This window comes from Cryptomeria japonica, chromosome 3, assembly GCF_030272615.1.
Source record: "Cryptomeria japonica chromosome 3, Sugi_1.0, whole genome shotgun sequence".
NCBI classification, from domain to species: domain Eukaryota; kingdom Viridiplantae; phylum Streptophyta; class Pinopsida; order Cupressales; family Cupressaceae; genus Cryptomeria; species Cryptomeria japonica.
The window spans coordinates 283,634,568-283,922,925 of record NC_081407.1 but is presented as its reverse complement, the minus strand read 5'-3'; the positions used below and the strand labels follow the sequence as shown (position 1 = coordinate 283,922,925).

At 37.9% G+C, this 288,358-nt stretch overlaps 1 protein-coding gene across 2 annotated transcripts; it reads left to right on the top strand.

The window, feature by feature from the left end:
- The first annotated feature begins 86,564 nt into the window (after positions 1-86,564).
- LOC131029612 (threonine--tRNA ligase, mitochondrial 1) lies at positions 86,565-260,658 on the top strand. Of its 2 annotated transcripts, XM_057960167.2 has the most exons (21): positions 86,565-87,002; positions 89,462-89,573; positions 114,344-114,469; positions 114,940-114,999; positions 128,533-128,622; positions 141,702-141,776; positions 142,037-142,165; positions 142,269-142,358; positions 142,486-142,574; positions 142,703-142,799; positions 142,882-142,968; positions 143,158-143,242; positions 176,783-176,877; positions 177,051-177,083; positions 181,004-181,090; positions 229,192-229,284; positions 231,417-231,509; positions 231,604-231,825; positions 242,860-242,931; positions 244,298-244,369; positions 260,209-260,658. In XM_057960167.2, exons 1-21 carry the CDS (start codon positions 86,842-86,844, stop codon positions 260,302-260,304), a joined length of 2,064 nt encoding a protein of 687 aa, XP_057816150.2. In that variant the 5' UTR covers positions 86,565-86,841; the 3' UTR covers positions 260,305-260,658. The 2 variants fall into 2 exon arrangements, with proteins under 2 accessions (XP_057816150.2, XP_057816151.2); XM_057960168.2 differs by lacking the exon at positions 128,533-128,622.
- The last annotated feature ends 27,700 nt before the right edge of the window (positions 260,659-288,358 follow it).

Genomic DNA, 288,358 nt, shown 5'->3' with positions numbered 1-288,358 from the left:
ATTCGCAAAATTCATCATCATTCCACCAATTTGGTTTGACCTTTGGTTCATATGGAGGAAAATCTGGGACTGTGATCACTTTGTTTGCTACAAGCTTTTTGAATACTGATTCAAGTGGTTCTCCCAATGGAGTGTACTTCCTTCGTGGTTTAGCAGCCGTTTGATTGTTCACTTGATTGTCGGTAGAACTTGATCCAGAAAAGATGAACTTTGGTCTTACTGTGTTGGCATCAACAACACCATCATTAACTGTGTTCTTGTTCTTGTTCCAAAATTTTGGTTTGTCCTTTCCTTTAAAGTCCTCTTTGTTTTCTTTGAATAGCTTGATAACTCCTTGTTCAATTAAGACCTTTTCTGTTGCTAGGCCCTTTTCAATGACATCCTTGAATGTGGACAAACAAGCTTTCCTGAGATCATAGCCAATAGCCTTGTTAACATTTTGTGTGAACATCTCCACCATTTGTTTTTGCGGAATTTCGCAAGAGCATCTGCTAGCTAAGTTTCTCCATCTCTGTAAAAATGTTGCGAAAGATTCTCCTTCCTTTTGTTTCGTATTGCACAAGGTAGTAACTGAGACATCTGTTTCAATGTTTTAAGAGAAATGCTGAATGAATGCTTCTGCCAAGTCGCCCCATGACTTAATACCGGGAGGTAATTGAGAAAACCATTCCATAGCTTGATCTCCTAAGCTCTGTGGGAATAACCTCATCAAGTATGTTTCTTCTGCCGCTACCTCAATGCAAGCTGTGAAGAATTGTCTTATGTGTGCCTTGGGGTCTCCTCTCCCTCTATATTTGTCGAATTTTGGTGTTACAAAGTGCGGAGGAAATGGAGGCATTGGAATGCTCTTATCAAATGGATAAGGGCATATATCTCTCATAGTATATGTGGGTTTTGATGTGCCCATGTCTTCCACTTTCTTTTGTAGATCTCTAATTTGTTGCTCCAAATTATTTTTGGGAGGAGATTGATTTCTTGTAGCATACCCCATGTTTGAAACACCCATTTGAGGAGGAGCTTGTTGCATGTATGGATGATACTGATCGTAAACATGTCCATATGGAGGTCTATATTGTTGCGACATGTATGGAGCACTTGGCATAACTTCTTGTTGAGGGACCCCATATCTGTTTTGTGTATATAAACCATATTCAATAAGCCTTTCATTTTCCATTGTGTTGCCCCCAATTTTGGCATGAGGTCTCCTTGTGTCAAAATTTTGAGGAAGTCCTTGAGTATCCATTTGTCTTGGTTGACCCATATCTTTAGCATGTGTTTGAGCATAAGGCCTCCATGATGGTCTTTAAGTGTAAGTATCATGCATTTGAGCTTGTGTATGTGGGATTGCTAGTTTCTGAAGCAAAACTGATGGTGACTCCGGCATCATATTATTTGGTCCTCCACTATTAGGTTGAGTTTGTTGTGAAGGTCTACTTTCCATAAGTTGAGATAAGTCAAAATCATGTGGTATTTTAGCTCCACTTTGTGCCATCATGTTTAGAAAGTATTGACGATCTCTCCTCATTATCTCTTCAACCAATCTATTGAATTGAGGATCCATTATAGATTCTTGTATGTCTGCTGATAGTATTGAAGAATTGTCAACATTGTCATTGTGTGTAGCATTGTTGTTTATAGTGTTCGCGCTTTCCACATTTGGATTGTTTCTATAAACATTCATGTCTGGTAATGTAGTGTGCTCAGGATTGTAGAAGACATCATTGTCATACTCATAAGAACTCATGTTTACGGATTCTTGAGCTTCTTTGACTATTCTCCTAGATTTTTGAAGACGGGTTTCAACCATGAACTAGGTGTTTGGCAATATGTGAGAGACTAGACGGAAAATGACAAGAGTATGGAAGACCAAGAGTTGTATGGAGTGTAAATGAATCTTGAGGTGTACTTGCAATGTCCAAAGTATAAGACCAAGTATGTAAGTAGTAGAGTAGGTGTGACTTCCAAAGAGAGGATAGTTTCTCTTGATGAGGTAAGCTGACCTTGACTCTAAGTAAGACCAAATGAGACCCAAAGGTAAGAAACCTCGATGAGGGACCACTTAGCAAAGTGTAGTTGTATGTAGTGTGTTGACAAAGTATGATGAGGACAAGCAAGTGACCTTTTGACTCAAGTTTAGACAAGTATGAATGTAAAATGAGATGTGAAGCAATGATGGACTATGTGAGACCCAAAGACAGGTTGAATGCTAGATGAAATCTGAAGAGACAACCTAGGAAGCTCAAGTATGCCGAAACTGATTTCTTTTGTTTGTTTGACTGTTAAAATTTTCAAATCCTGACACAGACGCCTCTGTATACTTCACAGACGCGGTTTTAAGACACAGACGCTACTCTGTTTAACGCAGACGTGATTCTGAGATTTTCCTGTTGATGTTTGTCGGGACTGTAACAGTTTTTTTTTGCAATTGTGGACACAGACGCGCCTGTATACTTCACAGACGCGATTCCCAGACACAGACGTGTCTCTGTTCGACACAGACGCAGATAAAAACACAGACGCTATTCTGTACTTCACAGACGCGTTTATCTGACACAGACGCGGTTTGAACAGACACAGACGCGTTTCTGTAACCTTCGTGCAATCTTTCCTATCTGTGAAGTTGTTTTGTTGTGACCAAATCTGATTGTTCGACTGTTTTTCGTGACAAGAGGACACAGTGCTGATGACTCAATGTTTGCTAGTGTTTAGACTCCAAAATGACTCCAAGAAAGTGTGTTGTTTGAGGTAAAAAGTTTTTGCATACACTTGAAGACACAAAAGACACAATGTTTTGTTGTTTTGTCTTTGAGTGTTTGAATGTTTATCATAAGTCAAGCACAATTCTTATGGCTGGCCAAGACAATAGTTGTTGATCCCACATGGGGTTTTACCCCCGAGGCTACGCTATTCAGAGCGGATACTTAGATGCTTGACCTCACTGGCTCCACCCTCGGCACTCACTTCTCGGGTCAGCCAAGCATCAGTCCCCATGAAAACTCCCCATGGCGAACTTTGTATCTCTACTAAGAACCGTATGTGTGTGGGCCGCTACCAGAGGTCCGACCTCCTGCCCCAACAACTAGAAGGATTTGGGCCTCTAAAACAAAATGGTGCTAGTAAGGGCATCCGCTCGTGTGGCCATACATGCGGCACTTTCAGCTCTGTAAATATAGAAGGCTCCCAGCCGGTAGGGGTTACGCCCTACAAATGATCAAATAAATTTGATCAAACAGGTTTATGGGGAGACATAGTGTCGGTATGAACTAATCAGCACACGTTATTCATAGTTTTCACCATGAATACATTTGATTATAGTGGTTTGGATGAGGTGGGTTTTCCTCGCTACTACTTGGGTCGTTCTCTTCTCACTAGTAGTCCTAATGACCACACGGGAAGACAGGCCCTCTAAAGAGTAAACAAAAAGAGCCTATTGCTCAAGACACAAAAGACAATGATTCAATTTTAGTGCACCAATTGAAGTGTTTGCTAAGCTATGAAACAAGGCACACAATAAAAATTACAAAACCCTAGCTAAGGCCCTGCAACAAAATTGTTAGTAGTTTGGGTTGTTTCAAATGATAACCCCTTCCTGCAAGCACACAAGTTAGGTAAATTATTAGAAAACCCAAAAAGACTTTGTGAAAAGGGGCCTTCAACAAAAACGTATTTGCCTCCAAAGCAAGCTGCACAAACCAGGTTAGCTAGATCTGCAAAGGTTAGCCAAAAATAAACCAGATCTGAAACCCTAAATACAAAATCCGAAAACCCGAATTGAAAAACTTGAAAAACAGAATGCACAGACGCTGTTATACCAGACACAAACGCGTCTGTCCGACACAGACGCGGTTCTGTAGTTCACAGACGCGGCCACAGAACACAGACGCTTCTTTCGGCTACAGACGTGATAAGATGATGCGCAGACGTGATTCGGAATCACAGACGTGATAAGATGATGCGCAGACGCGATTCGGAATCACAGATGCGTCTTTCGGAAACCTGCAAAAATAGAAAATGACAGAAACACAGACGCGATCCAAGATATCGCAGACGCCTCTAAAATACAAAAACGCGATCCGAACACTCGCAGACGCGGAAAAAACCTAAAATGTCGTCGAAATCGTCCAATCTGCAACTTCAAAAATGCAAAATCTGCAACAAAAATGTTAAATGCAAAGGGACAAGAGTCCCACCGGGCGTGCCAAAATGTTTATGGTGAAAATGGATAACAATGATAACAATAATATTGAAAGACTAAAATGGATTCAACCACTAAACCCTAGCCTAACAACAACAAAGATCCACCATAACATATGAAGATTACCTAAGACAATGCAAATAACTCAAAATCACAAAGATTATACCATCACATGTCCAATAGGGTTTTGATCTCCATTCTTCCTATCTCCATTGATCTTGCTTGATATACTTGCTCTCAGATTTTTGTATGCACAAGAGCTCAACAAAGAACGGAATGTGGTTGCAAGTGGAATTGTAGTGTAGTCAATTGATCAAGTAGTTAGGCATGTCTCATTAGGGATTAGGGTTTGACAATGAAGAAAGCATCTGCTTAAATAGAAGACACAATATGAAATGGAGGGTCAAGATTGAGAGGTGTAAAAAGAGAGGTCGGCTAGGATTAGAGGGTAGGTATAAGAAATACCAAAATAATGAAAGAGGTAGGTAGTGTAGGAAATAAGAGATGAATGACATGTGTCATGTGTAGAAAAAGATAATGAATTAATCAAATAAATAAAGATTTATTTAATTAATAGAAGAAGTAGGATAATTAAATAAATAAGATATTTATTTAATTTAGGAAAGGGATAATTTAAATAAATAAATGTATTTATTTAAATGAGAAATAAGGCTAGAAGAGGATAAATGAATTAATTAAATAAATAAAGATTTATTTAATTAATAGAAGAATTAGGCTTAGATAATTAAATAAATAAAATATTTATTTAATTAGACATGACAATTTTAGGTGTCTACAGAATCTATCAACCAGCTTCATCCAGAAATTCTCTGAAGGCTTCAAACATAGAGGGAGACCCAAATAGGTTGAAGGGAACTCAACAATTTGGCAACCAAGGATTCTTTCAATCCTTCTTTGTCTATCCTCGGGGGTATTGATAAAGAACAAAGAACTCTTATCCCAATTTATTTTTTGACCCGATGTAGTTTCATAGGAATCCATAACACTCTTCAAGTTTCTTGCTTCCCCAATGGTAGCTTCTCCCATTATGATCAAATTATCAACAAACTGTTCATGAGTACAGGTTATATTGGAAGATGAAGGTTTAAGGCCTTTGAGTTTACCTTCTTCCATATTTCACATAATAAATCTACCCAAACTTTCAGCTAAAATAGTAAACAAGATTGGAGAGATGGGGTCCCCCTGTCTTAGGCCTCTAGAAATTTTAAAGAAACTGGAAGGGGATCCATTAATAATAACTGCAGAGGTGGAAGTATCAGTCAACTAAGAACAAAGCTTAATCACCTTATCCCCAAACCCAAAAGCTTTCATAATTCTAAAAAGGAATTTCCAATTCACTCTATCATAAGCCTTAGACATATCCAGCTTAAGAAAAAAGCCATGTTTTTTAGTAGCAGTTAAAGAATGAATATTCTCATGAACAGAAATAATAGAATCTAGAATCTGTCTTCCAGGGACAAAACCATTCTGCTGAGCCGAAATAATGCGGGGAAGGATATCCAACATTCTAGAAGTAAGAACCTTAGATATAATCTTGTAAATAGAATTACAAACGCTGATAGGTCTAAACTTATTAAGAGAATCAGCTCCAAAAATCTTAGGAATAAGAACAATAAAGGTAGCATTGAGTTCTTTTAAAAGCCTCCTTGAATCAAAGAATTCTTTAACTTCATTACAAATATCAGTTTCCACAATATGCCAAAAGTTCTGGAAAAAAAAAAAGGAATCCATCTGGACCAGGTGACTTATCTCCATTAAAAGAAAACATTGCCTTTTTTATTTCCTGATTTGAAGGGATCCGAGATAGATTTTTGTTATCATCCTCCTTTAAAATAGGAGGGATAGCTTGAACAAGAAGGTCTTGATTACTGATATCCAGTGCGTCCACCCCTCCTAACAGATTGCTAAAAAAATCCATAGCTTTCTTTCTTATTTCATTTTCATCCAATAAAATCCGCCTATTGCAAGATAATCTGGAAATTCTATTAGCCTCCCTATGCTTAAGAGCAGTCAAGTGGAAAAACCTGGTGTTTTTGTCACCTTCCTTCAGATACAATGCTCTTGATCTTTGTCTCCAAAAGGTTTCTTCATTAGAGATAATTTCATGGTATTTAAACAACAACCCATTTTCAACATTTCTCAAATCCTCAGAAAGCCCTTCCTCTTGGATTTTCTCTTGAACATCTTTTAAATCAATCTTAATTTGATCTTTAGTTTTAAAGATATCTCCAAAAGTCTCTTTGTTCCATATCTTGACTTTAGCTTTTAAAATGTTAAGCTTTTTAGCAACTACGAATAAGGTCGTTCCCTCAATCTCTGAGTTCCACCATTCAACAACACAGACTTCCAATGTCAGGTGGCATAACCAAGCTTTTTCAAACCTAAAAGGAAAATTTCTCTTGGTAGACTTTGAGTTGGCAGTGAAAGAAATAGGGTAATGAGTAGATCCAATCTTAATGATTGACACCAAAGAACAATTATATTTAGATAGCCAATCAGGAGAAATAAGGGATCTATCAAGCCTTACTTGAATAAGATCAGATCTAGTTCTCCAATTGGTCCAGGTGTAATTAATACCTCGAAGATCCACATCCATCAAAGCTTGATCATTAATAAAATCCATAAGATCTTGTCTACCCTCCATTTTCAAAGGGAGGCCCCCCATCTTTTCATCCTCTTTTAAAGGAGTATTGAATTCTCCCGTGATCATCCAACTTTTGTTAGCAAAACTTAATCTGTCTTTAGCCAGACTCCTCAAGAACTTAGTTCTTCCAGCTTTAGAATTGGGAGCATAGACATTAGTGATAACCCAAACATAGTTATCCTTAATATGCTCAAGCAAGAATGAGGTCCTATTGATCTCTGAAGCAATTTCCTTACCTATAATAGTATTTTGGTTCGAAAAGATAGTTGTTCCACCTGAGGCAGCCTCAGAACTAGTTCCTATAACCCCATTAATTTTAAAAATTATAATTCTTTCCACTTTATCCTTGCACGTCTTAGTTTCCTGAATAAGAATTGCATCCGGCTTATGATCTCTAACAATATTATGCAGCACATCCTGCTTATGGGGGGCATTCAACCCTCTTATATTCCATGAGATTATCTTCATACTTTAACCGGGGATAAGGTTGACTCAATGGAGCTCTATGTTCCATCATCACGGTTCTTCCAACTTTCATGTTCCCTCTGATTCTTTAGGGAAGGTCTCCCCTACTTTTTGCTATGACTTCCAACATCTGCTCCTTTCTTATTCTTACTTCTAATCGAGATACCTACATTAGGTCCTCCATTATTTGACTTGCCTTCTTTAGTACCGAGAATCTTGAGATTTCCCTCAAGAACCGCCATTTCCAAACTTTTAGGAGGAGTCTTGCATTGAGAGTTTGGGATCATAATTCCATTCTGCTTCGGACTTCCATTTGTTAATAACAACAAAGGCTCAGTATTCAAAATATTACAGTCTTGCGCTTCATTAAAGTCTTCTTCATTTTTTTTTTATTAGATGAAACCGAAGCATCGTCATATGAACTCTCATCATCTTTACCCTGGATGATAGGTCCAACCTTCTGATCCACAAATTCAAATTTTTGGATCTTTTCTTCTTTCCCATACTCTTCCTCATTGTTACTTTCTTTATTCTTGGTAGAACATTCACAAACTAATTTTTCAATGTTACTATTCACACCCTTACTTTCCTTATTTTCCATCTCAGTAACTTCCTTCTCAGGGACAACCTCTAAAGGTATATCATCATTCTTCCCTTTTGTTTGCCATTTCTGCTTCATTTTACTATCATTTTTACTAATCTTACTCTTCTTAAGCAGGCAGGATTTCACCCAATGACCCAACTTTTTACAATGAAAACAAACAAACGGAAGAGATTCATATTCAATAACTTGGGTCCATTTCCCTAATTTAGAAAAGATCTTGATAGATTGAGGAATGTCTGTCATTTGATTAACATTCACATAAATACGAGCAAAAACCAACCTTGATTTAGCTGTTGTCATCGGATCGATTGAAAGAAGTTCACCAAATGATCCCGCGATCCCTTTAAAGACTTCCTCATTCCAAAATTCCAATGGAAGGCCAGGAAGACGCATCCACACAGGGGCCGATACAAAAAAGGATTCATCTAGTGGGAGGTTAGGAGCCCATTTCTGTAAAGCCAAGGTTGACTTGTCGAACATCCATGGGCCTTAACAAAGTGCTTTCTTCATATCTTCTTCATTATTAAAGGAAAAGGAAAAAAACCCTAAGGCAAAGCCGCCACATCCACTTGACCTTTAAGAACCCATTTCCTCCTTATGAAATTCCTTACAACATCAATGTTAGGTCTAAAACCAGCAAACCTTCCCACCAAGGTTATAGCTAAGCCAGACAAAGTGAAATCAACCAGCTTATCTGGAACAGAAATAACAAAAACCCCTGTCGTCGGATCAGATATATTTTTAACTTCCGGAAGACCAAATTTCACCGGAGGCTTGACTCCAAAAAGAGCAGACCATTTATTTTCTTTACCTCTATCATGTGGGTCCCCAGTTTTGGAATCTTTCTCTTCCACCGATTTGACTGTCGTCTTGTCCCCCTCAGTACTCTGAGAAGCCTAAGGACCAACACGATTACCAACTCCACCCGCAGGATGACCGCCATCCCCAAGATTTCCGCCATCCCCAGATTTGAAATTTGAACTTCCCGCTTGCCGCTCCATGATTTTTAACTCTTTACATTCAATTCTCAACTCTCAATTTTTTTTCTTTACATTCAATTCTCAATTCTCTAAAATTTCTATAATTTAATTACTTAAAATAAATTATGATTATAAACCAAATTAAACCTTAACCTAAACCAAATTGACCTCTATCCCTAACACTAAAATAAAGTAAACCTTAATCATAAAGTAAATTGAACTCTACAAATAAATTAAAAAAATAATTAATGAGAATAAAAATGTTTCTATACTTTCAATTCCATGATATTTCTAAAATTTATTTACTTCAATAAATTAAGATTGTGTCAAAAATATTTCTTCATATTTATAAATATCAATATAGTAACAAAAGTGTTATTTTTTCATATCTATCACTTTCCTTTGCAATCAATTCTCAATTCCATGATGTTTATATGATTTATTCAGTAAAAATAAATTAAGATTATATTAGAATTATTTTTTCATATATGTAAATATGAATATAGTAAGAAAATTATTATTATTATTATTTATAAAAGATTTCTTTCATTCCTATTATATATAATCTTTTATGAGTTATTTGAAAGTGAACCAATATGATTAGCAAGGAAAGTAGGCAAACATATATATATCTTTCCATGAACAATAAAAATAATTCAATACCAAGGCTTGACATGTAATGAAGGATCGTGAAATTTCTTCATGTTTGCAATATATAATATAGTCTACCATTAAAAAAATAGATCATGAAAATTCTAGAAATATTAATTCATAAACTATCATGTAATTATTATAAAATTATTTTAAATTTAAGTAGGTGATAACTTTTTGAATTAATGTTTCAAATCACACTATAATCTATAAAATAAAGAAAGAAAAAAAGACCAAGAGGTCCCTTGAAATATTACCCTATACCAAATTGAACCCAAATCCGAAACTAAATCGATACTTAATTCTAACATTAAACCAAGTTGAACCTCAATCCTAAAATAAATTTAATTGTAACCCTACCCTTAATCTCTAACCCTAATTATAAATAAATATTAAATATAATTAAACTTTAATGCTAACATGTATTCAAATCTACCATAAACCTAACACTAAACCAAATTGAACCATAACTATAAACCTAACTAAACAATAAATCAAATTTAACTCCAACCCTAACCCTAATCTTAATTAGATCAAAGTGAAACCTAACACGGCCACTTTGAATCTTAATCCTATACCAAATTGAACCCTAACACTAAACCAAATGGAACCTTAAGCCAAATTCTATTCAAAATCAAATTCAAACTTAACTTATACCAAATTGAGCTCAAAACCTAAATCAAATTAAACCCAAATCTTTAGGTCAACGAGATAGAAATAATCACCTTGAAAACCAAAGTAAACATTGAACTAAATTGAACCTTAACCTTAGCCCTAAACTAAACTACACATTAAACCAAATTGAACCCTAACTTTAACACTCGGTCAAATTGAACCTTAACCGTAAACCTTGAATTGAGCCTTATTAACCCTATTTTAATGATTTTTTAATTAAATGACAACCCTAATTAGTTTCTCATGAAGTGATCTCAAATCTAATTAATGTACTCATTTCATAATTTTAAACTAAAATATAATCTAATCCATTAAAAATCTGAAACCAAATTAAACCTTAACCCTAACACCAAACAAAATTGAACCCTGATACTAAACCAAATCGAATCCTAACTCTAAACCCAAACCTAGATTGCACTCTTACACTTAACCTTAACATAGATGAAACACTAACCTTAAACTAATTGAACATTAAATTGAACTATAATGCTAAATCTTAAAGCCATCATCATCAAGTTTATCTACTCTTAAGGTTTAGAGTATTTGACTTTCCAAAATCTACTAATGTGTTGGATAAATTTTTAGAGTCATTGTTAGATTAAATTAAGTAATATTAACTAAAAAATGCATTCATGTTATAGATGAAATGATAGAATAGTAATTTTGTATTTGATACAATTGAATCATAAATTAAGACTGATTAATCATCATAATCAAATATATAATACAATTAGAATAGTGATAAGGCAAGATCATAAAGCATAGCGATTCATGGATTAAGATTGATTAATTATTCATTTGAAAGCAATATTTTATTAGATTTTGGGTATGTGCACAAAGATGGTGGTCATAAAAGTGGACACCACCCCAAAAAAAAATGAAAAAACAAGCAGCGCGTAAGTGGTTATAAAATTTGAAATCACCCCGTACATGCTTAGTTTCGTTGTTCCTGAGCCTAAAAAAGGTAGCGCGTATGAGCTCATAAGCCCTAAAGAACCGCGTACGTAGTACCTATCAAAAAAACTTTTTAAAAAAAAACTGGGTCTTATTTTCCTGTGACCACCGCATTTTTTTCCCCATTTCCTCCACAAAACCGCGAACGGGGTACCTCATTTCTCCTCCAGATGCTATGGATCAAGGTTAGTTTTTCTTAATTTTTGTCTTTCTTTCCCTTTTATTCAATTTGTTTTACGTTTTGAATTTAATTTCATTAATTTTGATTACGTTTTTTTATTTTTTGTTTCAAAAACCAAATTCTGATAATCCACAACAAGAACAACAAAATGCACCTCCTGAAATCCCACAAGATACACCCCGAATTCCTCCTTTTGACCGCACACCTGAAACACAGGAGCAATTGATTAATCAATTAGGGAAAAACACGTCTAAAATAAATTGAGAACATCTGAACTTGAGCATCATAAATCCCTCACCACAAGCCTATAAACATTAGCTAGTGGTGCCATAACCATTTCCATACAAATTACAAAATGGGGAAACTTTAGGGATAGGTGTCGTCAATACTATGTTGATGGGTTATCATACGAGGGAGTGAAAAACAAAAATATTAGTAAACAACAAATATTTGCCCTTTTTGTTGATCCTAAAACTAGTGAGTCGTTACCTCTTAATGCAAAGAGGTTTCCCATATATTGGTATACCAATGTGCAAATGAAGAATCTTTTTTGGCAGAGGTGGTGGATGGTCTTTGATGATCCACCTTGTAATAATTATGAGGTACCATTGTATTTTTTGAGAAAAGTATATTGTGAGTTTGTCCTCAATGTGTGGCCAAACTATTTTGACATGAGAAAGTTCCATGGTAGAGGTGGCATCTCTACCCAAGATAGACCTGGAGCTCGTAGGCGAGTAGCCCCGGAGAGTCGTCGCCCCCTAGCACCCAAACCCAAGGTGCATTGGGTTGTCTCAGTAGAGCTAAAAGATTCAATGGAGCTACAGACTCTTCAAGCAGCCACAACATTAAGTGGTGCCAGCATCCAGCATGGGACGTCGTTAGCACACCCTATTATACTGGATGATGAGCCATTAGTTGCTCTAGGTGGCGATAGAGAGCCCATTCAACATATGTGTGTTAGTTGCTTGGGGATATGCTCAGGGACAAATGATGTGGCTGTTGCAGATGGATCCACATCTCATTTGTGCATGATTTGCGGGAGTAGATGTCAAGGCCACACGACTGAGGATTTAGCACTGACAGAGGAGTTGATGGACATGGTGTTTGCCCATCAGTGACAAACACAGGTGTGTTGATTTGAATTCATAGCATTTTATTTATCAGTCACTTTAATTTTTGAATTACATAAATGAATTTTCATTTATACGTCAATTTAAATTGAGACAAATAATATGCATTTCAGGATGTAGCAGCGGTATCCCATACTCTTCCCACAGTTACTACAGCTGCAACTTCGATGCCTGAGGTATAAATTTTGTAACATGTTAAAATAGAATAGCACACTTTGAATTCAAAAAAATTACAAGATATACTAACTATATTTAATGCTTGGTCCAATTTTTGGTTTGTAGGTGTTGATAGGGGACCAAATGTCCCAGATTGATGACATCACACTCCTACCGATCGATTTTGACCTACAAGGCTATACGGTATCATATTTTGTACAACCTTTTTTTATATTTTGTTTTGATGGAACAGGCAAGTCATTTCATTTTAGATTTTTTAAATTATGTTTAATATATTATCTATACTAAATCTCATGTTAATTTTATTTTTTTAGGGTACCCCCTCCGCATCTAGGCTTCGTCCTAAGAAAAAGAGTTCCTCAAAAACACCAAAACATGGGAAGAAGGTAATTGAACACATTTTTAGTTGTACAATTATTTGAAAGTGTTGGAATCAAGTCTTAGTTGGGGTTTGTAGATTGATTAGTGTTTTTTGTCTATTTTACATGTACAATGACCATTGAGCTATGTGGATTTGTTGAATGCACTAGATTTGTCTGTGGATCAAGAGAGGGCGAAGGTATGTATCTCTACTTTATTTTCTTGATTTCATGATTATATGCACGCGTACATGTGAACTTGTGATAAATTATAATCTTAGAATTTTTTCATACAGGAAATATCCATAGCTGCTTCATCAATGGCGAGCCCTCCTCCGTGCACTGGAGAAGCATCTCAGGATCCGATACACTTTTGTTTGATATATTGCATTAATTATTTTTAACCTACAATACTTATCATTATATTAATTGTATTTAATATTTGATCATTTTTTGTATAGGTAATAGCAACAATTTCTCCATCGATGGTGAGTCATCCTCAGTCTATTGCAGAAGCATCTCAGGCATCGGTACGTCATTGTTCTCTATATTATAGCTTTTAAGTGTTTTTGATGTATTTATGTTAGTACATTGTATTAATTGTACATTTAATCTACAATAGACCCCTTCACGGTTCGGCCATAATGTGGATCCTTTTAAGTTTGTCTTCAAGAAAACTCCTAAGAATAACAAGGAGATGAGAGCGAAGACATTAGCTCTAAGATCAACCGATGAGGTAATCTACATTTCACTTGCAAATGAATTATAGTTAAATTCATAGTTATGTTATTTATTGTGAACTATTTTCTACAAAAGAATTCTAACTTGGCTTTTGAATTGTGGTTTTGCAACCATCTACAAAGTCGTGTATTGCATCGATGAGGCTCGATTTTGATGATCCACCACAATTTTAGGATCATATGGTGTTAGTTGTGGTCATAGAATGACCAATACATGTAGATAGATTCTATATTTTTATTGTATATCGATTTGGACATGGCATATGCCACATTTTTGTAATACTTCTATTGACTTGGCAGACATGCTTTTATATATATATATATATATATATATATATATATATATATATATATATATATATATATGTTGATATTTGATCTAATAAATGTGTACTGAGTTCATTATTGTGTATTCGTTGTATTTAATGGCTATCCTTTTATAAATGTAATTGATTATTTGCCTATGTAATCAACAATATGAATATAACAACAAAAATCTATGATATAAAATATTGCAATCGTGGAATATGATTTGAGAAAACTTCTAAAATATCGAATTAACCCTATAAAACTCCTTGTATTCAATTCATTATTGTGTATTCGTTGTATTTGGTGGCTTCCCTTTTATGAATTTAAATGAATATTTGCCTATGTAATCAACAATATGTGTGTGGTGCGAGAGCACCCTCACACTCGCAATGGTCAAATTTTGGTTCTTGTGTGCACAAACTGACATCACGAGCACGTCTGGGTGGGCAGGTTTATGCTAGGCATGCTCCTCTCATGCATCTCAAAGCGTCGAAACGTTGAGTAATACCCTACCAATGCGATCTCTCAAGTGCCCCGAGTCCAAAAAATTATCAAACTTTGACAAACTATTTCTTCCAATCCAGGACACATATGATCGATCTGTTTGAACTTGTGGGGTCGAGTGAGGCTCCTCTACAATGGCCTATCTCTATTTTTGATGACTTGGAGCCATTTTCAATTGGTAGTATTTTTTTGCCTACTGCAAAAACCATCAGTTGGATGCAATGCAAAGTTGCAAGATAGGCTAGAATTGATTTGGTTCGTCATGTGCACAAACCGATGTCACGAGCATGTCTGGGTGGTAAATTTTATGCTAGGCATGCTCCTCTCATGCATCCCAAAGCACTGGAACGTTGAGAGTCATACCCTACCGACATAATCTCTTAAGTGCCCTAAGTCCAAAAAATTGTCAAACTTTGACAGATTGTTTCTTCCAATCCATGATACATATGATCGATCTGTTTGAACCTGTGGGGTTGTGTGAGGCTCCTCTACAATGTCCTATCTCAGTTTTTTATGACTTGGAGCCATTTTCAATTGGTAGCATTTTTTCACTTGCTGCAAAAAATCATCAGTTGCATGCAATGCAAAGTTGCAAGAGAGGCTAGAATTGATTCGGTTCATCATGTACACAAACCAACGTCATGAGTGTGTCTGAGTGGGAAGGTTTATGCTAGGCATGCTCTTCTCATGCATCCCAAAGCGTTGGAACATCGAGAGTCATACCCTACCAACGCGATTTCTCAAGTGCCCTGAGTCAAAAAAATTGTCAAACTTTGACAGATCATTTCTTCCAATTCAGGACACATATGATCAATTTGTTTGAACCTATGGGGTTGCGTGAGGCTCCTCTACAATGGCTTATCTCAGTTTATGACGACTCATAGCCATTTTCAATTGGTAGCATTTTGTCGTCTGCTGCAAAAACCATCAGTTGCATGCAATGCAAAGTTACAAGATAGGCTAGAATTGATTCGGTTCGTCGTGTGCACAAACCAATGTCATGAGTGCATCTAAGTGGAAAATTTTACACTAGGAATTCTCCTCTCATGCATCCCAAAGCATCAGAATATCGAGAGTCATACCCTGTCGGCGCGATCTCTCAAGTGCCTTGAGTCCAAAAAATTGTCAAACTTTGACGGACTATTTCTTCCAATCCAAAACACATATGATCACTCTGTTTGGACCTATGGGGTTGTGTGAGACTCCTCTACAATGGCCTATCTTAGTTTTTGACAATTGGGAGCCATTTTCAATTGGTAGCATTTTTTTGCCTACTGCAAAAATCGTAAGTTGGATGCAATGCAAAGTTGCAAGATAGGCTAAAATTGATTCAGTTCATCATGTGCACAAACCGACATCACGAGCACATCTAGGTGGGCAGTTTAACACTAGCCATTCTCCTCTCATGCATCCCAAAGCACCGGAATGTCGAGAGTCATACCCTACCAGCACGATCTCTCAAGTGCCCCGAGTCCAAAAAATTGTCAAACTTTGACGGACTATTTCTTCCAATCCAAGACACATGATTGATTTGTTTAAACCTATGGGATTTCTTAAGGCTCCTCTACAATTTCTTATCTCGGTTTTTGACAACTTGGAGCCATTTTCAGTTGGTAGCATTTTTTTGCTTGCTGCAAAAATCGTCAGTTGCATGCAATGCAAAGTTGCAAGATAGGCTAGAATTGATTCAGTTCGTTGTGCATAAACCTGCATCACAAGCGCATCTGGGTGGGGAGTTTTATGCTAGGCGTGCTCCTCTCATGCATCCCAAAGCGTTGAAACATCAAGAGTCATACTATACCGACGCGACCTCTTAAGTGCCCTAAGTCCAAAAAACTGTCAAACTTAGACAAATCGTTTCTTCCAATCTAGGATATATATGATTGATCTGTTTGAACCTGTGGGGTTGCATGAGGCTCCTTTATAATGGAATATCTCATTTTTTTATGACTCAGGGCCATTTTCAATTGGTAGCATTTTTTACATGTTGCAAAAACCATCAGTTGCATGCAATGCAAAGTTGTAAGATAGGCTAGAATTGATTTGGTTCATCATGTGCACAAACTGACTTCACGAACATGTGTGGGTGGGTAGGTTTATGCTAGGCATGCTCCTCTCATGCATCCCAAAGCATCGGAACATTGAGAGTCATACCCTACCGAAGCGATCTCTCAAGTGCCCTGAGTTCAAAAAATTGTCAAACTTTGACGGACTATTTCTTCTAATCCAGGACACATGATCGATTCGTTTGAACCTGTGGGGTCACGTGAGGCTCCTCTACAATGGCCTATCTCAATTTTTTAGGACTAAGAGCCATTTTCAATTGGTAGCATTTTTTCACCTGCTGCAAAAATTGTCAGTTGCATGCAATGGAAAGTTGCAAGATACACTAGAATTGATTTGGTTCATCATGTGCACAAACTGACATTACAAGCGCGTCCAGGTGGGTAGGTTTACGCTAGGCATTCTCCTCTCATGCATCCCAAAGCACCAGAACGTTGAGAGTCATACCCTACCATCGCGATCTCTCAAATGCCCTGAGTCCAAAAAAAAATGTCAAGCATTGACAGACTATTTCTTCCAATCCAGGACACATATGGTCGATTCATTTGAACCTATGGGGTCACGTGAGGCTTCTCTAAAATGGCCTATCTTGGTTTTTCATGACTCAAAGCCATTTTCAATTGGTAGCATTTTTTTACTTGCGGCAAAAACTATTAGTTGCAAGCAATGCAAAGTTGCAAGATAGGCTAGAATTGATTTGGTTCGTTGTATGCACAAACCAATGTCACAAGCACATCTGGGTGGGAAGGTTTACGCTAGGAATTTTCATCTTGTGCATCCCAAAGCACCAGAACATCGAGAGTCATACCCTACCAGTGCGATGTACAAGTTGCTTGACAATTTTTGCTCAAATTGTATCTAGACTCAATCTATGACTCCCATGACCCGATAATGACTCAAATAACTCTCCATGATTATACAAGAATCAAGAATGATCATGATTGACCTTATCACATCACATAAACTCAAAATATAGTCACAAAACATAGACACAAAAATAAGTCACAAAAAATTTCAAAAATTTGCCTCTAAATATGGTCAAATAAGCTCTTGGCTATTTGAATATACAAAAAAATGTCTTACAAATCATCTCATGAGCTTTTATACAAAATTTGGCATTACAATAAGTGCGATTCAGCTCATCGCCATTTTAATATACCAAATTTGGCATCTACATATGTACAAATTAGGTCATTGTCATTTAAATATACAAAATTATGCCCCTAAACATGTAAAAATCAGCTCATGGGCATTTATATATATTAAAAATGAATATAGAACAATTTGTTGATGATATATACAAAATTCTCAAAATCATTCTACTCTAAACCATAAAATAAATCAAGTGAGCCTTCAAGATCGACTCTAACCCATATTGTGTCAAGTATTGCCTTGTGGTCAGATTCATGAACTTTCCATAAAATCTTGTTATGAGGTCTACTAGGATACTTCATCAAATGAATATTTGAATTGCATACACATGACCTGCATTTTATAAAGTGCTAATTAATACCAAAAATAAAGTATGATGTATAACAAAATGAACCAAAAAGAATACTTGCAAAAAAATTAACTCAAAAAATCACCTAAATCCACTAGGTCGGATACATGGTCAAAATCCACTGATGTCTCCATATGTCTCAATTGTAGTGCTTTAGGAATTTGATATGTATCGATGGGAACCAATGGTCTACAAAACCATTTGTCAACCCATTCTTGTGATTCACATTCTTCCCATAAACAATACATGCATGAAGAGAAAAAACATACCATCTTTCTCGTATAAATTACTAGTGAACTTGCATTTGAACTCATAAATGAGTGCATGTCACTCGACCCTGCAATTGTACAAGAATCTAGATAGTTTTCAATGTTAGATTCAGTGATCAACCAAAAACATCTATGAACCATTAACGTACCTAGATTACCTAGACCCATCGTAGACTTACACCATCACACAATTGTTTCTGCATCTATCAACTCAGCACCACCTTCGTACTTCAATTCTTCTCTAGCTAAGGCTCTTTTTACACATGCTCCTACACCATCGTGCTCTCCCTTACCATGTCCAGCCTCAATGAAATTCCAAAAATGTTTTGCACCGCTTGTCATATGCATCCTTGTCAACCAATAAAACATCCTTGCATTCTTGAATTGTGTGGTGCAATTATCTGACCATATTAAGTGTCAGTTGTATTGTATGTTCCTTTCCCTTAAACTATTATAAAAAAATTTAAAGCATCCTTGTACAAACTCTGATGAATGAGTACGATCATCACTTATGTAGAAGTGATACTCTCTTACAACCTTTCTATCCTCCTCTGTGCTATCATCTGCATGCATGAATGCTATGTGTACAAAAATAGAAACTTGTGTAGAAGGATAATACATAGATTGCACTTCATTTAGAGGTTGTAGTGCATAATTTTCAGCAAAATCAACGATAGAGACAATGGTGCCTAGAGTAAATGTGTCCTTACATAACTTGAATTGCTCATCTAACCATTGAGCTCTATGTGTATGCATTGTGTACTCATAAACTAGTTTCTCTTGAAACATTTTCATAAATTCAACTACACATATATTATTTTTCACTAGCTCACATCTCTTCAAATCTTTTCCATCTTTAACTCCATATGTGATTGTCTTGTATTTTCCAAAATAAACTAGTTTCCTACCAATTTCATGTGTGCTCTCCAAATGTACACATCTTGGTAAATGTTGCAAACCACCACATATAGTGCAAAAACCTTCCAAACAAGGCATCTTATAATAAATGCAACCATCATGTCTATTACATAGCACACTTGAAATAAATTATCTTACCAACTTAGGAGGTGCTTGTATATTGCATTCCTGCAAAACATCGTTAGTGTGCAAAGTAGAACAAATATGATGAAAAATATCATAGTGCATGGAAAATTCAATATGCATCCTACAACAACACGTGGTGCGTACATGATTAATCTTAATATAAAAAGGTTTTGTCATTTCAAAAAATCTTTGAGAAATTCTTATTTGAGGAAACTTTTGAAGGAATATTTCATAAAAATTTGTTTGAGTCATATCCAAATAGTGTTTGGCATGTGGCTCACGATTTGTAGACCTGATTCGCCTTCTAACAACATCTCTTTGGTTGGGAAAAATTCTTGTGTTGTCATGCCAATTTTTTTCAATTATTGTTCTTAGTGCATCAACAACAACCTTGTCTTTGCGTGGTAGTCTATCCGAGAATGCCCAAAGAGAATTATTGTTAGGTTCCTCTATTTTTTCTCGCCTCTATAATGATTTAATTAATGTTGTTCTACTAATGTTTAATGACTTACTTGTTTTGCTTATCAAATGATCTTTTTTTATTTTCTTTCTGATTATGGTTGATGTAATGACACGTCGAGTAGCTTTAGAATCTTTAGTACATGATTTTGAACCAATAGCTTGATATGCATCAAATAGATTTCTCACAATAGTTCTTTCACTATTACTTTTAGATGATCTTAGGCCTAGAATTTTCATTCTCTCTCTAAAATTTAAATTTTTAATCATTTGAACAATTAATTGACATCTTGTGGTTTGATTTAAGTTTTCAAAATAGTGTTTCCATATTCTTTTAACCATTCTCCTACAAGTCCGTTCATTCATTTTATCGAGCATTGGCTTCAATATATTCTCATCAATGTCAATTAGATACTTTGGTTCCTACGAATGATTCTAGGAGGTGTTAGCATCGGTGCATTGTGTACATTCAATTCATCAAATATAGAAGGTGTATGTTCATCATTTAAGTGATTATTCAATGTGGTATCTTCTTCAATTGCATTAGGTTCATATGGTAAATCAAATATCTCTTCTTCAATTGCCATAGGTGCATTATGTTCATTTGGTAAATTGAATTGAGATGTTGAGGATGACATACCTTCTTCTCCCATTGTTCTTATGTCACGTAATTTCTTCATATGATGCCTTTGTCTTTCCTTTTCAGCCTATCATTATTCCATCATTCCTCGCTTGTTATTTCTCATGGTTGATATCGATTGTCCTAAATAGAATCATATTACATATATATGTAAACGAAAGTTCATAAACAAACAAATAACCGTAAATATGCATCGTATCATTATTTTTTAAATCAAAACTGTATGCAGGAAAAACAGGTTGATAGAACTTAAAATGTGAAAAATGAAGCCTAAGGAGCCTTGCTCACACACCCACAAGACTTCTTAGTTCAAGCTATGGAATCATGAAGTATGGCTCAACTTCCTAAGGTTGGTTCCATGGTTTTCTATCTCACGAGGTCCCTCAAACCAATGTCTTTGCTCTAAGATCACTGAGCAAAGTGGTTTAGGGATGACAAATGCAAGAACGAGGGATGCTTTGGTTGATTTTAAGATGAAATGCATCCTAAACTATGCATGATCCTATAAATGCAATAAACTAGATTATAAGATGACAAGATTAGTAGCAAGACTATCCTAGCATGATATATTGATCTATGATTAAGCTAAATGATAAAGAAAATACTCTAAACATGCATATTTAGATTAATTCCCATTGAAAAGAGAGGCTAAATGATGAGCACAAATGATATATTAAAGCTTGGATGGATTTTAGTATAAGTGATGCTAAAGACTTGGATGATTAAAATGGAAGATGGAGAGCTCTATTTATAGCGAAAATAGGGCAATGAATGGCTAGGATTGAAAGAGGTAATCAAGGGTTGAGTTTGAAAGTTGGGAATCCATGTTTGCAATTGGCACCAATGAAATGGTGACAAATGTCAACATAAGACTGGTTGAGAGAAGGGGTTGGAGACATTAAATGTCTGAGAAGACCTCATGGTTACCTTAGGAGGTAAGGGTTAAGGTTAGGTTAGGGTTATCCAATGGATAAAGGTTTTATCCAAAGGACAAACTCTTGTGCAAAGGATTAAGGATAACCATGGTCAAAGCAATAAATGCTTGATGAGACCCTTAGGTTACATGGAGGTTGAGTTTAGGGAAATTCTTTAATCATGCTAGAGGGTTGAGTTAACCATTAATGGTCTGGGAGACTTTCAAAGTTAAGTGGTTGAAGTCTTTAAGGGTTTTCAAAGACTTTGAGGGTTTGAGAAGTGACTTCCCCTTGCTTAGGGATGTGACAAAGTTTAGGAAATGGGTTAGGTTAATTTAGAAGTGATCAGAAGAGTCTAGAAGGGGTTAGGAATAGGGTTTAGGAAGTAAGTGGGAGATGTAGGATTTTGCAAGTGGGTGGAAGGATAATAGGATTTAATTGAATAAAATGAATTTAATTCAATTTGGTTGCAATTGGGGAAATTAAATAAATTAGATTTATTCAATTTAGGATAAACTATTTAATTAAATTTGAATTTAATTAAAAAGTGGATAGGGGATTTAATTGAATAAAATGATTTATCCTATTAAATGGTAAAAGAGGTCTAGTGAATTTAATTAAATAAATGGAGTAATTTACTTAATTGAATAGAGGAATGTAAGTAATTCAATTAAATTGGATTTAATTAAATAGAGAAATGAACATAAGATATTCGTTTAGGAATATGGTCATTTTTATACGTCTACATTTTGCCACTTTGAAGTGATGTGTGTGCACATGTTAATTCAAAAAAAAGATGTGTCGTCGTGATTTATGATCAAATAAAAAATTTATGTCGTTTTGATATATGCCATGCCCCAGTTTTGATATTTGATGTTGATAATGCCCCCTCAGGAGATGAATCAAAATTTTGGAAAATTTGATTTGATTTGATAAGTGTGTTTGCATTTGTAAAATGTTGGCTATGTGGAATGCTAATAATTGATTCATCTCCGGATATGAATGTGTACGAGGGTACAAGGAAGACCACGAGCGAATTACATGCTCAATCCCCTAACCCTAATTTTATTTCACCCTATAAAAGGGGAAAAGTGCATTGTTTTGTCTCATTTGTGCTTGTTGACTTTGGAGAGAAAGACTTTTGGAGAGAAGACAAAATGCCTATCCTGTATTCTACACATCGATTTGAGCGCATTCGGAGGTATCGGAGGCCTGTCGTGTATGGACCACTAGTGAGTCAACCTTTTTTACCCCTTTTTGACTTTTTTATTTTGTCATTTTTGGTCATGTTTTGAATTTTGGCACGCGATTTTTTCGGTTTAGCGCATAGGGGTAATTTCATAGCGCATAAGGGTTTCATTTTTGGGTAGCATCCGAAAACTTAGGGTAGCACATAAATTTGCTAGGTTAGCGCATAAATGCATATTAGCGCATTAGGGATACAAGGAGTCGCATGGGTAGGGATAAGTAGCGTGTCGGTTAGACCTAGCACATAGGGTTAGATAGGTAGCGCAAATGCGGGATAGGTTAGCGCATGGGATAGGTTTAGCGCTTAGGGTGGATTAGATAGTGCATTGGAAGAAATAGGTAGCACATAGAATCGATCTAGTGCATGGGTAGATAGGATAGCACGTAGAGAAAACAGGTTAGCACATGGAGTTAATCTAGCACGTAGCCAAATTTAGCTAGAGCATGCGGTCGGTTTTGTGAGAAAAGATGATTTGTGAGCGAGAAAAATTGATAAGATAAGGTCAGTTTTGCTGGGATAGGTGGAAATGTTTCATTTTTGTGTTTGTTGTCATGGTTTTGATAGTTTGTCCAATATAAGTGCCGATATAACTTGGTTTGTTTTGCGATTTTTTAAAGTTATTCATAGATATTGATGTGGATTTGATATAAACTTGATTTGATTTGCATTGTTTCAAGTTAATATATGTGGAACTTGATTTGTGTTACAAGTTGATATGATTGTGGAACTTGAGTTGTTTTACAAGCTGATATGGGTTGGAAACTTGAGTTGTGTTACAAGTTGATGTGATGTGGGGACTTGAGTTGTATTACAAATTTGATATGGTTTGTGAAAACTTGAGTTGTGTTACAAGTTGATATGGATAGATATGATGTGATTTTGATTTTGATATCTATGTTTTGATGAGGAAACTGATATTGGACTTGTTTTGTTGTTTGACATGAGTGATTGGGAGTGGTTCAATCATGCGAGTGGTTCTCGAGACCATGAGCATTGATACCATGGTTGGCACAGGCTGATCTAGACATTATTGAAAGATGTGGCCTGTCTTCCCTATTGGATATGCCTCGGTCTACTGTGAACCGGGGTTTACTTACAGCGCTTACAGAGAGATGGCACAGTGACACAAATACCTTTCACTTTGCCACAGGGGAGATGACAATGACCCCAAAGGATTGTTACCGGATCCTGTGCATACCTGTAGTAGGTGCACTACTACCTTATGGGCAGTCAGAGGAGGGTGGGACAGAGGCACTTCACCGGATATTTCATGATGATACAGTGTGCGGATATGAGATTCCATGGCAGGAGTTTCTGGATTTGGACTATGCGGCTCTTCCATCGGTACTGGCAGGTTTTGTAGGTGGTTTTCTATGTCCCGACCGCAGGTCGAAGAGACTGTCTGTGGGATGGGGACTGGTGCTGGAGGAGATGGTGACACAGGGTTGCAGGTTCGCATGGGAATCGGCTATGCTAGCCCATTTGTATAGGGACTTACATGAGGTAGTATACCTGGGTTATGGCAGTTTTTCAGCTGGCGTGACGCTTCTACAGGTATGGTGTTGGGAGCACTTTCTCACAGCTAGGCCATTGGTGGATAGAGATAGGCCTATTGGGTGTGCCTATGTGTATGGATACAGGGGTTTAGTTGTCTAGCAAAAGCTGGGCAAGCTAGAGCATTGGAAGAGGGTATTGGATGACATTGATACGGTCATATGGCGACTGTATACAGGTTGCGAGGTATGGGCTGAGGATGGGCTAGAGATGCCATATGTCTTCATGACCTAATTTTTGATAGGGAGGACCCCTTTTGTGATCGAGAGATTTTTGGTTATGAGAGTTTTGCGGCAGTATGGTCGGCAGTAGGGGATACCACAAGGGACCTATTTGTATGCATGTCGGAGGCAGGACATACCAGATTGGGGCCTGACTATTGATAGTGCGGTGGTCATAGAGGATTTTGTGCAGCTAGTGGGCCAGATATGGTACTATGCCCCTGAGATTTTGGATGTTGGGATGATGGATGAGTTTGTCCAATTGTTCGCAGCTCATGTCATGGCAAGGATATCGGATCCAGTGGAGATGCGGCCCGCTTTTGATGATGATGAGGATGAGGGAGGTGGAGATAGGGATGAGGGAGGTGATGGAGGAGGTGGAGGAGGGTGACGAGGGAGGAGAGGAGACAGAGGTAGAGATGGGGGTGATAGAGGGGTGGAGAGAGTAGTTCGACGAGCTGTGATGGATAGAGGTAGAGGAGGTTTGGCTATTGGAGCAGGGGGTGAGGGGAGAGTGACAGAGGTGATAGCAGCAGTGGGAGGGACTGATGAGGTGAGACGGCCAGCCCAGAGGAGGAATATTGATGTGCTACCTCCACCAGCACCGAGGATAGGTAGAGGGACAGGGGGTACCCCTTCACTAGTACCCCTACGGGTCCAGATTCTAACTCATGTGGAGGACGCCCAGATTAGGACCCTACAGGTGACAGTGCAGTAGCTGCAGGCATAGTTATTAGCGCATCAACGTCAGATTACACAGCTGACCACCGAGCGCGATACTGAGATAGAGCAGCGGGGTCGAGCAGAGGAGCTCGCAACAAGCGTGCAGAGAGCAGCAGCAGGTGGTCTGATGAGGGACACCTTGAGAGAGCTAGCTTTGAGAGCCGAGGAGGCGGAGTACTACCGTCAACATTATGAGGTTGTGGTGCCTAGGGAGCGCCGAGTGCAGAGTTTTACGTAGTCGAGATCAAGTCGATCTCAAGAGACTAGATCGCGGTCAGAGAGCAGAGGCGTGACAGGGCCATCTAGACATGATCCACCTGGAGATCCAAGGGCTAGGACTTCTACGGCGAGACCGTCTCCTTCAGGAGATAGTCATACTTGAGAGACGATGTCTCCATTTGTATTTTTTATCGTTGTTTTTGGTTGTACGGGGCACAGACATGATAGATATTGTACATTGATCATTTATATATATATATATATGACACCATTTTCTTTGATCATGTGATGTGTTATGGATGCATGCTTTCTATATGCTTGTGTTTATTTTATGACGATGCAATGCTTAGATAGATGATATGATGAAGTGAAATGCAATGATGTAAATGTATGATGTTCATGAGATGTATCTTAAAAATGAGATGTATGATTTGATATGTTGTGAGATGTATGATTTGATATGCAATTAATTGTAAAATGATATGCAACTAATTGTAAAATGATATGCAACTAATTGTTTAAAAGCATCCTTCATTCTGCATTTGTCATCCGATATAACCACATGTTATTTGCTTTCGATATATGTATCATCATTGAGCATGGATTGATCTTTGGATATGTTGAAAATTTATACAAGCATAATGATATGATTGAACCATGATAACCTGAGAAAAATTTACATGATGTTTGATTTTGCAAGATACCACAAGCGTCAAGGTATAATTGAACCATGATGACCAGAGTGCGGATTGCGTATAAACAGACAAGATTAAACCATTTGTATGCGTAAAATGGAATCATGTCTTCAGTGATATGCTGTGAATCACGTCTCGAGACAAATATCTACACAGTACAAATGATCGCCTCACAGACAGAAGACTAAGAAAATATTGGAGTTTCTCGATGTTCTCTAGCTTGGAAGCATTGTTGAGAAAATTTAGAGAATCCAATAATTCAAAAAATTTAAATGCAAAAATAGTCAAGACTTTATGCAAAATGCAACATTTGATACTTCAGAAAATCATCCATCGTATTTCTTTTGTGAATCTTTTATCAATCAATGTTTTGATTTGGGTTTATGTAAGTTTTTGTTTGTTGGACATGATGCTCTAAGTTTTGCAAATAGTCTTGACGGTTTGAACATGCTTGTAAGTTTTGATGTTTATTGTCCCTAGCTAAGTGTACCTCTTGATGCGGGTATGTACAGTGATTACCAAGCCATGGTAAAATGAGGTGAAAGGATGGATTGATAAATCAAGATAGTGATTATGCTAAGTATGTCCTGAATGGATATTTGCTAAGTGTCGGGCGATGGCCGATTGTGTTTTACTGCGGAGATAAGGATGTGGATATAGATAAAGGAGTTGTCCTTTCACAATAGCGTCTGTTACCAAGTTTTCACCAGTTGCTTTTATTGTACCTTTTTATTTGTTTTTCCTTTATTTTTTTTTATTTTTTGATTGTTTTTTACTTTTTTCGTGCATTAGACTACTGAAGTGTAGTATTTCTTCAAATGAATGTTGTTAGTTGGTTCATCGAGCACATCTCCTTCTGAAGTTGTTAGCTGATAAGCACCTGATCCATAGACTGATATGATGACATAGGGACCTAACCAGTTAGGTTCAAATTTCCCTTTCTTTTCTTGATCTTGCTGATTTCTTGGATTTTCCTTGAGGACTAGGTCACCAACTTTGAAATTTCAAGGAATGACCTTGTGATTGTAGCTTCTGCACATGCGTTGTTGATATGCTTTGAGATGAGTGTAAGCATGCTGACGTCTTTCATCTAATAGTTATAGTTCTTGTAGTCGGTTGACTCGACACTCTTCATCTGGGATTAAGCCTTTTAGAGAGACTCTGAGAGATGGAATTTATACCTCCAGGGGTAAAATAGCTTCTGATCCATAGACCAATGAGAAAGGTGTTGCTTCTGTAGGTGTGCGGATGCTAGTTCTGTATGCCCAAAGTGCTGGATTGAGTTGTATATGCCAATCTTTGCCTGCATCATTCACTGTTTTCTTTAGGATTTTCAATATTGTCTTGTTGGATGCTTCTGCTTGACCATTCCCCTGTGGGTAGTGTAAACGTATAAAAATGACCATATTCCTAAATGAATATTTTATGTTCATTTCTCTATTTGATTAAATCCAATTTAATTAAATTATCCACATTCCTCTATTTAATTAAATAAATTACTCAATTTATTTAAATAAATTCACTATACCATTTAATGAATAAATCATTTTATTCAATTAAATTCCCCCTATCCACTTTTAATTAAATTCAAAATTTAATTAAACAATACAAATCATATAAAATTAATTGGGAAAAAGCTCTGCTATCAGGCGAAAATGCGAATTAAACACACAGCGCATTTGTCAAGTTTTTCGGCGGGGGGGAGCAGACAGGTTTTCGCCTCTTGTCCGAAGAGCATCTCTGTCTTCAGTCCGCCAGGTAAGAAAATCCCTGCAAGAAACATAACGGTGTCAAATGCAAGGAGGGATTCGGTCTTCAAAGAGGGCGATTTTGGGATAAATAATGAAATTAGGGCAAAAAATGCCAAAACCCTGTCGCTTCCCTCCGACGGAAAATGGCAAGTGTATCGTTCGAAAAAAACCATGAAAAAGATGGGCAATAATAAAGATACAGCTTTAAATATTGATAAGCGCAAACACACAGCTTCAAAGCTATCTCCGGCAACAGGGGCTAATTTGGTGCCGCTCGGGAAAGTTAGAATTTTTGAGCCAAAACCTAATATTAGGCAGAGGCGTATATGCATGATCCCAGATTATCTGATGGAACCCCAATTCAATTTATATAGCAACTATGGGGTTTTTGTAAAATGGACTGGATTCGGTGATGATACAAAAAGGATTGTCAATTGGTGGCTGGCCCTATATCCGGGACAGGTAAGTATTACTATCCTGGAAAATAATTTTCTTGCAATTTTGTGTGATAATCAAAATACAAAGGATGACATTTTGTATGGTAAGGTTAAATTGTATAGAGGCTTTGGTTTTTTTCGATGTGAATGGATGCCGAATTTTGACCCACATTCACAGAATTTAAACAAATACCCAAGATGGATTAATCTGGGCTCTTTACCTATCGAATATTTGGATCTTAAAATTTTGGAATTCTTAGGGGAACAGTTCGGGTCCTTTTTGGGCTGCGAAGGGTTAGAAAGTATGGTTTTAAACAAGAACACCAAAATCTTAGTTGAATTTGACTGTAATTCCCTGGTCTTGGAACCCACCAAGCTAGTAACAAAAAGGGGGGAATGGAACATTCATCCCACCTTCTATGATGGGGTCATAAATGAATCTGATATATGGTTGAAATCAAGCCCGGTACTGGTTAAAAGTATCGATCAAATGGAAAACCCTCTTTCAGATCAGAATGACAAAATCACATTAAATTCGATCCATGAAAACGTTAACTGCCCTCTTGTGACTAATACAGATGAAAATATACACAATAATCTCAGTAATATTAATGACCTTGATAAGATAATAGATGAGGCAAATTCCATAAAAGAAGAAGCCTTAGTGGAGATGTCAAAAAGAATCTCCGATTCGGTGGATTCATTGAATCTCCTTCTGAAACAAAATCAGTCGTAAACTTGGGGCAAGAAAATGAGGCAGATCAAGAAGAAATGTCTTCTAGAATGGCTGCTGTTCTAGAGGTATTCAATAATAATGAAGTTGAAAATCTTTCCCCGGAAGAGGAAGATGAGAAGAGGTTTCTAATTTAGTAACTTCTGGCCTCTATGGATGTGGGAGAAAATAATGAGAATAGGGAAGGAGATATCACCCCGCTCCCTGTCAATGACTACACAGCAGCTCAGTCTCAGCTAGGAGAGGATGACGGAGAAGGAGTGATAATTCCCCAACTATCCTTAGGAATAACAAACATATATGACGGGAAAAACATCCCTGACTGCGCTAGAGAAGCTAAAAGTAGAGGCAGAAAATCTTTGAGCGAATTAAGGTTGCAGGATGGAAATGCAAAAGACCAAGGCAAATTAACTGCCTTCTTTGATGCTGGGAAGGGGAAGGGCCTTCCCACGGTCCAATGAAAATCTCTTCGTGGAATGTTAGGGGCATGAATGCCCCTAACAAACAGCGTCTAATTAGATGCAACATCATAAAATGGAAACATGACATCGTTCTCCTTCAAGAAACTAAATTAGCCCAGGTAGAAGCTGAGGCTTTTAAAAGGAAATTAGGTCTTCTAAGCTGGGAATTTGTGGAAGCCAGGGGTGCCTCTGGTGGATTAGGTATCATTTGGAATCCGTGTAGTATATTATTCTATCCAATAGCAGGAAACAGAAACTGGCTATTGGGAAAGGTTACAAGCAAACACAGCAAGCTCTCATTTACCCTTATAAACATCTATGGCCCGATTCCAGATACTGGGAAACACAAAGTTTGGTCGGAAATCTCGTTTATGATGGGGCTAGATCCCTCTTCCCCTGTTATTCTAGGAGGGGACTTCAATGCTATCCTAAATTTATCAGAGAAAAAGGGTGGTATTCGCAGGGAACCGCAATCTTTAAAAGACTTTAGAGAGTGGGTAGCTCTTAACAATCTGATTGATATAGAAACTAGTAATGGAATGTATACCTGGTACAATAGAAGATCAGGCTTTACTCAAATCATTGAGAGATTAGATAGATTCCTTTTTAGAGGGAATATGAGCGATCTAGTGATTAACCTCTCAGCTTCGTTACTCCCTTCTTCAGGATCTGATCACTATCCTGTCATCCTCAATATTGAGGGAGAGGCTACACCGAGGTGCTGCCCCTTTAAGTTTGAAAAAATGTGGATGCAAAATCCGGATTTCTATGATCTCGTAGCCAGGTGGCGGTCTGAGGTTAATTTTCAGGGTTCAAAAATGTTTTGCCTTGTAAATAAACTAAAACATCTTAAAAGCAAGTTACTGAAATGGAATAATGAAGTCTTCGGTAACATTTTTGAAACCAAAATTTCATTAGAAAAATAAATTGCAGACCTTAATGAAAAAGTGTTTAGACTAGGAATGGATCAGGAGAGCTTCCTCAAAGAAAAGGAGCTCCTCGGGAAATATGAGGATACGTTAACAAAAGAAGAATTTTTTTGGAAACAAAAATCTAGAGAGAATTGGCTTCAAAATGGGGATAGGAATACTAAGTTCTTCCACAACAGTACAAAAAATAGGAGGATCACCAATAGTATTCACAAGATCATGAGCATTAATGGCACCCTTCTAGAAGATCAAAAGGACATAGCTACAGAAGCGGTGAACCATTTCAAAACCTTATTCAGTTCAAAATCTTCTCCTAAAGACGCCAATGTAGCTTTGCTTAGGAATATTCCTAAGATCGTAACTGAAAACCAAAACAAAGCGCTTTGCAACAAACTTTCAGAATCAGAAGTAAAATTAGCATTGGGGCAACTTAACCCGGATAAAGCACCCGGCCCCGATGGTTTTCCAGCTTGCTTTTTCCAAAAATGCTGGCACATTATTGGTAAGGAGGTGGTGGATGCTTTGGAAGCTGTAAGAAACTCTGGAAGTATTTTAAGGGAGATCAACAATACTTTCATAACTTTGATTCCTAAGAAGGAGGAATCAAGAAACTTTGATGAATTCCGACCTATTTCCTTATGCAACACAATCTACAAGCTTTTTACAAAAATTTTAGCGAATAGAATGAAGGGCATTCTCCCTTGCATAATTTCAGAGGAACAGACAGGATTCGTTCCAGGCAGATCCATCTTTGATGGTATTATTGTGGCTCAAGAAGTCATGCACTCGTTACAACTAAATCGTTCAGTGGCTATGATGATCAAATTAGACATCAAAAAGGCATATGATAAAGTCGATTGGAGATTTTTGTGTAAAGGTTTAGAATCCTTTGGGTTTTCTAAACAATGGATCAATTTAATATTCGAATGCATCTCATCTCCCAGGGTATCATTACTTATTAATGGTTCCCCTGCAGGCTTCTTCCAGATATCTAGAGGGATTAGACAAGGGGATCCTTTATCCCCTTTCTTATTCATCATAATGGCAGAGGGCCTTGGGAGAATCATTTCATGTGCTCGCATGAATCAGATTATTAAAGGTATTAAAATCACTAATGGAATGGAGGCCATTACTCACCAGCAGTTTGCTGATGACACAATGCTGATGGGATGTGCGAATAGGTCGGAAGCCATGGCTTTCAAAAGGATTCTTGACATTTATGCTTTAGCCTCGGGTTAGGAAGTAAACAAGAATAAATCAGAAATCTTCTTCTTCAATACTTTGCAGAACTTAGAAACAGATATATGTAATATTTTTGGGTTTGATCGAGGGAAACTGCCTTGTAAATATTTAGGGATACCGATGGATAAGGGAAACAATTTAATTTCATTATGGAAAGGTATCCTTGACAAGATGGATCTCAGGTTGAATTCTTGGAAGAATAAATGCCTCTCTTCGGCTGGGAGGATTACTTTACTTAAAGTTGTTTTGGCGGCTATTCCGATATATCAAATGTCCTGCCAGCAACTACCTAAAGGAGCTCGGCTCGAAATGATAAAAAAGATGAGGAAGTTCTTTTGGAATATGGATTCTAACAAAAAGAAATTCGCATTAATTTCTTGGGACAAAATTAGCCAACCTATCAGTTTAGGGGGAGTTGGCATCAAAGATTTGGGGGTACAAAACATGGCTCTGGGGGCGAAATTAGTCTGGAAAATGTACTCGGATCCAAATCTTAAATGGGTAAGGATCCTCAAAGCTAAATATCTTACTAATTCCAACCCTGATAGCATTTTGAGGACGGAAATAGTACCCAAAGGATCCAAAGTTTGGAATTTTATGATGGAATGTAGAAAGGTGATCAGGGATTATCTCACTTGGGATATTGCGGAAGGTTCTGAGGCTCTGTTCTGGGAAGACTCTTGGGGGGGCTATCCAGCCTTAGACAAAATTGGTATAAGCCTAGAAGGTATAGAACATTGCAAATCTATCAGGGGTAGGTTTGTTAAGGATTATATCAAGCTTATCTCCAATGATCCCGCTTTGGGTTGGGAGTGGAAACCCCTTGATGAGATGAACTTGTCAAATTCTGACAAGGAGATCCTCTGGAATAATTTGAGGCATAGGCAATTATCATTACATACTGGGAAAGACAGGATAATATGGGCGGGTAGCTCTTCAGGCATTTACAAAGCCAAAGAAGGATACTCACTTTTAAAACTCAGTCGAGCTGCAACCTATCCTAATATACTGATTAGCCTTTGCTGGAATAACATTGGTCTTCCCAAAGCTGGTATCTTCTCATGGGCAGCTTTCCAAAAAAGAATTCTTACCTCAGACTGGTTCTCAAAATTAGGTTTCCTGGGTCCATCGAGATGTCCTCTTTGCAAATCTGAGGAAGAAAATGCGGATCACCTGCTTCTCAATTGCAGTTTCAGTCAGAGATGTTGGGATTGGCTTTGCTCAAGCCTTGGATGGCTGACGCCGAGACCTAGGGACATTTCAGAATGGCTGCTTAGCTGGCAACCTCCTCACACAAAGGATATATATCACTTAGTGTGGTTAATTTCCCCGGCAATCCTCATATGGGAAATATGGAAGGAGAGAAACAGGCGGATCTTCAAAGAATCAAAATTGAGGGTAGAATCCCTTCTAAATAAGATCGAAGCAACAATTGTGGAAAAAATTAATAATAAACTTAGACATACACAGGAAAAGTCTATTAACTTATCCAGATGGGATGAGGTTCTTCGATCTAAATGGTTGGGTTTGATAATTCCCCCGTTTATTGGGAAAGGTGGGAAACGGGCTGAGATGGATAGGAAGCTAACAAAATGGGCACCTCCCCGAAAGGGCTGGGCTAAGCTAAACTTTGATGGCGCGTCCCGTGGGAATCCTGGTGTAGCAGGTATTGGGTGTGCTATCCATCAAGACAACGGAGATCTAATAGCTAGCATAAATAAGCCCATAGGTGTGGCCTCAAATAACATGGCTGAGTTTTTAGCGTTGCGGGAGGGACTGATTATAGCTAAATCACTCAAGATTAAATATCTGGAAATTGAAGGTGATTCGTCATTAACTATAAATGCAGTCAAGACTAGGGAAGTGTCTAACTGGAGATTGAAAACGGAATTAAAAAGAATTCTGGATTTGATCAAATACTTTGAGGAAACTTTGGTTAATCATATCTATCGGGAAGGTAACTCTATAGCTGACAAGTTAGCAAATCTAGGGGCAGATGGTAATTCGTCTGTCTTTGGGAAGGATACTCCCTCGGATTAAAACTTTGGCGTTGGCCATGTCAACAACTCACTTCACTCCTCTCCAAGTCCTCTCCTTGGCCCTCTTGTATATATTCTAGGATATGCGGTCATGGTTTCCTTATTACAGCATTTTGGTAGTCTAAGTTTCAAATAAATATATATAGATATATATACAAATATATATATATATATATATATGCTCACATATATATATATATATGTATATATTTGTAGATTACCCCATATGGATATGTTATATGGTGTACTCATATAAATACAAATATATACATATATATATATTCATATATATAGATATATGTATATATATACAATCTTATAAATTGACATATATATATACTCATATATATATATATGTGTGTGTGTGTGTGTGTGTGTGTGTGTGTGTGTGTGTGTAAATAGATACTCATACACTTACACACACACATATATACATATATATAAATACAGATATTATATATATATGAGTTTGTGTATACATGTACAAAAACTAACTCATAGATATCCTTATTCAAACCTTCATATATGCTTGTATCATTCTCTCCTCACCTGGCCCTATTTGTGGGTAAAAGGGGTGTTTCGGGAGTGTTGCAAGGTGTTTGGTTGTTGTTGGATATCCATGTTCTGGCACATGCTGGTCTCCCCTCCAATGCATGTTATCTGAGTTTAGAATGCCCTGGGCAGCGTGGGTATAGTCTTCAATGGCAGATTTGATGTCTTCTTATGACAAATTAGAGTCTGCCATGCTATGAGTATTCAAGCTATGGTTTCTGGATTTTTGTTTTCTGATTCATTGCATCGATTGATATTAGCCCTGTGTTATATAGGGGATAGTTAGAACTGGTTTCTGTTGCATTTATAGTGGTAAAGCAGTGGTATTGGACTTTTCTTGGTTTTAGTTAGCAGTGGTGTTGCATATATATGAATATATATACAATCTTACAAATATACATATATATATATGTGTGTGTGTGTGTGTGTGTGTGTGTGTGTGTGTGTGTGTGTGTGTGTGTGTGTGTGTGTGTGTGTGTGTGTGTGTGTGTGTGGGTGTAAATAGATATTCATACAATTACACACACACATATATACATATATATAAATACAGATACTATATATATATGAGTATGTGTATATATGTTCAAAAATTAACTCATAGATATCCTTATTCAAACCTTCACATATGCTTGTATCATCCTCTCCTCACCTGACCCTGTTTGTGGGTAAAAGGGGTGTATCAGGAGTGTTGCAAGGAGTTTGGTTGATGCCGGTTATTCATGTTCTGGCACATGCAGGTCTCCACTCCAATGCATGTTATCTGTGTTTAGAATGCCCTGGGCAGCATGGGTATAGTCTTCAATATGGCAGATATGATGTCTTCTTATGACAATTAGTGTCTGCCAGGCTATGTGTATTCATGCTAAGGTTTCTGGCTTTGTTTTCTGATATTCTTGATTCAGTGCATCGGATGTGATTGATATTAGCCCTGTGTTATATAGGGGACAGAATGCACTGGTTTCTGTTGCAGTTATAGTGGTACAAGCAGTGGTATTGGACTTTTCTCTATCGGGTGGGGTTCATTCGGGTTATTACAATCTTCTGCGAATTAATGGAATGATTTTTTTAGTGGTTTTGTGGAGGGAAGTTGAGATCAACCCAGACTTAATCATTGTTTCAGATCTGTAGTAGGTCCTATTGAATTAGCCTCTATACAGGTCCTTTGCTCTTTTGTTGTTTTACTCCTATATCCAGACATATATTTTACTGTGGGCATTTGTTTATAATCATGATCTTGGCAGACTCTATGATAATCTCGCATATTGACATTTAAATGTGCATACATAGGCATATGAATTTATTTATGTTATGGAGTATCAGATGTCTGCTGTGTTAAAAGTAATTAAGGAACTGTTAGAAATTGATCCTTTCCATTAGTGTAGGCAGAATTGTAGCCTGGATAATCTCTTAAATTGAATCCTAAAAGGTTAAAATGGTTTCAAGCTAAGGGATATCCAGGCTACAATCCTCTTACATAAAATAGAAAAGATGTTATTATTCATTGAATGTTTTTTACAAATTATCATGTTTACTATGCTACTAACAGTTTGGCAAAGTAAGTTGCAATAAGGTTTTGCAGATGCGGGATACAGGTCATAAAGTTAAAGCTCGGAGTATTTGTGGAGTCTCCATTTTTGTGAAGATGGGTCCATCCAGAAATTGTTGCAAGATTTTATGTACAAAAAGAAACTAAAATGTCTTAATAAGACAGTCATCACCCTCAGTTGAGGAATTGTAAAAATTTTCAGTTGTTTTTGTTATCTGATCCCTTAAGGGATCTGGGCTAGACCGGAGGTTTTCTTATCTCCATTCTTTCCTACCGGTGCCCACACTGAATGGAGATGTAAAAAATTTATAAAAGAAATAAAATTTGGCTTCGGCCTTTTATTGATCAAAAAAAAAAATTCAAAATTTAATTAAATAGTTATCCTAAATTGAATAAATCTAATTTATTTAATTTCCCCAAGTGGCAACCAAATTGAATTAAATTATTTCAATTAAATCCTATTATCCCTCCATCCACTTGCAAAATCCCAAACCCCTTTCTAATCCCTTCTAGAATCTTCTAATCACTTTTAATTAACCTAACCCTCCTCTAAACTTTGTCACATCCCTGAGCAAAGGGAAGTCACTTCTCAAACCCTCAAAGTCTTTGATAATCATTAAAGGCTTTCAACCTTCAACCTTCAACCATTTAATCCCCAAAGTCTCCAATAACCATTAATGGTTAACTCAAACCCTCCCACATGGTTAAAACATTTGTTTTGACTCAACCTCTACCCAACCCAAAGGTCTCATCAGGCCATTAATGCTTTGACCATGATTATCTCTTAATCATTTGCACAAAGGTTTATCCTTGGATTAATTCTTAATCCAGTGGGTAATCTTAATTTAGACTTGACCCTTAGCCTTTAGATAACCATGAGGTCTTCTCAAGCCTTTAATGCCTCCAACCCCTTCTCTCAACCCAATCCTATATTGACACTTGTCACCATTTCATTGGTGTCAATTGTGCACATGGATCCCCAACTTTCAAACTCAACCCTTGATTAAACCATTCAATCTTGACCATCCATTGCCCTGTTTATGCTATAAATAGAGCTCTCATTCCTCCATTTTAAACAATCATCTTTCAAATTTGAAGCATTACACTTATGCTCAAATTCTTTCAAGCTTTCTCATTTCATATATGCTCCTCATTTAGCCTCTTTTAAATCGGGAATTAGACTAAATATGCATGTTTAGAATAATTTCTTTATCATTTTAGCTCAATCATAGATTAAATATAGTATGCTAGGATAGTATTCATACTAATCTTGTCATCTTATCATTTAGTTTATTGCATTTCTAAGATCATACATAGTTTAACACATCTCATCCTAAAAATCTATCAGAGCATCCCTCGTTCTTGCATTTGCCATCCCTAAACCATTTTGCTCAGTGATCTGAGAGCAAAAACATTGGTTTGAGGGACATTGAGAGATAGAGAACCATGGGACCCACCTTGGGAAGCTGAGTAATACGTTATTACTCCATAGCTTGCACCAAGAAGTCCTGTGTGTGTGTGTGGACAAGTCATTTAGTCATATTTTCACATATTGAATTCTAACAGCCCACTTTTCCCGCATACATTTCTGGCGCCCACCGTGGGGCCCGACCCCAAATAACAAATCGGTTTTTCAAATTAATGACTTTTGCAGGTCCGCGGGAAACAGGAATCGGCGCGTCAAAAACATTCCATAGCGCATCCGATTAACAGTCTAGCGCATCCCGCTTACTGTTTAGCGTGTGGGAGCCATACTTTAGCACGTAAAAATCTTTCTTTAGTGCATGACACCCTCTAAAATTTTCCTGTAGGTCTCAACGCGGGCAAAACATAGAATAGCGCATCAAGTTAACATATTAGCGCATCCAGTTCATAGTTCAGCACTTATAGTCCATCATTCAGCGCGTAAAACTCAAAAGCTAGCGCATCATATTTCAAATTTTCCTACAGGCCTGAGCGCGGGAGAAAGAAAAGGGACAGAACAGCGCTTCCAGCACACAGATTAGCGCATCCAAACAACAGTATAGCGCAGAGGAACATCATTTTAGCGCATCTAGTTTTTATTGTAGCGCGTGCAGTCCATTATGTAGCGCATTGCAGACAGAGGATTAAAATTTTATTGTAACCGAACTAAAATTTTAGACTTGTAAAAGTCCCCCAGATCATCTAACATTTTCTTTTTTTTCTTTTGCTTGCAGGATTCTAACGGTTTCTTGCAGGTAGAGTGGGGAATTTTATTTTAAAAACGATTTCTTTTGTTGACTGCAAAATCGAAAATTTGTTTTGTTGACCATTTCCTTTCCATAGATCAGAAAATCATTCTTTTAAGGTAAAATGAACACCATGTTTTTGTGGAGCAACATCTCCGCCTAGATTTTAACAAATCACTGATTTGAAAGGCTAAAACAAACCCAATTGATTGCTTTGTCTCGAAAGTGGAATGAATATGCTCTCCCCTTAACTGGGTGATCAAAAATCCAGACCACTCTTACAGCTTTCAGTAATTCAAGCATTAAAACCTTTAGCAGGTCTGCCTTCCCGAGGAGTTGCAATCAACTCTTAAAGCCATTTATGGTCGGTGTGAAGGGAACGACCTAAGTGGGGAACGAATTTGATGCCAAAAATTCCAACCCACTATAATCAAATGTGGAAAGTGACGAAAGTCCTTTTCAACGGTTGCACACAATGATTAGCCTTCCCCCAGTATCCTTGAGATACGCAAAGCCTTTGTTCTAAAAGTTAGGAAGCCTCCTGAGAGAGTTTATCACTGACGGCCGAATGGGAAGCCTGATTACGAACCATAGAATTAGAAGCTTTGAACTAAGTCAGTAACCAGACATTTATAACATCATAGTGCAAGGGTGGGGAAGAATCTGCCCCCAAGATTACTCACCATATATCCCCCAAGATAACTACTCAACTGTGAAGCAATTCACTTTGGGTTAATTTCTGGCAAAAGGCAAAAAAAGGGGTGCCCTCTAGGGGGTGACACGGTTGTTTGAGCTGACGGGGTATCGAGACTAGTGGGCTATGATGTTATTTATGACCCTTGACTAAAGAGTCTTTCTGAAATGTATTATTTGTATCCAAACCTATTAAAACATTGGGGATTTGAACACATCCTCGCAGAACATACACTTTTTGTTAGATTAGGCAAAATGGTTGTACTTTTTGTGTCATGCTTGCATTTATTACTTCAGAGAATCATCCATTGCACTTGAAAATTTCTCAATAAAATTCAAAATCCTCAAGAAATCAACCCAACGGAAAAATCAGGGCAGTCTAGCGCATAAGAGCAACATCTTAGCGCGTAGAAGACTTTTGCTAGCGCATCCAAACCTCAAATTAGCGCGTGAAATTAAAAAAGTAGTGTTTTTATCATAAGGCAAAATAGTATAAATTTCTTTAGCGCATCTGAAACACAGTCTAGCGCGTGGCAACAGCAGCCTAGCGCGTGGCAACAGCAGCCTAGCGCGTAGGAACCAATAATTAACGCATAGAGTTTAAAAGTTAGCGCGTAGCTTTTCCAAACAAATTCAACAACAATTTTCAACAGCCTGAATTTTAGCGCGTGAAAGAAACAGCTTAGCGCGTGGAAACCAAATTGTAGCGCATAAAGTCGAACAATTAGTGCATCGAAAACCCAAGATAGCGTATAAACTTTTCAACTATTAGGCTGCCATTTTCAGAAAGTCCAAACTTTAGCGCGTGCCTAGGGGCAGCTTAGCGCGTGTGCTCATTCTTTTAGCACATCAAGAAAATTCAGTAACGCATGTAGACTCTGTTCTAGCGCGTGATCCAAAACAGGAAAACAGAGAGCAAAACCGAGAAAAATTTGAAAATTTCAAAAATATTTTTAGAAGCCTTTTTCATCAAAAAACCATTTTTCATCAAACCAGAGTGACAAACAAACCACTAAAACTATCTCTTGAGCTCAATTTGTGTCAAAACAAAAGTTGTCAGAATCCTAAACAAATCGCACAATAGAGGACGTCTCTCCTATCATAATCCGAAAAATTTCATCATCAGTATCAATAGAATCCTTTACCATCTTACGGATTTCTATCTTAAAACACTTGTTTAAAATTCTCAAATCCAGTTTCCATATCAGAAAACTTTTATCCATATCATTTGACACGCTTTGTCGTGAAGGGGCATCTAAACCTTCACTCTGATAAAGTAAGATTTGAAATTTTTCAAAACAAGATTCAACTAAATCCAAACAAATCAAAGGAAACCATTAATCACTCATGCATGACTAATCCTCTTATTCTGAGAAGAAAGAACCTCTATCGTAACATCACGTTGAAGAAACAACCTAGTTTTTTCAAATTCATCAAAAGAAATAAGTTTTTATACATCAATCGTCAACTCTTCAAATCCCATCGGGTATTCCTTCATCACGTCAAAAGGTATATTCAAAACAAATCTAGTGAATTTGACAAAGAACCCTTGAAGACAAGAGCATACTATCAAAAGTCTGCTTTTAATCAAACCATAAACCGCAGCGGAAAGATCAATCCAACATTCTTGCCCGACGAGTGCATCACATATAACACATCTCGACCAGAACCACTAACACCCGAGCAACACATCGAAGAGGCTTTTGTTCCTTTCATCACTGAAAGTTTCTACTAAAATGCCTGTTACTCGCTCTCAAAGTAACAAACAAAGCGAGACACACGCTGAGTCCAGTATGAACAGAAGATTATCAAATCCTTTCGAAGTTCCACCAGTAGAAAAACCTGAAATTACTGAAGCCCTTCTTCGAGAATGTCAAGAAAACCCTTCCTTCCAAAAACTTGTAGAAAAGCTCATGGAAAATGACAAAGAAAAATAACTATTGATGCTTACAAGCAAAGGCGTTAAACTTCCCGAAGATTTTGACCCAAACATTTTTCAAACCGGATCTCGACAATATGCATATCAAGAACAACACAGAGAAGAAGAAACTCGCATATCTGAATAACATAACTTTGAGCAACACATTCCAGAACAATGCATACCAGAAATGCGTATACCTGAGCTCAAAACACCAGAGCAACATATACCATTTACCACACCTTTTCAGCTGAGAACCAATACAAGGCAAGAACTTTTTCCTCGACATGACAATATACCTTTGGCAGCCCTTACTCAACAAATGCAAATGTTGCAAAGGCAAATACAGGATATGCAACAAGGGACAACAGTGCGGTACTCTTTGAACGAAATCTATCCTTACCCATTTGATAGAAGCTTGAACATGGTGCCTTTTTCTCCAAACTCAGATGTTCCCAAATTTGATAAATATGATGGGAAAAGTGATCCCCGAGATCATGTTCGGGAATTTTGCACACTGAGCCTTGAATTTGCTCATGATGACACCTATTTAATGAGGTTATTCCCCATAAGCTTGGGAGGGCAAACCATGGAATGGTTATCCAAAATCTCACCACCTGTTAGATCATTTGATGAGTTGGTTAACAAATTCATAACCCACTATTCCTACAACATCCAACATGCCATAACCATGTTAGATGTTTGTAATACCAAACAAAAGAACAATGAAACATTCATGGTATTCCTTCAGCGCCGACGACGCATGGTCTCCAGATATCTTCGAGATATTCCTGAAAAGGAGAAAATGGAAATCTTCATCGATAACCTGAACGGCGAGATGAGTTACAAACTAAAACTTCAATGCATACCATCGTTTGCTAAATTGATTGAAAATGGCATTCAAGTGGAAGAAGCATGTGTCAAAAAGGGCACACTCAAGTTCTACAAGGAAGGAACAAACTCATCAAACTATAATAACCAAAACAACACCAACCTTGACAAATCTCGATTTTGGACTTGAAACAGAAACGAAGGCAACAACGAATCACATGATTCCAAATCCAAGCAACCAATGCTTGCATTGTCTAGAAATCCTCAGAACACGAAAAATCTCAAAAATGCTGCACCAAATGCTAACACATATGCACAAAACACTGATCAAGGACAACTCAACACAAACAACACCAACGATTCTCAAAGCAAAAACATGAACCCAGGACCTAACACCAATTCACGCAACACAAACATTTTCCAAAAGCGTATCTTCACACCACTGGGACAATCATTAGAATCCACATTCAGAGAACTTTTGGCAAATAAGATTCTTTCTTTGCCTCCAATCAACAACTATGAACCCCCAATCAAACCACCTTGGTGGAATGATTCACACTATTGTGATTTCCATCGCAACAAGGGTCATAGAACAAACGAATGCATGAGATTGAAACATATATACAGGACATGATTGATCGAGGTGACTTAACGGTGGATGGTCTTAAAACAAATGGTGATCACGGAGCCTTCAAAAATCCTCTCCCAAATTACAACAAAGATGGAGCATCAACCTCAGATGATACACGTGGAGCTCGTATTAATCACATCTACAACAACACCATCAACCACATATCAGTTGAAGATCATCAAGTAAATGTCATCACCATTCGAGATCGACATGATCATGAATCAGTCAATGTCACAACCCGAACTCAGAAATATGTCTTGAAAGGACATACTACACCGACAACTACCATACCAAAAATCCAATATGACTTGGTTAGCCAACTACGCAAAACTCCAGCTCAGATATCTATCCTGGAATTATTGAAACTATCACCAAAACACAAAGACATATTGGAGCAAGCGCTATTGGAAACCAATGTACCTCAAAATCTGGATACAGACAAATTTCAAGCCATGGTCGCCCATATGACAGAACCTCATAACCTCATCTTCTCAGAGCATGATAATACTTCCTTGAGTCATCCGCATAATACTCCTCTCCATATTGAAGTCATTGTTTGCAAACACCAAGTAAAAAGAGTCTTAATAGATGGAGGAGCCGGACTTAATATATGTACTTTAAAGCTTATCCGTGCATTAGGCTTCTCAGAAGAATCTATTGATCCCTGCAAGAAGATTACCATAAAAGCATATGATGATGAGGAAAGGTCCTCTAAAGGAACAGTGATATTACCTATTCAAGTAGGCCCAGTACAAAAGGATAATATCTGTCAAGACTTAGACATAGATCTAACCTACAATATTTTGTTGGGACGACCCTGGATACATGAAATGCAAGCAGTACCTTCTACGTATCATCAGTGTGTCAAGTTCCCTTATGATGGACAAGAAATCTCCATATTAGCTGATCACAATCCATTTCAACATTGCAACACAATGGGGGCAGCCCAAGACAGTTTGGTTCCTCATAATAGAGAAAAGCAGCAATCTTCAACATCAGATCCATACATAGCAAAATCCAACTCCTTGTGGGGAGACTTCAAACAGAAAATGCAAATCAAAGACCAAGGCATAGGCGAATATTCTCTGGAGCCTTTATGTTTGGCAAAGTTGCCAATCTCACCTAGATTGCATGGTTTGCCTACTACATCAACACAATTGGCTACTCAGCCCATCACCAAATTTGATGGTACCTTCATACAATTGGGTACTCTAGCACATGAATCAGAAGATAAAGAAGTTCTTAGCTGGTTATATAAAGATGAAGAAGAAAATCATAGAGCAGCCGCTCTGGACATTGTTCTACCAACACACCTGTATGGAAAAGGCTACTTAATCATGAAGCAAATGGGATATGGCGGTAAAGGACCTATTGGGAAGCGCAAAGAAGGCGTCACTGAACCCATAGATCTTCCTTCACAACCTAGTAGAAACAAAGCGGGATTGGGTTCTAAACTCACATTCCTATTGAAACGGCCGCCACACACAGCTACAAAACCTCAATGGAAGGAAAAGAAGAAGTACAAAGACGAATCCTGGCAGGAAGCACTTTTTGAATCAGCAAAAACAATCCGCAAGGCACGGGAATGTCAAGATCAGAAGTTACATCAGGAAAAGCTTCTAAGTCATAAGAAGACCCTATCTGCAGCAGTAACTCATATTCAAACACCAATATCTCAAGAACAAATCATGTCATCTCCAGATACCGTTATCCCTCCCGAGGAAGCACAGTCTATGAACAAATCCAGCAAGTAGAAGACGGATCTGATACAAAATCTACAAAGACCATCAAAATGGTATCCATTATCAAAGATTTGTTTTCACCATACAACATGCCTGTTTACAGCACAGATAGAATCTGGGATGATGCCTATGAGACAGATTCTAATGAATATGAATGGGGTACCTGCTCCAATGCTACTACCGATATCCTGGATGATACTGATTCTATATCTCTTTCTCAAGAAGAACATAACGCAGGAGATAGACCTCTTGAGTTTGGACCACAAAATATCTATGACGCCAAGGAAAGCGAACATAAACAATATGAACAAGTCTATGTGGAGAATGATACCATCGAGGACCTCGACGAAATCCTGGACCTCTTTAAAACCAAAACCCAACACGATGAAAACTCTATCCTAACACTTACAGTAGCCGAACTTGATCCACCCAATGATTCCTTACCACTTGTCTTTCTTGACCTCATCGACTGGGATGAACTTGAAACACATGATATACCCATTTTCCCAGATGATGCATCTATTATCCATTACCTATGTACCGTAAATCCCGAAACAAGATCTACTAGTGAACACAATAACGATATCTGTCAATCAGGGAGTGCCAAGTCTCTCAGTCACAAAAATGAACCAAATAAAGGATCTAATGCTGAAAACCAGTCAATGGCAGCTCTAGATCACAAAAAGTAAAAATAAAGGATGCATCTAAGGGTGAAAACCTTTTTAAGGCACCTAATGATGGGAGACTTGACACTCTTCCTGAGCACTTTCATGAGCAATCACCCATTTTGATTGAGCCCACTCAATCAATCAACATTGGTACCACAGAAGCAGCTAGAAACATACACCTTGCAAAATCTCTGACAGAGGAAGAAAGATCGGCATTCATCATCTTCTTTAAAGGACAGCAAATCAACTTTGCTTGGTCATATGCTGATATGCCCGGAGTAGATCCTCACTTAATCATGCATCACTTGTCCATTTCTACCAGAGTTAAGCCAGTCAAGCAAAAGCTACGCAAGATGAACCCACAGGTGGCACTCATGGTCAAAACTGAACTAAAGAAATTATTAGATGTCAGATTCATTCGACCCATTGACTATGCAGAGTGGATTTCCAACATCGTTCCCATATCAAAACCAGATGGTAGTATCAGAATCTGCACTGACTTCAGAGACATCAACAAAGCTTGTCCAAAAGATGACTTTCCTCTGCCCAGTATCGACATCATTTTAGATCTCACAGCAGGCCATGCAATGCTCTCACTAATGGACGGTTTCTCAGGTTATAATCAAATCAAAATAGCCCCAGAAGATCAAGATAAAACCGCGTTCACCTGTCCTTGGGGAACGTACAGTTGGAATGTTATGCCTTTCGGCTTAAAGAATGCAGGGGGCACTTATCAAAGAGCAATGACCACAATATTTCATGACATGATGCACACATTTATGGAAGACTATGTGGATGACTTACTAGCTAAATCTTTCACCAGAGCAGAACATCTTGGTATCCTAACAAAAATCTTTGATCGATTGGAGAAATTCCAAGTCAGGCTTAACCCTAAGAAGTGTGTCTTCGAGGTTACATCAGGCAAGTTACTAGGCTACATAGTCTCAGCTAAAGGTATTGAAGTAGATCCAGCAAAAGTACAAGCCATCATAGACATGCCACCACCAAAGAATATCAGTCAACTCAGATCTCTACAAGGACAACTTCAATCAATCAGGCGATTCATCGCTCAGCTAGCAGATAAAAGTCTACCATTTAATCATTTATTACACAAAAATGTACCATTCAAATGGGAGGCCAAGTGTGCAGAATCTTTTTACCAAATCAAATAGTACTTGATGAATCCACCAGTTCTAGTACCTCCAGTCGCAGGAAAGCCTCTTATTTTATATATCTCAACCACAGACATATCGCTGGGGGTACTATTGGCACAAGAAGATCAACAAGGAAAGGAACACGTCATATATTATATCAGTAGAACATTGAATGGCTATGAACTCAACTATACATTCATTGAAAAGGCTTGCTTAACAGTGGTCTTTGCATCTCAGAAGTTCTGACATTATATGCTAGCACACACCATCAAGCTAGTTGCAAAAATTGATCCTCTCAAATATCTACTCAGCAAGGCAGCTCTTACAGGCCGATTGACTAAATGGGTCATGATTCTCAGTGAATTTGACATCCAATACACAGAAAGACGAGCCATCAAAGGACAAGCAATTGCAGATCAGTTGGCCGAAGCACCCCTACCAGGCAAACAAACCATGGAGGTTGAATTTCCAGACAGGGATGTTCTTGCTCTTTCTACCAAACACTGGACCCTATACTTTGATGGATCCTATACACAACATGGTTCTGGTGCTGGCATTCTGTTCATCACTCCTGAAGGACACACTATACCAAGATCATATAGGCTTATGTTTCCATGCACAAATAATGTAGCTGAATATGAGGCACTGGTCATAGGCATCAAAATAGCCGTAGAATGGAAAATCACAGAGTTAAAAGTCTATGGGTTTTGATGTCGTAGAATGGAAAATCATAGAGTTAAAAGTCTATGGGGACTCGCAACTGGTCGTCCATCAAATCAATAACAACTATCAGACAAAGGATGATAAGCTACTACCCTACAAATGAATGGTGGATGACTTCAAACAGTATTTTGTGCACATCACCTTCGAGCAAATACCAAGGTTGAACAACAAAGCAACTGATGCAATGGCTACAATTGCTTCATTACTACAAATTCCAGAGCAATAGAGTCATTATGAGTTCCTGGTAGAGCAACTGTTTTCCCCCGCCTATGACCACTCTGAATCCCATGTTATCTATGCCTTGACTGGTTCAGATTCTCCGTTATATGGACCAATATACGACTATCTCAAGCATAATATCTTACCCATTGACCAATCCCGTAACCAAAAACGTAACTTTATCCGACAAGCTGCCCGTTACACCCTTACCGCTGATACTTTATATCGTCAAGGTCTCGATGGTACTCTTCTTCATTGTCTTGATCGTAATGATTCTGATTCTACTTTACACGAGCTTCACGAAGGTATTTGTGGCACACATTCAAGTGGCACTACTCTTGCTAAAAAGCTTCTAAGGATGGGATACTACTCGCCTATAATGGAGAAAGACTCATATCACTTTGCTAAGAAATGTCCTAAATGTCAAATCCATGGTAATCTGATACATGCACTAGCACAAGAACTGCAGCCATTTACAACATCCTAGCCCTTTTGTCAGTGGGGACTGGACCTCGTTGGCAAAATTCATCCTTCATCATCAAATGGACACAAGTTCATTATAACAGCAACAGAATACTTTACCAAGTGGATAGAAGCAGTTCCCATGACCACAGTGACAGGGAAACAAATTGCCTCTTTTATCCTCAATTATCTGATCTGCAGATATGGTATTCCAAGTTCAATCATTACAGATAATGGATGACCCTTCAAGAATCAAGATGTCCAAGAACTATGTGAGAAATTCACAATTCAACATAGGTTTTCTACACCATATTACCCACAGGGAAATGGTCAAGCAGAGGCATCTAACAAAACAATACTGAAAATCCTCAAGAAAACAGTAAATGATGCAGACAAAGATTGGCATGTACAACTCAATCCAGCACTTTGGGCATACAGGACCAGCATCCGCACACCTACCGGAGCAACACCATACTCATTGGTATATGGATCAGAGGCTATTTTAGCACTGGAGGTAGAGATCCCATCTCTCAGAGTCTCTTTGAAAGGCTTAATCCCAGATGAAGAGTATCGAGTTAACCGCCTGCAAGAACTTGAGCTATTAGATGAGAGACGCCAACATGCTTATACTCATCTCAAAGCATATCAGCAACGCATGTGCAGGAACTACAATCACAAAGTCATTCCCCGCAACTTCAAAGTTGGCGACCTAGTCCTTAAAGAAAATCCAAGAAATCAGCAAGATCGAGAAAAGAAAGGGAAATTTGAGTCTAACTGGTTAGGTCCCTATGTCATCGTCTCAGTTTATGGATCAGGTGCCTATCAGCTAACAAATTCTGAAGGCGATGTGCTCGACGAACCAACTAACAGCATCCATCTAAAAAGGTACTATACTTAAGTAGCCTAGTGCACAGAAAAAGCCAAAAACAAACAAAAAAAGCAAAAAATACAGAAAAAACAAAAACAAAGTACAATAAAAACAAAGGATGAAAACCTGGTAAACAGGCGCTCTTGTGAAAGAATGGCTCCTCCATCTATATCCATACCATTTTATCCTTACAAACACTATCGGCCATCGTCCGACACTTAGCAAATATTCATTCAGGACATACTTAGCGTAGTCACTATCCTGATTTGTCTATATATATCCTCTTACCACTAATCCACCATGGCTTGGAATCACTGTATATATTCACATCAAGAGGCACACTCAGCTAGAGGCATGTAAATTGTTTCAATATTGCAAACATTCAAAACATCAAGACTAGATGCAAAACTCAAAAACATGACATCCAACAAACCACAAAAACCAAACAAACTACGCTTCATCGCCAAATAAAACCAAACAAATCAAAAATAACAAGGATGGATGATTTTTTGAAATACTGAATTTTGCACTATAGCATAAAGTCTTGACTAGTTTTGCATTTTGAACTTTCTGAATGTTTGGATTCTCTTCCTTGTCTCACTAAATGCTTCACAGCTAGAGGTCAAGGGGAACTTCCAATATTTTCTTAGTCTTCTATTTGGGAGGTGATCACTTGAATTGTGTGAATACATGCCTCGAGACGTGATACATCGTATATCACTGAAAGCCTGATTCCACTTCATGCATACAAATGATCAAATCTTGTCTGTTTACGCAATACGCACTCAGGTCGTCCTGGTTCAATTATACCTTGACGCTTGTGCTATCTTGCAAAATCAAATATCATGTAAATTTTTCTTAGGTCATTATGGTTCAATTATACCATTATGCTTGTATAAATTTTCAAACATATCCTAAACAAATCAATGCTCAATGATGATATCTACAAAGAAAGCAAACAAATGGCTATATCGGATGGCAAATACAGAATGAGGGATGCTCCAAAAATAATTAGTTGCATATCATTTTACAATTAGTTGCATATCATTTTACAATTAGTTGTACATCATTTTACAATTAGTTACATATCATTTAAAGCATCATTGCATATCATTTAACCTCATTGCATATCATTTAACATCATTGCCTATCATTTTACAAGTAGTTTGCATATCATTTTAACATCATTTACATATCACGATACATTTAGCAGCATATTAAAACATACATCTCATTTTCAAGATACATCTCACAACATATAAAAAGCATACATCCTGCATCATGCATTACATCATATATTGCATCATCACATAAGATAACCCACATAACATGCATCCATATAAACACATCACATAGATAAAAAATGGTGCCGTATATATATATCTCAAAAATGATCAACATCTACAAAATGTGTAAAAACACTGTGTCCAGTCCAAAGGATAACAATGATCCAACAATACAACAGAGACCATGTCTCTCAAGTATGACTATCTCCTGACGGAGATGGTCTCGCTCTAGATGCACCCGCCCCTGGATCTCTAGGAGGGTCCTGTCTCGGTGGACCAGTGACACCTCGGCTCTCCGACCGTGACCCAGTAGCTCGAGATCGGCTGGATCTCGACTGAGCAAAACTCTCCACTCGCCAATCCCTGGGTACTACCGCCTCATAATGCCGCCTGTAGTATTCTGCCTCCTGGGCTCTCAGCGCCAGCTCTCTCAGGGTGTCTCTCATCGGACCACCCGCCGCTACTCTCTGCACACTCGCTACCACCTCCTCCGCTCGTCCTCGCCGCTCTATCTCGGTATCTCTCTCAGTGGTCAACTGAGAAATCTGTCGCTGATAGGTCAAAATCTGCGCCTGCAGTTGCTGAACAGTAATCTGCAAAGTCCGGATCTGCGCATCCTCCACATGACCTGGCACTCAAACTCGCAGCGGTACCTGTGCTGGAGGAACCCCTCCCACGCGGCCTGACCTCGGTACTGGAGGTGGGAGTAAATTTGTCCTCCTCCTTTGTGCTGGTCTACTCAGCTCCTCCTCACCCCCCACTGCAGCTAGCACCTCCCCCACTCTCCCCTCTCTCCCGGCTCTGATAGCCAATCCACCTCTCCCTCTCTCTATCCTCCCCTGCCGCACTGCTCTCTCCACACCTCTCTCTCCCTGCCTCCCTCTGGCTCCTCTCCCTTGTCCTCCTCCTCCATCCTCCCCATCATCTCCATCATCTCCCCCGTCTCCCTCCTCCTCATCTAAGTCAAAAGATGGCCTCATCTCCTCAGGATCAGAGATCCTAGCCACCTCTCGTGCCGCAAACAATCGAGTGAACTCGTATGTCATGCCCGCATCCTAAATCTCTGGGGCATAATCTCATATCTGCCCAGCCAACCCCACAAACTCCTCCACTGCCACTGCACTGTCAATAGTCGGCCCCCAATCGGCCACATCCTGCTGCCTCCGTGCATACAGGCACGCTCCCTGAGGAATCCCCTGCTGGTGCCCGAACTGCCTCAAAACTCGTGTCACCACAAACCGCTCAATGACGAACAGGGTCCTCCCAATCAGATACCTCGTCATAAATACAAAGGGCATCTCCAGCCCATCCTCTGCCCATACCTCACAGCCTGTATACGGTCTCCAAGTGACCGTATCTATGTCATCAAAAATCCTCCTCCAATACTCTAGTTTGCCCAACTTACGCTGGACAACTAGACCTCTATAACCGTAGGCATATGCTGCACCTACGGGCCTGTCCCTGTCTGCCAGTGGCCTTGCTGCTGGAATGTGCTCCCAGCACCATACCTATAATAGGGTCACGCCAGCTGACAAACTGTCGTACCCGAGGTATACTACCTCATGTAAACTCCTGTATAAGTGAGTCAGCATCGCTGACTCCCATGCAAACCTCCAGCCCTGTGTGACCATCTCCTCCAACACTAACCCCCATCCCACCGAGAATCCCTTTGACCTGCGATCAAAACACAGGAATCCCCCAATAAATCCTGCCAGTACAGATGGCAGCGGCGCACAATCCAAATCCAAAAACTTCTGCCAGGGGATCTCATAACCACAAACTGTATCATCCTGGAATATGCAGCGCAGTGCCTCTGTGCCACCCTCCTCTGACTACTCATAGGGAAGTAGTGCCCCTACTACAGGAATGCGCAAAATCCGGTAACAGTCCTCCGGGGTGACTGTCATCTCTCCAGTGGCAAAATGGAAGGTGTTTGTATCACTATGCCACCTCTCTGCTAAAGCTGTCAAAAGCCCTCGGTTCACAGTGAACTGAGGCATATCCAGAAGAGAGGTCAATCCACATCTCTCAATAACGTCCAAATCTGCCTATGACAACCGCGGTATCAATGTCCACGGTCTCGGGAATCTCTCCCTCGATTGTACAACACCCAATCACTCATGTCAACAAACAAAACATATCCAATATCAGTTTCTACCTCAACACAAAGATATCAAAATCAAACTTACATCAACAACATGAAACAATTTGCTCATCTCTATCAAAGTTCAAAATCCTATCATTTCATATCAACTTGTAAAACAACTCAAGTTCTCAAAAACCATATCAAAACTTGTAACACAACTCAAGTCTCCACAATCACATAAACTTGTAAAAAAACTCAAGTTTCCCACCCATATCATCTTGTAAAACAACTCAAGTTTTCAACCCATATCGGCTTGTAATACAACTCAAGCTTCACACACATTGAATTTGAAACAGAACACGCAAATACATCATATTCTGATTAACAAAACACGTTGATATCTATACATAACTTGGCGAATCGCAAATCAAAACAAGTTATACAAACACTCATATTGGATAAATTCATCAAAACACGATAGGCAAACAAAACAAATTTTCAAATCGGCCAAAACTGCAAAAATTTTCAGATGTGCTACAACAGATCTTCAATGCGCTAAAAAATCCCCACGCGCTAGGCTGTCTCTCCTACGCGCTAATCTATTTATCCTATGCGCTAAATTCAGTCTACGCGCTAAAATTTCCACCCCATGCGCTACCTAATCCACCCCATGCGCTAGACTATACCTACGCGCTAATATACCCCTCCCAGGCCCATTTTTAGCCCTATGTGCTAGGTTAGTCCTACACGCTAAACCCCCTTCCCTATGCGAACCCCTGCGGTCCCTATGCGCTAGGTCACCCCTACGTGCTAACCTGTTGCCGCAACGCGCTACCCAACACTTTCCATGTGCTATTCTACATGCACGCGCTAACCTAATAATTTTATGCGCTAACCTATCTTTTTCGGATGCGACCCTTAAATTTGACCTCGATGCACTACTCTAAACTTCGTATGTGCTAAACTAAACCTTAGACGTGTTAAACCATTAAACCCGAACTTTAAAATTCAAAAACTAACTAAAAACGACAAAACAAAAAATCAAAACCGGGTCAAAAACGTTGACTTACTGGTGGTCCATGCGCTACAGGTCTCTGGTATCTCCGGACGCGCTCGAAATGGTGTCTGTGATAAGGAATAGGCATTTTCTCTCCAGAGAAAATTCTCTTTCTCCAAAGTCAATAAAGCACAAATGAACCTAAATCAAGCTCTTTTCCCCTTTTATAGGGGGAAAATGAAATTAGGGTTAGCCGACTGGACTTGTAATATGGTCACGGTCTCCCCTATACTAAAAAATTTGTAACTTATCGGGAGATGAATCAATTCACACACATTTTACATACACGAAATCATACACATCATACGCAACTCATTAAATTAAATCAAAAAAAAATTTATTGATTCATCTCCCGAGGGGGCATCACCATCAAATATCGAATCTGGAGCATCACATCAAATCTGAGGCACGACTGGCAAATCAAAAGAACGACACAAAAATTGCATTTGATCATAAATCATGACAAGACATCATTTTCTTTGAAATAACAAGTGCACACACGTCACTTCAAAGAGGGGCAAAATGTAGACGTATAAAAATGACCATATTCCTAAATAAATATTTTATGTTCATTTCTCTATTTGATTAAATCCAATTTAATTAAATTATCCACATTCCTCTATTTAATTAAATAAATTACTCAATTTATTTAAATAAATTCACTATACCATTTAATGAATAAATCATTTTATTCAATTAAATTCTCCCTATCCACTTTTAATTAAATTCAAAATTTAATTAAATAGTTATCCTAAATTGAATAAATCTAATTTATTTAATTTCCCCAAATGGCAACCAAATTGAATTAAATTATTTCAATTAAATCCTATTATCCTTCCATCCACTTGCAAAATCTCAAACCCCTTTTTAATCCCTTCTAGAATCTTCTAATCACTTCTAATTAACCTAACCCTCCTCTAAACTTTGTTACATCCCTAAGCAAAGGGAAGTCACTTCTCAAACCCTCAAAGTCTTTGATAACCATTAAAGGCTTTCAACCTTCAACCACTAAATGGCTCAAAGTCTTTGATAACCATTGAAGGCTTTCAACCTTCAACCACTTAATCCCCAAAGTCTCCAATGACCATTAATGGTTAACTCAAACCCTCCCACATGGTTAAAACATTTGTTTTGACTCAACCTCTACCCAACCCAAAGGTCTCATCAGGCCATTAATGCTTTGACCATGATTATCTCTTAATCATTTGCACAAAGGTTTATCCTTGGATTAACTCTTAATCCAGTGGGTAATCTTAATTTAGACTTGACTCTTAGCCTTTAGATAACCACGAGGTCTTCTCAGGCCTTTAATGCCTCCAACCCCTTCTCTCAACCCAATCCTATATTGACACTTGTCACCATTTCATTGGTGTCAATTGTACACATGGATCCCCAACTTTCAAACTCAACCCTTGATTAAACCATTCAATCTTGACCATCCATTGCCCTGTTTATGCTATAAATAGAGCTCTCATTCCTCCATTTTAAACAATCATCTTTCAAATTTGAAGCATTACACTTATGCTCAAATTCTTTCAAGCTTTCTCATTTCATATATGCTCCTCATTTAGCCTCTTTTAAATCGGGAATTAGACTAAATATGCATGTTTAGAATAATTTCTTTATCATTTTAGCTCAATCATAGATTAAATATAGTATGCTAGGATAGTATTCATACTAATCTTGTCATCTTATCATTTAGTTTATTGCATTTCTAAGATCATACATAGTTTAACACATCTCATCCTAAAAATCTATCAGAGCATCCCTCATTCTTGCATTTGCCATCCCTAAACCATTTTGCTCAGTGATCTGAGAGCAAAAACATTGGTTTGAGGGACATTGTGAGATAGAGAACCATGGGACCCACCTTGGGAAGCTGAGTAATACGTTATTACTCCATAGCTTGCACCAAGAAGTCCTGTGTGTGTGTGTGGACAAGTCATTTAGTCATATTTTCACATATTGAATTCTAACAGCCCACTTTTCCCGCATACAGGTAGTATGGTGTAGAGAACCGATGTTGTATTTTGAATTGTTCACATAGTTCTCAGACATCTTGGTTTTTGAAAGGTCATCCATTATCGATGATGATGGAGCTTGGAATACCATATCTGCAGATCAGATAGTTTAGGATAAAAGAGGCAATTTGTTTTCCAGTCACTGTGGTCATGGGGACTGCTTCTATCCACTTGGTAAAGTATTCTGTTACAGTTATAATGAACTTGTGTCCATGTGAAGATGAAGGATGAATTTTGCCGACCAAGTCGAGTCCCCACTGACAAAAGGGCCAGGATGTTGTAAATGGCTGCAGTTCCTATGCTGGTGCATGTATCAGATTGCCATGGATCTGGCATTTAGGACACTTTTTTGCAAAATGATAAGAATCTTTTTCCATTGTCGGCCAGTAATATCCCATTCTTAGAAGCTTTTTAGCAAGAGTAGTCCCACTTGAATGTGTGCCACAGATACCTTCGTGAAGCTCGTGAAAAGTGGAGTCAAATTCGTTACAATCAAGGCAACGAAGAAGAGTACCATCTAGACCTCGACAGTACAAAGTATCAGCAATAAGGGTATAATGGGCGGCTTGTTGGATAAAATTACGTTTTTGGTTTCGAGATAGGTCAATGGGTAGTATGTTGTTCTTTAGGTAATCATATATTGGTCCATACAAAGGGGAATCCAAACCAGCCAAGGCAAAGATAACATGGGATTCAGAGTGGTCATAGGCTGGAGAGAATAGTTGCTCTACCAGAAACTTGTAACGACTCTGTTGTTCTGGAATTTGTAGTAATGAAGTGATAGTAGTCATTGCATCGGCTGCTTTGTTGCTCAACCTTGGTATTTGCTCGAAGGTGATGTGTACAAAATACTGTTTGAAGTCATTGTCATCTTTTGTCTGATAGTTGTTGTTGATTTGATTGACGACTAGTTGTGAATTTCCATAGACCATTAACTTCGTGATTTTCCATTCTACGACCATTTTGATGCCTATAACCAATGCCTCATATTCGGCCACATTATTTGTGCATGGGAACATAAGTCGATATGATCTTGGTATAGTGTGTCCTTCAAGAGTGATGAAGAAAATGCCAGCACCTGAACCATGTTGTGTGTAGGATCCGTCAAAGTATAGGGTCCATTGCTTGGTAGAAATAGCAAGAACGTCTATGTCCGAAAATTCAATCTCCATAGTTTGTTTTCCTAGTAGCGGTGCTTCAGCTAGTTGATCTGCAATTGTTTGTCCTTTGATAGCTCTTTGTTCTATGTATTGGATATCAAATTCACTAAGAATCATGACCCATTTAGCCAATCGGCCTGTAAGAGTTGCCTTGCTGAGTAGATATTTGAGAGGATCAATTTTTGGCACTAGCTTAATTGTGTGTGCTAGCATATAATGTCGGAACTTTTGAGAAGCAAAGACTACTGTTAGACAAGCCTTCTCAATGAATGTATAGTTGATTTCATAGCCATTCAATGTCCTGGTGATGTAGTATATGGCTCGTTCCTTTCCTTGTTGATCTTCTTGTGCCAATAGTGCCCCCAGTGATATATCTGTTGTTGAAATGTATAAAATGAGTAGCTTTCCTGCTATTGGTGGTACTAGAACTAGTGGGTTTATTAGATACTGTTTGATTTGATAAAAAGATTTTGCACACTTGGCTTCCCATCTGAAAGGTACATTATTATGTAGCAAGTGATTGAATGGTAGACTTTTATTGGCTAGTTGAGTGATGAATCACCTGATTGATTGAAGTCATCCTTGTAGAGAGCGGAGCTGACTGATATTCTTTGGTGGTGGCATCTCCATAATGGCTTGTACCTTTGCTGGATCCACTTCAATACCTTTAGTTGAGACTATGTAGCCTAGTAACTTGCCTGATGTAACCCCAAAGACACACTTCTTAGGGTTGAGCTTGACTTGGAATTTTTCCATTCGATCAAAAATCTTTGTCAAGATGCTAAGGTGTTCTGCTCTGGTGAAGGATTTAGCTAGTAAATCATCCACATAGTCTTCCACGAAGGTATGCATCATGTCATGAAAGATTATTGTCATTGCTCATTGATAAGTAACTCCTGCATTCTTTAGGCCAAAAGGCATAACATTCCAACAGTCGTTCCCCAAGGACAGGTAAACGTTGTTCTATCTTGATCTTCTGGGCCTATTTTTATTTGATTATAGCCTGAAAAACCGTCCATTAGTGAGAGCATTGCATGGCCTGCTGTGAGGTCTATAATTATGTCGATACTAGGCAACGAAAAGTCATTCTTTAGATAGGGTTTATTGACATCTCTAAAATTAGTACAGATTCTGATACCACCGTCTGGTTTTGATACTAGTACTATGTTGGAAATCCATTATGCATAGTCGATGGGTCGAATGAATCCGACATCTAATAGTTTCTTCAGTTCAGCTTTGACCATGAGTGCGGCTTGTGGATTCATCTTTCATAGTTTTTGCTTGATTGGCTTAACTCTTGGAGAGATGAACGAGTGATGCATGATTAAGTGTGGATCAATTCTGGGCATATTTGCATATGAACAAGCAAAGTTAATTTGCTTTTCCTTAAAAAAAATGATAAATGTTGATCTTTCCTCCTCTGTCAGAGATTCTGCCAAGTGTATGTTCTTGGCTGCTTCTATAATACCAATGTTGATTGATTGAGTGGGCTCAATCAATATGGGTGATCGCTCATAAAAATGTTCAGGAAGAGTGTCAAGTCTCCCATCTTTAGGTGCCTTATAAAGGTTTTCACCCTCGGATGCATCCTTTATTTTTACTTTTTTGTGATCTAGAGCTGCCATTGACTAGTTTTCATCATCAGATCTTTTATTTGGTTTACTTTTGCGACTGAGAGACTTGGCACTCCCTGATTAGCAAACATCGTTATTTCGTTCATCGGTAGAGCCTGTTTCTGGGTTAACGGTACATAGGTAGTGGATAATAGATTCATCATTTGGGAAAATTGGTATATCATGTATTTCAGGTTCAACCCAGTCAATGAGGTCGAGAAAGATAAGTGGTAAAGAATCGTTTGGTGGATCAAGTTCTGCTACTGTAAGTGTCAAAACAAAGGTTTCATCATGATTGGTTCGAGTGCTAAAGAAGTTCAGGATTCCGTCGAGGTCTTCGATGGTATCATCCTCCGTATAGACTTGTTCATAATGTTTCTTCTCGCTTTCCTTAGCGTCATAGATATTCTGTGGTCCAAATTCAAGTAGTCTAATTTTTGCGTTATGCTCTTCTTGAGAAAGAGATATGGAACTAGTATTTTCAGCGGTATCTTTAGTAGCATTTGAGCAGCTACCCCATTCATATTCATTGGAATCAGTCTTAGAGTTATCATCCCAGATCTTTTCAGTGTTGTAAACAGGTATGTTGTACGGTGAAAATAGATCTTTGATGATTGATACCAGTTTGCTGGCTTTTTTTGATTCTGCGTCAAATCTTGCTTCTATTGTTTGCATTTGTTCATAAACTGTTTCTTCCTAGGGAGGAATAATGATATCAGGAGGTAGCTCTGCTTTTTTAGATATTGGTGCTTGAATATGAGCTACTACTGCAGATATGGCCTTCTTGTGAATGAGGAGTTTCTCATGATGTTGCTTCTATTCTTGACGTTTACGGTCCTTGCGGATTGTTTTTGCTGACTCAAATAGTGCTTCTTGCTAGGATTCTTCTTTGTACTTCTTCTTTGCTTTCCATTGAGGTTTTGGATTCATGCGTGGTATCTTTCTTAGTAGGAAAGTGAGTTTACAGCCCAATCCTGTTTTATCTCTACTGAGCTATGACGAAAGGTCTATTGGTTCAGTGACTCCTTCTTTGCGTTTTCCAATAGGTCCTTTACCATTATATCCTATTTGTTGCATGATTAAGTAGCCCTTTCCATATAGGTGTGTTGGTAGAACTATTTCTAGAGCAGCTGCTCTGTTATCTTCTTCCTCATCTTTGTATAACCAGCTAAGGATGTCCTTTTCCTCTGATTCATGTGCTAGAGTGCCGAGTTGGATGAAGGTACCATCAAATTTGGTGATGGGCTGAGTTATCTGATGTGTTGATGTTGTAGGTAAGCCATGAGATCTGGGTGAGGTTGGTAAGTTAGCCAAACACATGGGTTCCAAAGAGTATTCCCCCATGCCTTGTTCTCTGATTTGCATTTTCTGCTTGAAATCTCGAGGTAATGATTCAGAATTTGCCTGTTGTAGATCCGATGTTGAGGATTTCTGTTTTTCCCTATTATGAGGAACCAAACTGTCCTGGGTTGCCCCCATTGCATTACAATGTTGAAATGGATTGTGATCAGCAGATATAGAGACCTCTTGTCCGTTATAGGGAAATTTGACACATTGGTGATACGTAGAAGGCACTGCTTGCATTTCATGTATCTAGGGTCGACCTAATAAAATATTGTATGTGAGGTCTATGTCTAAGACCTGGCACATAGTATCTCTTTGTATGGGGCCAACTTGAATTGGTAACAATACTGTCCCTTTAGAGGATCTTTCCTCATCATCATCTGCCTTTATAGTAATTTTTTTGTGTGGATCAATAGACTCCTCTGAGAATCCTAATGCACGGATAAGTTTTAAGGTACATATATTAAGTCCAACTCCTCCATCTATCAATACTCTTTTTACTCGATGTTTATAGACGGTGACTTCAATATGGAGAGGAGTATTATGCGAATGACTTAAGGAAGTATTATCATGCTCTAAGAAGGTGAGATTATGAGGCCCTGTCATATGAGCGACCATGGCTTGGAATTTGTCAACATCAGATCTTGAGGTACATTGGTTTCCAACAACGCTTGTTCCAATATGTCTTTGTGTTTTGGCGAAAGTTTCAACAACTCTATATAGATATTTGAGCAGGAGTTTTGCGTAGTTGGCTGACTAAATCATATTGTATTTTTGGTGTAGTGTTTGTCGTTGGTGTGTGGCCCTTCAAGACATATTTCTGAGCTCTGGTTATTACATTGACAGATTCATGATTATGCTGGTCTCGAATTGTGATGACGTTTACATGATTGTCTCCAGCTGATATGTGATTGATGGTGTTATTGTAGATGTGATTGATATGAGCTCCACGTGTATCGTTTGAGGTTGAAGCTCCATCTTTGTTGTAGTTTGGAAGAGGATTTTTAAAGGCTCCATGGTCACCATTTGTCTTGAGACCATCCATTGTTAATCACCTCTATCAATCATGTCATGAACAATGTTTTTCAATCTCATGCAATCGTTCGTTTGATGACCTTTGTTGCAATAAAAATCACAAAAGTGTGAGTCATTCCACCAAGGTGGTTTGATTTGTGGTTCATAGTTGTTGATTGCGGGCAAAGAGATAATCTTGTTTGCCAAGAGTTCTCTGAATGTTGACTCTAGTGATTGTCCCAGTTGTGTGAAGACACGTTTTTGGAAATTGTTGGTGTCGTCTCGTGAATTGTTATTAGGTCCCCGATTTGTGGTTTTGTTTTGAGTATCGTTGGTGTTGTTTGTGTTGGGTTGACCTTGATTAGTATTCAGTGCGTATGTGTTAGTGTCCGGGTTAGCACCTTTGGGGTTCTTTGTAGCTTGAGGATTTCTTGATAATGCGAGCACTGGTTGTTTAGATTTTGGATCATGTGATTCATTGCTTCCTTCGTTTTTGTGAGATTTTGCCAAGATCAAGAGCTCAATGAAATGTACAAAATAGAGACATAATACGAGACAAGAATAAACTGTATTCTCATCAATAGAAAATGATCAATAATAATGATTCAATAATAAATTACAATGTAGATGAGCTTGCTTATATAAGCAAGGCTAGGGATATGTGAGCACACAAACATGACATGTGGCTCAATAAGAAACAAGGGTAGGTAGGAAATAGGTGTGGGTAGGTAGGAGAAATAATATAATAGTCCACATGAGGTGGCTCACCCACTGAATGTGGAGTGTAACAACAAGAGTGGAGTGTAACAACAAGATCAACACCATAAAAGGTGGAATTTCTCCTACACACACTATCCCAATGTGGCACAAACACCCAAGTGTCTCATACCCAAACTACTATGAAAATGCATTATCCTAAGTAAACTTAAGTAAGGTGTAATAATATCCAAGGTGAATAATTATTTATACCAACAGTTTCCATTGTTTTAGTTTCAAGTCCAGAATCTAGATTTGTCTAAGTTGTTGTTATTTTGGTTATTGTAGTTTGATGAACCTGTTCCTTCTTTGAAGAATTTGAGCGTCCCTTTCTTGACACATGCTTCTTCTACTTGAATGTCATTTTCAATCAGTTTAGCAAAAGACGGTATGCATTGGAATTTGAGCCTGTAACTCATCTCACCATTCAAGTTGTCGATGAAAATTTCCATTTTCTCTTTTTTCAGAAATATCTTGAGGATATCGTGAAACCATACGTCACCAACGTTGAAGGAATACCATGAACGTTTCATTGTTTTTCTGTTTGGTGTTACAGACGTCTAGCATGGTTATAGCATGTTGAATGTTATAGGAATACTGAGTGATGAATTTGTTGACTAGTTCGTCAAATGATCTGACAGGAGGTGTGATTTTGGATAACCATTCCATTGTTTGTCCTCCCAAACTTCTTGGGAATAACCTCATCAGATAGGTGTCGTCATGAGTGAATTCAAGGCTCATGGTACGTAATTCTCTAACGTGATCACGGGGATCACTTTTCCCATCATACTTGTCAAATTTAGGTATGTCTGAATTTGGAGGAAAAGGGGTCATGTGCAATCTTCTGTCAAATGGATAAGGACAAATTTCATTTAGTGAATAGCGTATTGTTGTCCCTTGTTGCATATCTTGCATTTGTCTTTGTAACATTTGCATTTGTTGAGTAAGAGCAACCAAAGGCGCATTGTTTTGCCGAGGGAAGAGTTCTTCCCTTGCATTAATCCTAGGTTGAAATGGTGTATGGAATGGTATGTTTTGTTCGGGGATGTGTTGCTTAGGGATGTTTTGCCCTGGTGTATGTTGTTCCGATATGTTTTGTTCATGAATATCTTGTTTAGGGTCGCGTGCTTCCCTTTCTCATTGTCGTTCTTGATACTCGTATTGTTGAGGCCTTGTTCTAAACATGTTCGTGTCAAAGTCTTTAGGGAGTTTAACCCCTTTGCTTGTAAGCATGAGTAGGTATTTTTCCTTGTCATTTTCCATGAGTCTTTCCACAAGTTTTTGGAATGAAGCACTTTCTTGGCATTCCTGAAGAAGTTCTTCAGAAATTTCAATATCCTCTAGATGTGGACCTTCAAAAGGATTTGATAACCTCCGATTCATACTGGATTCTGCTTGTGCCTCGCTTTGTTTGTTTTGTTGAGAGCGAGTAACAAACATTTTTAGTAGAAGCTTTCTGTGACAAAGGGGATAAAATCCTCTTCGATATGTTGCTCAGGGGTTGGTGGTGGTAATCTCCAAAAGTTATAAGTGATGCACTCGTCGGGAAAGAATGTAGGATTGATCTTTCCTCCCCAGTTTATGATTTGATTGAATGCGGATTTTTGACAATATGCCCTAGTCTTCGAAGGCTCTTTGTCAAATTCGTTGGATTTGTTTTGGATATAAAGTTTGATGTGATGAAGAAATGTTCGATGAGATTTGAAGAGTTGATGATTGATGTATAAAAATTTATTTCTTTTGACAAATTTGAAAAAACTTGGTTGTTGTTTCTTCAACTTGGTGTTAAGATAAATATTCGTTCTTCTTAGAATATGGAGATTAGTCATGCATAAGTGATTTAATAGTTTCCTTTGAATTGTTTTGGATTTATTTGATCCTATTTTGAAAACTCAAGTTTTACTTTATCAAAGTGAAAGTTTAGATGCCCTCTCACGACAAAGTGTGTCAAATGATATGGATAAAGTCTCCCGATATGGAAACTTGATTTGATAACCTGAGATTTTGAACAAGTGTTTTTGAGATATAATCCGTAAGATAATAAAGGACCCATTCGTCACTTGCGATGATATTTCCCGATTTTGATAGGATAGATATGTTTATCATGCAATCAGTTTTGGATTCTAGACTTTTGTTTTGACACGAAATTTGCTCAAGAAATAGTTTTTAAAGCTCTGTTTTTGATACTCGGGTTTGACGAAGATGAAGCTGATGAAAAGATGTTTCCAAAAATGTTTTCTAAATTTTCAAAATTTTCCAATGTTTTGCCCCCTGTTTTCTAGGTTTGATCACGCGCTAAAATAGAGACTGAATGCGCTACAAAAATTTCTTGATGCGCTAGGGAAAAGACCCCATGCGCTAGGCTACCCCGGTCTACATGCTAATTGGTTGAGACTATTAAAATTTGTTTTCTATTTTTGCTTAAAAGATCATGCACTAGTATGGGCCTTCCACGTGCTAACTGATAAACCTGATGCACTAGAGTTTGACTCCCACGTGCTAAGCTAATGCTTTGACGCGCTAGACTGTTTTTCGGACGTGCTAACTGTTTTAACGTTGTTTCTAAATTTTGGTAAAGCGCTACTATTAAATATGGACGCACTAAAGTGAAGGTTTGATGCACTAAAAGATGTATCACACGCGCTAAGAAGTTGCTCTCACGCGCTAGACTGCCCTGATATTTTCTTTTGTTTGGTTGTTACAATTTTTTGAAATTTGTTTTGAGTTTTCAGTATTGATAGATGATTTTCTAAAGTAATAAACACAAACACAACACCAAAGAGACAACCATTTTGCTTAATCTAACAATAAGTGTATGTTCTGCGAGGATGTGTTCAAATCCCTAATGTTTGAACAGGTTTGGATACAAATAATACACTTTAGAAAGACTCTTTATTCAAGGGTCATAAATAATACCATAGCCCACTGGTCTCGATACTCCGTCAGCTCAAACAACCATGTCACCCTCGAAGGGGCGCCCATTTTTTTGCCTTTTGCCAGAAATTAACCCAAAGTGAATTGCTTCACAATTGAGTAGTTATCTTGGAAGATATATGGTGAGTGATCTTAGGGGTGGATTCTTCCCCACCCTTGCACTATGATATTACAAATGTCTGGTTACTGACTCAGCTCAAGGTTTCTACTTCTAAGGTTCTTAATCAGGCTTCATGTTCAGCCGTTAGTAATAAACTCCCTCGGAAGGCTTCCCAACCTTTAGAACAAAGGCTTTACGTATCTTCAAGGATATTGAGGGAAGGCTAATCGCTATGCGCAACCGTTGAAAAGGACTTTTGTCACTTTCCACTTTTGATTATAGTGGGTTGGAACACCTGGTGTCAAAGTCATTTCCCACTTAGGTCGTTCCCTTCACACCGGCCATAAATGGCTTTAAGAGTTGATTTCAACCCCTCGGGAAGGCAGGCCTGCTAAAGGGTTTTATTTACTTGAAATACCGAAAGCATAAGAGTAGTCTGGTTTTTTTATCACTTAGTTAAGGGGAGAGCATATACCTTCTACTTTTGAGACAAGGCAATCAAGTTGTTCTTTTTATCTTTCCAATCAGTGATTTTCTAAGATCTATATGGAGATGTTGCTCCATGAAAACATGGTGTTCTTTTTATTTCCTTCAAAGCAATGATTTTCTAGTTTATTGAAAAGAAAAGGTCAACAAAGCAAAATTTTGATCTTGGTCAACAAAACAAAAACGATGTATGGTCAACAAAATAAAGCGATCAAAAGGGGAAGAACTTCCCTCTTTGATTGTAACTGACTTTTGTGACGTAGTGTGATTCTTTACTTTGCTCGAATTTTTAAAATGGATCCTTTTAGGCACCAAAGGATGGTGACATTCTTTTTTAGGCTCTTTGCAAAATGAAAATTTGGCTAGTTCTTTTTAAAAGCCCAAATTAAGGATTTTCTTCCTAGAAAAGAAAGAAAAGATTTTGATTTGTGATTCGTTTTATGTACCCAAATGAAATATGAGTTCAATTTTAAGAAAAAGAAGTTCAAATTTTTAAAGTAACTTAATGAAGTTAGTAAAAACTCTAACTATCCTAATAGTCTTAAAACTAAGCTCCTATTTGCAATAAAATCGCTAGAATCTTGCAAAATAACAAGCAAAAAATGTTAGATAACTGGTGGACTTCAACAAGTCTATTTTTATCCTCGGTTACAGATTATTTTTTTTTGTCTCCGTCTATCTATGATGCACTATAGAACAAGCTGTACGCACTACAATATAACAGTGATGCGCTAAAAGATGGCAGAGATGCACTATACTGTTTTCAGGATGCGCTAGGATTGTTTCCGGATGCGCTGCTCTGTTTTTCTCCCGCGCCGAGACCTACAAGAAAATATTAGTGGGATGATGCGCTAAGGTAAAGACTTTACGCGTTACAAGATGGACCCAACGCATTGAACAGTAAGCAGGATGCGCTAGACTGTTAACCAGATGTGCTAGGGAATGTTTCCCACGCGTTGATTCCTGTTTCCCGCGGACCTGCAAAAGTGGTTAAATTCAAAAACCGATTTGATATATGGGGTCGGGCCTCACGGTGGGCGCCAAAAATGTGTGCGAGAAAAGCAGGTCAATAAAACTTAAAATGTGAAAAATGAAGCTTAAGGAGCCTTGCTCACACACCCACAGGACTTCTTGGTGCAAGCTATGGAGTCATGAAGTATGGCTCAACTTCCCAAGGTTGGTTCCATAGTCCTCTATCTCACAAGGTCTCTCAAACCAATGTCTTTGCTCTCAGATCACTGAGCAAAGTGGTTTAGGGATGACAAATGTAAGAACGAGGGATGCTTTGGTTGATTTTAAGATGAAACGCATCCTAAACTATGCATGATCCTATTAATGCACTAAACTAGATTATAAGATGACAGGATTAGTAGCAAGACTATCCTAGCATGATATATTGATCTATGATTAAGCTAAATTATAAAGAAAATACTCTAAACATGCATATTTAGATTAATTCCTATTGAAAAGAGGCTAAATGATGAGCACAAATGATATATTAAAGCTTGGATGGATTTTAGTATAAGTGTGATGCTAAAGACTTGGATGATTAAAATGGAGGATAGAGAGCTCTATTTATAGCAAAAATAGGGCAATGAATGGCTAGGATTGAAAGAGGTAATCAAGGGTTAAGTTTGAAAGTTGGGAATCCATGTAATTGGCACCAAAGAAATGGTGACAAATGTCAACATAAGATTGGTTGAGAGAAGGGGTTGGAGACATTAAATGCCTGAGAAGACCTCATGGTTACTTTAGGAGGTAAGGGTTAAGGTTAGGTTAAGGTTAGGTTAGGGTTATCCAATGGATAAAGGTTTTATCCAAAGGATAAACTATTGTGCAAAGGATTAAGGATAACCATGATCAAAGCAATAAATGCTTGATTAGACCCTTGGGTTACATGGAGGTTGAGTTTAGGGAAATTCTTTAATCATGCTAGAGGGTTGAGTTAACCATTAATGGTTTGTGAGACTTTCAAAGTTAAGTGGTTGAAGCCTTTAAGGGTTTTCAAAGACTTCAAGGGTTTGAGAAGTGACTTCCCCTTGCTTAGGGATGTGACAAAGTTTAGGAAATGGGTTAGGTTAATTTAGAAGTGATCAGAAGAGTCTAGAAGGGGTTAGGGATAGGGTTTAGGAAGTAAGTGGGAGATGTAGGATTTTGCATGTGGATGGAAGGATGATAGGATTTAATTGAATAAAATGAATTTAATTCAATTTGGTTGCAATTGGAGAAATTAAATAAATTAGATTTATTCAATTTAGGATAAACTATTTAATTAAATTTGAATTTAATTAAAAAGTGGATAGGGGATTTAATTGAATAAAATGATTTATCCTATTAAATGGTAAAAGAGGTCTAGTGAATTTAATTAAATAAATGGAGTAATTTACTTAATTAAATAGAGGAATGTGAGTAATTCAATTAAATTGGATTTAATTAAATAGAGAAATGAACATAAGATATTCATTTAGGAATATGTTCATTTTTATACGTCTACAAAAACTATTAAACAATCACAATAATATTGACAAAACTAATAAGAACAACAATTCGATCATTTGAAATCATGCAAAAAAAAAAAAAAAAATCAGTTACTTCTATGTATAAAACAATGATAGAAGTGTAGACATAGTTGTAGTGGGGCCTTCAACGACCTCAAAAACTTGTTTTGAGGCCGTTGAGGCTCTTGGGAAAATAAAACTATGTCTAAGTACCTCGTACACATTATATTAATAACCGTGTGTATGGTGTTAGTCTCTAAAATGTTGGCAAGCCCAATGATATTTTTTTTTCTACCCTGTACTAATAATTAATGCGTACGTGCTCCTATGCCTTAAAAATGTTATGGCAGGGTAGCGAACTAATAGGCTTAGTACCCCGTACACGCTATTTATAGTAAATAAAATATGAAGGAAGAGAGAGAGAGAGAGAGAGAGAGAGAGAGAGAGAGAGAGAGAGAGAGAGAGAGAGAGAGAGAGAGAGAGAGGTATGGAGGAAGAGAGAAGGGGAGAGAATCAAGTCTTTGTTTTTCACTTAAGTCTCTCCCTCTCTCCCCCATTCTTTATCTTTGAAGTCTCTCCCTCTCATCCTTTATCTCTCTATCTCACTCTCCCCATATCTTAGGTGCATCTCTCTCATTCTCTCTCTCTCCTCCCCTCCCTCTCTCCCTCTCTTCACACCACTCTCTCTCTAGTCTCTTGTACTCTCCTTCCATCCCTTCCTCCCTCTCACTCAGACTCTCTAGTCTCTTGTACTCTCCATCCATCTCTCTCTCTCTCTCTCTCTCTCTCTCTCTCTCTCTCTCTCTCTCTCTCTCTCTCTCTCTCTCTCTCTCTCTCTCTCTCTCTCTCTCTCTCTCTCTCTCTTAGGTGTATCTCTCTCCCATTCCATCCCTCTCCTCCCCCTCTCTCCCTCTCTAGGGTCATATCGCATCCTAGGGATCCATGAATGTGTCCTAAGGAGTCATAGGACACCATATAACTCCTTAGGACACCATACGACCCATAACGACACATAAGAGATCATGTGGAGTCTTAAGGGGTCATGGGACACCATATGAACCCTTATCACACCATACAACCCATAATGACACCAAATGGTGTCCTAAGGGGTCATGAAACACTATACGACCTCTTGGGACAACATATGACCCATAACAACACCATATGGAGTCCTAAGGGGTCAAATAGTGTCCTACGGGGTCACAGGAGACCATATGACCCCTAACGACACCATATGGTGTCATAAGGGGCCATAAGGTGTCCTAGGGGTCATAGGACACCACAAGACACTGTGTGGGGGAAAAAGTGACACTAAGCAAACATGCCCTAATCTCACTTTCAATCACACATTTGTGGAATACGAAAGAGCCTAGAGGTATCACACAATTGGCTACTTCTTTTTGTGGAAGAGAGAGCCACGGGCTACCTATTAGGATTTCTATTCCTTTGTTGCAAATGATAGATAAAATGATGGAAGTTCAATCCCTAACCCCAAAGTGCAAGTATGAACTAATAACAAGATTGTAGAATTGAACTTGAATAATGGAAAGCTGTAAACACAAGGACAAAACAAGAATGTAAATGCGTACCTGGTGTTAAAATATGAGTGAAAATGTTCGGGACGGGGGCGCGGGCGCCACTGTCCTGATTCTGCACCTGAAACTGCTCTGGAAACTGCTGTTTTGCAACTTGAAAAGCTATCAAAAATGCTGAAAACTGCTGTCTGTCAGGAGGACCAGGGCGCCCAGCGCCCCTGTCCTGGCAGGACCAGGGCACCCCAGCCCCTGTCCTGGTCTTTTTCTCTGAAACTTGGTGTGGAGTGCTGTCTCGGCCTGCTTCCGTCGGATCTGCAACTTGCGGCATCCTTCGAATCCCGAAACCTGCACTTATATCTGAAAAAGGGATGGTGGGCGGCTATATAGGGTTTTTCCTTAGTCAAACCCCCGCTTTGGTGATTTCCACCTCCACGAATAGCCAAGTTGTATTGTAAAAGTAATGTGTGTGCAGATCTTGTGTGTGTGCAAGATCCTAAAATGCAAGTAAGCAAACTAGAGCAACCTAGAAAGTAAACCCTAATTGCTTGTAAATGATAATGTAAATGCTCCAAATCAAGATGCAAAGTGATCTAAAGCATGAATACAAATGATATGATGAAGCTTATGCAAAGACATGAAAACAACATGAAATCATACCCAACCCCAAGGGAGGGGTACAAACCAATCTTCAGTAGGTGATCCCTTATTGCTCTTCAATGTCTTCAAAGCCCTAGATGGATGAATGGAATTGATGAATGCTTTATGGATGGATGTTGAATGTTGTTGAAGTCTTCAAAGATCTGCTCTTTCGCTGCATAGAAGGGCCCTTGAAAACCAAATTCCTGGATCCTTTCAAATGAAGAAAGAGAGTTCTTATATATGAAACCCTAGGTCTTAATTTCATCTTTTGGCTGACCTAGAGATTGAATCTCCCGCCAATTTCTTGGGGTTAAGCTTTATTTTATGATTGGATCGCGCTCCTAAAATTTCAGGAAAAATGTCCGGGACCATGTGCACGTCGGGCGCCATGGTCCCGACAACTTTTTACCAAATTTTCAGGGCCGTCGGATATGATGATTTTAGAGCGAATCCCGAAGTTACAGCTGATTTCGAGATGTTTTGACCCCCGAAATCAAGCCCCCAAGTTCAAAATAGGACCTAATTAGGGTTTTTGATTAAATGATGTATTAGAGGAATAAAATGAAAGGGGAACACTTTAATGAAAAGGGCCCAACTTTATGATATGGGAGATAAAATAGAACCTTAGACCTAATTAATTTAATTAATTAAGTGCTAAAGGGGAAATGCAATGCAAAATGCAAAATGCGCCAAGGCGGGTGCTAAACTAGGTGTGAAATTGTACCACCCTAGCAAGTGCGTACAATTTACGACGCTACAGACACATAACGACATGATGTGGTGTCCTAAGGGGTCATAGGACACCATATGACCCTTAGAACACAATATGACCCCTAACAACATCTAAGGGGTCATAGGATGTCATATGATCCCTTAGCACACCATAGGACCTATAACGACACTAAATAGTGTCCTAAGGGATCATGGAACACCATATGACCCTTTAGGACACCATATGGTGTTGTTATGGGTTGTATGGTGTCCCGAGGGGTCATATGGCATCCTATGACCCCTTAGGATACCATATTGTGTTGTTATGGGTCGTATGGTGTCTTAAGGGGTCATATGGTGTCCTAAGGGGTCATACGACACCATATGACCTCTTAGGAAACAATATGACCTCTAATGACACCCAAGGGGTCGTACGGTGGGCTAATAAAATGATAAATTATTTAAAGTTTAAAGTTATGAATGGAATATTATACAATAGAACATCAGTAGTTTAGTTTTGATATAGCTAAGTTAGACCATTATCAGCATCAGAGAGACTCCAGGGGAACAAACAACGAGGCTTCGCTAAAAAACAAGTGTAAGATTTTGACCTAACCCTAAGAGTATTGTCTTTCTAAAACATATGATTCTCTTAAATTTGCAAGGCTATAGGACTGATCTTGATTGTGACTATAGGAATTACACACTTGATTTCTAATGCAGGACCATCCCCAGTTCATAGTGATCTTGCACCAACCGAAAACATTTTCTTTTTTATTTGCAATTTTAGTTTTTCTTTCCATGTGTCCCGGTTCTGGCACACCGGTTTCCTGTGGAGTTGGATTCTTCTTGAAGACATGATCACCCTACTTGGTTTCTAACTGCATCTCATTCGGATCACTTTCTAGCAAGATATCGCTACCGGTTTTCCTTGACAGTTTTTTGTTACCAGATTATTCTGTTGTTTCTAGTTGTCTGAGACCTATTTTGGTGATCTACCGAAACCCATTTCGATGCTTGTGGAGCCTTAGACATTGATCTCGATGTTTCTTGACATGTGGCCTACCTCTACATTTCATCCTTTGGGATTTTTTAGAGGCCGACCTCATCCAATTCTGCATGTTAGGGTTTTGATCCTTTTGAGCCAACCTAATCCTTTGGATCAATATATATATATATATATATATATATATATATATATATATATATATATATATATGTATATATATATATTTGTAATCATGCTTTGCAATCAATCAGTTAATCAATTCAGAGAAAATGAGTAGAAGATAGATCTTTTGATTCAAGGTTCCTATGAGACCTATTCTACCAAGCCTGCGTGTCAATATGTTGTAACCCGGTTGTTGCCGGTTGGATGTATTTGACTTTCATACAATAAAAAAATCTATTTTGCATTTGCCTCCATCATATTTGTGTGTTTCTGTTGTGTTAACTCTTGCTGACTAGTTTGGACTGATCTTTTCGAGGTTCCTCCTCGCCGGTGACTACTTCAAGTGGTATCAGCTCGTGAAGTTCGTTCCGAAGGTTGCGTGTCCTGAATTTTGTTGTAGGGTGGATTACGGATCCAACCTGCAATTGCAGAGGACTAGTGTGAATCGATGGCGCGAAGAGGAACTAGGAATGGTGGAGCACATGGGAATGCAGACCCTACTATAATGGAGATGTTGCAATGAATAACAACTCGGTTAGAAGCCGTGGAGACATCCTAGAGAAGAGGGCGACATGTTGAGGATGTGAGCGGAAACGAAGGAGAAGAAGCCCCAACAGAACAAGTAAACCTACCGATAGTTGATCCGAAGGAGGAAAGGCTTTTAAGGGTTTTGAGTAGGGCAAACACTAAACCTCATTTTACCCCACCAAAATATGATGGGATGTTGGATTCAGATGAATTATTGGATTGGATTTCAAAGATGGAGAAATATTTTGACTTTGAAAACATTGCAGAAGAGAGGAAGGTGAAGTATGCCTATACCCGGTTGAAGGGTCATGCATCTCTTTGGTGAGAACACTTGCAAGTTGATAGGCAAAGAAGAGGTAAATAAAAGACTAAGACATGGGATAGGATGATTGCTAAGTTAAAATCAAAGTTTGTCCTGACAAATTATCAAGTAGATATATTCCAGAAGTTGCAGAACCTAAGACAGAAGGAATCTAGTGTGAAGGAGTACACCGAAACATTTTACAAGTTGAACATCAGATCCAAACAAGTTGATGATGAAATTGAACAAATTGCAAGATATTTTAATGGATTGCAAATGTCTATACAAGATGAACTCAGTATGATCAAATTAGAGAGCGTTGAAGAGGCTTGTTAGTATGCAATAAAGGCTAAAGAGAAATTGAATAAAAGGCATGAGCAGAGATAAAGAGGTAGAGGTGGAAGGTTTACCGGAGGTAGATTTCAAGGAGGAAGAGGATACACTGGAGGAAGAGGAACCAGTGCGGATCAGAACAAGGACAAGGAAGTAAGCAAAGAAGGTAGTTCATACCGGAAGGATGATAGAAATTTCTACCAGAGGAAAGAACCAGATGGTTATCGGAATGAGAACTTTGGAAGACAAGACAAAAGGACATTCAGAGGAATCTATTTTAAATGTGGAGGAGAAGGACATCGTGCATTTGAATGTAAGAAATTAGAGACTACCGGAAGAGTGACAGTGGTGGAAGAGAACCCCACTGGATCAAACAATAAACGGAAGGTGGAGAACTTTTGATGATGAGGAGAGTTTCATGTCATACCAGAGAAGATAAAGAACCCTTACAGAGGAAGAACCTGTTCAAGACCAGATGTAAGGTATCCGGTAAGTGTTATAAAGTTTTTATTGACAGTGGTAGTTCAAATAATCTTGTTTCAGAAGAGATGGTGAAAAATTTGAAATTGGAGAGATTGAAACACCCTGAGCCTTACCAGATAGCATGGATTCAGGATGAACATAAGTTGTTAGTAAGTGAACGGTGCTTAGTAAAATTGAAAATTGGGAATAATCATGATGAAGTTTTATGTGATATTATGCCTATGGACATTTGTCATCTTTTGTTGGGAAGACCTTGGCAATTTGATAGACATGAAATACATGATGGAAGGAAGAATACATACACTATTGTGGCCAATGGGATGAACCAAACCTTGTTGCCTTTGGAGGAACCTTTGAAGAATGAAGTTTGTATAAATACCAAAATATGTCTTGTAGATGGAAGGAAGTTCATAGATGGACTGAGACATGAGAATGTATGTTTTGCCTTAATTCCTAAGAGGACTAAGAGACCAGAACCGGAAGGAGAACACCTGATAGAGATAAGAGATTTGCTGACAGAATATGAGGACATCGTTTCAGATAATGTACCTGATGGATTGCCACCTATTAGAAGTATTAGTCATTACATGGACTTAGTTCCCAGAGCCAGTTTGCCTAACAAAGCTGCACACTGGTTAACACTCGCAGAGAATGAAGAACTGAATAGACAAGTGTAGGAGTTATTGAAGAAAGGTTTGATTAGGGAAAGTTTGAGCCCTTGTGCAGTACCATTAGTATTAGCACCTAAGAAGAATGGATAATGGAGGATGTGTACTGATTCAAGAGCAATAAACAAGATCACAGTGAAATATCGGTTTCCCTTGCCTGGGATGGATGACATAATGGACTATTTGAGTGGAGCAAAGTACTTTACAAAGATATATTCAAAGAGTGGATATCATCAGATCAGGATCAAAGAAGGTGATGAATGGAAGACTGCATTTAAGACCAATGAAGGATTATATGAATGGTTGGTGATGCCTTTTGGATTGACTAATGCACCGAGTACTTTCATGAGGCTGATGAATGATGTTTTGAAGAAATTCTTGGGTAAGTTTGTTATTGTATACTTGGATGACATTCTGGTTTTCAGTAAAACAAAAGAGGAATATTTGTTGCAGTTAAGACAAGTTTTACAGAGGTTGAGAGAAGAAAAGTTATCGATCGATATCAAGAAGTGCACTTTCATGAAGGATGAATTAGTCTATTTGGACTTTATGATATCTGAGGATGGTTCAAAGATGGACCCTGAGAAAGTGAAAACCATTGTTGAGTGGCCTACACCAGAAAGTATTGGAGAGGTAAGATCATTTCATGGATTGGCTAGTTTTTCCCATAAGTTTATTAGAAATTTCAGTTTAGTTTGTAATCCTATGGCTGAGACCATGAGGGGAGATAGGAAGGAATTCAAGTGGACCACCGGAGCAAATGAAAGTTGCGAGTTGTTGAAATAGAAAGTGACTGAGTACCCTGTGTTGGCTTTACCGGATTTCAATAAGGTATTTCAAGTGGATTGTGATGCGAGTGGAACAACAATAGGAGCAGTTTTGAGTCAAGAAGGGAGAGCAATAACATATTTTAGTGAGAAATTGAATAATGCTCGGAAGAGATATTCGGTATATGATCAGGAATTTTATGCCATAATTCAAGCCTTGAAGAAATGGAGACATTACTTGCTGCCTAAGAAGTTTGTGTTGTATACAGATCATCAAGCTTTGCAATATTTGACCAGTCAGAGTAAGTTGAATCAGAGACATATGAGGTGGGTAGAGTTATTGCAGAGTTACACCTTTGTGTTGAAACATGGAAGTGGGAAATCTAACAAAGTTGTTGATGCATTGAGTAGGAGAAGAAATTTGTTGACAAAGATGAGAGTGACAGTATTAGGTTTTGAATATTTGAAGACCTTGTATGATAAAGACCTGGATTTTGGAGAACCTTGGAAAGCCTGTAGAGAACCGGTTATGGTTGATAGGAGCAAAAGGTTGGATTACTTCATTCAAGATGGAATGTTATTTAAGGGAGTTCAGTTGTGCATACCTAAAAGTTCCATGAGAGAGAATCTGATAAAAGAGAAGCATAGTGGAGGTTTAGTTGGACACTTTGGCATTGATAAAATAGTTGCATTGGTAAGTGAGCAGTACTTTTTGCCCCAGGTTCATAAAGATATTAAGAGATATGTACAAAGTTGTAGAGTTTGTCAAGTTGCAAAAGGTAGTAGTCTGAATGCGGGATTGTATAAACCTTTGACAGTACCAGTTAGACCTTGAAAGGATATAAGCATGGATTTCATACTAGGATTGCCTAAGACACAATGAGGGAATGATTCAATATTTGTGGTAGTGGATAGATTTTCAAAGATGGCTTGTTTCATACCTTGTAGGAAGACATCAGATGCATTGCATATAACAGACCTATTTTTCAAGGAAGTGGTAAGATTGAATGGATTACCTAAGAGCATAGTTTCAGACAGAGACACTAAGTTTGTTGGCTATTTTTGGAGAACACTTTGGAAGAAGATGAAAACAGATTTGAAGTTCAGTTCTACTTTTCACCCACCTTTTCACCCACGGACTGATGGATAGACATAAGTAGTTAACCAGAGTTTGGGAAATTTGTTGAGATGTTTAGTAGGAGATAAAATTGGAAGTTGGGATTTGATCCTTGCACAAGCAGAGTTTGCCTGTGATAATTCAGTGAACAGAAGTACCAAAAAAAACACCTTTTGAGATTGTTATTGGAGTGCATCCTAAAGGAATAGCAGAATTGAGAGACATTAGCAATGAAGACCAGAAGAGTTCAAAAGCAAAAGAATTTGCAAAGCACATGGCAACATTGCACATTCAAGTTAAACTACATTTGGAAGACATGAATAACAAATACAAGGAGAAGGCAGATGAGAAGAGGAGACATAAGGAATTTAAAGTTGGTAATGAAGTAATGATCTATTTGAGAAAAGAGAGATTCCTGATTGGGACTTATAATAAGTTACATATGAAGAAGTTTGGACCTTGTAAGATCTTGAGAAAGTTCAGTTCTAGAAATGCATATGAAGTGGAGCTACCGGATAGTCTAAGTATTTCACCTATATTCAACATTACAGATCTTCATGAGTACCATGAACCAGAATTCAATGATGGTAGTACTGCAAACTTGGAGAAATAATTTCCCCAGAAGGAACTAGATCAAATTGAAGAGATTTTGGACAATAGGATCAAGCGTAGTACCCGAAGTAATCAGTACAAAGAATACCTTGTGAAGTGGAAGAACAAACTAGTGGAAGACTCATCTTGGATTTCTCAGGCAGAGGTAGACTGCCTTGATTTTACTCTAACCCAAGCAAAGTGAGAGACTCACTTTCTATTAACCCCGGATGTCTGATGCAGGAGCATCCCCGATTCATAGCAATCTTGCATCAACCAAAAACATTTTCTTTTTTGTTTGCAGTTTCATTTTTTCTTTCTATGTGTCCCAATTCTGGTACACCGGTTTCTTGTGGAGTTGGATTCTTCTTTAAGACTTGATCACCCTGCTTTCTTTCTAATCGCATCTCATTTGGATCACTTTCCGACAAGATATTGCTACCGGTTTTCTTTGACAGTTTCTTATTACTGGATTGTTTCGTTGTTTTTGGTTGCCTGAGACCTATTCTGGTGATCTACTGGAACTCATTCTGATGCTTATGGAGCCTTGGACATTGATCTCGATGTTTCTTGATGTGTGGCCAACCTCTACGTTTCATCCTTTAGGATTTTCTGGAGGCCGACCTCATTCATTTCCGCACGTTAGGGTTTTGATCCTTTTAGGCCGACTTGATCCTTTGGATCAATATATATATTTGCAATCATGCTTTGCAATTAATCAGTCAATCAATTCAGAGAAAAGGAGTATCTAAGAGATAGTGCTTAGAAGATAGATCTTTTGATTCAAGGTCCCTATGAGACCTATTCTTCCAGGCTTGTGTGTCGGTATGTTGTAACTTGGTTGTTGTTGGTTGGATGTATTTGACTTTCATGCAATAAAATAATTTGTTCTGCATTTTCCTCTATCATATCTGTGTATTTATGTTGTGTTAACTCTTGTTGACTGGTTTGGATGGATCTCTTCGAGGTCCCTCCTCGTTAGTGACTGATTCAATTTCTTTCATGGGTATGTACCCTTGCAGGCCTGTTGACAAGTGATGATCATCATATACTACCATTGCCATGATGCTTACAACAAACTTCAATTTCTTTAGATGACAGGTATTGTGTAACAACATGGGAATTCTCGCATAACCATCACTATCATTCTCCGTGACATCATTTGTGTTACTCTCCCTCTTTCTCTTCCTACCGGTTGTTTCCTTCCGAAAAACATATTGCAGGTAGTCTGACTCATCATTTTGCTTTGTTGACAATATTTTCCACATCTGCTCTACTCATTAAAAACACATTTGAGAAGAATATTGCTGCAGGTTTCCTTGTTTGTCATGGTAATGCACTCGTGGTTCAATTTCAGACCCTTCTTCCTCCTATTCAATATACACACACAAATCCATCGGTCAATTTTCTTAGGAGAGCATACATGATAAAAATCAAAGAGGAAGTTGCAGACAAGAAATAAATTGCAGTGGGGTATGTATGGAGGGAGGGAAAGAAGAAGAGAGAGGGATGGGGTATGGAGAGAGAGAGAGAGAGAGAGAGAGAGAGAGAGAGAGAGAGAGAGAGAGAGAGAGAGAGAGAGAGAGAGAGAGAGAGAGAGAGAGAGAGAGAGAGAGAGAGAGAGAGAGAGAGAGAGAGAGAGAGAGAGAGAGAGGCACCTTGTACACGCTTGAGAGGGGGGAGACAATACACTTGCATACACACACACACACACACGTGTGTGTGTGTGTATATATATATATATTATACACACTCCCAAAATTTAAACAAACATAACGTGTACGTACTGTTTATAGTTAAGATAGAGCGTACGCGCTTCTTACACCATAAGTACCCCGTACGCACTTTTTATACCATAGGTACCCCATATGCGCTTTTGACTGTTTAGGCTTGGAATAAGCCAGGATGACAAAGCTACAGTTTAGAAGTTTGATTTCCCTCCATTTCCCTCCTTTTTGACATGTTTTATTTTATCAACTTGGTTTCTCGACTTTGTCATCATCAGGTTTACACTTCATCACGTGGGTATTTCTAAAATTTCCACCATATTTTCACCCATCTTCTAAGATTTCTAACCATATAATTTTTTAAAAATTTGAACAACAATAACTTATTATTATTGAATTTCTTTTACCAGTGTCTCCATAGTTCTCATAGACATAGGTGCACCATTTTTTTAATAACTTTTGTTATACTTATCCAAATTTTTAAAAAATTATATATTATTGTAGTGCACTTGATTCTTTACAATTAAAAATAACTAAATTGTATTTTCAATTTGTTTAGTGTAACTTATGCTTCGTGCACGAACATGTACCTAATTTTTAGGATGTGCTCGATTGGAAAAATCATAAAAAAAAATACTTAACAAAAAATAACAAAAAAATACACATCTTTTAGTGCTCACTCTTAACTATCTTTCTACCAAAGGATTTGTCAAAATACTAAATCTAACTATGACTTTTTTTATGCGCACTTTAGACACTATGTTATGTTTTTCAGAAAAAATCAGGGTTTGTTTTTCATGCGTGAAGGATTTGACCCCCTTAATCTTATCCAATTTCGAAAAAGTTTATTAGTTTGGAAACTATATTCAAAGTACTGCAATATTTGTTCTTTGATTATCTTCATATCTTGAGTGGATGACTTTCAAATTTTGCCTCCAAGTTCAAGTTCACCTGATTTCAGAAAAGAAGTGTCCACTTATACCCCCCTTTTTGAACACCATCTTTGTGCACTTACCCTTCTATTGTTAAGTTGTAGGTTTTTTATTTTTGATACGTAAGACGCTAGGTTGGGCCAACACCCATTATATTATATCAAAAAAGTTTTACAGTACAGCAGAGAAAAGCCTATTACTTTCAAAATGGAGCAAACCAGACCGTCTTAACACAGTTCAGCTATAGACATGAACCATACAAAAAAAATGACACATACTTATACCAAAGTATCAAACATTAATAGTATTAATATTTAACCAAATATAAGAATTGGTCCCACTCCATGTACCCTAAAAAATCTCTGAGCACCTCATCATCTCTAAATGCCAGTTCTTGCATGCCCTCCAACCTCTTCCTCTCTTCCCATCTCCAGTTTCACCTTCTTGTCGCATCTGGCCTGCTGAACAATCAAGCAATCCTAGTCGCAGTTGGAATGGACCTTAGACTTGGCAATATTCTCCACATTGTAGTCATCATTTGGAATCCATTCTTCTCCTGGGCCTAGCATTAGAGCCCTCACTATCTCAACTGTGTCATTTGCATAAAATTCATCTTCATCCAGGAACCTCTTTGTGGTAAAATAATCCCAATGCCAATCTGCCTCTTCAAGGTTTTTTATTCCAACCACGTACAAAAGGAAATTGATGCTCCAATTAATTTAATTTCAACGATCCTGTAGCACCTTTGGTTCCTATGTAGTCACAACTAGGTATCTATGCACTTGGCTCAAGTAGTATTTATGTGGGAGGGGAATGTGCAAATTCACATCCATATCACCCAAGAATGAGTGTTTGAAAACCATTTGGGTGAGCTTATTTTTCCATCCATTCGAGACATCCATATACAAAAGCATGGTTAGAAATAAAGAGGGTACATCAGAGCTTACGATGTATCTGTGATGGGCCAACATGAATTCCCTTCCGAAAACTGACTTCACAACATACCTAATGTACTCATGGTTGTTCTTCAAAACCTCGCCTGACCGTTTGTCAGTGATCTCACTCATGGAAGCCATATGTGGTTTTGTGGCTTCAAGGAGGATATGAGTATCCATCATGCCTAATTTTGATGCAGCGATATCAGAGTTGAGAGTGAAGGACATCTTAATCACGATTTAAAGAGAAGTTATGGCGCCTAATACCAACCTAAATTCAATGACATAAATGTTTCATCAAGGCCCCCATAACATCCCCACATGTGAATGGTCTTTCAACGAGTTAAGAGATTGATTAGAAATACCCCCAAGTCTTTTTTGGCAAATTGTGCCAATGAGTTGGTATTCACATTTCTTGCTCAGACACCTCTTGGGAAACTCATGCCAATTCCTCACACCACCGAGCCTATAGTATAATCAAAGGATCGTATATCCATATCTCAAATAGAGATGTCATAGTGTCCTAGCATCACACAAACCTAGCTATCCAACCAAATCAACCAACCAACAACGCCACGCAGATAGGCTGTCAATGCTCACCGTCACCATCAACACTTTGATTACTTACAACTCTCTTTGCCAAATCATCTACCACGGTGTTGCCTTCTTTGTATATGTGGCTAACCTTGAAATCTTTCAGACCCTTAATTAGCTTTTTGATTTGAACAATCCATCCGTTGAGCCTCCAATGTGGTGTGGAATTTTGCCAAATTGCATTAATTATGATCAATGAATCACCCTCAAGATGAATTTTGGCAACATTCGCCTCCCTTCCAAGCTCAAGACCATGCAGGACAACACAAAATTCAACTATGTTTTTCTGTTGATACCCCAATGTGTTCTAAGCACTATGTAATTGTTTCTCCATTCTCATTTCTCACTACACAACCACTCCCATGAGGACCAAGATTCCCACTTGCTGCCCCATTAAAATTTACTTTAATTCATCTGACTTCTGAAGCACACCATTGCACCTCATTCCTCAATTTCTTCTTTTGATTGTAGTCACCATCACCCACCATAATGGGGATAATTAGAGACCTTTGAATTTTTTCATCATGTTATCATCCACATCGTGAATACATTGTTCTTGGTGGATTTTGACTTAGCCGCTACATTTACAAGCTCGATAATAGAGTCCCCAATCTTCTTGATCAACCTGTCCCTAGCCATTGATTGCTTCTTGGATATTCTTTTGTTCCGCTCTTTTCACACATCCTAGATAATAGTTGAAGGTATGACCTGCCATAGACTTCCAAACACACACTTTGGGTTTTTCCTGGGCCACATACACAACCAATCTCTAAAGAATCCAGGTGGTGGAGTTTGAAGATTATTTTTGTAGGAAGAATTTCCAACAACTCTCCACATACAGGTAATGTAGCAATAAATGATTCGGATTATCTTCATAATTTTGACATAGCGTACACCTACCAAGCCCAACAATTCCTATTTTTTCCAATCTATCCTGAGTTGGGATTTGGTTTTGAATGGCCAACCATGAAAATTCCCCTGCATTAGGTAGAACAAATTTACCTCACAACAAGACCTTTGGCCAATGTTGATCTTTCAAAATGACCTCCTTTATTTGATAGCCCATCTTGACCTTATACTCCGCATCTTTGGATGCACACCACCTAATTTCATCATCCATTCTTGTCCATATGATGCACCTACCTATAAGAAATCTATTTAGCTCATCTTTTTGTTCTTGTGGGACATTGATTGCTTCCAAGGATTTCCAACACCATTTATACTTTTCATTAATATTGTCCACGTATCCATATTCAAATAGTCAGTTACCCCAAGTTCTTTTTGTTTCTTCCTTGATAATGTCTAAATGAGGGAAGGAGATGAGCTTATGGTGCCCATCCCAAGGATCTTCCCAGAAGGAAGCACTCTGCCATTATTCACTTCCCATGTAATATGTTTGGTTATGATGTCTCTACATTCCATAATGAAATTTCATATTGTCAATCCTGTAGGTGGGTTTTGTGTATAAGGATACTAAATGGTCCATCTGAATCCAAATATTTTCTTTTCAGTATTTGTACCCATCTTCGATCTCCATTGCGAAACATACTCCAAACCAATTTAACCCCCATAACTAAATTCATCATGTGAAATTGCTTGAGGCCTACTCCTTTAGCTCCAAGAGGTTTACATATCTTATCCCATGATATCACAAGTATTTTGTGATTATCTTTTGGCCCATTCCAAAAGAAGTGTCTCATTAGATAAGTTAGGATATCTTCCACAGCCTTGGGGATCTTCATACATGACATGGAGTAGGAATAACAACTAGAACTACTTCAACATTAATATCCTACCAACCAATAATAACCATTTCCCTTTCCACCATTCCATTTTCATTTTACAACTATTGATCAATGTTTCCTAGAAACATTTTTTGTTATGCCCACCAAATAATGGTATCCCTAAGTATCTTCCTGGGAGGTTAGCGGCTTTCAGTCCCCAAATTCTGCCAACATCTCTTTGCATACTAGGTTGTACAATTAGGAAGAACACCTTCGACTTCCTCCACTTGATTGACTATCCTGAGGCTTTGTTGTAGTTATCCAACACAATTTAGATTCTTCTAGCTTCCCTTCTTGCGGCATCCCCAAAAATAATCGTATCATCTACGAATTACTGATGGGTTACAACATCCACCCCGTGTGTGAATTGTATGCCATCCCACTGTCCAATTCTTCTAAATGAGATATTGCCCTTCCCAAACCTTCAACCATAATTATAAAGAGGAACAGGGACAAGGGTTCTCCCTGTTGTATACCCCTGGATTACCCAAAATAACCATGCACCACATTGTTGACAAGTACAAAAAATCTTGAAGTGGACATGCAACTATTAATCTATTCAACCCACCTTTCTCCAAAGCCAAACTTCCTTAAAATGCTCAGTAGGAACTATCTATCCACCAAATCATAAACCTTAAGTATGTCCAATTTGATCACCTTACTTGGATGCTTGGTTTTCCTCACCACGTGAATGGTCTCGTGAGCAACGATAATGCCTTCCATTATAGACCTTCTTGGAGAAAATCCACTCTGCTGATTTGAGATGATCTTCTTTAGCACTTTCTTTAGGCAATTGGCAATAATCTTAGTTACTATTTTATATGTCGTGTTGCATAGTACAACGGGCCTAAAGTCACCCATACAACATGCATCCTTCTTCTTAGGAACAAGTGCAATAAAGTTGTGATTGAGAGAACCAAGCACAATCGATCTTCTTTTGGACTTTTCTACCACCTTGTGTAAATCAATACCACTTATGTCCCAAAAGGCCTAAAATTTTTTTGTAGGGAAGCCATCAGGACTAAGAGCCTTGTCTGCACTAAGCTAGAAAGTGACCTCCTTCACTTCTTCTAGGTTGATGGGTTTGAATAGTTCCAAGTTATCATCCTCACCAATCAGATTAGGGATGTGACTTAGGAAGTCCTCCCTTTTTGTGTCATGATTTTCTATATCCTTATTCAATATTGTTTGGAAGTATTGTATCGCTTATGTATTTACCTCATCCAAAGATTGTGCTTTTGAACCATCTTCTTCTTTTATTTATGTGATTTTGTTCTTTCCCTATTGACAATTATTGTTTTGTGAAAATATTTGGTATTACTGTCCCCCTCTTTTTACCAGACATCTCTTCATTTTTGACGTCAGTATATTTTTTCCCTGGGCATTATCTTAGCGAGCTCTACTTTCAGACTTTTTTCTTGTTCGTAGTCCTCTTTCACCATTCCTCTCTCAATGACTTTCATATTTAAAGCGCGTATCTCCTCTTCCACCTTGGGTTTTTCCTCAAATATGTTCTTAAACTGAGTTTTGTTCCAGGCTTTTAGCTTATTCTTGATATGTGCCAACTTCTAGCTGAATAGATACAACCTACAATTGGCCCCCACACTGACCTCACTCCACCAAGACTTGATTAGTCTATGTAATTCAACATCCCTCAACCACATATTTTCAAATCTGAATGGGCTACCACCCCTTCGACACCTCTGTATTGATGATCATTTGAATAGGGAAATAGGGAAATGATCCATTCCAGTGAATGGCAATATTGTGTTTTGAAAGGTATCTCTCAGATGCTCCTAATTCCCATATAGCATGAACCTACCCAATTATTCTGTAATGTTGGTAAACCCTAGCCTCCTCTTTGTCTAGGTAAACCTCTTGTTTGTGGCCTCAATTTCTCTCAAGTTATTTTCATATACAAAGGCTTGGAAATCCAATTGAGTTCTAGAAATTTGTTGCATCCCACCCTGCTTCGCCGTATTATTCAATGTAGCATTGAAATCATCGGATAAAATTATGGACATCCCATTCTCCAGACCCAACCACTTATTTAGGTCCGGCCACAAATTCCTTTTAGCTATTTTTGAGATTGGCCCATACACATTCATGACCAATATCTCTCTATTTTGGCTCATTATCCTACACTTGACCACCATCCAATTTTGACAATCTTTTACCAATGAGCATTGGACTATTAGAGGATTCTACACAATACCTATACCCCCAGATGCCCCAACCACCTCTATAAAACACCCTTCCCATTGCCTCCAAATTCTCATTTTGTTTTGAGATTCTTCCTTACTCCACTTTGTTTCTTGTAATACCACCATGTCAGCTTTGCTTAGGTCAATTTGATGCTTGATTAAGTGCCACTTGCTAGGGGAATTCATGCCCTTAGCATTCCAAGTTACGAGCTTCATGCCTCCTTGGGAAGGATGACTTCCTTCTTGTTTCTCAATTTCATTTAACCCATGACATTCATAGCCATGACCAGTTTGGATTTATTTAATTTGGCCCCCCTCTTCTTCTTTGATTCCATATGGGGTTTCTTCAACTTTGATTGTGTTTGATGTATACCATGCTCTTCCATAATATTGATATGTTCATATCCAAATCCTTCATGTTGATGCAAATCTGATTCCATGCTACCTTCCTCTATTACCTCATTCTCCTTGTCATCTTCCATATCCCCTCGATTGTATTCCACAACCCCTTCCAATTCTTGTGTGATCACATCTTTGTTACCTACAACCTCTATTTGTTTTTCTATGTTTGATGTGACCCAAGCTCGATCACCCTCACATATAATCTTTGCCACAACATCTCCAGCCCCATTAGTAATGGGTGGTTTCATTTTTGACTCCACATTGACTATATTGTTACATTTATCCAGACCCAAACCATTATCCTCTGGGATGGACTCTGTTATTTTTTGCCTATTCATATCTTCAGAAGGGTCTGTCATGCTAATAAAAACCCGTTCTCCCTGTGATGGGGTCGTCTTGTCATCACGTGAATCCACCTCTATATTGAGTAGCTTGACATCTATATCATTTGTCTGAATCATTGTGGACAAGTATTTGCTTCCCAATATGTCCCTAATGAGCCCATCCTCCAAATTTTGCTCTAGCTCCTGCCAAGTCTTTTGCTCTCTTGGATTTATCTATGTTTTATGTCTGCTTATACTATAATCATACATGTTGGCTCCATTAATTCAAACCATCCCCAAACAATCCAGGTTGCCATGCTCCTTTGATCTACAAATATGACATAATACCAATTGGTATTCTCTTTCTACTTTTACCGATTTGTTCCCATTCTCAGTAAGGAGGTCAATTACACGTGGGAGTATTTGTTGCAGTGTTATCCCCAAGCACAACCTAATATAAGCCCCTTGACTCCTATCTACCATAATCTCATCCATAGCAATGAAGTAGCCCATATTACCTCCAATATCTCTTAGAATACTTGCTTCCCAGTATTTTGGCAGAATTTCGTACAACCTCACCCAAACTGGCCCTACCCCTAATTCACGTTTCCACGGATTGAAGTTCGGGTACCAATCAATCATATGTACACTTGTGCTTTTCAGATAGTGAGGGCCACCGTTTAGGGCCTTCCATTTTTCTTGGTTTGATGGGAAGATGATCATGAAAAAATCATTTGTTAGGGTACAAAATAGATATTCTCCCCCCAAGTATCGTAGCACCAATTTTCAACTAATCTGGACTCTGTTGTGATCCCTCCCCATTTTAGATAAATCCATTTCTCCTTTAATCTATCTATTTCATTTTTTAATTTGCCTATCTCAATTGACATAGATTTTTTCGAGGGAGGTGGACTGGGACCCATACTTGTATTATCCTTAAACCAATTTGAAGTCCCCTCCTTTGGAGCCAGTTTCTCTTTCCCTTTATTGATTCTCCTTGCCCGATCTATTTATGCAATTGTCATGCTAGGGTTTATCTTCTTCCGCTAGATTTTAGAGTCAATGTCTCTTGTAGGACCCTTATACCATAGCTTCCTATTCCTACGTTTCTGAAGCCCATTATCTCCACGGAAGTTGGAGGATTTGAAATTTGTCCAACCTTCTCAATCTACTGTTGGTGGGAGAACATCCAAGTTTCTTCTGTTGCACATTTGCAGCCATGGCAAACCCTTCCTTCTTCCCCAATTGTATCCTGACTTTGGTTGCCCGATCGCTGAAAGTGGCAATCCGAGTAACTTCTATCTACCCAATAGCCTCCCTGAAAAACCCATTGTGTGTTGTGATCTCTATTTCCCCTTATCTACCCTTGATCACTGACGCATTGGTTCATGGTCCTGTGTTGATTTAGCATGGATCTTTCTCTAAGTTCATCCATCAAGATTGTGATCTCTACATCCATTGCCCATTCTCTGGCTCAATTGATTCTAGTCCAATTGCCTTTGTCATCTTGGCTTTTGTTCACCTCTGAATCCCTCTCTGCCTTCTTCCTGTTGATCCCATCGATCTTCCATCAATTGTCTTCGCTCCTCCCGCTGCTTGATTCGCTCCATTTTTTTGCTATGCTTGGAAAGTGTTAAGGATTATTACATTCAATTTCTTGCATGTATATTTATCTTGTAAACGAGGCTTCAATGTTTGGTCAATTAATCAATGCAATATGGTCCTTATATATGCTTTAATTGATATAAATAATAAATCTTGTCATTTGTTTAATGCTTTATTTTATTTTATATAAATTTGATATCTTTTGGTATCCTTACATGATTTTTATTCATAAAATATAAGTATGCTAGTTTATAAACATGATCAAATGTATATCCAAAGAATGTTGAACACATATTGTCACAAAGGGTAGGGGAAGCGTACTAGTAGTCGTTACTGCTAACTTCACACACCTAAAGATTCTAAATGGTACATCAGATTTTTACCATTTTTTTTTGGGTTCTCTGAATGCGACTTAACTACTTATAGCTATAGTTTTAGCTTTTGGGAAGTAATGATGCATGCTATGGGATCCATTATGTATGCCGTGGTAAAAAAAGTACACATTTCAAAATGTTGCCCAATACCTGCTTAAAGATGTCCCAATAACCGTACACTTAAAATCGTCAATACTTATGCAAAAATGCCCCAGTAGTTGTGCACTATTGGTACTAATAAATGTGCAAAAATTGATCAATTATGATCCAAAAAACTAAAAAATGAATGATTATTGATACATAAATAAATAAACTTTTAGTTATTTATTTTTTTAATATTTTTAAAATTAGTAATTGAAAAGTTAGATGTACAAAGAATAACATGAACCATAACTAATGCTGTTCCACTAACATCCCCTTCCTCGACACCTCTTTTAAGAATATTTTTATTCACAAATATTCACTTTAATTCGCACTTCATTTTTTAAACAAAACTGAAATGTTTAAACGACGAGAAAGGAATCGAACTCTTCACCTCATCAAGTCCGATTCTAATATAAACTTTTACCCAAGGTTTATGCGTGCTCTCTTTTAGGGTTTAATTTCTGACGTGGTTTACAAGCTATCGAATTCAAGAAGCTGTAGGCCATAAATCCAATTTCAATCTGAAAAAAATACAGAGTAAACGCAGGGTAAAACAAAAAACTCTTTAAAACCAAATATTACATTCATGCCGTTGATGTGAGAACTCAGGTTTGATTTTGAGCTTGGAAGGATTAGGCAGTTTACAGCGAAAAAAAATAGTAATTATGGGGGAAGGTTGTTGTGGTGGCGCGGCTGCTCACCCTGCAGGCTTTAAGAAAGATGAATCGTATCTGACTACAATTGATTCAAAGCGCATCAAAATGTTTGAACTGATCCAGGCCCAGCAGCAACAAGAGCGTCAAAAAATTGGAGGAGAGCCTATCAGGTTAGTCAAAACATAAAATCCCTAAACAACCTTTAACCAAAAACAAAGTTCAATCTGCTTAACGAATGGATCTTCATACATTCGTATTGGACATGAACTTCAGGTTTTTTGAACTTGAAGTGTGAGATTCTATTGTAAATGAGATCGTCAGAATTCTAATTTGTTGCTTTAGCCTACTGGTCCTGTGCATGGGGCTTTAGCAATTTTGTGCTGCAGTGAAAATTTCAGAGCCAAATGCAGATGTAGGGTTCCGTAGAGCACAATATGTTTTTCCTGCTATTGCTTTTTAGAGAGTTGCAGATCAAAAAATGTTACTCATTTTTGAGAAAATGTTTAAAAAAATAGCACCAAGTATATGCTACTTCTACCCTTTGGGAAAAAGATGGTTCAAATGTCTCTGCAGGCATTTTAAATTACTGCTACGTACAAGAAGCGAGTTGCAGGTTAAATTGTTCCTTCTAAAAAATAGCCATTCGGCATTTTCAGGTAAATATTTTGAACTTTGCAGTTTTACAAAAAAATGAATTCTATGAGATCAGCGCCGCAGTTGAAATGGGAGCAGCACAAATAATCATTTAATTGTAACAAAATTCTAATAGTATATACCAATACCAATGCCAACATCATGATTATCTCCCCATGACTGGCTGGACCGTTAACCGAACCATCCCTCAAACTGATTTTACAACTTTTAATCTGGAAACAGTCTTTGCAAAACTACAGCACTGGAGTCATCGCATCATCTTTGAAAGCAAGATACTTGTGCAATTCCACTAAGGATTGGTCACAGTGGATTGTTTGCAGAGTGATTGGGGCCATCGTCCAAGAGCAGATATGCCACAGAGGCCAGGGGTTATTAGAATTTGTTTATGTACCCTGGATCTGGAAATGCTAGAAAGAACTTTACAGATGAATTATGCATGAAGGACACTTGGGAGTGAGTATTGCAAGAGGATGCGTATAGATCACCTGCACAATAAATATTATAGCACAGCACTGTATTTGTACAAAATTCTGTTTCACACTGAGTCTGAGCAGTCTTACTTAAGAGCACTTTTTATATTTTTCTGATAGGATCATAATTACCACATTTAAATGTGAACTGGTATCATGTCTTGAACCTTCTTAAGTCACAAATCTGACTGTCGCTCGCATTTCTTGCTTTGTCTATTTCTTCTTTGAACTTTACAACAACCATGGAAAAAGATTTATTCTTAACTGCATAACTGTCTGCTTTTCTTTGTAGTTATGTAAATGGTATTCAAATTCAGTGTCATTGTCCATATTAATATTTTCAATTTAAGGTATCAACAGTGTGCAAGATTTTTTAGAAATGTCATATGTGGTACCCCAATGGCTGCAGATATGTGTAACTATAAAAATAAAAAATATATGTTACAAACATTCACATATGTTAATGAAATTACGATCTCTGTATTGATCTTGGTACATTCTGCTGAATTCGGCTACAATTTCTGTAAAATACTGGTGTATTGAGATTGGGGGCATGCAAGAGTTGATTTTCTCTTTTAAGCCAACTTCAGTTATATTTGATTGAAATATATTATGTAATTGCATTTCAATCTACAGGTCAAATTTTTCCAAGAATACAGCTAAAAGATGTTGAAGTTAGATATATAGAAATGTATTCTAGCTACTTCATTTTCCAAGCAATATATAAGTCATAAAATGTACCACAGTGCCATTTGATGCTCCTTCCAGTCTCCCATTGTTCTGATCTGGGTCAAATTTTTATTAACATCCCTCGCCAAGGCTTCAAACAACTTCCCTTTTATGTTGCTGGTTGTTGTCCAGGCACATCCAGGTGACTGTCTGGATTAACTATCTCTTAGTCCATGTCTTTGGGCGCAGTTATATTTCTTCATTGCAACTTGGCAGGTGTTAGGGTAGTTAATGTATAAAATTGAATTAATTTCAATCTCCCTTTAGAAAGCTTTCTGTAGCAAACAACTAAAAACAATTGAAGTTAGATACATTCTTTTTTGCATGTTCTACTTTCCGACTATTCAAAGCAATAAGGGAGTCTAACATAGTGATGTTTGATAGTTTCTTTTAGTCTCCTAGATTTCTTATCTGGGTAAAATTCTTAGTAACATCCCTTGCCAAGGCTTCAAACAACTTTCCTTCCACATTGTTGGTGCCTTCCCAGGCATATTCAGTTAACTGTTTGGATAAGCCATGTCTTATTCCATGTCTTTGTGCAAAGTTATAATTCTCCTTCGCAACTTAGCAGGCTGTATCTTTGTATTAAAAATTGTACATTTGGCATGACAGTTACTGTTTTCTGTTTCTGAAGGATATAATTTCCTCATTTTTCCTTTTCAACTATATGTTTATATTTAACATTTACATGATTTTATTAGGATGGATCATTAAGAGTGGGTTTTTGATTTGAGCATATAAGCATATTGATTTCCATTACCGATTCCTTTTCATAGGATCACTCTTCCTGATGGTCAAGTGAAGGAGGGGAAGAAATGGATTACTTCTCCTATGGATATTGCAAAGGAAATCTCAAAAGGCTTGGCTGCTTCTGCTTTGATATCAGAGGTGAGTTGTATAAATTGACAAGTGCCTGTGTTTTTGTTGATTTCTGTCTTATTTGATCATTCAGTCATGTTTGTAAATAAAAAATGGCTTCTGAAAAGCCCACATTTCCTTTGAGTATGTCAATAGTGCTTCTTTATTCCGTTCCTTTTAGGCTTATGTTTAAGAAAGGTCACAGCTTGAGTAGTTACAGTGTTTTAATAATTTTATTGCAGGTATGGAAGTATTTGCATGCCTTTCCGTCTAGCATATCTTTTACAATTGATCTTTATCAATATGCTAAATCTAGTGATTTGGTGGTGAACTTTAGAAACTAATGAAATTAGATATCTTTTTTGGGATTTATTTGTATCTCTGTGGTTGTCTTGATATCTGAATTTGAGGCCTAAATTGTTGACAATTGAAGAGCTGTATTAGTTATCAAAGTTTGAAATCATCTATTTCTGTTTAAATTTGAGTTGCTTTTTCTTAAATTTTCTTTTGATAGGTAAACATAGCCATAGGGGACAATACCCCTTAATATAGATATAAAAAAAGAACTACATTTTCTGGGTGGCTGCTCCAAAGGAGCGCCCTGAACAAAACCTTGTAGGGTGATAGAATTACATATCAATACTATCCACAACTTTAGCTATTGCATTCTATACCTATCTGTTTATTAGATGACCCTTTACATTTCTTCTACTATTTGACATTGATCAAACCTCTGGCTAAATTTTACTTTCTTCGACCCTTCACATTTCTTCTACTATTTGACATTGATCAAACCTCTGGCTAAATTTTACCTTCTTCTCCCAATTTCGAATGTGAACTTCATTGATTGTGAAAGACCAATCCACCCCTTGCATTGGCATTGCTCCGAAAGCCACTTTGAGGAATTTGACTGACTACTTAGCTTAGCCTTTTGTTTCCTTTGCATTTCATACTACCCCACCACCAAGATAATAAATAGGACCCAAGAACTAGTATATGGTGGATTGATGATTGGCCAAATTGTTGCACCTGGGTACAATCTAAGACCAACCACAACATCATCCAATATTTCCTTAAACCCCTTAATCCCTTACCCACCTTGGTCCTATTAGGGCTTCAAGTACAATCTTGATGACATCCTTGGACTCCCCTACCTAGAGGAAAACCACTACAAACATCAAAGAAATATCCATATTAATTTTGTATTGCTGAGTTGTGGAGAGAAAAGTCTCACCCATCATGACCCTTATCACATGGAGAATGATGACTACCTTGGGTCTTAAAGATCTTTCTCAACCTAAAGTTTGATATTTCATCTAGGAAAACAATTTTCCTTTTTTGACTGTGGTATCCATAGCAAATATCTCCAGTTCTTTTAAGAAGTGGGAGGCTGCAAGGCATTTCAATGGACCTTAAAGGAGATTTCTTAATGATTTTTTTTTCGTCAGTAATAATAATATTTTATTAATTTTCAAAGCAAAATAACAGTCGCCATAGTATCATCTATACACCATCAAAAAACAGAATCAAAACTACTCCATTAATGGAGTCCATAGCCAAGTATTCTGCCACCCAAAACCCTAATTACATCTATCCAATATATGCTGCCCTTTACATCCATATGTTGTTTATAACTAGGTAAGAAGGGTTCGGATTGCCTTAAGGCAACATCCGAACCCATATAGGACTGGGTCCTATCCTAAAACGGTAACATGCCCCCAAGACAGGAACAGCCCCATATCTCCACGCCACAGTAAATATGTACCATGCCACAATTAAATCAAATTGGTGCCAAAATGCATTAAGGCCGACTTAGGAGTTATATGGGTTAAGAGCTCATATAAATAAAGATCAAATGCAAACTCAAATCATTTTTCATTCAATTCCTCATGCAATCAGTGAAATAGCTCTGCAACTAAAGTTGCGAAATATAGAAGAGGACTATGCGAATTAGTTCAAGAAGATAGAAGGCATTTGGTATTCCTTGATGCAGACTCGGTGTAATTAGAAGGGACAGATCTGATATGTTAAAAGGGAGCAGATCTGAAGAGTCAAGCTAAGTATTGTATTGATGCAATTAAGATTAAATACATAATCTGACCTGTGGGTCTTTAGTGCTGGGTTTTTCCTCCTTGGAGGTTTTCCCAAGGTATTTGTGTTGGTCTCTTGCTCTCTTGTTTTCATTCTTGCATTTACTTGATTATGGTTTACTTAATGTTAGCAAACAATTAAATGCTACAAAGCTGATTACTGAACTAGGTCACAAATTTAACATGGTATCAGAGCTAAGGTGTTACTAACTTCAGATTTTAGTAAATCATTTGTTGCATATAGTTGTTGTTTGTTTTCAGATTAAAATGTCAGGTTTGAAGGTTGAAGATAGACTTGATGGAGCCCTTGATTTTGCTGCTTGGAAAGTCTGTATTCTATTGATCCTTGAAGAGAATGATCTGCTAAAATTCGCAGAAGAAGAAAGGCTGTCCCCTTCTGAAGATGCTGAAGAATTGAAGCAGTTCAAGAAAGACTCCCTCAAGGCTAGGAAGATCATAATTGAATCTGTCAAGAATCATCTTGTCACTGTCATATCAAAATTTGCGTCTGCCAGGGAAATGATCAAACACTTGGAAGGGATGTATGAAGTCAACAACCTCAGTAGGGCTCTTGCTCTAAGGCAACAACTTCTTCACATGAAAATGAAAGAAGAAGACTCAATCATGGCCTACTTCATGAAGATCAATGAACTAAAGGACAAACTAAGTACTCTTGATTGCCAAATTTTGGATAAAGATCTTGTTATGATTGCATTAAATGGTCTACCTGATGAATGGGAACCATTCATTCGTAGCATTGGTGGAAGAGCTGATCATCCCAACTTTGAGCGTCTTCAATTTGGTTGCATTGAAGAGGAATCTCGAATTGAGGTAAGAGGAAAACTCAAGTACTCTCACAAAGATGATAATCATGTTCTCTTAGCTAAATCTAGGAAAGGTGGACATTGGAAGAAAGAAAAGAGAAGCAAAGATTTTAGATCCTCCTCCTATGATCCAAGGAAGAAGTCAAGAGATTCCTCCCACATTCGTTGCTTCAGATGTGATAAGTATGGTCACTATGCCAGAGATTGTCAAAATAATCCCAAGGAAAGGGAAGTCAATTTAAATGAAGTTGCTGAACAAAATGAGGACTATCTTCTTATCTCTGCTCTATCAAGCAATGTTCCTACAGACAGTGATACTTGGATAATTGACAGTGGTGCCTCCAGACACATCTCAGGTTTTCGTGAGCATCTTTCAGATTTGAGAGAAAAGGATACCAACCTTCACGTGGTAATTGGTGATGATGCTCGATACTTAGTAAAAGTCTCTGGTACTACCTTTTTAAAACTAGATTCTGGTATTTCCTTACAACTTTGTGATATCCTTTTTGTACCTGATATTAAAAGAAATCTTATTTCCATTTCTGCCTTAGAAGATAAGGGTTTGCAAATAGCATTTTCTGAACGGAAAGTATTTGCTTGGTCTAAGAAATCTAATTTCAAAACTGCTCGTGTTATTGGAAATAGATGTGATAGTTTATATAAGCTTGCAACTATTCCAATTCAAGCTCTCATCCATGATGCCCCTGAATCATGTGAGCTATGGCATAGAAGACTTGGACATCTACACTTTCAAGCCCATCCCACTCTCGGTAAAATGGTTAAAGGTATGCCTAAACTGAGTTTATCTCATGATGATGCTTGTAAAGGTTGTGCAATGGGTAAGAATGTAAAGAACCCTTTTCATAAAAGTGATAGTAGGGCTAAAGAAAAGTTAGAGCTCATTCATTCAGATTTATTTGGTCCCATGTCTGTAGCATCTCCTAGCGGCTTCCTTTATTATGTTATCTTCATAGATGATTTCTCTAGGAAAACATGGATTTACTTTCTTAAATCTAAAGAGTCTGAAGAAGTCCTAAACAGATTTAAAGAATTCAAAGCCTTGGTTGAAAACACTACTGGAAATCAAATTAAATGTTTAAGGTCTGACAATGGAGGTGAGTACACCTCAGGTAGTTTTTATGATTTCTGTATTAAGGCAGGAATTAAGAGGGAGTTCTGTATTCCCTACAATCGTCACCAAAATGGAGTTGCTGAAAGAAAGAACAAGACCATTGTTGAAGCTGCAAGAGTCATGATTCATGATCAAGACCTGCAACCCTTTCTATGGGCGGAGGCATCCAAAACATCAGTTTACATTCAGAATAGATTTCCTCATCGAGCTCTAAAGAATGTAACCCCTGAAGAAGCCTCTACAGGAATCAAACTTGACATTAGCCACCTAAGGATATTCGGGAGCCCTGTGTATGTTCATGTGCCTAAGGAAAAACGAACCAAGTTGGATCCCTCTGGAAAGAAAGGCATCTCAGTGGGATACAATGAATCTTCCAAAGCCTTCAGGATCTACATTTCAGGTCAAAGGTATGTTGAGGTAAGTCGAGATGTAACTTTTGAAGAAGATATTGCTTTCAAAAGATCTAAAGGTTCATTATGTGATAATAATGATATGGTGATTGAAAATCAAGATTCAAAAGTTGATGCTAACCCTGAGATACAGAAGGAGTCCACTGACCTCCTGGAATAGGAAGTTCAGGATGACCCAATAGAACCCATGGACTCTACAGATATACCTAAGGATATTGTGGTCTGCAAGAAGAGGCCACTTTGGGTTAGAAACACTATTCAAGATGTTGAAGGATTTGCTCCCAAAGGAACCTTTAGAGAGAGCAAGAGATTCCAAAATCACGCCAACTACATTTCTGTGATGTGTAATATCATTGAGTCTGAACCTCTCAATGTCGAAGAATCTATGTCCCATCATGCTTGGAAATCAGCCATGGATGAAGAGTATGGGTCTATCATCAAGAATGATGTCTGGGACATTGTGCCCAGACCCAAAGGTAAGTCTATTGTTTCTTCGAAATGGTTGTTTAAAATTAAGCATAATGCTGATGGTAGTATTGAAAAATATAAAGCTAGATTTGTAGCCCATGGTTTTTCTCAAAAGGAAGGAATAGATTATGAGGAAACTTTTGCTCCTGTTGCTAGATATACTTCTATTAGATCTATAATAGCTATTGCTGCAGCCAAAGGTTGGGAGCTGCATCAAATGGACGTTAAAACAACCTTCCTCAATGGTGCCATTGAGGAAGAAGTCTATATTGAGCAACCAGAATGTTATGTAATCCATAAAAGAGATTCTCATGTTTGCAGGTTGAAGAAAGCCTTATATGGGCTCAAACAGGCCCCTCGTGCTTGGTATGAAAGAATTGATAAGTACTTAGTAAGCTTAGGATTTCGTAAGAATGATGCTGATGCTAACATTTACTTGAAGATATATAATGATGATATGCTCATTCTGGTTTTGTATGTGGATGATTTATTTCTCATTGGTGAAAATAAATTAATTATAAGATGTAAGAAAGAATTAGCCTCAGAATTTGAAATGAAGGATTTATGTCTAATGCATTACTTCCTAGGGTTAGAAGTATGGCAAAAGCCAAATGAATTTTTTTCTAAGTCAAGGAAAGTACACTATTGATATTCCGAAAAGATTTAGAATGATGGATTGTAAACCCATGTCTACTCCTATGAAATCTAACTTAAAGAAGTTAAGTGTTTCTGCAACTAACTTTGATTTTGCAGATCCATCTGAGTACAACCAGTTGATTGGATCCTTGATGTATCTAGTCAATACTAGACCAGATATCTATTATGCTATGAATGCCCTCAGTCAGTTCATGTGCTTGCCTAAACTTGTTCACTTGCTTGCTGCCAAACACATTCTAAGATACCTATGTGGCACTATTGGTTATGGGTTGAAGTATTCACTTAATACCTCAATCTTCTTGGAAGGCTATTCAGTTTCAGATTGGGCAGGAAGTGTCAAGGACCGGAAAAGTACTTTGGGTATCTTTTTCAATTTGGGCTCTGCAGTAATCTCTTGGGCATGTAGGAAGCAATCTTCGGTAGCATTAAGCACTGCAAAAGCTGAGTACATTGTAGCATCTGTTGCATCTAGAGAAGCAGTGTGGCTTCGCAAACTTCTGGTTGGATTATTTGGTCAATCTAGTGGTCCTACCACCATTCATTGTGATAATCAAAGTTGTATAAAGATGTCAGTAAATCCTGTGTTCCATGATCGGTCCAAACATGTGGAAACGCACTATCACTTCATTCGTGATATGGTGCAAAGAGGCACCATTCAGCTAAAGTATATTAGCACAGATGAACAGGTTGCAAATGTTCTTACCAAACCCTTATCTAGAGTGAAGTTCAAATACTTCAGAGACAGACTTGGTATTGTGAAAAATGAAACCTTGGTTGAGAGGGAGCTTCAATCTCAGTGACTCTATCTGCAGCGTTTTGATCATTCTTTGCTTGTGTGCAAGAATGAAAAGAATAAAAATAAAAAATTAATCTATGCTTGTGTGCTAGATGGAAAATTGTAATTATGTAAAGACCCACTTGTGTATTACACATCCCATGCTTGTGTGCTAGAACCATCCCATGCTTGTGTGCTAGGTGGAAGATATAATTCTATGCTTGTGTGCTAGATCCATTCTATGCTTGTGTGCTAGTCGCTAGATGGAACTCTAAAGGTTCAGATTATGTATTCTCTTCTTCCCTAGTTAAGAGGGAGTGTTGTTTATAACTAGGTAAGAAGGGTTCACATTGCCGTAAGGCAACATCCGAACCCATATAGGACTGGGTCCTATCCTAAAAGGGTAACGTGCCCCCAAGACAGGACCAGCCCCATATCTCCACGCCACAATTAAATCAAATTGGCGCCAAAATGCATTAAGGCCGACTTAAAAGTTATATGGGTTAAGAGCTCATATAAATAAAGATCAAATGCAAACTCAAATAATTTTTCATTCAATTCCTCATGCAATCAGCGAAATAGCTCTGCAACTAAAGTTGTGAAATATAGAAGAGGACTGTGCGAAATATAGAAGAGGACTGTGCAAATTAGTTCAAGAAGATAGAAGGCATTTGGTATTCCTTGATGCAGACTTGGTGTAATTAGAAGGGGTAGATCTGATATGTTAAAAGGGAGCAGATCTGAAGAGTCAAGCTAAGTATTGTATTGATACAATTAAGATTAAATACATAATCTGACCTGTGGGTCTTTAGTGCTGGGTTTTTCCTCCTTGGAAGTTTTCCCAGGGTGTGTTGGTCTCTTGCTCTCTTGTTTTCATTCTTGCATTTACGTGACTATGGTTTACTTAATGTTAGCAAATAATTAAATGCTATAAAGCTGATTACTGAACTAGGTCACAAATTTAACAACATATACATAGTATAATAGTCTAAAACATACATATCAAACTACTTCGAATTTACACAAAAAACAGAATTTGAACAAAATTTACAAAAATCTTTCATCTATCATTTCTTCCTCACTCCTTTAATCGGTCAGCTCGAATCCTTTTTTTGGTTCACCTACTGTCTCTGCCTTCCTTTTTCCCTTTGCTTTTTTTATGTTCCTTCTTCCACAAGAAATGCTTCAGTGAATCCCACCCAATGTATGCCTCTACCCGTCACTCATCTTTGTCGGTCTCCTTTGCCCACTGAATGAACAACATCAGTTGTTGGGGATTCTCCTCATCTGCCACCTTCGTGGGCATAAACCTTGCTCCCGGGATTGCACATTCCAGCACCATTTGCAAACCATACAGCCATTCATTGTCCATGCATTCCTTTAGAAATCACTCTATTTCTTCTTTTCGGTCAACTTTTGGATCCCATGCCACCACCATTGACACAATGTCAATGTTGGTCTTGTATCTATATTCTTTCATCAAAAAGTCCACACCCAACAATATCTCCATGAATTGCACAAAGATATCCTCATCAAATTTGAAGAGAGTTTTAATTCTCTTCTTTGTGATTTTGCCCAAAAATTCGAGTTGTTGCATTGGTGTGAGCAATTTAAAGGTGGTCTCCATGTTTCTCTGCAATCGCCAATCGTCTTCCTTAATGACATCCAAATGCTTCCTCCATAGGCTTTATTTACATCCTTGACAACCCTTGTCAAATCACTCCGCCAAACTCACTCTTTCATTAATGCTATTGAAAATTATGGCGTACACACCATCTGAGAGATCGAGCACAATATCTCGAAAATCCTCCATCACACCATCATTTGGCCCATCATTTAATGTCAATACCCATTTGAATAGTTTGTTAGCCACCTCATTCCCCAATCTCAGCACATGCAAGATTTCAAAATCTTCAAATGTTGCTATTAATTGTTTGACAACTGTTACATGCTTGTTTAAATTCCAAGCATGAATTTCACCCTTTTTAATGGCATTTATTATTATCAAAAAGTCACCTTCGAGTTGTATGTTCAAAATGCCATTTTTTTGGCCATTTTTAGCGCTTGGATTGCCGCCTGTGCCTCCACTTCATTATTTGTTCCCTCTAATAATTTTGAAGTTCCAATTCCTACAATATTACCCTCCCAATCTTGTGCCACATATCCGGCACCTGAAGGTCTTGTATTGCCCTTTGATGCCCCATCAAAGTTAATTTTATAGTATCCTTCCCTCGGTTTGGACCACTCCACTAACTTCTCCTTGCAAGAGTCCGGATTAACCCGATCAGGCCCATTATTAGGCTGGTTACTTAATGATTTTAGCAATGAGAAATTGTGTACTCTCCATTACTCCTATTTCTACACATTGTTTTGATGTGATCTAAACGTAGCCTCAACTCAAAGTCAATGAATTCCTATTGTTACATTGTGGGAAGTTAAATGGTATATTTGGCTCCATCTTCCTTTATGTGTGTGGATAGTTGTCAATTATACACTCATTCATTTCAATTGCCATGTTTGTCAATGCACTTGTGTCACTGTTTGCTTCTCTATTGATTTGGCTTAAAATATATGCCTATAAATCTTCAATTAGGTGTCAACACTGATTAAGAATATTGATTTTCTAGTTTGGTAAGGATTTCCTATGGATGGCCTTGATTATAATCAAATATTCTCCCTATACGAATATTTGATTTATATATAATAGTTTGTATGTTTGAAGTTCAAGGAGAATGGACTGGGTTTTCACCTCATCATTAGTTCCTTTCTTGAGTTTTTTTGCTGCTGACTCAGTTAGCTTGCCATTATGGTCTTTGATTATATATTTTATCCTTGAGCAACCTGAGTTACCTCTTGAAGCCTTAACAAAGTTTAGCTTGTACCAACCTTTGGGAGGGGGGATCCATTTGACACATAATCTTGGGTTTGGGATTTGATTAACGCTGGCCACCTCATGAACACAGGGGGACCAATAGACCTTTCCATTCCTTCAAGATTTTATTATTCAAAGAAGTGAATGAGTTGCTTTTTAAAATCTGGTTTTTGGTTGCATTGTTTATTGTTTCCTCAATTGCAATTTCTAATTTTGTGAGTAAATAACTTATCAACTTTTTTCTCTTGAGAGGTTTTTCTATTCCTTTCTTTCCAAAGTTTCCAAACAACCATCAAGGTGCAAATAATCCATATGTTGGATAAGACAACGTTCTTGTAGAAAATTGACTAGGCAATGAATAGGAATAAGATTTTTTGTGGTAAATGGCTGACCCATTTTAGCTTATTTTCTATACACTTCAATAATTTTCAACAAAATTGCAAGTTGGCAACATGTGGTTTGTACCCACTTCTTGTAAGTACAAAATTGCAAGTTGGCAACAAGTGGTCCACTAAGTCCTCTTATTGTTCACACATGATACATTTTGAGGGCCCTTCGAAACCTAGCTTGTGAAGTCTTTTTGCCGTAATAATTCTTTTATGTAAAATTGTCCAGGCAAATTACCTAGCTTTGGGCAAACAATTTTTGTTCCAACATGAATGAGTTGGCCAATCCTTCTTTTTTATTGCAGCTTCTTCTAACGCTTATGTTCCCTATTTTGGCCCCACACTATTTGATGCTATCTTTTCCATTGGAAATAAAAATCTTACTACCCTCAAGCTTATTCTCAATAAAGTCTCTTATTTTTGTTGAGTTTAGGCCCTACAACTTTTCAAATACCATTCCCTTTAGCCATCCTCAGTAGTCGTAGTCATATAATCTCTCACATATTGCTCCCAAACAAATTCAAAACTTTCTCTTGCTTCCATTAAGTTTGGGAACTCTTTGAAGGCTAGATACTCACTCCTTGAGTTGATATCCCACATGATATGATTGATAATCGATTATTTGCTTGTCAAAAGAAAGTTTCAAATGGCTAATCCTCTGAGTCGACTCTAGTGTTAAAATTCTATCTGGGTCATTTGAGTGTAAATACTTGTGTGGTAAAATTCTTGCCCATTTGAGATGGGGTTTGGAGTAGATGCCTCCCACAAGTTTGGCTTCTAATTTAGTGTTGAGGATTGGCCTCCTTCTCAAGCCAACACCCTGACCATTTTCGGTCTCCATATTGTGTCCCAAGCAATCAATGGGATCATTATTTTTCTTTAGAGGAACACTTCTAGAAGAAATTCCCTAGTTTTTGATTAATAGCCTCTATTGTTTTGTTGGACAGTTTTTAGGCATAACAAGAATTATATTGGAATTACTAAAATAACTACTTTCAATATTAATACTTTGCTCATTGAGGACAACCATTTCCCCTTCCAAGCTAACCTCTGATTATTGCAGCTAGAAAGAAGGGGTTCCTGTTATCACAAAAGCTTGCACCCTTGCTGAGCTATCAACTCAGCAACCTTGTGAAACATGGAAACAACCCCAAAGTGTTGGACCTTGCGCAAGGGGGTTGAATCTCTGGAGAAGGCTGACTTACTTCTCAATCCAAGTGCAGGTGTTGAACCAACTCAACACTCCAAATCTTACTTCTAAACCTATCCTGACAGCTTGCAGAGGAAAAGGGAGGAGAGAAATGCTAAAAATGAAAGGAGGTGATTCACCAAGATAAGAGATGTTTCTCTCCCCACTCGAAATGCTACAAAGAATCAACTGAAATACCTAGGATATGCACAAACTTCAGTTGCATGAATGACCTCAACGCACGTATGGAGGTTAGAACTTGCTGAATGTCAAGAGGGGAGAAGGTTTCCCACAAGTCACACACAGAAACAGGTTAACACAACATATATGTGAAAGAAAGCCACAAACATACACTTACAATGAAGGTAAGAATACATTCACAACATACATAAGTTGAAGCAAGACAAGAATGATGATTTCAATTCATTATAAGGCCAATGGCCAAACTTACAGTTGCAAAAATGCAAGATAAATACAAGTCTTCAAGAGAAGTGAGAGAGCATAAGAATAGCTAAAGCCAGTAGGGAGAGAACCTTTTACAGTGAGGCATAACAACCTTATATAGAAAACTGGTCGCAAGAGTTGTTGGAGCATTAAAAGCCTTGAGTGTTGATCACGCCATCTAGAAGTGTTGCAAGGCGGAAGCAAGTTGGGAAGACTTTGGAAACACAGGTTGGGAAGACTTAGGCTTGGGATTTCGGGATTGAGGACTAAGGAATTTCAAAACCTTGGGGTTCCAGAGTTTCGGGGAAGAGAAGAGGAGGCTAAGGAAAAGAACTTCGGAACCTCGGGGTTCCGGAGTCCTGGGGAAGAGAAGAGGAGACTAAGGAAAGGAACTTCGGAACCTCGAGGTTCCGGGGAAGAGAAGAGGAGACTAAGGAAAGGAACTTCGGAACCTTGGGGTTCCAGAGTTAGGTTCCAGAGTTCCGGGAAAGAGAAGAGGAGACTTAGGAACTTGGGAACTTGGGAGTTCCGGCAAGACAACACTTCATACTTCATGATTCAATTGCTTCCTCTTTGATCAAACTGGGGCAGCGCTGGTCCATGGAACATATCTCTGGTCGGTTCTCATTGATGGAACAATGTTGTCATAAAATGACAACATTTTTGGCAACCTCTGCGGGACGCTTGCTTGTTAAGCATGTAAATCAGTAGCCTGTGTAATCCATTGGGCATTGAGTCATAACTGCAAGAAAGAAGAAAACTCTCTCCTCTGTAACCTGCAACGGATCAAGATCAGCCATTCTGAAGGGGAACAACCTGTGCTCGTGCACTTCTTGGAAAACAAGAAACCTAACTAATATTTACATTGTTATAATAAGAGGCAACTGATGCTTTTGCCTCTGTTCAAAGAGGAACCTTTTGAAGGAGCTGATCCTCCTCATACCATTGTTACATTCACCATCTAGCTGCAATGGTTGAAATCCCTTGTATGCATGCATTAGATCACACATACTACTCATGTGGTGAAAGAACACTTCGCCATTCACCTTGCCATCACAGGGAAGCCATAGAAAATAGTCATTTGAGACATTTGAGGATGTATGAAGCATACACATAGTAGCAAGGGGGGAGTTTCTAAAGGAGTCGGGTAGCATCAAAAGAACTACTCCTTGCAAAAGAGAAGGCATTCTTGTTATACAAGGGGGCATCATTTTTCCCACAATAGCCGACCTCCTCTTGGCGTGAGTTGAAACCAAAGGAAAAGGCCTCGAACTCACATGGTGATGAAAAGTATACCATATCTCTGTCTTGGCCTGCACAAGGGGGCTCTTCAAACACATAAAATTGGAAACTTTGAAGCTCGGGTATACTGTCAAGTTGAGCAACCAAAAGACTGTCGGCATGACCAACATGTTGTTGCTCAACGTCATCAAACTTGGTATGTTGGTCCCAAGTGAAACATTCAAGCTCAGGCACATCATCCCTAATGCCAAAAGAAACATCTTCACCTTGAATGAAGACTTCATATTCAACATCATCACTTTTTGTCATGTCCCCTCCTTGGCCATTATATATATAACTTAAATCAATATGATAATTATCAATAATAAAATTATTTGAAAACTATTATTTTCAAATTAATATTCATTGATATTTATTATTAATGTGATGAACCTTATAGTATATTTTTATCTTATAATATTACATCTTAATGTTTTATATCATAAACATAATTTTTATATATTAAATTTAATTCATAAACAATCTATGTCATGATCCTCTATATAAGGGTCGCAGCCCCTACATAAGTGAGGAAGGACAGCGATTAAAAAATATGAAGAGGTGCATATTCATTATGAATTGTTTACTATACTAATTCAATAGTGGCCAGCGAACACTTAAAGCAGAGATTAATTAATATTAAGACACGATAAAAAAATGATACGATTTGTTGGAAAATAAACTATGGCAGCCTCCGTTAAGACAAGAGATTAAACTTGGTGAAGACCATATAGAAGGTGCGATCATTACCAAGTGCTGCAACTATCCCGATAAAATAATAATAAAACACATGATCATCCAAGAGGTGTGAGATTAGTAAAACAATATCAATTCAAATGTTAATTAATAAAAGACAGATTTGTTAGTAAAGATTACCTTCGTAAAGAAAGGATGTGCCCCCTCGGTGGTATCTATCCAAAGGTATATGACATTCAGAAAATATATATGTAAAAAGAAAATGGTAATGGAGAAGGGGAAGAAAACAGATATTATCTGAAAAACATCGATCAGATCAGATTAGAACTGTTATTAATTACAGGTAGTGATATCCTTGCTCTCGGTGGTATGCATAGGGGATATGCTTAATATATGAATGTCATATGCCTGTATAGACAGCGGAATCATTAGAGGCATAACTCTATGCGATTTGTACACAGATATATATTTTTCCAAATATTCAAATTAATAAATATTATTAACCGATTAAATGTGTTTATACTTTAACTAATATTAGTAATGAAAGAATGCATCCATTCCCTAGTCATCTTTGGAAAAGACGCCATGCTTCCAAGGGGGTCGCGTGGTTCCAGGAGGTATAAACCCCGCACACCAAGGGAAGCATGGGAGAAGGAGGTGACAAGGAGAAAAGCTCAAGGAGAATCTGCAAACAGGTAACATTACTCAGCCATAATTTAAATCTAGTTTCATTACATTGCTTAAACCACCCACGAGATAGCCTGTGAATGTATCAGGCTGGCACGATGTGGAGGGAGAGTCGCTGGTTCTTCCCAGCGATGAAGAACCAACACCTAGTCGTATGGCGCACCCTCTCCCCATCGCTAGCAGTTGGTGCATTCCCAGGCCAATCCGTTTGGGTATCGCAGAGCATCCATGGTTTATCGTTTATTAAAAGTATGCAAATTATATTCAATGGGATTTTCTGTAAATCACCTTAAAATCAATGGGAATGAATATAATCAGAGTAATTGTATAAATTAATTGTTAGTCAATCTCAAATTTGGACCTATAAATAAATATTCTTGCTACATAAATTACTCAAACCTAAAATGTGCCAGAAGATATCCTCCCTGTCAAATATACAATTTGTAATATCAGGTTCAATTATAAATCGTAAGGATGTACTCTAGTAATTGATTGAAAAGATAAACATAATTCACAGACAATAGTATGAATTAAGGAAAGAATGATAATCAATGATAGTCATGTTTCTGGAATCAAGCGAGAGATAATTAACCAACTCTCCAATTAACAGGATGAATAAATAATTACCAAGTAACACATATTCTGAATTCATTTAATCTTTGTTCCTTGTAGACATTTGTTTTCTTCCTGCTATTTTTCTGTTTGTTAAAACCCATTTGGAATAAGGGGTCCAAGCCAAGGGTATGCTGGTCCCATCTTTAGGTAACCCTATGAGTCCTAAGAGACAGGATGGGTTTGGATGGGTAGCCCAGCCAACCTGGAGCGTCCCTCAGTGTCGTGAATGGGCCCATTTGCATGTAACGGTTGTGTTACTAATTTACTATTATTGCTGATATATATATAATGTTGCAGGGAATCCTTGATCCGATTTATTGCCCTAGACAAATCTTTGGAGTAACGAAGTTCAGGAAGGCAAGGCAAGTACAACAAGGTACATTACAATGAAGCCTGATAATGTTATTATGCAGAATTTAATAATACTATTAATATAGACTGCAATACGATGACAGTCATATTTAATTTCATTACTGTGGCAGACCAGATCTGATGCATGTTAGATCTGTCTGCTTTTACAACCACAATAGGTAGAAGTGGTGTGAATAATTTATATAGTAGGTAACTACCAAATATATAGGTAATATAATTATATATATATTCAAATTAGAATAAGGATAATAGATTTATATATGATAATGATGTTATCAAGATTTATATTGGCTTGATATATATATATATATATATATATATATGCTTGATTATATTTTCTTAGATTATTTATATATGCGTGTCTTATCTCGTAGTCAATCAAAGGAATGAATGGAGGAAGTATGTTAGGGAATTGCAGTTTACCGGTTTTCCCAAGCTAAGTAGGCCACCCTGAGGGATGGAATTGTCATAGTGGGACGTTCTTGCCTCTTGTGGGCCAAGAGGTGAGTTGTCATAGTGGGATGCTGCGTGCTCTTGGACTTAGTTGGGTTGAGCAGTTTACAGGCACCCTCTCAAGGCTTTCCTACCAAACTAAAGTATGACTGGTTATAGGTAGAAAGCCATGTTTATCATTCTTTGTAATATATGTGCTATTAATCCATGTATTTATTTGTGAATTTGCAGGTTTATTGAATGACTAGATTAAGTCACTCATAATTAGAAAAAAATGATAAACTATATTATGGAATTACTAATTTAGGACGAAATTTATGTAATCCCTAGTTGGGGACATTACACTTTCAGGGATAGGGGAGAACCAACATACATCATAATCACATGTTTTGATAACCAACTCATCGGCACAAATCTCAAGTTTATGAGACACCTCACAAGAAGATCTAAAATTTTCAGATTGTCTCTTTGTTTTTGTTTCCTCCTCCTGGCAACAGAATGCAACAATCTTAGGTTCATGGCACGATCCATCCACCATGCAATCTGCAGCAAAACCATTATCCCTTGTGCCCTCCTCAATATTAGCTTGCTGCTCCAGAGCTACCACTGGGGTAGGTGTAGACATATCCTTCTCCTCATGATCAATAAAGAAAGGAAGATTGTCAAATGAGAGGACAATGTTCTCCTTTTTACCTTCACACTCCTCTTGTTCAATGACCTGCAGCTGTAACTGATTATTCTCAATATCCTCCTGCAACATCACCGATTCTTCCTCCTTTAGAGCATATGAAGACTCACTAATGGCTGATTGAACCCCTTCCTCATGATGAGGATGGGAACCATCTGTCCTCCATACAACAGGTCCGCCCTTGAAAAGGGAGATAGCATCAGGAAAGGGCCTAGGTGTTGGGGCATTTTGCAAAAGGCACTGAGGAGAAGGTTCTTGTATAACAACAACTGGAGCTCCCTTGAAACTTGGAATTTTAAAATTAGGGGGGTTAATTGAAGGCTTGGGAGGTCTCCCCTGCCTGAAGCTTGGGATTTCAAACTTAGGAACCCTAGGAACAGAAACCTCCTCCTGTATGAGCCGCATCTCTATGGCTGCTAGTTGCTAATTTCTTTCTTCCTAGCAGAGGCAAGCTGCCTTGCAAGGAACTACTCATGTTGTCTTTGGGCTCCCCTCTGTTGTTGTTGAAGCAGAGCCCGATAAGCAAGCTGACCCTACTGCAAATTCCACTCTTGTTGCCTCTTGAACTCCTCCGATTGCTTGGTGAAATCAAGCAACACACTTTTGAGTTCTGCAATTTGCATTTTTTCATCATCTTGGGGCTGGTTGGGCTGCCAAGAAGGTTGAGCAGGGGTGGGTGGGTGGCAAGCATTAGGAACGTACTCACCTGTTGCTGAAGTGAAGTTGTTTGGGTTGAAACTAGGAGCAGTCCTAGTTCGATCCTGTTGGTAAGGAGGGGAAAAATAGCTGACATTCTCATAGAATGGGGGTGAATAGAAGTTACACCCATAATATGAACTCAGTTTAAAGAATTTGAAAGAGATGGAGCTTTTTTTAACAAAATGCTTAAAAGAGCAGACGAACCCTCTCAACCAAGACTGATAACATACCGCAGATCCACCAAATGATTGCAGAGTCGCCAGGTGCTTGAAAGATGTTGCCTCCAAAGGCTTGATGAATTGAAGAACACACCGAATCTTTAGTTGGCTTGGGCTTAGGACTGCATGACCAATAGATTTCCTCCTAGAGTCGCCAGGTGTGTGAAATGTTGCCTCCAAGGCTGAATACACCGAAGAACATACCAAGTCTTCAGCTTGATGAAGCATGAGTCCCACCGGGCGTGCCAAAAACTGTTATCACAAAAGCTTGCACCCTTGATGAGCTATCAACTTAGCAACCTTGTGAAACATTGAAACAACCCCGAAGTGTGGGACCTTGCGCAAGGGGGTTGAATCTTTGGAGAAGACCGACTTCCTTCTCAATCCAAGTGTAGGTGTTGAACCAACTCAACACTCCAAATCTTACTTCTAAACCTATCCTAATAGCTTGCAGAGGAAAAGGGAGGAGAGAAATGCTAAAAATGAAAGGAGGTGATGCACCAAGGTAAGAGATAATTCTCTCCCCACCCGAAATGGCACAAAGAATCAATTGAAATACCCAGGATATGCACAAACTTTAGTTGCATGAATGACCTCAACGCACGTATGGAGGTTAGAACTTGCTGAATGTCAAGAGGGGAGAAGCTTTCCCACAAGTCACACCGAGAAACAAGTTAACACAACATATATGTGAAAGAAAGCCACAAACATATACTTATAATTAAGGTAAGAACACATACACAACATTCATAAGTTGAAGTAAGGCAAGAATGATGATTTCAATTCGTTATAAGGCCAATGGCCAAACCTACAGTTGCTGAAATGCAAGATAAATACAAGTCTTTAAGAGAAGTGAAAGAGCATAGAATAGCTCAAACTAGCAAGATAGCTCAAACCAGCAGGGAGAGAACCTTTTACAATGAGGCATAACAACCATTATATAGAAAATGGGTCGCAAGAGTTGTTGGAGCATTAAAAGCCTTGAGTGTTGATCATGCCATCTAGAAGTGTTGCAAGTTGGAAGGAATTTGGGAAGACTTAAAAAACACAGGTTACCGAAGTTGGGAAGACTTAGGCTTGGGATTTCGGGATTGAGGACTAAGGAACTTCGGAACCTCGGGGTTCCAGAGTTCTGGGGAAGAGAAGAGGAGGCTAAGGAAAGGAACTTCGGAACCTCGGGGTTCTGGGGAAGAGAAGAGGAGACTAAGGAAAGGAACTTCAGAATCTCGGGGTTCCGGAGTTCCAAGGAAGAGAAGAGGAGATTTAGGAACTTGGGAACTTGGGCAGCGCTGGTCCATGGAACATATCTCTGGTTGCTTCTCAGTGATGGACCAAGGGTGTTATAAAATGACAACAATTACCATAGAGAATATTTAATTGAGCTTGCAAACAAGCTACATCCAAATATTTGCTTGGGAGTGGATTTTGAAAACAAGCATACTAGAAATCTCTTTTTGCTTTCTTAGATCTTTATTGAAGAAGAAAATCTTTGATTTCTCTAGTTGTTATATTGCTTGGAGGCACACTAGTAGTAGTCCAATGCGTGTTTGATAACTTCTACCTCTTGCATGCTAGAAACATAGAAGAGGAGTTTGTCATCAGCAAGTTACTATTGTGTTATTATTCTCCCTTTAGCTTTTCATCTTGTATGCACCTCCCCAAGGCTCCACCCATATAACACATAGGATGGAGAGAGTGAATCACCTTTCATGAGGCCCCTTGAAAAAGCAAAGGAATCCTTGTGGGCTGGCATTGATCAACATTGAGAATCTAGGGGTACAAATGTAGCTTTGGATCTTGTTAAGCCATTCTTCATAGAACCCAAAGTTCTCCCTCACTCTGATGAAAAATTGCTAGTCGATTTGGTCATAGATCTTCCGTATGTTTAGCTTTACCAACATTCTGTCCGTTTTGCTGAATTTGATGGTGTGGATCATTTCGTGTGCAGTAATGATTCCATCTATAATTGACCTGCCTAGAGGAAAGCCACTTTGTTCTTAAGAGATAATGTCTAGTAGAATGCTCTTGAGTATGTTTACTATTGCCTTGTATATAATTCTGTAGACTGTATTTGTTAGAACATAATGTTATTCTTAGAACATTTATACTGTTTTAATATAAGATCTTAAAACATTATATATTATATGCTTTATTAAGCATATCCCATTTAAAATATTTATAGTCTAATAACTTTTAGATAATTAACTTTTTATGAATGGTGGTTGTTGAATTGGTGTGACTAATACCCCTTTAGCTATTTTTTCAGTCTTATGTTCAAGGAGGTTCTATCTCATTTGAGAGTGTAGAGTTTGAAGATTTATAGTGAATTATAGCACTATGCACAAAAGGTATTATTGGCAGTGTAGAAGTATGTAGAGGGGTGTCCTCTTGTTTAGTCTATTTATTTAATAGACTATTTTTGTAAATGTTTTAATTAAATAATGCTTATGGGTTTTTTATCTGAAAGGGTTTTCCATATGGTATATCTTGTAATCTGTAAAATCTATACTTGTATGATTCTGATTTTATTTATTTTACTTTTAGTTATTTTTAACAGTATTGCAAAGGGATATAGGCATAAGGCCATCCATTTTTCCAGTTCTATTCTTTTCAGGGAATAATGTGATAAAAGTGTTACTCATATTTTTCAACATTGTTGATTTTTTTCTTGATTCTTTTGCTGCAGCCAGGAGGTCTTTTCCTAGTAAACCCCAATAGTTCTGAAAAAAGCTTGTAGGAAATCCTTTTAGACTAGGAGATTGCCAACTTAACTTCTTCAGTGTAGGGGTTTTTCAGAAAATCATTTTGCTCTTGATAAAGTTGAAGAGGGATTTTCCTAAGAATCTCTTTTGTGCCTATTCATTTTTGTTGTCTTCTTTGTTTGACAGCTCTTTGAAATGGTTAATAGCCAAAGCACTTATTTCCTTCTCGACCTCAACTAATTATCCCTCACTATTTTTGATGCTAGTTATCTTATTTTGACTTCTCTTGATTTTGGTTGAATTGTGAAAGAACTCTGTATTCTTTTCCCCCTCTTTGAGCCAACATTCCTTAGATTTATGTCTCTAATAAATATCTTCTCTTATCAAGAGTTTTCATATTGACTTTTTTATTTTTTTTCTTCTAGAATGTATTTTGATCCATCCTATTTTTTGTAATTAGTTCATTAAGAATGGCAGTTTTGCCTCCACTTTTGTTTTCTTTTAAAAATTATTCTTTAAGTGTGAACTGTTCATGAAAGGAAATACAAGAGCAAGAAAATGAAAAAGAAATCCAAGTAAGTATGTTGATTGAAGTAATGTTATCAAAGTAGAGAGCAACTTAAGAGCAATCACCCAAAACTTGAAGAGGAGACATAAGAGCTTTTGAAAGGGCAAAAGCAAAGACAAACCCCTTATGTATTATTAATGAAGGCAAAACCTAAAGAGAAAAAGAGAGAGAGAGGTAAGGATATCAAAAGTGAAGAATAAGAGGAGAAGCATCTCTTAAATAGAGATGAGGAGAGGAGTTACAAAGTAACTACCATTTCTATGAATGCCACTATTCACAATATGTGTGCAATGTGTCAATCCTCATAAAGAGGAAATCTAATATTCTTTAATAAAGGAAAATAAAAGAAATGACTTGTCCTCACACATGTACAAGAGGACAAATTACATGTAGGGATTCCAAAGGAATATCCAAAACTAAATACAAATGAAGAAGCCTAAGCCAAGTAAAGATCAAATATTCTAACACATACCTTAAATTGGTCTTTAATGTGGCATAACTTTTCAAACAAATGAAACAATTTTGTTCCTCTGAGCATGGGAGCTGAAGACCACCACAAATTCATTCTATTTATTAGATCTGGATCTCTCAGCTACATGTTTTTGAATTTGAAGGGACACCGTGAGGGTCTAGAATCAAGATAAAAATAGAGAAGCAAGGGAAGTGATCAGAGATAGACAATGGAAATATCAAACTTTTGTAGAGGAAAGCAAGATGAGACCAATCCCAAACGAATAAAAGTGATCTAATCTTTCAGTAATATTTGTGAAGCCTTGTCTCTTTGTTGACTAGGTATGACTACCATTTTTAGGGACAATATTCTGAAGATGATTGCTTTTAGCAAACAAGTGAAAGTCTATTTGTCTTTGAGTTATTCTTGAAACACCCTCCCTTTTTCTAAGGCATCCAATGTGGCATTGAGATCCCAACCAGTTATGCATTCTCTATCCGTAGTGTGTAAAAACTATATATATATGATCTCAAACACCCTTCTTTTGTATGTGTTTGGAAGGCCCAGAGACATTTGTTATATTAAAACTGAAATTTGATGAAAAATGTTTCACTTTACATACCTGCTAAGATTGGCTCTTTAGGACACTTAAATTGGGATTCCAGATCATTCTCAGACCACTTGATGCATCAGTGGCCTTTGCGAAGAGCCTCCTCCATTGTTTGCATATTTTCATTAAAGAGGGGTTCTCAACATAGCCCAATTTTGTTTTTTGAATTATGCATATCTTTGGCTTGGACATATCTATTTGATGCTTGATCAAGTGTCTCTTGATAAGGGTGTTGAGAACCTTAACATTCCAAGTTAGGAGTCCCATGGGTTGTTGGAGAGGCTAATCTTGTTCTCCAATCTCAGTTTCATTTGAACTTTTGCCATCCCAACAATTTCCATCCTTACTTTGATTGACTTTTCACCCTCCTATTTCATCTCTCCACATTTGGGCTTCTTTATTCTTGATTTAGTCTAACTAACCATTCCTTCCTTCATGATATCTAGTTCATCTGCAGAGAATTCCTCCTTGTAGTCATTATCTGTTGTGGGCTCCACATCTTGACTGCTTAGGTTTTCTTAGGATGAATCGTTTCTCCTTCATTGTTCATCCAAACAGCTCCAAAACAAGTTTGAAGGTAGATCTTTCTTTCAAGACTCCTTTCGTTTTCTTGTGTGAGGACTCTTGCTTCTGCAGTGAGACCAAGGATGGGATTTCCTCTTCAGTAATTTTGTTCTCCATTTGCTGTACCTACTCTTCCCTCTATACCTCATCTTGATTTTTAACCTTGGGGGGGTTTGATGCCTTTGTGGGCATTTCTTTTTTACAGTTTTGGTTCAATTCGCTTCTGCATTCTTCCCTACCGTGCCGTATCAAAAGGCATTTATTGCATTTTAGTGGAGCTCATTCAATTTCAATCTTTTTTAGCCATGATCTCTCTTCAGTTCTTACTTAAGGTGCTGGAGGAGGAGGGCTTTTCAGATCTACTATAGCACATATTCTTGCACACTTGCTTGATTCTCCATCCTTTATGCTTTCATTCAATTTAATGAATGTGCCTAAAGCATTTCTGATTTTCATTAGGATTCTAGGGTCCTAGTATTCAGAAAGTAAATTATAGAGTTTAATACACATTGGGGTTTCAGTAATGTTATGTGTTGTTGGGTTGAATTTTGGCTGCAAACCTTTACATAAGAGCTAATACTATCCGCCAGATAGAGGTTGCCATTTAAGATCTCTGTCTTCTTTTCCTCCTGAGCTGCATTCCACCAAAAAGAAACTTCTCAGCAGGGATTTGATTTTGATGTCCTTGCCCCATCATAATTTGGATGAGTTTTGCACTTTATACCTAGATAACCAGTAATTTGCCCATTAAATGAAGAAAGCATAAGAACTGAGATGGGAGAGAGAGCATAGCAGGTCCACAGCATCCAAGGAAACACATTTCTTTTTTTTTATTTGGATTTAATGGAATTTTGTTTGCATTAGAGGCAGGGTTTGAGTTCTTTGGAATCCAGACATTCTAGTGGCGATCCTTGAATTCATTCCTTTGCTTAGGACCAGAATTCCACTATTGCTGATTTCTATCAATCTTTGATCTCTAGTTCTTGTTTCTTTCTTTGTGTCAATTGAGGTGGTTTTGTTGCTTGTCTTTCATCTTTCTTCATTTCTCCAAGCTGCAACCTTTTTTGCTTGCTCTTCTTTTTTCCTTTCAGCTTCTAACTGTTTTTTTTCACTCGCTTCTGCAATCACCTTCTCTGTATTTTGGAAACCAGAGACACTTGTTTTTAGAATTTTAACACTTGTCTCGTGTGTGGGTTTGCTTAGTTTTTATTGCAATGTCCCATACATATAGCCTGTCAATTCCCAAAGGGAAAACATACATTACTACCTACCATGTTACAGTAATTACGAATTAATGACTAGGGTTGCTCATAGTACAGTTAGGCATTGTCCTTATTCAGGAAAAAGGAATTAGAACAGGTTAAGAACTTGGGACTGTAATTATGTCAATATCTTGTTGTACTATGAATGTATATGAAATTAAGTATGACTGTTATACATATTGCAGTCTATATTAATATTACTATTAAATTCTGGATAAGAACATTATCAGGCTTCATATATTAAGCATACATATTAAGCACATCCCCATGCATACCACCAAGAACAAGGATGTTGCTGCCTGTAACTTAATAACAGTTCTGATCTGATCTGATCCATGGTGATGTCCCTGGATGCTTTTGATTCCTTTCCTTTATATCTCTCTATGTGAGGGAGAGGTCACACCTTTTCATCATGTACGCCCTTTGGCAAGAGACACACTCTTTTGCCATTAGCACCCTCTGAAAGAGTGCAACTCTTCATTATTTCTGCCCTTTGAAAGGGACGCAACCTTTCACAATCAGATCTGCACTTCTTATTTAAATTAGATCTGCATTTCTGTTTCCCAAATTATCTCCCCTTCAAATGAATTCTTCTCTTCCCTTTTATACATCATATTTGGGGGAGTCGCAACTTCTCATTTCATGCCTTTTGACCATTCATTAACTTTAATCAAATTTTAATTATATTCTTTTATATTTTAATTTTTATTCTTTTGTATTTTAATTTTTTTATTATGATTCATTATTAAATTATATTTCAAAGTGGGGACATTACACTTATAAATTGTTAGTAAACTTCACCTTACTGCAATAAATTTAAATAAGCACATTTGGCTCGTGATTTCTTTCATTTCTTAGTTTTTCAGATCTTTGGCTGAAATTTGCTGAAGGTTGAATAAAGAATTCATATGCAGAATTTCTTGCTAATGCATTTGCCAAATAGTGATATTCTCTTCTTAATAATCACGAGGGATGTGCAAATTGCCCAATTGTAAATACCAAACTATGTGCTGCCCTTACTTTAATATAATCCTCAGAGCTCTGATTTTAGTTTTCTAAAATCATTCTCTTGTTACTTTCTAGAACCGCGAAGGTGCATACCCATACATGGTATGCCATGCTTTTAAAGCTTTGTAGAGGCCTCTTAATTTCCATAGTTCAGGAAAACTGAATAGAAAAGCAGGGTGATAGTTAGCCACAGAAAATAATGAAATATGGCTGTGAAAGTTGATGATCGCTAGAAAGCTGCCATATAAGCTGTTTATTTAACATTGTTGGTCACATTGGCCAGAGTGGAAATAAAGCATGGATTACTACATTCCTTTCTGTCATTTGTGCTTTGAATTCTCATAGATTATGTATGCTTGCCCACTTTCTGCTGTTTGTGATCTTTGTAGGCTAGTGTTAGTGAGAAGCTGTTGTTGGTTTCATATAGTCTTTTGAGTGCATATATTTACAAGTTTCAGTCATTCCTTATTGCTCAACACTATTTTCCTTGAACTAGTAAATGAAACTCAATATTCAAATGTTTTGATATACTGTTCTGACCTCTTAGAAAATCATCTGAATAATGCTATCTATTGGCTTGCCCCACATTTTTTATTTTATTTAGTTTTGAGATATAATGCTGAATAATTGTTTTGATTATATTTTCATCTATTATCTTTTGTATCTTATTTGACAAAAGGTAAATGGTACTCTTTGGGACCTGGCAAGGCCTCTGGAGGGTGATTGCCAATTGAAACTGTTCACATTTGATAGCAATGAAGGACGTGATACATTTTGGCACTCTAGCGCTCACATCCTTGGGCAGGTAGGTATTACCTTGGTCCAAGGTAGCTTTGCTCTTTATGCCTTACCTTGTATCATATTTGCATTTTAATTTGAAACATCATATATTTATAAGTTATAATCAATAAGCTATTAAAGAATTACATATGTTTTTAATATATAAATCTGTAGCCTGATATTAGTACCCTTTTTCTCTGGCCCATAAACTATTAGAAAAGATTGTAGATGAGAATCTTGCAGTCCTTGGTATAACTATAAGCAGATATGAATAATTCATCCCTCTTTCATGCCAAATAATTGGGACCAAGAAGTTATTGTTGTAAATAGGATTTTCCTTGGGTTCTATTATGTACAAGGAATTGCTTAGATGCGTGCTGATTCTTTTGTTTCATGCAGATTTTCATCAATAGTTGCAACCGGGATTGATATCAAGAGTTTTTATGATGCTTCTAGGTTGCTAGTTTAATTTTTGTTTCTTCTTGTGCTTGCCAGTCTCTTGAAAGGGAGTATGGCTGCAAATTATGCATTGGACCCTGCACAACTAGAGGAGAGGTAAATTTTATGTGGAGCTATAATCATAAATATGATTTTTTTTTTCATTTGTAAACATAAATTTTATGGTTATTCTATCTTTTATGATACAGAATGAATATGCCTCGAAGTTAAGTTTCTTTGTGGGTTTTGGTTTTACTTTCATAATAGTTTATATGTTCTGTGTGCTAAGAATTTGTCTCTAGAGCAACTGGTAAAAAATTGTTCCAGAAAGTGAAACAGAAGTTTTTAACTGTGTGTTGCATGGTATTCTGTTTTGTCAATGCAGTGAGTGGCTATGGCAATTTTAAATTTGTTTTTGTCAATGAAGTGACTGGCTATGGCAATTTTAAATTTGCATTTGTCTATGATCTGCATTTACTTTTCACTATGCAACCAAGCTATTGGGTATGGTTGTTGATGCTTATGCATTTTAAGCCAAAGCTTTTGAACTAGTGTGTTGAAAACCAAATTCCTATGAGATCCGGAATAAAAGAGAGCAATTCCTTTAATGTTTTTTAATTTGACCTTTAATGTGGAAAATCTTCTTACTTTCGTCATTTATCTTTGGTTCATCTTATTTTGAGGCTGCTTCATATATGTACATACTAATTTATTTTCTGCATCTGAGTTGCATTTAATCTTGATAATTATATTATTCCTCAGCTGATTGTAGGAATAAGTTCAAGATTTAATTTCCAACATTTAACACCTCTATTCTGTTTTGATCTGAAAAATTATGTATATATACTAATAGAAAGATGGAGAGGAGATCCTAAAGTTTGTGAAGCAGAAAACAGGACAGAGGAAGAAACTGAGGGAACAGTCAAAGAGTGCTTGAAAGTGTCTAGTTTGATTACTGTTAAACATGTCATGATGAAACTCTGCCCAAATCAGGGCCAAACACATCACATACAAGATAACAGTTGTACCGAAGGGTCAATTGGGGGCTTGAAATGTTTCATCATTTTCATTTGACATGGAAAATATTCCATTACCTCTTGTTGACTCAGGTAGCCATCTTCTTGTATATATGCACCCTTTGAGACATGTACTTGTCAAGTCTTCTGTTAGGGGGGATTCTTCCATGTGAGAATCGAGAAAGGATTTGTTTGAGAGTTGCATTTGAGTCATGCTAGTTTTTGAGTTATTGGGAATCAAAGTTAGAAGTCCATTGCCATGTTTCTTGAGGATTGTGTGATTGCATGTAGCCACATTGGAGTTAACTGAATTAGGTTCAAGTGAGATAATGCCTTGAAGAGATGTGTTCTTAATGACCCTTGAAGGGAGCAAGTTTGTACAAACTGTAAACTGAATTTTATAGTGAATTGTTCTGCTGAAAATTACTATACATTGGGCTTATTCAGGGTAAATTTCTTATGTTATCTTTTGGTTGTGTTTTGTTGTTTTCAGTTACTTGTTTACGCCATGTTGCTAGAAGTATCAACAACTAAGACATAAGTGGTTTGGATAATGAGAATTTTGTTTCTGTCTCTTTGGATTTCAGCCAACATGTAACTCTATTCTAGCATAGACTTATTGAGCAACAAAATAATGAATATAAGGTTTGTGTTGGTGAAACTACCTATGGAACATCCATGGAGTTTAGGTTGATGCTTTATGTTCCAATAATTCTTGAAGAACTATTTGTCCCTTTTTGGATGATTAACAACATTCTTGCCTTTGACATCTTTATAATTGGCATCGGAATGCCTCATTGTTGTGCTCTCACAATGATTACATGCCCACAAACAAGGCATGCATGAAGATTAATAGTGAGATGCATAATCGGTTCCACAATGACTATGAATAGTGAGATTTTAGTACAATGATTCTGTTTGCTGGAGGAATAGAGTACATAGGATTGTAGTTCAAAAACTTATGACTTGCCAAAACTCAGCAGACCCAATTTGACTCAGATTTGATAGCTTGGTAAAGTGTGACTACTTCAAAAAATTATCTAAATTCTTTAAAATAATCATAAATTTCATGCAAAATATAATTACCCAACACATCAAACACGTCTATGAAATGTTGGGGAAGTGATTTCTATTAGATTCAAATACTAAAACCATACAATATAACATCAACACGCAAATACAATAACTGATAAATATGATATGTATTATGACGATTGAAGATTATTTTCAAAAATTAGATATCCATTCTATGTACAACAATTTACAATGTTTTTTTCCCATGTATATCAAGCAACAACTTGGTTCCTACTCTTGCGATTACATCCTAAAAACTAGAAGCCGATAACTCTTTTGTGTCAACATAACCATTTGCTTTGATGTGTTTCAATCCAACGCTTGTTGCTTCCATTGCACCCTCCTTTTCTTCCCTCTCAAAATCAACAATCTTACCTTTTGTAATCACTATGTAGTCTAGTTGCTTAACTAAGTCAATTGGCTCTTGAGTAGCTATGTGATCCACCTTTTTCGCAAGAAGGTGAAGGATGTATTGTGTGAAAACGAGGTTATTGAGAAGCTGTTGCCAACTTAAATTTTTTCACATGATTTGTCCCAAACAAGCTGTAGTTATGCCCAAATTTAGAAGTGTGACAGGGTTAAAGGCAAATTTCGAAGGTCAACTTTTAAAATTTTGGGATATTTCTACTCCAATATTCTCACCAAGTAGTTACAAATAATAAGATATTCAAAAGTTTGTAACTAAGAAATACTTGTATATTGGTAAGCAATAATTGTGAGAAGTAAAGAATGAGTTTTTTGTTACCTAGTGCTCATCTGACTTTCTCTTAGATAGCTAGTGACAAAGAAAAGAGTTTCCCATAACCTGCTTGTAATTTTGAAACTCCCCAATAAATAAGTCGCTAAGCTCAACCTTTGTATCATCCCCATAATTCATGTTTTCATAACCTCCTTGTCAACATCCTTCAAGTTATTTGAGAAGAAAAAAATGACATTGAGGTAGTACCCCATTGTATGATTGGGGTACTAGAGTTGATTGTTCCACCTTTGATCAATGATTTTGTAAATGAGTTCAAATTTTGTACTATCTCCCTTTTAGTTTTGGTGGCCTCCCTAGCCATACCCATGGCTATATGAATGTAACCCATTGGCTTTTGCTTCCCATCCACCAAAGGCAAAACTTCAAATAAAGGCTACAACACTTATAAAAATTAAAGTTGTAATAAAAAAAGTTAAAAAAATTTGAACAAAATCATGTAATTAGAATTTACAAGGAGTGTATTTACATGACATCAGAAAGATTTGTCTTTGCGACCCTCTTTCTATTAGCTTTCGTTGATAAGATGAACCCAACCATGCTTGGCTTACAAACATCTGTTGCAAAAATGCTAGCAAAGTAGAAACACTTTGTAAGGTGAGGAAATTAGTTGCAAAGTGTCACACTTGCTCATACAAGCTCTTGCCCTTGGTTGGATCTCTCATCAAGCAAAGAATCCAAGGGTGATTGTAGATGTATTTGTTGATTTTCATAGCATCTTCCACCATAGGTCTCAAACAATCAAGTTTGCCTATGCATTCCAAGAAAAAGGAAATGGGTAGCACAAGGGGTCCAAAAATGTATTTGGTGCCTCTCTTGATACAATTTCTCTATTGCTAGATATGCTGATGCATTATTTGTTAAACCTGTACCATGTTTTTTATGCCTATCTCTAACACAATCTCCTCCAACATGAAACCTAAATTCTTTGCATTTTTTACTTTGTTTGAGGCATCTATGGAATTTAAAAACACCATATCATGATTCAATGCCGCTAGAGAGTTGATGGGTTGGTGCTTCTCTACATTTGTCCACCCATCTACTAGTATGTTGCATCTAGACTTGCATCACTACCTCCTTTGCTCTTCCCTTGTAGTTGTCAAGGTTGTCAGATTCTCTCAAAATGTATTTTTCACCACGTTGGAAGGAAGGTTGTTGTAGAAACAAAAATTAGCACAATGCATGTTTGCTTCCTCATGTTCATTGTTGTTTCCAGTTGTACCTTCAAGCGAAGGTAGTTCTTTGGTAGAGCTCAATGAAATGGATGTGCCACAAAGTTGTGGACTTCATGGACCACAATTTGAGTCCATAATCATTGTCATGTCAACTACTATTTCTCAGGACACATCAAGATTTATGGCTTTTGCAATGGTTGTGGTTGTCCTTATCCTCTCAAATTTCTTGTGGTTCATCAATTCAAGGGCCACTTTCATCTTTTGTTCTACCTTTGGCTTAGTGTTGGACACGATTTGACAATGCGACCAACAATGTGTTTTATTTGTTACTTGAGCCAACCGATACCTCCACTCATCTTCAACCGGCATTAGTTGTAAAGAACAGCCCTCATGGTGAGTCCTTGTTTACCATGCTTCCAAGCAATGCCCTTTTCTCTAGTGAGTCAACTTCCACATGATGCCATTGGATGATAAATGCAAACTCGACATTGATAAAATAAAAAAAAGCATTTTATTGCAGCGTTCTGCATATAGAAACAATGTTTAAAATTTAAAATATAGATCTCTAAATACAAAATAACATTAATTGAAATGTGCTTCATCTTGGTGTGTATAAGGTTTCGGAACTAGTAAAGGTCTTGTACATAGTGTTTTCGCTGGTGCCTAGTGAGCGAGTTATTTACATGACTTAAGTTTACTTAGGTCCTAGGTGTTATTTCTAGAAGATGTTAGTTGTCAAGAGACATGATATATATCTTTATGACCTTTATTTAATTGTAGTTACCTAGGTTGTTTAATATTTGATCAAGGTAGTTGTCCCACTGTAAAGGATTATGACGTAATCCTACCTCTCACCTTGCATTTATAAGCAAGGCCATTTCATTGCATATATCATATTCAATCAATCCATCTTGCAGTGTTGAAGCAAGCTATTCTTGCCATTCTCTCTTGTGAAAGTTGTTTTGGTCTTGCAGGGTTCCTGGGGGTGTCAAGGGTTACCAATCAATTCCTACATTTCAAGCATAAATAAATAGCTTTAAAAATTGAAGAAAATCAACATTTTTTAATCTACTAAGCCCTAAGCCCTGCACAAATACTAAATCCAATGTTTTCATTCAAAGAAAAATAATAAAATGACATCAATTTTGATTTGAATGCATTAAAACATGCCTAACATATGCAAATGAAGCATTTAGGAATGAAAAGAAAATTTGGAAATGCTTGGATAATATATGGAAAAAAAAGTAACTTGAAATTTAGAAAATCACAGAAATTCGCTTATTCAATTGCCTTCAATTGGATCACTTAAACAAGATTTAAAATGCAGTGTTAGGAAGCTGGAATTGTTGGAGGCATTTTGAAAGGGTAAATCTGCATTTTTTTTTGTGCATTTTTGGCTTTTTTTTGTGTCCACCTCTTGCCACATATGGTAAGTTGGCAATAAAGACTCAAGCAAACTCGAGGGCAAGTAAATGCATGAATTCCTCCTTGTGGAATTGACCTGTGACTACTCACGATTCTTGCAAATTCTCTACGAGTCTATTAACCATGCATACGATTTTTCACAATTATGAACCATAGAGAGTTTATTCCTTTGGTGCTTACCTCCGCACGAGATGACCTATGTTCACAAGGAAATGTGGTATAAAAGAGTATTGATACATAATATATTTACTTAATATCACTAGGGTATGCTGGTAGTACATTGCCTTCATAGCTATATCCTATGTTGCTGGCTTGCTTTTGGGGTTTGGGGCTCAGTTTCATTGGTTCACCATTTTTGTTTTCCTTGCCTTTTGTATAATTCAGTTTGGTAACACGCTTATACACACATAATGATTGAAAATATATAAAATATACTTATTTTTTTTAGACTAATTAGTTGGGCTTTGTATTGGTGTAAGAGGGTTTGTTCATGAAACCCACATCCCATTCAATTTCTTTGTGGTGATACCACTTTAACTAATGCTCTACTAGTGGGGAAATACTGCTGCAGTTACAATTCTCTACTAGCTGGGATGCCCCTTTCTTACAATTCAGCCTGTGGGGTTACTGTTCTCTTCTCCCTCCTTCTTTCTCAGCATCTCCTCCAATATCTCCCCTTGCTGGTCTACAGCTCTCAACTACTCCACGTGGGAATATTCCTCTGGCTTGATCATTCTCTCCCTACCTTTGATCTTTACTTGTAGTTGCAGGGCATTTCCTCTTCTCTAGCATATTCTCTAGCTTGAATGCCTTTATTCCAGCATTCCTCCTTTGGCTTGAATGTCTTTCTTTTTTGATCTCCTCTCGCAGGCCAAATTCTTGTTTCAATTTCTTGCATTCCTCTAGTGTGTACCTCAAGCACACTTGTGGGACTACCACTGTATCAATCAATTGAAGCAGGACTACCTCTTCGGAACGCTTTCACTTGCTAACATGTCATATGGGGAAATTTGAACCTGGGTCTCCAACATGAGAAGCAAGTGGTCCTATCAACTTCACCACAACCCCTATGACAATGTATAAAGTATACATTATTTCAATACAATTAACAAATTTAAATATAGAGCACAGCTGATAACTGATAATTCAATGTCAATTGTCAAATGTTAAATATAAATCAAAATGGTTTATATATGTCAAAAGTAAAAATCATTATATTGCTCTTATTCAAGAGCATTGTTGTCACTAAGGATTGTACCCAAATGTTAAGCTCCAAAGCTCAGCAATCGTGTGCAACATGGGATCATCCTCAGGCTGTGGGTTGCCTATGACGAGGATGAACCTCCATAGAGGGCTGTTTCACTTAAAGACCACCTAAAACTATTGTACTTGATGAGAAAAGGGGATAGAAAGATTGCTTTTGAAATGAAAACTCTGATCTAGGAGGTGATCCACTGAATTTATGGAGTTCTAATGCTGTCCTAATCTCACTATCAGCTTTATAATCAAAAAAGTTTTGTTTGCTCACAACTCAAATCAGAACATGAAATGGATAATTGTTTCATAAGAAGGCTTAGATTTAGTGTTTGCCTGAAGGAAAACAATGTTTTCACAACTTCAACTTACTAAAATTAGATTAACACAACCTATGACCTGCATTAAACATGTTGCTTTTGCATCAGTAAGTTTGAATAAGACAGAGTTTAGAAGATTGAAAGTAAATAACAGAAAACAAATCAGATTATTCATTCATGGAATGAGACAAGAGATACTGAGAAGGAACCAACTGCTTCTTTTATTGAAAATGAAAGAAGTTTCTACAACATTACAATCTGAAAAATCTGCTAAAACTGAAAAAACTTTTGAACAAGCTGAGTTACAATGCTTTTTACTCTTGCTGTTTGCTGAGAGCAAAGAGAAAGAACTAGAAAAAAAGAATATTACAATGAATTCTTTATAGGTATGAAGTCTCTTTTCCTCAACTGGAAGATGGAACTAAGCTTGAACTGATGGTCTTCATTCTTGATTTCTCCTCCAGTTTGCATGATGTCCTCTTTCTTGGTCGTGCAAAGCTGAAATTCATGCAAAAAGGGCCTTGAAACTGCCCCAAACTGACTGTTAGTGGGCCTAAAATCCGCCTTGATTGTTGTCCTACCCATGTGGGGTCTTGAAACAGGAGTCAAACTGCTGCATGAGCCTCAATAACTCCTCCTTTTGCCTCTCAAACTGATCCCTCATTAACTTGCATGAGTATTAAATTGTTTGCTTGATGCTTTTAGGTGGTTGCATGATTGTTTCAATCAATTGCTTGATGCTCTTAGATAATTGCAATAGAAAAGGCTTATATGTAAACTTGAAGTTTGATTGAACCTTTCAGTGGGCATAGCATTTCTAAAAGAGTCTAAATATCTTATCACTTGCTTATATAGAGGATTCAATGGCAACCAAGGTCCTATCTTCATGAAGAAGTTCTTTTCAATTTGCAGACCTCTGTTCTTCACCCTTTTTGACTGTCATATCCATTCCTTTGACTGCATTTTGTTATTAGACTCTGCAAATGTCCATCTAAACCCTTGATATTGTTCATGAAATCTTTCGCTGTATTCATTGAGTGGTTGCTTGTATGATGACTATGGCTTATGCTTCTTGACTATTATTATACTGTCCTCTGTCTTCTTCTGCTACAGTAATGTCATATCTGTGTTCTTTGAACTGCCATCTTTGTTTTGATCTCTTTCACAGTCATTGTGAAACCTTTAATACCTTCTTGTCGTTGTATCTTATAAGGATAGACTGTTTTCTTGCATTTATATTGTCATTAACTTGTTTCACCCACTGACTTTTGACGTTTGACCTGCATTTGTCATGGCCATAACATGTATTCAATCTCAATGATGTCATATGCCTACAATGATAAGAGAAAAAAACAAAACCCTACTGTCAAGCCCTTTACAAAAGGTGTTGTCCTTTATCAACTCATATGAATGATCCTATGATCAATGATTGCATTTGTTCCTCAATCTCTATACACACAATGAGATCTTGTCAACAAGAATGTCACATGACTGCATTATGCATTATGAGTATGTCTTCTTTTGGCACTGTCACTGTATTATGTCAGTCAATTGGACTATGCTGCAGACTGCTTCCCTTTGGACTATATCATTTCTCAGTGATATGCCACAGTAAACCTCTGATATTCTTTGACTCATATTTGTTGGTGTTGGAAATAAGCCACACCCAGACCGACGATGGACTGGTCCAAGAGGGGCCAGTAGCTCAGTGGTAGAGCACTCCAGCAGCGTATGGAAGGTTCTAGGTTCGAGTCTTAGCTGGTCCATGTCTCAACATGGTATCAGTGCCAGGTCCAGGCTAGGAGCCCCAAACACACGAGAGGTGTGGCTTAAGTGGGGGTGTTGGTGTTGGAAATAAGCCACACCCGGACCGACGATGGACTGGTCCAAGAGGGGCCAGTAGCTCAGTGGTAGAGCACTCCAGCAGCGTATGGAAGGTCCTAGGTTCGAGTCCTAGCTGGTCCATGTCTCAACAATATTTTATGGCTTTTGAACATACGTTATGGATTGTTTCTGTCAACTTTCTTTGCAATTTTCATTTTATTGAAGACCTCCGATTTTAACTGTTATGACTGCATTCTCTCTTTTGAGTCCACTGTAGTCCTGACCTGAAACTTTAGAGAGCAATATGGAAACCTTTCTAATATTGACACAACCTAGGCATTCATTTAGGCATTTTGTTTACTACTTTCATACATTCTTCTTAGGTTGTAAAAACCATTATATTCTGATTCACACCTATGTTCACTCTTATTTCCACTGGCACTGTGTCTTTCTTCATTATCAACTTGATTATCTTTCTCATGACTTCATAAGCCTTCCTAGGTTATCCCTGCTTTACCTCTGCTATCTCTGTTATGCTGTTACCAGTGTCTTTAATGGCCATGCTTCCACCTTTGAGGCTTCTTTCTCCATGACTTGCTTCAAGTTCTTCATGTATTTGATCTATTGACTGTGAACTCTTACATATATTTTTTTTGCTTGTGTTATTCTCTGCAACTTTATTGATGCTCTTTGACTGTTTCTTAGGCAGATGTGACTGTCAACAGCATTCCTTTTGACACTGTTTTCATCTATATGCTGATCAAGTTTTTATTCTTTTGCTTATGACATTTGTGAGATATTCTTCATACATACATTCTGCCTTGTGACTGCACTGTAACACTCTTTACCACCTAGGGTATTACCCCCTACAACTAGGGTTTTCATTAAAACATTTGCCAGTAGTATTAACACTTAGTGGATCTTGGGAAGCTTATACAAAGAGGGCATTCATACTGATTCATTGAGTACCTTCATTTGCCTTATCATTCATGACTATGGACTGCTGTGATTCTTTAACTGTTATGGCGTTTGCTATGAGGGTTTGTAACTTTGTATACTATCAGCTTTCACTGTTTTGACTCATGGTGTCATTGTCATCCATTTTCCTTTTCTTTTGCTTCATGCTTTTAGTCTCTTGATGGATTTTGCTTCCACGAGTGGCAAAAGAGCACTTGATGTGATATGACAGACCTGGTTATTGAAGGATAGCGTGCATGGTGCTTGCATGGCTTGATCCTGCATCATGACCTTTTCCTCTTTTGTTGGAGTTCCTTCACGTAAGAAACCCTAGAAATTACTCTTTAACTCCTTGTAAACCGAATTAAATAAATTGTAGGTGAAGTGGTGAAATTTGCATGATTTATCTGTCAACATCTTCATTGAAGGCTGGAAATGGCCTTGACCACCATTATTGACATGCAATGTGCTCTTTTGAGATGAAAATTTAAGCACAAACCCTAAAACTTGACCTGGCTCCATGTTAGGGCTGAAAACATGAAAACTTTTCCTATACATTCAACGTGGAGTTAGTGATAATACAACTTGGACACGAGGGGGAGAATTTCGACTTTTGTTTTAATGCAAGTGATATCTTTATTTCTTTGAATTTCAATTCTCTCCATGGTACGTGGTTCTAATCTTTTTCTCTTTTTGGAAAATACTAAGCAAAGGATCAAGATACACCCCTTTATAGACCTAAGGTATTTGAATACCCCTTGTTTCCCTTTGAAACCTATAAAAAGAAAAACTTTGTTAAAACTTCTTTTTAAGACCTAGGGTTTCTTATGGAGATATTTTTGGCATAAAGGGAAAAATAGGTAACATTTTGGTGACCTCTCAAGGGTGTTTGCTTGCTAAACATGTAGGACTAGTAGCCTTGGCAGCATATGACTTGAAATAGACTCAGATCAGACTTATACAAATCTGTTACAAGCATTGAACAGCAGCAACAACCTACCAACTAAACTGAAGAACTTGTGCACCAGCACTTAGGGAAAGGGAAAAAACTGAACTGAAACATGTGCAGCAGCACTTAAGAGGGAAGACAAAACACAAAACGATGTGCATCAACACTTGTTGAAATGGGAAATCTATTCTACTATGATACAATTGTGAAACATCACCTCAATAGTAAAGCTTGAGATGAATCTCATTGACTGGGATTGGCAGCTCCTCTCCTTCAAGATTTGACAGCTAAAATGATTGTGTGCTTTGCATCTTGTGATCACAAAAGGACCACTCCATATATCATCAAATTTGGTGTGCTTTCCAAGCCCACTTTTTAGCTCATCCCATTTGAGAACCAAATCTCCTTCATTGAAAGTTGTTGGGACTGATTTTTTGTCAAATGTTCTCTTCATCTGTGTTTGATTATTTTCCAGCTCTTTGTATGTTTCAATATGTCAAAATTTCATGAAAACATGTCTTACCATTCTCCATTTCATAAAAGTGTTGTCTATACATCCTCTCATCAGCCATATCAAAATAACCACGTTGCTGGTTTCACCCAAAATGGACCTATTATAGCAAGTAGCCAGCAATCTCATTATGCTTACCACCCACCCCTGCTCAACCTTCTTGGCAGCCTAGCCATGCTTACAGCCAACCCCAAGAAGGTTATTTTGTTCCAGATGAGTAGTATTGCCTTCCTAACCAGCTCCAAAATGATGAAAAGATTGAGATTGCGAACATCAAAAACATATTGCTTGATTTCACCAAGCGGCTGAATGATATCAAGAGACAACACAAGTTTAATCTGCAACAAGATAAGTGGGCTTATCAAGCCTATTTTCATGAGCAATCCTAAGCTTTTAAAGCTCAGCAATCCTGGGCAACATGGGTCACCGATAGCCTGAGGATGTTTACATGTTTCACAGGATAGTTGATTCTAGATTCAGCTAGGGTGCAATCCTTAGTGACAACAAGCATCAATGTCATCAACTAGTTTGTTGGAATCACAAGCAACACCGGTGTCACTCCCACTAGCTGCACAATGCAAGTGACGCTATGTAGCAGCTTTGTGCCTCTCATCCTTGGTTGAAGCTAAGGAAGATGAATGTTAGGTTTTGTTTTTTAATTTAATTTTTTCAGGTCTCCTTTTTGGTGCTAGACAGGTTTTGCCTAGGTTTCTCAGGGTTTTGCCGTGGTCTTGTGGATTCAGCTCACGTTCATCTGAACATACCTCGGGCAAATCCCTAGGCCTGGGGCAGGAACTTTGACAAACCAGTTCGGACTTGCACTAGGATTAGAATCTGGTCTGGATTTGGTCAAGATTCTTGCAGGTGCTGGTAACAGAGCCTAAATCGAAGCATCTTGGTGACTATTCTTGAAAGATGAACATTGGTTTGGTAAAGCATCTCATGTTTGCTGCCATATTCTTAATCATAAAGTCAGTCATAGTACTTGAATCAACCAACACAACTATTTTTCTGCCTAACAAAGTAGAAATAAATGATAAAAGATGGCGGCTTTATCCTGTTAAAAAAGCTTGATGAATGCTAGCAAGTCTTCATGTATAATATCTTCACTTTTTGATTTTGAATTGGTTTGCCATATTTGAGGTATTATTAAAAAAATTGCATTTATATTATATACGATGTGTAATAGGTATTCGCTTTATAACAAAGACTTACAAAGTTGCTTTTGTTAAAAGCTATGTTACCGGGTTTGCCACTTTTGGTCCATGCACCCGAATTGGGTTCGGGTTCACCTGCTTGTTTGCCTTGGGTATGTACCTAGGCGTTTGGGTTCGCCAGGTATGAACCCGGGTGTATCCAAAGGCGTTAAGTGCCAAAACTTAATATAAACAGACATTTTTGACCTTTTTTGGCATGCAAAAACCCTAAAATGTCCCTAAAAGTACCCCTTCTATTGTTGGGTTCTCCTCACACATTGATCAATGATGAAGTAGCATACTATTAAATGTATTTAGTTTTATAATTCTGAATGTTTCTTAAAATTTTTGCCATTATATGTATGTATGTATGGACAATCCGGACCCACAAACCCAAAGGGCAAAATGTTTTTTACCCGAACCCATGAAGTGGGTTCGTGTACCCAAACCTGAGCCCGAACTGGTAACTTAGGTTAAACGTATACTGCAATCAAACGCACTTGTTATTGAGGATGAATATATGGAATGATTATAGTCACTAGTTGTTGAGGACGAATTCCTGGAATGGTTAGAGTCACTAATTATTGAGGATGAATTTACAGAATGGTTAGTCACTAGTTATTGAGGATGAATTTACAGAATGGCTAGTCACCAGTTATTGAGGATAAAATCTGGGACAATTAATGTTAGTAGTCATTGAGGATATTACATTCTTTATTTAGTAAGCATGTGGTATGTAGAACAATAATTTCAATAGTCTGAATGCATCCCATCCAAACCACCTATATAACAAAGAAGTTGCTTCTAAAAGTATACCTTGATCAAAGTTGCTAGCTGTTGAATTTAGACAACTGTTAAAGACACTAGCTATTGAATTTTGAGAACAATCAAAGTCATCTATTATTGAGCATGAATTTAGGAGTTATTATGACATACTTACAAAAAGTGTGGTTGAATCATAAGAAAACTAGGGTATATATATTTGGAATATTGACATTGGAAAATTTTATGTTGTACAGTTGTTGATTGTTTGCTAACTCATTTTACTGAAATTGAAATGATGACTACATTGATTTTGCTTAAGAGTATTTAAATGGATTGAGTAATAACTAGTAACCTTTCTGAAATTGTCACCCATGCTTGCTGTGCAGTATCTGCTAGTTTATGTGTTAATAAAATTCATATTTTACAGGGATTCTACTATGATGCCTATTACAATGACCTTACTTTGAATGAGGAACACTTTGAAAAGATCAAGTCTTGGGCTACAAAAGCTGTGGCGGTAATAATACTCTACCTTAATTATTTTCCCATTTGTTAATTTTAGACAAATTAGAATGCTTCCATTGAATTATTAACCGTATATAATGTTAATGCTCTGTGAATGGATGTTGGGTAACATTACTTTGGACCTTGTTGAGAAAAAAGGATGGTATTGGAACCTTGATATGCTAACACTTGACCACTACCACTGGGTGTCTGCATGCCTACTACAAGGTGTCAAAAAGTCCTTTAGGCTAGCATACATACTAAAGTGTTTTAATTCCTTTTGTATTAGAGTGTATACAAATCTTTTTTGATTGCTTCCTTCTGCCCTTATCATTTTTTTGTAGATCATCAAGGTACCTTGTGCCATCCTTCACCATCTGCCTCATTACATCCAGGTTTTCATGACCAGAATTCATATGTTCGTGAACCCTTTTTGTGCATTCTCTAAGGTTCCGTTGGAGTGAAGTTTGTTGAAGATGCAGCTTCAGTCGGAATCCTAAATACTGACTCTGTAGATCAAATGTGTAAGTGGCCTATCGGCCTTACACATTTGATCAATCAATTAATCTTATTAAACTATTCAGATTTCTTTTATAACTATACTTCATCGTATTTCATTCATGTCGATTCATTTGTCAAGTAGATGATCAGTTCGATTATCAATTTGTGTTACAAGATTGATTCTTGTTATTATTGATTTCACCTAAACTGATTCTATCGATCATATCATTAAGTTAATATTAGTTAATATTACTGCTGTTAATTATACGGACCAAACTATTGTATATCGGGTCAGATAGGTATTCCGATTACCATTGTATATCGGGTCAGATAGATATTCCAATTACCATTGTATATTTGCTTATTTATATATACCGATTAATATTGTCTATTGGTTTAGTTTTATATAACCCAATCACTGTTGTATCGGTTTAGTTTTATATAATCCGATCACTGTTGTATTGGTTTAGTTATGTTACTATAATGAATTTGTGTATAGTCATCAGGCTCTTGGTGAAGAGTTGTGTCTCCCTCGTGGCTCTTATACTTATATACATTCATTTTGAAACGATATATTACTGAATAAAAAAGGAACAAGTTGATATAAAGTATAGAGGAGAGTCGGCAAATATAACAGCTATATTATAATTGTCTGCAGTCTGTAAGGTAGTCAACTAGGGAATAGTCGACACTGATTCCTACTGTTGGTGAGGGCATAGTTAGAGTTGATTGTCTATCTGTGCTGTCGAACAAGAGATAGCAGTAAATAAAGGCAATTGAATATAGCAGTAAAGATATATATATATAGTCCATACATATCAGTATTGATATTAATCAATACATAGCCGTCTTAAATACTGATATTAATCAGTACTTGAACATTGATCTTTTGGAAATCATTCTAAGTTAAATTAGACAAAATATTATATCTACACTTATCTACAAATCTGATCAAAATTAACATGGTATCACAGCTGGTTTAAGGGAAGATCAGATCAGATTCATAGAAGCAGGGTTATCCTCCAGTATTTGTTAATTCTTGTATCGTCAGTCGTACTATTTCCGATGCATGAATTAATTACATGTTAACATATTCACGTTAACAATAAACAATGATAAATATTGAATGAGGGTAGTTGCCACCGGTCACACCCCTGCTTGTTATCGGGCTGGGTTAAACGATTTATCATAAATCGCGATCAGTCAAGCAAATAATATGTTTGTTAACGTGCGGTGATATGATGAGTGGTACGTAGGAAGAGATGTGTCTTCCCACGTGGGAAGACATATCTCTTTTGTTTGCCCTCTCGGGTGAATAACTTAAAGTACACAGATAACACAGAATAATAATGCCATAGATATCAGATGCAATATATGAGATGTTATTCCATTCCTAATTGTTCCCCCGTTACAAGTTACATTCGGAAGTATATAAAGATACCGAGGGGGTGCGAGCGCCAACCGTCGCACCGCAACGACCACCCCTCGGTTGCCAACTAACCAAAACAATTACACATAATTAACTAGTCTTATGTTTGTGTACAATAATGCCGCTAACATCATCCCCCCCAAAAGAAAAGAAGTCGTCTTCGGACGACTTAATACAAAATAGAGATGACATTAAACAAAACTGCTGACGACAGTCGAGCCCGGAACTTATACACCTGCTGTGTCCTCGCTTGAAAACCCTTTTCTGCTACCATCCTATGCTCAAGTGCGGATTTCACCATTAGTGCTTCCTTTGACATCACAATCCTCCCGTGCCTAAACCAAACTTGTCTGCAAAACATGCTTTTCAGTCTCAGCCTCCACCAACTGCTACTCAAATGACATTGTCTCCCTAGCCAATTTGTCCTCGATAGCCACCGACGTTGCCCTCTCGACATCCAACTCCTGGGTACGCTGAGCTAAGTCTCACGCTAGTACTGCCTCCAACCTGGTGGTCAGCTCTTCCCGAGCCCTCTTTGCATCCACCAAGGCAACCTCACGTCCAGTCGAGACCTACTCCAAGTTCCTCAAAGCGTACCATTTCTGCCTGGAGGTGGCCACAACCCGCTGGCACAAAGGCTAGGAGACACCTCAAATCCTCCATCACACTCCCCAAAGGCTAATAATTGAACTGAATAACTCCCTGGTGTCATACAACTGCGCGGACCTGCGATGGCTTCCCTCAAACTCTGTTTGTTCCCAACCTCCAAATCTGTCTCCCTCTACGGCTTATGGCTTCCCCGCCAATGCTTAGCTGCAGGCTTCTTTCTCACAGTATGGACAACCACAACACTTACCGTGACATCTCTAATGCCCTTCGCCCAACTCCAACAAGTGTACTTTAGCTCAAAAATAAACTGGGGTCTGGGGGCAGTGCCGCTGGGTCGAGGGGCAGCGCCCCTCGCGGGGTTCGGGGGCAGCGCCCCAAGTGCGCTCATCATTTTTGTGGCGCGCATCATTTCTGTGATATTTAAAAATGTCAAAACCCTTCTTATCCACTCTAATATTTTCAGCGTCCTGGCGCCAGATGTCATTGAATGATTTTTCAATCTAGTCGTCGTCGTTTTTTTTTAATCCACTGTAATGTCCCCGATGGCACCTCGGCCATACAACCCCCCCCGTACGGTCAACATCAGCACTGGCACCTCCAATCTTACGACCACCTTCCCATGCGGTCAACACCCCTCTACCGTACGACTGTGTTTGTTTGTGCGGTGCTACGTTTATGTTTGTGTTTTATGTCTCCGTCCGTGCTCCGCGCCTTTATTCCTTGCGGCAACGGTGGTTTACACCGCACGGTGGTGCCACCGCCGGTGGTCCCACTGTCGGTGTTGCCACCGCACGATGGTCCCACCGTCGGTGTTGCCACCGCACGATGGTCCCACCGTCGGTGTTGCTACCGTATGGTGGTTCCACTGCCGGTGGTCCCGCCGCCGATGTTGCCACCGCACGGTGGTCCCACCGCCGGTGTTGCCACCGCACGGTGGTCCCACTGCTGGTGTTGCCACCGTACGGTGGTTCCACCTTGGCTTTCTTCCCTTTTTTTTTCTTTTTCTTTTTAATTTTTTTTCCAGCCGTACGGTGTTTTTTTTTAATTTTTTAATTCTAATTTCCTAATTTAGTTGTCTAGAGAGTCGTCGGCTCGGGTCCCCTGTCTCTGGGATCGCCCTTCATCCTTCTCGGTTTTCCTCGCCCAAGAGTCTCCCGCGTTGGTCCCGTGCCTCTCAAGTCGCCTGCCCGGCCTCTCGAGTCCCCTTCCATCCTGTCGGGTCCCCCTCCGGCCTCTCGGGTGTCCTTCCGGCCTCTCGGGTCCCCTGCGCACTTCGCGTGGTAGGGTTTCAATTTGGATCCGTTGGTGGCAAGTCTATTTTCAATGGCCATTCAAAGACCTAGAACCACAAATTCTACAGGGACCACGGTCTCCTTCCCATACATAAGAAGAAGAAGAATAATAAAGATTTTGAAGGTTGCGGCCTTCAGCACTGGGTTCCAGTTATCTCCGACAAGGATGATCTTGGGGTCACTCATCCCCCCGAGGTTTGTCTCCTTTAAATTGGCTTCCTGGTATTTAATGGGCTCCCCCTTCGAGAATTGGTGTGCCGGTGTCTCGTTCACCGAGGCTTCCCCTTCCTTGTACTTGCCATATTTTGGGGGAAATATATCTGGTTCTTCCTCGGTGCTCAATACAATGCATGAGGGTGTAAATATTTCATAATCTCCCATTTGCCAATGGAAGAGGCCATTCAAGGAGTCCCCGTCGTCCCCTGAGCATGCCTCCAGTTGTAACACCCCTTCATCACTAGGCTCAATGTAGCGTCCGTCTCCGCCCTCCCCCAACTGGTCTCCCTCCAATTCCGAGTCGGAGGAGGATGCCAACTCCTCACTCACCATCTGCATACGGAGATCGATCACGTACTTCCTCCCCACCTTTTCCAAGGAAAGAGTATTCCGCTTCCAGTTATGGTTTGCTTTTGTTGCAATGAGCCACCCACGCCCGAGAATGGAGTCATACCCTTTCTGCTTCAGGGGAATTACTACGAAATCCAGTATGAATGGCTGCGTGCCAATCATCACTTGCTGGCCCATGAGGGTACCAAGGGGTTTAATCCCATGTTGATCTGCCCCTAGTAGGTTGAACGTGGGGGGCCACAACGTAGGCTTTCCCAGTTTTTTCCATGTGGCTTCTGGGAGCACATTTACTCTTGACCCTTTGTCCACAATAGTGTCTGTCAAGGTAGTCCTCAGTATGCCCATTTCTACCACTGCCGGTTGGCGTCTGCTGTTGACTACCAACAACATGGGGTCGACGGTGGGGCTTAGGACCTTCCTTAATGCAGGGTCGACTGTGGGGCTCACGACCTCCCTCATTTTCACCTGTGAGGGTACAGAGTTTAAGATAGCCGTTTTTAACTGCGGCATGGTCTCCAGGAGGTCTTGAATTCTCACGGGTACCTCCATCTGCAATATTTGCCGTAAGATTTCCTCTTCTCCCCTCGTTCGTGGCGGATTTGAGGTCTGGTGGCTGTTCTGTCCTTGTGCGGCTATTTCCTTTGTGATCTCATCTCTTGCTTCCCGCACTCTCGCTGTCTCTGTGTGGGGATTTGGGTATGCACCTTGTTTGGCCTGCGCCCTTGTGATTGCCAACACTTTTGCTTTCGTGGGTTCTATGTTTAGGAGGTTTACACCAGGTTTCGGGCAATTTGCATCCTCATGGTCGCCTGGCCCGCACCATCGGCAGAGGTGCTGAGGGTTGGCTTCCTTTGTGCAATCGTGGGTGAAGTGTCCCCACTGATTGCAGGCCCTACACTGGATCATTGGCCGGCCCTTGGCATCATACTGGATCTGGTTTCTGTTATTGTTATTGCTGTTGTTTCTTCCGCCGTTGCGTCTGTTATCTCGGTATCCTCCAGATGATGCCGTTGTGTTAGTTTGTTGGCTCGTACTCGCTGGTGCGGATGTCGTGGCCTGCTCTGTGAACAACACCTGGTTCATTTGTGTACTTCGGGTTTTCATGTTGTATGGGCACTCCTTGGTGGAGTGTCCCATCACTTGGCAAATCTTGCAGAATGCTTTCTTCGGGCAAGTGCCCTTTGTATGCCCCTCCTCTTTGCACTCAGTGCACCATATGTCCCCTTCAGTCCGACCGGTGCTTCTCATTGTTTTGAACTCCCTCCTCATTCGCTCCATGTCTTTCTGGAGCGCTTGCACCCGTTTGCCAGCCTCGCTGTCGCTGCTGCTTTCCTGTGACGAGTCATCCTCCTCGGACGAGCTATCCTTCTTCTTTTTCTTTGATGTCTTGGTCTCGCTCTTGAGATCCATCGCTCTCTTGTATGCGTCTTCGTACCTCGTACGATGTAGGTGGAACGATTTTCATCTTCTTTCGGAGGGAATGCTTTAGTCCCAACACGAACCATCACTTTTTCAACCCATCTGCTGGTTGACTCTCCATTCTTCCCAATAGTTCCTTCAGCTGCCGACTATAGGCTCGGACAGTTTCGTTCTTGTTTTGCTTCGTTCCATAGATCTCAGCGACTACTTCGTTGTCATCTCTCAGGAGGCGGAACTCTATCCCAAACTCCTTCTTCAGGTCGGGCCATGTGCCGACTTTGGCCTTGTCCATATCTGAGTACCAGTCTATGGCCACTCCTCTCAAGGTTGTTGGGAATTGTGTTACCCATTCATCTTGATTGGTAACACCGTTTTCTGACCATATGGTTTCGCACGTTCGACAATGGTGGACGGGATCTTCCTTCCCGTCGCCATTGAACTTCGACAGTTTCTGTTTACTCCCCATCGATGGGGGTCGTCTTCCTGGAGGTGGCTGTGGCTGTGTCTGTGCCCCTACGCCGCTCCCTCCGGTTCCTCCGGTATCGGTGGTGTGTCCTGCGTGGGTGACTGGAGGTACGGTGTTTTGCCTGCCAAGTGTGGCACCTATCGTACGGTTATCCTCCCCTTCGTTGTCACCCGCGCCCACTCCTGGCTCCCTTTGGTGATCCTCACTTTGTGGTGTAAGGGATAAGTTTCTGAACCAATCCCGAGTCTCTTCGACTAGATCTCTCCTTAACCTTGTTTCCTCTAGAAACTCTTCATGGCTCTGCACCCTACGGTGTTCTGGCGACGCGTAGAAATTTCTGTCGGCTTCTGCACCCTCAGTGACACCTCCTTGGTTCCCCTCGGGCCACCCTTCGGCAGGTCGTCCTTCGGCAAGTTGCCTCAGCCTTCGTCTACGTTCTACTTGCTGCTCCAGAATCAAGGCCCTCTGTGCGGCCTCCCACTCGTTCGTTTTTGCTTTTTTATTTTTATCTTTATTTAATATATTCGGCATAAATCACTTCCGTACATAGCAAGCACACGCCATGTACAAAAAAAAACTTTTATTATTTTTCCTTTCGGCCACAATTTATCTCAACATTGTGTCGGGATTATTACAAGGTTCAATTTCCCCTTCGCCTCTTGCCATCACGCTCTGTGTCCCACGATGATTGTTCCGTTTGCGTGTCGTCGGCCTCTGGGTTAATCTCACCGACAGGTAGGCCCATCGTGTCCGTGTGCCATCCGCGTCTTCTGTTCCCGATTACGTCTAGGCAATGGCGCCAAATGTTTGCCTTCTCGGGTGAATAACTTAAAGTACACAGATAACGCAGAATAATAATGCCATAGATATCAGATGCAATATATGAGATGTTATTCCATTCCTAATTGTTCCCTTGTTACAAGTTACATTCGGAAGTATATAAAGATACCGAGGGGGTGCGAGCGCCCACTATCGCACCGCAACGACCACCCCTCGGTTGCCAACTAACCAAAACAATTACACATAATTAACTAGTCTTATGTTTGTGTACAATAATGCCGCTAACATCTTCTCTATGTACCCTCTCATTCATATATATAACATGCATACAATGGGAGGAGGACAATACCGAAATTAATAAGTGTTGTGCTTCCGTTCCATTCACACTACTGCAGTTCGAAGTAAATATCAGACTATATCTTCATATGTTCTAGCCTCTTGATCACATAATTTAAATAAACTTAACAACTTTGTCCTCAAGATCAATTTCGTCTACCAAATTTCAAAATGGTGAACAAAATCAGAGTTGAAGGCTGACTTGAGGGTGCATTAAACTTCCTGTCTTGGAAGTTTAAAATTATGCTTGCCTTGGGGGAAAACGAATTAGATGAATTCATGAAGGATGCGGTACCGGAACCAAAGGAAATGGACGAGAAACTTCAATGGAAGAGAAAGAACAACAAAGCAATGAAAATTTTGGTTGACTGTGTGAAAGATCACATTGTGCCAATCATCTCCAAGTTGGAGACAACATGTGACATGTTCAAAGCATTAGAGAAAATGTTTGAGATAAACAACACAAGCTGGGCTCTTGCACTAAAGCAACAACTTCACCATGTCAAAATGACAAAAGGCAAATCCATCACCTCATACCTCATGAGGATTACAGAATTGAGAGAGCAACTCTCTACCATTGGTCACACGATAGAGAGTAAAGAGTTGACCATGTTGGCAATCAATGGTCTCCCCTCTTCATGGGAGTCATTTATTCAAGGGATAAGCGCAAGATCAAAAATTCCTAAGTTTGATCGATCAAAGATTGATTGCATTCAAGAAGAGTCAAGATTGGCTATAAGAGGCGTTGGCCAAAACTCCATAAATGAAGATATTCATGTTCTTGCCCCACACTCCTCAAAGATGAAAGGTAAGAAAGGACATTACAAAAGGAAGAAAGATAAGGAATCCAATGATGCTCCTACATTCAAAAGAAGGAAGGATATTTTAGAAATCCAATGCTTTAGATGTGACAAATATGGTCACTATGCAATGCAATGTCCAACTAGGACTATGCCTCAAGCTTCCATTGCGGATGTTGGTGAAACTCCTCCACAAAAGGATTCATATTTTGACTTGAAAGAGAAAAGTTTTTTTTTTTGTTGGTTGAATAATGTTAATGAATTTCATATGTAGTTATTAATTCATGCAATTACATTATGCGTGTTATTTGTGAATCAATATTGTCAGTAGATGTCTGTTTATGACAAGCTGCATCTGGATATCTCGTGTTGAAATTTCTTCAATTTACTATGAGATACTTATCCCTTAAATACAGGACAACCTTAGAATAACAGCCCGTGGATTTTTTTAATTTTTGAAGCTCTATCTGTGATGAAGAGATTGAAATTTAGGAGGAATATGTAGAGGACTTTAGTGGAGATTATGAGATTTTGCATTTCCCTAAAACAAATAGTTACCTACAGAAATGCAACAGTCCATTTGAGAAAGCTATCAAGGCATTTGTGCACGTAATGATAGCATCTAGGGTTACAAAGCAAAGATGAGACAAGAGGGCTCTCCCAGTGAGAGAGAGCATATTGCAAGGTGATCTTGTTCGTATACTATTGTGACAGAGGGAGCAGCTAAGAAGATGTGCATCGATTGATATCCGAGGATCTTGATCATATTGATTGAGAGTGAGTGGACCATGTCAAGATGGTTTCTCTAGTGATCAGTCAAAGGACTATGATTCATGGGATGGAGTCCCATGTATATAGACTGGAAGGCCTTTATGCTGACTCCTAGGTCATCATATTTCTGGATAGATGAATACTTGGTGAGCTTGGAATACACCAAGAGTGATGCAGACTCCAACCTTATATTGCATGAAAGGTCAAGGCATGTGAAAATCAAGTGGAAATGAATGCTATTCAATTTAGATACATTAGTACTGATGAACAAACGACAAACATTCTCACCAAGCCTCTCTCCAGAACAAAGTTTGTGTACTTTCGAGGTAAGCTTGATATGGTGGAAAATGTAGCTCTAGCTGAGATTGAGTCTCAACATCATTGATTTGTTTATATTGTTTATTGCACCAATGTATTCTTCTGTTTATAAGATGTTTAAAGTGTAAACTCTTGTTAATGCAATTTCTTTGAGAAATATCTAAGGTGAAAACCTTATCTCACCCTTGAATATGGTTCATGGTGAATGTTGTGTGTGTGACTCCATGACAACATCACGTGAGAGAATCCGTGATGATTTTCATGTACTTGTGTGTTTACCCTCTAATGAACCATGGTGAATATCATTGTGAGGTGACGATCTCACAATGATGGACACTTGTACATTTCAACATTATTGTAAGTTGACGATCTTACAATATTGGTTGGATAAACCATAGATGAAAATATTGGCGATAAATCGGCCAGATTGCGATTAATCGCGAGGTAAATGGCTTGCCGATTTAATCGGCTTTAAAATCGTGCACGATTTTTCCCCAAAACTTGTGGACTATCGGCGAAAAAAAAGGCGATGAAATCGCGATTAAAAATTAAAATATCACGTCTGATGGAAAACCAATTAAAAAAAAAAGCGATTTGCCATGTATTGGATATATCTTTGATATTTGGCCCTAAATATCGCTTAATCGTGCAATTCAAACTAGAAAAAATCATCTTGAATGCAAATAAATGAACAAGGGTTTTTATTGTTTTTTTCAGCCTTTTTCATTGCGACGTCAGGAAAGATAGGCACAGGTGAGCACGAAATAGGTTGCAGATTTTCCATTTCGCGTTTCAGCAATCTTTCTCACAATATACCAATGTGGACTTGATTGCCATTTTTTTGAGTTATAAATCATTATACTATTTAGTTGTGCAGTGTTTTATTTTGGGTAAGACAATTATATATGTTTTATCCAAAACAAAGTCTAATGTATAAATATAAATTTAATATATTATATTTTCTTAGATTTATATATATTTTAACATTATTAAAATATAAATATACTTGTTTTTGATATATGTATAACGTGTATACTAAATTTTAAGAAATAAATATATTAAATGTATTATGAGGATAGATGCACAAACATATGTCACATTAGATGTATGCTTAAGTCAATGATAAATGTATAACGTGTATATTAAATATATATTAGAATATTTTAAGAAATTATATATTTTCAAATGTTAAATAAATTTGCCGATTTTTAAAATTTTTTCGGCCAAAAGATTTATTGCCGATTAAGAGTTTTTCATCTTTGGGATAAACCATTATGATGGATATCATGTGATGTGATATCTATGGATATGTCATAATGGTTGATATCTCGAGAGGTAATATCTATGTATATGCCATAATGGTGGATATCATGTGAAGTGATATCTGTGGATAAGCCATAATGGTGGATATTACATAAGGAGATATCTATGGTGGATATCATGTGAAGTGATATCCGTGGATATGCCATAATACTTGATATCACAGTGAGGTGATATTTTTCTCTTCCACATATAGATGTAGCTGTTGTGGTAAATCATCACAATGGAGTGATGTAAGGATAAGAAGGATTCTTCCCTAGCTAAGAGGGAGTGTTGAAGATGTAGCTTCAGTCGGAATCCTAAATACCGACTTTGTAGATCAAATGTGTAAGTGGCCTATCGGCCTTACACATTTGATCAATCAATTAATCTTATTAAACTATTCAGATTTCTTTTATACCTATACTTCCATCTTTTTTCATTCATGTCGATTCATTTGTCAAGTAGTATGATCAGTTCGATTATCAATTGGTGTTACAAGATTGATTCTTGTTATTATTGATTTCACCTAAACTAATTCTATCGATCATATCATTAAGTTAATATTAGTTAATATTACTGCTGTTAATTATACAGACCAAACTATTGTATATCGGGTTAGATAGATATTCCTATTACCATTGTATATTGGGTCAGATAGATATTCCGATTACCATTGTATATCGGCTTATTTATATATACTGATTAATATTGTCTATCGGTTTAGTTTTATATAACCTGATCACTGTTGTATCGGTTTAGTTGTTTCCGATTACTATAATGAATTTGTTTATAGTCATCGGGCTCTTGGTGAAGAGTCGTGTCTCCCTCGTGGCTCTTATACTTATATACATTCATTTTGAAACGATATATTACTGAATAAAAAAATGGAACAAGTTGATATAAAGTAGTATAGAGAAGAGTCGGCAAATATAACAGCGATATTATAATTGTCTGCAGTCTGTAAGGGGAATAGTCGACACTGATTCCTACTGTTGGTGAGGGCATAGTTAGAGTTGATTGTCTATCTGTGCTGTCGAACAAGAGATAGCAGTAAATAAGGCAATTGAATATAGCAGTAAAGATATATATATATAGTCCATACATATCCGTATTGATATTAATTAATACATAGCTGTCTTAAATACTGATATTAATCAGTACTTTAACATTGATCTTTTGGAAATCATTTTAAGTTAAATTAGAAAAAAATTTATATCTACACTTATCTACAAATCTGATCAAAATTAACCAAGTTGTTATATCCCTTGCTTAACTAAACAATCAGAAAAGTATTTTATACTTGATGTATGATCTCTGAACCTTTTGCATCAAGTCATGTTCGCTCTAACAGGAAGACATGCATGCAGTCTGTATCGGAAAGGTTAATTTGTTTAGAAATGTGATGATATTTGAAGAAATTTAAGATAATTGAGTGGTTTAAAGATTCAGAAGTTTGCATAGAGCTGTACAATGGCTTGATATTTATGGTTATGATACATGAAACGAGTTATCTTGAAGTTAAATAGAAACTAGTATTGTTGATGCTGAACTTATTCATACAGACATCACTCCAACATAAAAAGAATGTGTTCAGAAATCAATGAAGATAAAATAAAGGAATAATAAGACAGCAACGAGAAACATATCTAAAAGCATGTAAAATTACCTCCTTCAGCAGCAAGCCTAAAAGGAGGACTCAGATATTTTAATTCTCATTAGATTTGATATCCATTAGAGAAAATGGTACTCAGAAAATTAAAAACTCAATGTCTACTAAGGAGTCACACAGAGACAGCTTATGAAATAAAAAATCCAGTTTTATTGTAAAAAAGGGACTGGAAAATATCAGGAGAAGTATCTAACCTTTCTGTTTTCTACAAGTTGCCTCATTATTATGTCAGTGAAGTCACATGAATGTGATATGGGATACAAAGTTTTTAAATCCTAGGATACTCCTTCCGTAAACAATATGTAGGGTGCTTTAGTGTCCTTCTGACACCATGAAGTACACTTCTAGACCCACCAAAACAAGCATCATATTTAGAAATATAGGATTACTATTGAATGATATTATTTTGTAGCCAGCTGATTAGTATGGTAATGCAGAGAACATACTGACATATCATTTATTTAGTTACACATAATGATGAATTAAAGTATACATTGTTTCATGGTCATTTCTATATTAACAAGAAGTAATGCTCATTCTATATGCAACATTTGTTAGAAATTGCCTACATTTATCTTAAACTGTACCAATTATTTACTTTCCTCAGTTCTGTTAGTCATGTAATCTCTATACTTCATCTGGTCATAAATTTTGTTAATCATTCCGCTAATTTGTTGCTTAGGTATTAGATATATGTTTATTACCCCGATGGCATTAATTGAGTGGTTGGATGGTAATCCAGTTTCTTATTAGACCAGTGCAATCTGTGTCTTGCTTCTCTGTATCCTGTCTTATGAATTGATAACATTTGGTGTAACCTTCTGTGCTTTCAGGAGAAACAGCCTTTTGAGCGGATTGAAGTATCAAGGCAGCAGGCACTTGAAATATTTGCTGAGAATTCTTTTAAGGCAATTTATCTGTTCATCAGTAAAATTCGTGATAGCCTAATATTTCATGTTTTTTTTTTCTAACTGGAGCTGGATTGCATGAATGTTTTATGATTTTTCCTTATTTTGTGGAGATTTATTGATCAGATGGAAGTTATTGGTGCTATACTCTATGGGAAGGCAATACCATGTGATAGTGTTTACTGAACTTCTATCTGATAGAAAAAGTTAACACATTTTTAGTTTTGACTGGCTAATCTTGTTTGTCAATTATTATGCAGGTTGAAATTATAAATGAATTGCCTGAGGATAAGACTATTACAGTTTATAGGTGCGGGCCTTTGATTGACCTTTGTCGTGGTCCACACATTCCAAACACATCTCACGTTAAGGCCTTTGCTTGTTTAAAGGTGACTATATATGACAGAAATATAGCTGCAAAATTATTGTATGGGGATAGCCTGGATTTAATTTATTTACCATAGCTGAAAATGCTAATTTCTATGCTTCCAGGCTTCATCATCCTATTGGAGAGGCAAATCAGATCGTGAAAGCCTGCAAAGGGTTTATGGGATTTCGTATCCAGATTCAAAAAAACTTAAAGTATGTTCACTGCCAGAATCTGCTAGAGAAGAAAGTTCAACTACTGCTTGTGGAAGTAATGTAATTTTGTTTTTAGATATATCTTGGTGTATATATCTTTGGTTTATTATATTTTTTGGAATTGTAGGAATACCTTACCCAGTTAGAAGAAGCTAAGAAACGAGATCACAGGGTTCTAGGACAAAATCAGGAACTTTTCTTTTTTCATCCACTCAGGTTATTGGAAAATTTCAATTTCTTGATGTAGCAACTTCAAATTTTCATTAGGAATGTTTATATCTCCCAAATTCTGAAAACCATTGATCCTCAATATTTGATTTTGTTAACCTTGTATTTGTTTACAGCCCAGGAAGTTGCTTCTTTCTGCCACATGGTACAAGAATTTACAATAAGTTGATGGATTTTATACGAAACGAATATAGGAAAAGGGGTTACACAGAGGTATTTTCTGGTCATGTTCAAGCAGTTCTAATTTTGTACTCAATCTGCTCTTGATAAAGCTCGTACTTGTTGCTTTATGTAGGTCATTTCCCCTAACATATATAATATGCAACTCTGGGAAACATCAGGGCATGCGGCTAATTACAAAGAAAACATGTTTGTTTTTGAGGTGAGGGTTACTACCTTTCTGAGCACTATATCAATGATTATATTGAACCAAAGATAAGTGATGAAAGGTTTTCTAGTCCTATGGGTTTTTATCATACAATTTAGCATTTTGTTCTGGATTTGAATTGCAGATATTTTAGTTTTTTGGTGAGTCCTTTTAAATTTATTAATACTGGTGTTGAATGATCAGATTGAGAAACAGGAGTTTGGACTTAAGCCTATGAATTGCCCAGGGCACTGCTTGATGTTCGACAACAGAGTTCGATCCTATAGAGGTAATCAACTCTTCTTTAGTTCATTGATTTTATGGGGCTTCCTCCACACAGGTCTTTCTTCTTTAGTTTTGAAACTTTGATGCTTTGTGCAGTTGATAAATGTTAACAAATCTGTTAATGGACGAGTTATCCTTGATGTCATTGCTAAACTTCTGGAGATTCTGTAACTGAGTAATGTGGTTTACCAACCATCTGACAACTCCCATTTATGCCTAATTTAAGGATAAAGTGTATAGATATCAACAAATGGCTAAAGACCAACTTGAAGATTCTTTCCAAAAGGGTGAATATCAAAAAGTGCTTTAAAAAAACCGTGCACAAAGTTGCTTCTTAAAAAGGGCGAATATCAACAACTGTTTGAACTTGAAGGTCTTTTAAATAATGTTGCTTGGAGATTGGTGGTGGTACTGGTATGGGAGGCTGGTACCAGTACTGGTACCTCTATTTTTGAAAATAGGAGATGGGGTACTTGGAGACGGCACTTTTTTTAATATAATTTAATAATTTATAGAAAACATCTGGATATTGAACTTTCAACACTGCAAATCCTTTTGGCAATGGTATGCCCAAATACTAAATAAGCAATGAAAAACATTCAAGAGAAAAAGGAAGTATCAAAAACCCAACAACAATACAGATCTGTAGGATGAAAAGGAGCAAAGAGTTCATCTAGAAGCAAAACATCCATCAAAAGCAAAGAAAACTTTACAGGTTTCAATAAAATTCGGTAAAGTGTATAAGAAAACTGAAGGCAGGCCCAAACCAACAAGTTGAATCTTTCAAGACTGCAAATCCTTTTGCTATTCTGTGTGATTATATATATGGGAATATGAATATAGACATACTCACAAGAATGAAGGAAGAAAATGTACTATCATAGGCAAATTCTCAACTCCCAAGGATCTAGTAGAATTAACCCCCATTGTGTATCACGCGGAGTCTGCATAAAGGAATTAAAAGAATAGCAGCAAGAATATAAAAAATATGAATATGTTTTGAGTTTATTTTCCAGCTTCCCAGGGCATTCAACTTTTAAGTTCTTTGTTTTATTTGTTTGGGAGATGGCACCTTTTTTTTTAAGAGACAGCAGGAGTCTTCTGGAGACCGTGGCTGAAAGTCTCTTGTGACCATAAACATCCTAGGCAAGGTCTTTGGTATTGGAGACGCGTCTTGGTCTTTGACATGTGTCCCAAGGGGTTGGAGGCACATTTCTTGGCTACACTGCTTTTATTGAGATGCCTCTCGAGGGGTCGGAGATGCGCCTCTCGGCTACAATGCTTTTAAATGCATGATTCAAAGGCCCTTTTGGAGAGGATAAATTAAAATACCAAAATGTGCAAGTAATCTGGGCTTACAGCTGGGTAAAATTGACCAATTGCTTGAAGGCTGACATAGAGACCTTTTTCAATTGGTAAATATCAAGAAGGGTCCTCCCTAATGGGATATATATTCCGAGAGGCCTTTCTCAAAAGTAAATATCAACAAGTGCCTGAAGGCTAACTGAAAGGATCTTCTCAAAAGGAATCAATAAAAGCACACTGATATGCCCTGCTGAGGTCACTAATATGTGAATTTACATCACAGGTCAGTTCACTTAATACTAGTTATTTGTATTAGATGTGATGTGGCACTAGCAGGGCTGGTCAGCTGTAGAATTGTAATAAATGTGGGCATAATTCCCAATTTGACAAAAATAGACTTAGAGAAAATAAATTTCTCCTAGTAAATATGAAAGTACATTCAAAATGCCATGATGATGCCATAATTAGGTATGAATCTATCTGGTGGTGATACTGTGGGATTTTCATGTTTCTATGTTGTATCTTCTTTCACATTTCTAGTCTTGAGCATTGCTCAAGGAGTTTGAATTTGTTTAGGAAGGTCTAATGTGTTACAATTAGTAATTGGTAAAATATTTGAATAAATTAGATGAAATGATCGAGAGATCATTTAAATCAAAGATGTAAATATCTTAATCGACAATTTATCTTTTGGCCCAAAATTTTAAATAAATCGTGAATCGGCAATAAATCGGGAAAAAATCAGCAATAAATCGGCAAAATTATCGAACATTTGAAAATATATAATTTCTTAAAATATAAATAGATTAAAAAATTAAATTAAATTCACCATCATTTTTTCTTTTGATTCTTAAATAATAAATATATTAAAATGATGGATGTGCAAAATATATTAAAGGTTCGTTAAATTAAATTAAATGGTAATATCTATTTGGAGAATTTCATAGAGGAGCAAGCCCCGATTTAATGAATTAGTAAGCCGTGGAGTAATGAATTAGTAATATATAGACTAATTGTGGCCCCGATTTTGGTGAGGAGTAATATATTCACTGGTAAGCCGTGGAGTAATATATAGACTTAGTGTGGCCTCGATTTGATGAATTAGTAAGCCATGGAGGAAGCCGTCGCCGAAATCGCAGAGGGGAAATCGCGTACTTTATTTTCGCGCCGAAATTGTTTGTTTTATTTTCGTCACCGAAAGGGTTGCAACAACTTTTTTTTCTGCATTTTAAAATGAGATTTTTCAGTTTTAAATCGTTTTTCTATTGTGTTTTATCGCGATTTTTTGCACCCTAAAATCGCGATTTTTTAAAGAAAATCGTTGGCGATATAAACAGCGGTTTAATCTTTTCCGAAATTGAATCGCGATTTATGGCGATTTAGGCGATTTTTTCACGATTTTTTCATCCTTGATTTAAATAATTACAAATTCGATGTTTTTAAAAAGAAACAATCAAAAAAGGAAACTAACTAATTATTGACAACATATTACATAATTGACCATTAATTAATAATAAACAATATTATTCTAACACCCTCCCTTAATGGTCAATCTATCAACTACACCAAGTTGCCACCTAAATTTTACAAACTTGTCTGGGCTCAAAGACTTGGTGAGAATATCTGCTGTCTAATCTGCTATCGGAACATACAACATCTGGACCGATCTGTCTTCAACTAGCTTCCGAATGAAATGACAATGAAGTTCAATATGCTTGGTTCTCTCGTGGAAGACCGGATTTTTGGCTAGTTTGAGCACCCCTTGATTGTCACAGTAAAGGGGAGTAGGACCTGCTTGAGACATTTGCATGTCCGAAAGCATCCGTTGAAGACAAACTGCCTCACAAGCTGCCTTAACTGTTCCTCGATACTCAGCTTCTGTCGAGGAAAGAGCCATTGCTTGCTGCTTCTTGCTAGTCCATGTGACTGCACTATACCCCAAATTGAATACATACCCAGATGTTGATTTCCTGTCATCAACCAAAGCTGCCCAATCTGAATCTGTGAAACCTTTGAGTCTAGGATCGTGACTCCTAGTGTAAAGAAGTCCATAATCAGAAGTACCCTTCACATAATGTAGCACACGCATCGCTGGTACCCAATGATCAGCCTTGGGGGCTGTCATGAAGCGTGAAATGTTGCTCACTGCAAAATTGAGATCAGGCCTAGTAGTAGTAAGATAGATGAGATTACCCACCAGTTGCCTGAATATTGTTTCATCTATAGGAGGAGAATCAGACTTGGTTGACAACTTCAGTCCTGTCTCCATAGGCGTGGAAGCAGGTTTACAATCCTTCATTCGAAACCTGTCAAGCAAGTTCTTGACATACTTAGACTAAGAAACAAAAATGCTACCATCAGTCTGCCAAACCTCAACACCTAAACAATAATGGAGAAGCCCCAAATCTGCCATGTCAAAAGCCTTGCACAGGTCTTGTTTGATTTTTATTTTTACAATCAAATGTGCTGAACTGCCAGTAATAATCAAGTCATCAACATAGACAACAAGAAAGAGAACACCATCACCAAAGTGTTTGATATACAAATTAGTGTCAGAAGGGCTACCCTGAAAACCATGAGCAACCAAGTACTGATTAATCTTGATGTACCAAGCTCGAGGAGCTTGTTTGAATCCATAGAGTGCTTTCATGAGTCTACATACTTGATGTTCTTTGCCGATAATCTTGAAACTAGGAGGCTATGCCATGTAGACTTCTTCCTACAACTCACTGTTGAGGAAGGCACTCTTAACATCCATCTGATGGACTTTACATCCAAACTGAGCTGCAATAGCGAGAAGAAGACTAATTGTACTCATCTTGGCAGTAGGAGCAAAAGTCTCCTCATAATCAATTCCCTCCCACTGTGTGAATCCTCGAGCAACCAATCTGGCCTTGTATTTATCCAAGGTACCATCTGCATGATACTTGACCTTATACACCCATTTGCAGCTAATGGGCTTCTTCTTGGAGGAAGATCAGAGAAAACCTAGGTGTTGTTTTTCAGAAGGCTCTAGTATTCAGTGTCCATTGCCTGTTCCCACTCCAGAATTCCTTTTGCCTTTGCATTTGTTTGAGGCTCATAAATACTATGAATGTTGGCCATGAGAGCAAAATTGACTGTAGACTGCTGTTTGCTCTTGTTTCTGGATGATCTACCCCTAATGAGCTCATCAGGACGAAGATCATTGATGGTCCTAGCCCACCATTTAGGCCGGAGAGTAGAAGAACGAACATCAGATGCAAGAGGAATAATTGGAACTTGAGGTGGAGCAGGATATGGAACAGGTGGAAGATTAGCATCATCTAGAGGAAGTTCAAGTAGTGCATCATCAAATTCAGAATCTGCATCATCCCTCCCATTAGGTGAATCAAATAGAAGACGAACACCTAAATCAGAAGCCTTCAAAGGCTGATCCTCATAATTCTGCTCAGATGAGGAAAGCTGAAATGGTCCTTGTTCTTCATCAAAGACAACTTCACGACTGAAGATAAGACAAATAGTGTCTACATCAATCAATCGGTAAGCCTTGTGGTTGGCATCCGGAATCCATACATATGCTGAAGAGCCAAAAAATTTCAAATGATTGATCTTGGGTTTGCGACTAGTCCAGGCATCCTGAGGAGTCTTCCCCTTAACAACATGTGTGGGAGACCGATTAAGGAGATAAATTGCAGTGTATATTGCTTCTGCCCAATATTTCTTAGGAACATTCTTGTGTTCCAGCATTGACCTAGCCATTTTTGTAATGGTGCGGTTGCAACGTTCTACAATGCCATTTTGTTGAGGAGTGTACGGTATGGTTAACTGACGTTTCATGCCATGTGTATCATAGAAAGTGGAGAAAGCAGTACAACAAAACTCCCCCCCATTATCAAACCTAAGAGTAATAATAGAACAACTACACTCTTTTTCTACTAAGGCCTCAAATTTTGAAATATAGGAAACACATCCGATTTTTGTCTAAGAAAGTACACCCACATTTTACGATTGAAATCATCAACAAAAAGCAAGAAATACTACACCCAGTAACAAAAGGTGTATTCATTGGGCCACATACATCAGCTCGAACTAACTGTAGTACCTTAGAGGCTCGCCATGAGACACCATCCTTGAACGGTGTCCTGTGTTGTTACCCAGCTTGACAAGCTTCACAAACTCACTAATTCTAAGTTTGAATTTCAGGTAGGCCATGTACTAAATCTTCCCGAACAAGCTAAGCAAGGTAGTGAATGTTCAGGTGACCATATTTTTGGTGCTAGAGATTGCTGATAGAAGATGATTTAGTTGCGAAGGCATGCTCAAGAGAATCATTCGTATCCACAAGTTTATAAAGACCATGATGCTCGATGCCAACAGCTACAGTAGTGCGTGACGCACGATCAACAATTGAACACTTGTGTGCACTCAATATCACATCAAGCTGAGGAGAGTACTGCATAATCTGGCTCATGGAGTGAAGGTTCAATTCCATGCCAAGAACGCAGTATACATTGAGGAATATAAGATTCCTCCCACCAAACTGGATCTGAACATTGCCCTTACCGACAATAGTATACTCTTTACCTCCAAAAATGATTGAGTTGGTGTAAGGAGAGAAGTCCGTGAACCAATCATGCCTGTGAGTGAAATGCTGAAAAGCACCAGAATCTATATACCAGGCAGAAGACTTCACATGGTCTGCAGGTCTTGTAGCCATGAAGGTGTAAAAGACAGACTCTTTCTGCTCTGTGTGCTCAATGACATTGGCTTAGGCTGAGATCCTCCCTGCTTCTGCTGTTTGGAAGCCAAACGATTGCGACAATCCTTGATCATGGGGTCATATTTATGACAGTAGTTGCATTGAACCTTTTTCTCCGAACCATCCTGAGATTGACTGGAGCCCTTCTGCTGAGATGTCTGAGATGACTGAGCTTTGCCTTTATCGTTGTGAAAGGATTTGGCTGTGAAGGCTTGCTTTGAGGAGGACGAAGTGGCACTGCTACCAAACTGTTGTTTCCAATGGTCCTGCTATAGAAATTCGATGCACAACTCTGGAAATTTCAGATCAACATTTGTTGAAGTAATGCTGAGAGTTTCTATGAAGTGCTCATACGATTTAGGCAGACTCTTCAAGGTGATGACTACCATATCCTCTTCCTCCATTTTCTGACCAATAGCTTCGAGCTGATCTCGAATGTCCTTAATCTTCGTGAGATGCTCCAGTAAGGACATATGTTCATCCATCATGATGGAGAACAACTGGTTCTTCAGGAAGAACGCTCAGCTCTTGTTTGACGTCTCATGCAATTCCTTCAGGTGCTTCCAGATTTTTGATGTTGACTTGCCAGAGGGAATCTGAGGCAACTGGTCATTTGTGACGAAGAGCTTGAGAAGCATGACAACTTCTCGATTCTGCTCATCAAACTTTTCTTGGTCCTGTCCGACTATAGTAAGACGAGACACTTTTCCCAAAACAAGATCATCAAGATGACAATATTCAAAAAATGTTAGCATGCACTGCTTCCAGGTCTTATAATTCTTCTTGTTGAATCTTTGAGTGCCTTCCAACATAAAGTTGGCGAATGACGCCATTGTGCACACTTCCCAAGGCATGAAAAACGAAAAATCTGAAAAGACGTAGAACTGAAACAGAGGCAAAATCAGGTACAGACTTTGAAAAAGATGTACGATTGGCACAAATCTCGAAAAAAAATTATGGCTGACCCAAAAAAAAACTAATTAAGATCCATAAATGCTTGCAAAAAACCCACAGAATACGTAGGTGAAATTTGATTACGACCACAAAATCTGAGGATTTTGATAAAACCCTAGTCGGTTGAGCCCTAGGTTGTCAAAATCTGCAAAGAAAATCATAGTCGCCAAAAATATATGCAGAGAACCACGATTGACAGGGAAATCGTGCAAAATTATCCAATAAGGGCAGAAATCGGGCCCTAGCAAGGTTCTGGAAATGATGGTTGAAGAATGAAATCGTGAATTGAAAATCGAAAAAACTAATGCAAATGAAGATCTCGTAGAAATGCCAACAATATGACAAAAATCGTGAAAAATTGCGTATTGAGAAGTCGCGCAGGTAAACGGAGGTCGTAGAAGAACAAAATAGCGGCCGTCGTGATGAAGGCAAGAGATCGCGTGATTTTTTGTTTGTTGTAGAGGAGAAAATTGCGAAAATCGCGTGCAGGGAAGACGTGCAGGCCACAACAAAAAATCCGTCGCGGAATAAGGCAGAGGCACGAAAAATCGCGGAAAAGAATGTAGAATGAAAATTGCCAACAGTCTCAGGAAGAAACACGAAAACCTTTTGTGCAGAAGGACGAGCGTCGCAAAAATACAACGCGATTTGTTCAGAAATCCCGAAACAAATAACGCGAATATCTAAGAAACCCTCGTTGCACAGGTAGCAGAAAGAAATCGCGAAGAATGGCGAGAATGAAGATCACGTGAGTCACAAAAAATCGCGTTGAACGCAAACGTGAAAACACACGATCCTACCATAAAATCTGCCCAGAAAAATTCCTTTCCATTTTTTTTTTTCAAATGTTTTTCAAACTTGTTTAAAAATTCCTCTTGATTTTTTTTTGAAAAATAAAATTATTTTGTTTCCCGCTCTGATACCATATTACGATTAGTAATTGGTAAAATATTTGAATGAATTTGATAAAATGATCGAGAGATCATTTAAATAGTTACAAATTCGATGTTTATAAAAAGAAACAATCGAAAAAGGAAACTAACTAATTATTTACAACATATTACATAATTGACCATTAATTGATAATAAACAATATTATTCTAATATAATGCAAATATCAAGTGTAGAACCTTGGAATGAAATAGAATGTAAAAGATTTTCTTTTAGAAGTTGATTGTTGTACCATGCATGGTTGGGCTAGAATAATCAATGACCTTATTGACTATTGCATAATTGCGAATGCGAGAAGTGATAATGTCTATCAATGAATGGCTAGGTCAAATGGGGTTTCACTAGACCATCCTAGGAGCAATGCACTCCTAGAACTTCACCTAACATCCATGGGCAAGGATTGTATTATAGAAAAGAAGCCGAGAACGGGTACTTGCCCAAGTGACTCTAACTATTGGCTAGTGAGATATTCATTGATGCTAAAACCATGTAGACTTTTAGCTCCTAGAATGAAGATGTTTAGGTTTCATGGTGGCAGTACACAAGGATGGATGTTTTGTCATTGTTTGCCTCCCTTTGTATGCAAGTTGTTACCATTCAAAGGGTGATTGGTGCCCATGACTAGTGTGATGATGTAATAGGAGATAATCACCCTAGTAGTGCTAGGGTTCTTGCATAATGTCCAACATTTAAAAAACCTTTCAAATGAAGCTCTAATATTGTTGATTAGGGTAGCTGAAGCAAGTGGATACTAATAAAAAAAGAAGGAAAGAAAGAAATCATATTAATGTCCACAAATGCCCATAAGTAGGTCAATGGGTCTCAAGAGTACATTAGATCACATACAAAGTTTTAGGAAGAGAAACCTAGAGAGGCCCACAAAGGGGAAGAACCAAAACAAAAACAAAATATCGCTAGGGACTTCCCAATACAAATAATAGGAGGAACAAGAACCTCAAAGAGCACAAGTATCAGAGAGATAGGAATGTCCCATCAAGTATCATAATTTGGGGCTTGAAATGGGGGAGTCATCATGTCATCGTTCATCATAGGGAAAGGACTTATACAAGATTTGTTATTGCTCATTGAGGAGTGCTTTGTTGAGAACACAGTTATATTGAGAGGGGAGGGGGTGAATTAGTATAACAAAAAACTTTTACTTTTTCAACTTCATATTATAAGCACCTAACTTGATCTCATTAACATATTCAATTAATCTTAACATTAACATGAATCTAACTATTATGCATCACAAGTTGAACACAAGATATATTTGTGGAAACCTATAAGAACCTACCAAGGGCTCTCAACTCAGACAATGGAGTTTTAGTTGAACTTGTTGCATTTTATGTTTTGTACTTTGCAATTTCTAACAAGGGCTAGTTTTGAACAAATAGTATGCAAAAAGCAATATTGGAAAGAGCTGGAAATTAATTGAACTTCAGAAAATAGGATTATCAAACCCTTATTACATCCAATTTGCATAAACACCTTCAATCAAGAAATCAGACAAGACCAGGGAGTTTTATTGTCAAATACCTCAAATTTATGAAACCCCTTATTTGTCCTTGCTGCCGTACAGCAGTAAATAATGACAGCAAAATTATTTATCAGTCCAAACTACCCAGAATGGTAAGTTTAGCAGCTCAAACTGAAGCTACCATCTAGGGGTCTCCTTTAGGATTTATTTCAGAATTTTTGGACTCCGCCTTCAACAAAATCGTACCCTTTCAAGGAAGAAAGGTACGGCAGATCTGCAGGCCGTACATGCACAAAAAACCCCAGCTGTAAACACACTTATTTCTGCCTCTGCTCTGACTCAGTGGCTGCAATCAATCCTTTGCATAAAATGAATAAAACCCTGTTTAATCTGCCCAATATTGGTTCTTGGATAAAACCAACTGGAAAGCAAAATCAGTTGATATTTCACAGCCTCTAATGCTGATGCACAAAAATCCACCATTTTCCTATATCGATACTCTTTGATCATCCATAGGAAGAAACCCTTGCTGAAACCCTCAAGCCAAAATCTCCTCAGAGCAAACTCAATATCAAATCATCACATAATAAAAAGAAGACCTAAAAACTTTTTTTATCTCCTCCTTTAGGGTTTTGCGCAATTCCCAAGAAAAGTATGATTTGGCATTTAAATGATGTTTTAACTTTTAATATTTATTTTTGACTATTGAGGCTTCAAAAATAAATCATTTCCAGTTTAATAAATAATTTGAATTTCAGATGCCCTAGTGTACCATCAAAATAAAATTTCAGATGCCCTAGTGGGGAAAATTCTCATATATATATATATGTATGAATTTTAATTTATATTTTATTCATATTTACCTTCCAATTTATTTATTTTATATCATTTATTTTTAATATTAAATATTTCTGTTCTTTCATCCCGATTATGGATGATGTAATATGATCTAAATTGAGTTTAAACCAGAAGTAAAAAAACTAAACATTATGGACTACAGAAATTGTATGACTCAAAATGAATATTATTTTCAATTCAATCTCTATTCATGGAAAATAATTAGAAACATTCCAGAAGCTCTTCAAACACAAATAAATAAATAACTTAGCTTTCTAGTTTGAACATATGAATCAACTTAAAGTGACTTAAAAATATTAAAACATTAAAGTTTGCCACATAATATTTAATTAAAGTAATTAAATACTGATATTTCTCCAAGTACTCATCAGAAATGCCTGCCGTCAGAACTGGAGATTGCCAAACAATACTCTGTCACTGCTCATACTGTTCACTTTGAAGATGGAGAATCAGTCTCCAGGAGAACCTCTAACCAACCTCATCAACCTATGAGGGTCAGTGATATGCTAATCTACCAAGCTGACAGATGTCAACTAGAAGGGGACATCACAAAACCCTTACGGGAGAAAACCATGGCAAAATAGATTCCTTATATATAGAAAACTTCTTTTACAAATTCGTAGATATCAACCCAGTAGAGGCTCCGACCCCTCATTCTGTTTGTGAGAACCTTTCCCACTAGAGGCACCAACCCCTCATTAAATTCGTGAGTACTTTACCCACTAGAGGCACCGACCCCACATTCTCTTTACAGGCATCAACCCCTCATTCAAATTTCCACCTTACTAATGTTGCTAATTCAACGAATGATGGACCCACTATAAATCTTCTCCACAAATTTGCTGTATTGTCTTCCACAAATTTCCTATAATCTAATTATGAATGATTAAAACTTATCCTGATTTGTCTTTATCTGTTTTGTCTTGTTCTACTTTTGTCTTTTCCTTCATTTTCATTGTTAATTTGTTGGTCTTTAGTATTAATAACTGTTGTATATCTCGTAAACCATGAATTGGGTTTCCATGGAACAGATCTAGTAATTCAAGTTTATGATCAACATAAATCTGCTTAATGCATCTCAGACTTAAAACTGTCAATTGTTCTTCAAACTCTGCAAAGACCATCTCTGTTAGTTGTGCTCCCAGCAACTCTTTTATATGTGTAATCATTCAATGCGTCTGCTGCAAGGTCAGTACTGTAGCTGACAACTGGTTTTAGGCAATTCTCAGGTAGCAAACAGTAATTAGGTGTGCAAAGTTTAAAGTAAGACAAACAAAACTCCAAAATTGGTTTTGTTCATTCCTTTGCTTTTGCTTGACATAGGTGAAGCATTGTTATTCAATTTGTTTATTGACCTACAAGATTGATCATTATCTGTGTGTCTTTTTTATCATCTTGTCCTTGATCTCTGCCATAAGAGATGATATTGTTTTCTTGTATCGAGTCAGATCATTCACTACTTGAGCAGCACGTCCAAAGTTCTTTCCATTGACATCAATGACAAACATTGTCTTCTTGCCTCCTTGACATCAATGACAACATTTCCAACATGCTCTAGAATGTTTGCGTAGGGGGATTCTAAGAGGAAGAAACACATCCTCTAGAATCACATCTAATACCCAAGGTCAAAGTAACTTTTGCAATAATGAAGAAGCCTGTAATACACATCTATTCCTTCGGTTGGGGGAATCCAGAGAGTAGATACATGTCATAAAGGAGTTAAATTGTGCTATCGAGATGAAGTAGAACCATGTTGCTAAGGGGGAAATTGTAGTTAGTGTAATGATGCCTATTATTATATTTGATGATATGGGTTATCTTACTATGCATTAATTGTTTGTTAGCTCTCGAGTGGTTATAAGTGTTAGTTGATGGTTGTGTTCTCTTGGCAATTGTCGAGTCCTTTAAATGGTCTTAGTGTCATCAAGGAAAGTAGTTTGATCCTTGGTTGACTATCTTTGGTCTACTTTTGTAATAATTTCATGTGCATATAAAGATATATTTTACTCCCATATCTGGTATGCATTGTTATCTCTATTATTAATTCAATTATTACTTTTATTATATAGAGCGGTAAACATTCGACGCTGTTGCCTTAAAAGAAATAGAGTCCAATATAAGATATTCATGTCCTTAGACTCTAATTAAGGCGGAAGGGGAGCACACCATGGTCAGGATCAAGAGATGGGAGAATTTTATGATTGGAGAACAAAGAATGTAGAAGACTAAGAGAGATTGCCAAAGCCAAGTTTGAAGCCCAAGTCTATCTTGAAGTAGAAGTTGAACTCGGAGTCAGTGTGTGAGTAGGCCTCGTGGTCAGGAGATAATGCCATTTGCACTACAAATAATTGCATGAAGAACATGACACAATATATGTGTGTGTAGTAATGTATGGTGGCTTGTAAGAATTGCACGTGGACAATGTTGCACAATTGAGTGAGGCTAAGTGCACATATGATGTTGAAGAGGATGTGTGAGGTTTTGCTTGGATCATTATACCTATTGTGTTGGTAGTGTGATGAGGAAATTGATGCATATTTATTGAAGAGCTTACCACTTATCCTGTTACACATGTTGCCTGGCCTTGCCTATTCAAAAATAGTTGATGAGTGTTGTGTTGACTATGGGTAGTAGTGGTATTGATGGTGTCATTCCTCGTGGCTGGTTGTGAATGAGTTAAATCCAATTTTGTGGATTGTGGACAAGTTTGATCCTAGTAGAAGGGGAAAATATGGCTTAAGGAGTTCCACGTTCAATATCGAGTGTAGGCGAAGTCATTGATGCATGGTAGAGAGTATTTATTGTGATCTTGTTGAGTGTTTGATTTTTAATGCATAGGTGCTAGGAGCTATCCTTTTTAGGCACAAGAACTATTAAATTGCCACATGGTAAAGAGATAGGTCAAATATTTCCTTGATTTAGTAGCTCTTGGATTTGGCTCCAAACTTCATCATTCTCCCAAGTAGAGCTTTGATGTAGTGACCTATTTGGGAGGGAGCATTTCAAAACCAAATCAATGTGCTGTATTGTGTAGTGTGTTGGAAGACATGTGTGTTCTACAAAGAGTCAAAAATATCTTCATGCTACTACAATACCTTGTCAACTGTGTGTTGCTATTTATTTATTTATTTGTGCCACAAAGTGCAAATAAAGTCATTGTAGTCTAAAATTGGTTGGTTGTCTTTATCACACTGGACAATAAGTGCTTGCCACCAGTTAACATTGAGATGGGTATTATTAGTGCTACAAAGGAGATCTTGTGGTGTTAGTGAAGCTTTTGACAAAGAAGTATGCTTCGAGTTGTTGTATCCAGATATCTTTCATTGAGGCGTTGATTTTGTCTTCAAATGTAGGAATATCTAGATTGACATGAAATACAAATGGATTTTGATGTTCTACAAGCTATGTGGGCTTTTCTGGTTTTGGTCCAATGTAGTTTATGAAGTCATGGAATTGTTTGGGAGTGCATGTGTCAGCCATTGTTCTTTGATGTTTATTTGGACTATAATGATTTGAGCTAGGTGTGTTGAGTTACCTTAACTACCGTGTGCATGTTTTCATCTATATGAAAGAAGAGCTTTAGCTTTGATACAAATGATTCGATTCTTAGAGTGAACTAGGGGATACTCTGGCAAATTATGAGATTCAAAGCAAAATACATTAATGCAGAAGGCTTATGGCAGATATGTCACTTCTATTCAACAATGAATTTGTTGAATATACAAAAAAGTAAGATGGGAATCCGTTATGCCTCTTTTACTTACAAAATGTACGAAGCATGTATTCGTATAGTAAGCTATCGGCTAGGTGCTACTAATATGTTGACAACTTGTCAAGCACATATGGTTTGTTGACTATGTGGATGCGATGATGACAAATGTCAAACTTATATGCAAGAACATGGGAAAATTCTGCCACATGTTAGATGTGTATGATGCAAGTTGTATGATCATGTTGGCTACTAAGTGGTGTGCATGTATGGAAGCATATTATGTGGATGAGAATGCTCTACATGTCACACTTGTATAGTTTGACTGGGCGTTGACATGATGTTGTTGAAGAGAATGCATGAGAATGATGTTGTGTGTGGTTGTGTGATGTCATGTCCCCTCCTTGATCGTTATATATAACCTAACCGAAGCTATTATTATTATTAATTAATATAATATCTATTAACAAATGATTATTGAAATTTATTTATTTATTTACTAAGTATTGTTATTTAATTAATACTAATAATATTCTTGAAATATTCAAATGAAAATAAATTAATATTATATTATAAATTATATTATAATTTACAATTCTTAATTGTATCACAATTTATATATTAAAAATAATAAATGTATAATTTATATAACTGATGTTACACTCCCTTAATTTGTGAAGAGACAAAATCACAGCCTTGGTAACAAAGTATATGGTTTGTATTTAACATGATAGCCGTAGAAGACACTAATCCTTGCCGTCAAGACGGATTCAGTAATACTAATCACAGGGTGGTTATGATATTAATCAATTTACTCATGTTCTAAGGTTGTGTGTGGAGGGATGCGATCTTGGTTGTAACACCCATATGGCTACAGTAGACAGAGCTAGTGATAAACAGGATCATTATGAACAGCAAATTATGGAAAGAAAGCGATTATTAGTTACCAATAAAATACACCGATCAGATGATAGCAAAGACTATATAAATAAATTTGTTTATATTAAGAAACTAGTGCAGCGATTTTGTAATGGTTACCAAAATAAGCAATAGTCAATTTCAGATAAGGATTGCGACTTCTTCAATGACATCGTTAAATTAATTAATGAACCTCGATTCTACTAAGCAGCGCTTATGGCTTAAAGAAAGGGAAACATTAATGGTATTATTATCACCACCAAATGAAGTATAAGCCATGCTGATAATTAATCGCTTATTAGTATCCACTAAAGGGTGTGATTCCATCGAGAGTTAAGTACTAGGATTTGTTAAAGAATAATGAAGAGATGCAACCCTTCACCCTCGTATCCCCTTGATACATATTAAGAGGCATTGATGATGATTCCAAAGGGGGTAACCTTATTAGTCAGACGTAGTAATGGAAATAGGGAAAAAGCTCAGATAAGGAGATGTACGGCAGAGAATAGGAGGGAGGATTGGATCAGATCAGAACTATTATTAAATTACAGGTGGAACATCCTTGTTCCTAATGGTATGCATGGTGATGTGCTTAATTTGTATGCTTAGTATATGAAGCCCGATAATGTCTTAATGAAGAATTTCAATAATAGTATTAACATAGTCTGAAAATATGTATTATAGTAATATATAATTTCATGACATTGGCAGACCAGATCTGACATGCGTCAGATCTGTCTGCCATTACAGCCACTAAATATACTCATAACTAATAATGTTTTAAGCACTATAGTATTAATAATAGGTTATTAGCAAATATATAAATAATTGATAATATTATTTAACTTATTTATTTATTGATTTATATGATCAAATCAGAGTAAGAATCATATATTATATATTAGATTGTAAATTAAAAAAGAGTTCATAAGATAATAAACAGTAAGAAGAATATGTTTATATTTAATTCTTTTTAATACTGTCAGTGTTTAAGAAGTTAAGTCCCAAGATAGGGTGAGAATCAGCAACCTGTAAATCTTGAGGGAACCTATTTGATTGGTATCCAAGCTCTTCAATAACAAAGACAATCGTCTTTATCTTTAAAGCTGAAGCAGTGATAAAGGTTGACATTCACATTTAGCATTATGAATGATTACACTAATTACCTAGTATAGTGAATGAACAATTTAATAATTGATAAATCAATTGAACTATGGAATATCACTGATTTGATTCATGTCAAGATGGAATTATTATTTTATCAATCTAGTTAGGTCATAAGCTTGTTGAGATGGGTTAATTATGGTTAAAATAGGCCAATTCCCATTACAAGTGGTATCAGAGCAACTTTCCTGCCATCCTGTAGGAGTCAGTTAATGCATTGAAAAAAACAAAACAAAAAAAACAACGGTGTGGAAGACAAAAAAACTACAGTACTCGATTCTAGACAGCAAAACGACAGATCAGGTATGTTCAACATACTCAGATTAATGTAAAGTTTAATTCCTAAGTATATCGCTAAGTCTGCCAATTGCAACAAGTCAAACTAATGTAATACGATGCTGCTGTAATCTGTTGTTGGTAAAAATACATATGAAGTGTTAATAACGTAAACCACATTTAATGAAAGTAACAGTAGGCGAATATTATGAAGAGTGTTTTACCTATAATAAATAACAAATGATAATTGTGTGAATAAAACTGTTCCTCTGTACAAATCAGTAGAAGTTATTAATTATAAAATATGTCTATTTCAAATAGCTTCTGAGACTGTGTAAGAAAATTCCTGGAAGTGTGTAATAGTTTAAAACATTAAGGATTCATCCAATCCGATATTAAATTCAGGATATAAGTAACCCACCGGATGAATGTATTAATAGCAGAATACATAAGATTCTATGGATAACGTTTAATACTTCATTCAATAATAATGAAATTAACAACATACCCTGTTAAGAATGTTAATCCCTAGGGAGTAGTGGATCTGTAGGAGGGTCGATTGGCCACCCAAATATTCCACCTACTGTGTAAAGATGGACCAGTAGGCCAGGAGGGCAAGTGACTGCTCCTGGGTTTGGGTTTGGCATGATGAACCACTCCTACCATCTGCCGTCCCTAGGAAAAATGAAGAACTAATTAATACAAATTCTTGTAAAATAAACCATTGAAACAAGGAATTGGACTAACTAATAAATATGAACTGATATAATTGCCTTTCCAGGGAGAGGGGATCTTTAGGGGGGTCAATTGCCCACCCAAATACCTCACCTACTGTGTAAAGGATGACCAGTAGGCCAGGAGGGCAAGTGACTGCTCTTGGGTTTGGGTCTGGCATGATGAACCACCCTTACCATCCACTTTCTCTATAGGAAAAATGAAGAACTAATTTAGAAATCTAACTGTACTATGTTTATGGAAACCACATTTCAAAATATATTTGATATCGATAACCAGTAACATATATATAAACTTATTAGTTTGTACTTAATATTATCCAGGGTAGAAAAAGGGATCTGTAGTGGGGAGACACTGCCCACCCAAGTAGGTCACCTACTGAATGTTAATGAAGCAGTAGGCCAGGAGGGCATGTGACTGCTCCTGGGCTTGGGTTTGGCAGAATTCATCCACCTCTACCATCCACTGACTCTCTGGTATAAGGAAACTGTAATTATGGAACAAAGTATGAGCTAGGGGACAAGACCCACGCCATAGAGGGACATAAGGGCATGTGACTGCTTTTGGTTCAATATGGGACAGTTGGGCAAACCTGATTGTATTCTTGTTTCAAATTCTTATAATAGGATGAATCACCTTATGATCTTGTAAAGAATAATTGTTGCATATGTAAATGATTTATGAATTTGTGTTTGCTATATGCCTGATGTGTCTTCAACCTAATTGCTCCATTATATATGTATGTTTTAATGCTTTCGACATGACTACATAATGTATCTTCCTAATGTATGCTTCATGTATTCTTTGTATATTCATGTGATTGCTTCATGTCTAATATGTTTTTTCAGCATGTAGCATTGTGTCTTTATGTTGATTCATGACTGACGTGTCTTCAGCATGTCCACTCCATGAGTGCCTTGTACCCTACATGTATTTGTGTATTGTTTCAGGCCTTACATGTCTTATGTGCATACCTCATGCCTCAGTGTATTGGTATATTTCCTTGTGCTTTACGTGAATGATAAAATCTGGATTTCATTTGCTCAAGTGTTTATCGTGATCATGCCCTCCTTCTAGCGCCAATTCTGATGTGTCTTTTGTACACGACCAAACACAGAATAAAATACCTAAAGGTACCTTATCCTCTCTTGAAAAAAGTTTCCCGATTGCTGAAGATCTCGCCGAAGGATCAGTCGGAGTAACTCCAAGGTTTTGATATGTAGGTTCTCTAAGTGTGGATAAGCTCTTTGCGGTACGATGTGATTTTGTTGGAATCACAAGGGGACTTCTTTCGACGACCTGAATGTCTGATTTGCTTTGGATATTACTGGAACGTGAAATTTCATTGGCCCTTGATTTTGAAAAAAGGAAAAAGGATAAGGGTTGGAACGGGATCTATTTCTAACACTAAGAACGTAAGAGCAATGAATGAACTTTGATGAAATTCTAACTAAGTCTTGCTTTGACATCCTAGGATCATCTCTACAAGATTAGTGCGATCTTCTTAGGAAAACTTTATGATGTTTAAATCACTGCTACAAGCATGGACATCGTCAGGTTGATGCATATCAATGAAGAAGCGATAATTCAAGTTGAGCTTACGCTGTATGATTCTAGTTGACCACGCAAGACAAGTTTGCAATCCGCAAACCGCTAGTAGTATGTATATACGAATTTCACCGTTGATCATACAAATTTCTTCCATTCACCTAATAACATTAAATCAAATTTGAGAAGTATAGAGACCATGCAAATTGTTGAATCGACCCATAGAATTCACCATTTCTTCAATGAAGTTTACAAGTCTTTTGCAACAATACCTTGGCAACAATCTTTGCCTTCTCTTTCTACTCTACTCTAACTATTTCCTACTCTGTGACTATTCACTATTAGCTAACTATTAACTATTCCCTATTAACCTTTACAAATGAGGAGCCAGGGCTTTATATAGAGAACCCTTTACAAATAGACGACTCTGATTGACTTAGAATTGATGGCTAGGATGAAAGAATGGACACCCTAATTAGGGTTTGTTATAACAAACTTCCTTAGCCAATGAGAAAATTACATTCTAGGAGTGAGGACCAATAGGAAGCAGGGGTAGGTACATTGAAGTTTGTGCCGTCCTCGATGAGTCAGGTACATTGAATCTGGACATGCTGAGGTGGACTAATCCGACTGGAGGAAAAATGACTAGGATGCCACCTTGTCTGATGTTTGTATCTTGGTTGATCCTCCTCTGTGCTTGATGCGAAGAATGTTGTACCTCCTTGATCTTCTATGTGCTTGATGAGGCTTCCTCACTGTCAAGTTCTTCTTTCTCCGGTAGCATACCTTGCCTTGAAGTGTTGGCGAAGCCTTTCTTTGTCATCTTGGGGTTCCTTAGTGTGGCGAAGTGAAGGTTTTGGAGGTAGCTGGCAACTCCTAGAACACATGTAGTCCACCTTTATGTCTTTGGAATGTCCTTGATGATGATGGACTAGAATAGGTCATCCTTGTCCTGGCTTGGTCTTCTTCCATCTGCAAAACCAACCAAAAGGTGATTAAGGACACATAATGAATTCATTATAACATAGCATTTCTTACCTTAAATCATCAACAAAAAGACATCAAAATGGAATTTCGCTCAATATCCTCTCTAAGGAGAGGCCCTATTAGATTTTCGCTTTGGACCCTTTGGAAGGGCCAGGAGCGAATTTTGACAAAGTTGCTCAATCAGACCTCATTTTCAACATTACTTCACCAAGATCAAGTCATTCACCTCCAAAATTGCCAAGGAATAGGTTTTGCTCAAGGACCTAGGCAAAATATTAGACTACTTAGGAATTTCGCTCTGGATCCTTTGGAAGGGTTAGGAGCGAATTTTGACAAAGTTTTGCAATCAAACCTCATTTTCGACACTACCTCATCAAGATCAAGTCATTCACCACCAAAATTGCCAAGGACAAGGTTTTGCTCAAGGACTTAGGCAAAATAGTAGACCACTTAGGAATTTCGCTCTGGATCCTTCGGAAGGGTTAGGAGCGAAATTTGCATTCTTGGCTCAAATTCTTCTCACTTTGTCACCATACTTGCTCAGGTACATGCCCAAGGATGCCCTCAATCTCAACCAACACCAAGCTTGATGCAAAATTGGAGCAAAATGGAGTTTTTAAGGATTTCACTATGGACCCTTTGGAAGGGTCAGGAGCAAAATTTGCATTTTAGGACATATTCCATCATGTCTCTACTCCAAAAATGCCTTCCAAGGCAAGCATACGCTATCCTTCTCTCCACCAAAGCCTAGGAAACCACAACTTGACCTTCATCACTGTTAGCCACATTATTGTATACGGGAATAAGAATAGTTAATTAAGTCATAATTGGGTTTGTTAGTTGGCAACCGAGGGGTGGCAGTTGCTGTGCGACGGTTGGCGCTCGCACCCCCTCGGTATCTTTATATACTTCCGAATGTAACTTGTGAAGGACGCAAGTTATAAATGGAATAACATATCTGATACTTGTCTGATATCTATGGCATTGTTCTGCATTACGTACTTTATGCTTTAAGTATTCACCCGAGAGGGCAAACATTTGGCGCCGTTGCCTAGACGTACTCGAGAACGGAAGACACGGATGGCGCACAGACACAATGGGCCTACCCGTTGGTGAAATAAACCCAGAGGCCGACGACGCGTGAACAGAACTTTACACAGGAGAAGACACAACAACGAGAGAATTTTCAATACTAGTCCAGGTAGCCATCCAGACCTACGTCCGACGAGAGGCGGCGGAGGCAGAAATCCCACCAAGTGCCGTGTGGACAGCTCTGGAGGTTAGCCCGGCAGTAAACCGGTTGATGAAGCACCTCCCCCGGTTGCTTGCATAGGCATAGCTGGCACAACAAGCTCACCTGGAGGAGATTGCCCAGGAAGAGTGACGCCAACAGATCCTTCGACACTACGAAGAAAATAGCCGACGAGAAACGGAACGGGATGGCGCTAGGCTAGGAGGGAATTGAACCTTGAACTTTTTATTTTCAAATAAAAGTGTCATTGACACGAGTTGTATTTGAGTAGATGAATTAATAAAGACGTGTTTTGATTTATGTATTGTGAGTTATGGAATGTGCAACAATTAATGCCAAACCTATTGAATAAAGATAGAAATAAAAAAGCAGAAACGGACAAGTGGGAGGCCGCACAGAGGGCCTTGATTTTGGAGCAGCAAGTAGAACGTAGACGGAGGTTGAGGCAACTTGCCGAAGGACGACCTGCCGAAGGGTCGCCCGAGGGGAACCAAGGAGGTGTCACGGAGGGTGCAGAGGCCAATGGAAATTTCTACGCGTCGCCAAATCATCGTAGGACACAAAGCCACGAAGAGTTTCTGGAAGAAACAAGGTTACGGCAAAATCTAGTTGAGGAGACTCGGGATCAGTTTAGAAACTTATCCCTTACACCACGGAGTGGAGATCACCAACGAGAACTAGGAGTGGGCGCCTGTGAGAGCGAAGGAGAGGGCAATTGTACGGGTGTAGGTGCCACACACGACAGGCAAAACACCGTACCTCCAGTCGCCCACCAGGACACACCACCGACGCCACTGGAGGAAGCAGCGTAGGGTCACAGACATAGACACAATCGCCCCCAGGAAGACGACCCGGGATGGCGAGTAAACAAAAATTGCCAAAGTTCACAAGGGATGGCAAAGAAGACCCCTTACGGCACTGCCGTACATGTGAAACCATTTGGTCTGCCAATGGAGTGACAAACCAGGATGACTGGGTACAACAGTTCCCAGCCACGTTACGTGGAGTTGCCATAGATTGGTACTCCGATGTAGATAAGCAAAAAGTGGCCACGTGGGCCAACCTACAAAAGGAATTCACGGAGGAGTTTCGGTTGCTCTGTGATGACAACGAAATTGTAACGGAGATATACAGTACCAAACAAGGTACCAAGGAGACAGTACGGGCATACAACAGGAGATTGAAGGAATTGTTGGGTAAAATGGAAAGCCAACCGGCAGAGGGCTTGAAAAAACGATGGTTCGTTGAAGGATTGAAATCCTCCCTACGGAAAAAAATGAAAATTGTACCCTCGATGTCATATGACGACGCCTATAATAGGGCGATGGACCTAGAGAGCAAATACAAAACATCAAGGAAGAAGAAAAGTAATAAATATTCATTTGACGATGATGAAGACTTCTTACGGGGAAAGCAGCAGCGGTGGCGAATCGAGTAAAAAGGTGCACGCTCTCCAAAAGGACATGGAACGAACGCTGAAAGAATTCAAAGCCATGAAAGGGAGTACAAGTAAGACGAAAGAAAATGACGTGTGGTGTACCAACTGTAGGAGTGACGGACACACCAAGGGGTCCTGCCCCAAGAAGGCTTTCTGCGACATTTGTCAGTTTGCGGGACATTTGACAAAGGAATGCCCCTACAATATGAAAACCAGGAACCAACAAGTTCTCTTCACGCAAGAGCAGTCGACCGTCGGAACTTCGCAAACCGCCAACAATAATGCATCATCTGGTGGATACCGGAATAACCGGCGAGGGGGGAGGGCCAATAATAATAATAGAAGCCGAATCCAATATGATGCAAAGGGACGACCAATGATCCAGTACCGAGCCTGCAATCAATGGGGCCACTTTGCGAGAGAATGCACCTTAGAAGAAACTCCACAAAAACTATGCAAATGGTGTGGCCCTAGAGACCACGATGATGGAACTTGCCCAAAGTCTGGAGTGAACCTGCTCAACATCAACAGGACGGAGGAACGGGTATTGGCAATCACACGGTCACAGGCAAAGAAGGCCACATACCCGGACCCTCGCACGGAGAAGCAGCGGGCGCTGGAGGCCAAGGCTGAAGTGGCGAAGGAAATGTTGGCACAAGGGAGCACCCAGGAAACGGTAAGTACTTCCTGATTTGAGGCGGAGGAAAATATCCTGAAGCAAATGCTGCAGATTGAAGTGCCGGTGAAGATGAAGGACCTCCTGGAAACAATGCCGCAATTACGTACGACACTCCTACGTACGGTCCAAGTAACCCCGCACAGTCAGGCGACCCGGAATACAGATGGTTCCGACAGAACACCTACAGACCCATTGGTCGTGACACTATACAGTGGCCGGCACCCGACAGTGGTAGAAATGGGAATACTGGGCACCATTCTGACTGACACTATCGTCGACGGCGGGTCCGAAGTGAATGTGCTTCCGGAAGAAACCTGGAAGCAGCTTGGCAAGCCGATACTATGGCCTTCAACTTACTGGGAGTGGATTAACATGGTATCAAACCCCTTGGAATGCTCATGGGGCAACAAGTGACCATTGAGACACAACCATTTGTCCTCGACTTCGTGGTGATTCCGCTCTCCAAGAAAGGATACGACGCCATTCTGGGCAGAGGGTGGTTGGTGGCAGCCAAAGTGAATCACAACTGGAAGCGTAACATTTTGTCAATGGAGAAAGCTGGGAAAAAATTTATTATCGACCTGAAAACACAACTTGTGAGTGAAGAACTCACGTCAGAGTCGGAATCAGACGGCGAAGGCGTAGTTGACGGAGGAAAGTACGGAAGGGAACCGAACGAGGAAGGCGTTCTCGGAATCCAAGGATGTTCTGAGGACGAGACCGATTCCCTTAATGGGCTCTTCCACTGGCAAATGGAGGACTACGAGCTGCTGTATGGGTGTAACATGTTGCAGGTTGACGAGGATCGGGACGAGATCGAATTTCCGCCAGCGTACGGGGAATACATCGAAGGGGATGCCCCGGTCAACGAAGTACCAGCACACAGGTTTGACATGACAAAACCAATCCGGTACGAAGAGTTCGTAAAACCTACAAACCTCGGCACGTAAGCAGAGCCAAGGAACATCTTGGTTGGCGACGACTGGAATCCAATCCTGAAAGCCGCCGCGTTTAAAATATTCATGGAATACAAGGATGTATTTGCTTGGACGTATAAGGACCTCAAAGGGGTGCCGCCAGAACTGTGCATACACCAAATTTCACTCGTACCAGGGGCCGTACCTGTACGGAAGAGGCCGTACAGAATGAATAAAAACTATGCGGTGAGAGTGAATGATGAAATTGAACGTATGCTCGAAGCCGGGATTATTTTTAAAGTGCAGACCAGTGAGTGGGTGTCGCCCATAGTGATATCCCTTAAAAAGGAGGCAAACCAGATTCGAATCTGCGTGGATTTCAGATGGCTTAACGCGGTCACCATAAAAGACTTGTTTCCAATACCATTTACGGATAGCATCTTGGAAGAAGTGGCCGGTCATGAAATTTATTCATTCATGGATGGATTTTCTGGGTATAACCAGATATCCATCGCCGAAGAAGACAAATTAAAAACCACCTTCATAGTGGAGGATGGCGTGTACGCGTATAATCGAATGCCGTTCGGATTATGCAACGCACCAGCGACCTTTCAACGGATAATCCTTCACATATTTGAAAAGATGTCAGTAGGGAACTTCAGGGCGTTCCTTGACGACTGGTCCATCTATAGTAACCAAGATACACATTTGGCTGCAGTTGGCGAATGCATGGAGAGATGCAGGCGAGCTCGCCTAGCACTCAACCCCAAAAAATGCAGATTCATGGTGCTTAAAGGGAAGCTGTTAGGACACATAGTGTGTAAGGCTGGACTCAAGACTGACCCAGACAAGATTCGGGTGATAGTGGAAATGGAGGCACCGACAGATGTCACGGGAGTCAAATCCTTCCTAGGACACATAGGGTATTACAGGCGATTTATCAAAAATTTTGCTCGAGTATCTTGCCCTCTGGACAAGCTGACAAGGAAAGGTGAACGGTATACATGGGGGACGACTCAGGAGGAGGCCTTCCAAGAACTGAAGTCACGGTTGGTGGGTGCGCCAATCCTAACATATCCTGATTGGGACAAAGAGTTACACGTACACGTTGACGCATCCAACTTTGCCATATGGGCCACGCTGGTGCAGGTTGGCGACCACGGGCTAGATCACCCGGTCTACTTTGCAAGTAGACTCCTGTCGAAGGCAGAGAAAAATTATAGCACCACAGAAAGGGAAGCTCTTGGGATGGTGTACTTTGTTTAGAAATTTCGACATTACTTGCTGGCCACCCCGTTCACATTTTATGTGGACCACTAGGCTTTAATGTACTTGGTAAACAAGCCAGTTATCCAAGGACGAATCAGCCGATGGCTGCTATTGCTGCAGGAATTTACATTCAACATTATAGTAAGACCTGGGAAGAGCCATGTGATAGCTGACCAGCTGTCAAGAATTCAGTCAGGAGAACTAGCCGAAGGAGTGAATGAAGATTTTCCAGACGCTCACTTATTTCGCATCGCGGTTCTGCTCGCTTGGTACGCAAGCGTGGGGGAATACTTGTCGACATCACAGTTCCCGAGGGAGATGCCACCAGGAGAAAGAAGGAAACTGGTATTGAGGAGTAGGACATTCCAACTCATTAATGGCCTCTTGTATAAAATGGGGCCCGATCAGATCCTATGGCGATGCGTCCTAGAAGAGGAAATTCTGGGCGTCCTAAGGGAAGCACATGAAGGGCCCGCAAGTGGACACATGGGGCCCAACACCACGGCCAGGAAAGTTCTGTTGGTAGGACTGTGGTAGCAGACACTACATAATGACGCCAGGGAGTGGGTGACAAGCTGTGATACATGCCAACGGGCCGGACGACCATTAAAGAGGGATTTTATGCCCCTCAACCCATCGAATGCCTAGGAACTGTTTGAGAGATGGGGATTGGATTTCGTTGGACCATTAAAACCAAGTAGAGCCCGACGATGCAGATACATTGTAGTGGCAACAGAATACTTGACCAAGTGGGTGGAGGCACGGGCCTTACCCAACAATTCGGCGGTCAATACAGCAAAATTCATCTATGAACACATCATTACGCGGTATGGGATTCCAATCCAATTGACGAGTGACAGAGGAGGCCATTTTGTAAATCACATAATCCGATTGCTAACAACGGAGTTCAAAATCTTCCACTCCTTATCAAGCCCCTACTATCCACGGGCGAACGCGCAGGCCGAGGCGACCAATAAAATAATCATGTTGGTGATATATAAGTCTTGCGGAGTGGAGAAGGATGACTGGGAGGAGTGCCTACTGTCAGTACTTTGGGCATACCAAACAACTTACAAGGTAACTATTGGACAGACTCCCTTCCAGCTAATGTATGGACAAGAAGCCGTGGTGCCAGTTGAATTCATGGTGCAGAGTCTCCGGATCGCCATCGATAATCGACTTGGCGACATGGAAAGCCTGAGGGAGAGACTGTACGCTTTGAACAAATTGGACGAACGAGGGATGATGGCTCAGTGGGCGACAGAGATAGCCCAGCAAAGACGGAAGGTTTGGCACGACAAGCATCTCTGGCGAATGAAGTTTACTCCTGGGCAGTTGGTGTTGAAATTCAACGGAAGGAATGAAATCAAACTTGGGAAATTCAAAGTGTGTTGGCTAGGGCCCTTCAAGGTACGCGAGGTCAATACCAATGGGGCAATTAAGTTGTGGATGCTGGGCAGGGAAGAGATACTAGATGCCATCAACGGGTTGAAATTAAAAATTTACCACGAACGGAGGGAGCCCGGACCATGACGAATGCTTAAAAGACTCTTATAAAAAAAAAAAAACCAAAAAAAAAAACCCGTACCGTACAAAAAAGAAAAAGAAAAAAAGAAAAGTGGGACCATCGTACGGTGGGACCATCGACGGTGGAACCACCGTGCGGTGGGGCCACCGGCGGTAGGGGCCACCGTGCGGTGGTCACCGCACACCACAGCCCCGCGAAAACAGAAAAGCCCACACAGCCGAGGGAGAAAGAAAAAAAAGCTGACAGCCGCAGGGGGAAGAAAGAGAAACGACGTCACGTTGCACAGCCCGCAGCCGCACAGCCCACACGCACAGCCTGCACACCCGCAGCCGCACAACCTGCACACGCGCAGCCGCAGCCGCACAGCTCGCAGCCGCACAACGCACACGCACAACCCGCACAACCCGCACACACGCAGCCGGCACAAGCCCGCACATATACACGCACCAAGCCGCACAAGTCTGTGTCGCTACGGCAGACGGGTTTTAGTTTTGAAAAAAAGAAGAGGTTATAAAAGCAGAATTGAAGAAGTAATCTGGTACTAATGGACATAAACAGGAACAAGGTAGATTGGCGGAAACGGTTGCAGCCGTTAGAAGACAAGTTGCAGGGAGGGCAAAAAGAAACCAGTGCAGACAAAGGCAAACGGATTTTACCATCTGGGGTGCACATTGTAGGTAGTCACGGTATGAGCACCAGTCAAAAAAGCAAGAAGCATCGTCCCAAACCCTTGGTGACAAAGGACAAAGATGAAATAACGACAGATAATATTATGTTCGAGGGTTTGAATGGAATCGACTGTCAGAACTGGTGGGCAAAGACACCTCAGGATGATTTAATAAAGAAAAGCCTTCGCCAGGCACTGGTACACTGGGCCGTCCAGATGCCAATTTTTTCGATAAAGGACTTTGAGGTGGTTTTGCGTGCCATGATTGGCAGCTATGACAGACATCGCCACCAGTCGGTATTTGATTATCAACATCAGAGGATAACAATGTCATTCACGGCAGGCGAGTTCACTAGGGTATTTGGCATACCAGGGATAAAAGGAAAGAAAATAGACACTTAACAGAAAATATCCCCAAAGAATCGTGCCACACTGCTGCAATTGATGTTGCGCGATAACCTTACCCAAGGCGAGAAAGATAGCCTCAAGAGTGTAGGCAAGAGTCGGGGAGTGAAGAAACAATTTTTCGCCAAGGGAGTATGGCGATGCCTATTGTCAGTGGTGAAGAGTCGCCTCATAGGTGTCACCCGCGTGTCGGACATAGCCATTGCACAGATAGTGTTGATGAACGGGCTGCACAATGGAGTGGTATACGATTGGGCGTCACTATTGGCGGATAGGATGGACGAGTTCACGACGCTGCAATACAAGAAGTTCTACATGCCGCATCACGCCATTGGATTATTCCTGGATGCAGTCTGCACGCAGATCACCTCGGGCTCACAGCCATTGGAGCCACAGGGGCGTGTTGCACCAGACCAGCCGCCCATATTCTCTTGGTCACACTTGGATGTCTTGGCACATGGCACGGAGGCACGTTTGGGCACAAAAAGAAAGAAGGCCGCCATGTCCGATACAGAGTCCGACACAAAAGAGTCTAAGGCTGACGATGCAGAAAGTGGCAGGGAGGAATCCGCAGACACCTCCCAGGTAAGCGGAGGAAGCTTTCGACTGACAGGGAGAAGGGGTGACCAGTTGCCTGAAGAGGGGGTAGTGGAGTCTGCAGGTACAGTAGGGTCTACTGTAGTATCACAGGTGCAGGTCCACTTTACACCAGCTTGCTTACTAGAGACTTGTCAGTTGGCGGTGTCGCGGTCCTTCGGGACAGCGAGTGTAGTCACCACGGTACCAGTTCCTAGTTTCGGGCAGCCTCGGGCGACGATAGCCATGACACCACTAGGGGTGGAGACCTTGGCGAGTGCAGAGGCTTCCATGGTGCACGATGTGCCGGATGTGACAGGACAGGATGTGCCAGGGTTGCCCGGATATATGCAGGAGGCAATGATGGCAGCAGGCACTCTTCATGATCACCTCACTAACTGGTTGAGCTGTTACCAGATGGCACCCGTGGCATCGGGAGAGGCCACTCTATCCCCTGGGCGGACCCTTTATTCCTTGGATGTCATTGATCTCGAGGAAGGGAGTTCCCTGAGCAGCAGGGCAGTTTAGAGGGTTGCTTCACCCCCTGCGGTGGTAGTAACCAGTCCGTATAGAGCAGAGGGGGTGCCTGTGGGAAGTCAGCAAGGTGCAGAGTTGTAGCAGTTTATTACCGAGATGACTCTGGGAGCACAACGGCTTGTGTCATCTGCCACGCTCCAGGATGATGCGACCATGGTTGAGCGGATGGAGGGGTTGTTGACCTTTGCCCGCATCGGATGTCGAGCTGAGTTTGAGAGGTGTTTTGAGTGTGTCGGGTGGCCGGACACGAAGAGCCTGGCGATGCTGGAGGCTTGGCGCCTCACTAAGGGGGTTGGCGAGACCCGGATGCAGTCATTGGTGAGAGAGGTAGAGCAGGCCTTCCGTGAAGGTTATCTGGAGCTTCGGAGGTCACAACAGATGGCAACTACAGTTGAGGCTTTGAGGGTGGCAGCAGTAACAGCTCGGGAGGAGTTGGCTACCAGGTTTCGCGAGCTAGAGGCTACCATGGCACAGAACCAGGCAGTGGTGGACACTTTAGTAGCAGAGAAGTCTGCCTTGCTGATACAGTTGGAAGAGGAGAGGGCCTCGAGGGAGCTGTGGGAGACTCGGTTGGTCAGTGCCTTGGAAAGTGTGGACAAGAAGGATAAGGAGGTGCTCGAGGCAGCCTATATGGTAAAGACTGCTATGGAGCGGCAGATGGTCGCGGAACGGGATCTCAAGAGGAGGACGGAGCAGGTGTATGAGCTCCGTGGGCGCTTGGCGTCTACTGCTACACCACCATTGGCACCTTCTTCATTAGGGACGCCTTTTGCACTTCCTTAGTTTTTTTCTTCTTCTGGATTTTTGCGCGCTCCATGTATTCTCCATTTTGTTGTAAGTTGCCTGGAGATGACTTTTCTTTTTGGGGGGGATGATGTTAGCCGCATTATTGTATATGGGAATAAGAATAGTTAATTAAGTCGTAATTGGGTTTGTTAGTTGGCAACCGAGGGGTGGCAGTTGCAGTGCGACGGTTGGCGCTCGCACCCCCTCGGTATCTTTATATACTTCCGAATGTAACTTGTGAAGGACGCGAATTATAAATGGAATAACATATCTGATACTTGTTTGATATCTATGGCATTGTTCTGCATTACGTACTTTATGCTTTAAGTGTTCAGCCAAGAGGGCAAACAATCACGAGCAAATTAGGTGAAATTGAGAATTTCGCTCTGGACCCTTTGGAAGGGTCAGGAGCGAAATTATTGATTTCGACTTGATCCTTCATTTTCTTCATTCCAATTTACTTCAAAAGACAAGAATAACTCACTCCTCGTTCAAGCATGCCATAGGAATCAACGTTTTGGCTTCACACAAGGAGAAAATAGGTGCTTTGAGGAATTTCGCTCTGGACCCTTTGGAAGGGTCAGGAGCAAAATTCTTCTTTTAGGTTGATTTCTCTTACTTGGCTCCACTCTTCTCACTTTGTTCTATGTTGACTCTCCATTTGGATCCTTCTCTCATACACGCAACACTTGCTTGACCCTTAAAATGGCTAGAAAGGAGAATTTCGCTAAAAATCATGGCCAGGGACAGGACCTATTTAAGATTTCGCCTTGGACCCTTTGGAAGGGTCAGGAGCAAAATCCTTGTCCTAGCTCAAAATCTTAGCCATTGGTGGCCACAATCCATTCGAAGGCATGCCTAGGGGTCCTTCCAAGCTCAATCTACCTTGATCCACACTTAGCTTGACACAAAAATGAAAGGAAAAGGTGGATTTTAGGAATTTCGCTTTGGACCCTTTGGAAGGGTCAGGAGCGAATTCACCTTCTTAAGCTTATTTCATCATTTTTCCACTTCAATTCACCTCAAAGGTCAAAGAAACGTTACTCCATTCTTCTCTAGGCCAAAAAAAACAAAAGTTTGTCTTGTTTTGAAGGGGAAATAGGTGATCTTAGGAATTTCGCTCTTGACCCTTTGGAAGGGTCAGGAGCGAAATTCTAGTTTTTGCTCAATTCCTTCAAATTCATTGATCACTAACAACTCAAAGTCATTCCTAGGGACAAATCCAATCCTATCTCACCCTGACCCACACTTGACTTGGCACGAAACTAGGAGAAAAGAGTGGTTTTGTGGAATTTCGCTCTGGACCCTTTGGAAGGGTCAGTAGCGAAATTCACACTCTAGGCTTGATATTTCATCTTTTCAACTCCAATCTTCTTTGCAAGGCAAATATACACCACTCCACTTGCATCCACGCCATAGGAACCAAGGTCTTGACCTCATCTAAGGAGAAAATGGGTGTTTTCAAGAATTTCGCTCCGGACCCTTTGGAAGGGTCAGGAGCGAAATTCAAGTTTTAGGCTAACATCCTTCATCTCCTCCACCTTTAGTCACTCTGTAAGGCAAAAACATGTCAAACACATCCCAACATGCCTTAGAACTAAGAACTTGGTCTGAACAAGGAAGAAATCGAGGTCTATGGGGATTTTCGCTCTGGACCCTTTGGAAGGGTCAGGAGCGAAATCCATGTCTCAGGTCAAAATCTTCATCTTTTCATGCTTTCAATCACTTTTCAAGGCAAGAACATATCAAAACCTTCACAACATGTCTTGGAAACTAAGACCCTGGTCTAATCCAAGAAGGAAAGGGTGTCTTCTAAGAATTTCGCTCTAGACCCTTTGGAAGGGTCAGGAGCGAAATTCATAAATTAGGTTGATTTCACACTCCATTGCCTCAATTCACCTTCAAACTTGATCAAATTCACCTCTCCTTATCACCATCAAGTCTATTTGCCATCTACTTGGCCCCAAGATCTTCATTTTTGATGGCTAAGGCTAGAATTGAGGGTCAAGAACAATTTCGCTTTGGACCCTATGGACTCATGTTGAAACCATTGATCCTTAGACATCCTGGATGGATTTGCTTAGTTAGCCCTCTTTTAAAATTATAATAGATTCTCCGCACATAGAAATATGTAGATGCAATTAATTAATGAAAGATCAGATGTGGGCAACATGAGAGAAAGAGAAAATTGACAATTAGTCATGGGATAAGCCCTAAATGTTGTAAGCTATTTTATAAATTCTCTGTAATATAATTTGTTAAGTTAAAAAATGAAATGTTTTTCAATCTCCTTGCAAAATATGGCCTAGTTACTGTAGTTACCTTCTAGGTCTGTTGCAAGTGACCTTGGATTTTTAAGAGAATTTGATATGCATATGAGAGATTCGCCAAGAAAAGAGTACTTACCCCTTGGCATTGTTTGAGAATGGGAGTCCTCTCCGTCCAGTTTGGCAGATGAGTTTCCCTATCACTCATCTCTTGCTTTTAATTCTGGCTAGCAAACATGTGAGCACTTTTACTTAAGGCGCTTTGCCAACAAAAGGGCGAATACTATTATGAGAATTGTGAATGTATCATATGTATGGCTGTTGAGGAAGCACTTGATAAATTAACATGTGACTAATTTTTTTGGAGATTGCCAAGGTGAACAATGTAACCCATTCTCTATAAAAATGTCTCAGCTCAGAAGGCGTTCTTTAAAATGAGAGGCCATAGAAGTGAAGATATACTATTGTTATGTGTCTTCAATGACAGCTCTATTGATCACTTCACTGGAGAGAAGAAGACAAAAAGATACATTCACGCAATATCTATAAGCAGGGAATCAACTTTAAAAAAAACAAACAGCATAATGCAGTTAATTAAAACAACTAATTATGCCTTAGGCATAGTCCATAGAATATTGGCTTATTTTTGAAATAGTACCATGCAAGAAGTAAAAATAAAATAAATTATCTATAAACCGCAGTGTTAAATACCATCCAACAAATCAATTTTTGGCACTTGTTTGTGAGCTTTAACAATTTCAACTACCTTGCATGCAATTTCAGATCCAACCATCACAATTAAATGGTCTAGTCATGGGTTTTTTAAGCATAAGCAGTTTCTCTTCTTAGTTCAACTTTAAGTTTGGAACTGGCAGCATGGTGATGGTGTTAACTGGTCAATGTGCCTGATGAGAAGGCTCAAGGGGGAGACATTGGGAGGCTTTGATACTGCTCACAGTGAGAAGGAAATAGAAATATATAACAGGAACCCCTGTGTAGACAATGATTTAGGAAGGGATATGAATTGGCCCAATTGAGGCTTTGACCAAGGAAGGAAAATTGAAGTAGAGATTTGATATCAGCAAAACTATATAAAATGTTATGTCTAAAGTAATGTTGAATGTTTGAGTTATTTCTTTGATTGATGTGGTTTTATTTGTCATTAAAAATTTAATTTTGCAATACCACTTTTAGGTGCATATTATAGGGAATATAAATGTATAGTTGTTGAATTTGAAGAGTGGATCAAAAGTGAATTGATGCAATTAAGTGTAAATCTCTGCCAGTTCATAACTATTATAAATAGGGCAGATATCGGGTTACTTTCTCTACATTGTATCCTTAACACTTCTAGGTGAAGTTGGTGTTTTATTTTTGAGCTTCTACCAGAGACTTCATGTGGCATTGCCTGCCACTATTTGAGATTCTTTATAATTCTTTAAGTAAGAATACATCAAATTTCTGAAACCCAAAATGGCTTTCTAGTCTTTCAGTAAACCTTATGTTTTGCTTAGAAATTATAAATGCATTCCATTTGAGAAACATATTTGCAAAATTTCCTATGATAATATCTAATTGCTTTGCAATGCCATGGCAGAATTACCACTCCGCTTGGCTGATTTTGGTGTTTTGCATCGAAATGAACTCAGTGGTGCTTTGACAGGTCTGACTCGTGTTCGACGATTTCAACAGGTTTGGTGTCAGTTTGCAGAATGACATATTTCTTGTCTTATGTGTTATCATACAATTAAGTATCATGATAAATGATGGTTGTTATTTTTCTTTTTCATAATTATTACAATTGTTCTTGGGAATCTAAGATCTATAAGCATTACAATTTGGAATTCTTTTCTTTGTTATTGCAGGATGATGCTCATATCTTTTGTGCAAGATCGCAGGTATATATTGAGATTCATTTTCAAATTAATTAAATTATCAGAATGTAATAGAAAAAATACCTAATTTCATTACGATTATGTTAGTTAGCTGTGCTGACTGCCCTATTTAAAGAATATTTTATTTTATGAGGTGAACAATCTTGTCAAAGAAGAAACGACCTAAATTTGGAATGCACTTATTAGTCAGTGGTTATTCCCGTCTTATTCTCAAAGAAAAGAACATTTTGTATTTTGAGAAACTTACTAATAGCTGATTTAGATGATCAATGCCTATGAGTGGTTTGGATGAAAATATTGAGATATTTGTAGGGAAGAAGACTCATTGAGGTAACAAATTTGAAGACCAGAGTACTATTGAATGGAGAATGCACATGTGTTGTTTGAATTTATCTAGAACACAGTCTCATGATTTTGGGGTGAACTGAAAATGTTTCTGTTTTGAGGTGTCATTATAGTATCATAAGAAAATATACTTATCATAAGAAGCCATTTTAGAAAGTCAAAGGCCTAACAAATTATTGGAGAAAAAAATTCTAGACAACTTTAAGGGGAGTAGAATGACAATTGTTAACTTTTAAAATTTATAAGAAATTATGTTCATTTTCTAAAGGGCTGAATCCAAACACATTTTGTGGAACCTATGGACCAACCGATTGCCCTTGCTTTACTGTTTGTTCTGTTTGGGTCTGCTTGTGAGGTGCATTTTCAAAAACTTACATTAGACAATATGTTCTTGAAGTTCTCATGTCAGGATGACAAGAATATTTTATTGAATATTTATGCATAAGGGAATTCATTTGGTTCTTGTTGGCACCTCACCTTTTAGTGCCTCATTTTGCTTGTATAGCGAGACCTCTCATTGATAACCGATCTGAGGTAGTTCATAAAGGGTCACCATGTTGAATTTGCCTTTGGATGTGTGTTTTCCCTCCCATTTCCTTAGCAAGTTCCTCAAAAATAAAAAATACAAAAATTGGTCAAGTCTGTGGTTTATTTGAACTTTGCATCTTTCAAAACAGCCAAATGGGTACGTATGTTTCGAATTTGTGGAAGGTTGGACTTAAAACAACAAGATTATGGCCAGTCAGAGGTTTTCCTAGTTTCAGGAACCTTTGTCAAAGCTGCCAATAGTTCTAGGAACGACTAGAACCATCGATTGGTTTCTAGCTCCTTTTTTTGTCACCGATTGTTGACTTCTCTTCCATGCCTTGATGGATTTTAGGTGAAGGTTTGTCAGAGCTTTTTTTGGTTCCTTTAATTGTTAGAACTAATGATGGTTTCCTGTTCCCGTTCCTTCTAAAAGTGCTTAGTTCTTGAAGGGGTAGAAATCGCTGCTCTGGGCAAAGCGGCCAAATTTGAAAGAATTATCATGTAGAAGGGCTCAATGGGTACTCCAAATTTCATTTTGATGATGTTGTGAGAAAAATTGAAGAAGTAATGGTGTGTTAGTGATTTTGGTGGTTTCAAGAGTGGAATTGCCGACCAGGTTCTAGGTTCCTCCTTTTGCATTGATCGTCCACTTGGGTTAAAAGGAAAAAAAAGTGGAGGGCATGGTGGAATTGAAGGTAAATGTATAAGTACAAAGATGTCTAAAGTTGACTAAATTTGGTGGGGTCAAGCTTTCATTTTTGCTCCTTGTTTGCTTAGTTGGCACATGGTTTATGTCAGGCTTGAGTCTATAGTTCAATGAGTGTTGATGGCATAGGTTCCATGTGAAGCACAAACCACTGATAAGGTGCATGGTGCTTGGTTCCTTCCAAGCATGAGATCTTTGACGAAGGCTTAAGCATTTGGCATTTCAGAGTTCCTAGCGTACACAAATGTCCCAAGAAGAATGGGGGAAGGCTTAAAGAGTTTGATTTCAACTAGGTCAAATAATGTGTTAAGTTCTTGGTAAAGTGACAAGCCTCGACAAATAGAAGGTGGTTTTTGGGAGCTTGAATAAGCGATTGACAAGTACTTGCATGAAGAAAAAAGGGATTGTTTGAGGCGGTGATTGGTTGCCTGACCAAAGTTTTGACCACCGACAACTCTTTTGTTGGTAGTTTGCCATTTTTGATGATAATGTTCCTTTTGAGGTCCGATATAGTGGGAGTTAGGTTTTAATTGGTTTTGTGGCCTGGAAAGATGTTGATGGGTTGTACGAAGCCATTGATGGTGCTAATATGTGCCAATTGGTATGATTTCTTCCATTAACCATCCCTGAGATGCCATAAATGTTTGATCAGGTTTGCAGAGGGATCATAAATGCTTTTTTGAGTGGGAATAAAAGAAAGTTGTTTTGCCCATCCCTTATTAATGATTTGCAGACCTTCTTTTGTTAGAGTAAGCTCCTCTTTAACTTGATTTTTGAGAGAGTTTTTGGGCACCTTCACTCAAGCTAGTAGTTAGTTATTATTGTCATGTTGTGCATATCAGTAGGATATTTTCCTACGCATCCTCATAAGACAAGATCATATTTTAATGCATGTGTCACTTGGACATTTAAGGAAAGAGGTGACTAGGGCTGTAGGTGTGATTGTCTGGGTGTTTATTGCTTGGAAATCATTCATTTAGAATGGAGAGAGGCGATAGAGAATAGAAGAGAACAAAAGATAACATTTTTGGGTCTGGGAGAGCATAACAAAAAAAAAAACTCACACTATGGAACCAGAGAGTTCATTGCCCCAACGAACTCTGTGTGTTGATATCTTGGCATTGTAATGATCTGGTTATATCTCAAGTATGTAATGATACATGTAACTATTATAGATTTGAGTGATTAAGTGCAGATTTGACCTTGATTGAGTGTCTCCCAATGCATGGTGTATGTATTCGGATATGTTTTGATTTGTCAGCCAGCTAGATTACTATAACATTCTTTCAAAGCATTTGTATGATATATTTTTAGAGTATTGAGAGAGCTGTATGGGTATGTACCCTTATTAATAAGTAGACCTATTCAATAGTTTGCAACCATCTTGATGGTTTTCTTTAGTGTATGTCTAGAGCCTAGCTTGCCTGTGCTTTTTGGAGAGACTGGTCTTTTGTGATGTATTGATTACTGCATCACCTTAGTTTCAGTTATTGCATATTTGATTAGATTTAGACTTTGTTGTCCAACTGGATGGAGGTATTGATATGTCATATATTTTTTCTCCCCACCATACTCAACACACTCAATATTCATAAATTTAAACAGCTTTTAGTTTCTTTAGTTAGTGTGGTTCATTGCCATGTTGGAATGTCTGTAATAGCTAATAGCAGTTATCATAAAACACATTCATTGACAAGTATATGATAGGTTATCTGTTTAATAGGGTGCTAAGTCTTATATGTTCAAGCTAGCACATAGGTATATTGTGACATCAGTATTGGGATACATTGTGCGGTGGTTATAGTTTGCTGTAAGGAAGTGTTTAACATATCTACCATCAATCCAACACCTTAGGGAAACCCCTCTTGGTCTTGCAAAGTTAGAAGTGAAGGAGGTTTTCCCCACCTCAACCATTGGTCCTCAGCTGCCCAACCCAGATGTAGGCTTGTGGTGACCTTCCCAAGTTTGACACCCGTAGCACTTGGGAGATTACCGAGCATTAGGGATTTGGGGCCTACAGCTTATATCAACAACAGTTCTCTTGACTAATTCTTGATAATTGGCTTGTTTTTTATCTTGTAAATCATATTTTGTTTTCTTCAGATAATCACTTTTTTCCTGCATTACATTAACTCATGTTTTCTTGCTACTTTTTCTATTATGATGCTGAGTTTGGCACTACCAGTTTCTAGAATTTTCTTACTACTTTTGGCACTTAGAGTAGGAAGACTTCAACAAAAGTGATCATTGATTAATATGTAGAATATATTGCTCTCTTAGTGGTAGTCTTATGGATGCTCGAACAGAAACTAAAATATAGTTGACATTGTATTTTTCTGTGCAGATTAAAGATGAGGTCCAGGGCGTGCTAGATTTCTTACAATATGCATATGACATATTTGGCTTTACATTTGAACTTGAGCTATCCACTGTATGTTCCATTTTCTTATTAGTTTTCAATGAAATGCAAATATATTTAAGAAAATTATGTATTGTTGTTTGTCAGTATTTGTAATTTGTAGCCTCCTCCCTAGTTTTCAATGAAATGCATATATTAAAATTTTAGAAAATTCTGTGTTGTTGTTTGTTAGTATTTGTAGTTTTGTAACACTTCCCCCCAACACTTCCCCCCACCACACACAGAGGTAGAGGACTAGATAGGAGATCGTATTAGTTACAAATTACAAGACAGACATCAAACATCTATATTCATACTTATATCTTAAGAGTTGTAACATATTAGGAAATTGTTTAAAGCAGTTGTACAGCTATGCTTTTGTTTTACTTATTTATTTTAGATTACTGCATACCAGTGCAATAGGTGTTCAATTTCACTTGTGTGCGTAAGTGAAACTTATTTGTCTCTTCTATGATAATGCTTGATTTTATTGGTTCCATTTTGAAACTGAAAGAGTGCTGTGAAATTGTTTGGTCATTATCTCAGTAAATGAATTTGCTTTTATTACTTACCTAGCCCAAGGCATATTCTTTATGTCAATTTCCTTCCTTATTAATACCTTTCCTATCTCTCTAGCAAGATTGAATGTTTCTAGTTCCTGTGTACATGAAGGGCAGTATGTTCTTTGTTGTTAGATTCGCAATTGCAGCTATTGGAATACTGTTATTGTGTATTTAGTGAGGCTATTACAAATTATGTTGTCTCATAGTTACAAATTTACAACAGATTACACAAAAGTGGGGCTTCAAGTTATTGGTTCATCTTCTGATCTTTAGATCTTTCCTAACTGCAACTTTATAAGGGATATCTCTCCTTTAAGAAAAAAAATGTTCATGCTTTTGAAAGTATATCCAAGATCTCTCTAAAAACTGGGGACTCTTGATACTATCATTGAATCTACAGTACTTAATGTGTTAGAGCAAGATTTTCAAGCCTAGAGCCTTAATATTGAAAAACAATTGAATGATAATTGGATTATCGGATAAATTAATAACGAATATACAAGTGTATATAAAGGAGTTACAAGACGGTGTTCTAAAAAGAACGAACCGTTAAACTAAAGCTTAAAAAAGCTTAAAACGCTAAACAAAGCTAAAAAGCTAAAAGTAAAAAGCAAACTATGCGTTCTTATAAAAGAAGCAATAGTTACACCTAAAAGAATAAACAAATTAAATAAGTTGACTAAAAAACTAAATAGCTAAATAAGTCGACAACTAAGATGACCACTAAGAATAGAAGATGAACATTATAGAATAGATATAATATTATTTTAATACCCTCCCTAATGGTCATCGTACTCAATACCCTACGGAAGACACAGTAGGTCTTTTGATCACAAATGCAAAGAACACTCTGCTGCTACAGATACCCTCCCAAGATTTGATCAAGTGTACCAGAAGCTATCCAAGCTGATTTTATCCTCACACGCGAATTAGAGATTTGGCACACGCGAATTACTGAAGCTTGGAACCTTGATTTTGAGGAAAAATCGGCAAACCCTTTTGCTGAAGAGTATTGAACACTGTTTGCTCCAGCAACTCCAAAACAAATTGCAAGATACTACGGTTGCAGATGTTCACCCTAGTAGTGTGACCCAAAACTGACTGCAACAAAGCATGGTTTTTGTGGAAAAAAAAATTTGTCAAACCTTGAGAACTTTGCAAATCACAAAATCCCACGTGAACTTTGCGTATTACAAATGATTTTTGAGGAAAAAATCGAAAAAACCAACAAACAATTTTTGAGGAAATAATGGTGAAAACCTAAAAATTTGAGGTTACAAATCATCGTTTTTTTGGAAAAAACGGTAAAACCCAGATATCCAAAAATCTCATGTGAACTTCACAAATTACAGAATAATTTTTTTTAAGGAAAAACTATAAACCTTGCGGACAATTTATGAGGAAAAAAATTATGGAAACCCTCCCATGATTTTTTGGGGCAAAAAAAAAATTCATAAAACCCAGAAAAATAATTTGTGGGAAAAATTAATAAAACCTAGAAATAATTTTTTAAGGAAAATAATTATAAACCCCACGAAAAAAATCCCCCAAAACTCCAAAAATCCCTACGTGGGTCGGACAAAAATTGCTGGCTGAAAAACCAGAAATTGCGAGAGGTGAAATCCATTGAGCAAGGCACAAAAAACGCGTTGCGAATATGAATTGCGTCGCCAAAAACCCCAACGTGTGGATGAAAAATATTTAGGTGAGCCTTCGCAGAAATCAAGTAAAATAGCTGCAGAAAATCCTAGGCAAAAAAACGGCGCCAAAACCCAAACGTGGCGCCCCCAAAAAACGCGAATACATAGACGTTGGCTTTGAAAGACGTGCAAGGTAACAGGGGCCAAAATAACATGATTTTTAAAAAAAATTTGCTGCTGAGGCCCTAGTTGTAGTTGTCGGAAATTTTTTTCGTGCTGAAGACTGTTGAGAAAAATAAATTCGCCCTGCAAACCCTCAAACAAATCTGCTTTCAAAAAAGCCCAACAACGTTTTTCATAAAAAAATTTGATTAAAAAATTTTCTGGAAATAAATTCCAGGTAGAGGCTTACAAATTTTAAACTCTAAAAAATCCCATCGACCCACTCTGATACCATGAAAAATAATTGAATTATTGGATAAATTAATAATGAATATACAAGCATATGCAAAGGAATTACAAGACGGTGTTCTAAAAAGAACGACCCGTTAAATTAATGCTTAAAAAAGCTTAAAACGCTAAATAAAGCTAAAAAGCTTAAAACTAAAAAGCAAACTATGTGTTCTTATAAAAAAAGCAATAGTTACATTTAAAAGACTAAACAAACTAAATAAGTTGACTAAAAAGCTAAATAGCTAAATAAGTTGACAACTAAGATGACCCCTAAGAATAGAAGATGGTCATTATAGATTAGATATAATATTATTTTAATAAATATCCTACATATATTAGAGGCTTAGGCTATCTTGCTCTAATCATGACTTTGTTGCAAGCATATGGTTACTTATTGTATTGTGCAGGACAAGTTATGCTTAAGATCTTCATTTTCAGAGTGTCTTCAAGTTCATCATATGCCTCGTTAGACTCATTATCTATGGGCAATTTTGGCTTGACCCAATAGAGTTACACATTTTTAGAACTTTGTTCTGGATTTGCTTTGTTGATTCCACATGTACCATGACAGCTTTGTGAATTAGTATTATACAATATTTTACTTTTTCAACTTAACAATACAATAACGTCAATTGCACAATATCATTCGCATAAGATGCAACAATTACACAATACAAGATTGATGTGGAAACCCTTAGGGATGAAAATCATGGCAAAATATTACTTATATGAAACTATTTTATAAACTGCATAGGCACCAACCCACAGTAGAATCCTCTCAAATTGTAGGCACCAACCTACTGGAGCCACCAATCCCCATTGTGTTGTGACCATTTCACACATCGCCCCATTAAAATGGGGACCCCCTCTTTTTTGCTTTTGTTTTGCCTGTTCTTCTCTCTGCTTTTAGGGTTTTGAGTGAGTGAGTGAGTTGTCTGGACTAGGGTTAAGCCTTAGGGGTTTCTTTTGGGTATTTTCAAGCCGAGTCCAGTCAAATTTTGAAGGTTATTAAGCATCCTCCTGAAGATTGCGATTTTTGAAATAAGATGAGCATGGCAGGAAGTCAGATATGTCTCAGGTTAGGTCCAGTCAGGGTTTTTTGAGGGAAAATTCAAATTTTGTCTAAGGGTTAGCATTTTGAAGATGGAATTGTATATGCTTGCCTAGGTAAGTTTTGATCAAATTTTGGAGGCGAGATGATGCCTGAAACAGAGAAATCACTCCTGTCCTTCACTGGAGGCTCAGGGCGAATTTCATTCTAAGTGCAATTTCTTGTTTGCGAAGGCTTGCTAAACTGGTTCCCGGCCTTAAAGATGACCTAATTATGCCTTGTGAAATGATTGAAGATCTAAATTGTGGATATTTTAGCTTAGAAAGGTGAAATCGCTCCTGTCCCTCTCCCAGGGACCAAGGCAAAAATGTTTTTTAGTGCATTTTGGTCTCTGACTTTGTTAATTTGTTTTGTGCAAGGTCTCCAGGGGAGCTAATTGGACGTGACTTGACGATTTCAAGGATTTTGAAGGTTTAAAAATGATGAAATTTGAAGGTTTAAGAAGAATTCGCTCGTCCTTCCCTGAAGGACCAGGGTGATTTTCTTTATGCATCCCTTTTTGGACCTTTCTCGGACTTGAACTCTTGTTCATAGCTTGTAACAGGATGATATCTTCCTTAGCAAAGAGATTTCGAGATGAAAAGCGAGAAGATTTGGCCTAGAGGGCAAAATTCGCCCCTGTCCCTCACTGAAGGACCGGAGCTTGAATTTCAAAATTGCATTTTCCTTGCAAGATCAAAGTGATTTTACGATTTGAGGAGGCCAAGGGAAGTATGTTCTGTCCGTTGAATATAACTTGAGTGGGCCACAAAGGAAGGAATCAACCCAAAAGACAACAATCGCCCCTGTCCCTCACTGAAGAACCAGAGTGATTTCCTAACAGGGCAAATCTCTTGAAAGGGTAAGGCAAGTTTCATATTTGAAATGAATGAAAGAGGGCATAATTGGTCCATTGAAGATAATTTCGAAGGATAGCAAAGCACAGATAAGTTCATAATTGCAAAATCGCTCCTGTCCCTCCCCAGGGGACCAGGGCGAAAAACCTAAAAGGCTATCTTTTCTCTCCAAATTGGGACGAACCTAGGCCAAGGCACAAGTTTGGAATGACACTTGAAGAGCTTCGGGGTGAAATGGAGTTGCAGAGACCACAAACTTCGATGACAATTGGCTAAGGCGCTCTTGTCCTTCACCAAGGGACCAGGGCGAAATCCCCACATATGCCTATTTGCCTAACATTTTGAAATGCTTTTTTTTGTTTTCAAGACTCAAGAGCGAGTGGGGAATGATGCTTTATGCTTGGAAGGCAATTGGAGGTTGATGTGATCGAGAGTTTGTGCAATGAACTAGAAGGCGCTCCTGTCCCTCTCCAAGGGACCAGGGCGATTCTTATAAAATCAACAAATTTTCCTCCAGAATCACGCCAAGACAAGGTGGTGCAAGATGAGATATACCTTTTTGAAAATGGTGAACAAGGAGTTGCTTCTAAAAATTGACAATCCTAGGCTCAAATGCAAAAATCGCTCTTGTCCTTCACTGGAGGACCAGGGCGAAAATCTCTAGAACATCAATTTTGCCTTGCAAAAGCGAGTTGAGCATGCATAGAATGAACAACGGAGATCATTGCTTACCCCCCAACTTGAATTGGCAATTTAAAAGATAAAGATCAAGGACAAAAGTGAAAATCGCTCCTGTCCTTCACCAAGGGACCAAGGCGAAACTATCCTAAGGCATGTTCCTTCTAAGAGCCAAGTGAATTAAACTCGAGACTCCTATAAAAAATACCATTTTTGGACACTTAGGATGAAGTTTTGAATGTGGAAACAAAAGATGCAAGGCTTAAAATACAAGAGCGCTCCTGTCCCCCTCCAAGGGACCAGAGCGAAGTTATCAACATTCATTATTTTTTGCCTTATTTTAGCAAATCACACTAGATGCCAACTTCGCTAAGAAACTTCAAAATATTTTAATTAAATTGGCATTTAATGAAAGGCGCATAGCATTTAATAATTAATTTTGGAGCCTTGGAAAATCGTTTTTTTATTAATTGAGGCATTTCGAAATTAATTATTATTAAATTAAAGTTAAAAGAAGAGCGCTTGAGTTATTTTTTTTATTGCTTAATTAAGTCGGCCTTCTTCTTTTATTAATTTTTGTTTCTTTTGGCCTATTTTCACCAAGTCGGCCTATGGGAAAATGAAGTAGTGAGCGCCTATATAATTGGGGTGTGTTGAGCGATTTTATCAATCATTCATTCAGTATCAAGTGCGATTTGGAGAAGCAAGGAAGAAGTGCGAAATCTGGTCCAAATTGGAGCGAACTTTGTTGGAGGCTAGTGGTGGTGGAATTGATGCTTGTGAAGACTAGAGGAGGCGCATTTTGCTAAAGGGAGTCTTCAATCTTCATTTTGCCTAGCGAATTCTCCCTATTTTTGCATCGTTTTTTAGAATTAATCTTCAAAGTGGAGGTATGGCGTGAGCACCTTTATCCCAATGTCGAAATTTTGAATTTAGAACTTCAAGCTTTTTTTTTTTTTTTTTGAAAATGCATAGTTAATTAGGAAATGATAACTCAAGGATTTATCATGAAGTTTCCTAATTAAAAGCTTAAATCTTCCTTTCTAATCTATATTCCTACATTGCAAAATAAATTTTCTCATTATGAAATGTTGTGTAGGTGTCAAGATGGCGACCCCAAAGGCAGGAGCATCCACTAGTCGTCCAGCTCTCATGAAGGAAGATCAGAGGAATGAGTAATTGGAGACCAAGATCGTGTCAAAGTGGAGCAACATTGGAGATACCAACTTGGGAAATTTCAGTGTGAAGAAGTTTCGAGAGGTCCCTTACATTGGAAAACCATCACCTGTCGCAAAGAGAATAATTGAAAGTGGCATCATCAAGGCGGCCGGTTTCCCTCCAGCAGTCTAGTGCCATGAGCTGATGATCGAGTGTGCCCGCCATTATGACCCACAATCAAGATCAATCGTGTCCAAGGAAGGGAACACTTTGGCTTACCTTTCAGAAGAGGCTATCAGTGAGGCCCTCCATCTTCCAGAACATAAAGATATGATTTACAAAAGCTTGGAAGGAGCTAGGTCCATGTACGAAGATGATCCAGACACTTGCTTGAGCATCATCAATAAGAATTGGTTACTCAAAAGTCATCCTCGCCTGAGCAAGATTCCCAACACACCACATAGGATCGACTTCCAGGAGGAGTACAGAGATTTGATAACTTTGCTCAATCGAGTTACAGGGGCTCCTCAAGCCTTCTATTTTGAGAAGTGGATGTTCTACTTCATCCAAGTGATAGTTCAAGGAAAAGGAACAATTCATTGGGCTAGAATTATTAGCCATTGCTTAGATGTGCAGTTGAGAAGACTAAAGGCTACCAAATCCTTCCACATGAGTTCATACATCATATATGCCTTGATTAGGAGTTTCGAATATGCAGGACTACTTCACAGAGGAGTGATCAGAAGAGGACCCGGAGAAGTCAGAGTTTGTGAATCTTATGTTCATTTGCATCACCCACCAGGAAGTGACTACAAGCTAGTCAATGATACCTTCACGATGAACATCACCAGGATATTGCAAGGCGGGATTCACAATCGGTTATCTCAAGATGCACAAGAGCTTGTAAAGAGGTATGGTGCTTGGTTCATCCAATTCCAAAAGTTTACATATATTAGAGTTCATGGGTGTCCTTCACCTCCCTATATGTTGCCAAGATATCCGACAGACAGGATAGTGCTACTTGAGGTGACTAGGCAGTTGGCGGCTTATGCAAAAGCATTCAGACACAGGCATGGAAATGGAATTCCTGTGCCTATCATACTAGGGAATTCTGTTGAGGTATGTCCTAATGCTCTAGCCTTGGATGATGCAGAAAAGGAGTTGGCCTTATATTCATTTTCATTCTTTGCCTTGAGGGAGAATTTTGATCCTTATGGGTATATAGAAGAAACAGTTGGTAGGAAGTACAAGCACGAATTTCAGATAGAGGACTTTTGGATGAATCTCTCAAGTGATCTAGAAGTAAAAAGAAAGATGCATTCTAGATTGCCTTTAGATCTCATCAGGAAATGCAAAGTTTACAGAGTGGCTGATCAAGCTCAGGACAGTGGCAGACATCTCCAATCATCTTATGACCGAAAAGATAAAGCAGTGAGGATAGATTGGAACGAGCCTGAGGTTTTGGACTTAAAAGCTTTGATGGTTCCAATTTTGTCAGATACTCGCAAATGGGTAGATATACAACATCAAAAGTTGAGAGATCAGAACGTACCAATAACTTTTACTTTAGAGGAAAAGCCGGGAGAAGGAGGAGCAAGCGTAAGTGAAGGCAATCCTCATCCTAGAAGTGCAGATGAAGGTAATCCTCATCCCAGAAGCACAAGTGAAGGCAATCCTCATCCTAGAGGCGCGAAGAGGAAAGAAAGACCTGAGAAAAGGGAGCCCTCCAAGAAGAAACAAGAGGCCAATCGAGATCGCTCATCCGGTACATCTTCTCGACATGAAAAAGGGACAAGTCAGGATGTAGGACAAGAGAAGAGGGTACCTGAAGTCGAGGAATCTATGGAATCAATGGTACAGAATGATAAACACGAAGAAGGGCAGGCATCTCAACGTTCATCAAGTCAATCTCCTCAAGTTAATGAGCTACATGAAGACAAGAATAATGATGAAGTGACATCTCCTCTCCGAGAAGAAGAACCATTGCCTAAAGAGAGACAAGTTAGAGAGACAAGATCCGCCATTCCACATTGGTTGAAAGAGAGACTTACAAGGGTGATCGTGATCGAGGATGAAGATAATGTGATTGACTTAGAGAGCCTTGTAGGAAATTCTCAGGGAGTAACAGAAAGGAGGAAGGCCACCAAGATGTCCAAGATGATCAGAGATGAGACAGGGTCCAGTAAGTTGCAGATAGCTACACCAGCAGTGGACAAATATGAAGGCGAAATCCTTGCAGAGGAGTATGATGTAGAAACATTTGAACTTGGTCCACTCATCGTTGAGCAGGCACTGGATGAGGCAACTGATTCATTTGAGGCACTTAAAGACAAGCTTAAAGAAGAAATGGAAAAGAATAGAAGGCTTGAGGGAGAGGTCGGTGCTTGGAGAGGCTACTTTAGCCATCTCAATCAGCCTTTGGGACGTCAGGATCCAACAGTGTCTCCCGTGCAAGCACTTCCCCTTGAATCGGTTGGCGAGGCAGAAAGAGTTAAGAGCTTGGTTCAGCTTATGAGCTCTTGGATTGACAAATCTCATACCGTAGCCGTTGAATTCGCAACAAGAATGATGCAGACCACCCATTGAGCTATCCAGGTCCTTGAGATCATTCACAACCTAATGATAACAGTAGCCGCCTTTGCCCACACTAGAGATGTTATCATTCCTGTTCTACAAGTAATCAGGCAAACACCAAGGAAGATCCTAGCGCAAGAAAAGATAATGGATGGAGGAGCTCATAATTTACTCCAGTGGTCAACTCTACTCCAGATGAAGGAAGTTCTTTTCGAAGACATCAACACCAAATGCAATCAAGTTGAGGAGGTCATCCATCCAATTCAGGACAAGGTGTTTGAGGTGTTATGTTCTATTCTTGGCAGAAGGATTGAAGATGAGACAGATGTGAATCTTCAAGAGTTGGAAGAGAAGGTCAAGGTCATCTTTTGCAAAGATGAGAATGTTATCACAGATGAGCAAAGGGATCAAATGTTCGCTACTATGCTCTTGATTGAGAAAATCAAGGAACTTGAACCTGGATGGGATGTAGCTCTTCTCAAGGCCTTCGATCAAGTTATCTACTTGGAGGAACGAATGAGGAATCTTCCCGAGATTCCTATTGCTGAGATTGAAGGAATTGTGTCCAGATTCATTGCATATGCTAAGAAGGAGCATTGGAAAGGGAACAAGGTTCTAGAAGAGAGGTTGTTATAGATGATGTGGCACCTTAATTATCATTGGTCTATGTTTCCTAGATTTTTGTGCCAATTAAATATTTGGCTATGCATTTAATATTGTTCAATAAAAGGGGAACTTTTTGTAATAAACCCTAACTAGGGTTTAGGTGTCAGAATCTCAGCCGTTGATCTTCTTTTGATCTGGGCCGTTCATTGTAATTGAGGATGCTATATATACCCTCACTCATTTTCATTTTTGTAAGAAGATAATTAGAGATTGAGAGGAGAAATAGATATTAGAGTTAGCTAGTTAGAAGTTATTTTGTAGCAAGATTGAGCATTGAGGAGAGAATTTCAAGCAATTGTTGTCTATTTTGGCTTTGAGATCAATAAAATATTGAAGTTATGGTGTTTTATTGCAATTCTTGTGGCTACTTTCATGGTTGCTTACTTTCTTGAATCATTCTTGGTTGAAGTAGTATTTAAATTTGAAGGACTAAGTGTTGAGCTTGATCTTTGGTGAGATTCACGTTCCAAACCACTAGCTTCTTGCTGATTGTAAGGACGCCTTGTGTGGTCAACTGGAGATATTTGGATTGCTTAAACCTTCAATCATCATTGAACTATTGATATGTACCTTCATGATAGTGTCTATGGTTCTTGATGAATTGAAAAATCATTAGTCACCTTAGAAGATCGCATCAATTTCAGTAGAGTTGTTATTCTTTGGCAATACTGAAATTGGTAGAATCTTACCAAGTCTAGCCTACATTGAATCATTCTTAGGATTAGATTAGAATTCATCTCTTGCAAACCCTACCTTTTGATCTTTTGAGAACTTGTTAGTTTTAGGAAATTCTGTTCTTGCAATTCGGAAACGTAAGGCCCCTTGATGAAACAACATTCACAACGACCATTGGTGCTTATCCACACGTAGAGACCCTACATCAAAGAACCTTGGAGTCATCCTGATTGATCCTTTTTTGCGACATCTTCAGCAATCAGAGGCTTTATTCAAGAGAGGATAAGGTACCCTTGGGTATTTTATTCTGTGTTTGATTGTGTACAAAATACACGTCAACACATTGCTAAGCACCAATTTAGCTAGAGACACCAATCTCTCCTTTAGGAAGCACCCACTTCCAAAATCAAAGTTCCACGGTTTTAGATGTTGCTCCTTCAATGGACGATGAACATATTTTATTCACAAATCTGAATATCTTTCTTTTACAATTCTGCATATATTCTTTTTCTCAACTTCAATCTTCTTCACAATCTGCCTTTTAAATGATCTTCTATGCTTTTCTTCATTCACAAATCTGCCTTGATAAAATGATTATTTTTAATTTCTTATCACTAGATACAACTCTTTGAAAGAGATATCCTCATAAAAAGACACAACCTTCATATTTGAAACTAATTGCTGTTTTTCCTTATTCCTAAGTGCTGCCTCTTGTAAACCAGTTCCAATCATTTTAATCTCTACTTTAGTCCCTGCCTTTTGATTATAATTACTTCTCTTTAATTGCAACTGCTGCCTTCTAATACCAAGTGATTACACATATTTTATGCGATTAATATGTCTTTGTCTTATATAGAATTGCTGCTTATTAATCTTTAATTGCTGCCTTCTAACATATATTAGTTGCTGCTTTTTATTGTTCTAACCCCATGTCCCCATGCGACTGCTTAAGTGTATTTTCTGCTTATTTTTAGGCAGTGAAAGTGTTCCCATGAAATTTTTTAATTAGAGGGAAAGGAAAATTTGGAATCTTTTTCTAGTTTTGTGGAGCAGCTGCTGCTTGATAATAAAAAATAAGCTGGAAAAAAAGGAGGGGCTGGAAATAAACAGTAGCTGCTTATTAAAAAAATGACACATGGCTTCACCAAATTTTTTTCCTTTCCTTTTTATTTGCCTTAAATTTTGCTTTTAAATTTTATATGTAAAAAATATTATTAAACATTTCATTTATAAGTGTCATTTAAGAGGGCTGCTTAAAAATAAGCAGAATTTTTTTATGCGTGGGGTCACCAGCTCCACAAATTGTTGCACAAAAAGTGGAGCAGCAGCTGCTAGCCAAAATAAGCTAAGCAGCCGCATGGGGACGTACCCTAATTTCTGATCTTTTAATTGCTCCTTTTGTTTAGTGAATCGTTGCATTTAAACTCTCCTTTTTATAATTAATTTGGGTGAACTTGATCTATATTTATGTGTCTTGAAATATAAGCCAAAAGTGGCCGGCCAACATATAAAGAAATAAATTTAAACTTTAAACTTGTTCCAGCATAAACTTGAACTTGTCTTGCATAACTGTCAATACTTGGTTAATATATATGGTGATTAGTGGCCATTTTGCCTTTGTCATTTATTGATAATATGCTCTCCACATATGACATCAATGACAGTATTTCTATTAATCTTGGTCCTTGGACGACAACTTTGCCACCTTTGACATTAGTGACAACAATCTTGCCACCTTTGACATTGATGACAATATGTCCAACAGGTATGTGGTAGAATTGGTGTCACAGCTTGGGTTTGGTTGTTGATGTTTAGTGGAGATGCAATGCAATAGGAAAAACCTGTTGTAACTGCAGACTAAGGAAATGAAGCAGAACTAGTGTAATGTAACTCTCAAGATGTCTTAATGCAGGAACATATATTAGGCCCCAGCCCTTGGGATGGGATGGATTAGGCAACTAAGGGATGTCATAGGAAATGGTGTGATCCTGAAACTGTTTAGACAAATCAGGCACAATGATTGGGTGAGGATATAAAGGGGAAACAAAGGATTGAGAGATTAAGATGGGCAAAGTAGATAACAAGAAAGTAGGATTATTCCTGGGACTGAAATGGGCTTTTAAGTTAACAATAGGGACACAAATGAAGAAAGAAAAAGAAGATGAAAGAAGAATGAGACAAAGGAAGAAAAGAGAGGAGAGATATTAGAAGAGACTGGTAATAGAGAGACAAATGCATGAGGTATTGTCTGCTAATATGGAAGAATATGCTAATGGCTTGCAGCTGAGTGAGTGAGTAGTGAGGAAGTGGAATCTATCAGATTGTCTGATGACATTAAACTAACAAAGGTAGAAAAAATAGAACAATCATTAACCATAAAAGAAGCAAGAAAGAACATCCAAATTTTGGTGGATTGATTGAGGAATTCGGAAACAGGGAGATGGAGAGAATGAGGATATTAGAACCATCGTTTAAGGACACTGCAAATATAATTGAAAGAGAGAGGCACAGGAGTATGGAGGTTGGTCACCAATGGGGCTCATAACAGAGGAACCAATGGTGAAGGAGAATTTCGATCACACATTACCCATGTTTACAATCTCAAAATGGTTTGAATAATACATCACACCGACTACCCAGTTCATGACACTAATAGATATTATCAACGAGGGGAATCCTAGACTTAGTAGAAATATTGGCACATAGAAGAGAGAAATGATGAAATGGGTTGAGTCAAAGTGTTGGAAGAACTCATTGGTGGACATAGTAGAAAAAGTGATGACAAAAAAGGAATTAGCAAGGAAGAATTAAGAGTTCTCAAAATATTATCAAAAGACATGTCCCTTATCTAAAAGAGGCCAAGGGAGAACATGACCCCCTTGGGCCATACATCATCCCCTATGTCACTCAAGAAGAATAGAAGGATCTCAAGAGAAAATATAGATATTGAGGCGATTGCAAGATTGGAGCAAGTGAGATTGAGAGGAGATCAAGAAAGGGAATTGATAAGAGATTGCTGTGAAGTAATTGGAAAGAAGTACATTGAGATTGAATTGGCTAGAGACAAAGGCTGAAAGAGGAATTTGGTGAAACAAAAGGGTAAAGAAAGCAGAGGTTGAGAAGAGAGAACTAGAAAACGAAAGGAAAATGATTAAAAGAACCCACAAAAGGAGGCATTTGTGGTCATAAACTAAGTAAAAACAAAAGACCTATGTTTCATGGAGTTCCTGGGATGGTGATGGTACGGGATGGGGGGACGTTTTTGGGATGGTTGGGATGGAAGGGCATTGTTGTGGGGACAGCAATTTAAAACTAGAGAATTTTCAATTATTCATATAAAAAAGGCATTCATCATATACATTAAAGAACCATAAAACGTGACATTAGAGCTGAATTGAGAATTCACATGAAAGTATAGACTCACAAACTGGGAAAATATTAAAAAGATGGGAAATATCAAATGTTCATATGATAAGGCATTCGCCATAATCATAACATAACTATATTTTGGAACATTAGAGCTGAATCGAGAATTTAAATGAGTAACAACATTTTAATGTCTAATCATTTGAGTTTTCATTACCAATGTGTATTTACAATCCCCTTGGGTTATTAGATTCAATCTCTTTAAACTAAAAGTTGAACTTGACTGCATTTGAGAATAAAAAATTACTATCTAATATTCATCTCAAGACCATAGGATGCATATTACAAAGCATGCATGTCATGATAAATTCATATTGATACCAGGAGCTAGGCTCAATCATAAGCTTTGTTGGCTTAGAATCTCTCTTCTCAGCCACATGTTTTAACTTCTAATGGTACAATATAACATTGAATATTTGACAAAATATGAACTTTTGGTCTCATTTTGAGGGAGAAAATCTATTTCAAAGGAAGGATTCTGACAAAAAAAGGTACCCGCATTTTCTAGAATATAAGGAGGAATAATCATCTTTGGTAATGATTCAGAAGTATTTATGTGTGCTAATACACAGGTGTCTTGAGAAACTGGAATTGTCATCAGACAAGGAAGTTCATGTATTTATGGATTTGTTGATCTTTTTGTTTCTAAGAATATTTTCTGAAGACTGCAAATGCAAATACCTGCAATGGGAAAAAAGTATGCCCTGCTTTCTCTTGATGTGAGAAAGCACACACTCAAACAATGACTGTTACAGCATTGTTTAAAGACCATTCAGTGACCTTTTAAGCTCATTACGTGTAGATTATCTTAACTAAAAATTGATTCAGAGACATTTGAATATCCTTCTGGTAGATATGGGATTGGATCCATAACATGAGAAATTTGAACTTCTAGAATATCACATCATTAAGTTAAAATTAAAATTTATATTAAAAATAAATTATAGTTGCTTGGGTTGTAATTCAATTGAGATAGAATATGGTTTATTCTTAGTCAAGAATATTTTCTATGTAATAATTGTAGGCTGGGCAACAGGCGACTGGTAGCCATCCCCTGCAGTTTCTGTACCATATCTGGGACATTTCCATTTTTCTTTGGTTTTTAATAGTGGACAACACTACAAAAATTCCCAAAATGAATAGCAACAGCAGGGCTATAATGTTCCCCTTTCTGACCCATTCCAACATTTTTGGTAACTCCAACTTCCTTGCGGAGCATCAACTTTGTCTAAAAGAAATTTTGACTGCAATAAAAAGTTCCTGCAGCCAAGATCGGTACAATGGTACTTTCCGTCTGTGGATTCAACATTTTGGGATGTTATGTCCCCATTTTTCTTGTGAACACTCAGTTGCATAGTTTTGCCTGTTAGCCATCTCTGCATGCAATTACAGAGGCTAGGGGACGATTGGCTTTACAAAGAGGAGTCTATACTTAATCACTTTTTGGCCTTGGTGAGCTTAAGTTACATAGAGTTTATAATAATTCATTATAAAATTACTTTTTCTATAATTAGAAAAATTATAAAGTAACTTTATTAAAAAGGAGATTAATAAAAGTTAATGATGAATTATAAAATGGCCCCTTGGCACATTTCCCTAGAAGTTATAACTTAATAATATGGCCACTTTTAATGAGGAATTAGACCCTCAATGGGTCAAACCACTTAGGGGAAGTATTTTTTTAATGAATTTGTGCATTATGTTTGATGAATTTTTGGAGAATCTTTTACTTTCAGTAGGTCTGCAACAATTTGATAGAATTCTGGAGCAGATTTGAAGATGAAAACCTTCAAATTGTAGGTGTAGGACTGTTGTGACCTTTTCACACATTGCCCCATTGCAAATGGGGGCCCCCTCTTTCTTGCTTTATGCATTGGTTAGTTTAGGGTTTTGGCAGTATAGTGGGCAATTTTGAGTTCCCATGCTTGAGTCTCGGATTTTTGATCATGCCTAATTGTCGTTTAGGGTTTTGAAGTTATAGGATCAAGTTTGTAAAATGTGAGATTTTAAGTGATTCTAATTTTGTCTAAGTGTAAACCTTTTGAGCGTTAATGTGTTTTTGAACGTCCTCGTCTGTGATTTTCAATTACCTAGGTGTTTTAGGACCTTTAGGAGTTGTTTTCTTGCTCCTAGGAAGTTATTAAAGTTGATTTTGCACTATATACCGATAGGTTTTCTTTTGTTTCACTCAAGTTTTGGTGAATTCACCTAAGTCCCGATGTGTTTTTTTGAAAAATCTAAGTGTCCAGATGATTTTGAGTGGTTAAATGTTAAATTCCGGATGAAAATCCATGTTGTAAGGGTCAAAATGTCAAAATTCCCGATGGGAGGTGCTTTCCCCCCCAGATTTCCGATGACCCTTGATTTCCCCCCACTCAAAATCTTGACTGGTGGTGAATTTCCCCTGGATTCTAGATGGACCTAATTTTTCCTCCACTCATTATCCAGACATTGGGCGATTTTCCACCAAGATGCTCAAAATTTGATTGTGTGGGAAATTTTCCTGACAACCCACGATTTTCCATCAGGATTGCGGATGACTTTAATGAGGACTAAAATGATGATCCCTGATGTTTATTGATTGTCCACCAGGACTTTTATGACAAGATTTCATGGATTTTAATGCGGATAGTGACGATTTTAATGATTTTGGGTCCGGATATCTGTCCAAATAGGGGTCGATTTTCCCCCAAGGCGACTTTTTGAGTTAAGTGACATAATTTAGTCCGGATTTCACTCCAGACTTGCATCGATTTTCCCCTGGAGGCATTTTTGTTCAAGGTTTGATGAATATTTTTTAGGATTTTTATCCTAATAGGGGTCGAATTTCCCCAAAGTGTGATTTTAATGATTTTTAATAATTTTTTCATTGGGATTTTTATCCTAATATGGATTGATTTCCTCTTTAATGGTGATTTTTGATCCATATTAAAAAGTGACCCAACTTAATTGTTTTACAAACGTTAGCGATTATTTAAAAATAAAAAAAACAATTAATAAATGATTTGCAATGAACATTTAATGAATTTCACCTTCTAGAAGCAAATTGATTTTTCTAGGCAAGTATAAGTAACAATGCTTTATCCCACATTGCTTGTGTGGTGAAAACTCAAGGCAAAAGCAAGTTTAAAGGAAGGTGGCAAGCATTATAATAATATTATATTTGCCAAGTGTGTTTTGTACTTAGGTTATTTTTTCCTCCAGCTGGCGAATTTGTTCAAGTGTCAAGTTGACACCATTGGGTTGAAGATTGTTTTCATTGCTTATTTCCCTTCATTCCCAGCCTAGGCAATTTATTTTGGCTGCCATTGGAAGGAAATTACTTGCAGATTTTTCAGATTATTCTGGAGTGTGCACGATGTTATGATACTTGCTCCCGAATGATCAAGACTCCTAAGGGTGCCATCATTGCCTACCTTGTTGAGGATGCTATTGTTGAGGTCATAGTTTTAAAACTCGTGGACTCGCCATGGACTCGCGAGTCCATGGGAGCCACGAGTCGACTCGCCAGGACTTGCGAGTCTTGGCGAGTCCATCTGAAAGACTCGCGAGTCTTTTGCATGGACTCGCAAGTCTTTCAGATGGACTCGCGCGACCTAGAAAAAAAGTCATGCAAGTTTTAAAATTGAGTTTTTTAAAATTTTTTTTTCTTTTATTTGGCATAATTGAGGAAGTGAAAAATAAAAGAAAAATAACACCCGACGCCTTTATAAAATAATAAATGTATTTTTGGCAAGCTGCCCCTTGACCCCAACTTGGGGGCGCTGCACCCAAACCCCCGTAAAAAAATATAGGGGGAAATTGCGCCGATGGAAGTAGGGAAAATTTAACCTCTGAGTTTGATTAGGCTCCATATAAAAGCATAATTAGCATTGAAGAAATCTTGGTATTATACATTTTAGAGTTGAAAGTTTGAAACTATGAGTATGTGACATGTGTAATGTTTCAAGTATGGCTCTTATGTTCTCTAAATGCATTAATTTCTTTATGTTTTTTTGTAAAACTACAGTTTTTTTTTTGCGGAGTCCTTGCCGAGTCTTTCACGAGTCTGAGTTTGAGTCCAAATTTTTGGTTTGTCAAGTCCGTGGCGAGTCCGAGTTTTTCAACTATGGTTGAGGTATTTGGAATTCTACGTGGAGCAGACATGAAAGATAGAACCAAGGATTAATATGAAGAAAGATATAAGAAGAAGATGGATGCGTGCAAGACCGTAGTGAACAAGGAGTAGATGATCGATCCTAGGACTCATCATTCCAAGGCTCCCAAGACACTCATGTGCACAAATTTCAAGGATGAATATAGTGATTTGATTCCTACTTAACTGAGTGATGGGGATGCCGCAGGGTGCAATATACAATAGATGGATGTTCTATTTCATTTTAAGCTCCTAAAATTTTTTCAACTCCTAAAATTTTTAAACTCCTAAAATTTTTTAAAATGTTTTAAAATTTTTTTTAAACTCTTAAAATTTTTTAAGCTCAGGAATGTGGAGAGATCCAAGTCATTTGCCATGAATTTCTATTTGATGTATCTACTTGCTCGATTTGTTACCTACAAAGGATTGATATGCAAAGGTGAAGTCGTGAATGGACAAGGACAATTCAGAAGTTATGAGTGCTATTCACAACTGAACATGTATCGAATTGAAGATTATAAGAGAGTGAATGATGCATTCACTATGTACATAACACGAAAGTTGCAAGGCGGAATCCACAGGAGGTTGTCCAAGAAAGCTACAAAGCTGATAGAGAAATATGGATCGTGGTACATACAGTTTCCCACTTTCACATACCTAAGGATTCACGAATTTCAGTCCGAACCTTACAAGCTTCCTAGGTATCCTACTAACAGAATGATCCTGTTGGAAGTGGTGAGACAACTTTTGGAATATGATTCTATCCAGAAGGACAAACATAGAATGAGGATGACATTTCCTATTTCAGTAGGGAAAACATTAGAGGTTTGCCAATCTGCCGCAACAACTAGCACAACAGTTGAAGATCTTGCATTCCATCGATTTGCAACATACAAGAAAAGAGAAAGATTTGATCCAGATAAGAAAGTTGGAAGGAGAAAGATTACTTCAGTTCCCTTGGCTGTACTACTAAGGAACATGAATTTTAGGAGGTCGGTGGTACCCTCAAGGCAATCAATGTGAGATTGGACCAGGAGATAGAGAAGAGAGAGAAGTACGAAGAGGAGAATATCAGACTTAGAGAGGATATTGCAGGGATAAGGCGTGAGAATCCCACCCTTACTTCCCCTTTTGCAGTTGATCTTGGACTGCATACACACTTTGAGGCAGCGAGAGATACACTCTCGGAAGTGGAGAAATGGATTGAGGATATAAAGAGACAGGCAGATGATTTCCTTACTCGCTTTGTCCAAGCTTTTGAGAGCATAATAGGTAGAAATCAGTGCTTTAGGTGCCAATTACGTCAATGGTCAGAATTAAAGGTGGAAGATTATTACCTACCTTCCTTCCTGCTTCTCCAATGAAGGAAAAGGTACCTAGCCGTTTATTGTAGCGTTTAGATATTGCACATTAAAAAAACAAACTAAGGTTTCATCTCCATCAACAAGTACAAGTAAGAGGCCTCATGCCAAGGCATTGAATGATGCAGTTATGAGCAACTACCATAAGTATCATTCTCTTCCTAAGGAGATGCAAGACATGCTCTCATTCACGCAATTTATGGGTATACCAAATGAAAACATTGGAGGTTTGCCAATCTGCCGCAACAACTAGCACAACAGTTGAAGATCTTGCATTCCATCGATTTGCAACATACAAGAAAAGAGAAAGATTTGATCCAGATAAGAAAGTTGGAAGGATCAGGGGAGATAAGTTCATCCACAAGGTAGACATAGAAGATTATTGGGCCAACTTGATGGACGAGCAAGCAGTGAAAAGAAGAATGTGGTTTAGAATGTTTGTGGGTTTCATGAGGAAGTGTGGACGTTTCTTCATTCCTAATCAGATATTAGATGACAGGGATCATACGCATCCACAATATGAGGATGAAATGAAGGCTATTTTATTGCCTAATTGGTCAGAACTAGAAGAGACAGATTTGAATGTGTTGAGGAGAGAGGTCTTGAGTTTCTCTCGAGGATGGGTAGACAATCAGTTGAACAAGGTAGTTGACATGGGTGTTACTTTCACTTATGAAAAGATGAAATAGGAGGAATCCACTTCCGAAGATGATCAAAGAACTATGAGCGACATAATGATTATGCGGATGAGGAGAGTCAAGCTCCTAAATGAAGGAAGAACACACCAAGAGAAGTCAAGGCTAGAGGGAAGAAGATTGAGGAGGTCAAAAAGAAGAAGCAAAAGAGTATCATTCCTTCGCCTATCATTCCTTCGCCACCTCTCAGTGTCTCATCAATCCAGGAAGTTGAAGTGCCAGAAAATAATAGAGAGTTTGAGCAATGTTCTAACATAGTGATATTACCAGAGAATGTTCAATATTTACATGCCATAGCTACATCTGCTCCACCTAATGAGGATGATGATCAGTCGGGATCTCCTATTGTCCTTTTGGACGTTAGTTTGGGGAAAAATGTATATGATTTGACCAGGGATAGTCCTGATGATGATGATGATATTATCTCGGCATTGAGAGGGTTTGATCGAAAGATGTGTCTCGATGATGGTATGGAGATGGCCGCTATTCCTGATTGGTTGATGAGGAGTATGGAGAAAAGTAAGAAGATGGTAGAGGCACAACCTATTGATGATATTGATGACTACTTCGCTAGAAGCAACAAGGAGAAATAACCTAAGAAAGCTGAGATTTTGTCACATATAGCTAGAGATGAGATAGGAATGCGTATCACGCAAGTGGCTATTCCTATTGGAGATGTGACGACCGACATTGCTACTCCCATGGATTTCCAGATTACTTCAGTTCCCTTGGCTGTACTACTAAGGAACAAGAATTTCAGGAGGTCGGTGGTACCCTCAAGGCAATCAATGTGAGATTGGACCGGGAGATAGAGAAGAGAGAGAAGTACGAAGAGGAGAATATCAGACTTAGAGAGTATATTGCATGGATATGGCGTGAGAATCCCACCCTTACTTCCCCTTTTGCAGTTGATCGTGGACTGCATGCACACTATGAGGCAGCGAGAGATACACTCTCGGAAGTGGAGAAATGGATTGAGGATATAAAGAGATAGGCAGATGATTTCCTTACTCGCTTTGTCCAAGCTTTTGACAAGACTACGAGGCTTATATTCAAGATACAGTATTTGGAGGGAGTTTGGGAAGAATTCCGACCTATTTAAGAGAAGACTATTCCATGCCTCAGAGCTTTGAAGATAATTCCTCTGTCCACATTGATCAAGGAGAATATTGTGTAGAATGGAGATAGATACGATTTCCATGGCTGGTTTTGTTCATTAGCCATGAAGAAATCAACTTATGAGAGCACACAAAAGAGTTGTGCATAGATGGAAGGATCTATTCATGATATTCGGTCGAAGATCCTTGCCTCAATCGAGGAATTCTTGGGAGTTGATGTCAGTGAAGCCAGTGGGTTACACTTAGCAGAATTGAGAGACAAGATGAAGTTCATGTATTTCAATCAGTTGGACTCTTTGAAGAAGAGTCTGATGGATTACTTGGTCTCTTTGTTGATTCATGTTCATAATATCGCAAAAGCTCATGCCAGATTGGGAGAACACTTTGGATGCTTGCTTGAATGCGTTGGACGTGATTGATTTACAACAGGATACCTTACCTAGCATTCCATGGAGGAGTTAGATTCTGTATTGGCTAGATTCTTGGATTATGTTGTGAGAGAAAGAGATGCAGGACAAAATCTTCTAGAAGATTTCTTATTTGATGACTAGGTGTCTTTTTATTGGGCCATATGTTGGTGGCTCCATTTTTGATGTAGACCCTAATTAGGGGAACTCTAGGGCATTGTTGGTATGATCTTGGCCCTTGATTTTGATTTAATCTTGGCCATCCATTTTGTATGAAACTCTATATATGCCTCATTGCCTCTCATTTGTAAGGGAGAGATTTTTGAGAATTGTTGGTAGATGCTGGAGATTTGAATATAAATCATTGTTCGACTTGATGGTGATTTTGTTTAAGTGTTTCTTTAAATTCAAGGTTCTCAATTCCTCCAAGTTAGATTAGAAATTTTAGATTAGAATTTGCTTTCAATGTTTGTTAGATTGAATGAAGGAATTGTTGGGTATATTTGTGTGGAATCTATTAATCCTTACCACTAGCCTCTTGCTGATTGTAAGTGCGTCGTGTGTGGTCAATTGGAAACTTATGCAAGCTTAAGTTTGATTATTATACGTCCATTGTTATGCATCAACTTGGATGGTATCAATGTTTGATGGTTGTAATTTGAAAATCTATGAAATACACCTTAGATGATTTCACTAAGCTCATGTCAAGATCTGTTCGAGTTGATGATGAGACTTTGCCTAGTTCGATTCCACTGAATTTGTTCATCATTTCTTGCATTCTAGGTTGTAGAATAGAATTCTTGAACCCTATTCCCTTTTGTCATTTTTTAGAAAGTCTTGTTAGAATCAAGTCAAGAACTACATTGCCAAATCCTAAGTTATCAACACACCCATTCCATATTCATGATAAGCAAAGTTGATTTGAACAATTGTGTAAGTCCCCAATTGAAAACAACAATTCACATTGACCATTGAGTTACTCGCTCGTCAAGACTTGACTGTAGAAACCTTGGAAACATTTTAGTTGATCTTACCCTTAGCATTTGAGGTGATTTTGTTCAAGAGAGGGTACAGTGCTTTGGTATTTTGTTCTGATGCTTGCATGTGTGTAAAACACACATCAACAAGGACAGAAACCTTTCCACCTATCAGCATATTGATCTTCATTGGAGGCTCTTTTTAAGTCATTGGGGCCAGATTTAAGAGCAAATTAGAGAAATTCAGCTTCACAGGGGAATAAATTTTAGATCTGAGCAGAGAGGTCACAATTTCCATCAAGTTTGTAACCCCAATCAGCAGATTGTACCTTCCCGAGGTTAGCTGTACCACCAAATCTTGCCTGGAGTTTTCAATAAAATAAACACAAGGGTTTTTAATTAGGTTCTTTGGTACAAAAATTATTGTTAGCAGCTAATAAGAAGAATTCCAATACTTATTTGGTGAAGTTGTTTCATACCGGAGCTACAGGAGCAAATCAGTGGGTAGAAAGCACATCAAATTGGAGTCTCTCCTGGGGAAAGTTCAGGAATTGCATTGGAATCAGGATTTCTTCGCAAATTTGTTTTAGATAATTATTCAGTAGGTGAATAAAGCTCATTGGAGCCATTAGTTGCAGCTAGAGGTGAATCAATCAATCTTTCCACCTGTTTAGGCCAATAAATCACCTTCAATTCCCAACACTGGACTCTTGAAATCAAACTTAGAAAAACATATCAGATTGTTCCAATCAACATTCGACATCTTTTAGTGTTATTAGAGCATGATTTTGCTAGCCTGAGGGTAGAAATGAGTGCTTTAGTTGCCAATTACGTCAATGGCAAGAATTATAGGTGGAAGATTATTACCTACCTTCTATCCTGCTTCTCCAATGAAGGAAAAGGTACCTAGCCGTGAATTGTAGCGTTTAGATATTGCACATTAAAAAAAAACCAAGGTTTCATCTCCATCAACAAGTACAAGTAAGAGGCCTCATGCCAAGGCATTGAAGAATGCAGTTATGAGCAACTACCATAAGTATCATTCTCTTCCTAAGGAGATGCAAGACATGCTAAGTTACCGGTCCGGGTTCGGATTCGCGGATTCGGAAAAAAAAAAAAAAACTTGGGTACGGGTACGGGTTCGTCCGTACACATATATATTTTAATTATATATATATATATATCCCCATATATTATATATATGTTCAATATATACAATCCATACAAAAATAAAATATAAAATGCGACTTTCCATACATAAATGATAAATGATAAATGATAAATCGATAATTATTAATTGCCAATGCCAATAAATATTCTTATATTGCAAATGTAATCAGTAAACTAATAACTAAAGTTTAATATCATATTCATTATTTGCAAAAAAGATATTATTCAAGTTTCAAGTCTTTTTTAAAAAGTCATGAAGGGGCGAATTAAAGTTTTATTATAAAAAACTATTTTAAAAAGTCTTTTTTTATTGTTTTTTCGACCCGTGGCCCTGTTTTTTGGAAACCACAGGCCTGGGTTCACGCGGGTCCTCCTGGGTTCGACCTAGGTTCCACCCGGGTCCTTCCCAGGTGGCCGGGTTCCCTGTGGGTCCTGCGACCACCTGGGAAGGACCCACATGGAACCCGACCACCTGGGAAGGACCCGGGAGGAACCCAAGGAGAACCCGGGGAGAACCAGGACCAGGCAAGAACCAGAACCCGAACCTAGGCCAAAAGGGGAAGAACCGGTAACTTAGAAGACATGCTCTCATTCACACAATTTATGGGTATACCAGATGATGAGGATGATTTGGTATCCACAAGTTCATATCAACTGAAAGAAAAATTAGAAGATAGCAAGGAAAACATTGGGAGAGTAGAAGATATGAAGGCTACAATTAAGGTTTGCAAAAATCTATATGAAGAATTTGATAAACTAGCAGATTCAGGTTATGAGGTTGATATGGACAGTGAAAGTTTGGATTCATTTGTCACACTACCTCCTTTTCTCAATTGGGAATACCGTGAGGAAAATCAAAATTTAATGGTGTGTAGTGAATCCGAAGATAGTAGGGGAGAAAAGTCCGAAGTTCTGAATTTTGGACAGCAGAGGTTCCTTTCCTCATTTGCATGAATTTGAAGATTTGTCACCAAGGTATGACCATAATTCTGAAGTTCATAATAGCAGTAGTGTAACTTCTCTTCCTCAAGATTTGGCAGCCTTTTGTCATGAAGAGAGTAATGATTTGCTTTCTACATTTGGGGGTACACATGGTGCAAGCATGGGTTATGCTGATGTGAATAATACAACTCTCCATAAGTCTGATTTTGTGTACTTTGGGGCAGCTGATATAAAACTTTGCCAAAAGTTGAACGAAGATTGGTTACATAGAGCTGCCCAAGCAAAGATGCTTGCTGCCTAAGCAAGACACCATCTCCAAAAGAGTCAAAGAGCGTCACAATCAGCTAGATGATGCAAGGAAACAAAGGGAATCATCCTTTAGATCTATGTTTCTTCCAAGGGAAGAAGAGGATAGCGAAGATATATTGAAGAGGTATAAGCATTCGTCTGATTTTCTTAGTTTGATCAGCTCATTGAATGAGTCAAATTTGAAACCTTGCATTGAAAACATTCGAATTCGGATGGCTAGTTGTGAAGTTGATTCCTTCCTACCTAGAGTTGATGAGATATTGGGTGGTGTTCATAGTGGACTAGCCACTAAAGGTTTGTCTATGTTGCAAAACGAAAACATCTATTAATCTGTAGACTTGTCACCTCTTTCATATGACAGGTCAGCGATGTACTTATTGATTGGTGACTTAGTTTTCTTAGATTTGATAGTGGGCTATGAAGATCAGCATGTAAGAGACTACATTGGTGCATAAACAAAATATTTACTTGGCATCCTCCAATGAAAACATACTAACTTGTGGAGAAATTGGACAAGCTGCAGCTGCTGATCACAGGTTTTGGAGAGGTTTCCATCACACTTTCCTTGTGGGAAATTGGCTCATTGATGGGTTCATGTCAGTATTGATGGTTGGTGGTACTTGTGGCTTCAATTGGAGTGAAGTTCTCAGCTGGTTAGGTGATGTCCAGATTCATAGCAGCAACATAGTGAGTATTGACATGATGGATGGATGTGACAACATAGAGATTTGGGATCCTGGCATTGACAGGTGTGGTGCATTTCTTGGTGCATTCCTTCGATGGATCCATGATGAGTTGCTTAACTTGGGGTATACAGATGTTTATATCAGAGTAGTTCAGCGGTTTGGTGGAGCAACGTTTCTTATATTGGTATGGAATCCAGGAATTAGTTGTCATTGTACAGGTACAGATTGCTTGAGGACAAGCAATCCTCGGGAAGGTAGGAGTGTAATGTCCCCATTTTTCTTGTGAACACTTAGTTGCATAGTTTTGCTTGTTAGCCATCTCTGCAGGCAATTACAGAAGCTAGGGGATGATTGGCTTTACCACGAGGAGTCTATACTTAGTCACTTTTTGGCCTTGGTGAGCTTAAGTTACATAGAGTTTATAATAATTCATTATAAAATTACTTTTTCTATAATTAGAAAAATTATAAACTTTATTAAAAAGGAGATTAATATAAGTTAATGATGAATTATAAAATGGCCCCTTGGCACATTTCCCTAGAAGTTATAACTTAAAGATTATTACTTAATAATATGGCCACTTTTAATGAGGAATTAGACCCTCAATGGGTCAAACCACTTAAGGGAAGTATTTTTTTAATAAAAATAAACATTTTAACATGTTTTATGATACCAAAAGTCCAACCCTAACCCCAATTTAGAATTAGGGTTTGAGGAATGTTAAAAGAGCATTTGGGAGTTCATTTGTGCATTATGTTTGATGAATTTTTGGAGAATCCTTTACTTTCAGCAGCTCTGTAGCAATTTGATAGAATTTTGGAGCAAATTTGAAGATGGAAACCTTCAAATTGCAGGCAAGTGTAGAATGAAGACCCTTCCACCTATCAGCATATTGATCTTCATTGGAGGCTCTTTTCAGGTCATTGGGGCCAAATTTCAGAGCAAATAAGAGAAATTCAGCTCCACAGGGGAATAAATTGTAGATCTGAACAGAGAGGTCACAATTTCCAGCAAGTTTGTAACTCCAATCAGCAGATTGTACCTTCCCTAGGCTAGCCGTACCACCAAATCTTGCATGGAGTTTTCAATAAAATAAATACAATGGTTTTAACTAGGTTCTTTGGTAAAAAATTATTGTTAGCAGTTAATAAGAAGAATTCCAATACTTTTTTGGTAAAATTGGTTCATATCGGAGCTACAAGAGCAAATTAGTGGGTAGAAAGCACACCAAATTGGAGTCTCTCCTGAGGAAAGTTCAGGAATTGCATTGGAATCAGCATTTCTTCACAAATTTGTTTTAGATAATTATTCAGTAGGTGAATGAAGCTCATTGGAGCCATTAGTTGCAGCTGGAGGTGCTTCGTTCAGTCTTTCCACTTGTTTAGGCCAATAAATGACCTTCAATTCCGTACACCGGACTCCTGAAATCAAACTCAGAAAAACATATCAGATTGTTCCAATCAGCTTTCAACATCTTTCATGGGAGCAATCCACAGTTCTTGGAGATGTACATCATATTGGTAGAGGGCAAACTTTCATATAGATTGATATCCTATGCATTTAAGGTATTGGTGGTGTGGTTAGAATTCATATTTTGGGTTGTTTTAATGTTTTATAACTTTGGTGGTTGTGTGGAAAATAGTTAAAAACTTAAAACTATTAAATGGGTTATATAATAAATATTAATGTTGTCAAAAAATAAAAATAAATGACAATTTATATTTAATTATTTAAATAGATGTTTTAAGTGTGTGGATAAAGTGTTGCTAGGCTCAAGGTGCTCAGAAATGGTCAGAAGGACTCTTTATATTATTTTATTGAGGAATTTTTTTTTTTTTTTTTTTTGACAAAAGTAATAAAAAAGCCAAGACTTTTTTCAATAAAGCGACAAAACGGTAAAAAAAGTTTTTTTTTTTTTTGAAAATGGCTAAAAAGCAAAAAAATTCTTCCTTAAAATACTTGTAAAAGGTTATAAAAGAAGGTTGGGTCTTGAGAATAGGGGTTACTGTGTATTCATTTCATTTGCTTTGGTGAAAGAATGTGAGTTGTCCCTATTTCCCCAAGAATGAAAATCCTATGGTGAATCTAGTTTTTGGACAAAATCCCTCCTGAGTGAGGAGATCATGATTGTATTGAATGTTGAGTCTTTTCCAGTTTGTTGTTGATAATGGAGATTTTTTGATGTGTTTGTGAGATTTTAGTATGCAAGCTTACTGGCTTGAAGTTGGGAGTGGTTTTTGGTGATTTGAGGGGGCCGTACTTCCGTATTTCATGCTATACTATTTTCTTTATCAATAATCAGAGTCATTTTAGACATAGCAGCAAAAATTTTTTGGGGAAAAAATCAGCAACCAAAAGGATAAGAATTTTTTGAAAAAATCAGATCTAAAGAAAACTAAAAAATTATTAAAAAAGGGAGACTTTTTCTTTTTGAATTTAAGGGCATTTCCATAGCATAGAGATATAGAGAGCAAATAAAATAGTGAGCAAATAAAGTGCGTGGAAAACGGACCCCAATTAAGTTTTGTTGTTTATATTCATATCGTTGATTTTATTGCATTGCACAAAGCATACTTCATAGTGCATAAACAATAACTAGATGGTTACAATTAACAAAGTTTTAATTACAATATAATTTGTACAAAGTCAACCTATAAACTAATTACAAAGTTCCAAAAAAATAAACATAGCCAATAACTATTGCTTCTACAAATAGAGCTATGGAAGAGAGCTGCAGATCCTGATGATGAAGCTCCTAGTTCAAAGCCTCTCCTAAGTTTAACCTCAAGATTATCCAAGTTGGCCTCTAAGATCTCAAAATCCTTAAGCTCAAGAAAGTCATTAAAAAGACAGTTCTCCTTTACTGAGTAGACATCATAAATTACAAAACAGGAATTTACTGATTTATATTTGTGATTTAATAGTACTTGCAATTTCTAGAACAGTGTGAAAGAGAACTAAATTAAGAGTGTTGAAGGGAAATTATATGACGAAGGAAGGAATGGACTGATTCATGTTTGTGATTTAATTGCAATTTCTTGAACAGTGTGAAAGGGAAATTAGGTGTCAAAGGAAGCAAGTGAAAAGTTCAACTTAATATGTTTTGAATAAAATAGCTCAGGATAGAGTAATAGAGACTACTTTTGAAACAGAATATTACATCACAAAATACCATAAATCTCATCGGTAATTTTTTTATCAGATTTGTAGAACAGTAATTGTGTCTTAAATTTTTTTCCATTAAATAATAAAGACCTGCTAGTGCAAAAGAAGAGAGCAACTATTTGAGCAACAATTTTAGCAATTTTTTTTTTTGATCGATAACTAGGATAGATTTATATTACTTAAAAAGAGATTACATACTTTAAAGCTGTTCATTAGCAAGCTACTACATGGGGTCTCACCCCTACAAAACCAACAAAACTCGAGAAGGACATTGGACCTACATGGGCTACCATCTCAAAAAAAAAGCCATACAAAATACTTCCCCACCCACATTCCACCACCCCCATGAGACCAGCCTAACGAAACCAACGAAGGGCCTCTTCCCTTGAGAAATTAGGGATGCCCTGACTAGGACCTGCCACATGAGTCTCCCGCCCGCCGCCTGGCATGGTTCCCGGACTTCCACCTCGAAGCAAACTGTGCTCCACCACCTTTGCTCGCTTCTGAGGGATTTGATGACGGACCAGCGGCCGCCCATCAGCATCCAATGAAGCCTCTGACTTAATTGGGGTCCGTTTTCCACGCACTTTAGCTCTTTCCGCTGGTCCCAGCTCCCGCACAAACTTCACAACATCCCTCCACCCCTTTCAACAATTTTAGCTATTATTGATCAAGTAAATTTTCCTTGATTTTGTGTGTAAGTGAATGATGGAGTTAAAAACATTGATGGACTTCGAGTTGTGAATTTGAGAGATTTTAGGTGAGTTTCAATGAAAAAACAAAGCACGAGGGACATTCCCTTTCGATGGGACAATTGTTGCTGAAATCTATCTAGATTGCTAAAGAGAAAATATGAGGCCTGCTTTGAGAGGGATTGAGATAAGTACACAAGACTAGGGCATGACTTCTCTCAAGGCATGTATTAGTTTGCCTAATACCTATTTAACATGCATGGAATACTACGCTATATGTCTAAAGCATTCATGTACTGCTATTGTACTCCTTGTAGGCATTCTAATCCTCCATGTATATGATGAGCCTAAATGGGATGTAGTTCCCTAATAATTACAGGCCATGCATTTAAACAATAACTTTCACAAATTAACAAAGCATTAAGCCTGTAGAATATATAGGAAATTTAAATATAACCAAAACAATCCTTCATTCTAATATAAAATATTGCTGCAGTTAATTTTTTTTGCAGCACTACGAACATGCATTTAAACAATGAGTATCACCAATTAACAAAGCATTAAGCCTGCAGAGTATAAAGGAAATTTAAATATAACCAAAACAATCCTTCATTCTAATTTTTATTATTGCTACAGTTAATTTTTTTGCAGCCCTATGAGCTGATTTTTATCTTTCTGATAGGAACTATTCTGCTTTCAGTTACACAATGTCTATATACTATTATGTATATACTTTTGCTTCTGGTTACACAATGTCTATTTACTATTATGTATATACTTTTGCTTCCCACTTGATCACACAATTGCCACTGCCCTACCCTGTCGTGCCCCGTCTGAGATTAGGGCTTTATACCACAAATCACAGCACCAAAAAAGAGGGCCAACTTAAAAGAAAGGCAAATAAAATCATTTAAGACAAATTAATCAAGGGTTGACTAGGGCAAAATAAGCAGACACAGAAGACACTAAATAATTTGCCAAATCCTAGTTGGCCATCCACACATGCTACCAATAATTAATAAACCATGACCGGACTGACTTGAGGCTGATTTTACTTTTGGCGCCCATGATTATATATTCAGGAGCAGCAGATTGGTATAAGAAAAACAATGCTTAGGTTAGAACAAGGTGTTATAATAATTGAGAGTTTGATATTTACAAAGGAGACGAAAGACTCCTTAAATAAAGAATACAAGACGATCTTTCCATAACGGAAATGATTGTGAATAGAAACATGAAAGACAAAAACATAAATGACTAAGATGAACATTATAGAAACATCACAATATTATTTTGATACCCTCCCTTAATGGTCATCGTTTTAACTACCCGACAAAAGACATGACAAAAGCTGCAGGTCTTTTGGTAACAAATGCATAGAAGGCCACCCCCTTCTCTTCAGAATGCTCTGCAACATGAGCCTACTGTTGAGACCCTCCTTGGTTTTGTAGTTCTTCTAGAGACGACCAAGATAACCACAATCCTTCCAACCTTGGGTAACAAACCTATTCCCTCGCTTTATCCAGAGACACGAAGATCAGGTTCTCAAAAAGAATCAATTTTTGTTGACAAAAAATCGGCGAAAAATTGAAGCCATGATTTTGTGGAAAAATCACCAAACCCTCCACTGCGTCTGAAAGATAACAATAGCCATGATTCTGTCAAAAAACCGCCAAAAACTTTTGCAAATGAGTACTATGACCCAAAATAGATTGAAAGAAACCATGATTTTTGTGGAAAAAAATCATCAAACCCTTCTATGATTTTTGTGGAAAAAATAAAAAACCTTGAAATCAGCAACACCAATCATATTTTTTTTGTTGAAAAAAATAAATAGAAAACCCTTCAGTAGAGGAAGAACCCACGATTTTTGTGTGAAAAAATCGGGCAAAAAACGAACAAGAAACTGTGATTTTTGAAGAGAAAATTATGCAAAAGCTCCAGACTTCGCGTGGCTTAAAAATAGAGCTTGTGTGACAAATTTTCTTCGTAGATAACATAAACCCTAATAAAAAACCCTTATTGTCTACAACAAAGGTATCACAAAAGGCCCAAGTCGTGTAGGTAAAATAAGGCCAAATTTGCACATATTTAGACAAGAATCCGCGAGTTTTGTGAAAAACCCCAAAATGCGGTTGTTTGTAGAAAGAAACCTTGTCAGTCGTAGGTAGGAAAACAAAGATCCGACTCCGAAAATTGCAGAGGCAACATGGATTGAAACTAGGGTGTGAAAAGGGAGCGATCGTTGAACATAATTCTCTGTGTTTTGCAAAAACCCACGAGCGATCTCACCAAACAAACCCTTCGCAGTTGCGTGTGAACAAAAAAAAATCCCTCTCCCCTCGTTCGCTACCAAAAACCCTTGTGGTGAGTAGAAGAAAAATGAAAAAAAGAAAAAACCCGTCGACGAACAAAACTTCACGTGCTGCATAGACACTCTGTGTGTTTAAAAAAAAAACGAGCCATTAAAAAACGTGGGTAGTAGATAGGTCATGGTAAAAAATTAGACAAAAATCGTGCGAAAGAAAATCTGTGAGCCTCAGAAGAAAAAAAAAACTTTGAATCTGTTGCCTCCGCAATTTTCAGACAAATGCACCCACATAACCTCGAGCTCTCCCGTAAGGGAGTTAGACCTAGACCCACTCTGATACCATGTTATAATATTTGAGAGTTCGATATTTACAAAGGAGACGAAAGACTCCTTAAATAGAGAATACAAGACGATCTTTCTATAATGAAAGCGATTGTGAATAGAAACGTGAAAGACCTAAACAAAAGTTTCTAAATAGTAACTAAATGACTAAGATGATCATTATAGAAACATTGCAATATTATTTTAATACGAGGATGATGTTCATTATACATAAACAAAGACAAATAATATATGATTTAATAAATAAGCATAAACATGATGTTCATTATACATAAACAATGACAAAATATCCAATAGAAGCCTTAGTGTCTTTGGATTTATATACATGGAAAGCATTACTACAAGTCCAAGACAAGTGACAGTAGTGTGGAATATTGGGGAAAAACAACACATCTCTTGACCATTCCATGTTAATGTCCTTAACATCAAACATAGAAGCATACCAAAGAATATGTCTCTATTTTCATGTGCTTAACATCTATTAGAACATGCGTCCATTCAAGGTTGCCTACTTGCAATTTTCCCTAGCAACTTGATGAAATATGGAAAATCTTTGATGATGAATCACGTCCCAACGACTAGCACTCATTTATGTGCTGTAAATAAAAAATCCTAATTAAATAGCGGTTTTGCATGGTTAGGTTATTGCGACAAATTGGTGGATGGTAAATGTGTTTCCCTGGCGATTGTTTTGCAATTTTTTTGCAATTTAAACTTTAAAAAGTCATTGAACATTGTTGGAAACCGTGGCTGATTAAATCGTAATTTTTTGGGAGAAAAAAACGTTCGGTTGGGGATTTTATAGAAGTTGCCAAAATTGGGATATTTTGAGGATTTATGCTTCTTTGATTTTAGAGGGTTTTATTGCTACATATTGGGCAATACAATAGTGTTATGCTATAGTTAAATAGTGGTTATATAGTGGTTTGGAGTATTAAGTATGGTGTATGACAATTCTGAGCTAGGTCACCATGTTCGAATTCAAATTCGAGTTCGGCAACCATAAAATTCGGATGAAGTTCAGCGAGTGCAAAAAATTCGGAAAAAAATTCGACATTAAATTTGCCTTATATAATTTAAAAAAAATATAATATAAGTAATAAATAAAAAATGAGTAATAAAATATAGTATATTAATATACTAATAAAGTTAAACATAAAAGAAAATAAATAATAAATAATGTTTAAAAATTAAAAATTAAAAATTAAAAATATTAGTAATATATAAAAAGTATTAAAAAATAAATATATTATAATAATAAGTTTAATTTAAATATTTTAAAATATTAAGTTTTAGCATATTGAATACTAAACAAAATTATATAACAAATCGATGTGATGTAAAACATAAAGTATAAATAATTTTAATTTAATTTGAAAAAGCAAAAAAGTAAAATAAGAAAAAAAGTTAAAAAACTAATAAGCCTCTTTGTGAAAAGCCTTGGAAAAGTAGACTTGGTTGCCTTGGAAAAGTAGACTTGGTTTTAAAATGGATGCATAGTAGTTTCGTGGGCACAGCCTAATCTATACCGGTAATCTCCGGGGAGCGAATTTAATGCCAAATTATATACTGCTAATCTATGCTCAGAGTAAAGCATTCGAAATTATATATACCACTAATCTCCCGGGTAGTGCAAGGCGATTGGCGGAGCTTTCTCTTCTTTCAACTGAGCTTTTTTCCACCATCACAGTCCAGATTTCTTTTTAAATATACTTTATTAGAACACATATTGCCCTTTACCTTATTGAATATATGACGAATATCAATGAATTTTTATTAACGTTTTGACATCCGCTGAATTTTGAACTTCATGACTGAAATGTGGTGAATGCGGCGATTGGATTCTGGGTAATGTTCAGTGAGTTTGGAGATCTACAATCAGCATTCTACATCATGCTTAAGCCCTCTGTGGCAGTACGCTTCAATTTATTTAGTCATGAATGGTATAACATCAACCTATAATTTTATTGACAACTTATGCATATACAACTATTTGTTCATTGTTTTGAATAACATTATTAGTGTGTCTACAATCAGCATTCTACATCATCCTTAAGCCCTCTGTGGTAGTACACTTCAAATTATTTAGTCATGAATGGTATAACATCAACCTATAATTTTATTGACTAACTTATGCATATACAACTATTTATTCATTCTCAGATGTACTTAGTGCATTCCATGCTCATATTATTGTAATTGTTCTGCTAGAGAGTTGTGCATTTCATATTCAAGATATTGTAAAATTAAATGGTATACGGCTGGTCAGTGCATTTATCATTGAAGGTCTTGGTTGATTCTCCACTAAACCCCTCTCTGCATATCAAGCCTGTTTTGGTATTGATTGTTGTTGATACATGATAGCCTCGGTAAGATAAATGATTGAATGAGAGATAAATGAAGTCTCTCATTCAATCATCTATCTCATTGATAGACTATGATAAGACTTCATTTATCATTCCTTTGTCTGATGATTATTATAATTACTCTTCTATATGTTATTTTCGGTTTTTCTTATACCAATAATGATGATCATATGCATGATCATTTAAACTTATGTTGATATTCACATATACGATCTTGCTGTGATCATATTCCTTGATTTATATATACATAACCTTGCAAACAAATCCCGATTAATATCGGGTTCTTAACCAATGCTTAAATACCGATTAACATCGGTTATAAATCGTAATGCACAGAATACCAATTAGTATCGGTTGTATTTATTAAATACTACACACCGATTGGTATCGGTTAACTACGATTATGGTTTGAAGAGGCACGATCAAGTATTATCTTGATCGGCCATGTCTAATAGACATGACCGGTCAAGGTATTACTTGATCCCCTTTGCTTGCATGCATGCATATATATACTGATCGGTGAATGTTGGAAGATCATCGAAATTTATTAATGCTCTCTCTCCATCTGCAACATACAATGTAATAATCAGATTTATTATGTAGTGAATTGACAATTACATGAAAGATACAATAACATTATACATTTTGCTCATTGAATAGAAAATTGAAAACATTTACATGGTATCAGAGCCAAGTTAAAATCGAACCCGCGGCTCTTCAAATTTTGTGTTAAATTCAAGTCAAGAATATATCCAACATCACATTTCTCCAAATGGCCAACACTATCAGATTTGAAGATAGACTCGGTGGAGGCGATGATTTCTCAGCATGGAAGTTCAGAATCAAGATGATTCTAAGAGAAAATAAAGTTGAATCATTTGTAAAAGCTGAAACCACAGAACCTGAGACTGAACTTGACAAAGCGACATAGATAGAGGGGAATGAAAAGGCCATCAAAATCATAGTTGATGGGGTGAGGAATAATATTATGCCCATCATAAGGAAACATGAAATGGCCTAGAACATGTTCAAAGCGCTTGAAGATGCATTCGAGATATCCAATGCAAGTAGAACCTTGGCTTTAAAGACAGAAATAAATCATATAGCTATGATCAAAGGGGAGTCAGTCAATGCCTACTTCATGCGGATATCAGCCCTAAGGGATGAGCTAGCAACCCTTGGATATGAGATCCAAAGTAAAGAATTAACACTCATTGCTCTAGATGGGTTGCCTAGTAAATGGGAAACATTTGTCCAAGGCATCAGTGCAAGGGCTAAATATCCAAAGTTTGAAAGGTTAAGGGCAGACTGTCTCCAAGAAGAATCAAGGTTAAATAAGAAAGGGATCAAACAAAAGAATATAGATGAAGATCTCCAAGTCCTAAATGCAAACTCCAATAAGAAAAGCAAGAAGAAACAATTTAGGAAGAGGAAAGGTCGTCAAGGCAAGAATATCTCCCAGAAGGATCTCTCTCATATTCAATGTTATAGGTGCGACAAATTCGGGCACTATGTTGCTAAATGTCCGGAAAGAGCTAAACAACAAGCCACATTTGCCAGAATTGGAAAATCAAAGGGAGGAGATGACTCCGAGAAGTATGTACTCTACTCAGCACTTACAAACCAAGCATCAAACAAGGTTAACTCATGGGTGATCGACAGTGGCTCATCCAGACACATTACAGGGTTTAGAGAAGTGCTAGACTCCATGGTAGAGGAGAATGATGAGGAAGTGACTATCGGAGATGACTCTACACATCCAGTCAGAGGAATTGGAACCTGGACCATCAAACTGAAGTTAGGCATATCATTGCAGCTTAAAGGAGTACTATATGTACCAAGCATCAAGAGAAACCTAGTCTCCATCTCACCACTAGATGATGATGGGAACAAAGTGACCTTCATGGACAACAGAGTGTTGGCTTGGCCAAGGAATTCATCCATTAAGAAAGCTAAAACCATTGGTCAAAGACAAGGCTACTTATATGAGCTGTGCATAGAGCCCAACCTAGCCTTAATCCATGAAGTTGTAGATGCTAATGAAGTTTGGCATAGAAGACTAGGTCACCTGAATTTTAGAGCTTTATCATCAATGGGAAACCTTGTCACAGGTCTACCCAAGTTAAAGTAGTATCATTTAGGGGCATGCAAGGGATGTGCCCTAGGTAAAAATACTAAAGGTTCTTTTCAAAATAGTACTAGGAAAACAAGTAATGTTTTAGAATTAGTCCACTCTGATGTATGTGGACCTATGTCTGCATCCTCTTTAGGGGGATTCTTGTATTATCTAATATTTGTTGATGACTACTCTAGGAAAACTTGGATCTACTTTCTGAAATGTAAAGAATCAGAAGAGATCCTTAATAGGTTTAAAAAATTTAAATCACTAACAAAAAACTCCTCAGGAAATAAAGTTAAAACCTTAAGAACTGACAATGGGGGGGAATACACCTCAGATTTGTTTAAAGATTTTTGTAAAAATGCTGGGATTAAGAGGGAGCTTACTATACCTTATAATCCTCAACAAAATGGGGTAGCTGAGAGGAAAAATAGGACAATTGTAGAAACTGCCAAAGTTATGATCCTAGATCAGAACCTCAATACCAATCTTTGGGCAGAAGCAACCAGCACTATCGTGCATATACAAAATAGATGTCCTCACTCTCATCTTGAAGATAAAACTCTTGAGGAAGCTTTTACTAAAGTAAAGCTAGATATCAGCCATCTTAGGATATTTGGGTGCCCTGTGTATTTTCATGTACTTAAGGAGAAAAGATCAAAACTAGAGCCTTCTGGAAAAAAGGGGAATACTTGTTGGGTATAGTGAAACCTTCAAGGCTTACAGAATCTATATACCTGGTTAGAGGCATATTGAACTTAGTAGGGATGTAATTTTTGAGGAAGACTTAGCCTTCAAAAGAGCCCAAAGTTCCATGGAATATGAAGTCCATGTTCCTGCTGCTAGCATAGATGAAGATCCTACCCCTGAGCTTCAAATAGAGAATTTTGAGGAAAATGAAGGTGAAATACAAAACCCACCTAGAGAAAATCTCAAGAAAAGACCACTATGGGCCACCAAAACTATAGAAGAAGCTCAGAAGTATGCTGCCCCTTCAGGAACCTTTAGAGAAAGCAAAAGGCCTAACAAATTTACCAACTATGTTGCCCTCATGAATGATCTTTCAAAAGCTGAACCTACTAATGTATCAGATGCACTTAAACATCAAGTATGGAAGAATGCCATGTCTGAGGAATGCTAGTCCATTATGAAAAATGATGTTTGGGAGAATTTTCCTAGGCCAGGTGGAAAATCTGTTGTCTCCTCCAAATGGCTCTTCAAGATCAAACATGCTGCAGATGGCAGCATTGAGAAACACAAGGCTAGATTTGTAGCCAGAGGGTTTTTACAAAAGGAAGGAATTGACTATGAAGAAACCTTTGCACCTGTAGCCAGATATACCTCAGTAAGAGCAATCTTAGCCATTGCAGCAGCAAAAGGATGGAAAGTACATCAGATGGATGTAAAGACAACATTTCTTAATGGAGAGATTGCACAAGAACTATATCTAGAGCAACCTGAAGGGTTTGAGATTCATGATGTAGAATCTCATGTATGTAAACTCAAGAAAGCTCTTTATGGGCTTAAATAGGCTCCTAGGGCCGGTATGAAAGAATTGACACTTATCTCTCAGGGTTAGGCTTCTCAAAGAATGGTGCAGATCCAAATTTCTACTATAAGCAAGACAAAGGTGATATGCTGATATTGATTTTATATGTTGATGATTTGTTAATCACAGGAAAAGATCACTTCATAGATCAGTGTAAGAAAGACCTTGCTAAAGAATTTGACATGAAGAACTTGGGACTCCTTCATTACTTCCTAGGTTTGGAAGTATGGCAGAATTCTGATGGCATTATACTAAATCGGGGTAAGTATACCTTGGACATTTTGAAGAGATTTGGAATGCTAAACTGCAGACCCATGACCTCTCCAATGGAAACAAACCTTCATAAACTTAAGGAAGTAGCAATAGAATCACAACCCTCAGATCCTACTCTATACAGGCAAATGATTGGGTCCCTGATGTATCTGGTAAATACGAGACCAAATATCTGTTATGCTATTAATGACTTGAGTCAGTTTATGTGTGAACCAAAGGAGATGCACCTGGTAGCAGTAAAACATATCATGAGATATCTACAAGGTACCCTAAAACTTGGTCTCAAATATGAGAGAGTTGAACTAGATTTACACGGATTCATAGATTCAGATTGGGCTGGAAGTGTAATTGATAGGAAAAGCACCTCAGGATGCTGTTTCAGTTTAGGTTCAGCCATGGTATCTTGGATCAGCAGAAAACAATTATCGGTAGCACAGAGTTCCACTGAGGCCGAATACATTGCAGCCTTCATGGCTGCTTGAGAGGTAGTATGGCTTAGGAAGTTGCTTGTGGGGTTATTCGGTGAACCAATTAAACCTGCAGTTATTCATTGTGACAACCAAAGTTGTATAAAAATTTCAGTGAATCCGGTGTTTCATGACAGTTCCAAACATATTGAGATTCCATATCATTATGTGCGAGAAATGGTAGACAGGAATGTGATCCAGTTGGAATACATTTGTACAAGAGATCAACCAACAGATATTCTTACCAAACCACTTTCCAGGGTGAAAGTTGAGCACTTTAGAAAAGGTCTTGGTATGATTGAAATTTAATTTGCTTTGTACTCCTATACTTATTAAGATGTTTAATGGGTAAAGTTCTTTGTCGTGATATGACTTTTATGGGCTCTACCCCCTGTGTACATTTCTAAGAGGTGACGATCTCTCAGATAATGAACACTTGTATGTAGACATTATAAGGTGACAATCTTATGATGTTCAAACCAGTTATCATGTGGGATCTCTGGTATGCCATGATTGTGTTGTGGTAGAGACATTTGGAAATGTCAGTGCACATACCACAATTTGGATTTAATTACTCTTATGTATTTATCCTTAGTATTGCTTACTTTGCAATATTGATATCATGTGCTTAGGTGATATCTTGTCATCACAAGTTGATGTGATGAACTTTTGTATCACGTGTTTAGGTGATACTTCATGTCACGTGCTTAGGTGATGTGATTTCTTGTATCATATGATTGGTGATACTTCATGTCACATGTCTAGGTGACATGATCCCCTAGAGAGTAAGATTATAAGACTACATAAGGAATACTGCCCATCATGAGAAATGTGATGCTAGATATGTTGTCTTTCATTTATCTTCCCTAGCTAAGAGGGAGTGTTGATACATGATAGCCTCAGTAAGATAAATGATTGAATGAGAGATAAATGAAGTCTTTCATTCAATCATCTATCTCATTGATAGACTATGATAAGACTTCATTTATCATTCCTTTGTCTAATGATTATTATAATTACTCTTGTATATGTTATTTTCAGTTTTTCTTATACCAATAATGATGATCGTATGCATGATCATTTAAACTTATGTTGATATTCACATATACGATCTTGCTGTGATCGTATTCCTCGATTTATATATACATAACCTTGCAAACAAATCCCGATTAATATCGGGTTCTTAACCAATGCTTAAATACTGATTAACATCAGTTATAAATTGTAATGCACAGAACACCGATTAGAATCGGTTGTATTTATTAAATACTACACACCGATTGGTTAACTACGATTATGGTTTGAAGAGGCACGATCAAGTAATATCTTGATCAGTCATGTCTATTAGACATGACCGGTCATGGTATTACTTGATCCCCTTTGCTTGCATGCATATATATACCGATCGGTGAATGTTGGAAGATCATCGAAATTTATTAATGCTCTCTCTCCATCTGCAACATACAATATAATAATCAGATTTATTATATAGTGAATTGACAATTACGTGAAAGATACTATAACATTATACATCTTGCTCATTGAATAGAAAATTGAAAACATTTACAATTGTATCCACATGTAATTGACCATTTTTGCTTGTTTGGATTCCATTGTAATCCACTAGTGGCTCTGCATTTTCTATGCATACTTGTCCATTGAAGAGGTGTTGATTTGAGTTGTCTCTATTGGTTGCATGTTCTATTCATGTTGTCATCTCTACATTTCAGCAGTGCATACATCTAGATAGACTGTGTTGTCCAAATATCGTATGCTCTCACCTTGACCACATTGGGAACTTGGTGATCAAAAAGTGCACAGACTTGTATTTGCATTTTCTATATTGAAAAATAAAAAAGTTTGGTGTGGGGTTAGTACAAGGGCAACATTTGCCATCTTTGAGCAGGACATCACCAATGCTGCATAAAATCTATTTGTCCTAGAATCAACTTGAAAAAGAGTGGGCATTGATTACAACCAAATAAAACTCTCATGATTTTGCTGGAACTTTGTGAGATGTTGTATATGAAAATTAGCCTTGAACATGACATAGAATTCGACAAGTTACACTTTCTTGAAGCTCCTACAGAGAGTGTGAGATGGATTAGAAGAAAAGTGAAGAGGTTTGAGACTAAGACCAAAGATTTAAGAGTGCAGAACATAATTAGAGGAACTTTTAACAGACTAGAGAATAGAGTTGCTTGTTTAGGATTGGTCCCTTCCGTAAGAGCCACATTAGATGGCAATATATTTTATACTGTGGTAGCACAGATTCATCATGAATTGAAGCACAAACATGGAGACAAGGAGAATGAAGAGTGAAGTTTGAAATAGAAAAACTCCAACATGAATACAGAGAAATATTGCCACAAAGAAGGTGTAGAGAATGGTGCGCAATCTGTTGCAATGAGTGCCACATGAGGAATGGAGTCCTAGTTATCAACTACCATTCCCTGCTATCAAAAGTAATTGTAGAACAAGAACAAAAAGATCAGAGATAGCTGCATGGTAGAAAGAAGTCAGAAAAGCTTACTCTCTTGTAATTTTGTTAAAGACTACACAAATTTCAAAAGTTACGTACAAGTGGTCAAAGAGACCATGAATATTCAGACTGAGAAGACAAGGTATAAAAATAGTAGTCATATGGGCAGGGAAAAAAGAAAATCAAATCTGAGATTCTAGATGATAAACAATAAATCCAAGAGACAGTCCAAGATATAGAATATATTAATAAACAAGCAAATGATATTGTGTCATGCAGGTTAGTGATACCACCTGCACCAATATGAGAAAACAAATTACGCAGGCTAGATCTCTAGGTAAGCAGCTTGCAAGCAAGTAAAATTTGAAGGTAAGGAAAATAAAGAAAGGGACCTATTATAAAGAAGTAATTGTTTTAAGGCTGGAAAAGGTTGATGCTTATAAAAGAACTGATGGCTGTAGGATAATGTTACCCATGGAATTGCTGTTGAAGGACAATTGAAATAATTACTGATTACCTATGTTACCCCGAGTTTCCGGAATGGGGACGGCAGGGGACTGTTTGCCCTCTCGGGTGAATAACTTAAGGCATAAAGAACATAATGCAGACTAATGCCGTAAATATCAGACAAAGGATATCAGATGTTCTATTCATAATAAGTGTATGTTACAAGTTACATTCCGAAGTATAAAAGGGTATTGAGGGGGTGCGAGCGCCAACCGTTGCACCGCAATTACCACCCCTCGGTTGCCAACTAACCAAAACAATTACACATAATTAACTAATCTTATTCCCGTGTACAATAATGCCGCCAACATCATCCCCCCCAAAAAGAAAAGTCGTCTCCAGGCGACTTACAAAAATGGAGATAATGCAACCTATACAATAGACATATCTGAAAAACTAGGGAGGGGGCTGAGGAAGCGTCCCTGAAGCAGAAGGGTGAGATGCCAGTGTCTGGGCCGCCAAGCGAGTGCGGAGCTCATACACCTGCTGAGTGCGTGTAGTCACATCTCGCTTCGCCACCAATACTTTCTCCAAAGCTGTCTTCACCATGTGTGCGGCTTCCAGCAACTCCTCTTTTGTATCCACTGCCTCCGTTGCCCAGGTCGCAGCCGTCTCTGTGCAGGCCATCTCTAGCTGTGCCAACAACTGAGCCCTCTCGGCTGCCCATGAGGCCTGCTGGCTAGCCACATCTTTCTCCAACGCGACGCGTGCAGCCTCGTGGGCCGCAGACTCCTGCTGTGTATGCCTCAATGTATAATAGGCATCCCGGTAGACCTGCTCGATCTCGCGGACAACTGCCGTAACCCGACTCTCTACAATGGGCTGACACAGCCTCCAAGCCTGGAGCATCTTCTCTGTCTCCGTAGTCGGCCACCCCTGAGACTCAAAGCAGGTAGCAAAGGCTGCTGGGCAGCCCACCCGCATAAACTGTAAGACCTGCTCTAGCTCCACCACCACCTGCTGCAATGCTTGTGTCTGGGCAGCAGCCACCACCCGCCTACCCCTCGTCACCATATCAGCCATGTTAGCTAGATAGGTCTCAATATCCTCCCCCATCTGCGCCGAAGGCTGTGAAGTCCCTGGTGGAACGGGCACAACTGTATCCTGCTGTGAAGGTACCTCCTCCGCCTTAGATCGGGAAGTACTTACCGCTTCCTGGGTGCTCCTTTGTGCCAACATTTCCTTCGTCACTTCAGCCTTGGCCTCCAGCGCCTGCTGCTTCTCCGTGCGAGGGTCCGGGTATGTGGCCTTCTTTGCCTGTGACCGTGTGATTGCCAATACCCGTTCCTCCGTCCTGTTGATGTTGAGCAGGTTCACTCCAGACTTTGGGCAAGTTCCATCATCGTGGTCTCTAGGGCCACACCATTTGCATAGTTTTTGTGGAGTTTCTTCTAAGGTGCATTCTCTCGCAAAGTGGCCCCATTGATTGCAGGCTCGGTACTGGATCATTGGTCGTCCCTTTGCATCATATTGGATTCGGCTTCTATTATTATTATTGGCCCTCCCCCCTCGCCGGTTATTCCGGTATCCACCAGATGATGCATTATTGTTGGCGGTTTGCGAAGTTCCGACGGCCGGTTGCTCTTGTATGAAGAGAACTTGTTGGTTCCTGGTTTTCATATTGTAGGGACATTCCTTTGTCAAATGTCCTGCAATCTGACAAATGTTGCAGAAAGCCTCCTTGGGGCAGGACCCCTTGGTGTGTCCGTCACTCCTACAGTCGGTACACCACACGTCATTTTCTTCTGTCTTACTTGTACTCCCTTTCATGGCTTTGAATTCTTTCAACATTCGTTCCATGTCCTTTTGGAGAGCGTGCACCTTTTTACTCAATTCGCCACCACTGCTGCTTTCCTCGTCAGAATCTTCATCATCGTCAGATGAATATTTATTACTTTTCTTCTTCCTTGATGTTTTGTATTCGCTCTCTAGGTCCATCGCCCTATTATAGGCGTCGTCATATGACGTCGGAGGTACAATTTTCATTTTTTTCCGTAGGGAGGATTTCAATCCTTCAACGAACCATCGTTTTTTCAAGCCCTCAGCCGGTTGGCTTTCCATTTTACCCAACAATTCCTTCAGTCTTCTGCTGTATGCCCGTACTGTCTCCTTGGTACCTTGTTTGGTATTATATATCTCTGTTACAATTTCGTTGTCATCACGGAGCAACCAAAACTCCTCTGTGAATTCCTTCTATAGGTTGGTCCCCGTGGCCACTTTTTGCTTATCTACATCGGAGTACCAATCTATGGCAACTCCACCTAACGTGGCTGGGAACTGTTGTATCCAGTCATTCTGGTCTGTCACTCCATTGGCAGACCAAATGGTTTCACATGTATGGCAGTGCCGTAAGGGGTCTTCCTTGCCGTACCTTGTGAACTTTGGCAATTTTTGTTTACTCGCCATCCCTGGTCGTCTTCCTGGGGGTGTCTGTGGCCCTGCGCTGCTTCCGTGGCGTTGGTGGTGTGTCCTGCGTGGACGACTGGAGGTACGGTGTTTTGCCTATCGTGTGTGGCACCTACACCCGTACGGTTGCCCTCCCCTTCGCTCTCACACGCGCCCACTCCTGCTTCCCGTTGGTGATCTTCACTCCGTGGCGTAAGGGATAAGTTTCTAAACTGATCCCGAGTCTCCTCGACTAGATTTCGCCGTAACCTTGTTTCTTCCAGAAACTCTTCGTGGCTCCGCGTCCTACGATGATCTGGCGACGCGTAGAAATTTCCGTTGGCCTCTGCACCCTCCGTGACACCTCCTTGGTTCCCCTCGGGCCCCCCTTCGGCAGGTCGTCCTTCGGCAAGTTGCCTCAGCCTCCGTCTACGTTCTACTTGCTGCTCCAGAATCAAGGCCCTTTGCGCGGCCTCCCACTCGTTCGTTTCTGGTTTTTTATTTCTCTCTTTATTCAATAGGTTTGGCATTAATTGTCGCACATTCCCATAACTCACAATACATAAATCAAAACATGTTTTTATTAATTCATCTGCTCAAATACAACTCGTGTCAATGACACTTTTATTTGAAAATAAGAAGTTCAAGGTTCAATTCCCTCCTGGCCTGGCGCCATCTCGTTCTGTTTCCCGTCGGTTGTTCTCTTCGTAGCGTTGCAGGATTTGTTGTCGTCGCTCTTCCTGGGCAATCTCCTCCAGGCGGGCCTGTTGTGCCAGCGATGCCTGTGCAAGCAATCGGGGGAGGTGGTTCATCAACTGGTTTACTGCCGGGCTAACCTCCAGCGCTGTCCACACGGCACTTGGTGGGATTTCTACCTCCACCACCTCTCGTCGAACGTAGGTCTGAATGGCTACCTGGAGCAAAATTGAAAATTCTCGCGTTGCCGTGTCTTCTCCTGTGTAAAGTTCTATTCGCGCGTCGTCGGCCTCTGGGTTTATTTCACCAATGGGTAGGCCCATTGTGTCTGTGCGCCATCCGTGTCTTCCGTTCCTAAGTACGTCTAGGCGACGACGCCAAATGTTTGCCCTCTCGGGTGAATAACTTAAGGCATAAAGAACATAATGCAGACTAATGCCGTAAATATCAGACAAAGTATATCAGATGTTCTATGCATAATAAGTGTATGTTACAAGTTACATTCCGAAGTATAAAAGGGTACCGAGGGGGTGCGAGCGCCAACCGTCGCACCGCAATTACCACCCCTCGGTTGCCAACTAACCAAAACAATTACACATAATTAACTAATCTTATTCCTGCGTACAATAATGCCGCCAACAGGGATAGGGGTATGTGTTTCCGGGACGGTGATTTTTTTTGCCAATTTTGGGGATGGCCAGGGGACGGCTATATAAAAATAGGGAAAATTAAAATATATAGTGAAATTTAAAATATTCATATAAAAACATGGATTAAGCATGCACATATACATTATAGAACCTTAACATGTAAGAACTAGCAAAGTTCTTATGCCAAATTTGTGTTAAATTGAGAGTCAAAATCAAATTGCTTATAGAATTCATTGTGAAATTTCAGAGTCAAAATTCATTGTCTTGAGGAAAGGTAACATCCCAAAATATTACTATTGATCTTGGATTTACTTACACAGCAAATGATATAAGAATGACACTATTAGGAACCCTATCAGCTTAAGAATAGTAATTGCAGATAATCTTTTGGCAGCAAATTTTGCTGTTATAAAAATGGAAAGCAGCTCATTAAAATGGTAGCAAGTCATGTTGTGGGGATTACTTATTGGGTATCATTTTTTAAAGCCACATTTATAGTGGATGTCTGTAATTTTTCAGGTGTTGTTATTGATAGCTGTAGGAGTTCCTCCATAAGCTATCTTGATAATTTGTCCTTGTATGGTGCATTCTAAATGCAATTCTGTAATGAATTTGAGTGCTTGTTTTAGTATAGGCTATACAATGGAAACAGAATGGCTGGGTTCCCAAGTTACTGCTGCTTATTAGGTGGTGAAAGGCAATCATTACCTGTGGAGTTCCTCAATAAGCTGTTTTGATAGCCATTCCATTTACAGTGTCTTCTATATGTAATGCTATAACAAAGTTGAGTACCTGTTTTAGTATATGATCGTACAGTGCCTTCTAGATGTAATCCTATAATGAATTTGAAGATATGTTTTAGTATATAATTTGCTTTTTGGCTAGAAATTGGGATTAAGTTGTTTGGAATTGCAAGTTAGTGCTTTTTATTTGTTGAAGAATGCCAATGATTGCCTATGTTTGAACGTGTCACCTATAGTCTTCATCTGTCATAAACCATTGGAACTTTGCTAATAGCATTCTCTGAGATATCTGTACGCATCATGATGGTTAAATGTTTTTTTAATTTATTTTTATGTTTTAAGAGGAAATCTATTGATCAATGCATAGTGTCTTCTTGATATAATCCTATAATGAATTTGAATACTTCTTTCATCTTATGGTTGCTTTGTAGGCTAGACAGTGTAAATGAATTAGTTGAAATCCCAAGTTAGTCCTGATTATTTTGTGATTGATGTCAGTGGTTGCCTATATTTGAATGTGTTGCTGACAGTTTTCATCTGTGATGAATTCTTTGGTTTTTTTTCCACTCCCATTGTGCAGTTTATCTGCATGCATTGTCAGTGAAGTGTTCCTTCTACTTTCCATTATTTTTAGAAATCCATGTGTGATAATCTGTAACTTTTGTAGTCTATTTCATGCTGGAGTTTGTCATGGGCTGCTGTATATTCTTCATTGTATTCTGTTATTGGTGTAACTTCCATTTTTCCAGTTATATTCTAATTTGGGCAACATAATTTTGAGTTCTATGTTTTGTATTTTGTCCGTCACATTTCTCATGTCACTGTTGTTGTAATCCATGTAGTTGGAACTATTGAAGTTTGAGTGTTTGAATTAGAGTCTTGTTATTTATCAGTATTACATTTTTTTGACTTGAAAATATTCATTTTTGAATGTCTTTGAATTCAGTTTATTCTAAGTTGACAAACTATTTATTGTAAAATTTCCATGTTCCAAATTATTGAAATATTTTCCATGTCTTGGTAATGAAGAATGTTTGTTTCAATAAAACACAGTTCTAATTAATCTCCATATTTGGGGGATATTAAAAGAGTTTGAGCATTGTCATTGATAATTGCTTTTGTTAGTGGCATGTACATAGATGCATACACATATCAAATATTGAATTTGAGATATTTTTCATATCTTGGTAATGCAGAGTGTTTTAATTTATTAAAACACTTCTTGATTGATATATATGTATAGGCCCATGTGGATGTGTAAATATCAGTTAGGATCATTGGTAATTGTTCTTATTTCTTACACATAAACAAACGTATATGATTGTATATGTTTATAACTTCATATATGTGTACATGAGCATGTATTGCTGTGAAGTTTTTTAATAGCTAAGAACAAATTCTTTAGCATTCCTGTGAATTTTGCATCGTATAAGTAGTGCAAAATAACTAAATGTCTTACATTATTTTGCTTTCCCATTTTTGTGAATTTACTCATTGTGGATACTTACTTAGGTTGTTGAAATTTTATTTTCATGTTTAATGTATAATTTGTTTGAGTTAGAATTTAAAAATAGATGTGGTGGTTATGCAGTAGTAGTGACTGTTTTGAATCTTGATAATGTCACAAAAACTGACAAATGTGTTATATATTATGTTATTTCAAACACACTTTCGTATGTCCATTGCTGGTTTATATATTATGTTATTTTTTGTTTGAATATTTGTTTATTTGTTGCCCTTTGGACATAAAGGGATGGTAACTGCAATAGCAGTTATGTTGACTCAAATTGTGGACGGTGTTATTCAGATGCCAGAAAAACACTTGGGAGACCTAGAAACATGGAAAGAAGCCGAGGCAGCTTTAGCTGAAGCATTAGATTCATTTGGAAAGCCATGGCAGGTATTCAATTATCTTTTCTGGCTTAATTTTAAGTCCCGTCATTTATGTATTGTTTGGATTATCTTATACCTAGTCATGAGATGAGTTTTATTATGCTAGATGGCCACAGTATTTAATTAATCGAGTCTTCAATACTACTTCAGGGCATGTCTTCCTTAATTAAAATTGAGTTTTAGAAACTTTACTTTCAGCTTTTTATAGTTTAAATTATAATGGTTTTACACACATTAAAAACTCGTGCAAACAGATGCTAGCAAGTTACTTGCACATCGGCTTGCCCACCCAAATCGACCAAAAACTTGTGTCTAACTCACCAAAAACCAGCAAGTCTGTGGCAGAATCTGACCTGGCATAGAAAATAAGTCTTATCATTGATAGTTAGTTAAGACTTAAAAGTAATAAAATTATAAAAATGGCATGTGCTATGAGGGTCCATGTGGTCTCAAAGGCCTTAATTTAGTTTTGAACCATCCCTGTATTGTGACAGGGTACCTGCTGGGGGCACTGCTTTTGGGCACTGATTTAAAGATTTGTTTGGGCCAACGTTTTTTGCGGATGAAATTTGTAAAATATTAATACAAATATGTAATCTATAATCATATGACACTATGATGTGAACTGATCTTGTTTTTTGATCTATAAATGAGGGAAAAACTATTTATGAAGTATGCAAATTCAGTTTTAACTTTTATGCATTTTTTAAAGTTTATTCTACAAGTTTGTGTTTTTATGAATGTTAAATTTTTTTTGCCAAGTTTTTGTTCAATCTGAATCAAAATTTAAGCTTGCCGAGTCTGAGTTTTTGAATTATGCTTTTGCAAATGCATCCACTCTCTGTGAATTGCTTTCTTCATTTAAGTTCTTGAATTTTTATTTTGGGGGGTGGTTTCTGTTTGACATATTCTGTTTTTCCTTGTAAATGGATACATTCTCTTCTACAATCTATCTATTTATTAATTTTGCCTTTGACAGGTTGATGATGGGTACATTCGCTTCCACAATCTATCTATTTATTAATTTTGCCTTTGACAGGTTGATGATGGCTTTAAACTTTAAAGTACAATGCGTAAATTGTATTTAGCTTTATAGATGGATGGAATAGATACCGCATACCTCTCTAACATGTGATAAAAGATGTTAAATTCTAAAAATGAAATTAATATTTTGAAAAATTAACACTGGGTTTGATTTTCATAGAAAGGTGTCACGGAGGAACATATTTTATTTCTCATTTAGTTGATTAACTTTCAGTTGTTATGCTATTCATAAAATGAAGGTGGGTTCGCTAAGATGCCTGTACGAACTCCTGATATTTTATTGCCCTCACCTATCACATAGGGCAAGTACCAAACAAGCTTTGAACTAATTGAGGACCTTTTTGACTGTGATCTTCTAAAAAGTAATACAACAACATATTTCGTACTATCGATAAAGTGAAGGTGGGTTTGATGAGTGTCGATTCTCAAAGATGTCTGAATGGACCCATATTATTTTAGTGTCCTCACCTACCATATAGGGCAAGTGCCAAACAAGCTATGAACTAATGAAGGACCTTTTAGACTGTGGTTTTTGAAAGAAAGGGTAACGTAGAGAACCATTTTATTTCTCGTTTGGCTGGTAAAACTCTTAGCTGTTATGATATTTTCATAGAGTGAAGGAGGGTATGACAAGTTCTTGTACCCTAAGATGTCTACATGAACTCGTGATATTTTATTGTCCTCATCTACTCATGGGCAAGTATCAAACATGCTTTGAACTAATTAAGGACCTTTCAGACCATGACATTTTGAAAAGTAATACAATAACAATTTTTTTCTTTCATGACTATCCATCAAGGGAGAAATTTAAGCATATCTAACTATTGTCTTTAATATTATAGATAGTTTTAATCTGATAGATATTTGAAGAATTATTAAAGAAAACAATGACTACCCTCTGAACAAAGGAGTATGTCTAAACTTCTATGTTGAGTATGAAATGCTGTTAGATGGAGAATTTCAGGCAAAGTATACATTTTACACTCTGCCACTCTTTGAGCCTCTTAAAGTATGCAATATGAAAGTAGGACTTGTTGAGATATAGGGTTTTGGTCTATCATATGTTGTTACTGAGTGCAGTCAGTATGAATCCAGATAAATGAAGGGGATGGAGCATTTTATGGGCCAAAGATTGACATTACTGTTTTTGATGCTTTGAAAAGAAAATTTCAGTGTGCAACCATTCAGGTATTGGACCTGATGTTATTTATTCTGCAATTTTATTCTTGTATCTGAGCTAAGAATTGTCTGATAAGGGATGTGTGTAACTGTTTTGTAACAGCTTGATTTTCAGCTTCCAAAAAAATTCAAATTATCTTACTCTGCAGAGGATGAAGCAAAGAGGGAGGAACCTGTTATGATACACCGGGCAATACTTGGTTCTGTTGAGCGCATGCTTGCCATCCTTCTTGAACATTATGCAGGAAAATGGCCATTCTGGCTTAGTCCTCGCCAAGCAATTGTATGTCCTGTGTCAGAAAAGTCGTCAGAGTATTCACTGAAGGTTGGTCAATTTGAGTTTGCTTAATTGCCTTTTCATATAAAGAAATAAATTTTTATTAGGTAAGTCTTCAGTGTTCGTATGGAGTGTAAGTCAGCTTGAATTTTCTTGTTTAGATTTAATGGAATTTTGTGTGGACCTGGTATGCTCTCTCTCCCTTCTCAAGTATACTTTCGTCTTGTTGTTCGAGAATAAAGATTGTTAATATTTATTTGCATTCAAGTATTATTTGTAAAATATTTGCCTGTGATGCAACTACTGCCTTGGTGTATTTTTTTCTTAGACAGCTATATAAAATATAGGGAAGTTTTAAATATTATTATGAAAACATGGATAAAGCTTGCAGATATACATTATATTCATATGGGAACATGGATAAAGCATGCACATATATATTATGATTATATAACCTTGACATATAACATTTGTGTTCAATTGATGCCCTTGTTTGACTGCCAATATTGATTGTATTGATTAGTCTACTCTAGCCATTCCCATTGATGTTCATTTCCAGCCCAAGCATGTTAGTTTGAAGGAGTATGACTGGTTTTCAGCCCAAAAAGTATGGTCCAGTACAGGTTGTACCTCTTGCAAGTTGTGTATGATTCTCTGCATTTCTTGGCCTCTTTGTTGCTATTTGGTGGTGAAGGTGGTGTAGGTTGCTGCTGGGTAATGTTGGGAGGTGTTCGTTGATGTTTTGAAAAGGTGTTTGATGAATTTCGTAGCTGTTTTGACCTGCAAACATCAGATCTGCAATTAAGTTTGAGCTTTGCACAATGGTTTCCAAACTTGACATTGATCATTCCGGCACTTGTTTGCAAGTAGTTCATTGTTTCTTTCTGGTTGGAGGATATTTTGATAGTATTCTATTAGTATTATGAACTGCAACCACTTCTGTATGCTCTACCAGGTTCTCAGTGTTTCTGATATTGATTAACAAGCTGTTGTTCATATGTCTAAGTGCTTTTGGCTATGATTCAGACCTGCTTACCCTTCATATTAGTGGAAAGTCCAATGTTGTAGACCTGCAACCACTTTTTTACACACTTCCAAGTTCCGAGTGTTTGTGAAATTTATTAATTGACTGCTGTTTCTTTTTTCTAAGTGCTTTTGGCAGTGATTCAGACATGTTCACCCCTCATATCGGTGAAAAATCCAATGTTGCAGACTTATAATTGCTTTCATATGCATCTGGGTTTGGAAAAAATTGGCAAGCAAATACTTATCTCCTACCACTTATGTAAGGTGAAAACTATGACTAGATTGGCATATTGAAATTCATTTCATTACTACAACATACCTCCCCAAAAGTTCAAGGACAATTAATAAATTGCAATTTATGATTTCTATGATCTCACAGATAACCTGAAAACTGTAATGTCCCTTATTAGAAGATAGCCTATTTTCCAATATTTAAACACATCTCATCATGCTTATTATACTTTATTATGCATTTGTTAGGTCTAGGGAACAATTGGCATACATCATACAAGGGATAATCAACATAGCCAAGTCTAATCCTTAATCAATCCTACTGATTAATCTTAGCGGACATTGGGAAGTATCTTTGTTAGGGTGCCATAAATCATCCTCCACCAGAAGTGCCTTTGTATGATGTAACATTTGCCCATTCAACCGCAGGCCTTATCCATTGCGTTTGTATGATGTAGCACATGCCCATTCCACTGCAGGCTTTACCCATTGCCTTTGTATGATGTAGCACATGTCCATTCCACTGCAGGTTTTATCTACCTTGCGAGGTATTAATACCGCCTTTTGCTAACAACTGCACATCCAATCGTCCATGTGGGGCAACAGGTAACATTAAAGATTAGGTTATGAGTATACTAACTTCTCGTGTATTATGTATATCTATGAAATTAAATATGATTGTCATAAATATTGCAGTCTATATTAATATTACTACTAAATTCTGCATAAGAACATTATCAGGCTTCATATATTAAGCACATCCCCATGCATACTACCAGATACAAGAATGTTACTGCCATTAACTTAATAACAGTTCTGATCTGATCTGATCGATGGTGATGTCAATGGCTGTTTTTGATTCCTTTCCTTTATATCTCTCAATGTGAGGGAGAGGTCACACCTCTTCATCATGTATGCCCTTTGGCAAGAGACACACCCTTTCACCATTAGCATCCTTTGAAAGAGTGCAACTCTTCATTATTTCTGCCCTTTGAAAGGGACACAACCTTTCACAATCAAATCTGCACTTCTCATTCCCAAATTACCCCCCCTTCAAATGAGTTCTCTTCTCCCTTTTATACCTCATATTTGGGGGAGTCACAACTTAACATTTCATGCCTTTTAATCATTCATTAACTTTAATCAAATTTAATTATATTTTAATTTTTATTCTTTTGTATTTTAATTTTATTATTGTTATTTATTGTTAAATTATATTTGAAAGTGGGGACATTACAAAAACATATCATTGCAATAGGATTATTCTTTTGTTCATCCTTCATTGTTTAAATGTTGGTTGTAGTCATCTTAAGTCATGGAGGTATAGGCGTACATAGTAAAACAATAAGGGTATAGCTATATAATGTATAAATATAATCAACATATGATGAGGGTACTAAGAGAGGGATAAGTTCCTCAGCCCTATATTGGACTCTCCTAGCGATTATGATGGACTCTCCTAGCGATTATGAGGGTACATAGGTGATCTCCAAATATACAAGGAAATTGGCTAACACACATTTTGTAGATGTTTGGGAGGCCGTATACCATTCAAAGTACCATCAATATAGCACCTTAGTTCAAATCTTCATATAGGAGTTCTTTGTTCTAAATGAATAACTAGATAAGACTTGATCAATTTATTTAGTTGTTTTTTAGAAATTTCATGCATTGTTCCATCGGAATTTGTTCCAAAAGATGTACCATTTTGGTGATGGGGATGATCTCAACTGTTGTAGGACAAGGATGAAATGCCTCAGAGGCTGCCTATGGGGGGACATCTATGAAATGTCCTTTTGAAGTAGGGGACATCTCTGCGGTGTCCTACCTTGCAAGGGATGTGTATCTAAGTAAATAGTAGTAGAGGTTGTAATAGTCTAACTCTATTTTGCCTCTAATACCATGTAAATATTCCTTCTTTCTTCTGAGGTCAACCATCTATACATGCATGCCATCATGTTGATTTTCTGTTCAATGTAATGACGCATCAAAATCACTATCATGACATAGAGAAGCTTTGTTCACAAAAAGTTTGACATAGACCTTGAGGGTGCACAACAAATTTCATAATTTTATCACTTTAATCAAATTCAAAGAATTCAGATGCCACACATATATTAATTTTAGTTGTGTATTCAAGACAATATTTTCTAGCCTACATTCATCCACACCACCCTTTCCTATCTTATGGGTTATGTAAATATCGTGATGGTACAAAAGTGTTTTATATTATTTCTTATATTTGTTGGTGTTTATGGAATTTCTCGTTCATGTTTTGAAATTTGAAACATATTCGTCAATGGATAGTATTGCATCATTGAGGAAGCCAATGGGATGTGTTCAAAAATTATTTATGCACATTGTCACACACTCTTCGAAGTAGAGTGTGGGTTTTACTTTAAAAAAATCACAGTCAATAGACAGTTTGGGTCAAGTTTGCATGACAAGATTCACTTGACTCAACAAGTTTGGTAGACTAGGCAAGTCTAACGAGATTCCACTAGTCTCGAGTCTAGGGGCATTGGCTAAGGTAACCCATCTTGGAACTTGCAAAGGTTGGGTGAGTCCAAATGAGTCTTGTAACTTGTGCACACGTGTGTTCATGTGCACCACCAATTGGTGTCCCTCAATTGTCCCCAAATTTTGATCCAGTGCCCACCTGTCCTTGAAATCCATCCATGTGCCCTCATATTGAAACTCCATGTAATGTAGGTATGCAATATTTGCATTGCCAGCCACTATCCCTCCAATGTCCTCAAATTTCAATCTATAGTCCCATTGTGCCACAATTTTGTCTTTGTCCTTCCATTTTGGAACTCCATAGAACATAGGAAATTTGATCAATTAACCTTCTATCACAAGATACAATTGGGGACATTAAATATTTTGACTCTACCGTTGGAGATTGGATAATATTAGAGTTAGATGGAGGACAGGTTTGAAAAGATAAGTCCACTTGTGAAGTTCACATGAAGGAGGCTTGATAACAATCATCTTAGTCTTTTTCAGTTCTATAAACATTCTATGTCGCTTGTTTTACACATTTTGTGATATTGGCATCTTAGATTGCTTTATGGGTACTATCATGTGGTTCTTTGGCTATTTTCAGATTGCCCATTGGGTTCTAGATGTAAGGTTTAGTTTGGGAAGCAAAATTTGAAACTATATGTATTTGTTAGTGCGTTGGCACTCAAGATTTGTGCCAATATTTTATTCCAAAATTTGTGCCTGAACCAAAAATTCTAACTAGGTTAACAATCTAAGCTGTGTAACCTGGGTAAGCGTTTGCAACCAAATTAGGGGCATCCTTGGCCAATTTAGAGGTCTCCTTTGTTGGAAATGTCCCAAGGACATGGAGATGCCTTCGAAATACCCTCACACCTTTTCCAAAATCTGCAAAAAAGGGAAATGTCCTTAGTACGCCCTATTAAAACTTGGAAATGCCGCATAAACATTTGGGAACAATTAGCCATCCCCTATGCCACAACCAATTTGGAGTCACTTTAAAAAAAACCATAAAATTAATAAAAATAAAGGGGTGTGGACACCCCTTGCATAAAACCTAATCCTAAAAAGCAACATTATAACATTCAAAACAAAAGAAAATAGCTATTTGTGTCATTTTGCAAATTGTGAAGAGCTGAAGGAAGAGGAGCATAATAGTGAGAAACCAAGTGAAAGAAGGAAAATGAAGTAGTGAACAAAGGGCAAAATAAGACAAGTCTGCATCATTTGAGGTAAGTTCATTATTTTTTGTTTTTTTTACAATTTTTCTTGCATTTTGTTTTTGTCAAAATTTCAAATATTTAGGAGGGTTTTTTTGTTTGTTTGTGTTCTATGTTTGCACTTGCAGCTTCCATTTACATTTCAACCAAAAAAAGAAAACAATGAGCACTAGTGGCAATGTAGGTAGTGAGGGTCAAGAAATTTAAATTGAACAAGCATGCTATTGAAGTTCTTCAAGAAATGTGGTTGTTTCAGGGACAATTCAGAAAATCCTTTTCAATACCCTTTTGAACTCGAAGAACTTCAATGGCATGCTTGTTCAATTTCAATTTAGAGCACTTGAAGAACTCACAAAGGCCTCTAGTCTAGCACATTTAGAGCACAATGGCTGGCCTTTGTGAGTCGTTGTGGCCCAACATTTAGTAGACTAGAGGCGAGGATGGAGAGAACTACATTAGCTCAAAGGATGGTGGACATGGCATTGCAAGGATGCATCAGAGTTGAGGATGCTTGCCACTTGTCTCCTTTCACATTTTGCTGGTTCCTCTATTGTAGAGAGGAATTGGTCTACATATAGATTTATCCAATTTGTCAAGAGGAATAGGCTTACCTCTCGACAATCAGAGAAGTTGGTAGCTGTGCATAGTGCCTTGTAGCTTCAGGATAGATAGACACTTGAGTATCTTTAGGCTCCAATGGCACGTTGTATGTTAATTGTGAAGATACTACATAGGTTGAGGATGAGGGGAAACAATGTATTGCTTGAGGTTCCATTGTATTAGGACGAGATAATCTCTTATAGTGGTAGTGACTCAGACTTCAATTTTGATGCAGTGTTAGAGGGTTCTCATGAGGGTTCAGATGTGTTGATGGTGTTTTTACGCACTATGCAACACAAGACAAAATACCAAGTATTCTATCGTCTCTTGATTAAAGACTCCCCAAATGCTAAGCTACGTGATCAAATGGAATGAGTCCAAAGTTCTCGATGTGCTCTTGGATAAACTCAGTGTGTGATGTGATATTGCTGGAATCACAAGGTGAATGATAGGATGTTGCTGGAACGTGAAAATTAACTTGATTTGAAAAAAAAAGGAAAAAGGATGACGGTTGAGAGAGCCAATCTAACTCTAGGAATGTAAGAGCGATGGACAATCTTTCGTGAAACATAACTAAGCTTTGCTTTGATATGCAGCGAACATCTCCACAAGGCTAGTGCGATCTTCTAGGGTTAGCTTGATGACTTTCAAATCACCACTACAAGCATAGATACCCTCAAGGTGAAGCATATCAATGAAGAAGTAGCAATTGAAGTTAAGCTTGGCTAAGATGGATCCAGTTGACTACGCAAGACACATTACAATCAGCAAGGTGCTAGTAGTATGGATATACAAGTTTCACCATTGATCATACACAAAGTTCTTCAATCCATCTAGACAACATGAAAATTAAATGAGAAGTAGAGATCATGCAAATTGTTGAATCGACATATGAATTTCACCATATCTTCAATGAAGTTTACATGCTTCTTACAACAAAGTCTTGGCAACAATCTTTCTCTTTTCCTCCTACTCTATTCTAACTGCTATTTGCTATCTAACTATTTATTGCTCTACCAACTATTAACCTTTACAAATGAAAGAGTGGAGCATTATATAGTGCTCTCATTACAATTGAGTGGCTCCAATTGATTCACAATCAATGGTCAAGATCGAAAGACAGAAACCCTAATTAGGGTTTGTTAAATCCATTACAAAGCATTTAATGCTTGACAAATGATAAAATTACATTTTATGGGACACATGTCCTTCCTTGAATATTTGACCAATAGATGATCACGGTAGGTGTGTCGGACTTTGTGCCCATGTGGTAGTTATCCTCGTTGATGGACGAGCTAGGTGCATTGAACTTGGACACCTTCTCTTGAAATGATGTAGTTGGATAAGTGAGGACTAGGCGCCACCTCAGTTTGATTGATCTTTGTAACTCATCACAGGTTGTAGATGAATGAGGCATATCTCTTGATACTCAACATTTCCAAGCACCTGATGTGATGATGACTTTGCTCAAGTCGATCCTCTAACTTTGGTTAACTCTTTTGAAACTAATTTCTGTCTTGATCACTTCTGTCGTTGAGCTTTCGTCTGGCTATATTGGCAATGATTCTTGGATTTCCAGAGGAAATTCAAGATTGTAAACATTTTCTTCTCATCTCCATTATGTATACTTGATCATCCTTGTTGAAATCTTCTTTCAAGCCCATTTGATGTTGAAAATTCTTTGCCTTGGTGAAGTCTTCTAGAAGTTGACCCTTTGCCTTGGACACGTTGAACTCCCCATGTTGCTGGCACTGATGCATTCCCTGTGTTGATCATGAAGTCCTCTTCTTGAAGTTGCATGATAATCTTGTGTAGTTCTCTCTCCAAGTTGCCGGCCTTGAATTTGTGATGATTTCTTTGGTGCTATCCACAACCTACTCTTTCATCCTCTTCTTTAGTCACCTGCAAAACAAACAAAAGACTATCAAACACACTTGATATATGCTGATTTTACAAGTCTCTTTCATTTGATACTTCACTCTAAGTGGTCTGATTTTAGATCTTTTGGAGGTCTGACTAAGTCTGAGTTTCTTGTGGTCAGGTCTGTTTTTTTTTATGTTTCACCCCTGATTCTTGTCTGACCTGATTCCTATTGTTTGCAGATGCGAGCATCATGTGGAGCACATTGTGCATGTGATCTTGCACAAATTTGGAGCAAATAATGCATGTAAGGATGCACAATGCGCTCAAGAGAAATACTTAACCAAATTTTTCACATCTTTATCCTTGCTCTTTGGATATGGTTGTTGGTTCAAGGCTGGGCGCTGTTGTTAAATGCCTCTCAATAGCTAAATCGTATTACCTTAAGTTTCTTATTTCCACTGGCAAGAGAAGTAAAATACCTTAGTCATGCTTTTCCATAGGCAAAGTAAGTCATTCAATTGTTAAGGCACACATTTAAGGGGGCAAAGAAAATTACATAATCCTTAAGTCCCTGATTTGGATGACCATTGGAAATGTCAATACTTATATCACGCTTTAGAGGCGTCGAAGGAAATAACCCTTAAGTCACACTTTTGAGGTAGCCATGGAAATGACAAATCTTTATGTCGCTCATTCAAGTGGTCAATGGAAATCACACTATCCTTAAGTCACACATCCTCATAGGCAAAGGAAATGATTCATCCTTTAAGTTGCACTTTTTCATAGGCAAAGGAAATAATTCAAATTGCTTAGTTCGTGCTTTTTTGGTGGTCTAAGGAAGTGCTGATGTTGGTGCATTTGGATGGTGAAAGGAAATCACAACGCTTACTTCACTAATTTCCAGTGGCAAAGGAAGTGGTGATCTGGCCAATGAAGTGGCATTGTCAATGCCTTAGAACTTTTGCTCTCTTCCTTAGAGTTTGTGGGGCCCAATCAATGGCGTGGCACAATAGTTGGGGGGGGGGTCAAAGGTAATAAGTTAGAAGGGATGCAGTGAAGAAGAGGGAATGGTAAGGAGAAGTCGTGGGGGTAAGGTTGAAGGGATGTGGTAGGTAGGGGTTAGGAAAGGGAAGTTGGGAGGAGGTGATAAAGAAGGTGTCGGGGATGGGAACTTATAAGGGATTAAGGGGTGTAGGTTGGGTTAGGACCGGGGTTATGAAGGGTGGTAAAGGAGTGTGGGTAGTGGATGGGTAGGCTAAGGGGAGTAAAGGGGTAAGGAATGTGAGATGTGGGTTAGAGAATGGGGAAGTTAGGAAGGTAAAAGAGGTGGAAGAAAGGTAGGAAGTGGGGGTGATGGATGGAAGGGTGGTAGATGAAAGGAAAGAAGGGTGTGGGAAGGGAAGTTAGGAAATGGGAAGAAAGGAAAGGGAGTTGGGAAGTGGAAGGATGATAATTGTAGGAGATGGAAGGATGAAAGATGAAAAAAGATGGAGGGATAAGGGATGGAAGAAGAAGGATGGGTGGAAGGAAATAAAGATGGAAGGAAGGAAGAGATAAAAGATGTAGGTAGAAAGGTAGTGAAAGGTAATGGGAGTGGAAGGTGGGAAGTAGAAGGTGAATGGAAGGAGGTTAAGAATGTGGTGAAGGCATAGAGGGTGGATAGAAGGAAGTGGAAGGTGGTGAAGGGAAGGAAGAGAAGATGTAAGGGCTGTGGAGTGAGATGGAAAGATGGAAGGGTGAAAGAGAGATGGCAATGATAGGGAATGGAAATGGGAGTGATCGGGCTTGAGCACCCACTGGCATTGCTGGGAGAAGTGGAAGTGATTATGAAAGTGGAAGGAAGGATCACACTCTTGCTTGGGTACTAGGAGTCTTAGGTCGCACATTGGATCGGTCAATGGAAGTGATGTCAATGCCATGGTTGAGGAAAGGAAGTGCTGTCAATGCCTTAAGTCGCTGATCTAGGCAATCAAAGGAAATGCTTAAGTCGCACAGTTGGGGGGTCAAAGGAAGTGCTCCAAAAGTGGCAACGTGGCTGTCTTAATCCATTTGTTCCGAGCTACAAATTATAATTTGAACTTCAGCTCCTTCTTCCTTAGATTATTGACTCTCCAAAACAAATCTTTCTTAGGCAAATTTGCATTTCATTTCTGATTCAGCAAGCAAATGATGATGATTATCATGAATCATTCACTTCCTAAGCCTTGAAAACAAACAGACCTTACCTCATCCTAAAGAGAGAGACTTCACTTGATAACCTCCTGGCTTCCTACACCTCTTCAAAGTGAAAGGCTAATAGCAAAAGACTAAAACTACCAATGACTAAACTAAGACAACTAACCTAGAAAGCGAAAAAGTGGGGGTCCCCATTTGCAATGGGGCGATGTGTGAAATGGTCACAACAAGATTCATATTTCTATAGTTTTGTCATGTTGTAGTTGAAACTTGCAGCCTTTGGGCATTTTGATGTAATTTTTTATAATATATGTGCACATTGTCAATAAATGCAATGAAATTTTTTTAAAACTTCATTTTTGCTTGTTGCTTTCTATGAAATGAAATTATCAGTTGAACTCTAATATTAAGTTTTAAGGTTCTATAATGTATATGATGATTGCCTTATCAATGGTATCATATGAATATTTGAAAATTTCTATATTTTAAAAATTTTCCCTATTTTTTTTAATAGCTGTCCCCTGCCTTCCCTTGAAAAATGGCTTCTCTCCCATTTTCCGTCCCCAAAACACATACCTCATCTCCTGTTGTCTCCATCCCAGAAACTTGGGGTAACATAGAAGTTAAGTTGGTTGAAACACTAGACATCTCCCCCTTTTCTCCATTTTGGTCTTAAAAATCTTTGGGTGGTGGTCTTAATTTGGATCCTCATATGGTACCGCATTTCAGAAAGACTGGCCTGTTCATATAAATGATCTGGAAGTTGGTTCTATTTCTCTCATATTTTTTATAATATATGTATTAACATATATTCCCTTGCTTTTTTTTGTATCAGAAGTTTTAGATATATTTTTTTCATTATTTTTGGTCCCAATATCTTTTGTACTTTGTAAAACAGATTTTCGTGGTAGTATTTATCTATGAAATACTGAAATTGTTTTTACTTTTTAACTATAATAAACATGATATTTCCACAGTTTCTGTAGTGTGATTGAGAATTTTATTGTGAAAAACAGTGCAAGTGTTCAGTGGTTTTAATTACTATATAATTATGTGCATTTCGTAACTTGTTTTGATGGAAAATGAGCAGTTGTAAATCTGACTCTTGATAATATTTTGTTTTTAACTATTAAACTGTTATGCGCTTTTACTAACATGATTGATTCTTTAACACATGATCAAGGATGATTTGCTTTTAGGTTATCTTAATGCTAACTGGAATACGTTCAATGATGATGTGATACCTTGGGATTTATTTTTGTATGCAAAGAGTTCCATAAATATTTGCGGCAGCTTCTTAATGTTTTGTACAGTGGAGAATGCCCTTTTCCACTTATGACTATGATTTTTGAAATTTATTACGCATGATTTGGAGAGTTCGCAGTTTTACGCATTGATGATAAGTCCAGATAAAATTATCTTATTTGTTTTTCTTCTTCTTGATGTTTATAATTTTTTGCAGGTCCGTGATCAGATCCATGAAGCTGGTTATTTTGTTGATGTTGACACATCTGACAGAAAGATCCAGAAAAAGGTAATGGTAGTTTATATCTTAGGACTGTGAATTGCTAGTCTTGTAAACAACAAATATTACTTTCTCTCGTTTGAAGAAAATATTAGTTTTTAAGTTTGCTGTTTGTTTGTTTTTTCTTGCCAAAGTAGAATCTTCCAATATTACGATCCTTTATACTTTTGGATGCTACATCTGTTTGCACCTAAAATGAATATTATTGATTCTTCTTTGCTGTATTCTCCGCCCTGACAACATCCAAAGCTAAAACTCATATTTTTATGTTAACAATCAAGATTTTTTTTCCCAAACAAGGTACCATTTTTTAGTTTCTGCAATCTTCATTGCATAACTTTAAAACTTGGACTTGGCAAAATCTTGGCAGCCCAAATTTCTGATTTGGACCAGACTCAGCAAAACATGCAGAAAATTAAAACTCATTTAGTTTAATGAATTAACTTTAGATTACATGCAAATTAATGTTCTCATTTGTGTCTTCGACCCAGGGGAGGTGATCTGTGCTGGGAACACAATCCTTTACCTATGAGATGCACACCCTATCTCATTTCTTAAGATTACTAGCAGATTTGTACTTATTTAGTATCTTGCACAAGCTGATAAGAGGTGTCTACATTGGATGGACAATGCAAAGTTTTTAGAGGTCTGTGTATTGTCGTGTCTTCCATGTCTTCATTGATTTATTTGACTTTTTCTAGATTTGTTACTTATTCTTTTGCTACATTTATCTTTGGGTCAAAGGCATTTTTCTGCAGCCACTCTTAATCTCCTGATTTGCATCTTCGATAAGTTGGCATTTACCTGTTCTGGGTAGACATTCCTGTCTGTAGATGTATACCCCTGTTTGGTTGCTGGCGGTATTAGTAGATTTGTTGTTATATCAGTAATGTGCACAAGTTAATATATTTGCATGACTTAACTGATGAAAAGTGCTTAGAGGTCTGTGTATACCAGTCTCTTGCAGGTTTTCAATTAGTTATCTATCCTAATGTTTGATAGCTGCTGGTTGGATGTGGCTTTTCTACCGAAGTTTGTTGTTGGAAGCTTGCTAGAAATTCATTTAAAGGCAACAGTGTGGCATGGGGGGATAATTGAATTGAATTGCCAGTGTTTCTTATTCATTGAATGGGGAAAAATTATGATGGCTAATGAAGTTCCAAGTTAATTGGTTTTATCATTTTCTTCAGGTAGATGCACCTTATCTTTCTTAATTTTTTATATGTCCATGCTTCGTGTTTGATGTAGCAGTCATCACCAGTGACATACACTATTTATGTATGGGTGCTTGTGGAACTTATGCATGTTTTCCGAAGAGATCTACACTGAATTATTTACTTTAAAAGATAGTAAATAATTATTTTGTATGTTGCAGGTGCGGGAAGCTCAATTAGCTCAGTACAATTATATCCTGGTTGTTGGTGAGGAGGAAGCAAACACCGGACAGGTTCTTTTTTCCTTTGTTTTCTCTCCCCCTTGGTTTACATCATGGAGATTAGCTTGAAGTAATATGGTTTTATTTTTTAAAACTTCGAAAGCATAAGACTATGGTGGTAGTTTGAAAAAATGCATTTAAATTTTAATCTACCAGGGCCTACCTAGGGCTGCATGCATTTTGTGGCTTACTGCATGAGTTGCCTTTGTTATGACGGTTTTGAGTCAATCTAGAATCTAGTATCTTCTGGGTTGCATCAATGGTGTCTAATTGGTTCCAACCTTGGTTTGCCTTTGCCTCAGGCCCTTGTCTGGTCCATGTAGGTTCTTCAAGGATAATTGTTTTTGAATAGTTACATTTGTCATGTTTCATCACTTGTGTCTTGGCCGCCTTATTTATTGCTACACTTTGTTCTGCCTACGGCCTTGCTTGCAATCAATTCCTGGGTGCCCTTTCAGTACTTTCTTAGGCCAAGTGCTTGGTGTTTTTCTCTGCACACTTAAAGCCGCATGCCTGATGTTTGTCTAGGCTTGCCTAGGGGCACTTGCCTGTTGTCTGCTTGAGCCCATCAATGAATCACATGCTTGATGTCATCCTTGACCACTTAGCCACCCACCCACAGGTTATCTAGCTTGGCTGGATGAGGGCTTCATGCCTGATATCGCCTTTTTTTGTGGCAGCTCTATATTTTTTTACTAAACCCTTATAGGGTATAACTTCAAAAAAAGAAAGAAGAAGCCCTCATTATGGTTTAATATTTAATTTTTTAAAACAAACCTATTCAAAGTAAAACTTAAATAAATTTAAAATACTTTGATGCTTATAAATTTTTTTTTATCTACCTATATGCTCTTTTTCAGCCTCTAAGTGTAAAAATGAGCTAAAAATAGATTGGTATCAAAGAATATCAGAACCAAATTTTGAATAACTCAGGACTTCAAAGGTATGGCACATGCGGTGGCTTTTGGCTACTTGATATTGAATGGGAGATTTTTGAGTATTATACTGCTACTGTTAGATTCATGTTTGCATTCCATTTGAATTGTACATGGCATTGACATGGCAAACTGAGTGTAAATGAAATTCACTTGTGTTTAACAGATAATTTCATTGGAAAACCCACAAATTAAAGAATGCTAAAATACTAAAATAATATGGCAAAAAATGCAACTGTTATATTGTGCAAAATATAGTGGGTTGATAGAGAAACAAAGTTCAAATGTAAGATGTAAATAAAGATTTAATGTTTTCAGTTACTCTCACATTCTTAGTAAGTATCAAATTCTCAATCAATTGTGGTACATGCATCACAACTTAAGTCTTGAGTACAAAAAATGTTGCTTTTCGATCTGGTGCAGCTCAAATCAATTTTTACATTTTATTTTTAAAACCAAAGCAGGGGTCTGGGGGCAGAAGTCACCAGTGGGGTCAAGAGGCACTACCTCTCATGGGGTTCAGGGGCATCAGCACAGGGATCTTCATGACGCATGCCATTTTTTGTAATTTTACTGCTTTTAGTCTGAGTTACTGATCTCAGTACCAGTTTGGGTTTTAGTTTGTGGATTTGGTCAAAAGTCTTTTTGGGGTTGGGTTCGTTTTTGGTTCAACCATACATAAGCATATAAAAATCATAATTACATACATATTTGCAGCAGCAATTAAGTTCAGCATAACACATAGCATCATACAATAAACAAAACCACAATATTGGAACTCATATGCTTGCTAGCTGGATCATCCTTAGATTCAAGTGCAACAGGTTTTGAAGCAGAAGCATCTAGGTCAACATGTTTTGGCTTGATATTCCACTTCTTCATGTCCCCTTCCTTCTGGCTAGTTTCTTTCCATGAAGGGAGGCACAAGTTGGAATGCATATCCATAAAGTTCTTTACCTTTCTTGAGTGTAGTCAATTGTTCTTTACAGAGCGGATGAAGAGTATGTGTTGCAATTCTGCTTAGGTGGAGAAGAATTTGTAACTTATTAATACAAAGTCAAGAGTTATTAGAAATTAAAATTATTAATATTCATTTTCTTTTTTTAATTTATAAAACTTTTGATAAAACATTAATCACAAAAGGTTATAGGTGTGAGAATACTTGGCCATGGAAGTGCCACTAATTGTGTACATTAACCTTAAAGTCGTCATGAAGAACTTCAATACTTTGATCACTAGAGTGTACAAAATTCATGAAAACGATTTGGACAACGTCCCACAAATTAAGTTCAGGGAACAGTTTAGGACTTTTCTGCCTGTACTCTTTGTTGACCTCAAAAGAACTTTATATGTGGTGATCTTCAACACACAAAGGATCTTAGTAATATAATATTTTAGACTTAATGCAGAGGCAAGAAGACTTAGTAGGATGGTTATTGTGTTCCATCTTTCTTCAATAATTTTGTGCATTTATTTGAAGAAAATTCCATTGGGATCTTATTTTTTCTTTATATGATGGCCTTTATCTTCTCAATCATTGAGTTGATGCCATTATATATCTCTCCCAAATAAAGGCTATCCATATCAAAATTATGGATCATACTCAAAATTGGCTTAGTGAATCTAAGGAGATATTTGAAATGATTCCAAGAAATGTCATTTTAGATCATCTGCTTTATCTTTGCTGCCCTCTTAGTGTTGGATTATTTCCATAGAGACCAATTTTGGCTGATGGACGTGTTAGAATGTGCCTACCAAACTGTCACAAGTTATATCAAGACAATTGCATTTCAGGGAATTTAGAAATCAAAATTAAAGAAGAAAACATATTTAAGTTTAAAAAATGAGTTGAGTGAAATCCTTAAAATGAATCTTAATGTTTCAGTTACCTTTACTAGCTCCAATTTTGAGAATGATTTAAATATGCCCTGCAATGTGGTGGTTGATGACGAAAGTTTGTATCTCTTTAGCCTTAACATACAACTATTTTTGATCCAATCAGATTTGGTTCCATTATTTTGTAGCATAAGGTTGAGGGAGTGGACAACACATTGTATCCAAAAGATACATGAATAACACTCCTCAACCAATAAACCTGCTGTTCTACATTTTTAGGCATTGTTTGTTTTGACTTGAACAACATTTTGAGACTCCACTTTCAGCAACGAACCATCACCTCTCCCTTGCAATCCATCGCTTTCAAGAAACATTGCCCCTTTAGGGGACACTAATATGACATTGATCGATGGGAGGTATTTTGCATTTTCCATCTATGGGAAATGATGGACACCCTTGTCTCAACCCATGGAACCCATATAGGTTTCAATAAATCTTCTACAAGCTTCACCTCTTTTTCCAATATGGTGCAACGGACTTTCTCAAAACTTGAGCCCTTGTACCCATTTGGAGTCTTATTAATTTCATACACAGTTTGTTGCTAATGTGGCGAGCTAACAAAATGGAAAGCTAATCTATTTGCATAGATACATCTCACCATGTTTTAAAATACAATTTCTTGACTGTCATTGTGAAATGACATTTCCAACAGTCCCTTTGGTCTCCTATGTGTAATGGTCAAGGGTTGTTATTTAGCTATGGAAACAAAAATAAATACATAGAGAATATATCATTATTTAAGTATTTGAAACATATGCCATGGATTCGTTGAAGAATGTAAACAAAACAATCTGTTTTTTTTAATGCACTTGTAGGGCTAGGGTGTTTATGCATTTTTTATGTTACACACTAGGTTTTGGGGGTGGGGACAACAAGAATAGGAGGAATGCATTTAGAAGATGGTAGGGGACAGAAGGCCTTTTTTTGGGAGACAGCAGGGTATGGCAATTAAAAAAGAGCAATAACTTAAAAAATATAAGATATTTCAATTATTCAAATATAAGATATTTCAATTATTCAAATATAAGGTATTCATCATATACATTATAGAATCATATTGTGAAACATTAGAGCTGAATTGAGAATTCAATTCATGAGTCAACATGCAAATTAACAAATTTTCAATGTCTCTAATCATTTCAATTTGAGTTTTCATTATCAATGTGCATATATATAATACAACCAAATGAAAAGGCCAAAAGGCTACAAGTACAAAAATGACAAAATGTAGACAATTTAAGCTTTACTGCTGTTATGCCTTTGTGTCGTCCTTGCCTAAATCAAAATAAGAGTATACCCATAGCCATACTGAAAAGTGGAATTAGTCCATACTCATGAGTCATAACCACAAGACCGCACTTGCATTATACCTTACATTTTGATGATGGAACATTTTAGAAATTTCTCTACACATCCCTGGTGAGGAAAACAGCAAGGGATGTGCATGTAATCTCCCCTCTCATTCCCAATCACCTCAGAAACATCTCTTATTAAAAAGAACAATTTTACATCAGTCATAAACTAAAGTTTCAGTGTTAATTTTTATCTCTATACCAATAAGCTTGAACCTATATTACTACAGCTAATAAGCTCAAATCTAACGATGTATATATAAGAAGACTATTTATAGATATATAGTTTGAAACATAAAGCTTGGAGTGTGTTACATCAACCTTAAAGTATTTTGTATTGTATTTGATATTAGCATCATACCATACGAGTATGGTTGGTATACGCAAATTGCTGATAAGCTTCTGCCACAACCAAGAACAAGAACAAACTAGACCTTGTAGAATTAACAATGCATTTTTTTAATTCAAATTACAAAAGTTGTATTCAAATGGAATGTCCAAATCCATTTTAGGACATACCCTCTACTAAGAGAGATCATGGAGTCACGTGAACTCTTTGCGACATTTTTTACAAATATCGTACAAAAAGCAGAGATTTTCATCTTACTAATAATAGAGTAATGGATGCTGAAAAAGTATTTGATTTCATATGAATAAAATCATTTTAAATGAAGTTTGGAGCAGGATGGTGCAATGCAGTCAAGGAGCAGGGAGGAGAATGGAAGCAAAGGACTTCTGTGGAGCTGGAAAACTCAATGTAGGACACCAAAGGGGTCGTTGGCATACAATTGGGAGGGAGGATCTACCCCCATTGGCTATAGTGGCTACTCAAATCCCTCTGAGGAAGAGGTTGAGTGACAAATCAAATGAAGTCGATGGGAGAATGATTGGAAGATTGGGCAAGTGGTTTAGGCGATATGGTAGGGGTCGTCAAAGACAAATATTCAATGCTGGGCATAGGAGGATGTGGGAAGAAGCCAAAGATCTCGAGAGGAAACTCTTATAGAATTTCCACCCCTTCAAAATGTTGAGTATTAAGGTGGTCATCATCCCTTCCAAAGTATTCAATGGCAACAAGGATTGATTAAAAAACATGGCTTTCTTCGTTAAATGGATGGGGTAAGGAGCATCAAAGAATGAATTCAAAAATTGGTGGATAGACAAGTGGGGAGACATGGTAGGGGTAGTCAAAGACAAAATATCAATGCAGGGCATAGGAGGATGTGGGAAGAAGCCAAAGATCTCGAGAGGAAACTCTTTTAGGATTTCCGCCCCTTCAAAATGTTGAGTATTAAGGTGGTGATCATCTCTTCCAAAGTATTCAATGGCAACAAGGATCGATGAAAAAATATGGCTTTCTTCGTTAAATGGATGAGGCAAGGAGCATCAAAGAATGGATTCAAAAATTGGTGGATAGGCAAGTGGGGAGACATGCTATCAGCGAAAACCCTATTGAACGATTTCCTTCTAATCGAATGCATCTCCAGTGAAGCGAAGGGAGAGATTGTGGAAGTTGAACCACCATTTATGGAGGATCAAGGATTTGACATAAGGGATTGGGAGCCAAACTTCAACCTAATCGAACATATAAGATTGAGAAAGTTCGGACACGAGTTAGGCTTTACAACCTACCTTCAACGTATTGGAGCAAGAAGTGTTGAGGACGATCGACAAGGAGTTAGGATCCTTGGTTAAATTGGATGAGAGGTCGTGTGATAGTGAAGAAAGAGCCTTTTTCAAATTATGCGTGGAATTAGATTTGACTGAGGGATGTTTCAAGGAATTGAAATTGATATTTGAATCGGGGTTGTGGAAACAGAAAATAACATCGAAATTTGGAATGAGTGTAAGAAAGGATATATCTATCAAAAACCCTATAAAACAAGGTCAGAGCAAATTCAAGGAAGGTGACAAAGATGCTGGGGAGATGAAGGGCAAACAAGCCTTCATAGATAAGAATGTGGAAGAGGCAGAAACCCCCCTTCGCAACAAAATTTGGAAGTCCAACAATGGCAACAAAAGAGAAAGGAAACCAAAGCGGATTGGGGGGCTTGGTTTCAAAAGGGAACAAGATAGATAAGGGCGAATGTTCAACAAAAGCAAGATCCCAAGAGGAAACTGGAGTGCAGACAAACTTGAAATAGAAGACAACCTACTCTTTGATCCTCATGGAGGTTTGAAGTGACCTGTAAAGCATAAGAGTCCAAATAGAAACAACAATGAAGGAAAGTTGGACTCAAGACCAAGTGATGAGGAACAACATATAGATAATTTGGGTGACACATGCATGGTAGATGAAGGAATGGATTTTGTTTTCTCGAAAGAAGATGAAAACAAAGATAACAAGGAAACAATGGAAGGCCTCTTCAAAACCCCAAATTTCCAGCATCGAAGCCTTATGGACGAGTTTGATAGGGATTATATAGAAGGGGAAGGCATGAACCTGGTGGAGGATGAGGTGGATGACACATCAAAGGTTCCGATGCCATCCATACTAGAGGATCTAGAGGTAGTGAAAACCATAGAGAAGTTGGAAATAAGCCTGAAATGAGCAAGGAAAACCTCTGTGATTGTGGAGAGAGAAAGAAAACAAGGAGAAAAAAATCCCAGGAGAAACACAAAGTGGATGCTGAAGTTAAAGGCCAGGTGAAGATCACTAGACTTTTGGGATTTAGGAAAGGCATTATTCTTCTCAAGGAGCCATGAGGCTCATTATGTGGAATGTTAGAGGTTTAAATGCCCTAATAATCAAAGGTTGACCAAGTGCCAATTGTAGAAAGTAGAACTAGAAATGTTCTAATACATGAAACAAAGTTGAGCAGTGAAGACAACAAACCCTCGGGAGGACACTAGCAGTATAGACAACAAATGCTTAGGAGGAAGACGACATAGACATGGGATATACAAGATGGGTGTTCTGCCCTCTTCAGGCAAGACTCATGGAGTGGGTATCCTAGTTTTGACAATATCATGGCAGGTAATATAGCCAAGGACATCCTCAAACAACAATGGGGCTCCTATGTAGGGGGTTCTTTGAAAATAGAGATGAAGGATGGGGTTAAAAAGTGGTTTTGGAAGGAACTGGATGCCTTGTGGCTTCTTGAGAGAGATGTTGATTTGTTAAGAGAGGCTCTTAAGGAAAAGACAGTGAATCTGAGAGAAGGCCACGACTCCGTAATTTGGAATGGATTCAAATCAGGACAATACAATGTAAAAGACGAATATACAATTTTAGAAAGGGAGCAGACCCAGGAAGAAGTGATGGCTCCAATAGTTTTGTATTGGCATAAGAATTGCTTACCAAAAACTAACACTTTTACATGGGTAGTGCTTCAAAAGAAGATTTTGACCTTAGATAGATTCAGGCAAATGGATTTTGAAGGCCCAAATAGTTGCGAGCAAGAGTCAGTGGAGCAATTGTTTCTTGAGTGTCCATTTGCACAGGAATGTAGGGTTTGGCTTTGTGCAAAGTTGGGATGTGTTGATCTGTGTTTTATGCACATAACATTTCAGAATAAAATATCAAGGTAATTTACCCTCTCTTGAACAAAATCACCTCAGCTGCTAAGGATAAGATCAACTAAAATGATTCCAAGGTTTCTACATGTCAAGTCTTGACGAGTGGGTAACTCAATGGTCGATGTGAATTGTTGTGTTCACTTGGGGACTTACGCAAATGTTAGGATTATCTTCTTCGATCATGAAAATGCAGAATAGGTGTACTGACAACTTAGGATTTAACAATGTAGCTCTGGACTTAATTCTTACTAAAAAATGGGCAAAATGAATAGGGTTTAGGAAATCTATTCTAGGCCTAGGAATGTAGGAAATGATAAACAAATCTAGTGGAATCAAACTAGGTAAGGTCTCACAAACAGGTATTGACACAAGCTTAGTGCAACCGTCTAAGGTATACTCAAGGATTTTCAAACTATCAACATCAAACGTTGACACCATCCAAGTTGATGCTTGTGAAGGGACGCGTAATAGTTGAAGTTAAGCTTACTCAAATCTCCAGTTGACCACACAAGGCGCACCTACCAGCTGCAAGAGGCTAGTGGTATGGAATCTAAAATTCTAATCTAACTTGGAGGAATTGAGAACCATGAATGCAAAGACAACATTTGAAGAGCAAAATCACCAACAATTGAACAATGATTATGATTCAAATAGCTGTAGCATATACCAACAATTCTACAAAAAACTCTCTCACAAATGAGAGACAAGGAGGTATATATATAGTCTCTTACAAAATGGATGGCCAAGATTGATACAAGATCAACGGCCAAGATCATGCCAACAAAACCCTAGAATTGCCCTAATTAGGATTTACATAAAAAATGGCGCCACCAACATATGGCCTAATAAAAAGATACCTAGTCATCAAATAGGGAATCTTCTAGAAGATTCCTCCCTGCATCTCTCTCTCTCTCCTAGCATACTCCAAGAATCTAGCCAATACAAAATCTAACTCCATGGAAATGCTAGGCAAGGTATCCTGCTGCAAATCAATTACGTCCAATGAATCCGAGCATGCGTCCGAAGTGTTCTCCCAATTTGGCATGAGCTTCTACGAACTATGAACATGAATCAACAAAGAAACCAAGTTATCTATCCGACTCTTCTTCAAAGAGTCCAACTGACAGAAATACATAAATTTCATCTTGTCTCTTAATTCGGCCAAGTGTAAACCACTAGCACCACTCACATCAACACCCAATAATTCCTCAATTGAGGCAAGGATCTTCATCTGAATGTCGTGAATGAATCCCTCCATCTCCATACAACTCAACTGGGCATTCTCATAAGTTGATCTCTTCACAACCAATGAACAATATCAGCCATGGAAATCGTATCTGTCTCCACTATGCATAATGCTCTCACTGACCAAGGTGGAATTAGGAATCTTCTTCCAAGCCTTGAGGTGTGGAATAGTCGTCTCCTGAATAGGCTGGAATTCTTCCCAAACTCCCTCCAAACATTGGATTCTAAACACGAGCCTTGTTGTCCTATCATATGCCTAAACAAACTGAGTAAGGAAATCATCCGCTTGTTTTCTTGCACTTTCAATCCACTTTTCCACCTCTGAGAGTGTATCTCTCGCTGCCTCATAGTGTGAATGTGGTCCATGATCAACTGCAATAGGGGAAGTAAGGGTGGGATTCTCACGCCTTACCCCCCCAATATACTCTCTAAGTCTGATATTCTCTTCTATGTACTTCTTGTCTTCAGTTTCTTTGTCTAACTTGGTGTTGATCGCCTTGAGATTATCACCAACCTCTTGAAACTCTTGCTCTCTTGATGTACGACCAAGGGCAATTGAAGTAATCTGGAAATCCATAGGAGTAGCAATGTCTGCTATCAGGCCTGCAATAGGAACAACCACATGTGCAATCCGCATTCCTGTCTCATCTCTACCTATGTGCGACAAAATCTCAGCTCTCTTGGGTTCTTTCTCCTTAGCTCTCCTAGCTAGGTAATCATGAATGTTATCGATAGGCTGTACCTCTATCATTTTCTTACTTTTCTCCATACTTTTCATCAGCTAATCAGGAATAGCGGCCATCTCCATACCATCATCGAGACACATCTCTCGATCAAGCCCTCTTAATGCCGAGATAACATCATCATCATCATCAGGATTATTCCTAGTCAAATCGTATATCTCATTTCCCAAACTAACTTCCAAAAGGACAGCAGGGGATCTCGACTGATCATCATTCTCATTTGGTGCTGCAGATGTCGCTGTGGAATGTAACTCCTGAATATTCTCTGGTAGTATCACTGTGTTGGAACATTGTTGGGTTTCCTTATTTTGCTATGTTATTTCAATTACCCTAGTTGATGAGACACTAAGAGGTGGTGAAGGAATGATAGGTGGGGAAATGATAGTCTTTTGTTTCTTCTTCTTCACCTCCTCAATCTTCTCCCCTTTGGCCTTGACTCCTCCTGGCGTGTTTTTCCTTCTCTTGGGAGCTTTACTCTCTTCGTTTGCATGAATCCTGACATCACTGATAGTCCTCCGATCATCTTCGGAAGCAGACTCTTTCGGCTTCATCTTTTCATAAGTGAAGGGAACACCCATATAACTAACTTATTCATCTGAATATCTACCCATGCACGGGAGAAACTCAAGACCTCTCTCATCAATACATTCAGATCAATCTCTTCTGATTCTGACCAATTAGGCAATAAGATTGCCTTCTTCATTTCATTCTCATACTGTGGATGTGTATGATCCCTGCCATCTAACACCTGATCAAGAATGAGGAAAAGTCCACACTTCCTCATGAAATCCACTGACATTTTGGACCACCTGCTTGCTCGTCCATTAGGTCGGCCCAATAATCTTCTATGTCTACTTTATGGATGAACTTCTCTCCCTCGATCCTTCCAACTTTCTTATCTAGATCAAATCTTTCTCTTTTCTTGAAGGTTGCAAATTGATAGAATGCAAGCTCCTTACTCACAGTGCTAGCAGCTAAGGCAGACTAACAAACCTCTGATGTCTTCCCAACTAAAATAGGGAATGTCATTTCTATCCTATGCTTCTCTCTTTGAATGGCATCAAACTCTAGAAGCTGTCTCACCACTTCCAACAAGATCATTCTGTTGGACGAATACCTAGGAACCCTGTAGGGTTCGGATTGAAACCCATGAATCGTAAGGTACGTGAAAGTGAGAAACTGAATAAACCACGATCCATATTTCTCTATTAGCTTTGTTGCCTCCTTGGACAATCTTCTGTGGATTCTGCCTTGTAGCATCCACGTGATCTACATGGTGAATACATCATTCACTCTCTTATAATTTTCAATTCTATACATATTCAGCTGGGGATAACATTCATGACTCCTGAATTGTCCTTGCCCATTCCCGACTTCACCTTTGCATATCAATCCTTTGTATGAAACGAACCGTGCAAGCAGGTATATCAAGTGGGAAGTTATGGCGAATGACTTGGACTGCTCTACATTCCTCTGTTGAAAGTCCAAATTGTCACTTATGATTCGAGACCAATTTACCAATGTCCCTCTAAGACAATCTTGGATGAAATAGAACATCCATCCATCAAATATTGCACCCTGTGGCATCCCCATTACTCTGTTAAGCAGGAATACTAAGGCACTATACTCATCTTTGAAGTCAGTGTACATGAGTGTCTTGGGAGCCTTGGAATGATGAAGCCTAGGCTCAATCATCCACTCTTTGTTTATCATACTCTTACACGCATCCATCTTCTTCGTGTACTGCTCTTTATATTTAACCTTAGTTGCATCCTTCATATCTGCTCCGCGTGGAATCCTGAACACCTCAGCAATCGCATCCTCAGCAAGGTAGGCAATAACAACGCCCTTAGGAGTTTTGATCATTCATGAGCGAGGATCGTAACATTGTGCACACTCCAGGATAAGCTCACTGCATTGTATGGACTATGGAAATCTAGCGGCACGAAAATTACCACTCCATAATGTTTAGATATGCTAGGGAGGGAATCTGATTGCCGACTCCAAACATCTATTGTTGCATCAGGTTCAGGTTCAGGTTCAAGGAATGCATGTTTGTATCCGTAATCTCCTTCCATCTGGATGACATCTTGGATTCTGGATAGAATCCAATCTCCAGTATCTTCTGTTGTTCTTTTCTTTCCTTGAATCCGGGCTTCGCCGGATCAACGGTGACTAAGGAAAGGTGTGAAAGGTTGTGTTTTCACACAAAGTATGTCCGAGGACACCTTTCACAGTCAACAATGGAGGTTAACAAAATCTGAAGACAACCAGCACCCTTGGGAATGATAAAATAATCAGAAATAAACTCTGGAATGAAGCAAGAATGCTTCCCAAGTGAAATCGTAAGGTAGGTAGGTGGCTGGAAAAAAATATTTTCTGAGGATAGCCCCCTACAATGGAGTTTCAGATCTGCAACAATGGAAGATTACTCTGAAAATTGATTGAGAATGCCTCCAATCAGCCCTTCGGATAAAATCGCCAAAGGCACAAATTAGCTGGGAACAAGATATAAGTCTGAAAATTGATTTTCCAGCTAGCCATGGAGGTCAAACCAGCTGCAACAATGGAGGATAAACTCAGATCTGCAACACATCAGCAAGTAGGGAATGATGGAGAAGACCAAATATGCATAGAATCCACCCAAACAATGACATAAACACTTGCTAAATCAAAATCGTATTTTCCAGCTATGGCGTCAACTTTGGAAAATCTGAAAATGTTGTCAATCAAACTCCAATCTGCATATAATCTGCAATTAAAGTCTGGGAACAGCAAGCAATGGGGTGTCAAGGCAAAATCATCAAAGTTCTTCCATCACTAAAATCGCCATCCTCACAAAAATTGCCCAACTCACAAAATAGCACCAAACTTGGAAAATCGTGGCATCGAAAACCATTAATGGCAGCCACCAAAAGATTGCTAAGCTGGAAAAAATGGAGGAGAAAAAAGTCTTCAATCCAACACTTCACCAATACACTTCGCCAAAATTTTCCAATAAGAGAGAAAAATCGCCTTGCATGGAGACACCAATGCTGGAGACTCCTCTCTTATACTTGCTTTTGTCCTTCACTTTTACCACACAAGCAATCTGGGATAAAAAACTTACTCTTATACTTGCCTGGCAAAACTAACTTGCTTCTAGAAAGGTAAAAACATTAAATGCTCATTGCAAATTATTTAATTTTGTTTTTAAATTTTAAGTAATTGTCAATCATCATTTGAAAACAATTAAAATAGGGCTCATTTATTAAAATATTTTACTTCAAGTCAAAAATTGAGCCATAAGGGAAAATCGATTTAAGTAGGGATTAAAAAATCCCATTAAAATCATCATTTAAAATGTCAAAATTCCCCCCCCAAGGGAAAATCGATTTAAGTGTGAACAAAAATTCTCATCAAAATTCACATAAAATGGGCCAGGGGAAAATCGACTTGGGCATGGATAAAGAATCCACACTCCAAAATTCACTTCATTCACAAAAAAACTCCCTGGTGGAAAAACGACCTTAGGATAAAATTCCGGACAAAAATCCACAAAAACTTGTCGCAAATTCTTGGTGGAAAATCAATCCAGGTGTCCCCACCAAGACTTCCAGGGGAAAAACAACCTTAGTCTGGATTATTAGTGGTGGAAAAATGAGGCCAGTATGTATTTCAGTGGAAATCCATGTCCAGTTTGGATTTTGAGTGGGGAAAACCATGGGTAGTCAGGAATATGAGGGGAAAAACACCTCTAACATGGAATTTTGACCTTTTAACCCTTAGAATATGGATTTTACTCTAGAAAAGGATGTTTTTTTCACTCAAAATCACTTAGAAATTGTCAAAGTGAGTTCTTTGCTTAAGGGTGTTCTCTAAGTTGCTTGGGGACTCCCTAAAGTTGAGTTGAATGGTCAATGGAGGGATAATTTAGGGACTGTCCATCTCAGATTGCCTTGCTGTCATTGCTTTGGATTGGTTTGGATTATGTCAGGTTTGTTCTTTTTGCTTTAAAATCGAAGGCTTGACTGAAAGATAGGTGGCTCGTTACACATTGGCATGAGCGAGTCTCATAAGCTAGTCTTTTTGATGCCTTTTGGCTTTTACATCCTTTACCGTATGGTGCATTGAATGCAATGGGATGGGTAATGATGGTATGAAATTAATGCAAAGCTGATCTCTGCTTTTAAAACCAAATTCAATATACAACATTTCGCATCCCATTTGTGAAGGCAAGTCCAAGATTGAGACACCCATAAGGCTTACTGGCTCCAAATGTCCGATGTCTTTCTTAGGATTTATTTTGAATGTGAGGCTATAAAGTCAGTTTCAATGCCACTGAGAGACTTGAAGTAGCTGCCATAAGACTCATTCTGGGATGGGAATTTTTAAAATCAGAGGACAGATACAAGTTAAATCTCGACCTTGCCTCCGTTTTGTGGCTTACTTATTGGACATTAACCAACCAAAAGTGGTAGTTGTGACAATGGCTAGACTATTAGTCTATTGGTTAAGGAGGGATACCTGGATGGCTTAAAATATGTGGTTGTGTTGGCAAAGCTTGGCGTATTTATCCCTAGACCACGAGAATTGTATAAGCTTTTGGACCTGGCAATAGTTGTGGAAAGACTGTTGTTCATTCTGGACATAATGGGCCTGAACTTGCTTGGCACAGGGCTAAAGCCGAGAGAGGATGTGACTTTCTCAGGAAGCTGTACTTCTTTGAGCCAACGGACAACTGGGATTGGATTGGGGATTATTTTGACTTCACCAAGCCAATGTAGGTTGGATAATACGAGGACGGGTGTGCATGACAGTTTTTTGGACACATTTGAGATTCTGTCAACTTTCCTATCTGGTGGGTTCCATGATCGTTGACTTTGTAATGAGTGGCAAGGCTTTTTGGTGGCCGGGTAGATTCTTCTCTCATTGGATGGTGATGATAGTGTGCTCTCATTCGAATTTGGTGTTGTCAAAAGCAGTAATGTCGACGATGTCCTTGCCATAACGATAACATTGGTGCCCTAGTTTCTGCCTTTCAGCACATCTGGGCAGTAAGGAGTCTTTGTGATGAAGCATGTTGGCCTTAATCTTTTTGGAAAGTTTTGTATGTAATCTGTTGGGGATGGGATATTAAGGTGAAAGTAGGGCTCTGCATAGCCTCTGCAATTATGATATTAGGGTTTGATGGGTGGGTGGGGCTATGAAACTGTGATGTCCCGTGGACATCAATATTGCATCCTATCTTTTTGAATCAATATAATCCAAGTCTTACGTATCAAAATAATAATAATAGAGTGATGGGGTTGACACCCATCTGGATTTAAGTTCAAAGCCCAATCCATAGGATATAAATATGCTTGAATATCAATCTTACCTACTGCTCTGAATTCCTAGGCATTCTTTGCTGTTTTATGTATCTGTTCCTAGGAGTTTTCTGATTTAAAAAACAAATTTGACTGTTTTTAACTGGGAACAGTTGGCCATCCTCAAATTTCTGCAGCATTTCTGGCATGTTTCTAGGATTTTTTTGGGCAGCGCTGAGGGTTAGGGGATGGAAAGGAAGGGGGTGGATGTTTCTGAGGTGTTGCTGCATCCTCATGATGCCTCTTGTGGTACAATTATGCCTGCAAAAGGGTGGGGGATGTGTCCCCATGTATCGTGTTTTTTTTTTTGAAACAACAGCTAAAAGTTGTGATTTATCAAATAAACTGCAGTTTTTCTCAATAAACCACAGCATTTTGGCAAGTTGCTGAATGAAAAACACGGTCAATGAAAAAACTGGCAAGGTCCACGTGCAAGGCCAGGGTTAAGTGTGGGTTTTAACCCTTTTTCATTTGTGGTTAGAATGGTTTATAGGTTATCCGTTCTACTATAGCCATCAGAGAGGAGCATTAAGTTTTTAATTTTTACTTTTCTTGGTCCAGTAAGAATTGTAGAATGTTAACCTGGCTTATATTATGTAGAACAATTAAAGAGTGCATTTTAGTTGCTACTTGTGATGCCTAGGGAACTTTTAATCATTGTGTGTACTACTGCCAAGGTTGCAGATATCATCAGTTGTAGAAACTAGATATGTTTTCTGTTTGGATTATACAGTGAATTTTATTGGAATACAAAAGTTTCAAAACTGATATTAGATATTTGCTGTCATATTAATATGCTAATTTTGGGTACAGGTAAGTGTTCGCATTCGGGATCAATCGGCACATGTTGTAAAGTGCATGGATGAACTTCTGTCATTATTTAAAGAGGATACGGAGGCATTCCGTTAGCTTAAACACACTTGAAAGTGGATTACCATATTGAAATCCACTATAAAAATCTTAGTTCTTCATTGATTTTTTTCCCTCAGATTGTAAGGTAATTTATAGTCATTGACAAGGAAAGTGGAAAGTTGTATCATGCTAGAAAAAGTCACTTGTTCTTGTTTGGAAATGTACACTACAGAGTCTAGTGTTAGTTTTGCCGATGTGTTTCTCATATGATCAAGTTTTGCAATAGTGATGAGAAAACATTCTCAGAATTTGAAAATTCTTCACTTTATTTCCCTCCAAGTGTCTTGAAGAAAAGGCATAGCACATTTTTCACATTCTTCAGTATGCATTTACTTTTCTCCCTTGTTTTTCTCCCTTGTTGCACCTCTTCCCGAGACACTTTTTTCATTTGCAAGGTATTTTCAAATTTAAAATTATAGCTCAGCAAAATAGCTTAAAATTCTGATGGATATACATTAAATATATGAATGCTAATAAAAATGGAAGTAAATCCACAGACGAGATAAATCTAATTGGTTTTCAGTTAAAACAGCGACCTTGATGGTTTTATGAGAAAATATAAGAACAAAGGAGAATCTTTTGGGATTTTAACATTTGTACACTTCTATCAGCAAGTTCAACATAGCATTGTGAAGGAAATGTTAGTACATCTATAATTTTCATTTAGAAAATTTACATAGGTATGTGTACATATATTTTGTTTTAAAGCACTTTGGATTTGGTCTCCATGGAAACTTGTACATAGTTTTGTTTTTGAAGTTTTGTAAGGATGATATAAATTTCAAGCGAATGAGTTATTAAACTTAAGTGCATAAGCTCCTTTAAAGCACTTTGCATTTGGTCTCCATGGAACCTTGTACATAGTTTTGTTTTTGAAGTTTTGCAAGGATAATATAAATTTCAAGCGAATGAGTTACTAAATTTTAGCTCATAAGCTCAGAATATTGAAACTAAGAAAAGAAGAGCACATGGCTCCAACAGTCAAATTATTCAGTCATCTTAAACGCATTGATTATTATAGTGTAAGGGCTTTATATGGCCATAGCACTAACAACTACCAAATAACTAATTAACAATTAATATCTTAATTAATAACTAATAATTATTCATCTTTCACACATTAATTATCACGTTGCAATGACTTTATGTAGCCACGCGATCTACAACTATTCAATAACTAATAGACAATTAATATCTCAACTAATATGCTAATTTACTATTTATTCCATAACTATTATTCTATGTCATGCATTATTAATTTCTAATAATAATTTCATGATTAATGATCAAAAAATTTATAAAAACAATATTGGCATGCTTTTCAACGCTTCATTTGGTCAAATAAAACTTTGACCATAGAAATCTTTGTTGTATTTGTTTAGTCAATCGATTTGATGACCATTAATATTTAATGATGACCATTAATATTTAATAATAAGGAAACTTGTAAGCTTTGTATTTCAGGTTACAAATACGGGGAAGCATATTAGTAGTGGATATAGCTAACTTCGTGCATTCAAATTTTCAAACCGTACATCGTATTTCAATTTTTTTTTTTGGTTGTCATCTTATACGACTTAATTGGTTATAACTAAGGATCTGGGTAGTAATGATGCACATTATGGAATTCATTATGTGCGCAAAGATCAAAAAGTGGTAATTTCAAAGTGTCATTGGATACATAATCACCTTTGCGTCAATAGTAGATAACTCAAAATAGCTAGTAGTAGTGGACAAATGCCCTAGTAGTTATGCACAAATGTCCTTATAGTGGTGCACAAATGGGTTAATTATGGTTAAAAAAGCTGAAATATTATCCATTATTGGTATATGTGATATTTAATAATGAACTTTTCATCATCATTTTTGGGCTTCTTTAAAATTTAGTAATGGAGGGTTGGGTTAACAAAAACCTATCCACGATTGCAACTATGTCCACTATTGGTACCCTTCCCTTATGTATTATAATTGTGCATGTAAATGAAAGTAAGATTCATCTATTTTGTATATTATCTTCAATATAAAAAAAGTAAGATTCATCTATTATCTTATTTTAGTTATAATCTTTTGTAACAATTAAATAATGTCAAAACTTGAAGGTGTTTATGTAATTTATACAAAATTATTACTATTTGCATTTAATAATTTATGATATAGAAGTCATGCTATTTCTACAGTTCATAATGCTAATATTTTTAATTTTTGCTTTGCACTGTGTGATATTTTTGACCATAAATGTTACAGAATATACTACATACTATACTACTTGACTTCTGCTCTCTAACTAATTTATTCATCCTAATCATGGATCATGTAGTATGATCCAAAACGTTGATGATGAAAACTATCACACAATGCAAACCAAAAATAAAAAAATATTAATTTATGATGTGTTTGAAAAGAAAAATAAATTTGAATGTGTTTTTAGGAGTGTTTATCTATTGATTTATTTGCCAATAAATGTTTGATGGCATTTTAAGGAGTATTTATCTATTAGTTTAGTTGCATATTAGCTTATATGTATAGGATTGTTTATCTATTAACTTATTTGCATATTAGTTTATATGTAAACAAGTGTTTATCTATTAGTTAATTTTATATGGTTTTATCTTTTAGCATATTTGTATATACATATACTAAAGCATAAATTTAAAATTGAAATTGACCACTTAAAAGCTTACATTTTATTACCAAAGCCACGAAAAGAATTTGATGGGCTACCAATTTTAATCACAAAGCATATTAGAATATCCAAATGCATACTTCGATTATACTATAAATTTATTAAATAAAAGACATTATATTGATTGATTTCATAGTGTAACAAATAACATAGGTAGGGATGGTGAAATGGAATTTATTGCTAACCAAACCACGACAACTTCCAATAATGTGTTTAGGATGGCAAGTCCTCTTGCAAAGGTGTTGATGTCGGAGATTTATAGCGATTATTGTTGTGTTTTTGGATTCAATTGCGTAGGATTTGTTTGCATCAATGTTTCAAATCACACTTTGTGATCCATCAAAAGGATGAGAATTTGAGAAGAAAAATGAATGTATTGTAGACCAAGATAGGTTAGAAGGGAAGGGGTGGAGGGGGAAAGGGTTGCACAAAGTTTAAAGATGATAAATGAAAACAGAGAAAAAATGCAAGAAAAATATAAAAATATAAAAATACTTGGAGATGTAGACGATGAGGATGGTGATGCGGACTTCTTAGAGGAGGTTGATCTAGCTGTTTGGGAGAATGATTGGGTTGAGGAGGAAAAAATGCTCCTTGCATTCCCCTAGAGACTCATTTGAATGCTCTGGGGTATGGATGATGGATGGATGTGTTCTCTTAGGCTTGTGCTTCCAAGATGTTGTTGAGGGCATCATTGTTGTGGATGTATGCATAGTAGAATGTTCATGGGAGCTCGGTTTAGAGAAAGGTTTCTCCTACTACTTAACTTGATCTCTCTAGGTCTTAACCGTGTGCCCTTGGTAGCTCTCTTACGATGGATTTTTGCTTTCCCTTCCCAAGAACCCTATGATGTTATGTTCCACTAACCTTGCGCAACTTGAGCTTGGTCCTTGGCATGTTGTGAGCTTGTAGATTGTTCATTTTGCTATAGATTCCTTGTTGGACTTGCCTGTCATTGTTTCTTCTATTGTTAGTGTGTGACATATGAATTTTGAGCCTTCTCTTCGTCCTAGTGTGGGCTTTTGTATGAGGTTTCCTTTCGAGGTGAAGGTGCTCATTTCTTTTTTTGTTGATCAAGTTGTTTTGGCAGGTATGATATAAGGGTGTAGTGTTGTGGAGGTCCCCCCTTATGTGGATCCTCAAGCTCCCTTCTCTGGAATGTTGTTCTTACGTTTCCTGATGTGTGGGTGGACGAAACTTCTACAACCTTACTTCTATTATTATTAGGAAGTTCCTTGGTTGTAGACCAAACATTGATTTTGTTCATAGTTGGGCGTCTAATTGTTGGCTTGCACTAGGTTTGTTGTGTGTGACAACTTGGATAAATGAATTATTTTTATTCTCCTCCTAATCTGTTAAGGGTTGCACTAGAGGTCTCCGAGGAGGTCCATGGTTTCTTGGTAAGGCATTTCTTCTATTAAAAATATGGTTTATCATTTTTTAAGTTACCAAGATTTACATGGTTCCCATTTAGGTTTGAGTCCTAGATTTCCCTTTGGAGTTTTGGAGTGAAATTATTACTCATGGTATTGCTGATGCTATTGATTAGTTTATTACCACTGACGATGTCATAAAATCTAGAAGAAGGTTTCTTTTTCTAAATTTTGTGCATTCTGGATTTTGTATGTGTGTTTATATTGGTTTGGAGTTGCCCAAGAATGTTAAGTTGTGCTCTAAACTTGGTGTTTGGGAGCAAGAACTTTAGTATGAGATCCGTCAATTGTACCACTTCCACAATATTGCGCATTCCTCCTTATCATGCCAAGATATTCATCATAAGGTGCACTCCAATGAAGTATTGGAAAATACAGGGAGTGACCTCATGGATAAGGTTTTATGTTGGACTCATGTAAGGAACAAGTTATGTTCGAAAGTCCCTCTTTCAAATTCTTCAAAGGTAGTTTGACCAATCATTGGTTTTCACCTCCCTTTTGTGGACAAGAAGGTGTTGGAAACCATGGAAAATAAGCACATTGATGTGGGCAAACCATCCCCATGCAAGGCTAAAGGAAAACTTAATGCTATGACTTCTTTGGCTATATTTTTCTTAGAAACATGGAAAGACATTCCTCCCCCATCCTACCCCTCTTTTAAGGTCTTTGGTGAAATTTGGTTTCAAATCGCCTTGATAATATACTAGGCTTTGTTATTGGTTTTGGATTCCTTTCAAAACTTGTCTCCAGTACTTTGTTCTAGTCAAAACCATTTGTTGGTCCTTGCCGATCCTATTGATTTTTTTGGTTTTTCTCTCCTTTTTTAGAAGATGTTTTGATAGTCTATTGGGCTATTTTGTTGTTGTTTATGAGACTTATTCCATTTCCTTCTTGATCTTGTTATAAAAGGTTTTGGGGTCTGTTATCACAAAAGCTTGCACCCTTGCTGAGCTAACAACTCAACAACCTTGTGAAACATGGAAACAACCCCAACGTGTGGAACCTTGTGCAAGGGGTTGAATCTCTGGAGAAGGCCAAATTCCTTCTCAATCCAAGTGTAGGTGTTGAACCAACTCAACACTCCAAATCTTACTTTTAAACCTATCCTAACAACTTGCAGAGGAAAAGGGAAGAGATAAATGCTAAAAATGAAAGGAGGTGATGCACCAAGATAAGAGATGTTTCTCTCCCCACCCAAAATGGTACAAAGAATCAACTTAAATACCCAGAAGATGCACAAACTTCAGTTGCATGAATGACCTTAACGCAAGTATTGAGGTTAGGACTTGCTGAATGTCAAGAGGGGAGAAGGTTTCCCACAAGTCACACCCAAAAAAAGGTTAACACAACATATATGTGAAAGAAAGCCATAAAAAATACACTTACAATGAAGGTAAGAACACATACACAACATACATAAGTTGAATTAAGACAAGAATGATGATTTCAATTCATTATAAGGCCAATGGCCAAACTTACAGTTGCAAAAATGCAAGATAAATATAAGTCTTTAAGAGAAGTGAAAGAGCATATAATAGCTCAAGCTACCAAGGAGAGAACCCTTTACAATGAGGCTTAACAACCTTTATATAGAAAACTGGTTGCAAAGGAGAGACCATTGGTCAAGGAAGAGAAGCCTTGACCCTTGTGTGTGTAGGGAAATGTCCGTCAGGGAATGCAGGGAAATGCATGCACTTGACATTGTGTACATGCAAGCAACCTGGCCATACCCTGACAACGCAATCCCAAGAAGAAAGGTACTTCTAGAAGGTGGATTGCCTAACATTCCAAAGTCAGAGCATGCAGGCATGGCATAGGTAACCACAAATAAGCATGGCCCTATACTTCACCTAACAGAAATCCTGCAAAAATCATTGGATGCGCCTCTGTAGCTCCATGAAAGAAAGTGTACATGTCACAAGATTTGGTGGAGCATTAAAAGCTTTGAGTGTTGACCACGCCATCTAGAAGTGTTGCAAGTCGGAAGGAAGTTGGAAGACTTCGGAAACACAACTTCCCGAAGTTAGGAAGAATTAAGACTTCAGAAACACGAATTTTCGAAGTTGGGAAGATTGAAGAATTCGGAAACACGGGTTCCCGAAGTTGGGAAAGCATGATTCCAGGATTCCGGAGTTCTGGTGTCAAGGAATTAGGAACTTAGGAACTTGGGGGTTTTGAAGTTTCGGGGTTGAGGAAGAGAAGACTTATGAACTTGGGAACCTGGGGGTTATGAGGTCAAGGAAGGAAAGACTTAGGAACTTCGGGGTTCCGGAGTTCCAGGGTCAAGGAAGGGAAGACTTAGGAACTTCCTTTTGACAAGACAACACTTCACACTTCACGATTCCATTATTTCCTCTTTGATCAAACTGGGGCAGTGCTGGTCCATGGAACATATCTCTGATCGGTTCTCATTGATGGACCAAGGGTGTCATAAAATGAGAATATTTTTGGCGACCTCTGCGGGATGCTTGCGTGCTAAGCATATAGATCAATAGCCTATGTAATCCATTGGGTGCAAAGTCACAACTGTAAGAAATAAGAAAACTCTCTCCTCTGTAACCTGCAAAGGATCAAGATCAACCATTTTGAAGGGGAACAACCTGTTCTCGTGCACTTCTTGGAAAACAAGAAACCTAACTAATATTTACATTGTTACAATAAGAGGCAACTGATGCTTTTGCCTCTGTCAAAGAAGAACCTTTTGAAGGAGCTGATCCCCCTCGTACCATTGTTACATTCACCATCTAGCTGCAATGTTTGAAATCTCTTGTATGCATGCATTAGATCACACATACTACTCGTGTGGTGAAAGAACACTTCGCCATTCACCTTGCCATCACAGGGAAGCCATAGAAAATAGCCACCTGAGACGTCTGAGGATGCATGAAGGATACACATAGTAGCAAGGGGGGATTTTTTTAGGAGTTGGATAGCATCAAAAGAACTACTCCTTGCAAAAGAGAAGGCATATCTATTATACAAGGGCACATCATTTTTTTCACAATAGCCGACCTCTTCCTGGCATGAGTTGAAACCAAAGGAAAAGGCCTCAAACTCACATGGTGATGAACAATATACCATATCTCTATCTTGGCCCGTACAAGGGGCCTCTTTAGACACATAAAATTGTAAACTTTGAGGCTCGGGTATACTATAAAGTTGAGCAACCAAAAGACCATCGACATGAGCAACATGTTGTTTCTCAATGCCATCAAACTTGGTATGTTGGTCCCAAGTGAAACATTCAAGCTCAGGCACATCATCCCTAATGCCAAAAGAAACATCTTCACCTTGAATGAAGACTTCATATTCAACATGATCATTTTCAGGGACAAGGGAGAACCAACATACATCATAATCACATGTGTTGATAACCAACTCATCAACACAAATCTGTCTTTTATGAGACACATCACAAGAGGATCTAAAATCTTTAGATTGTCTCTTTGTTTTTGTTTCTTCCTCCTAGCAACATAATGCAACAACCTCAAGTTCATGTCACGATCCATCCGCCATGCAATCTGCAGAAAAACCATTACCCCCTATGCCCTCCTCAACACTAGCTTGTTGCTCCAGAGCTACCACCGGGAGAGATGTGGACATATACTTCTCCTCATGATCAATAAAGAAAGGAAGATTGTCAAATGAGAGGACAATGTCCTTCTCTTTACCTTCACACTCCTCTTTTTCAATGACCTGCTGCTGCAATTGATTATTCTCAATATCCTCCTGCAACATTGTCAATTCTTCCTCCTTTAGAGCATATGAAGACTCACCAATGGATGATTGAACCCCCTCCTCATGATGAGGATGAGAACCATCTGTCCTCCATACAACAGGTCTGCCCTTAAAAAGGGAGATAGCATTAGGAAAGGGCCTAGGTGGTGGGGCGTTTTGCAAAAGGCACTCAGGAGAAGGTTCTTGTAATAGCTGGAGCCCCGTTGAAACTTGGAATTTTAAAACTAGGGGGGTTAATTGAAGGCTTGGGAGGTCTCCCTTGCCTAAAGCTTGAGATTTCAAACTTAGAAACCCTAGGGGAAAAAACGTCCTCCTGTATGAGCCGCATCTCTATGGCTGCTAGTTGTTTAATTTCTTTCTTCCTAGCAGAGGCAAGCTGTCTTGCAAGGAACTCCTCATGTTGTCTTTGGGCTCTCATCTGTTGTTGGTGAAGCTAAGCCTGATAAGAAAACCGACCCTTCTGCAAATCCCACTCTTGTTGCCTCTTGAACTCTTCCAGCTGCTTGGTGAAATCAAGCAACACACTTTTGAGTTTTGCAATTTGCATTTTTTCATCATTTTGGGGTTGGTTGGGCTGCCAAGAAGGTTGAGAAGGGGTGGGTGAGTGGCAAGCATTAGGAAAGTACCCACCTATTGCTGAAGTGAAGTTGTTTGGGTTGAAACTAGGAGTAGTCCTAGTTCGATCCTGTTGGTAATGAGGGCAAAAATGACTTGAATTATCATAGAATGAGGGTGAATAGAAGTTACACCCATGATATAAACTCATTTTAAAGCATTTGAAAAAGATGGAGCTTGTTTACAAAATTCTTAAAAGAGCGGACGAACCCTGTCAACCAGAGACTGATAACATACCACATATTCACCAAAAGATTGCAGAGTCGTCAGGTTCTTGAAAGGTGTTGCCTCCAAAGGCTTGATGAACTGAAGAACACACTGAATCTTCAGTTGGCTTGGGCTTTAGAGTGCCTGACTAGTAGATTTCCTCTTAGGGTCGCCAGGTGTGTGAAATGTTGCATCCAAGGCTGAATATATTGAAGAACACACGAAATCTTCAGTTTATAAATCGAAAGTCTAAACTTCGGTAACCTATGTTTCCGAAGTCGTCCCACCGGGCGTGCCAAAAAATATTATCACGAAAGCTTGCACCCTTGCTGAGCTATCAACTCAAAAATCTTGTGAAACATGGAAACAACCCTAAAGTGTGGGACCTTGCGTAAGGGGTTGAATCTCTAGAGAAGGCCGACTTCCTTCTCAATCCAAGTGTAGGTGTTGAACCAACTCAACACTTCAAATCTTACTTCTAAACCTATTCTAACAACTTGCAGAGGAAAAGGGAAGAGAGAAATGCTAAAATGAAAGAAGTTGATGCACAAAGATAAGATATGTTTCTCTCCCCACACAAAATGGAACAAAGAATCAACTGAAATACCTAGGAGATGCACAAACTTTAGTTGCATGAATGACGTTAACGCACGTATGGAGGTTGGGATTAGATGAATGTCAAGAGGGGAGAAGGTTTCTCACAAGTCACACCCAGAAATAGGTTAACACAACATATATGTGAAAGAAAGCCACAAACATACACTTACAATGAATGTAAGAACACATACACAACATACATAAGTTGAAGTAAGACAAGAATGATGGTTTCAATTCATTATAAGGCCAATGGCCAAACTTACAGTTGCAGAAATGCAAGATAAATACAAGTCTATAAGAGAAGTGAAATAGAATAGAATAGCTCAAGCCAAGAGGGAGAGAACCCTTTACAATGAGACTTAACAACCTTTATATAAAAAACTGGTCATAGAGGAGAGACCATTGGTCAAGGAAGAGAAGTCTTGACCCTTGTGTGTGTAGGGAAATGTCAGTCAAGGAATGTAGGGGAGTGCATGGACCTGACATTGTGTACAAATAAGCAACCCCACCATAACCTGGCAATGCAATCCCAAGAAGAAAAATACTTCTAGAAGGTAGATTGCCTGGCATTCCAAAGTCGGAGTATGCAAACATGACATAAGTAACGACAAATAAGCATGGCCTTGTACTTCACTTGACGAAAATCTTGCAAAAATCATTGAATGTGCCTCTGTAGCTCCATGAAAGAAAGTGTACAAGTCGCAAGAGTTGGTGGAGCATTAAGAGCTTTGAGTGTTGATCATGCCATCTGAAATTTTTGCAAGCTGGAAGGAAGTTGGAAGACTTCGGAAACACAGGTTCTTGAAGTTAAGAAGACTGAAGACTTCGTAAACACGGATTCTCGAAGTTGGGAAGACTGAAGACTTCAGAAACATAGGTTCTCAAATTTGGGAAAATGGGATTCCAGGATTCTGGAGTTCCGGGGTCAAGGACTTAGGAATTTGGGGGTTCTGGGGTTGAGGAAGAGAAGACTTAGGAACTTAGGAACCTTGGGGTTCTAAGGTCAAGGAAGGAAAAACTTCTGAACTTCAGGGTTTCAGAGTTTCGGGGTCAAGGAAGGGAAGACATAGGAACTTCCTTCCGACAAGACAACACTTCACACTTCACGATTCCATTGTTTCCTCTTTGATCAAACTGGGGCAGCACTGGTCCATGGAACATATATCTGATCGGTTCTTATTGATGGAACAAGGGTGTCGTAAAATGACAATAGGGTCCTTTAAATACCCATATCCGATTCATAGCTCTAGTCCGAAGCGTATACCTTAATCAAAACATAAGTAGGGATGACATTCAAAAGGAAATATTTTGATTTTATGTTAATTCCTTCTCATATATCATTTTACTTATGCGTAATCAAATTATGATAACTATAGAGTTATCTGTAACTTTTATAAGTCTATTTCAAGATTATTAACATGTGTAAATCTTGTTACCTAAAATTATTATACATTAATTTTGAAATTATTACCATGTATTATGGTACCTTCCACCAAAAATTCAGTCATCCATACTTTTTGCATATTCATTTGAAGATTATTAACATCTGTTATGTTACGTTTCACCAAACATTCATAATTTTAGCAGTCATCCATACTCATTACAAATCATGTCACTTACACTTCACCAAACAGTCATAATTCAAGGCATCATCTATACTCATTATATATACCTTCCAAGATTATTGTCATATGTTATGGTACTTGCGTACAACCAAACATTCCTAGTCTTACAGGTCATCCACGGATGCTTTAGGTTATGATTGAGTGCAAAGTGAAAACCCAATGCAAGAGTACACCATAAACGTGCATGATAGAAAAGATATGTGCACCACACAGAGGAGAGGTTTAGATTACATATACCCCACCATCGCTCTCGCATATGCAATTTGAGAGGACTGCTGAAATGCTCACATGTGGGGCAAAAGGAAAAAGATAAAAAGAGTAGAGTGGCCTACACCAGTGCAAAAGAGTATTCTCTTACACTCAAAAAAAGGACAGCTAATCGAACAAACAAATACAAAGTTGGGACTTGTGATTGATTAAAATGGGCCTGGTTTCTTATAATTCAGTGGGAAGTAATTGTCACTGGTAAGACATCAAAAGAGATGATGCATGTGCTATCCCACGTGAATAAGCACTAAAAATCATATGGTACTTTGAAACCTACAAACTCTAGTTGGCAAGACTTATCCTTATTCTCTCAATTTTCCTTGACAGTCATACACACACCTAATACAAAGGACGTTTTCATAATGGTAAGATAGACCTCACATAATGGAGTCTTCTTATTTGATTTCCATAGATAGTTTCACATAAACAAATCCTGATTTTAGGTTTGCTTTCAATGCAATGTTTGAGTGTATTTCAACGTGGGTTTGAAGTACTTTGTAGCTACCAAAAAAAACAGTGGTTTCACATGGATCTCCTTACCTAAAGTTGCAGCTGAGCAGGCCAAATAAATGAGCTGCCTAGACAGTCATGGTATAAACTATACGGCAAGACACATGCACTGATTTATTGAAAGGCCATTTTGTCATGATCATTTATCAGATTTTGTACTTACTATGGTGTCAATTCTTCATAGCACAAGGAAAGAATGGTATCAAGTCATACTGCCCATAAAGACTAAAATCTTAAAACATCACTATCTCAACCACACCAATGTACAAAATATCTACAGGCATATACAAGTGTGTCTCTCATTGGAAAAACAAACAACCTTGTCTAGCCAATTAAAATACAAATTATATTTTAGTTGGCTGGATTTGCAAGAGTGGGTTAAGTTTCTCTTCCAAATGGACTATGGTGTAGGTAGATTGTATGGTCATTATGCCATTCTTGACAACTTTAGATGTAAGGAAAACTTTACAGAGTGTAGCTAATCTTATCTGCATTTTCTTTTTGGATGGTCATAAGAGACTTTCTTATAAGCTATCAATACTGGGTGGATATTATTGGTTAAAACCATTAGCCATTACCCATGCCAACTTGCAAGCTGAATCCCAGGATTCATTCCAACCACTTTCTTCATTGAAGTTAACTTGTGTTATGTGCATTATTTGTGTGTACTCGATAAAAAAACACAATATTCTTTTGCCTTGTAGTCCACTATTATTATCATTCAGATTTGACATTTATATTCTTGTACCAATAAGAATGTGTATAAGTCTTGTAAAGTTATGATTGACCCCACAAGTCTAACTCTACACTCCCATCTAGATTTTGAGTAGATTATGCATTTTTGGGTCATTATATCATAGTTGATTATGACTCCAAAGTAAACCTTTACTTTTATATTAGTGGTATTATCAAAATAGTTTCTACTATAATGATACTAATTTTGCATTTATTTGGTTGTTAATTGTTAGTAATATAAATATTGAAAATTTAAAGTCTTGCATCTTCACAAAGGTATAAAGGTCTTTTAAGTAATAATGTAGTATTAATTTTGTTTTATTCATTTTTTTAATATATGAAAAATAAAATTATATAATATAATGAATGATTATAAATATATTGTTGGTGTCAAATTTATTAGGGAGACGTCAATGCGAATTTGAAATTGTGATCAACGGTCTATAAGTTCATTAAAATATAGTGATCACATATAAATGCGAGGTTTAAAATTGGGACAAATCTCATTTAGAACATGGGGTGAACTTAGATCTTTAATATAATTACACTTGATTGTACCTCAAGGTGCTCCCATATCAACAAATAAGAGTGGGTTCATAAATTAATATAAGTTTGACCCTATTTCAAGAGTCCTCATGATAACTATAAGGTAATTTGTCTACTAGAATGGAACCAATCTTTGGCATGAAGCTCACCATTCTTACCACTTGTCGTAAACTTATTGGGCTAAATATTAGACTAAAACATAGAGTGAAGTCCATAGAAAACATGAGGTGGGCTTGTATCATTAATCATTAATACATGGTTATATATGGTTACACTTAAGTATACCTCATGATGCTCCCATGACGACATATAGTGGTGGGTCAAGGTCCATGTATTTCTATAAGTCTAGCCCATGCCTTGGGGGGGGTCCATATGACCATGACAATGTGTCTCATCTATGAGAATTTAATCTTAGTATTTGGTGTGAAACTCATTATTCCCCAAACTAAATATGGGGGTGGGTTTGGATCTGTAATATAGACCATACATCATGGTGCCCTCCTGATGACACATGAGAAAAATCAAGTCCATGAACTTCCATAAGATTGATCCTTATATTGAGGTGTCATGTGATCACTTCAAGGTGCCTCACATGTGGGAATAACACTTGGGTTTATGATATGAAACTCAACATTATGTATTACCCACTTCAAACCCATTAGCCACATCCAATCTTGTAATTAAGGATACTTATGCTTGGAACTATCTTATAATGATTTCAATTGAATAAGAAATTTTATAAATATTGACGAATTTCCTAAAAAGCAAAAGAAGAATCCAAAAGTAACCTACTAATAGTAATGATTTCCTACATAGCCTCAAATTTCACCATCCATTAAATTATACAAGATTATATATAATGCTTCAATTATAAGTAGAAAGTTAAAAATAAATAGATTAAAGAAAAAAATACACCATTTTTATGAAGATTAATTGTATTAGAAAAAATAAAAATACTAAAAAAGTTAAGTTCTTTTAATTGTATAATATTATTTGTTTTAGTATATATCTTAGAAAAACATAAAATTATTTCAAAAACTGTACTATTATTAGTGATTATTAAAATAATTATAATGATATAAAATAATCAATACAATAGATTTATTCAAGTAAAATAAATTACATTAAAATATAAAATATTTTAATAATTTTAAAAAAAGAGAAACCATTCCTTCTGGAGGAGGTAGGAGCAAGCTTTCTCCTCCCAACTTCTTAATGGTGAGGTAAAAAGCTTCTTCATGGATGCAATTAATGTGCATATGAGGTCTTTTTTGAGGAAGTACCAAAGTAGAGTTGTAGGAGGAAGGAATTTAAGGCTTGTAAGGGTTTGCGAGCCTTAAGATATAATCCTTATGCTTGAGCAATGAAGTTTTTCTTCCCTTCTTTTGTTGATATTACAATTATAATTTTAAGTGATAGGTTCATGAAATCCATTAGGTCCTTCTAGTTCAATTGAAACAAAGTGTTAGTTTGGTATGTTTTCAGCGACAAGGATAAGATGGCCGAGGCTATCCAATGCTGCTTGGAAATTTTTTATTTCAAAATATCTTGATTCAATTATTCTCCTTCAATTCTTGGACAGTTTGTGAAAAAAAATAAGCCCTTTAAAAAAAACACCTTTATTAATATATCATTTTTTTTCTTAAAAATATACTATATTTAAGAAATTATTTCTACTTCTTTTTTTTATATTCAACTTGATAATAATTTTCACTAGACTTATATAATCCTTAAATTAAAAAATTATATATTAAAACAAGATTACATTCAAATTTATACATAAAACTAAAATAAAATTATATATAATAAATTATCTTAATTTTAAAAACTTAACTTTTTAATGGTATTGACAACCTTCCTTTATTAGAATGTTTCTTCAAATAGTTTTTAATCATATCCATGGGTGTGACATTTACTACTTAAAATGAAGGTAATATAAAATAATTTGAAAAAAAAGATACATATGATAGTATCTAATTATTTACATTCTCACAAATAAATTTTCATGGAAATATAATATATATAAATATGAAATTTTTTCTAAGTTTAAAATAAAAAAGTTAAATTAAATTTAAAATTTAAAATAATTTATAATAATTATATTATGTTAGATTTCCGAACATCAAATATATAAGTCTTTTGATTATAACAAAATATTTATTTAAATCTCATTCATAAGATCAACATTAAATATTATCTCCTCGTATTGAACTCTAGTTTGTGTCAAGTTGTTGAATCTCTTCCTTCAATTTTGGGAAGAATCTTATTATGAGGCCATCAATAACTCGATTGGGGATTTTTTGAAGATTGACCATTCTATGTCCCACATGGGTTAGTCCACCTTTACAAACGTATATCCTAGCCGACATTGACATATCAAAATTTCTTCATGGGGATGTGGTTTTGATGGTGGGGGACAGGCCTTGGTTGCAACTGTTGGAATCTGGATTAAGAGGGCCTTCCCTTTCGATGTTACCATTGGTTTGCTATCGGTCACCTAGCTTCAATTTTTTTTTGGTTGTGTCGGAAGGGTGCAACTACTTGGTGGGAGGATGCTAAGAAATATCACTTAAATGTGAAGGTTCCCTCCTCTTCGAAGGTTGATTTTGTCCAATATACATTTGAGCTCCCTAATATGAGCGTGTCTTTGTCATGCCTTGAAGTTCCTACTGTAAGTCCTCTAGCTTCACGTTCATCTTTGGCCACACAAGGTGATTCCCCATAAGAGGTATCTTCTTCAATAGCCAATGAAACTCCCTTACCCCATCACACTATTGCCCCTTCGTGTTATGTTATTGTTGATCCTCTAGTGAGGGGTTCACCTCTTGTTTCCATTTGAAATGGGTGTTGGAAGACAATATTTCTTGGATTGTTGTTTGTAGGAGGAAAAGTCCTCCTCCTTTTACTCTATTGGGTGTGGTGAAAGATAATTTTGTAGTTTAGGGTTGGGACCCTAGTCTCTTGTTGATTCCTACCTTCGATCGAAATCTCTCTATTTTCTTCTTCTTTTCCTCAATCTCACATCTTGTGTGATTCACTCATTTTGCCTTGATGAGTGAATTGTTATAGGGCCAAGTCCTTCCCGTGCTTAACTAATCAAAACATTAAATATTCTAATTTTTTGAAGGTTGACTTACTACTTTTGACATGAGTACTCTACATTTTTTCATGTTTTGGTGGACATGGATATCTCCAAGGCTCTTCAAGGATATACAATTTGATATTAGGGGGTATACCTTGTGTAGCATAGGAAATTGGAAATCATCACAAGCAAGTAAATCAAAATACTAATCTAGCTCAATCACGAAAACTAAATGCAATGATCTATCCTAAACACACTCAATAGAGACATGAAAATGAAACATTCAAAACTAAAGACTATGCAAACCATATGCAGATCTGAATGCTTCCTTCATGCGGCTCCATTGTCCTTCTTTCTTCTCCAAATACTTTTGTTGTGGATCTCACCTACTAGTGCATGATCATGATTGAAAGCAAGTAGACAAGATTATTGCTCAAGAGTACTCGAAGCGTGATTGATTAGAAATTCGATAGTCTGATTATTCTCATTATTAGGGGATTATTAGGGATTTGATTGAAGGAATTCATCCAATTTATAGACAAATTGGAGAGATGAACAAATTAGCATGATAGTGATTCGAATGGAAATTCAAATCAAGAATAGCAAAATTATGACATGTGTATGACAAATTGCTATGCAAGGATTTATGACAATTTATGACAATTTATGACAAATTGCTATGCAAAGATTTATGACAAGAATTTGAAATAGAAATAGACATTTAGGAATTTAGGAGAATTTAGAAAATTAGGTTAGAAATGATGACTTGGAAATAAGGAAATTGATGAAAAATAGGTAAATTAATTAATAATTTCTCATTCATTAATTAAGTTACAAAAATAGGAGGAATTAGTTAGCCAATTAAGTAAACATTTAATTGTGACAAGAAGACTTAGGATAAATAAATAAATTATTTAACCTAGAGGGAAAATGCCAAACAAGATTAAATGAATAAATCATAAAACCTTGGAAGATGAATTAGAAATGCAAGGATGACAATTAGGTCTTGACAAAGGATAGTTGATATTGATTCGATAATGATTTTGAATTGATAAATGACCAGTGTTGATAAATGATTTGATTGAGATTGGTTGACAAAAATCAATGACAAATTGACCAAATTGACATGATTAAAAAGGACAAGGATCGATGACGAATCGATCACAATATGACAAGATTGACAAGGACAAAGATCAACCAAAATCATGACTGAAGATTGTTGTCGACAAGACCAAATTCGAAAGCGAGACAGATGAAGAATGCAGAAGAATGACTCGATGGTCGCAAATGATAAAGACCAAGTGCGTGACATAGGAGAAAATGTTAATGCGATGCAAAAACCTAAAATGAGGCAATGCGCAAATGTTAAAGTATGATTCCGCAAGCGTTGATCATTTTTAGGTGTCTACATTTTGCCCCTCTTTGAGACAATGCGATTTTAAGCGTTGTTTCAAAGAACAATAATGAAAATGCCCCAGACAATAATAATGACATATGCATGCCCCCTCGAGGAATTGGCCAGAATCATGCAGAAAAGAGGCCAATTGATCGATAATAATGACAGAAGATAATAGGTTCGAACGAACTGCCAAGATTGACGGAAGAAATGTTAGTAAGAAGAAATTAGACCGAGGACAGTTAGAGACGAAGAAAAACTTGCTTTCAGTAATGCACTTTGTAGGTGAGAACCTTTATTTTAATGTAGCAAAATGGATGCGTAGCATCATGGCATTGAAGGCCAAAGCTGAAATGCAACCCTTTTTGCAAAAGACAGACACATCATAGACAAACAACAATCACAACAAAAAAAGAAAGGGACCATGAACCATCCCGGTCACTCTAAATCACTCAGTGACATCATCGAGCAACATAGGAACATGATCGAAGCCAAAGATAAATCAGTAAAAAGATAAGATGCACAAATTCCAACAAGTCAAACAAACATCTTGATCTTCATTGTCAAAAGTTGAAAGTGCTGATAGGACAATCATGTTGTCTAGTTTCAGGGCATGCAGTACCCCATCTAAGATAGGACACAGTCTGGTTTCGAGTATACCACACCCTGTATAAGACCCATGATAGTAGAGCCAAGGACAAATGATATTGATGTTAACATTCGATTGATATGACAATTTTGATCAGTTTGAATGTCTGGTTTGAGTGAAAGAGTTCATCTGTTAATGCGTGATTTCATTTAAAGCATAGTGTTGGATTGCAAGTCGTTGGAGGGATGCTCAGTGATCTGTCTATGCACAGAGGTTATCATTTATTGCAAAATGCATGTTTTTGGATTTTGATGTTTTTAAAAAATTTTTTGTGTTCATTTTTTCAGGACTTTATTTGATTTTTTTTTTTTGGATTATTTCAGGACGTTATTCAATTTTTTTTTTTTAGGACATTTTTCAATTTTTTTTTTTTGAATTATTTCAGGACATTTTTCAATTTTTATGATTTTGCCCCCAGTGTCTAGCAAGACTAGGAATATGACAAGTGAATAAATAGGCTTGCTGAAATGATGGTGGATAGAGGGGAGACAAAGGCCTTTTATCATGGAGACAATACGGATGCAATTTTCAAGGGCTATTGCACGATAGGACAAGAGACTGGATATGACAATGTAAAGTAGTGACATGGCATGAGGGACATGTCAAGAGGTTTTTGAAACCATGTTTAAATTTTGCGTCCTTATGTCAGATCAAGATCAAAGAATGAAAAAGAGTGTATGGATAGTGATAAGATATGGATAGGATAAGAAAGACCAAGAATGGATAAGGGACATGGACTGAAGGTCAGGATAGGATACAGGATAATGGCAGAAAGTTGCAATAAGACAGGGAATATGGATGAAAAGTTATAATAAGCAAATGGATAAAGACCAAAAGCTATGATAGACTGAAAGCTGCAAACAAGATGCATGATGCTCATGATGATCCTCAACCTTGTCAAGATCAAAGGTGGAAAAAGGAAATGGACATGAGGGACAATAGGATAATGAAGGATAATGACATGGTATGATAGGATAATGGAACAATGAAGGACAAAAGGATATGATAGGATAAAACCTGCCCCCAAGTGTGGTGTGCAAGAAGTTCATAAATTACGCATGACACCTGTTTGCCAGGTTTTCATCACGGTACTTGCCCAAAGCGCCTGTTTGCCAGGTTTTCACCAGTGGACGAATTATTTTTCTTTACTTTTTTTTTTCTTTTGTCTTTTTTTTTTTTCTCTTTTTTCACTTTTTTTTTTGTATTTTGACTTTTTCAATAGAAGATGGACACATGGTAGGGGATGGAAGAAGGACTCAAGAGTCTTTTTGATTGGATAGTAGCCTTGAAAAAAAAAATGAATCATGACCTTTAAAAGTATGCTCAAAGACGTTGGTAGGATAAGGACATGGAAAATGAGATGAAACTAAGGCAAGGATTTATGCAAAGGATTGGATCAAAGGGATGGAAGGATAGAAAATATGCATTGGATAATGGATAGGGTATTGGAAGAACTGTGCTTGAGTGGATAGAAATGTTGGCAAGATTGACATTGGCACACACCTCAAGGGGTGATGGACTGATGGAGGAAAAATGGATTTTAGATTGTGAGATTTGGATGGAGGAATAGCTTGGGATTTTGGGACATAAGGGCCCAAAATGGAAGAAGGAGGTGATGGAGGAACAAATTTGAGAGGTTTGGATGGAGGAATAACAATTTTGGATGCCAAGTTGGATGTTTCTTTAGGCTTTTGTGCTTCAAGGAGCCGCTTAGGGATCCACATGGTTTTTGATTTTTCATGCTTTTGTGGTTCCTTGGAGTGCATTGCTTGCACAAGGGATTTAGGAACACATATAGATTTTGACTTTGCTTTATTTTTCTCAGTGGGCCTTTGTGGCCTTTTGGATATTTCTTTTTCTTTATAGATCATATTGTTCTTTGCTTTGACATGTCGATTATATTGGACATGTTGATCCTTGAATACATGTGGATTTCTAGACTTATGACTTTTATACTTGGCATCCAAATTGCTTGGAGGGGGAAAGGAATGCATGGATGGATAGGAATGAAGTGGAGTTCTTTTGGATTGATGAAATTTACTCAAGGATGTGTGCCTTTGCTGACCTTGCATAGAGGACGAAGGGATATAAGGACCTAAGATGGATGGAAGGTATGATGGGGAAGAGATATGTTTTGATTTTGAAGGAGGGATACCAATGACTTTAGAGTGAGTTGTGTAGACATGACCCTTAATATTTTCTTTGATATGGAGGGGTTCTTGCTTATGAAGATCTACTCCTTTGCCTTTATGAATATCTTGACTTGTAGGATACTCTTTTCTTTGGGAAGAAGACGCGAGTCCATTATGAGGTGGATATGATATGAGAGAAATAATGAGATCTTGAAGTGGATCGGATTACACCAAAGTGGAAGAACCCATTATGCATGTCGAGGATTCATGAACATCTTGCACTGACATGTTAGAATCATGAGGGGGATTAGGATCATGTGGGGGACTAGGATTGTGTAGTGGACATGGTTCAATGACAGGCTCTTCAAGAGATGGAATGGGAGAAATAATGGGATCATCAAAAGAAATGCGATCTTGGAGTGTATATGGAGAATTAGGACAAGGAGATGGAGGAACAAAAAGATCTTGTGGAGGATTTAAAGGAATAATTTGATCTTGACAAGGAGGAAGATCATTGGAATCCTCTTTAAAGGTGCTTTGCTCTAGAATTTTAATGGGATCATCATAAAGGATGGAAGGGATATCTGGAATGTCAATGGGATTTGAAAGGACATTTTGTTCATGAAATGGAAGGGGATCGTTTGGGATTGGATGAATTGGGATATCTCGGTCTTGCCCGGGGAATGGAGTGTCAATAGGACTTTGGATAGGATGGACAAGAATAGGGGAATCATCGTGAGTGTCTGGGGAAATGGGATCTTGATCAACAATTGGATGGGATGATAAGGTTTTAGGATCTTGATCTTGATTTTCTTTAGGACTCATTTCTTCGTGCTCTAAATTATCCTCTTGACATGAGGTTGGACTTTGGATATGCATGGGGGATTTTGACAAGGGATCAATGTTTTGGGATGAAGGAAATGCACTTTGAACATTTGTGATGGATTCTAGCAGGGAATCAATGTTTGAACATGAGGAAGAGGGACTTCGAATGGGGTCCTCTAAAACAGGTAATGGCAATAAAGTGTATGGTGGCATTGGGTCTTGTATTTCTGAAACATGACAAGGATGTGCATCATGAATTGGATTATTGTGGCAATCAATTATGGATAGCTCTTGGATAATTTCATCCTTGGGTGTATTGTTTGATGAGGACAATATGGAAGGTTCTTGTGAAACTTCTAAAGGTGTAGGGATAGATGCCACTGGAGAGTCAATTTGTTTGCGAGGGGATGAGGCATTGCTAGACATAAGTGTATTATTTTGATCTTCCACAAAGAACTCACTTGGTAATTTCCTTAAGATCATTGCAATAAAGCCACCTTTCTTTCGAGGTTTTGACATAGTTGTATCTGGAATTTGAACTTGTTTGGCAAGGAGTTGGTTCAATTGTTCTGACATGTTTGAAACTTGGGTTGGTGTGTGCTGCAACCTTTGTTTTTGAATGTTTGATTGTGGTTGTTGAAATTGATATGTTGATTGAACTTGTTCATATTCCACCATTGGTTGAACTATTTGTTGACATTGTATAGTTGGTTGGACATATTGTTGAAATTGGACCATTGGTTGTATATGTTGAACAATTGGTTGAACCATTGGTTGTATTGGTTGAAAATCTGATTGATAGTAAACACCTTCTTGTTCTTGTTGTGGAGGCACATAATGTTGAAATTGATGTTGTCTCTTTTCTTGAAATTGTTTCATCATCTCTATTTGGGAGAGGAGAGCTGGTATGTCTGATCGTTCAAGAAGAGATCTTACATCAATTGGCTCAATCTTTAGATTTCGACCTGGAAATTTTTGAAATATTTTGGACATTTGTGATCTATTCTTCTCAATGTTTTTCACTCTTTGTTCCAATATCTCCTCTTCTTGAGCTAGTTTCTCCTCTAGTTTTTGTATTTGGAGACTTATTTCATCATAAAAAGTTTGATCGATATTGCCTTGTTGTTGGGTTGGATATAATTGTGATTGCCTTGGATTGAAATTTGATTGCATTGTCGGTTGATATGTCAAACTTTGTTGCATCATTGGTGCTTGGAACCTTGTTTCAATAGACATGTCACTATGCAATGCAATATTTTTGGAATTTTTGATTTTAAAAGGATGATGTATGATATGCAACTAAATGCAACCTAAATAGATGAAAATGCAATCTATGGCAAGAATACAACCTATGTTTTTGTTGTTTTTCAAGATTTGGACAAACCTTTTGGAATGCAAATCTAAAAATGAGACCCTTAGGAAATTGAAATGATGTCTAGAGCTCAAAGGACAAAAGGACCAAGTGACAAAAGGACAAAATGACAATGTCTCCCCTATATGCTTGGATACTAAGCTAGGTTTGACCAAATGACATTGATGACAAAAAGACAAAAGTTTGACAAGGTCTAGACTTCCTAACAATGACTTAGGGTTTATTCAAAGATTTGCATTACTCAAGTATGACAAAACCTAGTTTTGACACTATATGCAAAGGGACAATTACTATGCAAATGACCCTAATATGATATGATAATGACCTAAGCTTAATGAAGAGACCTAGGGTATGCAAATGCAAATGTATGACAATGTCAATCTAAGTTTGAATTATGAAATGGTATTACTCTAATGCAAGAGGACATGTGCAAATGGATGACTCTTATTGATATGCAAAGGAGTATGACCTAGATGAATCTTAACCTTGATAGTTAACAATGACTTTGCAAAATGCAAACCTAAGATGAACCTAAATCTAAGTGACATGCATGTTGAGACAAAATTTTGAACAATGTTTGACAACCATGTCTGAAGATGTATTTTGAACTTTGTTGGATGAAATGCTCTTGTGTTTAACCTTGTTTTGAATCAATTTGTCTTGTTCTTGAGATACAATTCAACTTTTGACAAGCAAAGAATACAAGATATTTCAACTTAGACTCAAGACAATCATGCTCATTCCCACAGTTCTTATGGTAGGAAAGGACATTAGGTACTTGAGAGGTAGACTTGTTATGGGATTCAAGGAGAATACATAGATGCTTGACCCCACGGGCTCCCCTCCACGACACTCACTTCTCAGGGCAGCCAAGCATCAGTCCCCATGGAAATCTCCCCATGGCAAACTTAGTATCTCTTCCAAGTATCCGAACTTGTCCTTCTCAAGCAACTAGAAGGGTTTTTGGCCTCTAAAAACAAGGTGTTTAGTAAGGATTTCTGTTAAGTGTTACTCCTTGATGTCACGCAAGCGTGATTGAGACATTAAGCCCATCAAGATACCAAACAAATGTAGTCATGCAAGCACGATTTAGACCGTGAGGCCCTACTTAGATGTTGATATGAGAAAGAGTTCAAGGGTCATCACTTCCCAAGTAAATAAAATTCCCACGTAACCCTTCCTTCAAAGCTTTCGCCCATCAGGTATTTGTTTATAGTGAGTTAGAATGCCAAGGTATTCTAGCCATACTCACTTTGGGTCATTCCCTTCTCACGATTATCACTTGCTTGCGAAAGCAAATGGTTGGGAAGGTAGGCCCTCTAATGGTGACACACAATCAAAGACATGAGCATGGTATCGAAGATCTGGATTTTTGATCACCCTAAGAAGGATGAGAGCATACTCTCCTACTCCAATGTCACACTCAACAATCAAAGCAAAAACATGTTCATTCCAACCTATTAGAAATCATACTAGGTGCCTATAACATTAATGGCAAACACCAAGTTTAGTTATTTCTCCAAGGCAACTTGCAAAACCCAAGTTAGAAGTTTGAGGTGTTTATTCTTTGACTATCGATTTTGCATAAAACATGTTAGTAGTTTCATTTGTTGTCTTTGCCATGCGTATGCCAAGATGCTGCACAGATAATTAGTACCAAAAACCAAAAAGCAGAAAACAAAATGCAAAAACAAGACAATTTTCAAGTAAAACATTGCATTTTTACCTCTGTTCTGGATTTTACACAGGCGCAGAAGTCATGACACAGGCGCAGGATTACACAGGTGCAGGATTGATTACACAAGTGCAAGATTGATTACAGAAGCGTAGTTTTTTTTTTTTTTTTTTTTTACACAAGCGCAGAATGCATTGACACAGGCGCAAAACTCATAAAGATGCACCTGTGTACCTTACACAGGCGCAGATTGTCTCACACAGGCGTAGAAGTCCCCAGAAAACCCTGCACGACCCTGTTTTTGGGTTTTTTGGCCTGCAAATCAACTCAAAAGCACTCAAAAACACAATAAAGGGATTAGATGGTTAGTGTTCACGTCGGGTTCACCAATTAATGTAGCATAGGAAATTGGAAATCATCACAAGCAAGTAAATCAAAATACTAATCTAGCTCAATCACGAAAACTAAAATGCAATGATCTATCCTAAACACACTCAATAAAGACATGAAAATGAAACATTCAAAACTAAAGACTATGCAAACCATATGTAGATCTGAATGCTTCCTTCATGCGGCTCCATTGTCCTTCTTTCTTCTCCAAATACTTTTGTTGTGGATCTCACCTAGTAGTGCATGATCATGATTGAAAGCAAGTAGACAAGATTATTGCTCAAGAGTACTCAAAGCGTGATTGATTAGAAATTCGATAGTCTGATTATTCTCATTATTAGGGGATTATTAGGGATTTGATTGAAGGAATTCATCCAATTTATAGACAAATTGGAGAGATGAACAAATTAGCATGATAGTGATTCAAATGGAAATTCAAATCAAGAATAGCAAAATTATGACATGCGTATGACAAATTGCTATGCAAGGATTTATGACAATTTATGACAATTTATGACAAATTGCTATGCAAAGATTTATGACAAGAATTTGAAATAGAAATAAACATTTAGGAATTTAGGAGAATTTAGAAAATTAGGTTAGAAATGATGACTTGGAAATAAGGAAATTGATGAAAAATAGGTAAATTAATTAATAATTTCTCATTCATTAATTAATTTACAAAAATAGGAGGAATTAATTAGCCAATTAAATAAACATTTAATTGTGACAAGAAGACTTAGGATAAATAAATAAATTATTTAACCTAGAGGGAAAATGCCAAACAAGATTAAATGAATAAATCATAAAACCTTGGAAGATGAATTAGAAATGCAAGGATGACAATTAGGCCTTGACAAAGGATAGTTGATATTGATTCGATCATGATTTTGAATTGATAAATGACCAATGTTTATAAATGATTTGATTGAGATTGGTTGACAAAAATCAATGACAAATTGACCAAATTGACATGATTAAAAAGGACAAGGATCGATGACGAATCGATCGCAATATGACAAGATTGACAAGGACAAAGATCGACCAAAATCATGACTGAAGATTGTTGTCGACAAGACCAAATTTGAAAGTGAGACAGATGAAGAATGCAGAAGAATGACTCGATGCTCACAAATGATAAAGACCAAGTGCGTGAAATAGGAGAAAATGTTAATGCGACGCAAAAACCTAAAATGAGGCAATGCGCAAATGTTAAAGTATGATTCCGCAAGCGTTGACCATTTTTAGGTGTCTACACCTTGGACTCATTTTATTTGGTAAGGGGGGGTGTGGGTTTGGGGTAAAGAAAATTTTACGGGTTGGTGTAGAAGATAGTGGGGTATGAAAATTCAGGTAAACACTCTTCTAAATAACTACTATCCTGATAGAGTTCTTGGAAGAAGCAGATCAATGGAAAGCTTTAAACAATGGCCCCTATATGCTGGATGGAATTGTTGTCAATTTGATCAAGTGGTGCCCTAATTTTAATCCTAGGACTTATACCCTAGATGGGAGTCCGACTTGGGTAAGGCTATATAATATCCCAATAGAATATTTAAGTGTCGAGATGCTCAAGGAAATAAGCAAAAGTCTTGGAACTTTAATTTCTTTTGATAATATCTTGGAGGATATAATTGGGGGAAGCTTTGCAAGAATATGTGTCAATGTGAATCAGATTAAAAGTATGCCAACCGACATTCCATGGAGCTGGGGAAGTATGTACACAAAAAATTGAGAGATAAGATCAAATGTTCTTTTGTCCCAAATGATTCTCTAAAGAACACATTGGAGTAGAATGTGAGATGGTGGCAACAGTCTTGAAGGCATACCAATGCACTTAAATTAAGCCTTTGACCCTTGAGACAGAGAAAGGAAACACATACTAGGATAGTCAATTGAATGATCCATTAGTTGAATCTATGAAATTTGTGCTGCTAAAGGATGAGTTGAGCAGGTGCAATTCACAGTTGGTGTTATCCTTAGATGAGATAATGGAAGCTTCACTCATAGTCCTAAAGGAAAACACCAAGTCAAGATCGAGGGAAAATGCAATATTCTGTGTAGATCTAGGATGCCTTGGAGTGAGTGGTGATGCTAAAAAAATAGACCTAAAATCTCTACTAATGGAGGCTAAATATTTGCAATCTAAAATTGAGCTTTAGATCAAGGACCTTCCATCATTGTAGATGGTTTGTTCCAAGGCAAATAATCAGGAGGAGCATGGAGCCTCTTCAAGTAAAGCAGATAGAAGCATGGAGGTCCTTTCATCACAGGAAATAGGTTATGACAATAGAAGAAAACCGCCTATGGAGGATTGGGAAGAGATTCATAATGTTGTGTTAGGAACATAAGATGCTGACAATAACCTCCTTAAGGACTCAATGGAAGAAATAGCAGATGAGGAAGGAGAATCAAAATGGGAAGAAGATTTGTAAAGTGAGGGCGAAGAATTAGGAGACTACAACATAAAGTGATTTGAAACTACTATCTCCAAGATCAGTAAACCAAACATCAAACCCAAGGGGAAGGAGAGGGGGTAAATCAAATAAATCCAAATTGGCAATGGAAGACATGCTTGTTGGTCAATAAAAAATCACAACAGGGAACCTTGGCATATCCCTTCCCCAGAGGCAATGAGGATCACAACCTAGAATGTCAAGGGCTTAAATGCCCCTGACAAATGGTGCTTGATCAAGCATCAAATATATGAGACAAAAGGGGATATTTGGCTCTTACAAGAAACAAAATGGAGTAGGGAAGAAATTGAAAAAAAGATGAAGGTATGGAGGCAATGGCTAGGGCTGTTTATGGAGGCTGTAGGTGCATCTAGGGGCATTGACATCATATGGAATCCTTTAACTGTAAAAGGGGAAATTTTAGGGGAAGGTAGGAATTGGCAACATGTACAAATGAATCTCATGAGTAATAATGATAGCTTTTATTTCATAAATGTGTATGGGTCGACGACTACTACGAAGAAAAGGGATTTGTGGCAACATATCTCAAGAAGATTGGATTTAAGAAGGAATGTGAAGGGTATAATTACATGATATTTTAATGCCACCCTAGATGCACAAGAGAAGGCAAGTGGTTTACAAAAGACCTCTATTATACAAAGAGATTTTCAGAACTTTGTGGATAGGAATCAGCTCACGGATATCATCCTGAAGAAAGGTCTTTTCACATGGATGAATATGAGGGACGGTTGACAAACATAGCATAAAGATTTTGATATATTTTTGATGTTTGGTGGTTGGAATTAGCAGGGTTTGCTTCAAGAAACATCCATTCTTCCACTATCAAGGTTAGATCACTTTCTAGTTCAGTTGTTAGTTACCCTGGATCAACCTAGGACATGCATCCCCTTCAAGTTTAAAAAATATGGATCAGAGATGCCAATATGTCAGATTTGGTTTTCAAATGGTGGAATGAAATCAATCTAGGGAACAATTCAGACTCATTCAAAGTAAACAAGAAACTAAAATACACTAAAACAAAGCTCAAAGAGTGGAATAAAGAACAATTCAAAAATATCTTTACTGAAAAGATAAGAGTGGAAGAGGAACTCAATGCT

What these genes read in the sequence shown, in the direction of transcription:
- LOC131029612 (XM_057960167.2), top strand. Translation starts at nt 86,842, where the DNA reads ATGGGGGAAGGTTGTTGTGGTGGCGCGGCTGCTCACCCTGCAGGCTTT. An exon ending in CTTCTGCTTTGATATCAGAG is followed by an intron (nt 89,574 to 114,343) that starts GTGAGTTGTATA and finishes ATTTGACAAAAG; the next exon opens with GTAAATGGTACTCTTTGGGA. An exon ending in GCGCTCACATCCTTGGGCAG is followed by an intron (nt 114,470 to 114,939) that starts GTAGGTATTACC and finishes TGTGCTTGCCAG; the next exon opens with TCTCTTGAAAGGGAGTATGG.